Source organism: Scardinius erythrophthalmus (assembly GCF_964197995.2).
Source record: "Scardinius erythrophthalmus genome assembly, chromosome: 5".
NCBI lineage: Eukaryota > Metazoa > Chordata > Actinopteri > Cypriniformes > Leuciscidae > Scardinius > Scardinius erythrophthalmus.
The window spans coordinates 10,018,982-10,302,866 of record NC_138225.1 but is presented as its reverse complement, the minus strand read 5'-3'; the positions used below and the strand labels follow the sequence as shown (position 1 = coordinate 10,302,866).

Here is a 283,885-nt window from a genome sequence, read left to right as displayed (position 1 = left end):
CAGGAATGAGAGTATAGTTCCTAGACATATCAGCCTAGAAAATCCCAACTTTACATTTTCCGTCGGTCTTAGTGCACGATGTAACTACAGAAGAGTCAAGTTTTAAACAGGAAAAATATCAAAACTCTTTGGTCATTTTTTTTGAGAGAGATGCTAATGGTCTCGTCCGATTCAATGATCTATGCTAAGCTATGCTAAAAGTGGTACCGCCAGACGCGGAGATCGGCTGAATGGATTCGAAAATGGTAAAACTCAACTGTTTAACTCTGGGGGAGTTGTAAAAGGAGCCTATTTCCCAAAAAAGTGGAGTATCCCTTTAAAGAGCAAATCGACTTCACATTGACCATGCTTGGTTACTAAAAACAACACAATATGTTCAATAGGACCATAATCAAGGATGGATTATGTTGACACAATTAATGCCATATAGAATACATTTGATGTTTAATCTATAGCTTTGAGGAGCTGGATTTTAAATCAATGAGACTCTTTATGAAGTTGAAGTCCAGCAACAAATAATTTGCCTGTCCACCCTGAAAGCCAGAGGGCTGCACAATCATAACTAATCAGAAAATAGGCCTATTTGATGTTTAATATACAACAAAAGTGGGTCGCAGGTTTTATGGACCTAACCACTTGAGAGACCTCTCGAGCTGTCTTAACTTCTAAAAGAGACGACGGATCAAGGACGGATTATGGACCCCGACAAGGACCATATATATATATATATATATATATATATATATATATATATATATATATATATATATATATATCTTTTAGAAAGTATTACATACAAGGTCATGTTTCTCTACTGTTGATAATTTTGATTCAGTTGAATTATTTTGTACGATTTTGAACGATTAATTGATCAAATAAACAATGGCTCTACAGTGCGACCATTTCAGTCGCATTTGTATGTGACTGATGATAAAATATTTGGACGAGCCACAAGTGACCCGATCGAAGATCATGAATAGTTCAATCAGAATAAAAACTACAACTCCAAAGATGCATCTACACTGCGCAATGGTTAAGTTTAGCATTGCTTGCCTTTAGTCATCAGAGGAGTTTAGAAAAAGTCGTGTGTGACAGACTACACTTCAGAGACATTATGTTTTGTGTGTATTTATGTTTACAAGGTGACAGGTTAAGATTAGTTGCTGTTGTTTGTTTGCAGTCTTTGAAATACAATTTGATTATCAGAATTAAGGGTCGGAAATTAACGGGACTTGGGGCAAAAAAATAATAAAATGATTAGTGATGTGGGGGCAAAAAAATGCCACTTCATGAGGTCTTGTTTTTTATATTTATAACATATGATAAAGTTATGCAATATCACATAAGCAATAGAGCCGTTTTCCCCAAATATCAGCACGATTCTAAATTTGATATTGATTTTATACAATAGTTTAATACACAAGAAGTTAATATAAGTGATTTACATTTTAGACAAAAATGTAAAAGACATTTCAATTGGTATTTTTGCTCTATTTCGCAGATGAAAATAGTTCCAATGCATAACTGATGCACATCTCTAGCAAAACAAAGCAGTATTTCATTACTGACTGAAATTAATTGAGTGAGTCAATGATTCAATGACCCAAGACTACATCCGAAATCACATACTTCTCTACTATATAGTACGTTAAAAACAGAATGTGACAAAAAAGTATCTCCAAATTCACAGTACTCATAAAAGAGTAAACAAAATGTACCTGGATGACCAACTACTTCTGGCGAGATTCTGAAGTGTGCATACAGTGGACACGGGAGAGGATTTGTGAATGGAAGTGAAACAACGTAACTGACACTGCAGGTCACGTGATAATGAAAACATGGCGGATGTAGTAAGTCCGGATTACATTCATTCTATATAGAACATACGTTTTTTTGCGGTGGTGAAGAATTATTTATTCAAAATAAGTACCTATTCAAGAGAGTTTGTGATTTCGGACACAGCCGGTCTCTTGTTTCGTTACTGAATGAATCAGCCATTTTTGAAAACATCGATCGAATCAATTGCTCAATTACAAAGATAGTGCTGCCACCTACTGGTGGTTTTAGTTTCACATTTAAACATCATTTCGATTTTTATTAATCATTTCATATTTCTATATTAAAAAAATCATGTCACTTAAGAGCTGCATTAAACAGTTTGTGTAAATATACCTAAATGTCACTTCAGATGCAGCTTCTGTGCCACCTATACACTGCAGATGAATTTAGTTGATACTGATTTCATGTTTTTACTCAGCTTTATAAATTAGTATAATTTGTAAATAGTTTTTGTTGTATTATCTGTATTTAGTGTATCAGTTAAATGCTGTTACAATAATTTAGATCCTTATTGTTTTATGCCACATAAACAACATTTATAACGACACTGTCTCCTTAGCTTCTTTTTCAAAAGGGTAGCTTTGAATTTCTTTTAATTATGATTAGCTTGTACACTGCCAAACAATAGTTTGAAAGCAGCTTAGGAGGAATACTGTAACTTTATGGTTTAAAAAAAAACAGCATCTTATAATACTCCCTCTAGAATACATCAAAATACTCCGTAAGCAAATACAAACGTGTACATGTTCGCTTCATTGCTTTAAAAAATGAGCACACAGGTGGCAAATAAAAGCACACCACAGGAGCACAAAGGACATTTGTTTAGTCTATCCTTGGAGAAGCCTCACGCTACTCTGTTTCATCGCAAAAGGAATGCGTACAACTACTGATTACGCAACTAAAATGTTAAACAGACCATCTGGAAGAATGGTTTAAGAGCACTGCTGGAGTTGTTTAAAAACGCATGGTGCAAATATCACGACAGCAGCAGCACTACTTATAATCGGATAACAGCATTCCTTGTATTACTGTTGCCATGCTATCTAATAACAATTCACATCACTGAATACATGAGAACACTCAAAAGGAACCTGCCTGTACATGCTTAAACACATAAAGATAATAAATGCAAAGCTCTGGCACTCATTCGACATTGTACATTCCCATGATACATTAGGCTCTCTGCAGATCAGCGCGTTTTACTTTACTATTTAAGGCATGTAGTTATAGGAAGAGATGGCACTGCTCTGGCCCACTTCACAGGAGTAATTGTGTTTCAAACGACAGGCTCTGTGTCTCATTCATTACATCTGCGTCTATTATGTAAAGCCACTGGGAGAAACACAGAGCCGTGCTGAACTCCTCAGCAAGACTAAAGAGCATCCTTCACTCTTTAGCCACGAGACTCTACAGTCAGTCTCAACGCAAGAGAAGGGAAGTGGGAAAGGGTGATGCCCTTATCACAGGTGATGCTGTCAGTGTCATTAATTTGCTCTGTTTCCATGTCCATTAAGAGTAATTGGAGTACTTTAGGCCGAGGATCAAGACAGATGTGTATGCTCCTATGGAGCTTGGACCGTGTGCCATGGGAGAAAAAGTCCACACTAATCACATCAGAGTTTAAAAGAAAGGTAGTAAAGATTTTGAAAGAAACTGAAAAAAAAAAACTTTTGAACTGACTCAACAAAAAGTAGCCTAAGTTCTGTCATGACAACTCTTGGAGTGTTTTAGCCTGACTACGTCAGACTTCGTACTTCCCCTCAATTTCAGTTCGCTTCTGTACTCAGTCTGAGATAGCGACCTATCTCCCAGTTTTCCTCCGGCCTCAAAACAGCCGGCCAATCAACGAACAGAGGGCGGGCTGACAGCCGTGACGTAGACGCTAAGATTGTACCGTGGATGCGTAGATTTACTTCACATAATCTGCAAGTCGTTCACAGCCATGTTCACTCCGGTATTTCGCTCGATGGTTTTGTTTTCGCATCATACATGTGTTTACAGTGGAAGTTCGATGCGGCTGAGCCGGCGCATAACACACGTCATAACCAAACGTTATGTGATTGGCTTAAGGGTAACCAATGATTTTAAACTTCAGACAAGTACTGGACTTGCTACTGCCAATACAAACATGCTGTTGTGAGCAAGTAAGACATGCTGCTGATGTACATGAATTACCCATAGCAGATCTCTACAGGTGGAGCTGGGAAGGTGGAGGGCTTCTAAAAGTGCGCTGCATGCATTTTGCGTAAGAACATTGTTTTGGTTGTGATTCAGCTCTGCATGACTGTGCGGATGTATGCTGCCAATTAAACAACATTCACTAACTACTAGGCGGCTTAATAACCAGTTAAGACGGAAAGGACCTCAAGCTGTCACGTTATGTGTAGGACAAAGCTCATGGAGACGAGGAATACATAGAAATAACATTTAATAACCAAACTCTCAGGGGAAACATCAAACGCTCACACTTACAATGACAGACAAAGACTGAAGGAGAACACAAGGTATAAATACACAGGGACTAACAAGATGAGGTGACTGACAATGCACAGGTAATAGACATGACTAATTAGAACAATCATGGAACACTAGGACACAGACAGGACTGAACCAAAAACACAATGAAGGGGGGTAACACAGATCATACATGTAACACAAGCTAAAGGCGGGCGTACACGGTGCGAGTTCGGACCAGGATCGGACACTCGGGAGGTCGTGAGATATTGCACACGTTGCGAGTCAGTTTAACTGATAATCGCGTCAAAGCAGCTGGTACACGGCACGACTGTCCTGCACGAATTTTATCCCGAGCCGGCAGCAATCACGTGAGCTTTCGCGCTAAACACAGAGACCGTCAATGTTGCATGCAGGCAAAGCTTCAGATAGAAAAAAATGACAGAAATGTGAGTGCAAATGATTTGTTGTAAAGCAGAGAACAGTAGGCTAGCCATTCCTTTCAACATAAAAACGAGAGAGAGAGAGAGAGGTGTGTGTGTGTGTGTGTGTGTGTGTGTGTGACAGTGTATGCGCACGCTGTATGGTTGCTGCCACTGAGGTATAGCCCCACGTGGTTGTGTATGATTAGCAATAGGGGACAGCTGGTGAAAATCGGGCCGACTCCCCGAATTTTTTAAACATGTTTAAAAATGATCGGGAGGTCGGGGAGGTGCTCATAACGTGTTCGGCTCGGCTCGTAATTCCTCTCACACGCTGCGAGCCGCGACCATCACCGATTCCACTCGATTTCTCTCGAGTGAAAAAAATCATCTGCGAGCTCGTAAAAACGCCAAAAATCGCACCGTGTACGCCCGCCTTAAGCTAATAGCTCAAGATGTAACAGTAGCTGCCTACCCATAATAGATATGGTAGGCTACTTCCTTGAAAATAACCATAATTAAATGACTTTTCAAAATAGATACTTTACAGCGAACTGTTACACAGCTAGGCTGCACATGGCAATTTCTCTGTGCAATAAAATACATTACTCGAGATTTAGCATGCAGCATGTCAACCTTTCCCGGAGCAACTGTTCCTTATACAGATACAACGAGACACTCGAGTGACGTACGTGCGCAATTCTCCAATTTCCCGCGAAAACCATCCCGTCAGGTCTAAAGTATACTTATTATAATAGGCTTCCCATAGTGAATCGGGGTAAGACAAAATCACGTTTTGGAAGAAGGATTGATGAAGTATTGACTTATTTAAATGTTTTTAATTTTGAAAAAAAAAAAAAAAAAAACGAAAGAAAGTTATTTGTGTGCCTTTAACTTATTAACATTCCACACACTTATTAGCCTATGCTTGTTACATAAACCGTGCTACCTTCTCTTCTTGTCCCAGATAATTTAGTTTCAGGTGAAGTGACTCCAACACATCCTCAGCACAGCTCCCTCTGACTGAACTGTAGACTCTACGGGTCAGTGGTTCCTGTCTGCGATGAAATCTCTCCCAAAATATCTCACATTGATTTAAACGGTTTGTGAACCACACATGGTCCAGAATCTAAAGAGATATCGCTCTGAACTGTCATTTTCACTGTTTTTGTTTGAAAGAAGATGATTCGTCAGTCCATCAAAATAATAATGAATTATATACACAGTTAAAATTAATATTTATATAGCAATGATGCATTAAATTGATCAAAAATGACAGGAAAGACATATTTTACAAACGTTTTCTATGTCAAATAAATGCAGTCCTTTTAAAGCAATACTCCACCGTCTTTTCATATTAAACTATGTTATTCCCTTAACTAAGATGAGTTGATACATACCTCTCTCGTCTCAGTGCGTGCACTCAATCGCTCTGGCGCGCGGCGAAACTTTGTTCACTCAGTTCATTCAATACGGGCCAAGCAGAGAAGCTACCAAACACCTCCACGGTTTCCCTATTTAAACACAGTTACTCGCGTAGTGTAACTCGACCTAGGACGGTGACACAAAACAAAACGTTGCGCTTTTCTAAGCGTGTAAAATGGATAACTATATTGTATGGCGGAATACCATAGCAAGTGCTTGTAAGCACTTCGTCTTGGCGGAGTAATATCTTCACCAGAGGGAGCGGGGGCCGGTGAGAGGATTTTTCACGAGTGAAGATATTACTCCGCCAAGTCGAAGTGCTCATAAGCACTTGCTATGGTGTTCCGCCATACAATATAGTTATCCATTTTACACGCTTAGAAAAGCGCAACGTTTTGTTTTGTTTCACCGTCCTAGGTCGAGTTACACCACGCGAGTAACTGTGTTTAAATAGGGAAACTGTGGAGGTGTTTGGTAGCTTCTCTGCTTGGCCCGTATTGAATGAACTGAGTGAACAAAGTTTCGCCGCGCGCCAGAGCGATTGAGTGCACGCACTGAGACGAGAGAGGTATGTATCAACTCATCTTAGTTAAGGGAATAACATAGTTTAATATGAAAAGACGGTGGAGTATTCCTTTAAACTTTCTATTCATCAAAGAATCCTGAAGAAAAAAAAAATGTATTTCCACAAAAATATTACTTTAATATGAATAAAAAATGATTCATTGTTTTCAACATTGATAATAATAAGAAATGTTTTGAGCACTAAATCAGCATATTAGAATGAAGGGGGATTCTGAGGGATCATGTGACACTTAAGCCTGGAGTAATGATGCTGAAAATTCAGCTTTGACACCACAGGTATAAATTACATTTTAAAATATATTTAAAAGGAAAAAAGTTATTTTAAATTGTAATTTTATTTCACAATATTACTGTTTTACTGTGTTTTTGATCAAATAAATGTTTTTTTTTTTTCAAAAACATCTTACCAACCCCAAACTTTTGAACTTCTTTTACTATATATATATATATATATATATATATATATATATATATATATATATATATATATATATATATATATATATATATGTATGTATAAAAGAAACAGCAGTCTTCAACATAAAGTCTTGCAGTGCGACAGCAGCCTAATGTTGTCCGTTTGGTCTCCAGTGGTAACAAGACAATTTAAAAAACCAGTCTGAACCTGTCAGGGCCACTGTATTTGAAGCCATGCTGGATGGATTATTAGCACAGCTGTGTATTACAGATATTGCTCAGGTCATGCTGTGTAGGCTTAAAATAACAAGCATCTTAATACTGAAGTTTGAAATAGCAGTGAAATAGTGAAATAATATTCTATTATATATTTTTTAAATTACAGTATATTGCACATCAGGGACAGACTCCAATATTCCGAATATTAAATAGAACCTGAACATAACAATAAACTGTTGAGCAAATGTAATTGTGCAGTCAGCAGTACACCTACAGTCGGCACTGAGATTAATAAGGGTGAGTTGGCTGCACTGGGCCCATTAAAGCAAGGTACCCTGTGCACTCATTCATTCTGAATCCAGGAAATAAAGTTAACAAGCACTTAGACACCTTCACAACCTCTATATAGACACCTCAACACTTTAATAGTTTCTACAACACTATTAACAATCAGTTCAATAAAATCTCTTTGCCTGTCAGAGGCTAAGCAGGACTTGGAACTGTTAGTTCTCATCAAACAGCTATTTGTTGCTTCCCCTTTAGATCTATAAATATCCTTAATTAGCGTCTCCCATAGAGCCCTTCCACCCCTCCGGTAGCAGATTGAACTACCTAGCCATCACTTCATCCCTACATTCTCTTCTGGTAGCATCATGGTTACTGCTTAGTAAGTGCTAAAAACCTGCAAGGACGCTATATAAACAGCGTCTGCAATGTCCACTGGCCACATTTGTCTTTGCTTTCAATCTCTACAGCATCTCTTTTTGTCTAGTTAGTACGTCTTTAATCGTACTGTGGCTGGACCTTCCAAAAAAAAAATCAATCTTCCTTAGAATTTTCAATTTTGTCACTATGGCGGATGCTATCAAGTCACCATCCAGGCCTCAATATTGTGATGAGGTACCTTGGAATCCCCTGAGCTACAGATGGCCCAGTGTAATCTTTAACCAACATTACGGCTTGCCTCCGTTATTGGACTCCCGAGACTTCAGCTGGATCGAAGGCATCTTCAGGAGGCTGGGGACGTCGTCTTGGCCCGGGTACTTGCGCACACCCGTGTTCGCTCCCTTTACTCAGGCCCCAGGACAGCACATCTCTAAACTGCACAGGGAGATGAGTGGAGGGGTGTCGGAAGTGGTTGGTGAGATGAGCAAGTGGAAAATTAGCTTGGATGTCAATCACTTCGCTCCCTCTGAGGTTGCGGTCAAAATAAAGGACGGATTTTTGGAAATTGCAGGTATGGGTGAAAAAGTGTACTATTCAATATATATATATATATATATATTGAATAGTATTGAATATTGAATAGTATATATGCTATATTGAATAGTATATATATATATATATATATATATATATATATATATATATATATATATATATATATATATATATATATGTTTATATGAATATATATGTTTATATGAATAGTATATATGTTTGTTTGTTTATTTATTTATTTATTTAAATTTCACCTTTCCAACAGAATTCAATGTCAGATAACACATTTTACATTTAATTAGTCAACAAAACAGAATAAGCCTGGAGATATTGTACATTTTATAATTTATGAATGTTTTTTGAATATAATTTTTATATATATATATTTAATATGATATACAAAATATATTATGCTCTTATTTGAGCTAATCAATCTCAATAATTTTGTGTTAATATATTTGGTCCAAAGGAAATCATGAAGAAAGACAAGATGAGCACGGCTACATTGCTAGATATTTTACAAGAAAATACAAGTAAGTGTTAACATGCACACTACGCTATATCTGAACCACTGTTCAAAAAAAGTTTTTACATTATTATTACATTTCAAAATAGCTGTTTTTTATTTTAATATACTTTTAAGCGTATTTTATTCATGTGATGTTAAGCTGAATTTTCAGCATCATTACTCCAGTCTTCAGTGTCACGTGATCCTTCAGAAATCATTCTAATATGCTGATTTCTGCTCAAGAAAAAGTTCTTATTATCAATGCTGAAAACAGTTGTGCTGCTTAATATTTTTGACAACCGTGATACATTTATTTTCTGGATTCTTTGATGAATAAACAAGCATTTATTTGAATTTTTATAACATTATAAAATGTATTTACTGTCACATTTGATCAATTTAATATGAATTAATTGCTGAATAAAAGTATTAATTTATTTAAAAACAAAACATTAACTCAATGTCTATTTTATTCTGGTTTAGCATATAATATTTCACTGGGCAATTGTGTCAAACTGTCACAAAGCTGTCTATATCAAAGCAAATTTATAGCTTTTTTTCTCACCACTGCCTAAGACTTCCAGGTGGGGTTGATGCTGAAAATCTCCAGTCGTTTCTGTCTGCCGATGGGATCCTTACAGTGGAAGCACCATTACCCAGCATTCCCATCCCTGCTGATGTCATTATCCCTATCCAGGTATTGATTGGTTCTGACAGCCGTTTAATCTTTAATTATGCAGTCCGAACTTATTCACTAACTGAAGCTCAAAATTAGGCACTCAGTGTTCTGGGTGGCATGCATTGCACTTGTTTATAAGTTATTAAATGTGTCATCTGTATATTTAAGTGGTGCTTTCTGTCATTCATAGTGAAGTGGCACAATAATTGTCACTATTGAAAACTTTTCTAGGTAAATCCAAGGTTGAACACTAGCCATTCATTCTCCAGTACTTAATTGGTCTTGCATAATAGGTAGACATCGCAGGTAGAGTAACTGTCTCTCAGGTGCTGTATTTTAGCCAGTCTAATGTTAAAAAGCTGACAGCTATTTGCATTTGCTGGAAAAAGTAGGGAAAAAAGGGCATCTCAAAACTTATTATTTCAGTTGTTTTGTTGTATTATATTATTGCAGAGAATGTGGTCATCATGCTTTAAAAATTGCAGATATTGTTTACCCATTGCATGTCTTATTCAACTTGCCGCCATAACAGGCTGCGAAACAAAATATTTTTTTTACATTACTGCAAAAAAGATTTCAGAAATAATTAGAGGTATACGATTCTACAATGCCCCATAAACATCAAATGCCAAAGTCGAAGTCAGTTTATAAATTAATCACCCTGCAATTCCAATTACCAGGCTCATAATTGTTCTAATAACCAACAAAGAGATTAAATGCAAGCTCTTATTTTCCCGCAGGGGACATATTGGCCTTTCTTCACTACCCAGAAAATTAATATTTTTTGTGTACAGTGAACCTGGCACTTTAGGGTCTTGATTTGGCATTTAAGCACTTGACTTAATTTGAAAACTGTTTCACGTTTGTCACAGGTTGAGATGGAGGCACAAACCGTGGGAGGAAAACAACAAGAGCCTCAAGACGCCATTGAAGCCGAGGCTAAACCGGAATCATTTGAGGGAGAAACTCCCGAGCCCTCTGTCTCAACTGAGCATCCTGAGGGCGAACGTGACCAGCAGACTGTATCTGATGTAGATCCATCTAGAGAACCACAACCCCAGTCCATCACAGAAGCTGCACCTGGTGCCTTTGAGCCTGGAAGAGAGCAGGTTGGAGAACCCAGCGATGGCACAGAGAAAGACAAAGAAGGTGCTATTCAAGAGGCGGTTGAGGGCATCGAGCGAGACACGGAGGAAGTCCATGAGTCTGCAGACAAGCCTCAGGCTCCAGAGACTCCAGACACCATCACCTCCGAGCAAGGAGAGCAGGCAGAGGTCACGCAGCCTCTGGAAATGGAGGGTGAAGAAGGATATACAGACCCTGCTGTGACAGAAGATGAGCAACCAACCTTGGGGCAAACCCAGGAGGTGTTCAACCCCCAGCTGGAGCTCCAAAAGAAAATGGATGTAGAGAAGATTTAGGCTACAGAAAAACAACATCCCCAGCTCTTTCCTTAAGCTACGTCTAATCCAGATACATTTGAAAATGGCATTTTCTTTGTCCATACTACTGTTTTCAAGCATTTCCCAAAGTTTATTGTCCACATTGAACCATCAGAAATGCTAAAATGACCTTACTGCGCATGCATAATACATAAAAAGCTTACTGAGATGATACCAGACATAAAGTTCTCAGGCTATTCTGGCGCGATAATTGTATTAACCACTTACTGGCGCATCCAAGTCGCACTCAATAGCCATTACATGGTCTAAAACACGATTGCCCTCGTGTTTTGCCGCAGGACAGCAAGTACATTTTCTGTCATCTTTCCAGGAATGTAATATGAAGATTGTACAAAGTCACATTGTTCTTAAGCAACACTGTGAAAGTGAATACAGTTCCACATAGCAGGCACATACCGGTATAAACATAGATGTATACACTGCCCGGCCAAGTCTCTGCTTGGATTGAAATAGGCAAATGCTTAAGAGTCTATGATTGGATGATTATTGCAGTGATTATTATGTTACTAGCATGTCATATGTTTGGCAACTGTTCCCTAATTGATGGAGTGTGTAGCTTTTCATTTTTTAAACAACCATGTAGGAAGACACATCATGGCCATATTCTAGGATGACAATGTCAAGATTCATCAGGCTCAGATTGTGAAACAGTGGTTGAAGAATCATTTTCACACATGAATTGGCACCTCTGAGTCCAGACCTGAAATTCACTGAAAGTCTTTGGGATGTGCTGGAGGAGACTTTACAGAGTGCTGGACTCTTGACCAAAAAATGATGCACCTCTTGATCATTTTTTGGTCAAGTTCTTCTATTGACAACACATTTGCTTATTTAAATCCATTTTTTTTTTTTGTCAGGCAGTGTATATTGGTACAACATGTGTCACATGACTTTACATGCGTTGTCATTTTCGAATACCTCCGGTGTTTTCAAATGCATCACTTTGGGAGAGCGTCTTCGATAAGCTTTGTTTTCGCAAGACACACTGTCTCAGTGTAACCGGAAGGCCAAAGAAAAAAAAAATGTTTTCAAATGTATCTGGATGAATGTAGATATAGCTTTAGCCTCTTAATTCCCATAGATGTTTTTGAGTGTACTGTAACATGCATCCTCTTAGCACTAATAAAGACCTGAGCACAATTGTGTGAAGCTTCTTGTTGTGCTTTACAATAACAAGAATGATTAATCAGGGAAAGCTGAGAAATGTTCAAACTTAGGTGACAGACGGAAATCTGTCACATTGGCACCTAGTTGACTTTGCAGAGAATTTTACATGAATCATTTATGCAGTGAATATGGTTGCACATTACATCCCTTGAGTTTTAGTAAATATCGTATAATTCTCATCTAACTCGGGTGGTTAAGATGCCAGCTCCTCTTGAGCACTGGAATATTCATGATTCATTAACCTCAAACTCTGAAAATTAGACAACGAGAGAGCTCGGATCAATTTAAAGAGAAAAATCCAATGGGCAACACATCAGTTAATCAGCAGTGGAGGACCGTTTTCTTCAATATTTTCTCTCCACATCCTCGTGGAGGAGATTGAAAGTGAGCCAAAGCGTTCGGAATAATCTCCACACTAATCTGTCACCCAATTACCGCAACCGTGCAGAGACAACTCCCATGGAGTCGTTCCCATAAGCACACAGCCAATCTGCCATCCGAACACCCAGATGTGATCGAGGACAGAGGATTGTGAGACAGAGACAACCGAAGGAGAGAACGATGCTCGATTTATTACTCGAAAACATCCGAAGGTTATACAAGTGGGATAAGCAAACAGGTGTAAAGCTGAGAAATAATATCAGTTCTATCTGTAATGCAGCCCAATTATTAACTTGATTGAGATTTGCAGAGAGGAGTAATAAAAGGCTTGCTTTCGTAAAATCATTTATTATAAAAACGCATAGCATACATCCCTAAACAAAAAGAAAAAAGAACACCCACAAATAAGAAAGAAAGAAGACACAATAAACAGCACTTGAGAAAAAGCTCTAGCATTCAGGCCCAGTTTCCAGAGAAGACCTTCATATAAATAGTCCAATGTGACAAAAATTCAGATTATTCAAACAGGGCCTTCATTCGAACTCAGGGACAAAACAAGATTAGGTTTAAATGAGGGACAGAAAGTCCATAAAAACATTCAATTTCAACATCAAAGCTTGATTTCACATCCAATGTGTCTGAATGGAATTTAAAACTCAACTCAAGCACACATCGCATTCTCAGTGTCACCTTACTTGATGAGATCGGCATGGCGGAGCAACAGTTTAAAGAGAATCGTAATTTACCAAGCAAATTAGATAAAAGGATAGGCAAATGAAAATTAAGAGATTATTTACTCACCCTCATGTCATTTCAAACCTGTATGACTTTCTACTGGGGAACACAAAAGAAGATATTTAAAAAAAAAGCTCTGAAGAACTTTTTTTTTTTTTTGTCTATACAATTTAAGTCAAAGGGGTTTAAAACAGCATTGGATCATATTGAAACTATTGTATTTTCTTCAAATATCTTTTTTTGTTTTCCACAGAGTAAAGGTTTGGGACAACATGTTGGAGAATAAGAGATGAATTTTGGGTGAAAAATCCATTTAATTGTTGACATTTGAAGGGAACTCTATCGCCCCCTTTAGGACTGAGAGGAATGCAGGTTAAGTATATACAATGAGACGTGCCATTACAATGTTGACCGTGCATTCGCATCTACGTACATTTTTCCATGCCTATTTCCAGCCATACAGAAATTGGGCCTGGTCTCATCCCATTTCACACCTTTTCCTTCTCACTTGACCGGTAGCTCTATCACATTTGTTTGTCTTCATTGATATAGTAACTGAAAGCTTCTGGTATTTGATCCAACCATGTACTATTTAATTTATAAACTATTCACTGGCAGATTAATGACTTTTGATTTAAGTAATTTTTTGAATCCGATGAATCTAGATTTTAACACTGGCTTGGAACAAATACCATAGGAACGCAAACACCAGTTCACTCCCTGACATCAAAGACTGGAGCTGAAGCCATGCTGGGTTCCTGCGGTCTGGCCTCAGGTTCTTCCATGGGTTCTGCGGGCATTTCGTTGCTGTAGAGGTAGTATGGAGGGGTCTGTCGGGCTTCAATGATGAGAACACCTTCCGGAGACAGAGAGGCGAACACAGTGACTGGGTCCACATCAGATGGGATTCTGCGAAAGAAGAGAGAGTTCAGAACGATGTCCATTTTCCACCAGTAGAAATAAAGGTTCTACAACTGGATTTTTGCCGACATGTCTGGATCCCCAAAAAATCTTTCAGTGAACCATTTTAGAGTGATGAACATTTTAATAATCTAAAGAACCTTTGTTTCCGCTAAATAACCTTTTGTGCAATGGAAAGGTTCCATGAATGTTTAAGTTTCTTCATAGATGCCAATAAAGAGCCCTTATTTTTCTTGGTGTACCCCCCGACACACAAAAGCAGCTTTTGAAAAAATGTTTAATTAGATTAGGCATTTTTAAAGGGAGAGGTCACCCAAAAATGAAAATTATCCCATGATTTACTCACCCTCAAGCCATCCTAGGTGTATATGACTATCATCTTTCAAACTAACACAATCGGAGTTATATTAAAAAATGTTCTGGCTCTTCAAGCTTTATAATGGCAGTGGTAATTTTCATTTTTGGTTGAACTATCCCTTTAAATGTGGTTGTACATTGATACATATTTGATATATTTAAATGCACACCATATTTTGCAACTTAAAAAGTGCTTTTTGATTGTACCTTAGGCTACAGCTGCACTGAAACAAAGCTTGAAACCAAATGTTAAATAAGAACTTGACAATGGTCAGTTTAATATTAACATCTACATGTACACAGAATTGTCTGAACATAACCCAGATTAACTGAGGTCTAACTCAAGTCTTTAGGTTAATATTAACCCAGAATGGGAATCATCATGGAAATTGCAAACACTATGCCCTATACTCCGTATATTCTCATTATGGTTTAATTTTCAACAAACTTCATTTTCTCTGTGGCAGCTTGTGGCTAGAAGATAATTCTCAATGCATTTTGTGGTTTTCATTTTAATGTTCTGCCTGCCATCACTTGCAATGAGAAAGAGAGAGAGAGAGAGAGAGCGAGGGAGCCCTGCTCCAGGTGCTGGCTCAGAAATAGAATCTGTTCCCAATTATTACAAATCGCCTCCTGATGCAAAGTTTATCACCAGAAATTTCTATCTACAGACTAGTCTAATCATCCAGCAGGCAGACTGACTGCAGCTGTTCTAATGAGAGGAGTTCTCACTGTCTGTTTGAATGTGATGCCTTTAAGGCTGGATTAACATAAATTCATATCTGCTCTACAGAGAAAGGGTGGAACTTGTTTTAAACATGAATGGATGGTGATATCATGCAAAGCTACTTCCTGCTGGTCTTCTACGACAAAAGTCTTAGGGTGGGGGAACTTTTTAGGGCCGCTTTAGAGATTCGAGAGACGAATGCTGTGTTTGGATAATGCTAGATAAAATAATTGTACTATGAATTCTCACAATCAGCAATATTGTAACCTGTAGTTCTATGTCTGTTTAGCTTCATTGTGTTTTTATTCTGTTCCCTGTTCTGCTTTGCCTGAGTTCTGTTCCCTAGTTAGTTTTCTTGGTTATTCATTAGCTCTACACCTCTTCTGTTTTACCTTGATTACCCTGTCTGTGTATTAAGCCCTTCATTTCTTAATTTTAAATGTAATTACATTTTTAATGTAAGGAAGTACAATTTAAGCAAAATTCTTCATATACCTAATACACTACTGTTCAAAAGTTAAGGGTCAGCAATACTTTTTTAAAATTCTTATGCTCTCCAAAGCTGAATTTCTATGATCAAAAATACAGTAAAAACAATATTATTGTGAAATATTATTACAATTGTAAATAACTGTTTTCTATTTTAAAGGTGAACTAAGTAACTTTTTTACCTTAACCGAACAGCTTCGGAGTCATTGGAATAGTTATATGACTTTTTTCGGGTTGAATGGTGGTCGTCTCGCACCCCCCAAGCGCCTGTGAGCAACTTTGGGCCGGTTTTCGGCAGGTTTATTTGGGTATCGCGTCATATCAGGTCTCGCGATGTAACGAATTGCTTTACGGCAAAAAAATCGGCTAAAATTCTGTCATTATTACGCTGTTCGAACCCGAATGAAGAAGACGTTTTAAAGATGTCGTTGATCTATAGCCTCTGGTATCTGAGAGTCGCCAACGAGTTTTTCGACAGTGTTGTCAAATATCTATTCCGAAGCTGTAGGGGGAGCTCTATAGAGAAACCTGCGAGCAAAAAGCGAGAATACAGCGAAGAAATTCCCGAAACTGCATAGCCCTGCTTTAATATATATAGAATGTATTTATTCCTCTGATTTCATCATTACTCTAGTCTTCAGTGCCACAATCATTCTGAAATCATTCTAATATTTGGTGCTCAGTGAAAATTTCTAGTTATTATCAATACTGAAAACACTGTTTTTGTGGAAACTGTGATGCATATTTTCTCAGGTTACTTTGATAAATAGAAAGTTCAAAAGAACAGCATGTATTTTAAATAGAAATCTTTTGTAATGTTATAAATGTCTTTACTGTCACTTTTGATCGATTTAATACATCCTTGCTGAATAAAACAAATCTTACTGAACCCAAATCTGGAAATGCTTCCTCCACAAGGAATTTGGCTAGAAGAACAACGTAATGTTATTGACACCTATGATACTTTAAAATGCTACCTAGTTAGTTAGCTCACTAAGATTTTCTGTACTGTTTTATTTTTATGAATGTTGAGAAAGAGTGTGAGAGAACACAACAGAGAGAGATAAAGAGAGAGAGAGTGTGTCCCTGAGCTTTGTCAGTCATCATGGCCAAATAAGGCTGGAAGGTTTCACACTTGTTGCCAAGCATCTGCTGAGTTTATATAAACCTTAGCATGTAGCCGACTGCAGTAGCCTGACACTATTCAATTAGCACAGCAATGTTATAGCCGTCCTGCGCTGTGACTCAGACATCACAGCTCTGCTACTGAGGAGCAAATGGCAGAGATTGAGATTTCATTCAATAGCTGAAAGCTATTAATAAAAAAGCTCAATGTAATTTATGCGTGGCCTGTAACTTCTATATGTGTGTGTTCTTAGCTGTTTAGCAGAATGCTAATGTTCAACTGATGGAATTTCACACAATCAACATGGCCTGTCAACATCAAATTAGCTAAGTAGTTTACATTGGATGTAGAAGAAAGACTTAGCTAGTTAAAACACTGAAGCTGAGGAAGCTTTCACTATTAATCATACCCATCGTTCAAAAGTTAAGGGTCGGTAAGATTTCTTAATATTTTTGAAAGGACCCTCTTATGCTCAAAGCTGCATTTATTTGATCAAAAATACAGTAAAAACAAAAAGAAAATAACTACAGTAAAATAAATAATGTTTAATGTAATTTAATCCTGTGATGGCAAAGCTGATTTTTCAGCATCTATTACTCTTCAGTGTCACACGATCCTTCAGAAATCATTATATGCTGATCTGATGCTTAAGAAACATTTCTTATTATTATCATAGCTTAATATTTATGTGGAAACTGTGATTCAAGGTTTTATTTTAGTTTATAAAAGTCTTTACTGTTTTTTGTGTTCAATTTTTTCCCTTGCTGAATAAAAGTTTTTTCTTGGATATTACTGACTCCAAACATTTGAACAATAGTGTAAAAAGTGCTGGATTTGTTCAATAATTAAACTCTCTTTCTTTCTTAGTCTATTTCTGTGTGTCTCTGTCAGAGAAACAGCATGTTGACAGGAAAAAAATCAAATCACTATGTATCTTAATTACTGCAGACATCGGAGCCGCGTGATATGTTGTCTATTTTATCTCTATAACTTTGATTCTTTTCCTCTGCCTCTACCATCCAATTTGACTCTCTGAAGAGCAAGAAGAAAGCAGAGAGGTTGGGGCGGGTGGAGGAGTAGGAATGCTTTGTGTTGCTTTAATAACTCAGAGTGACATTCCTCTGGAAGCTGCTTCATCATTCTAGAAGGTTCCAAATCAAAAGCCCCCGGAAACTTTTGATACAATCATCATACTTACTGAATTTTCTTCGTGAAGTTTTTGGTAACAATTCCGCCCTCGTCTTGCTTTTCCTCGTGTTTCCCTGGTGAAAAGACAAAGGCAGTTGTTAACGCAGAGATCGATACGACCATACAACACTTGTGAACAAGAACTTATTTCGAAAAAGATGTTGCTTTAAACACAACATCAACAGATTTCTTGAAGTGAATCCCCGCACTGGTTGCTCACAGAAGTGTAACCTTTGCCACACTGACATAAAATTAGACATCAGATTCGGAATTAGTATTATTAGTATCAGATTTTCTAGCCATGGCAAATAAGTTTTCTTCTTCTTTTTTTTTCACATTTTACAGACATTGCAAAGGCAACACTATATTTAATTTTGTAGTATTTCAAACCAAGAAAGCCTGTTTAAAAGCCTCTTGGCCTCATTCTCTGCAGCTGTTGGTCACTAAATGCCAGTCATGCCATATTGTGTCTCAGCGCGGCCAACATATCTACAATATAACCGGCTCTTTAAATAACACTTTGAGCACAAAGACATTTCAACATTTCTAATCAACAACTCAACCATTTAAAATATACTGGGACGCAAGAACATTTTGAGAGCAAAATCTATCCACATATATAGACATTTACCCACTGACATACTGTGCAATGGCCTTTCCCTATTTAACAAAGACATTCAAACATGGCTGTGGCATTTGTTTGACAATGCTTTACTTCAGGGCAACGTTGAACTTAAATGTTTTGCTGATTTTGGTGGTCCAAAACTGGTCATCAGAATCTGAGTTCAGTGAAAAGGCCTTTAGTAAAACAGTGCGTAGGGTAGTTCACTTTCATATCTCTATGTGACACTTTTAGAATGAGGTTATGTGAAGTTAAGTCTCGCTGTCCCCACCCTCCTCCCACTGTGACTGAGTGACCCAGCTGGAATACCAGCACAGTGTTTATATTAATCCCTGCACACCAGGCCTTTGCTCTCTCCTGAACTCTGAACTTCTGTCCTGCCATCACAGTCAACAAAATGTATTTCTGGAGCAGGCAGCAACTGGCCTTCGACTTTTCCGCATTATGGATACACAATTTCAGTTTTTACAAAAGAACTTTAGTGATTAAAGAGAAAAGTATGGGACTATTTCAGTGTGTTTAATGTAAGTGGTCATCAAGGGATCTCAGCAGGTGGCTAATTACAAGTGATTAGCTGATAATGTGCAAGTCATACTCAAAGGCCTTCCATTCTCAAACTGCAGCGGAGAAACAGCGGCAGAGATTTATTGAACATGGGGTCCAAAAGGCCATATTTAAAATAGGATATTGAAGCAATTAAAATGGGACATAAAAATACTAAAAAATCAAGTCAATTTTGAGAAATAAACAAATTCATATTAAATGATCTGTGTGCTAGGCCTATATGAAATAAGAAAATACATAAATACAAATACAAATACAAATACATACATACTTGGCAGAAATATTTGTTATTTATTATTTTGTAAGAAAAGGCCTTTTTAATGTAGGAATAATGACAAAAAAAAAACTACCAAGGTAATACATTAAAAAAAAGTTGCATATGTTTCATAGTAATTGAAATGCATATGACGAACTGTTTAATGCTCCTCTATTTAGGATAAAATCGTCTGGTAAATGCACAAATGTAAATTATATTCCATTCAACGTTATTCCATGATTCATTATTATAGGCTATAAAGGTTATTAACTTTGTGTTCTCATAATAACTCATCCTTCTCTATGATTAGAAGTGTTTTCTCACCTGACACCTCTATAAAACCGTCTTTAGTTTTGACATTAAGCTCCTCAGGTTTGAAGCTGTGCACGTTCACGCACACTTTCCACGGCTCGTCTGGGTTGGTCGGGGGCGCGCTGGATCGGCGAGGGCTCTCGCTGTACATGGAGCTGAAGCCCTGCGGCGAGCCCATGCTCGTCCGCGGGAAGCCCGTGCGCAACGAGCCCGACCACGGCGCGTCGAGGCGGGCGCTCAGCCGAGGTCTCGCCCAGCCGGGCCATTCCATCGATAACTCGTCGGGAAAGGGTGACAGTCCAAAGTCATCTTCCATAAAGCGAGATGCGAGTGACTGTTCCCGGAACGGATCCCGTGGAATCCTCTGTCGGTTGCCCATAGTGTAGTAATCCCCTTCTGCCATTGTGAAACTTGGAAAAAGTGAGTTTAGACAACTTTTCCTGTTCAGAACGTCGCGTTGCTGTCAGATTTCCGAATAGGATAAAATATTAAAAAGAGCGCAAAACAAATTTTGTCTTTTTTTGGTTTTTTTTCGCAACAAAAGCGCAAAAACTCTCCAGGCGCGTGATTACGCACCGAAGTTTAAGCCAACCACTGTACTCATGTATGAGTTCTAGAAGTTTACTGACGATGTAGTGCTCTTTCACCGGTTTATATGTGATTTGCCGGTCTATAAAGTCCAGAAAGTGCTCGGTAGCACACGACAGCTGACTGAAGACCCTCCCTATCCAAGTTTAGACCCCGGGCTGTGACTGGCTCCACCGGACAGCGACTGGTCCAATCTCACCCACCCCCAGATGACTCATTCACTTCATAATAGAACACTACTCACTCCTCAAGGCCGGAGAGGAGTCACACACTCATAAGAACAACACTAATAACGTTCTAAACACGAAATGTGACGAAATACAACATAGGCATGCGGTAGGCCTATCTCCTTTTCCTTCTTCAAACGAGTCCTCCTTGCATACGTCATGTAGGGGAAAGTAGGCTACGTAAGATGAGCGAGAAAAAACATGCACGCAGTTATATTTTAGGATGTCTTATATCATTTGAAATGTATTAGCCATGCCTTAGGCCTACTTAAAATGTATTTAATTGTATTATAAGAAACAAAATATAAACATTTATTTGACTTTTCAAACAGATTTTCTTTTAGCAAGTATAAATTATTATATAGAATATAATAAGTACGTAATTTTAGATATTTTTAAATATAAAAGTTTTGAAAGTTTTTTCATTTTTACTGTATAATGTTAGACAAAAACATTTCGATCACTTCATGGTTTCCATAGAAATAGGGCCATATGTCATGTACTTTCACTTTCATGCACTTTGATTATGTGCTCTTCTCAGTCACAAAATGGGCACTTCCTGTTTTTTTTGGTCAAATAAAAATCAAGCACACCTCTCTATGTGGCCTAGCTTACCCTCTGAGTCCAAAGAGGAAGATGAAGAGACGATGAAAGTATAAATAAGGAAATACTTTAATCAAAATAAACAAAAGCAAATATCCATAAAGCAATGTAACAGTGAGCACTAAAACTCAGTCAACACCAGACAACTGAACAAAAGGAACTGAAGGGTATAAATACACACATGATAATGCTCTGAATGCAAACAGGTGAACTAATTAATGAATAACCATGGATACTAATGATGGTGGGAAACAAAGGACAAAGAAAACAGGATGTCCAACAAAAAGTCCTTGAAAATTAAAACCAAACACAATAAAAGTGTGAGAGAACGCCCAGTAACGGTTCGACCAAGCGATTGGGGGCCGGGGGTTCTGGAGGAGGACGCAGAGCTGGTGAAGGGCTGGAAATCGGCAGGAGGGCAGACGAGAGGAACTAGGGAGGAGTGGATGGTGGCAGAATCCAGGGAGGAGTCAATGGCGGTGACAGCCCACGGCGGAGTTGATGGAGCCTTGGCAGAGTAGACCAGGGTGTAGATGGAGAGCTGAAGTGGGTGAACGACTCTGATGACTTAGAAGACCATGGCGAAGCCACTGCAACGAGCGATGGAGGTGGAGCCAAGGAGCCCGAGGACTGCGCTGATGACATGCAGACTGAGGAAAGAGGAGGAGCATGCGGGAAGGAGGAGCCCGGTGAAGCAGCAGGGGTGGAGGGACTAAGCGTAGCTGATGACACACAAGTCCATGGCGACTGACCAGGGTGGAGCCAGTGGGACGTGGGAACCCGGAGGAGGCAGAAGGACGATGGTTCTGGGTGAAGCTGAGGGAGGGAGGAGCCAAGGCGGAGCTGGTGAGTCGACAGGCAGAGGTGGAGTGAATAGCTCAGAAGCTGAAGGCAGAGCTATGGGAACCTCTTGCCTAGACTGTGCTGGCGACCGGAGGACCCGAGGTAGATCCACACTTGAGTGGGGTAATAGGAGACGTCAGGGCTGAAGAGCTGGATTGTGAAGTGGTGGTGGGAGAGGGAGGCTGGGCGGGTGCTCTGCAGGTAACAGTAATTCAGAATTGGGCAGAAACAACAATGACGAATACACAGTGGACTCTGAACTAGGCAAGATCATTGATGACGAAGACACAGGAAATTCTGAGCTGGGTGGGATCAGCATCAAAGGGAGATAAAAGGAGACTTCCTCTGCTAAACTTCCCAAACAACTACACTCCACGCTGGGATGGTGGGCGGGGAACTTCTCCATACTCCACCAGGCATTCCACAGCGATACACAGTGGTGCCGGCTCACACACCTGGTCAGATTCTTCATAGGGCTCAGGCTCCAGGGCGATTGTTGGCACTGTCCTTTTTTCAGGTTCTGGCTCTCTCATCGTGGCAGGCTTGAGCTCTGTCTTTGGCGGGCTCTGGCTGAATGTCCGTGTTAGTGGATGATGGCTGGCTGGGCTCTGGAATTGGTGACGTGATGATGGATGTTGGGTGGAGCTAGACGGTCGCGCTTTTCTCCTCTTCAGCGTTTCCCAACTCAAAGAACCATCCATCCACCGAGAGAGCAAAGTTGATGTACTTTGCTAGACTCCAACAGTGATCCCCACTGGGCATGAGGAAGCCCGTACCAAAAACCTTGCATGAGTGTGAGGTCATACCACGTCACCTGGTGGCAGATGTCAGTGAACTCCTCCACACAATCCTCTAAACATCGGCCACCTTGGAAAATAAAAAGAACTCATCCACGTAGTTCCAGCCAGTTTCACAGTGCCACATTGATGGCAGCAATTTTCATCTTTCTTCTCATTTTTGGGTCTGGTGTCCTTTAACGCGTAGCGTCCAAAGAGGAAGATGAGGAGACGATGAACGTACAAATACTTTAATTAAAATAAACAAAAGCAGATATCCAGGCATAATAAAGCAACGTAACAGTGAGCACTAAAACTCAATAAACACCAGAAAACTGAACAAAAGGAACTGAAGGGTATAAATACACACGATAATGATCTGAATGCAAACAGGTGAACTAATAACCATGGATACTAATGATGGTGGGAAACTAAGGACAAAGGAAACAGTCCTTGTCCTTGAAAATGAAAACCAAACACCAGAGCTGAATCCAAAATCGACCCCTAAACCCTTAATCACTATTCCCTACAGTACGTTAGTCCACTAATACAGTTCACTTAAAGGAGTGAATGAAAACGAGTGAGCGAATTCAGACAACCGTTGAGCGCACTCGATAACGTCTACTATGGTTTCGGACACCACCACAATTGACTGTCCCTTCAAATAATGCCCTATTTGAGGGTATAGGGGGCAATTTCCGATTCAGCCAATGGAAGTGTGACAAGACCCATCTTACACCACCCTCCATTTTTTTACTATGCAAATCACGAACACAAGGATATAATTTGAATGTGAATAAAGAGAGTGCAATTTTAAAGAAACAAAATATTGAGTGAATTAATTAGATGAATAATTTATTTAGAACTCTTTGAATATCATTACAGATTCAGACCACAGAGAACTAGCCATTAATTTGAAGAGCAAGGGAGACATTGATACTCTTGTGCACATAGACAGCACTGTATATACATAGTAGAATTGGGTAATATGAGGAATGTCCTTAGCATAATCTTCAAGCCTGATGCCCTGCACTGAGGTTTTTTACTTTGCGCTAAAACCAATACACACTTGCTATATATCTTTACCACACATTTTGTGCAAAAATAATTATTGGTATTACAGGATGTTGCAATAGTGTTTTGCAGTTACAGAAGCCAATTGCAAACTCTATAGCATGTTTTGACTTTGATTCTGTAAAAAAAATGGTTTCATTCATGGCAACATTTCAGCATTTTTTTTTTTTTTTTTTAGAAAGAATGCAAATAATGTAAATTAGAAAGCCAGCATTGTAAACAGTCAGTACCACTACTCCATCTCAATAAATAAAGCCCATGCCTAATACTGCCGCACTAAACGTTTGCATATTTACACAACAGATTTACATAATCATTTACTAAACTCATTTACGGTTTGAGACGAGCGAACAAGATGAATTCAACAAGATAAAACATTTGATACACTTCAAGTTTTTTCCCCTTCATCTACAACAAATTTTCTGTACAAGTGTCAGAATTCACAACAGTCAGACAGCTAATAATGTACAGTGCATAGAGATCACCATGCCTTCGTTTAACAAGCACTCCAATAGACTTTATGACACAGAAACAAAGAAACTGCCATTATCCGTTGTGATGAAGGTGATGATTTTTATACGCTGTTTCATCAAGCTGTATCACACAACAAATATATATCTTTGATCCTTTCAAAAAATCCTTGATCTAGTCACTCATTCTCATAACAGCCGTCTTCATTTCTCCCAATCTGTAATAGTTTCTCTGTTGTTGCACTGATGTGCAACCAATAAATATGCTTTATAAAACATTTGTATTTATAAATATCATCATCATTTACAGTATGTAAAGATTGTGATTTAATTAATGCAGGACTGAATGTTTAAACTGTGGGATTTTGTGGAAAACGAATAGAAAATATCAATCAGTCAAAAATGGATGATATACTGTAAACAGAAAAGTTTTCTATATGAATATCAAAGGTTTTATATTATAAATAATTCAAGTGATCAGAGTAATAAATATTTATACCGCACTATTTGCATACCTAACAGAAATAAATAACAGATACAAATAGAAATGACTAGGCACTAAAATAATAAATAATTAAAAATATTATACAATTTAATACGACTTACGTTAAAAATTACATAATAATAATAATAATAATATGTATGTCAGTGCTTTAATTTTAGAGTCAGTAGAGCAGAAAATGTTTTACCTTTCTTTGTTCACTCAGAAGTAGCCTTGAATTTGATGGATAAAAAAAATCTTCATTCTGTCTCTTGAGGTCTGCTAGATTAATGTGTAGTTTAACACATTTTATGGACAGCTGGACCCTGCAAAAGGCTTCCTACCAGTGGAGCACATCCGCTGCATTTTGATTGTCCAACACCATCATCATCATCTCCATCACAGCCAATGACATTTGAATTGTTTTCCAGTTCAACAGAAGATAAATAAAGCTGGCATTTGGGCTGAAGGGGTGTGCGTTTGCCGGTGGGGCTAATTCGGATGGCACATTTTTCAAAGTGAAGGTGTGTGCAACACAGAAGCGGCTGCTCTCAGTAAAAGCTCTTATGGAAGCAATAAATCTTTCTCCTCAAGCACTTTTGACATCTATAAAAAAAGAAAACACTACAAAAATACAATAGATTTAAACATCGGCTTTTACAGTCAAGGCTATGAGCGTCTCGTGAGTGACCCTGCACATGAAGACACTTCCTTTTATCTACTACGGCTGTTTTTGATAAATGAACAACAATATCCTCACACCTATGAGCAAAACCAGGTATAGCAGAAACTCACACATTGCAGTGCACATAGTGAAACCTCCATTCAGGTCCTTCCTACAACAGCAGGTTTTGTGAGCAGGCTTTTTCTTTTCCTTTGAGCGGGATGGATGAAAGCACACAGTTTAGTACACAACAATATGGAAAGCCTCAGTCTTATCCGACACTGAACAGATGATCCTGTCACTGCCTGGTCTTCCACATCCAAGCACAGCATGTTCTCAGTGCTGCTCCATTTCATTTCCAGTTACAATAAGATGCGGTCCTGGGCTCATGCTGTAGCTCAGCATTCCTGCATCTGTTTCATCCGTAAATTAGCGGCGGGCTCTGCTGTAGCTCACAATTGAGTCATAGCTTCTGCTCCGACTGCGACTGCGTCTGCTATATACAGAGTTCCACGATGAGCTGCGACTGTAGCTCCTGTATGATGAAGAAGTGTGACTGCGACTGCGACTGCGACTCCGTGAACGACTGCGTCCGAGAGAAAACAGGCGCCAGGACAGGAGGCTGGAGGATCTGCTGCTGACAGAGGGGCTGGGACGATGGTAAGGGATGGGCCTCTTTCTGGCACTGTGCAGGACAGGAAGGCATGCAGAAAGAGAATACAAAGAAAGTCTTAGTAATAACTTGGTAATTTTACATATAAAAAATCCTAAAAGGATAAGTTTAGGGGTCTATTTTGTCTAACAATCTCTCAAGGAAATCTCTTATGCTCACCATGTCTGCATTTATTTGATAAAAAAAATACAGTAAAAACGGTAACATTGTGACATTATTACAATTTAAAATAAGTGTCTTCTATTGTAATATATTTTAAAATGTAATTTATTCCTGTGACGCAAAGCTGAGTTTTCAGCATCATTACTCCAGTCTTCAGCATCACATGATCCTTCAGAAATCATTCTGATATGCTGATTTGCTGCTCAAGAAACATTTTTTATTATTATCAATGTTGAAAACAGTTGTGCTAATTAATATTTTTGTGGAAACTGTAATTTTCTTCAGGATTTCTTCAAGTTCAAAGGAACAACATTTATTTAAAGTAGAAATGTTTTGTAACATTATAAATGTCTTTACTATAAATATATATTGTTATACGATTGCTTCTCCTAAACAGCCATCAACATTAATTTGAAGACTGTATGTCTATTTTTATTTCTCCCAAGGATGCCAGCAGAAAGCTCTGCATTTTTACACAGAATTGGAATGCCTGACATCCCCACGACTTGCTTGTTAATGTGTTAAATATTTTTTGCTAATTTGATAATGCCTTCAGCTACCAATTAGAGTGTGCTCTCAGCGCAGCTTTAATTCATTCTGCAGATTTCTAGAGATTTCTTCCAAGAATCAGTGCAGAAAGCTGTGGGAAAAATATATAGACTCTGTCTGGGTTAACTAATCTCCAAAGTAGGATCAGCAGAGTTGTTTCTGTTTGTGATTCAAGAACAAACCTTGTAATTCTACGGGCTTCCAGGTGGCTGGGGGAATCTCTTCTTCTCTTTCTCATAGGGGAGCAAGGTCTTCTCCTGCTGTGCTTTCTACTCTTGCAGGAACTGCAGTCTCTTTTCCGCTCTCCAAACCTTTTCATCCACACATAAAAGAGATGCGAGCATGTATGTGTTCAAAAACAGATTTCAGCAATGCCACAGTCATTCTCAAACAATTATATTAGATAAAATTGCACAAAATTACACAGCTAAAAATCACCTGTCTGGTGTGCACCGTGAGTAATTTAGACTGCGGCAACTGCTCGCACTAGACAGACTGTCTCTCCGTGAATCCAGCGAATAACTGGACGAACGGGAATATGATCTGTAAGTGAGCCGGGGGGAATGATATTGTCAGATACAAACATACGAGTTTATGACTAAATCGAAAGCTTAAAATAAGAGTTCCTATAATAAATAGCCGCTTATGTGACCCACCTCCTCCCTGAGGACAGGGATCGGCTTCTGGAATAGCGCCCTGAGTATCTGCTTTGGGATGATATGCTTCTGCTGCGGGACCTCGCTCGTTCCTGATACCTATCATAAGACGGACTCCGATTCCTATCGGTGACGAGACCCAGAGGCTGTGTCTTCTCCAAATCAGCGTACCTGCCTGTTTCTTCACTGCAATTACAAGAGGGAAATTATTTTAGGCCTTTACTTTATTACTTCACAATGTAAGCGACAGGATATCTGGATATTTGCAGAGAGAGAGTCTGCACTTTGTACCAGGATTATTATAGTCAACTAGACAATAAAACTCAAAACTAATGAAAATAAAAAACAACAAAATTAGATCAAATTAAAATAAATAAAATCTAATTCAAACTATTAATAAAATCTATAATAGTATCTCAATGATGCCTTAATAGCACTACTCTATATAACTGTTGTTTTGGTCTGATTTAATTTAATTTTATATGAAAAGTCACTCATCAGTGGTCATATGTTAAAAGTGAAATGGAAGCCGAACCTACACCGACAATTCTTTTGACTGGAAAGATACATGGTTTAATGGCGTGTTAGTGATACATTTGATGTACACCATCAAAATACAATTTAGACATATTTAAAGTTAATGTAAAATGCATTCAACACAGCCTTACCCTTTAAACTTGTTGAAGACAGAGCTGTGTAGGGTATTTTCTCTGAGCACTGGTTTACCCAGAGAGTCATAGCTGGTTAGTGAGTTGCCTGAATCCGAGGCATTGTCCCCATCGGCTAGTCTAAGCTTCTCAGGACATGTTAAATCCTGACAAGAGAACTTTCCATTTCTGGTCACTTTTGACCTTGTGATGCCAGTTTTACTTGACAGTGGAGAGGACGTGTCATTTCCCGAATCGTAATCTGCCTGACCTTTGCCCTTATTGGATATTGAGTCCTGGACGATCATCATTTTGTTTAAACCCTCAACCCCATGACGTGATGGTGAGACCTGCAAGCAGACAAAGCAAAGTTGTTGTTTTTCTAAAGAAAAATAAGGCCGTATCAATCTGCTACCTGCATGATGCAGTCTGAGTACTCTTTAAAAGGCACATATGTCCCTACAGAGCACAGAGAGGAAATGAATCAAGATTCTTTTGGGACAGAAACTAAAAGATTAAAATCCGCCATGCAAATCTGTCACATGCGAGAAGTTTGAAAAGAAAGGAGAAGAACAAAGCAAGTACTCTTACAAAAGAAACTAATGAAAAAGAGACTGAAGAGAGAAAATAACAATGAACCAATGCTAATGAAAAAGGCAAATTAAAGAAAACATCCAGATCAAAAAAAGAGAGAAAAGAACCTACATGAATAAACTTCCAGCTACTCTTAAGTCAGAAGAAAGAGAGAGTAAAAGGAAACAGAAAATCCCCAATTTGAAAGTTGCTTTCCTTTAAAGAACATTAAACAGACATCACAGAATGGGCTTAAGTAATATATATATATATATATCTATATACTGTATAATCATATGAAAAGGGTTGCAGACAAAAGAAATATCTCCATCACTCTAAATATTTAAAATCCTTGAGAAAACATGTTTCTGCTTTAGTCCCCTGTCGGAAGAGATTTTACAGTCCACCAGCGGCCTACAGTAAGTCCCTAAATCTGCGGATAGCATCGACTTACCAATCAAGACTTCCTCCTTAAGTAGGTAAGGTGTAAGAAAAAGGGAAGAGCGGGTGACATAAGTGCATCATTAGAGTGGTAAAGTGCAAGAAAAAGACAATAACCCTCTCTTCTTTAAATCCAACTCCAATCTGCCACACACCGGCATGAGCCTTTTTCTTTACCTTTGTTGTTCACCTGTAGGTTTGAAATTAGATCTCATTTTCTATTATGGGACTGATGGAGTAAATTTAGGTAGACTCTACATCCTTAATAGAATCTGTATCCTTATAGAAAATGGAAAGAAGCTGCTTAGTTTCAATAAGATTCTAGTTTGCTACAATGGCACAAAAAAGCAATCAAACTGGTTTATGTTGGAATTTACAAAAAATCTGGTATAACCCAGAGCCTATTTGTAATGATCTAGCTGTGAAGTATGAGACTGGAACAATTATGTGCAGGTTTATGTATTTTGTTTTGCAGGGCTTTTTGCAAGCTTCAGTATATGAAACAAACTGCACCAGTGCAAAAGCTTGCTTTGCTTATACAGCGAACCAACCAAGGATCCACGGCAGGGCCAACGGAGCATTACAATTTACCTCCAAAAAATATATTTTCTTGAAAAGGGAGACTTTCGTACAAAGATGTTTATAACAACGTCTACAGTTTAGGAACAAAATAACAACAACAAAAATCAGTGGAAGGAATATTTTCTTCACACTAAGGAATATCTTTAAATATGATGGTGCGAGACAAAAATATTAGCAAAGATTAAAGTTAAGAAAATGTCATTCATGTTACTTTAATGATTTTGTGATTCATCTGCCACGCAGGCATTTATTTTTCTCTGTGGTATTCAAACTGTCTTCAAAGGCTTAAAAGCTGTTGCAAGAGTTTCTTTAAAAACTTTCAGAAACTAATTGTTAGAAAATCCACAGTGCAGTATATAGGATTATGTATATTATTAACTTTATTAAAATATTCGTTTTTATGACGTTATACAGACTAGGCATTCTCTGGTTCCCCAGGACCATGTTCTTTAGTGATGGTGAACTTTTTTATTTATTGAATGATGTTTGATATTTCAGGTTGGAGTGGATGCATTTAGAGTGTGGCAGTAGGTTGCGTGTCACTTTAAACAAGAGTAATTACTGAGAGTGCATGAAAACACTTGAAAACCACTCTCATTAAAAAGTTAATTCACTTAAGTTTAAATTATGTGTCAAGCACGTGTGCAATATGCAAATCACATGTTGGTTAAAAATTCTAACCACAAAAATAACCTCACTCGAAGGCATTGCTACAATCATTATTGTTCCTATTAAAAACGAAATGGCAATGCAATATGAGCCAATTCACAAAACAAAAAGGACTATAGAAAAACTTAATCTGTGAGAATTAAAAATACTATGCCTTTATGCTTAACTATGGCTAGTTTCAATCCAAATCCTATCCAAAAGCAAGCAAACAGTCACATAAATAACGATAAAGATTTCTCCATGGGGAAAAAGATTTGCACTTGCATTAGTTTAACAGACAAGTGTAAAACAGCATGGCTTTTGGTCTTGATATCCGTTAAGTAAAAAGAAATGGTTTCACAACGGCCTTACAGAGCAAGAGTTCGGCATTGTAAGCGCATCAGGTAGCCATCAGAAACACTTACGGTGCTTTCAGAAAAGTGGCAGCAGCACTTAGAGGAGATTTTATTGGTCAGCTTGATTGCCGACCTGCATGCATCGCCTCCATGGACAGCTGATGAATGGCCACCGTCTTGGAAACCAGATTTTTCACAATCTTCATATCTAGGCATAGACAAAGCACATAAAAACGTTGTTAAAGGCCCCTTCACCTCAAGGAGAAATTGAAATATTTATATTCACATTAAATATACAAAGTACTGAACCATTTTAGCTTATCAAGGTGCTCACAGCACCTTTACAACAGTAGCAATAAAATCATAATGTCGGACATCAAAAGAATAATAGTCATTCTTCAGTTTTTCCTTTCTACAGCATTTAGGCAGTGAGGTGGAAAAATGAGTCCTCCACAGGTTAACATATGGGAATGTCACTGTCACTGGGAGAAGCATCAATTTAAGTGGCAAAAGTGTAAAAATACAGTATGGAAGCACTTTGTCTAAAGAATCCATTTAAAAAAAAAAACACATTTGTCTCTGTCGATATTATATTTCTGCTGAAATAGCAGTGGCAGAGAGATCCAGCTAATGTCCATTTACTTGAACAATTGGCAACAAGAAGATTTCTATTTCATTGTTTTAGACGATCGTCTAGTTCCTCTATCTTCATAGGCTTAAGGTGGAATAAAATGGTTTCCCATGAAAGGACATGCCAATTATACCAGCTCAGGACATAGATTATATGTAATGGGTCTTTGGAAAGTGAATGACGATTGGGAACTGACGGCCATTGTTCCTGTTGTGTGGCGTGAGTGGGTTCTCTGTGCCTTTTCAGCTCCTGAAACCATGTAAAGCTTCACTGTGCTCGCCTTCTATAATGATTTCGTCCTTTGAATATCCCTAAGAAATTCCAAATAATGGAGAGATCAGCTAGGGATTTAAAACCAATCATCTCCAGCTTAAGATTATTTCAATTTGAAACCGAAGCTTGGTCTTCTCCGGTCTCAAAAAAGCCAGAAATTCTGCGATGAATGAATGAGAGGCTTTTTTTGAATGAAGGACTGATGAAGTAATCAGAGTGGTGACACCTGGGAGAGCATTTGAGGCCAATTTATAGCATGAAAAACTCTTTGTCTGTGATTACTCTGATGTGTTGGTCTAATTCAAAATGTATTTTTAAAATATGCCTTTGACCCAGTACAAAATGGTCTTATTTTACATCTCATAAACTGCACTAATTTGCCTAATAAGGAATCATGTACTCCAACGTCCTAGCATTTCATAATATCTGTACATGGGCGATCAGCAGGACTGACTTTTATATGCTTTAAAGGCAATCTTCACTGACACCTACTATCAAAGAAAACTGATTTAAGCCTGAAACTTAATTTCATCACTATTCCCTACAGTGCTCCATCTCTACAGTACCTCAACCCCATCACCCCACAACCCACTCCAAGGAGGCGCAACTGTTCACGGGGGCGAGATCTCAAATTTCATTCCCTTTCCCGATTCCATTGATCTACGTGCCAAATGTTGGACATAAGCTGCGAGAGCCAGATAAAAGCGTTTCCTCAGTGTCACCTCTACCTTTATCAGTCATCGCCACAGTGGCACTGGATGCTGACTGATAAGATAAAAAACCTGACTGGTCAGCATGAAGCCATGAATATCTCTGACCCCCAACATTCACCCAAATATGCCAAAACTTTATTTTGTGGAATTTTTAAACATTCTGAATAAGAACTATCTAATCCATACAAATGTGAGACTTCTTTAATTCTTTAATGTTGAACATTTAGCTGCAGGTAAAGACTTATTTTTCAACTCATGATTCTATTCTATACTATTCTAACTTGAATTTGTGGTCACTTTAGAATACAGTTCCATCATCCACATGAGTAATGCAATATTAACATTAGTAACTGCTAACTAATAAGAACCTCTGATTAACAATTTAGTAAGTGATAACGCTCAGTTGAATGTGGTGGTTCATTATTAGCTAATCAATAACTATTTTTTCATACCTCCCAGAGGACTACTAAAAACTACTATATACAGGTTCATAATTACTGAGAGTAATGTACAATGTGTATGTATAATTATGTCCAAATTAAAGATCATGGTAACCTACTAGTAATGACTCAAGTATTATCAAATCCTTCAGAAGGAATAATTCATTTTTTGCAACAGTCCGCTAAAGTGAAAGCATGATAACTCTCTAGTAATGACTGAAGTCATTGTAAGCTTTTGAGGTTTTGGATAGGAATAACTCAAGTGATTTATATAATTCTAAAAGAATTACTGGGCATTTGGATCAGTATTCAAAAGTGAGGATCATTTGTTCCTGTGTAGTTATTCATTAATGACGGAACAGTATTCTAAAGTGTTACCGAAATTATTATTTATTTATTTTTTAGATCATTAAGATGTGATGTTATAATGCCACTGATAGACTGGACAGCAACTCCACCATAGAGTTACACTGAAGTTTACATTTAAATTGGCCTTCTCCCAATTATTCAGTTGGAAGGTCACACATATACCTGTTTTCCATGCAGGAGGAACTCCTAATTTCAGCTTTCCGGCGCCGGTGTCTGCGATGAGAGTGGCTCCTTGACCTGAAAGGTAACCAATAGAGACATACAGAACAACAAATCAATTATCTCTCCTGTATTTATGATATTTTGTGTTGGTACAGCAACATCAAGATTTGAATTTGCATTACTCTCCCATTACACCTCTTATTTTAATTTATCTTATCACTGCAGTGATTGAGAAAGAAAGAGAAAGCAAAGAAGTAAGCAAAAGATTAATTACGATGCCATGAGACAATAAAATACATGACATATCACCCCAGCAAGAGTCAGAGCTCTGTCTCTGAAGTGTTATAATTTAATGTGGCACATGTAAAACAGTGTTAATTGAGTCTGAAATGGAGACAGTTGAGTGCAGATTCACATGAGTTTGCTGAGTGAATTCAATTAAAGTTCCAAATTGAATTTAGCTGCCCAACAAACCATACAAAAGAGCAGACCATGTTTAATGGGTTGAAATTAATACATTTTAAACAGGTAGTTTAAAACCTTTTATAGCAAGTACATTCCATTTATGTATTGTTTTTGAATATGTTTTTTACATATAGCCTATACGTATTACAGTAGTGTCAATACTGATTTTATATTTTGAGGACACTGTGATGTGTTATCCTCCTGGGACATCTTCTTAATGCATTAAAGACAACTTGAATAAGCAATCACAAAAAAAAAAAAAAAAAAAAAATAATGAGAGAAACATTAACATACATTTTTCCTGTCCTGTGAAAAGCAAAATTGTTTCAGGGGTAGATATTTCGATGATTAAATGAAACATAACATTTAAAAATTTTATATTATTTCACAATATTACTATTTTTACAGTATTTTTGATAAAAAGACAGCCTTGGTGAGCATAAAAGACTTCTTTCAAAAACATTTTAAAAAATGTACCAACCCCAAACTTTTTAATGTAAGTGCACACAATTATGCACAAAAGACCAGTAACATTGAAAAAGTGAAACTTTTTATTTAAAAACTATTTTTGTTTTTAACAAAATTATCGACCCATAATCTTGGGTCATGAAGCAAAACCACTAGGGAACCATTGATTTAACCCACTCACAAAACCTGAAGGTTTTGAGGATCAGAAGCCCAGCGAGGCACTTCTTCCCTGGCTGTGTGTGTAGCAGGCTAGCGGCATGAAATCGGTTCATGTTTCTGTTTCTCTGGCTGCTCGCCTGCTTCAGTGAGGAGCTGCTCTCAGACTGCACCAGCTCTCCTTCAATTCGAGAGAGCACACGACAAAAGCAGCCAATAACAGCACTCTCTGAGAGGAGCTGAGGTGCACTACAGAGCGGCTGTCAATACACTGTAATCTAATCTAGAAAATATGACTCTTGTGCATGAAGGGTCATGCAGGTGCTTTAAAGTGTAGAATACGTTAAGCCTTTGACACTAAAGGATAAACCACAGAGGGAACTTGAATCTAACTCAATAAACTGTCAGTGCTTGAATACTTTCAACTCAAGTGTAAGCTGGTGGGTTTTAAATAATTAAGGCACATGAAATCACCAACCTCTTTTTATGTTTTTTCTCCTCCTTTCTTTTACGTCTGGGACTCGATCGACTGTAAAAATAGCAGAAAAATGATTGATCAGGTTTAAATAGGAAAAAGGTCCCATAGGAAAGAAAATTCACACGTGAAATGTCCTTGCTGTTTCTGCTAGACAACAATGTGATTAAACAGAGAGCAAATGGAGGTACAATAATTGTACCTTTTTTTCTCTCCTAAGGAATTTTAGGTGAAACATCTGAGACAAAGTGGATACTTAAACGATTTATAACTGAGCTCTCCATTCAATCTCCTGGTCTATAAGAGAGGAACCTCTGAGCAATAAAATCGTCTTCTGGGAGCCATAAACTACATAGGAGCACTTAACAGTAATAAACAGGTATTATGTGTACTGTGTATAAAAAGCACTGTGCCCTTTAATGCAAAATGTTAAATAAATAAATGTACCTGTGCCTTCCCTTCCTTGAGGCAGACCTAGAGGCAGAGAGGAGATGACTTTAAAAGCAGTCGTGACAAAACAACCACACCACATTAGAAAAGCGTATACTCGAAGCAAACCTCTAAACATGACCTGATGTGAAAATCAATCACTACCTATGCCGCTTCCTTTTCTTTGAGCTCTTCTTTTTCTTCTTCCTCACAGGTGATGGACTGCAGGAGGGAGATCTGGGAAATCAAATAAAGCCATATGTAGTTAAAACACGTATAACATTTTGTTTTAAAGGAATATTTCTCCATTTACAAAAATCTTGGAATGTGTTCCAAAGACTTTCAAATGCTTTCAAATAATTTAGAATATGATGCACAAGAAATCTGGATACGTTTTTTTATTATTATTATTATTACATCTGTGCTCCATATTCATTTGAATTATTTTAGTTGAAGTCCTTTTATGCCTCTTCCTATTTGTAAAGTTATAAAAACCCTTATCTTAGATTATTTTTTATTCAGTAAAGGCACATTAAATTGATCAGAAGTGACAGTAAATACATTAGTATGTCGTTGGCATTATTTCAGAAGATTTTCATTTAAAAAAAATGCAGTTCTTTTGAACTTTCTATTCATCAAAGAATCCTAAAAAAAACATGCATTACAGTTTTCACAAAAATATTAAGCAGCACAAGTGTTTTCAACATTGATAATAATAATTAGGGTTTCTTGAGCACCAAATCAGCATATTAGAATCATTTCTGAAGGACCATGTGACACTAAAGTAATAATGCTGAAAATTCAGATAATTTTTTTCTTCAGCTTCAAAACATATTGAAATAGAAAGCAGTTACTTTAAATTGTGATAATATTTCTTAATATTAATGTTTTACTCTATTTTTGATCAAATACAGTAAATGCAGCCTTGGTGAAAAATGTCTGACCCCAAGGACTGTAGATATATGTTTTGAAGATAGAAAAAACTTTTAAATTGAATTTAGTGAGTGCATTTCCTAATTAACAGGCACAGAAAACGCAAATGGCAAGAAAACAGAACATCTAAAAAAAAAAAAAAAAATGCATTTCCTTTAAGCTTAACAAGCTTAGAACATTTCTTCTGTCGAATGGCTCTTCTTTATGACACTAACACACTATTGTTCTTTAAGCCTACTTGTGAAAGTTAAACGCTGTTGTTGGATATTGACAGCAGACACCATTAAATGCAGTCTGAAATCTTTCTATGTCTTTTCCAGTGCTGTAGACTGGTCAGAAGAGAAGGTAATTATCACATGTGACCATTTGTTTTGTGGGCTGACCTGTGTCTCCTCCTCTTCCTCTGTGACTTCTTCTTCTTTTTTTTCGTTTTAGGCACTGGCCGAGGAGAAAGTTCGGCATCAAGAGACACACTGGAAAAGCAAAGTAAAGAGAGAACATAGTAAAAAGTTTTTCATTTTCAAAGTCAGTTCAGAAACGAAATGTCTGGCTAGTGGAGCTAAAAGGTTTATGCTCTATCATGTTTAAAAATAACATTTAATCCTACCCTAAACCTTACCAACAGTGTTAACAACAGCAAGTGTGAGTTAACACATTTGCTGAGGCGACCATGCCATTTTAGCTTGCTTCTACAAGTTTCTCAGGTATTTTATCATGACTCTTGCTTCACGAGACTCGTAACCGAGTGCTCCGCTTCATAAGAGCAGTTCACTGAGTGACCGAGCAAGTTTACTACATCAGAAAAGCTATACATATGGAGTTGATCATGTGATGCAAATGTCAAAATAAATTACTTTATAAATGAACTATGATAAAAGTGTTTTGAGGTCAACATAGCATTGTGAAAGGAATTGTGTGGAAATAAGTCTTTATTGCTTGATAATCTGCCCCTGTAATCATAATTTGTGTGAAAAGGAATAAAAGTTGTTGGTGTTTTCTGCCACTAGTATTAATTTCAGCTCGAAACTTGGAGTTTTACAAAAATGTGAGTAGAGGCAAGTTTTTTTTTTTTTTCAGTGAGCTTAATGTAGGTTGGCAATGTGTAACCCAAAACATCTCATCTCAAGAACAGAAAAGGCACAGGGAAAAAAAGAGGTTAAAGAGGAAGGATATAAGAGACAGCAATAAGGAGAGAGAGGGAAAGCAGCATGCTCGGACAGATAGATGACAGGCAGCTTTTAAAATCAATTTACTTTTAGTGGCAACACTTCTGCAACAACAAAGCAGAAGATCAGAGAGAATGGATGGCGTGTCCTGACTGAGTGGGACATGTGTGCCGTTTTAAAAGCACTGCAGTGTCACCTCAGAAGCGTCTTTTAAAGGCAATAACATTGAGGGGAGTGCAAGGAAGGATTTTAAGATTAACAGAGAGATATCACAGTGTACCCACTACTGAGAGTCTTCCTCAGGCAATTCAAATGCAATCATCAACAGGGAGACTATACACAGACAACAGACATTTATATCACACATTTTCAAAGTGTTTACAAAAGCACAGGGCACAGCTGTTATAATTGTGAATATAGCAATGACACACCACTCTCATTCCATCAAGACAACAGAAAGGGTCCAATCAAAAGTGGGCGTGAAGCGTTTTACCCTAATCACTAATATTCTTGATTCAACCAGAAGGGAAGAGGCGAGCTGATCGAGTTAAAACATTTTTCGGGCTAATTGCAAAGGTTACATTTCTGACCCCCTGAACGTAAAGGATTTATCAAATATAAAGACTGAAAAGCTTGAATGAGCAACACTATTCCCCTGCGCCTTATTTAGCCACATAAAGTAATGTCCTTCCATCACTTTTAATCCTTTGAACCCCCCAAAAAATCCATTAGATGCTTCAAACTCCCCAATCTGTTCCATTCAGACACTGATAAGGCTCATGTAATGGAACAGCTGACCTCTATAATATTTTCAAAGGCAGATTTTCTGATACTCACCCTATTTATATCAAAGAGACTCGTTTTAGCTTGCTATATTAAGCTTAAAGTGCTCTGTGACCGAAGGAGCTTGCCTCACAAGAATTAGCACAATGGAGGTAGGAGGGATAAAACACTGAAAATGTAGATGTTCTTGCCTTCATAAAGATATGTGTACAGTAAATAGCACTTCATAATTTACACATACACATCACAGACTGTCATAATGGCATGCATCTGACAGACAGCAATAAAAATATGAAGCGTGGGAGAAGGTAAACAGGATATTCGTGACAAATACACATGACTGGTGCAGGTTAAAGGCACGATGGCAGCGGCAATGAGATTTGCTTTTTGCGGCACATCGCTACAGCAGGATAATAATATTTCATAGACACAGGGGAGTGCTGTCCGTGACAGTCGATGAATTACAGACTGTTGTAGCTTTGGCTTTGCCCAGCCAGTCAGTGATTCAATATGAGCACTGAGAGGAAGCCATTTAGATGGATCAAAACAGACGGTGAGCCAGGCAGGCCGTGCAGATGTGCTCGCGGGGGAGAAGGCCGCTTACTCCATCTCTGAGGGTGGAAAAGGCTGTTTGGCCTGATATAGAAATGCAGTTCATCCAGCCATTGCTGCATTAGCAAGTCTGAAACGCATTAGAAGCTGATTAGCAGAAAAACAAGTGCCATTTCTGCTTAATTAAGAACCTTTGTCTCACATTACACCCTCGGCACAAAGGCAAACACACACAGACACTACAATAGTCCAAGATTTTTACAGTTAATTTTGTTCCTGCCTTTTTTGGTAGAGTAAATGAGATTTGGTTGGAGCAGTTTTAAACAAAATACAGTGAAGCAATTATGATAAGCAATCACAAGCAATGACCAGTCACAATTAGGGCTGTCAAACCATTTATATTTGATTGTAATAATTTTTCTGTCCTTTTTAAATCTAAATAAAGTGTAATATACCAAATATGTGCATATCGATATAAATGGATCACAGTGTTATTTTAGTAGGCCAATCATTAAGATACCATTATAGTTTTTATTTTATTTTTTCATTTTAGTAAATTAAGTTTTTGTAATTTTGAAAATAAGTTTTAAATAAGTTGTAGTAATTGTGTTGTGTTGTTTGTCATTTTTATTTATAAAAAATATAATATATATATACAGTAGTTCTAATCATTTTTATTTTAGTTTTAGTTATTTTAGTAGGCCTACATCAAGTTAAACTAAGGGTTCTTTCACACTTGGTTCGATTGCCTGGTCCGAACCAGAGTTAGACTGCTCCCCCCTCCCCCTGCCGGATTATACATTATATTATTTGGGTCCGAACCGCTGTTTACCCCTGTTGCTTGGTAACGACAATGACAGATGAAAGTGAGACACTCTGTCTACACCTGAAGTAAGAGTGACTCATTGGTGAAAAAAAAAAGAGAAAACATTAAATAAAGTTAAGCATGAATTTGATATTAACATTACTTTTCCCAACATTTTTATAAATATTGTTATATTATCGTTATTGTGCATTATCGTTATCTTTTGTTCATGACATTTGTGTAGTGAAAATCTGATATCATGAAAGCCCTAGTTCCAATCAGCTCTGAAATCAAACTCTTGTTAGAAGCAATACAGAACTCTTGAAGCAACACATTCTGATCCATCGACCAATTTCACGTGTCAGATGTGCCCAGTTATTCCTTTTATTTAGCTTGTGGGTTTGCTCTCCAGCTTTTAAAGTCTTTCTGTCAGTTTCAGTTGACCTTGAAGGCGCACAGGTAACGAACATACCCCTAATAGCCACCATCACTTCAGCTGTCAGAAGAGGGTCGTCTTGTGAGTTAGACTGAGCACTGACACACTCAGGAGAATAGACAAGGTTAGAGAGTTAAAAGACTGTCAGCATTTATAACTGACATTTCACTGAGAGCTTCAGCACTGTACCTTTCAGCTTTGGGGAAAAAAATGCAACATGTTTCCCAAAATTTAAATTGAGAGGCTTAAGCTTGTTACAAAAGTTATAAAAATAAAATGGTGCAAGCAAAAGATCCCACATAAGGCTTTTGACTACTAACACACTCCAAAGGATGTCAAACTTACAGAGTAAAAGAACTGTCAAGACTAATAAAAATACTTTAAATAGAAGGATTTTCCAAAAAGGACAGAAGCCCTCTATTTAAATGTCACATTATTGAGACTGAATTTGACACTATACAATAAGACTATTCACATTTGAGATGTTTCTTTTATTTGGATTAAGACAGCATGTCGAAAATAACTGTCAATGTACATGATTTAGGATTCTTCAGTTGTACAGATGAAGGAAAGCTGTTTGTGGATTTTGGTGGTTTAGCTTGATCTGACTTAAACATTATTTGATTTTGAATTGCTTAGCTGCAGTTGTGTGCTTGATTATAAAATCTCAGCTGAAAAAATGCATTTGCATCTGCTGTTTTCTGGCAGAGAACTGAGCATGAACTCAACTAGAGATTAGCATGTTTAAGATAACACTTGATCTGCCGTCCTTCCTATTTTACATAATGATGCACTGCTTTTGGCCTGTGTTATCGCGCACACTTTGAAGGTATCAGTGGAATTATGCCGTTGAGAATCCAATGCTGATGCAATTCCTTTCACCAGGTGGAGTTTGAATTGTTGTGGATGGGAAGTAAGAGGACCCCATAAAAGACACCTGTGTGAAAAATTCCAGCAACACCTGAATGTTTACACTGTGACAAAGAGATAAGAGTGTTTGTGCCTGCCATGCTTTAAAGTTTGGGGTTTCTAATTCATTCTTACAGAGTGAGGAAGAAGCTTAGAAGTGGATTCAGTGCTTCATATTTACATGTGTTTGATCTTCTTTGGGGTCAAAATAAAATTCACATTTGAATAGCTTTATAGGTTCTATGGTTAAATTGTACAACGTTTTCAACAGCACATGTTGTTTTCAACCACTTCAAAGTTGGTTTAAATCAGCTATTTTACTTTCAGAGAGTATACAAATAGTTTCTTTTCTAGCACATACACACTGAAGTGCTTGCTCCTAAGCACTGAAATGTCTTTGATGGAAGATGTGTGTATGAGGAACAGCTTTAGAAGATACAGACCTGCGAGCTCGGCGGTGGCTGTGGCGTTTACGTCCTCTGCGTTTTGTGTGTCCATTTTTCTCATGTTTTTTTGTGACCGTGTCTTTCGTTTTCACTTTCTCCTCTTCATCTTTGGGCGCAAGGCTAACTGCTGTCTCCAATCTGGAAGAACAGAATATCAAAAACTCTTTAGCTTCAAATAGTCAACAGGTTGTTAAATCTGAATTAAATCTAGACAATAACATTATCTTTTTTTTTGTTGCCCATTGGTAAAGATTGGTCAGTTATGTAATGATCTTAAATATAAGATCTCAATAATGAAACTGAAATATTTTTTTCTGAAGGCAGAAAAAATGCCCATCATTTTGTTTTTCAGCTTGTAAGTGCACTCATGTTTGAAGAACGGGACTGGATTTGGTTATCTGCTGAGAAACATTGAGCATTTTCATGTTTCTCCTCTAGACCTTCATAAATGCAGAGGTCATCTGCTCAGCATTCAAATGAGGTGTCAACAGAGAAGCCTTTATTTACGCGCCTCAGTTGAACTGACATTTCTGAAATTATTTGTGCGTATCCCAAGGTTGTAAGGAACATGGTTTGGAAACTCAAAACTGTGTGCTCTTCTTTCTGTCAGTGGAGGAGAGCAAAAAGAGTTTTATGTGTATTATTCATGATCTGATATTTAAACTGGAGAAAACTGAAAACTGTACAAATATATTTTTCATGTTGTTTGATGATTCACTGATTGCAAATGTAATAATTGGTTTACATGAAAACTGAGCAATTTGGTTTGTGTTAGCTATACAACAAATTGCTTACTAAAAGGTTAAAGATTGGTTTATTTCACGTTATGCCCAAACCACACCTATGAGTAATGTAGCTACTTCAGGCCAACCCATTTTAGATTTGCGTCGGGCGCAAGAGTCATTTATCCCGCCGGTATAATAGCAACAGTGCCAGAGACCACCCACAAAATTACTTGCGTTTCGCATTTGATACTTGCGTTTCAGATTGTTAAAATAGGGCCCAAAATGTGTGCAGTCATTACTGATCCACATTTGACCAGTTACCAATGATTTAGTGTTAGCAGTTTTCATTTTTCTAACACTAAAACTGCAGCTTAATGCTCTTTACTCTATTCACAATCAAAATGTGTCTGATTGAAATTGCACTTGAGCAGAGAGAGACCCAGGTGATTCAGCAAAGACTGGGACATGACACTTGAGCCATTCTTTTCTCATCATTGCCCTATTCCTTACAAACAGTTTGAAAATAAATGCATAAATAAAACTGATTGCAAGAGCTGGGTAAGTAGGCCTGACTTGATCTCCATGGCATAATTACAGATCCACCTCTGGAGTGTGAGAGTGTATGTTGCGTGCATATGTCTGCGTGCGGCCCCGTACATTTGTACATGAATTTGTGTCTGTGTGTCTGATTGTAATGAGAAGTTAATCAGTCTTGCAGATTAAATGCTGATTGCCTCTCTCTCTCAGCAGCAGGAGGAGGCCTGCCCTCTGCCACCTCTGGATAAGAGAGGGCAAAGCACAATCACATTATTAATGTCAACCTTCCGGCACCGCAGCCCTACACGGCCCTCCAATGAGCCAGTACGTGATTGGAAAATACACCGCCTTGCTGGGTATAATCAGGAGAGGATTAAAGATGGTGAAACAGTGAAAACATGTTGGTGTGAGGGCAGTTGAATGACCCAAACATTAAAGATGTTCATGAGTCTGAGTGTGATCACATGTGGAGAAGAAAAGGTCTGTGTGATTTCGAATGAATAAAAATTTACTTTAGATATTATTGGTTGATATAAAAGTTGTTCCAGGAACAACGATATTGATGATCCATGTCCCTTGGTGATGAAATCACAATAAGTGTGGTTGAAGGGTCAGAACAATGGACTAAACACAGTTCTGTCAGAACCACTATCATCAAAGGTTCTGGGCAAGAACTCCCTAAGAGCATGGAGCACAGCGCAACCCTATTAGGGGGTAAACAGAACAGAACAGAACCAACTTAAATGTATTACAGATATTTTTTATGTTCTTTATGACAATAATTTTTATGTAAAAACAAATCATGATAAATTACTGATTCAAAGAGGAATATCAGAAGGCCAAGTCCTGAGCAATGCAACAAAACTGCTTAAAATACTGAATGGACCTTAACCCTCTGAGGTCGCGCGTTTTGCTGGATTTTCTCCACATTGTAGCACTATAAACTTAAATTACTCAGTCATTTATAGTCATACAGAAAAAAGAAATATAAAAAAAGAATCTCAGATATTTCTCCTTTTGTATGTGTCCACTTACAATCAAACCAAAACATAGTGCTTTTGTAAAATAAAGAAAATAAACTGGGTGTGCGTTCTGCCTCTCCGTCGCGGTGAACTTTTTTTTCTTGAGCACGTCTATAAACTGAAACAAAACTCAGCGAATACTTGTCACACATTTATGAGCCATATACCTTTATAAACATTTAAGTGTGTACTTTTAAATGATCGGATTCAAAACGAAAACAAATATTCTCTGTTTAAGTAATTTGTATAAAACCAACAAGATGTCCAGCTTCTCAAACGCTTCCTCATTACAGTTAATTTGGCCACGCCCACTCGCGCAAAAGATATTCACATGCAAATCTCCACATGGACCGCGTCTCGCTCATTACCTCAACAACAAAACACTTCACTTCACTTTTCGTCGAGTTTGAAAGACGTGCCTGAGCTTACATTGGATTTAGGCTACCTCAGAAGAAAAAGAACGCGATTTGAAGACAAGAAAGGTGTAAGGTAAGAAATTCTTACATATTAGTTTGTTATTGTTGCATAAATGTCACGTTGCAGTTGAACTGTTGCTAGATATATGGGGAATATTATAATATTTAGACCCGTGTTTACTGTTACTGTGTTTGTGGATATCTGCTCAAACGTAGATATGTATATGGTAACCATAATGTTTTATATTTGAGCGCGATCGCGTTTGAATGTATCATATTTTTGATAGCGATCGCGTTTGAATGTATCATATTTTCCTGCGCGATCGCGTTTGAATGTACACATCATATTTTGGATGAAAGCAAAACGCACCAAACGGCTTCATGTTTTTATTATTATCTCATTTCATATCATCATAACGGATGGAAACATTTGAAGTAACATGATAATCAATATATTTTTCTCTAGCTTAGTTGTTACTGAAATCTTTTTGAAAATATATATAGGCTGCTATATTGTTATTATTTTATGCAGCACTGCGCATAGCCTATACCTACAAGGCACAACAAACCTGGTGTTCATTATATAATATATTGTTGGAAACATTTGTGTGAGTGTGCGTGTGTATTCTGTGAATTTTAAAAAGCAATTTTAACAAGAAAAATCTAAAATGTATTCCCAAAATCGTGCAGGCCTTTCTCTTGATATCAGTATGTTCACTTTTTTTTTTTTTTTTTTTTTTTCAGGGCCTAGATGCCACTGAGTCCTGCTGACTTCAACGTTCACAGCAGTGCTCGAAGTGGGGCGGTACTCACCGGTACGCAGTACCGGCACTTCTGCATTTTACTCCAAAGCGTACCTGCACGTTTTCTTGCGTACCGCTACTTCTCGCATGTAGCCGGTACTCTACCACTGACAGAAAAAGCGTCAGTGTCACGCCCATTTCACATCTACTTCGTTTGCAATGCGTATGCGGAGCTTATTTTTTTTCCGCACCCATATTAACAGGTTAGACTAGAACTTTCGCACTGCACGCGGATGCGGTCCGGCAATGCGTTCCAGGAGCGGTGCATATACAGCAGTCCAACGATCGTTTCCACACCGAGTCTATTTTCGCTGTGCTGCACGTGCTGAATTAAAGTGACAGCGCGTGGTTCGTGGTCAAAATTAACACAGAATATGACATTATATATAATTTGTATTATTTAAAATTACTTTTAACATTTAAAAACAGACGTTTTCAAATTCCAAAGCTTGCAGAAGGTTCCTAATGGCAATACTGACTTAGGCTACAGCTTTCCTGGTAGCCTTGAGTGAATTAACTTGTCTAAGAAAATGATTCATAAAACGTATATATATCTGTTGAGCCTATGTTTACTTTCGTCATTGACACAGATGAAAATGAAAGACTAAGTTCAGCTTTAGGAGGGGAAGAAATAGTCCAGGATAAGAAGACTGAGAGAAAATAAATATAAAGATGAGGAGAGAGCAGGTAGCCTATTGATAAATAATCTAATGACAAGGTTTTAAAGATAGCCTATTTCTTATAATTTTTTGGCCTTCAAAAGTCCTAAATTGCACATATGTAGATCAGAGACATCCAAATTTTCTCGGGGGAGCATGCCCCCGAACCACCCTAACTACGGGGGTCTTGAGTCTGGTTGTCCAGAGCACAGGAAATTGTTAATCCGGCCCTGGGTGAAGGCCGTAAGAGTAAGGCAAGAGAGTACCGGCACCTTTTTCCCCCCACTTCACGCACTGGTTCACAGTACATGTCTCTGTACATGAACATGGTACTTTTTTGTTGTGTATCTTTGGATTATGTTGTGTTGTAAATAAATCCAAACTATTTTAAAAGCCATTCTTTTTTAAATCTCCTCATTCTTTGTGCAAGGGTGGTCAGAATGATGGGCCCTGATAAGCTCCTAATAGGGCCATTAGGGAGGTTCTTTGTCTTTCTCAGGTGTGGAAAGTTTTCATATTAATGAGATGATCCGCCCCTTCGCATATTGCTTTATCACACAAAACACGTCGTAAAATTTTTAAATCAATATATTGTCTTCTCTGAATGAGCAGTCAGGGTGATTCTCACATAGTTTTAGAGCAAATATTCTAGGCTACGTCATACAATTTTCAAAAGTCTTGTGAAGAAATAATCAGTATGGGTTTCATGACCTTATTTCAGTGAGAATTTATTTTTGTATTTTCACAAACCACGCATAAATGTCATTATCTCAAAACTACAAACTTTTACATACATGCTGCTGATATATTATTGTAGCAGAGTTTGTGCTGAATACAGTGTAATTAGACTTTAGCCATGAAAATGTCACAAGTAACAGAAATAAACACAAATGTCAGAGCATGTCAGAACACCTCCAGGGCCCAGAAAACAGCTCAGACCCCAGAGGGTTAATATGGATGCTGTGATACGCATAGTATTCCTATAGGCAGACGTGGATCGGCTGAAAGTCAGCTGATGCGAGCTTAAATTATGTGACCTGTCTAATACTACACTTGATTTCTGTCAGGACCACTATAGTCAAAGATGACTGACAATAGCATACAGTTTGGATTGGCGGTATGGTTCTGTTCTGGGCAATAACTCCCTGCCCCTCCATGCAGCCTAGCATGGATAAGAGCAGGGAGCACAGCGATAACCTCCCAAAACAAAACTATATGCCAACATCCCCCAACCACAAACTAAAAGCGAAAAATCTGAGTGCCAAGATTTCCCTGACACCACCTGCCCAAATCCCCAGATATCGATGCAATTCATGCCCTGATACTGGAAAAAGACAGACAACAATAGGAGATTTTGGAAAGAAGCAGCATGTCCTTCTGAAATAGCAGTGACTGGGGGCAGCATGCCTCTTACAAGAGAAGAACAGCAGCGAAGGGGTGCTCTTCTGTTGCAAGCAGCGGAGAAGAGCAGCATGCCCCTTTAAATGCAGTTACCCGAATGAGCTTCTGAAAAAAGCATGTTGCCAATAATAACAAGAAAAGCGTTTCAGCCGATTGAGCATGTTGAATCAGCATCAGAGCCGTTGGTGAGAGATGATCACAGAGCTCTGAATGAGCAAGAAAACAACAAAGTCAAGAGGGCACACACACAGAAGGGTTCTTCTTCTACTTCTGTGCATTCCAATGCAATATTTCCATAAATGTCATGCTGTCTGGGAATGAGGAAAGTGAAGATTAAGTGATCAACATCAATTTTTTGGTTTGTAAATCCGCGGTACAACCATACAAGTTCTAGTTACTTTTGAGTGACAAATACAGACTAATATCAACTGCTGGTGTGGACAGTTTCTCTCATTCATGTGTTGAATGTGCATGATTATTGGCTGTAGTCTTGACCCAGACCCAGGCAACGAAAAGTGACAATACATTTGCTTGTTGCCACTAGTTCTTGATCTTGGCTTAGTGTGTCTGAGCTGTTAAGTCCACAAACATATTACCAATAACCATCAGAAGTCGTAGGCAACAGGCATATTGCTGATTACCTAAAAAAAAACTTGAGGTCAACATAAAATCCAATTTGACCCTGTTTTATATCAGCACAAATTGCTAGTCTTGTAGTAAACCTTTCATCTGTACAAGTTGTCTTTTAATAATCTTACTCAAAATGTGAAGATTGCTTACATTCTGGTATGCAGGCGCAATTATTGAGAAACCTTAAGAAAAAAAGAAGAAGATAGGAACACTCTTAGTAAATGTATGGGAATACATAATATTCTTAAGAATGTTTTGTGAATCCAGACCCTGGTGACCAAAGAGAATAAACCTGCTGGGATAAAGCAACCATCTCAAGCTCAATAAGCAGCTATTATTGCTTAAATAACAGCCTTCCGCTGTAATAGAAGCTTTCTCTTAATTTTCCATGCACTTCTTTAAAGCCAGACTCTTTCTTACTGGCCATGAGCTAGAGAAACCTGCTTATGAGAGCTTTAAATGAAATTGATTTCCCCATCACTGAATGACTTTTCTCTGATCGGCTTCAGAATTTATGGAAGAACTTCTCAACAGGGAGTCAGATTTATGGAGTGCTCAAACACACCACACACACACACACACACACACACACACACACATGCTTGCATCGGTTAGGGCTTTCTAACTTTCAAAGCTGTCTTGAGTACTTGTAATCCATTACTCTGGAAAGTACAGATCATATGAAGAGTCGAAATGGAACTATTCAGAATTCACAGCAGGAAAAAGCTTTCTAGCTAATAATAAGCTGCAGAACATTTACTGTAGAACTGTTAGACACTTAAGCCTTTTTGTTTGTTAGCAGTTATGGAATGGAGACTTTTATGGATTAGCTTGATTAAAAATAACAAGTACTGTGATGGGTTTATGACAACTGACAAAACACAAGAGAGAAAGAGAGCGTTAGCTCTAAACTAACTTTAGGAGCTTGATTATGGACTTGCTTTTGACAGCAAGCAAAATCTGTTTACCGCTTTCAAGGATAGATGGGCATGATTTATAAAAACGTATATAAACACTGCCTTTACTGATTCATATTTGGCCAGTTCCTAATTATTTAGTTTTAGCAATTTTCATTTTTATAACGCTAAAACTGCAGATAAACCAAATGCTCAGGAATTTGGGCTTTGTTCATATGCTATTGGCAATATTAAAAGTGATATCCTATACCTTAGAAATCACCACTAATAAATAACTTTGATGATTAAAAAGGCTTATAACAACCACAATCATGGCTCTACAAAAAACGTTGTTCATATAAATAAATTAGTCAGGCACAAGAATATAATAACTGGCAATCTGAGACTTTAAAGTGTTGAAAATGTAGGGCCTTGTCCTGTCCATGGTGTGTTGTTTGTGCTGTGATGTAGGGTCTCTGTGGCAGTCTAATGGCAGCTCTCCAGGTCGTGTTGATGTGTTTCTGTTGTTGAGAATGAGTCATGGCTCCTAGCACAGGTCTCCTCACAGCCACTGTCATGTGACACTGATACCGGCGTGATGGGAAAGAAAGGCAGGGAAAGCAATGGAAGACTGAGAAGGGAGCATGATCCAGAAAGAAAAGGCAGATGGCTTAGGATGCACACAAACACACAGAATAAGGTGGGTGGGAGAAATGTCACATCTCCACAAAGACGGCAGAGAATACAGAGGTCTGTTTTAGAAGTTTGAAACCATGAACACACACAAGTGTCCAAATACACACATTGGCCCTATTGCCATCAGGTATAACGATGCAATTTTTGTGATCCACACTAAACACAGGTGGAAACAGGGTCTAAAACATTTTGTGATCAGATCGCTGAAACCGCATTCAGAGGTAAATGCATGTGACCACATAGAATTTCACAGTACTCACCGCCAACAGGGACATAGTCTCGCATAGCCAGAGCTTCAGACTGACGGCAGAAGGACTGGACTCTATCCCAGCTTTTCTTCGCCAAGGGGCACCCAAGAGGACGTTTGACTGACATATAACGCAACCAATCACAGTTTGTTTTGTTCCACGTCATGTTTAGGGTCGTGACAATATAATGTCGATGTCCCTACAATAACAGACCGGTGTGCATCTAATAAATTATTCATTCAAGAGCGTTGTGCAAGTTTACTGCAACAATGAAGCCGCGAACTTCACATACTTTTGAAAATCCAGCGTTTAGCCTAGTTGATCCTGGTAAGCGCTTGTTGTCACAGTTGTAAACACAACAGCTTTCTTCTTTCACGAGGGGTTTTGGCGTCACGGCATTTGTTTCCAGGCGGACCGATAAAGAACGCGACACACACGTCTCCCGGACATCCTGTAGAATTCAACTAATCAGATCGCAACTTCGAAACTCCTGAAGTGTTTCCAGAAAAGTGTGCCATATGCATCAGACATTCAGCCAACGGTCCGTGGGCGTGACGTCTGAGGCTGAGACTAACTGGGACATGATGTGAGAAAGCGCACCAAAACAAGCAATCTTAATGCCAGGTGGAAAAACATTCTTCTTTTGTAATTTCAACTAATCAATGCCTCAATCATCCCTAAAATACTTAAAAAAGGCTGCTACATTTACAATAGCTACATTTACATGCACCTAAATAATCTGTTTACAATCGAATTGATGGCTAAGTCAGACTAAAAGACCTTCATGTAAGCATCTAAATCCGAATGAAATTTCAATCAGATTGAAAGGGGTGTTATAGACCTTAAATAATCTGATCAGCAGGAAGTAAATTACGCAAATAAGCACTTGAATACTCAAAAATACCTTACATACATGCGCAGTGACAATATATGTATGTGTTAACATACGTTTTACGTCTTGCGAACATGTTTATTTACCTTCCACAAACTGGTCAGCTATATATATATATATCCTCTATATATTTCAGTTTTCTTTTTAGGTATGTCACCAAGGCATAAACAGCAATTACGCTAGTGGTAGCTCTGATTGCATTACCATGGCAGCTTTCTCTGGTCCTAATCATGGCAGCTGGGCACTGTGCATGCGCTGTTTTGTTTGGAATACATGCAATGCATATCAGATTGCAACATTAAGACCACATGTTTTAAATAAACAGAAGTTTCAAAATCTGATATCGGATTAATTTGTGCAGGTAAACATACCTTTCTCAAGATTAAACCTAATTGACTTTGCTGAGATATTTTACAAAATATATCTTTAGTGTTCCACAGAAGAGAGAAAGTAATACAGGAATGGAATAACATCTATTCTAGGGTGACAGAATTTTCAGTTTTGGTGATCTATCCCTTCAATATGCAGAGACTACAAAGAAGCCCTTTGTTGGGAAATTTCCTGAAAATCATAAAAACTGTGGCACTGTCATTTCTTGTTTAGTTTAGTTTGATTGGCCCAATAAAGCAACCAATAGCTTGAGTTTGGGGCGGGATCTGTGAGTCCGCCCAATTGTTTTTTTTATTCCCTTGGGTGACATTATTGGGACAGAAATGACACACTTCTGTTCTGATTTAATTACCACTCAAAGAAGTATGCTGCTGTATGTATCTCCAATTAGAATGTGTATGCAATTTAGAAAAGGATCATGAGATGACAGCAAAACAGAATATGAACACATTTTATTAAATAAAAGGCGAGACACTACAGGTGAATAGGGTAAAATTTTAAAATAATAGATATCACCATGAAACTTCCTCAGTTGATTACTTACACAAGTATATAAAAAAATGTATTACAAGTTTTAGAAATGTGTATGTTTAATTATGCAAATTAGGCATTATCTCATTAAATATGCATGATTTTGCATATATTTTCGGTAGATAGATCTGAACATATGATAAAGCCAGGTGCAAAATTCTTTTTTCATTTTGTTTACACACAAGATGAAAAAAAAAAAAAAAAACTCAGAGGGATTTCAGGGATATATGCTTTCATTACCTAGAAAATCAAAATATACTGTCCATAGCCTTAAAAAAAATCAATTTTAGCCATATTTTTTTTTAATTAAAATGTCACATAAATCAGGCCAGGAATGATTTATTAACAAATCCCTCTGAAAATATCTTCAGAATACTGCTAAGTGTATAACTGCAAAGTTTGGTGTACATAGGTGCTACATAGGCTGAGATGTTTATACTGGAGAATGACAAAAACTCATTTTGAGAAAACGGCAGTTAAAGATTTAAATAGCTCTAAATGAGATATCGTCGTTAGTAGGGGTGTAAGAAAAAATCGATACACTTGAGTATCGCGATATTTTATTTTGCAATACTGTATCGATTTTCAAAAACGCAATATCGTTTTTTTTTTGTTGTTTTTTTTTTTTACGTCCAAAAATATTCATGGTAAGACCGTAAGACAGTGGTTCACGTTTATGTTGTTTAAATCCCTACCACTAGATAGCTATGCTGAGACGCACCACTAGTGTCCTCGCCAGGCTCGCCTATAACGGTGCGTGTCCACTGGACATTTTAGGATTGACAGCGGACCGGAGAAAGCGTTGAGAGCGACCGAGAGCGTCAAAAAGTTGGGCAGTTCCTTTATACAAATATCAAGCGAAAAACGCAGTCGGCAGCCAATTGCTGTGAGGTTCGGGATGTGATGTCTACCTTGAGAGTTTAAACATATGCAAATTGTGCCCGAGTTTATGCTGGATTTAGTGCGTAAATCATTTTGTTTACAAATTAGACGTTGTGCAGTTGTTATATAGCCTACATGTTAAATATTTCATTTTGGATGTGTTTATTGTGATAATATTGGCTGGTTTTATAAAAGTTTATACAACTTAAAAGGATATCTTTGCTTGGTGCATTTGGAAACAAAGCTTGTCTATTTCTAAATGTAATCGCGTGCATCGTTCACATCAAACGCGAAGAGAGCATCTGGCGCGAGTGATTGCAATGTTAAGTCAATGCAAAGACGCGTTTACGCGCGTCTGGAGGTCCTGCGGCACGAGGCGTTTAGTGCGGCGCGGTTCGCCTCATTCGCGCGTCCAGTTCTTTTAAAATCTTTTATCACATAAAACTTGATTTCAATATGACACATTTATTTTGTTCACTTTCATCCACTTTCATTCATTTTCGTCCAGTTCACGTTGTTGTTTTGTATTGTGACAGGGGCCATGTACCTATTTTCTTTTATTATGGCCTACTTGAGCATATAAACATTTGCTCACTAAGAACCTGTAAACCACAAGCCCAAACTGGCAAATTTTCTGTGTACTGAATTGTTTACCTAAAGTAAACTTCTTTGACTTTTATGCACATCATGTCTTTTTTTTATATATATTTTTAATATATTTTACTTTTAAAAAAATCCCAATATATCGCCTTATGCACAGTATCGAAATATATTGCAATATATTGAATCGTGACCCATGTATCGTGATACGTATCGTATCGCCAGATTCTTGCCAATACACAGCCCTAGTCGTTCCTAGCCCTAAATCCCCCTTTAGACATTCACGATTGGTTACTGATAGAAAGGAAATGCCCATATTTGGGTTACATAGCGTTGTGCAGGAGACTCAGAGCTTTACAGCGATACCGGTCATGACAGACTTCAGTAAACAGACGGAGGCTCACGGAGCTTGGCATGTGGCGTTGGAATACTAACTTCCTGGTAAATTCGGGAGAAACTTACTGTCGCAAGTAAACAAAATGTAATAAAATAAACATCTTAATGTATATTTTCAATGTTTTCTTTATAGCAGCTTGAAAGAACACATATTAAAGGAGTAAACTAGCCCAAAATCTCAAAACTGACTGCATGAAAAATCTATGTTTTTGCCTGCCGTGTCTCGCCTTAACCCTGTATGTCATCCTAAATTGCCTGGATGCACACACATACATTTGTAGTGCAGGAGTTTATGTAACTGTGAATAAGCGTAATTCAAATTACCTGTTGAGTTCTGAAAACTAACTGCTTATTGTTTCACTCTCCATTATATTGCTCTTAAAGACACTCACAATCTGTTCTGATTCATCGGGGAAGAAGTGTTATTTGAGAATGCTGCTAGTTACCATAGCAGCCAGATATGACCAAGTAAGAGATGTTTCATGCAAGCTAACTTATGACCCATAATTATATGCTTTAACACTCAGACTAATTAGTGCTGTTAACACAACAAGAAGACCTGTCACAGAGCAGATGAGAAATGTAGAACAAATTCTTCACATTAATACAGCTGGATGTTTATTTTTTGTGACATTTAGTTCATATTCTTTTATCTTTGTGTTTCCCTCTTGTAGAAATTATCCGAAAAGGGTGAAAAAAAAAAAAACCTGGAACATCAGTGCTATGTTTGAACTACAGTACCTACTAAAAGCCTTACAGACTACTCCCTAGACTCTTGGTCTGCAAGAGGACAACAGACATAAAACGAGACACCATCCTCCCACTGCGGGCACATCTGATAAACGAGTCTCCTGTCCATCCTGTAGTTCACTGAGGCTATCCAGTGCTATTACGCCTGTCATATCCACAGCCAAACAACTGATAATCGCTATCATGAAAGAGGAGGGCGGCAGATCATTTTGAGAGAGAGACATGATTGAGCATGTTAATTAAGGGTGGATACCGATTAACTTATTCCAGAGCTCCGTCTATCAAAATGAAAAGTGATTATACTGTTTGTCTAACATTCAGGGTAAAAGACAACCTCTTTTTATTGTGATATTGATACTAATGATGGGTATGCTTAGGCCAGACATGGCAATTAAACCATGTTTAGGCAAGTGAACATGCCGTTATGAATCAAGACTTGATATTTATCATTTAAAGATTTCCAAAAATAAGAAGATCTTCTGAATGAAATGTAATCTGATTAATGACTAGAAAGCAAAGAACATTTTATATTACATTTTTGTATAGTACATTTTTGTGATGTGCTCCAGTAATCTAAAGCTCTTAAACTTGCTGCATCACAAGAACAAGAACAATGCAAATGGATAATCACAAAATTACGGAAGTTGTATTATTCTTGAGTAACACACACACACACACACACACACACACACACACACACACACACACACACACACACACACACACTTGCCTAATAACAGTGGATGTGCATAACAAACCCTATGGGAACTCTACACGAGGAGCTGAACTCATGTCTCCTAATGGAAGTAGTTTATAAGGATCTGCATCACTCCTAGATCCACCTATCAGAATAGGCAATATCAAACTAAAACAAATCAGATTAGCTGTAAGTGTGATCAAACACTGAAGGTTAAACATGTAGCAATGTATACCAAAAGCATTGTAAGCACTATTGAAATGTGCACTTTGACCCAAATCATTTTAGTATATTCATGCCTTTGGCTGTTGATGCAGGCCAACGAACACATCCAAAAATGGAATCCACTGTCAGATGCAATTACACATGAATGTGTATGAACAAATCACTTGCCATCATATCACTACAAATTCAAGTGCTGCATAAAAGTTCTGTATTTTCTGTAATTCCTTTGCCAGGCCTTGATTTCTACCCCGTGTAAATTTGAGCTGTTGCTTCTTATTTGATAAAATGGGAAGACAATAACACCGGCTTAAATTTCTGCAACATGAGGCCTGCTGCCTTCACTGAGAAAATAACCTGCGTGGCATCATGGGAGAAAGAAAATCACAGCACCAGACCTCATTATCTGCCACAGACAATGTCCTTGCTAAATCCCAACCGAGCAAGGGAAGGTAATTGATTTGTAGAGACACTTTCAGAGTGAGGGGGAACAGGAAAGCAAGTTAGGCAGTTGGGCGGGTAGTCGTTGAGAAGAAAATCCACAAACAGAATTGGCTGCCCTATTTCCAACTCTGCATGACGGCTCCGCTTGAGCGATGCAAGTGGACATGAAGGATTTAAGAACAATCACTATGATTTAGCAGCTTATTCCAGCCCTCCCATCTCTCTCACGTTTCTTTTGCTCAGCGGGAGGTACACAAGAACGACATAACAACAGAAAGTTACATACTCGCTATGCATGTGATTCTTTTACATCTCACTGAATTTCTTTCTTATATCTGAGTGATTTTTTACACAGTTTCTGTAGAACAAATGCAGAGTTATAGACAGGTATGATGATGAACAGACAGATAGACAGATGGAATGATAAAAAGGAATCATTTCAGAATAATTTTCTTGTTTATATAATAAACAACAGGAAAATTTCCAACCTTCTATGCAAAAGATGGTCAGCACATATAGCGGGGAAAGTCATTCTGAAGATAAGTGGAGTTAGTTTATTCAATTATTGCTACCTGATGATAAAATGGAGCAGCATAATGGTTTGATTAATTTCCTTATCACACCAGGCACAAAGAGTAATTATGGCCCGGTCCACTACTCTACGAGCCACCAATCAATCAATTTAAGCACTCTTCACTCCCTACCGTCCCCTCTGCTCAAACAAAACAAATTACCCCTCTTTTTCTCTCTCTCGGTCGCACTCACGTTCTGGAAAACTTTTGCCCCAGGCTGTGGAAATAATGCCAGGCAAACTCCAGATGTTCACACACACACACACACACACACACACACACACACACACACACACACACACACACACACACACACACACACACTGACTCAAGCCAAAGTCTCTACAACAGCCTAACAATAATTCTGTGGAGATGCATTGTGAGAAAAAGGGCACTGTTCACAATGAGCAATCAACAGCTTGTCACTCCAACTTCACCCAGTGCAATCGTGGGTGAAACATGTTGAAGCATATGTTAATGACTCGACGGGTGCATTCAGAGCCTTCTCAGTTTCTCACATTTTCACTTGCCTGATTGGACTCATGTATCTGTATATATCCTTAACTGAGACTTATCTGAGGTCATGATCAGATGCGAAATGAGAGTCCCCTGATTTCTGATTTACATATTCATCTTCTCCACCATGCAAAATGCTGCCCTTAAGTCACGTCAGAATCATATGAGATGAGTGTAGTCACGGTTCTACAATAATTACCATTAGGATTGTATTTGAGCCCTGATGAGTTTTATGCTGTGTCAATTAAAGAATCATGACAAGAACGTAGTTGTATTTATCATATTAAGTAAGTTGTTATGAATGTTTACTATAATTTAGTTTGTATAGAACTAAGGACAAACTACATTTTCCATAATTCTCTTTTGTAGCACAAGAATGATAAAATAAATAGATAAAGCATCAGTTACAGTTACACATCTAGCATGCATCCTTTGCTCTTCATCTTGTTGCGGTAAAGCAAAAAAAAAAAAAAAAGCTTATGGTGTTTGTTATAAAATTAAACAGAAATATGACACTGTCTAACATTTTACTGAGACCAAAATCACTTCAATCACTTCAATCACTTCCCAGAAGTCAGCATTAGCAGAACTCTCATCAACGCTAACTGGATCCAGGTTGTCTCTCTCTCGCTCCCTCTTCATGTTAAACACAACTCTATTTTAGAGGCTCAGTAATGCCTCAGGAGCTTTTGGAATGTGTGGAGTCTGCTGGGAGAGTTTCTGTTTGTCTCTAACCAACCTCTCTATCTCATCCTGGCAGATGAGAAGGCACACACTTGATATCTTCATTGAACACTAATAGAAAATATTACAACATTCTGATAATAGAAATATGGTATAAAGAAAAGACCAGAGAGATCAAAACTTTACAAAGTCATATTTAAAGTTAAAGTGTTTAAGTGTTTATAACAGACATTTAGCACAGCAGTGATACATATATTATGATATGACATAATGATATCATGATTTTTTTAACCCTCAGGTTGTGTTCAAAACCATATAACACTTCCAGTTCCAAGGTCAAAAATAACAGGCCTACAAAAAATAGCTCATAAATCACTTGTTATGCTATATTATCACCCAATATTAAATTCAATCTTTCTGTCAACTTGTTCTCTTTCAATTAGGACTGGTTTTATATTTCTATTTGCATCTGATTAATCATAGGCCTCATTTATCAGAGAGTAGGCATCTCATTTATTGAGTAAAAAAAGCATTATTTATGAATAATTTTGGAAATATTAAATAAAATATGGAAAAAAAATTCACTGTTGATTACACTTTTTTACTTTAATGTTTCACAAGGAAGTTTGTTTTGAAAAACGTTTATTTTGTACAAAATGGCACAAAGTTATAGTTGTGGTGTTCCCTACTCTTAGATAAATGAGGCCTACGATTAATCAGATGCAAATAGAAATATAAAACCAGTCCTAATTGAAAGAGAACAAGTTGACAGAAAGAATCCAATATTGGGTGATAATATAGTATAATGAGTGATTTATAAGCTATTTTTTGTAGAACACCACAAGTGTAATGAGGTGACAACCCCCCCCCCCCCCCCCCCCCGCAAAAAAAAAAACGAAAATTGTCAAAAAAACATTTGAGAGTTATACCCTTTGTAAACAAAGTTACTAAGTTTCAGTCCAATGAGTTTCAGACCCGAATACAACAGGGTTTGATGAAAGGTCTGAGGATGGTTGTATAAATGAGTACCCTATTCTCAGGACACCTTTGAACACAGACCTCAAATAATCTCCGCCCCATTTCCCCATTCTCACTGACACTCTTCAAATTCCATTACCTTAACAGCCACCCATGCATTACAAGCAAATTTATTTCATTTCATTAACCTGTATCAAAAAGCTTTCATGACTGCTGGGAGATAGAAAAGGAAGAATGCAGTGTAGGAGAAAGTGTTAATCTCCAGGATTAAAATAAAGATGCTAATCAAATGGTACTTTTTTCTTATTGCCTTAAGCAAAGCAATATGTTCTAGGTTTGTTTTGAAATATTATTGCCAGTATGGCTAAAAGTGAAACTCACGAAACCTGTTACACATATACCCGTACACATATATATCAACCCATTCTCACTCCCAAAGCATTAAAAACTGAAAAAGGGAATCTTATATTGAAGCATCAATGTAAGATGCTAAAGGTACCACATGAGACACACAAGAGTCAATGATATTTCACAATCGAAGCTGACGTAACGCTTATGCAGGCCACAACTTTTGAATGTGTTTGTGATTCGAGCAGTGCGGCGGATGGAGACTGTAATCACTTTAGGGTCTGTCCCTCACACAAAGAAATTTTGAATAAATTGTGAGTGTAAATAGTGTCATGTAAATACAATTACTGAGCTGTTTAAATCATACCCCAACATATATGTCATAATGAGTAAATTATACCCCGATATATATCTAATGACGATAAAATTCCCATGCCCTTCGAGTCTGTGTATTGACGGCATAGGTTTCCTTCTGAAAGCATTTGGTTTCTTATAGTCTTAATAGTGACGCTGAAGGCACTTGACCATGCTTCAGTTTTGGACACCTTGGGGTGAGAATGGATTGTATATAGCCTACGGATATATATTATAATATAAGTAGCCCACCTATCTACTGTAAATTTAATATATGATATATATTAACAACAATAGTTATTATTATTATTATTATTATTATTATTTTAACCATAAAGAAAACTAGCAGTGCTGTAGTGCACTCACAGAGAGAACTGTAATGCCTCTCTTAAGGTCATAATTAACAATGCTAATCTCACCCTCATCAAGAACAGATATGTTTTTGTTTGTTAACAACCAAAGAATGCGCATTAGTTCACAATGTCTCACAAAGCCCATCAGCTAGTCTGTAAATTACTCTGTAAAATCAAATTAAAGAAAATGAGACATTCTTTGTTGCGCAATGATAGAGACAAAATGTTCCTTATTTAGATTTTCGTGATAAGCCCAATCTCCATGACACTTCCTGTCTGCCTCCTGGGGAGAGAAAATATGTCTCTCACTACACAGCTAATAGACAAAGAGAATAAGGGCTCCAATCAGTGGGCACACTAGCTAATTACAGTGAAAGGGATGCGTGGAGGACGAAAGAACAAGAGTCAGCTGGGGTTGCTGATTGGCGTGTGGCATTTCAGAGGGAGCAAAGGATCCACCATTAACACATCAGGCATGGTTCACCACAGCAGATTTAGCTTCTTACCACAGAGAAACTCCATTGAGCGCCAGGCTTAGATGTGGGCCAGTTGCCACTCAGAAGCAGCAGGCCGGGAATTTGACTGAAAAGATGAGAGGGCTGGTCCAAACCCATGGGCTCTATTTTATACACAAAAGAAGACAGATGGCTCGACTTGAGATGTGAAACTTCTGATTTGTAGTTCTTTTGATTTGGGAAGCTTTTTTCCATGTTAAGGAGAAGGACAGGAACTTAGCAGGAAGTCTGTACGAAGGAGGCCAATTAATTTCAAGCGTGCTGATTCTAGATGGCTGAGAAGATGAGCAAAAAACCAAATACAACTCTCAAGTTAATTGCTTTTCAACCAAGACTGTTACATTGTACAAAGTCAAGCATGGTACTTCTTTTTCACGTACTAGTAAAGTTTAAATTAAAGTTCATGGTGTTCAAACGCCACAAAACTGGATGATCAAATACTAATACAGTTTAATAGTGCATATTGCATTTTAATACGTCAATGATAAAATCCTATTGATTTTTTCATGTGGGAAAGTTTGAACGAGGACAAAAAGTAAGTGCACCTTTAAAGTAAGACAAATATTAAATGAAAGTTAAAAAAAATACCACTGAAAAATGCAAATTAAAGTGAGTTAGTTAATGTAGCTGAGGTGAACAAGGAGGCACACAGAGAAATAATTCAGTCTGTGCCGTCTGATAGGGCTGTCAAATGCAAATAGAGCTTATTATCTTTAAATTCCACATGGCTAAAAACAGAATCACTAGCAATGGACCCTGCAAGCTCCTTCCTTATGTGGCACTGGCAGAATTTTCAGACACACATCACGAATTTAGAAAATGAGTATTGAAAAAGAGAATTTATGGTTTGTCATTATTCAAAGGGGCCATTTAAAAAGGTGGTTCAGTTGCAAAAGGTTTTAAAACCCTCTAGAATTATCTCAACAAAAGATAGCCTACATTTAATGCTGGCATTGTCTTTGGAAGAACTACTCTGCTAATGCCAGTGGTGTGCCAATATAGTGATTGTATGAAAAAAAAAAACCCTCAACTGAATTCTATCCCAGCCAGGGATACGGGGGGAGTACTCTGGGTTTAGTCAAAATTCCGAGTTCAGACCTATCGGACAAGCACGCCAAATTTGCATATTTGGCCTAAGTGTGAACTCATGAAAATCTATAAGAATGCAAAGTGGATGTGCGGAATCATCTCATAGTCAGAGGAAGGATGACTGTAACAGCGATGAGGCGAACAGCTAACGTACTGTGCAGTGGAGCAGGACTAAGCAGCTTCACACTGAGACTCAAAATGGAAACCACAAATCATTGATTATTTCAGTCCTGACTGAGTCCCTCTCTCTGAGGAGAATGTCATTTGTGGAGGATAGAGCCTGCGTCGTTAAACCAAACCTCACCAGAGCATCCCTAATTACTCCAGGCTATCAACAATTCACCATTTGTGAGTGGGGGGTTCATTTTGTTATAGCCCTAGGAGTACAGTTGCAGAAATAAACATAGAACAAATACAAAAGCAACCATCTTGTTTATGTAAGTCTCATTTTGATTACGTTATTAAATTAGAGCATGAATAATTAAGAGAAAAAAGACGGATGTGTCCATGACTTTTTATGATTTCCGAGTCCATCCGTCACAGCAACAGGTGTGTGTGTGTGTGTGTGAGTGTGTGTGTGTGTGTGTGTGTGTGTGTGTGTGTATGTGTGTGATATTTACATAAAATTATTCAAATGTATGCTAAATCTCAAGAGAAAAGGTATTGCTAATATGTTCAATCAAGTCCTTAAGTCTCCAGGATTTATATTTGCATCCCACTATACTTTAGTTTCAGTGACGTGAGATTTATGACCATCAGTGGTAATGGCTGTGAATAAGGATCAAATCCAATGATCAACATCTTTCTTTTTGCTGCTGATGGTCATACATATTACAGATTAGCAGAAATGACTGAAACAGATGAATATCCTCCTAAAAGCTATTTACTGATCGGCATGGTAATTTGTAGCTTTAAATGCATCAATCTCTCCCTGAAAGCAAACAAAGACAAACATTCTTTTCTTCCCACTGGCAAGTCGTCCGCATGCGACTGAGACTCAAGAGGTACTGTGGCCCCGACGAGAGCCAGATACGGTAATTAACGTGATGAGAAGCTGAGAGGAGGAAGCAACACTGTGTCATTCCTCAACTCAAGATTCACCCGACTCCACAACCCCCTCCTCTGTGCTTTTTGCTATTTGGCCTTTGCTATGCAAAACAGCTCACTGAATAATTCACAAAGCTCACTTTTTTTACGAGCAACCAACACACAGCACTCTTTACGCAATAATGAAACTGAATAAAATCTTCTTCTTTTTTCTGAAAGACAGAATTTCTGTGGCAAATTTACAGTTCCTCATAAGAGCAAGGGCAGATGAAACATATTTTACTTCCATTGCCTTTGGAGGAATTTCATCTGTACGACCAGGATTGAACAGTAAATCAGCACTCTTTGTTAATATTCTATGAAATATAGGCACCCTACAGTGTTTTTACTGTTTAATGAATGCATAGTATTCTCATTACTGAACACCTTGGAGGAATGCAGTATCATGTATAAATGCCTCTCAAACTCTGGTTCACGATATGTTCTATATACAGCTTATTTTTTATTGATAGCTGCACGCTCCACAAATGAAAACTCCACCTAAAAAAGAAAACAAAGAAGTTTAGCCACTGTTTTACTAAAAACTGTTCTTACACGTACAGCAGGTACAGTACATTCCATTCTGCATGTTTAAATCATTTTTTTATTATTATTTTAGTAAGATCAGCAGGTTCCTTACTTTAAAAGTAATGTTTTCATTTAAAATATAAAATTTGATTAATTCGTAAAAAAGCTATAAATATAGTGTATCACAATCACAAGCTAAAATGGCCAATAAAAAATTCAGTCCCACTTTATATTATTTGTCCTTAACTACCATGTACTAACATTTAAATTAATAATTTGATACAATGCACTTATTGTGTCCACAAGTGTTTTTACATTGTACTTATATTCCGCATGTACTGTAATTACATCTATTATTACACTTTTGATCCTTAAACATACACATATCACCAAACCTGTCCTTAACCTTATACCCACATCCCACCTCAATTGCAGCACAAGTTTTTCCAATACAATGTCAACACAATATGTGCATTGTACTTATTTTTTTATGTAAGTGCATACATAGTAGTTAAAGACACCTAATATAAAGTGTGACCAAAAAATCCTACAGCCTAATATATTGTACAGTCTCACCTGCTTTTCAGCATTACGAAACCACGTCCAAACAAACACACTTATGTTCATTCCATGGACCTGCTCATTAATTCGATGCACATAGTATCTGCTATATCCTCCCCACCTGTGCTCTGTTACATAGGCAGATGGACAGAGGGCCCCTCTCTGAGTAGGACTCATCTGTCTACTTTGTGAGTTACAGTACCCTTCTCTGCTCTGCCAGAGACTGAAACCAACCGGGCAAACACTGCAAGAGGAGCTATTTTGGAGTTGGATGCTACTGACAGTGGCCCGTGTAATGGCTGCCTGCTGACACCGTTCCGCTTGAAAGGATGGGAGGCTGCTGGGACATGCACAGATCCGTATACATGGAGACAGACCACCAAGCCAAGTCCTTTGGTCTTTTATCTGCTGTTTTCAATTTGTAATTATTGATTTTTTTGTAATTGAATACAAATGTTCTGTTTGGGAAATCATATGAAATCACTTCTAAAACTTTGACAAGGAAATAAAAAGGAGAAAATCATTCACTTGGTGGGAACTGACCCCTATAAGCGTTCTTAATCAGTGAGTCCTCATTAAAGACACTGTGAACTCCCTCCTAACAAGCCGGTGTAGGAAAACCATTATGTGGATGCCCAATAAAAATGCTGTCATCATTTCCACTAACCTTCTATATTATTTAGTACCCCATCACAAAGAGGCTATTTCCATTTTATGTGAGGGAGGTCCATTCAATTCTCTGAGTCTCCACAAGAATACTCTCTTTCAAGGGCAAGTGGATTATTCTGTTGTCCATAATGTGCATATGAAGTGCCCTCAAGGACCTACAATTTACAAAACACTTTGACATTCTGTATGTTTGATGACTCATATCCTCAACAAAAAAAGTTATGTATAATATGCTATACAGAAAACACTTCACAAACTGTATGCACATAAGTCACCTTTTAAGATTTAAAAAGTTGAAATGAGATCAGAATATTTCTCAACTGAGAATTTCATTATGTGCCAAAGTCAAACAAGGACTCACTAATAATGTGCTTTGGAAATGTTTTTATTTTATTCCAGCATTCAAGAATAATACTGTTGATCTACTCATGTCTAATTGATTCATTTTGTTGGTGTTATCATCCGGTTTTTAAACCTCTGGCGAGGCAATCAAATGAAGTGAATATCATAAACTTGCATGAGCTTAATTAAGCTCTGTCCATTCAATTTGCAGGCAGCTCAAGGAAATGACCAAATATTGCAACACATGCTTCTGTATGCTTTAATTACATTAAGTGGAAGCTAATGAGAAAAATGAGGGCATTAATATTAGGATTTAATATCAAATTCTAAGAAGCTAATGAGTAATTGCCTAAATTAGCATATTTTACGTTATTTTTTGTGCAAGTGTAGGCATTTTAAACAAGGTATTTAAATCCTTATGGCTACATTTATTTGATAATAAATAGCAGCAGAATTCATTATCAGGACAAAAGCGAATGTCATTATCACGTAGGAAAAACAATTACAGTTACACTCTTGACAAACTGCATTGTGTATGTTTGATTTCCTGTCCAGAAAATCATAACAAACCACAAACGATGAAAGGGAGCATCTTTTTAAAGTGAAAAAAGATTTTTGGTCTCAAAAGAATACACTCGACGCCAAGTTTGTAACATTACTTTGCCCTGTTCTTGACAGCTACTTTATACTAAGTCATTCAGAGGCATCAGTCAAATTTGTGCCATCCTTCTCCCAATCATGTCAGCTCTTATATCTTTTCTCTTATGACCCTGATACTTTAAAGTAAAAAGGGAGAGAGGGTAAAAGAATAATGACTATGATTAGTCATACAATTTCCCTACAGGTTTTGAGACAAAGGGAAAATTTGATATCAAAGCAAAATAACTTTTAGCATATTGTGGATCAAGAGAAAATGTCTCATAAGAATGCATTTATAGCTAATGTAGAGGACACTAATGTTTTTCCCATATTACTTTGTAAACTATGATCAAAAACTAAAAAAAAAATCCAGAAAAGCACAAAAAAGAGAGAAATCTGATTCACTCCGAAAGTCGCATTATAATGGGGACGGGAACATCCCTACGTCTTGATCAAAGACTCAGTCATTGGTCCTGTGTAATAAGCTTGAATTACTGTAGAAATAACTACTTAATTGCTCACCTATCTGCCTTTCATGTTCTGCATATGAATAGAGAAGAAATTGAAATATATATATGTGAAAATATTACTTTCTGAACACGGTTCAGTAGTATGTTTGAAGTTAGCCTCTGAAATACTTTCTTCAAAGCCTGTGAAGATACAATCTTTTATTAGCTTAATCTTCACTTGGGAAGAATTCAAATGTTGAATTTCTTCACATCATTTCGCTCTGGTTTGGAAGTGCACAGAGAGGTTAGGAGAGAGTGGTTAATGAGTAAGAGTAGAACACTTAGTAGAAAAAATCCTCGCTGTAGGAGAAAATATCTCTAATGCACTTCACAATGCGCTACAGCATCCAGAGAAAGACAGCAAACCTGTCAGCTTTGCTTTTTGTAATAACGGCTCAGCTGAATCTCTCGGCTACTGAAATGTCAGTGGCGATATTGCTCAGTTTAAGAAACCCATCGCAATTTAGCACCTCCCAGACTGCGTCCTCTTTGCGGCTGCCTGACATGTTACAACTCTTTTGGGCTCAGATGGTCGGTGTCTCATGCAAGTTCTTCCCTTTAAAACATATAAATGATCCTTTAGCTATCATTCACTGATGAATAGATATGTTAGAATGTCCTAAATTACTGTGAACCTCCCATGCAATATGCAGTAATACTGAGTACAGAGAGCCATCTTAAAAACATCATTATAATTATGCCCCATTAAACTTTACTGTTCTGCCTCGGCAAAAACATACACAGTAAAAAGAAGAGCCAAAAACAATAAAGCTTTAAAGAACATATGGAAGCCAATAGAATATTCAGACTCATATTTGTCTACTTTCTTAAAGGGTATCCTGAATGCTGAATAAATCATTCCATGACTTACTATCAGAGTACTCCTAACAGTTGAAGCCTGAACATCTGCTCAGCCACAGGGTGAAGGAAATGTCAACTTAAGGAACACTTGTCCTTGACTCCAAGATTGATCCCTAAATTGAGAGGTGGGAGAGTTCCATTCGCTCGTTATTGCTGTCACTGCCATGCCATTGCGCAGTGACATCGCCACAGAAACAATCCCAGCCCAAATGAAGCATCAGTTATGCAAATGGAAGCAATTTTGTGTGAGTGGCAGATCGTCTTCCTGAAATGAGGATGGGCAAGGGATGGAAATGAAAAATGAAGGGGAGGCAAAGAAGAGGAGAGCCAGTCAAGCTTGAAATGATTTAATTTAAGTGATGAAGGTTTGACTTTGATAAGTTTGCCTTTTAATAATGGCTTTTGATCCCTCCAGGGGTCCAGTGGTGAGGAAAATAGCACTACAGCATGTGAGTTTCAGGAGACGACAAGCTGATAGACAGTAACCTCTGCAATACGTGAGACACAGCTTGTAGTAAGATGTGCCTGCCTACTCATCTCATGTTCTGTTTGACACAACCTGCTTGATTGATTGTCCAATGATTGCATGTATTGAGCAAGTGATGTTCAGCCTCACTAGGGCAGCACCATGAGTAAATAAGGTACGAACAAATCAGAGGAGGCATGTAAGTTGGACATATGGCATATTAATTAGCTGGGGAATTATATAAAATAGATTTAGCCTTAATACCACTTTATGACCTTCAGAAACATCAACAAAGACTGCTATTTGCCAGGCAAATTTCTTAGTTTTTTTTTTTTCCCTCTTGTGATCAGAGATGCTCAATAAATAGGTGATCACAACTTTGTATGGAAATGTTTTTTTTTTTATCAGCTCTGGGTTGATTAGTCAGATATTACTAGCAGATAATATAAAGGCTTTCATTGCCAGGTGCTACTTCAAATAGTATATATATCACTCCACAGCCAATCAAATTTGAAGACTAGAATGGTTGTATAAAATGTTTTAATACCAGATTCACTTCATTAAATATAAAATTGCATTTCTGCAATGAATGCAAAGTTTGGCTTTATGCTAAAAAACAACAATTTGGCTGGAAAAATAATCAGCTTACTGCTGCCTAAACATTGCAACAGCAAATTTGACCTCTCAGAAGGTCACCCAGCAAACAAGTCCACACATTGTAAACGCTATGGCTATAAACTAGCCTATAAACCGTACAGGATAATCTATGATATTTTCATGTATAGTTAAGGATAGAAATGAAATTTCAGAAATTTGCTGAAAAAGAGCTCCTGTTAAAACTTTATTCAGTTTAAATGTATATTATTGGTTTTAGTCAGTCAATTATCAAGCCATGGCAAAAGTGCATAAGTGGATTTTATACTCATTATATATAAGTGTTAATATTTAATGGAATCAGTATTACTTCTCTAAATGTATGCAGACCTGTTCCAGCACTTTATGGATTATTCATCCTGGTAATATTACTCCAATATAACCCCAGGTTGTGCCTCGTTCTCATTTTCCTTAATCTCACCAGCTTTTCAGTGATTCATTCACTGAAAAAAAAGTGGCTTGTGGACTTCACGAGAGAAGGGCAAGATGAGGGTAAAGCATTCATAGCATAACTGATGTAATTTAATGTGGGGATCGCTAGAACTAAATTATAATCAAATCTGTTTACAAGAGGAAGTGCACTTTTCTGGTATCGATTCAACGTTGTGCATCACAGTCTTGAAAAAGCCCAGAAAGATATCATAAATTCCTAAAGTGGTTGGTAGCACATAACTCTTGCAAACATCTTTATGTGCACACACACAGTTGATATTACATGAATGGTGTTAAATGCATTATATACTGATGATTCAGACTTCATTTGGATTTTCTCAGCACAACTGTCAAAGGCAGAAAAGAAATATTCTTAAAGCCTTATATCATTCTAACATCAGATAACTACTTCATATGACAGGTCGCCAACTTAAGTGCCCCATATCAAGACCTCTTACTGCATTTCAACATCTCCCTGGTGTTTCACAGCTGTGCCTTTCATCTGCTGCTGACTGAATGTTGGACTCACTTACAGCTAAATAAAAATGTATCTCTCTTATACCTCTTAGATGCTGTGCTGGAATGTAGCAGTGGCTACATTTAAAAGAAATTATAGCTGAACCCTGGAGGCCTGGCAACCATATCAGCATTTCTACAGCTCTGCAGCTGTCTCTGAGCCAGAGCTCAGCTCCAGGGGTTACAGTCCCTTCAGAGACTCCACCCACCCACCCAGAGAGACAGAGAAACACCAAGAGAGAGTGCCAGAGACTCAAATGCTCTTCTAAAAAACAAAATAAGCATAGAAATGAGATTCTTTGAAATTTAACAACTCTATTTGCGACCACCGCTTCAGCTGATTTAAATCAACTGAATTAGAACTAAGCAGAGCTGAGAGTTCTGACTGGCTTCTACATTAGGCCCTGACATGAACAACCTTTGAACAATGTCGTATCCTTCTGCTTTCAGAGCAAAATCAAAAGAAAGACTGGGTGTACTAGACCACACTGATGAAGATCAACAAAATCATTGTCTTTCTGTTCATTTTATCACCTCAGCTGTAGCCTGGGTGTGGGGCGACTACTTAATTAGGAACAAAAAATAATGGATTGAACCAAGCTACGCTACTTTACATTGATGTGTACATAAAAACACAGTTTTTCTAAGTTGAACTTGCAGTGCAATAGCAGTTAAATCCATTATAATTTTGGAATGCTTTTTTCTTTATAATTGATATGACGCTGCACAAGCTGATTGGGTTACGATAATGAACTAAAGTGTTACCTCAGTCTTAATTTAATTTAATTTCACCCAGTCAAATCAATATCAGAGGAACGATCAATCTTTGAAACAAGCAACTCAATAAACTCAATTCCTTCTCAAAGCAAGCATGTCCAAACCTTTTGTCTTCAATGAAAATAAAAAACTTCCCAGAAGACTGTTGTAAAAAAAGAAACAAAATAGAAATGAAAATGAGCTTGAATGATAGCAGGTTGATTTGAAAAGCAATTTGAGGTTTAAAGATGACAGGCTTGTTTTCATATATTTTCTGGAAAATAAGTCGCACCAGGTCAAAACTGAATTGCTGAGAAGACACAGTCGCATCGTTGTATAAGTTACATTTTACTGTTATATGAAATGTGATTTATACATTTCATTCTTACATTCAGAAATAATAGTAAAATAGCACTCTAAATAAAATTCAACATTTATTTAAGAACTTTAACACCCCCCCCCCCCCCAATTACTTTAAATTAGTGGTGGCCGATACTGCAAATTTTGGTATTGATTGTGTCATGATTTATGAAGTGAATGCATCATTAATATGCTAAATCTGAATACGTTTTCATGACTACTAAAAATTTTGTGATTTGTGGTCTCGCCTGTAATAATTAGACAGTGATTTTTACAAAACTACCCTAATTATAGTACTAGCCTACTACTAAGCCTAGTACTAGCCTACTGTTCAAAAGTTTGGGGTCTGTAAGATTTTTAATTCTCTTCTGCATTTATTTGATCAAAAATACAGTAAAAACTGTAATATTACAATTTAACATAGGTTTTCTATGTCATAGTAAACTGTAAATGTGATCAAAGCTGAATTTTCGGCATCATTAGTCCAGTCATGATGATAATTCATTTTAATATGCTGATTTGCTCAGGAAACATTTCTTATTATTATCAATGTTGAAAACAGTTTAATATTTTTGTGGAAACCATGATACATTTTATGCAGAACTATTTGATGAACAAAGTTGAAAGAACAGCATTTATATGAAGTAGATTTTTTTTTAAAGTGTAAAACCCTTGACTGTCACTTTTGATCAATTTAATGCATCGATCCTTGTTGAATAAAAATATTAATTTCATTAAAAAAATCTTATTGATGTCAACATTTTGAACCGTTATGTACACTTTTGGGTTGTTTATTGCGAAATAACTCCTGATTGTTTCTCTGTCATCTACAAGCAAGGCTTCGTTTCCCAAACACACTGGGCCTGTGAGCTCAGCGAAGCACCAGCATCGAACGCTCTCGGTGATTGATTGGTTTCGTCTTGTATCCAGATGACTAGGAGAAAAGTTCTATCCTACACAATTATCCGCTAACATTCGCTTATTTTTCCACTTAGAAGCTTATTTTACGCACTGAATTGCGTACTAAATTAATTAAAAATTACTGGTAAAAAAACACACATTTGGATCGATATTTTTTTTCGATACCACGTCAGTATCGATAGTACCCACCCCTACTTTAAATGTAACATTATTCAGAACAGAATAAAAAAACGTAAGTGTAAAACAAACATAAATTATAAACAACAATTATTATAAACACCAAGCATTAACAAATTTATTTAAAGCAAGACTAAAACTACCAGTGTATGGGAAATGTGATTTACAAATAAACTTGGGCTCGCACACCTCTCTCATTCGGCACGAATCCAAACGTGTGTGCTTTTAATTGCATTATATAAGTCGCAGCATGTTTAAAATGATTAAAAAAAACGCAACAAATATTCCAGACAATACAAAATAAAGTATAGTATAGTTATTTCTCTTCTTTTGCATTTGGGTGCAGTTCCATTCCCAGGTTACCCTAATCTCTTTATTCTTCTACTCGTTAAACTAGCATCTGCTAGGGTAAAGGGTTCTCCCCCTTACCCTTTCTCCCATGGGCCATCTGCTTCCTAACCCACACAAACACATTTACACTCAGTCCAACTAAAACCCTCTGCATTTTTAATGAGGTTTGCCACTGAGAAGAACAGCTTGTGGGGCTGCAGTGGCCGGGGGCTGGACCCTCTGGCTGCACAAGAGTGAACTCCTCTCTCTAGCCTTTCCAGAAAACACTAGGTCTACAGAGGAGGATCAGCAACACCCTTTGTAATTGCCCTGCACTGTGGGCCTTTTTAAAGCTCAGTGACACCACGAGAAAAGAGGCGGAATAAGAAAACGAAATATGGTCAATTAAGTGGGGGGGGGGGGATGTGTAAAGCAGGGCAAAATGGGCTAAGTGTACGCATAGGTGACCAGCATTTTTCAGCTGACATAACCAATAATGATGTTTCTCCAGTCATGCAGCTGATACTACAAGCTAATGGGCCTTATGCTCTGTGATTTATTACTGCAAATCGAAATAAATTATTTTATTTCTCAGGCATTTTAACATCTTAAAACGTCTGTGTGTCTTGACGGCTCAGTGCCTGTATAAACACTATGAAGATGAACCTGAATGCTGAATTTGCAGATGGCACTGGTTAAATCAGCGACATTGGTTTGGTTGTAAATGTTGCTGTCATTACCAGCCTTGTACATATCAACATCAACGTCAGGTGCGCCCTGAAGGGTGAGAAGCTTTATGAATATGTAAATATTCACAGTGAGATAAACAGATCGAGAAGAAGAGACTAATAATGAGATAGAGAGAGGAGAGGCTAGTGAAAGCAAAATTAACAATGAAAATTCTGGTAACACTTTACAATAAGGTTTCATTTGTTAACATTAGTTAATGTATTAACTAACATGAACTAACAATGACCAATACATGTCTTACAACATTTATTAATCTTTGTTAATGTTAGTTAAGAAAAATCCATCTGTTCATTGTGTGTTCATGTTAGTCCACAGTGCATTATTTAATGTTAGCAAATGCAACTTTTGATTTTAATAATGTATTAGTAAATGTTGAAATTAACATAAACTAAGATTAACAAATGCTATAAAAGTGTTGATCATTGTTAACTTAAGTAGTTAACTAATGAAACCTTATTGTAAAGTGTTACCAAAATTCTTAATCTTAGCATTCTCTCTTTATCAAATTAATAACATTCTAACATTTCTCGGAGTTCAAAATCTTTTGACTAATTATTATTAATTTATTTTTACTTTTGCATACAGTTTGAAACAGTGGTCATTTTGACAGCAAAGTCTTAGTCATAGTCTTTTGACAAAAATGGCATTAAGTTTTAGTCATATTTTAGTCATCTGAATTGTTTTAGTTTTAGACTACTTTTAGTCGACTAAATATTATAAGATTTTAGTCGACTACAATCTAAAATTTCCACACTCATTATACAGCCTTCTGATGGAGAAAACATCCATTAACCTGTTAATATGAATGATATTAAGGTTTGAATATGCAATACAGACACATATTTAACTGCTGTGATGTATAACATGTCTTTATTTATCTTAAAATGTAATAAAAACACTTCTCATAAAGAAACAAAAACATGGTCTTATTTTCAATTGATGATATATTCTTGAAGCCTTGGTGTCCCGGCCTTTATAACAACTTGCATACAACATTTTTAATTCTTTCAAGCAGACATTTATTTGTATAAATTAAATGCAGATTAATCCTTATTAAAGCTATTAAAGTCATTCAGTCAAAAGCACTGAGTGATTTGTCCTTGTGTTGTTTGATAAACAGACAGCAGCAGGTTTAATAGACTGCTGTCTCTTTAAGGCTGAATGCACGGATCCAATTCACAGTAAGTTAATGCCAACTAATGTCCCTCCCTAACATTTGTCTTGTTTTTATTAGGGGAGGAAAATGCCAATAGATTTTCGTCATTCAAAACTGTTTTTTGACGTAGTTAATGCCTCTTTTTCATCTGTGAAAAAATGTCATTGACGAAAATTATAATGAAATTAACACTGGTTTGAAAAGAGGATTGAAGAGATTGTTCAACCAAAACTGAATAGACTAGACCTCTTTAACTTTCATTAAATTAACAACAACAACAAAATCTTCTCACAAGACATTTTTCTAAATATATTTTGTGCTCCCCAAAAGAAAGAAAGTCATACGGGTTTGAAACAACATGAGGGTGAGTAAATGATGACAGAATTTTCATGTTTGGGTGAACTTTAAAAATGTTTTGTTAACCTAAGAAATTCTAGTATTATTATACAAGTCAATAATAATATGTAATTAATGCTGAATACATTGGTTGCACGTCCAAGTCTATTTCGGTTTCAGGTCCAGTCCAAAAAGATTCTTAAAGAAACAATGCCACATTTTCCGTTTTTTATAGAATACAGACAGCCAGAAAGCAGTAGGTTTGTGTCGGAATATTTTGACTATTGATCGACCTGTTGTGTGCTAAGACTCCAATCAAATCTTTGTCCTACTGCAGTATGAATATAAAGCTCGTGTGAGTAGCAAAATCGTGATACGCCACTTTTTAATACACACTTTCATCAGGTGCCTTGATAAGGAAAAAGTGGACAAAGCACTGTGAAACTCCTGAGATGGGAGACTGCAAGATGGGTAACACAGTACATGGAATGATACATGCACATAGGGAACAAGAGTGATTCATAAATCAGTTACGCACTCCTTACCGGCGTAATGAGCAAGGAGTAAGTCTTGATCCTGAATAACAGGAAAGGATGAAAAGGGAAGCAAACCCCTGGTTTCTTTATTGCTTTTTTGCCTTTTCTCTCTATTCGACATGCTGCCATGCCTCCTAATTCATGGGTGAAGAAGAAGGCGCTGAGATCATCTAAATGCCCTAACCTAAGGTGCATGATGAAGGGCTCTACTCTGACTTGATTCATTAGGACTCTGTGTAGCCTCTCGCTCTGCTGTGCACTTATGTGTGCACAAGTTAAACTGACTGGCCTCCAGTGAAGGACAGTCAATGATGAATGTAGAGCATAGGCAGAATTCACGCTCGCTGTTTGTGTGACATGAAAATGGGACAAAAAGGCAAAAGTTGCATGAACACAAGGGAGGGAAACCAAACGAGAGGAGACTTTACCAATCTCCAAATCCAAAACAGATTGTAAAACAATAAAACAAATACAGAGACAAATGTCAGGAACAAACTGCAAACAAATTTTCACTAATCTGAGAATTCAATATTGTATCTAGAAGGCATAAATCAGTAGAATCATTAGAATGGCCTTGAGGCTGGTCTGTAAAAAAGTGATTGCTAAACATTATTTTAATTCTCAAGATTCTTGAGAATTAAAATAATGTTTAGTCAAGCTAAAGACTGAGAAAGGACACAGGAAGCCTCAGGCTAAACAACTCACTTTGTCACGGCTCTTCGTGCGGTGATGCTGGCGATGATGATGCTCTCGGGTCTCGGCATTGCCACGGCTTCGAACGTGCCCTTCCAGAACTTCTCAAAAAGCTGCTTCTCTCCCAGAAGTACACCGGTCATGGCGTGTCGATGTTCTGGGGGTGAATACCGAGAAGAACTGGGTCGGTTTTGTTCAGCAGGTTCAATGAATCCTCACACGGACGGTTTGGTAACTGTGTGTAGGCGGCTGCACGAGGGAGCTGTCCAAGTTCTGAAACCAACGGATTGTTTGAGGAAATGCAGCTTCTTTTCTTAATGTTTCTGTTTTTTCTCACGTGTTAACCGTTTTAACTTCTTTAGAGATTCCGTTTTTACGTTTTCCCCGTCAGTTCCATGACGACGTTACGGCGACCGTTTCAGCGGGCAGCTTCTATTTATTGGCTCGGCGTCCCCTCTCGTGCTTCATTCCTCTCAGCGCTCGCGCTTCCCGCCTTCAAATCAATTTGAGAGTCTGAGCTCGCGAACTAAATCCTTTTCTGCGCTATTACTAATATCCATTAAACTCCTGGCAGTTAGAAATTAAAGTCCGGTACCAGCGTATCTGTGTGTGTGTGTGTGTGTGTGGGCTGAAGAGTTGTGACAGTCTTAGCTGATGGTGGCTCGTGCGCGCCGCGATGTGAAGAACTCATTTGATGGTGGCTGGTTTTTGTAGCGCGCACCTTGTGACGTTAAAAAAGAGGAGACTGGGGGGCTTTAGGTCACAGGGAGCATGACCATCCCTCCCCGCTTGTTCTCTTTCTCTCTCGCGTTCTCTGACTTGAACAAAAGACTGTGCCTGTTGCCTTAATCAGCATAACAAAAGAGGCAGGGGTCGGCGCAGAGGCAGCAGACGGAGCATGTGTCAGGCTCAATACTTACGAGGCAAAGCATTTCCCCCCACATCAGCCCTCAGGGGCCTCAGAGAAACCATCCCCCTCCCTCTCACAGCAACCACCTGTCACTGAAACCCCACCTGCACTTGCAGACTGCACAGGTGATAGTAGTACAAACAAAAGAGCAACCCTCCTCAAAAAGTGCCTTTATGTACACTCCTCATATGCATGTCATTCTTTCAATTTGAAAGACATGTGAGTCAAAAGTTTGGACACACCAATTTATTCTATAATTACTATTGCCAAGTCATCAAAGCTATAACAAGCATGAAAGTTGGAATTATTTATAGAAAATATTGACAAATAAAAATATACATATCTTACATTTTAGCCTATTAAAATCATCTAAGCTTAAGCATTACCTCAAATGTTTTTAAGATCATGAGAAACAAAAACAAAATTAAAATATGAGTAGCGCTTTATTATATCCTAAAAAAAAAAACATAACTTAACAATTTTTTGTATCCTATAGGGGAATACAGGCTTACTGTATTGTAAAGCAAAAGGGGTGGTTGATTATGATTTCACCTTTCTAACTTTAGTTAGTGTGTAATGTTGCTGTTTGAGCATAAACAACATCTGCAAAGTTACAACGCTCAAAGTTCAAAGAAAAGGAAGATCTTTGCTTTTAAAGAAATCGTTTTTTAAGGAAATGGCTGGAAGGGACTACGACATTCCTCTGGGTTAGTGACATCACCAACCGTAGAATTTACATAAACCCCGCCCCCGGGCCCGGAACATGATTTATAGATTATCATGATAGAATATGCTAATCAATGACTAGAAGATAACTACACATAAGCTACATAAATTCATCAACTAACCATACAGAAATGTCCTGTTGCTTCTACATGTTGTCACTTCTTCTTGAGTCTCTCCATCATTGTCTGAATCCGGTTTGAACATAAAAGGCTAAAAGTTTTAGAAATTTTCAGTGCATGTCTGTGTGAGTGCCAGCTCTTGAAGCTCTGCCCCCTGTGCAGGGAGCAGCAGCTCATTTGCATTTAAAGGGACAGACACAAAACGGTGCGTTTTTGCTCACCCTCAAAAAGTGCGGATTTTAACAATCTATATAAAAATATCTGTGGGGTATTTTGAGCTAAAACTTCACATACAAACTCTGGGGACATCAGAGACTTATTTTACATCTTGTGAAAAGGGCATTATACCACCCCTTTAACTACTCAAATGATATAAAACTCTGGCTTAAACTTAGCCTGGCAAGCCAGACCTACATCAAGATGATAGGTCTGGAAACTCACCATAGTCACGGCTCAATCCGAGGGGCGGGATAAAAGGCTGTCTTTCAAATTCCCTCTGCACGCAATAGGACAGCGCTTCAACCAACCAGAGCGTTTTCCCAACAGCGGAGAATAGTTGAAAGATTCAACTTTTGCCATATCTGGCCGGCAAAACGACGAACACATCTTCCTTTTTTTAAGAATGACTTAAGTGCCGTTCTTTGCTCTTTTCTCAAAGAAAAACTTAACTCCAAGTCCTCCAGAGTCGCGGCCAAAGCCGATTCGAAAGACCGTTGTTCTCCATCAACAGCCGCCATTCTTTGTTTTCAAGTAGCAGCAGCCAGGTAACCGTCGCTACTCTGTCGTGTATGTTAAGCCCGCCCCCGCCTACTCTATACACAACGTGATTGGCTTGACCCAATCTGGGTTTTTGCAGCGAGAAGGTTTATTGAGAGTTGCTAGACGTACCTGGCTGCGAAATACATTTTGCTGCCGCTAGGGTGCGTCTAGATTTCTAGGCTAGCTTAAACTCAGAATCCTTATCCAAAAGTAACATGGCAGCATGCTGTGAGAAGGCATGTGATGAAATCTTGTTATTATAATAGGAGGTACAAACAGTAGAATTAGTATTCAAAGCATGAAATTAAAGCAAATGGGAGTAAAAATGACAAACTGCATGAAAACTTCACTGTTAATTATTTCACTGTAAATTTACAATAAATTGCAGGTTAATAATTGCATGACTTTCACAGTAAGTTACCGTATCATTTTTACAGTAAATAATTGTGAAATGACAGCTGTTTACTGTGACTTCACAATAACTATGCCGTCATATTACTGTGATTTAGCAGTAAGCTGCTGTATAATTACTGTATTTTACTGTGCAATTAGTTAGTCTATCATATTACTGTAATTTAACAGTAAGCTGCTGTAGAATTACTGTATTTAACCATGTCTATACTGTGATTTAGCATAAATGATGGACCAAACAAAACTGATAAAAACAATGGTTTAACTTTTATTTTTTTAGAAGAAAAATACATTTTAATAACAGGAATAAACACTGTGTAACATGAATGAACACTGGGTAACATGAATGTCTGTCAATATGTGTGTGAATGTATTTACTGTGTTTACCATTATGTGATAATGGTACTTGAAAAATACAATTTAATAACAGGAATAAACACTGGGTAATAACAGGAATGAACACTGGGTAACAGGAATGTGGGTCTATGTGTGTGCACTGTGCATGTGTTTACTATGTGATAATGGTACTTCACAACGTAGGAGCTGAAAAGAGAGAGAAGAGAGAGTGAGAGAGGGAAGAAAAGACAAAAAGGTGGGAAAAGAGAGGGTTGCAGGTGTCTCGCTCCTTCCCTTGCAGCAGGCACCTGCATAGTATGGGTTCTGTCCACTATCTACAAAAGATAAGAAAGACAAAAAGTTTAAGTTACTCTGTAGTGCAAGTACCTGCAAGTATGGTACTCGCATTGTAAAACTAATCCTAAAATGTGTACAATTTAAGAAATTACAATTGTAAAACTCATGATAAATCAGATAAATCATGTGAATAGTACTATATCAATTAATATTAAATCAACAAACCAGAGGACTCTGAAAGTAACATGATTGAGGTTAAGCAAAAATTACATGACATGCGTACATAGTAATGCAACTCAGTAAGCCAGTAATGTGATGTAAATTTACACTTAAAACTATTGTAAAGTACGTCTGTAAATTTGACGTTTTTATTCTAACCTATCAATAACCTATAACATTGAAAAGGCATGTTTAATTCAAATAAACGTAAGAACAATGAATTTTAGACATTTTGCAGCCTGTCTAAACTCGTAGAACAGATTAAAGGGATAGTTTACCCAAAACCCCAGCCTCATTCCAAACACGTTAGCCCTTCGTTCATCTTTGGAACACAAATTAAGATATTTTCTGACTCCTCCATGGACAGCAATTTTATTACCACTTTCAAGGCCCGGAAAGGTAAGGAAGATTGTTAAAATAGTCCATGTGACTACAGTGGTTCAACTTTAAAGGAGAACTCCGGTCAATTTTAACATTGAGCTCATTTTTTGTACATTTGGAGTGCTGTCAATACAGAGAACAACGACAAAAATCGGTGTTGCCTACACCGAGTTATTCTATTTTTAAAATTTGCACCCTGTTGACTTCAATGGGCCAAGTACTAAACCTGCTTTTAGCCTCTTAACATCCTTGATGTGTCATTACAAGTGCACAGAAAATGTGAGTGATTCCTTCAGAGTTAACACGAGTGAATCTGACTGCAGTAGATGTGAAAGATATTAATAAAAATGAAGTTAATTCGGCCAGCGCTCATACCTGTGTTTACATCTTGTTTTCGGTCGAAGGCCATAGTAATCGATTGTCGAGTTCACGCGCGTGATCATAGGTATCTAAGCAATAGTGGTGAACTCGACAATCGATTACTATGGCCTTCGACCGAAAACAGGATGTAAACACAGGTATGAGCTCTGGCCGAATAAACTTCATTTTTATTAATATCTCTAACATCTACTGCAGTCAGACTGAACCGTGTTCACTCTGAAGGAATCACTCACATTTTCTGTGCACTTGTAATGACACATCAAGGATGTTAAGAGGCTAAAAGCAGGTTTAGTACTTGCCCCATTGAAGTCAACAGGGTGCAAATTTTAAAAATAGAATAACACGGTGTAGGCAACACCGATTTTTGTCGTTGTTCTCTGTATTGACAGCACTCCAAATGTACAAAAAAATGAGCTCAATGTTAAAATTGACCGGAGTTCTCCTTTAATGTTATGAAGCAATGCAAAAATACTTAATAGTGCGGAACGCACAAAAAGTATTCTCGTCGCATCATAGCAATAAGGTTGAACCACTGTAGTCACGTGGACTATTTTAACAATGTTTTTACTACCTTTCTGGGGCTTGAAAGCGGTTATAACATTGCAGTCTATAAGCGGGATCAGAAAGCTCTCGGACTTCTTAATTATCTTAATTTGTGTTGAACAAAATTCTTATGTGTTTGGAACATCATGAGGGAGTGTAATTAATGAGAGACTTTACATTTTTGAGTGAACTAACCCTTTAATAGCTTAAGTAAACATCTTACTGCATAACTAATTCTAGCTTAAAACAGAGACAGTGTTTCGTTAGTCTGTTCTGAAGTTGGAACACAACTTACATTAGACTGACATCCATTCAAAGTCAATGAGCTTCCTGATCAGTGTACAGACTTTCTGGTTTATGTGTCCTCTCTGCCTCTTTGATTTTGTACCTGTCTCTGGGTTGATGCCCAAGAAGCACATATAAACAAAAAGACAGAGAAGAAAGATGTTAGTTTAATTCAAGTGGGATTAAAAAGGTTTCAGTTCCCAGTCATCGCCTTCAGTGGGTCAATGCTGTTGCAGTACTGAGCAAAACTAAAGTTAGCTCAGTTTTAAGAAGGTGACATTACTTGGATTCAATTAAACAGCAACCATTTAAATAACTTAACAGCAACTGAAAAACATTTACATCACAAACACACAGTCAAGAATAGTCCTGCAACAAAGTAAGTTAGATGTGTGTGATTTACCCAGGCAATGCATTTGCATACAACAATTTACATCATTTACACGTACTGTTTGCAGAGGATGGAGGAAGAGCCTGTTGCCAGTCCATCTCCATGTGGCTGTTTCTGCTTGCACTCTTCCTCCTAGAATTATTACCCGTTCACAGACAAAATGGCTCCTAATATCTCCAGATGTCGACCTGTTTTACTTTAGAATAGCACAGCTAACGAAGCTCCAATAATTCAGTGATAAACACATTTATTTTCCTATATCTTTTTTATGATAAAATGCACTTTATTTTTTCTGTTGACGAGACAGACAACGGCTGCTCCGTTTCACACACGGCAGAAAAATATGGACGACGCCCAGCTAGCTAACGTTACTAATTTGAGATTAATTTATTCCACCTTTGCACAAATCCACAACATTATAATGTATCTAGTTGATCATAACTGTCATAATACACACATTAAGGCCACAGCTTACCTTATAACTTTATTTCCCGGTGGTAGAAAAATGCTGTGGGAAAAGAGAGAACGCTGTTAGAGTAACGAACGTTAACAAAGAAAAGCATAAGGCAAAGCTAAAGTTCAATTTTGACGGTGTAAGTTAGCTAACGTGAAGCCTCACAGTTAATAACTTAATACGGTACTACTAATACACTTATTAACACAACCAACGTCTGATCATTCAAATTTGCGCGCTCAAACCTAGACGCGAATCTGCTCCAGCTAAGTTACAAAAACATGAAACAGAACTTAACCCACGCTAATTTGGTTCATACTTTTAAATAACATGCAATTTCATATTAAAAACAGTCATCAAATTGATAAAGTTTGAAATTAAACACTTACCGCACTGAATCCGTCGAGTGAGACCATGGAGGAGATCAGGCCAGGGAGCTCCGGGGGAGCTCAGATGACGCAGTTGCAGCGCGAAAATGACGGAATTCACAGTAGTTTCTTGTAAAAGCCCAGCGCCTGCATTATATTCACAGTAAAATTCTAAATATGGTATTATATTGTGAAATATCACAGTTAAAGCCTGTGAAGTGGTAATAATGTAATTACCTGTGAAATATTACAGTTATATATTGTGAAATCCTGGAAATATTTTACAGTGTTGCTTTATATTTTTGAATATACTGTAAATTCATATTTGAATTTATCTGTTGAGCATTTATCTATTATACATCTGCATATGTATATTTTACAGGTCTATTTACTGTATACTCTTTAATGACTTAATGATAGCTATTATAAAGTGTTACAAAAATTAAATCATGAGAAACAGAGTGTCCAAACTTCTGACATGTAGGTGCTCAGCCACATTACTGTTCAAGATTCCTGTCAAATAACTCAAAACCACAATGAAAAAATGAGTAACACAATGATATTCTTCATTAATAACAGAACCTCCATAAATAGTTAACCTTTTAAGTCACTTTTATTTCTTTCGTCAAATGTATTTTTGAAAAGAGACTATTTAGATTAAGTGATTTGGGATAAAACTCTGGCTTAAACTGACAATATTGACCCTTAATTAACATTAATTAAAGAAGGTAAGTGATGAAATCTTGTTATTTTCATGGGATAAAAACATGAAATTGAGTCCAAATGGGTTTCAGTGCATGAAATCTTGATTTATATTTTTGCATGCTGTAAATTCATAATTTAATTCAAATGCATCTGGATGTATATTTTATACTTATCCTCATTAATAACTTAATGATAGCTATCATAAAGTGTAAAGTATCAGTAAATTGATCAAAGTGTGATGAGTGACATGAATTAACCCTTGTATGGTGTTCGGGTCTGTTGGACCCGTTTTCATTTTTTATCAAAAGAAAAATGATACAATTAATTATTTTTTCAAACTCGACTCACTGGCCTTGGCTCATTTTCTGTGAGGAATATATATCAGAACACATTTTTAATGAAAATGTACACCCCCCTACACATTTATATTACACACAGGATGTTCGGGTCCACTGGACCCGGGGCTAATAAAAGTGTGGAAATTGTAGGTCCTGTGTACCTTTACTCTGTCCTCCTCCTGTCAGGGCCTGCTGTTAGTGTGTGTATGTTCTTGTATATGGTTTATGAGGACACAAATGTGTATTATGACATGGGTATTACAACGTAAACATGGTTTATGACGACATCTGTGTCCTCATACTAAAACATACTAAATGGTGTTTTTTGAAATTCAAAAAATGGCAAATATTTTCTGTGATTGGTAGGTTTAGTGGTAGGGTTAGTGTAGGGGGACAGATTATACAGTTTGCACATTAGAAAAGCCATTATGCCTATGGAGAGTGACCGTACACCACATATCCAAGTGAGTGTGTGTGTGTGTGTATGTGTGTGTGTGTGTGTGGGGGTGTGTGTTTTGTGTGTGTCTGTGTGTGTGTTGTGGGTGTGTGTGTTGTGGGTGTGTGTTGTGGGTGTGTGTATGTGTCTGCATGAGTGTGTGTGTGTGTGTGTGCGTGTGAGAGAGAGATTGTGTGTAAATGTGAAAGAGTGCAAGAGTGAGTTTTGTGCTTCTACTCCTGCCATTCCCACACGAGGTTGCAATTCTTAAATGTGATCTAACAAAGGTAAAGAGAAAATATTGACCATATATGCTGTTTATATTGCTTGTAATTGGGATGAAGTAAACATCTGTTGAGTATTTTAACATAACATTTTTGATTGTGTTGAATTAAAAACCCAAAAATGCAGCGGGTCCACCAGACCCACGAACACTGGCTGAGTAACAAAAATATGAACACCACACAAGGGTTAAGGGACGTAGCAGAATGAAAAAGAAATATGACTGAGTATGATGACAGGAATACGATGACATTCAAATATTTGCCACAGTAAAGCATCTGAGCACTCATGAAGACAGGCTGATATCCTAACTGCCATTCATTAGTTCTGCTTATTTTAACTGCTAACATGAAACTCCATGTGCATCGCCACCATCCACTTGATTATAAAAGAGAATCAGATTGCTGTGATGTGAATGAGGATTAAGCTTGGAACGCTTCAGTTGAACCAAATTCAAAGATTAGTTCATCTCAACAACCCACATGTCGTGTTTATACTGTTTTTTTTTTTTTATGAGCAGATATCAAGCTTGCCATTCGGAATGTATCGTTTTTCCCCCATTTATCCAATTACAGTTGTTTTTAAGTTCTTAGTAGCTTCTGCATAAAATGAGAATATATTTTATTATTATAAAAAACAATGTTAGAGAGATGACGCTCTCTGCATTTCAAAAATAGAAAAAGTGCAATCAAGGTCCATTGTGAGTCATCTTAAAAAAATGCTGTTTGTTTTTTCATAAAATTACTTGACATCTCATCATATTTTCCTTTTTCATATTAAGAGGCATGGAGTTTTGGCTGTCAAAGCAGCTCTATTTCCTCCCTGCTATCATGTCCATTACAAGAGAAGCCTGGCTCTATTCCTGTCAGCACATGAAACGGAATTGTGGGTAACTGCTCAATCCCGTCAGCTTTTGTTTAATTCCAGTAGTCAACATGTCAAGAGATGGGACACTCCATACACAGTAAATCACTGACAGAAACAAACTAGCATGAAACATCACTCTGGATACAAACTGCCAGGACAAGATGTTGATTCATATTTAATTTCCTTTGAGTGCATTCCTGCATGAAATATCCAAATGTAAATTCATTTTGATAACTTTATTCTGATTACTGAGAGAATGGACTGTCATCTCTAGGGGGGAAATAACTCTTTTGTTACTCATTACTAATTGCAAGTTGTAAATCTATTTGAAATTCAAATGAAGCCATCATTAATTAGATTTCTGAGTAATGAAACTTGAAAATTTAGGTTTAGGACAAAAAGAAAACATAATCTCTCACTAATTATTGCCTTCACACACACTGTCGCATTCTAATATGTAAATGAAAATACTCCGAAAATAGCATAAGTTTAATGTAAATCAGATTTGATGGTGCTAATTACATACATGATTAATCATAGTGGCCAAAAATACCACAACCAGCTGCAGTGTCCTTAGCATGTTCTTCAATTACACATGTCACAGTGATTCACATTCACACACACATACGTATCTCCAGCTTGATTTATATAAGGGCAAATCAGAATCAGCAGCCCTTATCTACTGTCTACCAGTGGTCTCTATCATAGTGAACAAATTAAATTGTAGCTAAAGGCAATCAGTTAATGAACCAGTCTTGAAGCTCATTCTGTGTATTTGTGCGAGTGAATGTCACTGGATGACTTTGCACTGAACTGATGACTTTTGCATTGATTACTTTCCATTATTCTGGAAATATACACAATGTGCTGCATAAACCTGAGGTCATTTTTTTTTTTTTAAATCTGGAAATAAAAAGATTTTTTTAGGATTTTAAAATATTAAAATCAAATAAATGTTATTATGTAAAATGAATATTTCAATATGAATATATTTGAACGTATTTCATATTCTGAAATAAATACTTTCTGGGTCACTAGTCAAGCATATTTGTGACATTGACTTTCACTGAAGCACAAGATTCAGAACATTCTCATGTCATGCTGATAGATCAGCAGTTTATACATCAGCGTGAGTTAATGCTTTCATTAAAGCAAAAAGAAGGCTAAGGAAATTGTACACTACAGTTCAAAAGTTTGGGGTTGGTAGGGTTTTTAAAATGTTTTTTGAAAGAAGTCTCTAACAAGGCTGCATTTATTTGATCAAAAATAAAGTAAAATCAATAATAATGAAAAAAAATACAGCTGTCTATTTTAATGGATTTGATTTTAAAATCTAATTTAATTTAATTTAATCTAATTTGTAATTTGTTTTCAGCATCATTCCTCCCGTCTTCAGTGTCATGTGATCCTTCAGACATCATTCTAATGTGGAGGTTTGGTGAACATTTCTTGTTGAAATCTCTTTTAATCAATTTAATGCATCTTTGCTAAATAAAAGTATTAAAAAATCGTACTGACCACAAACCTTTAAACAGTAGTGCATAAAAATAGTTTAAATTCCGCTTTGCACTAGACTATGTTAAAATTTTCACTAAATGCTCCTATATTCACTAGTGGTCTGTCAGTCAGACTTTTTGATCCCACAATATACAGTATGCATTATATATACCCCACTACGCATGTGACTGACGATTACAGTTGTTTTCAGGCAAATCCAATGCTCAGTACAACAGTGCTCATTAATTTTTCATTTGAACATTCTGATGCTGTTCTCCTCTCCCAACATGTAAGAATAAACTGTTACTTCTTTGGCCTTGTGTAAATGCTTGTTGCAGCAGTTCTTTTACCCGTTTGACCAGTTTCAGAGGGTCACATTTCTCTCACTATGCGCAAAGCCAGCATTATAGCGCAAAAATTGTTATTAAATCATAAGTGGAGGCACTGATGCAAAACTTGCCTAATACATTTCAGCACAAGCAGGCAATGTCAGCTTTTGGCCATATCTGCAGACATAGGTTTTGTCATTAGAAAAAGGGTGTTTTTGCATTTATCCAGTTGGAAACAGTTGGTATTTACGTAGCCTATGTCTGTAAAAAAGTCAAAGATTCAATTAGCTAAGTGCTGAATGTGATGTTAGATAGTAGTGTTCCTAATGGATTGTGCGGTATATTGCGGATGATACATCAGTTCTGGGGAGGCAAAAAAAATAAAATCTGATAAGGATCATTAGGTTTTGTTGAGAAATCTAAATGTCAGTCATTTTTTGTTGATGATCAAGACATGTCTTTCCACTCAGGCTGTGGCTGATTCCAGCATATCACAAACTAGCATTTAATGAACCCTACAGTTCAGAGCTAGAGATGTTTTCAAAGGTTAACTTCAAGTTAAATAATGCTCTACAGATTTAACTTTGCATTTTAATATCAGCTGATTCATTTTAAGTTGCCACATTACATTATTCGCCCTTTAACAGATGCATTCGTATTCAAAGCATCTTTCACTATAGGGACAATCCTCTTGGAAAAACATGGAGTTTAAGTGCCTCGTTCAAGGGCACAATGGTGTTAGCGCATGGATGACGCCATCTGGGACCTGAAATTACAACCTTTAGCTTAGCAGTCAAGATCTGCAACCACTCAGCTGCTCTATATTTTATGTCATGAGTGCAACAAAATTATTTTCTTTAAAATGTAACTAGACTGCCAACATTCCTTAGTATTGCTGACGTCCTGTATAGTTGTATACATTTTAAGAGGTTTTTGTTGACTAGTTGACGTAGTTCCACTATCATTAACTCTCTGCAATGGCATCTCTCTGCAAGAGAGCAGTCAGACAGGGCAAGGGTACAAGGGACACATCCATCCTCTCACATTAACTCACTGCCATTCTTCTCTCACTCCAGGCTAGAAAGAGGAGACCTTTCGAACAGAGCTGCAGAGACATAGCCTAAGACCGGGGCATAATGTTGATCAATAATGATAGTCGCCATTCCTAGTTAGGTTAATAGAAGCAGTAAATGGTTACTAAAGAGACAGCCTCTCCTACATGACAGGGTTAGGGTGCTATTTTAAGACGGTTGTTCTGTCTCTTAGTCACTCCCTTGTCGACAAGAGCGCTTAAAGTCATCATTGTGTGACATTGTTTTTTATGTACTGTATTATTCTGGTTTGTTTCTTCCAGTAAATTAGGTTGAATCAAGCAAAATTCTGTTACTGAACACTGTTGCTTCCATCTGTTTATTTATTCATTAACTAGTCTGCTGTTTATTGGACGGTGTGACACCTCTTTCCGTCACTGTTTTCTCTATCTATTCTGCAAGCTGCATTTATGTATTATGCATCACAGAATTACTGCAGTGACTAAGCTGTTTTGCGCAGTTGCTTCAAGTGACAGAAAAACATAAAACTATCATACTGCTGCAAGAAATTAAGACAATTCATATTTTTATGTGGTCCTCACAAAGAGGACAAATGCATTTATATAAAACTCAATGTGCAGATGAACAGAGGACATGTTCTACGGCAACAGACCAATCACCGACAGGGGGAGGGTGTTGTGAGGTTTTGTGCTCGTGCACGGCTGCACGCGAAGTCAGAGCTGAAGAAAAAGCTGGCTCAAAACCTCACAACACCCTCCCCCTGTCGGTGATTGGTTGGAACACTATTTGTTTTGGTTTTGAGTGTTTGGCTAAACCATTTGTTTTTGTGTGCAGATCTCAGAGCCTAGGCTGCCTATAGAGACGCGTTTTTTTGACAGCATGCTTATGGGGCGGGCAGCTAGCGGATCGTTAGGAAAGATTAGATGAATGTGATAAAAATATTTTTGGGCCTGAAATCACTGATACCACCTTTAAAGGTTGATCACTATCATTCTGTTTTGTATATTGCCTTCTATTTATTTCAATGAATACTACCCCGAAATAATAAAATACTACCCACTAAAATAGGACATTACTGATATTACAGCAATTCTTCCTGCATAGCCGCTTTGAAGTGATGCACATTGTGAAAAATACAACTAAATTACTTGACCTGACATCCAAACAATGGAAAAGTAGTTACAGTATATATATCTTGGCACAAACAATATCTATTAAAGAGGCCATAATATGCCCTTTTAAAAAGTCTTGACTTTGTTTTTGGGGGTCTATTCAAATAGGTTTTTATGCTTGAATGTTCAAAAAACATAACTTTTGCACATATTTTACATCATTGCTATGCCTCTCTTCCTAATCTGTCAGAAACGCTCCGTTTAGTTCCCGTCTCTATGAAGCACCTCCTTCTGAAAAGCACAACGTGCTCCGATTGGTCAGCTGGACCAGTGTGATTAACCCCTTTGAGGGTGTTTCGAAAATGTCACGCCCCTTCCCATAACCATGAGTTTCAACACACTACTAATGCAACACAACCAGGCTTTTACCCTTGACCTCATTGACTAGAGAATTATTTAAATAAGGAATATTGTGGCATGTACGCTCCTGGAAGAAAATTAAAGACTACAAATGAGGCGTTTCAGGGAGTTCAGAAACAGTGCTTACTGCTGATATAGAGAATAACTCCCTTTGGAGTGGACTTTGGGTTTTTAAACTTTGCAGACTTTTTTCATGCTCAAACAGCAACATTACACACTAACAAAAGAAAATGTAAAAAAAAAAGGCAAAAGAGGTCCTCTTTAAATAACATTATGCATATGTATTTCTGAGAAAAATGGATACTGATAAACATCGATTCTGTCCCAGGCCACTGTTTGGTTATGTTTACACAACAGCAGTTTAGAGCACTAAATGCAGTGATAATCATACGAAGTCTGGTTATCAAAAAAAAAGAGACAATTGCATTCTATAGGCCAATTCACACCGCACTGAAAGATGCCAACAGACACTTCGTCCGGTTTTATCGGACCAGTCTGTTGTGTTTGTCAGTTTTGGAATTTGTCTAAAGAGTGACGCTCTATGTCGCCGTTGGTCTGCGTAAATTGGCCTTTACACTGAAGAAATAAATCATAAACCGAGTCATAATTGAATTCTAAAAGTCAGTTTGGTTGTTATGTCCTATGTGAACAGAACCACAATGGACATAAATGTAACAATGCAACATAAGTGCAGGTTATACTGTTGCTGTCAATCACTAATGTTAGGCCTGACAGCCTCTCTCAGCTACAAGAAAAAGCAGAAAATAGGGCTATTGTGCAGCCATAAAGCAAGCTAAAAATGTTTGGGCAGAGGTAGGAACACACAAAAATTGTTTTGTGAACAATGAAAGCAATGGAAAATGTCAAGCAGTCAAGTCCCTAAAATACAAAAATACAAAGTCTTACATAAAAAAATATATTGTTACAATATTCACAGACATTACTCAATAGCGAGAAAACTGAAATGTCATTGGATACCTGTCAAGGTCAACTTTTGGCAGGTTAGCATGGTCCTCTAAACCCCTGCTGGCAGATTTTTGCAACTACACCATTTGGCTTCAAAATGATTGTTCCAAAAAAAAATATATATATATATATTGCAATAATTACTCATAATAGTGAATATTTTACCTGTGCCCAATATCTTAGAGGACTTTTAAAAGCATCAGTGCCATTTACATAGCTAGTGAAGGGTTTAGGACTGTTCATGTTTTTGTGGCATCATCATCATCATACAATCAGCGTTGTCACGACAATTTTCCTGCCTCTGTTAGAACAGAGAGATTAGTCACATGGCATTTACAGAGGAGGAGAAGTTCTGATTTTAGTTTGATTTAGTGTTGTTATTGTTAACTGAAACTAAAAATTGAGTACTTAAAGTAAAGCTGATATTAAAAAGAAATATTAGATATAAAAAAGAAATTTGAACTTTGATTAGAATATCTCTGACACAGAAGGAGCAACTCGCACAGACACTCTCTGTCCACATGTTAAATGAGGATTCCAATTAACAGTGGAACAAAAATCACAGACACACACAGAGATGCTCAAAAATCACTGGTCTGTTGAAAGTTGCTTCAGACCTGGTGTTAATAAGTGAGAAAAATCAATACTGTACCTAATACTGAAATGAAGCTGCCTATGGCCTCACACTGGTCTCACCAAACTTTTAACACTCATACAGAAAGACACACAAAAACATGCACACAAATATGATTGTGGGCTCAACAAAATAACACAACATAATTTCAATGAATCATGTAAAAAGATAATCAACTCATGTTCTGACCCTTTCAAATGGATCAGTCTATTTTCACAGTGTTCCAGACTCTTAAATGCTATAAAACAGAAGTGCAAGACTGACAGAAGAAGTGCTGAACTACTAGCTGAAATATCTATTTTTTTCCCGTCATGAGTTTATATCTCACAATTCTGGGAAGAAAAAGCAGATTTTTTTTTTTTTTCAGAAAAAGCCATTTTTCCTGATTTTTTTCTCAAAATTGTGAAATAAACTCGCAATTGTGAGGTATAAAGTCCAAACTGGGAGATAAAAAGTCCGAATTTTGAAATAAAAATGTGTTAAATTGTCTGTGACTATGGGCCATCTGCCCCTCCATTCAACAGTGTATCCAAAAGGCTTTGTCTGAAACAATGTAGGACAGCAGCAAAGAATGTCAGTTCTTTTTAACTCTATTGTGACATGGGACAAAATGGACAAATATTACAGAACCTCTTTTGGTTCAAGGTACTGTTTGGAAAGTATTACAGTACAACACTGGAAGAAATTGTTATTGTACATTTTTGTGAAAGTTTTTTTGTTGCTGTTGAAAGAAATGAATACTTCATTCAGCACGGATGCACAAAATGAATCAAAAGGGTCAGTAAAGACTTTTAAATAGTTTAAAAAAATCAAAAAGTTTATTTGAAAAAAATGTACCCAAATGTTCACAGTTTTCACAAAAAACATTAAGCAGCACAAATGTTTTCATCTTTGGTAATAATAAGAAATGTTTCTTGAGCATCCAATCAGCATATTAGAATTATTTCTGAAGGATCATGTGACACTGAAGACTGAAAAAAAAATCAGCTTTGCCATCACAGGAATAAATTATATTTTAAAATATATTACAATAGAAAACATTGTAATAATCTTTCACTATTACTGTTCCTACTATATTTTTGATCAAATAAATGCAGCCTTGGTGAGCATGAGAGACTTCTTTTAAAAAGACATAGAAGACATAAAACAAAAGAATCTTACAGACACCAGAATTTCGAAAGGTAGCACATGCTTTCACTGACAAGAGCAGACAGCTTGTTGGGGGTCAAGGTTTGCAGGTCTGATAGATATCTGCAAAAAAGAAAAGAAATCTGTCTTTCTCACTTGAAGGCCATTCAAAAACATAAGTGTTTTGATGGAATACAATTTTCTGAAAGGACAATGCAAAATATTTGGAGCAATGCACTTTACAACGATACCAAGCTTGTGCTGAGAAGAAGCGCCAGTCGAGAGGCGAGCAGAACATTTTTAATGGACAAAGGAAAGGTAGGCTACTCCTCTCAGAAAACGCACAAATAAAAATACTTTTAGATGTTTAATCACTATTTGGAGCATTGGGATCGCTAGACGAGGGCTTAATCAACAAATGTTTGACAAAACCTTTTTCACCATCATGAAATTAGCCTGCGCGCATGTCGACTCATTTTGCCAGCACAGGTCACATCACTATATTCTCTGGCTTTGTAGACATTATTGTCTGACTCCAGTTCAAACTAAACACCGCTACTGAGAGTTTCTGACATATTCAGTGCGTCCTGACACCGGAGCATGAGCTTTTGAAGCTCCGCCCTCTTCTTGAAAGGGGGCCCGAGAGCACCAGCTCATTTGCATTTAAAGGGACACACACAAAAAAAATACGTTTTTGCTCACCCCCCAAAAAGCGTCCATTTTAACATGCTATAAAAAATGTGGGGTATTTTGAGCTAAAACTTCACATACACACTCTGGGGACTTCAGAGACTTATTAGACTTAGGTCCCCTTTAATTTCATATTTTGAGACACAAACCCCACCGCTGTGACTCATTGGTATAGTATGTACTAAATGGACACTCGTTCTGTTCACACACACCATTACATCCATTTTATCTTGGATTGACTGTAGAGTATTCTAGTATTTCTCATCTTTTAGTAACAGTGTTTTGGCCTCAGTGATACCTGCCAGATCAGAGCATCATTCCACATCAGATCGTAGAGCATTTCATTTATTCTTTATTGCATTTTTTCAGTTTCACAACTGAAGGCATTCCTAACTTTTCCTTTGCAGTAGTTTTCTGCAGACAGCTTTCTGAGCATACATTTACCGTTCACAATGCTGCCATGATTTTTTATCCTCTGAACATGTCAAAAGGGAAGCGGTTTTTATCTCATAGCGAAAGCCGTGTGAACAAATCCTTACATCAAATGGAAGGTTTCATCTGTGGTTGAGCAGATTGGACTCAGCAGTCTCTTTTGACACAAGATGTGTGTCCAAGTTCTTAAGTATTATGATGTCATAATGCGGTTGCTATGCGATTAATGACATAGCGACCGCATGAATTATGATTCCATCATGCTGTTCATTTTAATTGCCTCTTGAATACTGAGAGTTAGCTGACAGTTAATTACTGACTGGATGGATGGACAGAAAAATAAAAAATAAAATAAAATAAACAAAATAAAATATCAAGCCTGCTCTAGTTCAGCAAGAATATCCCTAAAAGCATTACAACATGACATATCTCTCTCCTGTTCTACAAAGCCCTTTCCAAACAAACTGCAAAAACTCCCCAGCCTGCTGTTAGACGGTAGCTGTAGATTCACACCAACTTCATTGAATTAAAGCGTAATTGAATTCAAGGGCTGGGACAGGAGACTTGTTATTTTTACATTTACAAAGGCAATTCGATTTTGACAGAGTCTTGGGCTGCTATACATTAAAGTGAATAGCAATCAAATAGAGGAGATGTGTCTTTCTCAGGTAAGTGACCATCCTTGCCCAATTAAAGCAGAAGATCTGACACGGGCTCCTAGGGTGCAAGCACAGTTCACTCAATAAATATTGACCGTTATGTTCCGAGTCTCTCTCTCATTTCTACCTAGTCCAACTTTCTCTTCCTTTCACCCTTTTCCAATCAGTCTTACAGCTGCTTCAGTGACAAGTACACAACTTTGGCCGTCTCCAGGGGATAAACCTCACCCCACTTGTGCTTGTTACACAAAGTAAAATGCATTTCTGTTTGTCTTGGAGAAAACGTGACTCAAAGCAACAGAAATAAAGTGAGCAATCTCTTTTTTTTCATAGTGGCAATTTTGTCCTGTTGAAAAGCAAACTGAAACAGAGAAATCCTTGTGTTTTCTATCGCTCTCCTCATTATTTCAAAGAGAGACGGAAATTACTTTTTATTTCCCTTCAATAAAAACAACAAGACAAAAGCACAATCTTAAATCAGACTAAAGGAGCAAGACAAAAGCCATTGTTTTCCATCTAAATAGGATACAGATTAAAAAGCAACTTAAAGGGTTAGTTCACCCAAAAATGAAAATTCTGTCATCATTTACTCACCTCACCCTCATGACTTTCGTCTTAATAAGTTCTGCCCCTCCATTGACAGCTAAGCAAGTACACTTTAACACTTCATAAAGAGATCATAAAACTAATCCATATGACGTGAGACCAGATTTTCTGAAGAGACGCAATCACTTTATACGCTGAACAGATTGAATTTAGGCTTTTATTCACTTATAAACATTCATCAGATGTGGTCAATGGAAGCTCAAGCATGTTCGCTTGATGTGTGAGAACGGGCTGGATATCTTTATGATATGAAATATTCGTAAATAGTTTACGTTTTTTAGCTGTAAAAACGTAATAATGTTATGTTTAAACGTTGCAGATATGTCCATATTATACGTTTCAGCATCTATCCAAACGTACAAAAAAGTACGTTTTCTATCTTTGAAAATTACGTATTAATACCTACGTATTAACAATGAGACCAGGCTGGAGAACCAGTGGTTCAAGGTTCATTCTTGTGTGTTACGCAGCACGTTTGAGCTTTCACAAGAGGTTTTGCGCGTCAAGCAGGTTTAGTGGAGCTCTTCAATGTTTATATGTGAATAAAAGCCTAAATCCCATCTGTTCATCATATAAAGTGACAGTGTCTCATCAGAAAATTTGGGCTAAACTGCTCAATTAGTTTTACAGTTCATAAGGATTATTTTTTCTCTTTATGAAATTCTTTGAAGCATCTTTGTCACTGGAGGGACAGAAATTGCTCAGATTTCATTCAAAATATCTTAATTTGTGTTCCGAAAGTGAACAAGTCTCAAGGGTTTGGAACGGCAGTTTGATTAAGTAACAGTTGACCCAAAACTTAAACATTTCTTAACATTTACTCAACCTCATGTTTTTCATTTAATGACAGATCTCACAGAAAACACACATACAACACCATAAATGAATAGTTGAGCCATGAAACTCTATTCGCATTCTCATTGGTTCATTCAATGTAACATTCTCAGCCAATCGATCCCACATATTCATTACCAGAACCCTTAATAACCACGACATATCCAAATGAATATACTATCTCGGTGCACTGGACTGCTAACTTACTGTCCATCTGTTAAAATGGCGAATATATCAGATGCAAGTAGTCTACCTTTTGGTGCAGGTGAGGACACATTTGAGCTGCACGCGGTACAGTCTGAGCTGAAAGCTGTTGAGAAACAGATCCACGACCTTTTAGTGAGACAGGCCGAGCTGAGAGACCGGCGTTTAGCTCTTGAAACATCACGCGCTGATGCTCACAAATCAGAGATTAATGTTACTAACCGGCTGACTCCGACCTCGTCTACTCCGTGCGTTACTCGGCATCGGTTCCGAGCGCCAAGGTCGCGATCAGCCATGGTCTCGTTCACTCCGGCTCCAACACGCCACCACGAAGCCTGGATATTTCCGCAGCGGAAGACGCGAGTCAGGTCTAGACCAAGACCCTCTCCGACCCTCCCGGTTTTCGAGTTATCCACACAAAACCGCTTCTCCGCTCTTCGCGAAACAGAACGCGATGCTGTGATCATCGGTGATTCCATTGTTCGGCACGTCCATGCTACATCAGGTAAAAATAAGGTGCACAGTCACTGCTTTCCTGGTGCTCGTGTTTCTGAAATCGCTGCTCGCGTTCCCGAGATTCTGAACGATAACGAGCGCGTCGGAACTTTGGTATTGCACGCGGGAGTGAACGACATCAGGCTGCGCCAGACGGAAGTTCTGAAGAAAGACTTCAGGAATCTGATCGATACGGTACGCAGCACATCGCCTGATATAACGATCATTGTGTCAGGACCGCTTCCCACGTACCGTCTAGGACATGACAAGTTTAGTAGATTATTCGCGCTAAATGAATGGTTAACGTCATGGTGCAATGAGCAGAAACTGCTCTTTGTAAATAATTGGAATCTGTTTTGGGAGCGTCCTAGGCTATACCGTGCTGATGGCTTACACCCAAACAGATTCGGATCGGATCTTCTGTCAGATAACATCTCCAAAACGTTAAATACCTTTTGACTAGTAACCAAAAGTCCAAATCATAGTCTCTGCTGCACCAAATTAACTGATATAAATACTAGTGTAGAACATTGCATAGAAACTGTGTCTATTCCTCGTTTAGTGCGATCAAATAATAAATCTACTGCAGGATCTAGGAAAAATCTAATTGTTATTAAAACAGAAAATGTTGCTATTAGTAAACAAAAACAATTTCTAAAGCTAGGTCTTTTAAACATTAGATCACTCACACCTAAGGCAGTTATTGTAAATGAAATAGTCACAGATAATAGCATAGATGTACTTTGCCTTACTGAAACCTGGCTTAAACCAAATGATTATTTCGGTCTAAATGAGTCTACTCCATCAGGATACTCCTATAAGCACGAGCCCCGTCTGATTGGTCGTGGCGGCGGTATTGCAACTATCTATAGAGATATTCTCAATGTTACTCAGAAAACGGGTTATAAGTTTATTTCATTTGAAGTACTTGTACTAAATGTTACGCTCTTAGATGATAGAAAAACATCCCTATTATCTTTAGCCTTGGCTACCGTATATAGACCGCCTGGGCCTTACGCTGATTTCCTAAAAGAATTTGCAAATTTTCTCTCAGATCTATTGGTCAATGTCGATAAAATATTAATTGTTGGAGATTTTAACATACACGTAGATAATCAAAATGATACGTTAGGGGCTGCGTTTATAGACTTATTAAACTCCTTTGGGGTTAAGCAAAACGTTACCGGACCGACTCATCGTTTTAATCATACACTCGATTTAATTATATCACATGGAACCGATCCAACCGATATAGATATCATTCCGCAAAGTGATGATGTAACTGACCATTACATGGTAACTTGCATATTACGTACCCCGGTAATATATCATGCTGCGCCGCGTTATCGATTAGGCAGAACAATCCTTCCATCCACCATAGATAATTTTTCAAATTGCTTATCGGATCTGTCTCAGCTGCTGCCTGAACCTAAACAAACAGATGAACTAGACGAACTAACCAGCACTATGAGCACCGTTCTCTCTGGAAAATGGGATATTGTTGCACCTATGAGACTAAAAAAGGTCAGAGAGAAAATTAAAGCACCATGGTACAACAATACTACTCGTGTTCTAAAGAGAGAAACCCGTAATTTAGAGCGTAAATGGAAACAAACTAATTTAGAGGTTTTTAGAATCGCTTGGAAAGACAGTACGTCACGCTATAAAAAGGCCCTAAAAGCGGCCAGGGCTGAGCATCTCCGCAAACTAATAGAAAATAACCAAAACAATCCTAGGTTCTTATTTAACACCGTGGCTAGACTACGTAACAAATAAACAAGTGTCACCTGAACAAAATATTCCGTTACAGTTTAGTAGTAATGATTTCATGAATTTTTTCACTGAGAAAATAGAAAACATCAGATCCACAATTGTAAACGTTCAATCTTCAATCGCGCCTTATAATTCAGCCTCGATTATCACCCCGCAAGAACAATTACAGTGCTTTACAACTATAGAACAAAAAGAGTTAAATAAATTTATCATTTCCTCTAAAACAACAACATGTTTATTAGATCCCATACCAACTAAACTATTGAAAGAAGTGTTACCTATAGTGGAAGAGCCTCTCCTCAATATTATTAACTCGTCTTTATCTTTAGGTCATGTTCCAAGAACATTTAAATTGGCAGTTATAAAACCACTAATTAAGAAACCACAATTAGACCCAAATAACCTAGCAAATTATAGACCCATTTCAAATCTTCCTTTTATGTCCAAAATATTAGAAAAAGTTGTGTCTGCCCAACTGGGCTCTTTCTTGCAAGAAAATGACACCTATGAAAAGTTTCAGTCTGGGTTCAGGCCGCATCATAGCACTGAAACTGCGCTCGTTAAAATCACAAATGATTTACTCTTAGCTTCTGACCAAGGCTGTATCTCAATACTAGTTTTACTTGATCTTAGTGCTGCGTTCGATACTATAGATCACACAATACTCTTAGATCGGCTACAAAACTATACCGGTGTTCAAGGACAAGCATTAAGCTGGTTCAGATCATACCTATCTGACCGCTACCATTTTGTCTATTTAAACGGAGAAAAATCGATCATAACTCCAGTAAACTATGGAGTGCCGCAAGGATCTGTGTTAGGCCCTCTATTATTCTCAATATATATGCTGCCACTTGGAAATATTATAAGGAAACATGGAATTAGTTTCCATTGTTATGCTGATGACACTCAACTATATATTTCATCACGGCCGGATGAAAACGCTAAATTATCCAAATTGACAGAGTGTGTTAAAGATATAAAAGATTGGATGACGCACAATTTTCTTTTATTAAATCCAGATAAGACAGAGGTAATACTTATCGGTTCAAAAAACCGCCCACAAAACCTCCTTCAATACAACTTTAACATAGTAGGGTGTCCTGTTACTTTATCCTCTACAGTAAAAGACCTGGGTGTTATATTAGATTGTAACTTGTCTTTTGAAAATCATATTTCATATGTTACAAAAACAGCCTTTTTTCACCTCAGAAATATTGCTAAATTACGTAACATGCTATCTGTTTCTGATGCAGAAAAGCTAGTTCATGCATTCATGACCTCGAGACTAGATTACTGTAATGCTTTATTAGCTGGTTGTCCTGCATCCTCAATAAACAAGCTACAGTTAGTCCAAAATGCCGCCGCTAGAGTTCTTACTAGATCAAGAAAGTTTGACCATATAACACCAATTTTATCATCACTACATTGGTTACCTATAAAGTTCCGTATTAATTACAAGGTATTGCTACTGACTTATAAAGCCCTAAACGGCTTAGCTCCAGTTTATTTAACGGATCTTCTATCGCCCTATAATCCATCGCGCTCTTTAAGATCACTAAATTCGAGGCTTCTGGTCATACCTAGGATATCCAGATCCACCAAAGGAGGGAGAGCATTTTCACATTTAGCACCAAAACTCTGGAATAGCCTTCCTGATACTGTTCGTTGCTCAGATTCGCTCTCCCAGTTTAAAACTAGATTAAAGACGCATCTCTTCAGCCAGGCATTCATATAATATTTTAATCTTACAGTTAAATCCGGTCTCTACTTCATAAACGCCAGAGGAGAACTGGCCCCCGACTGAGCCTGGGTTCTCCCAAGGTTTTTTTTTTCTCCATTAGGTCACCTAATGGAGTTTTTCGGTTCCTTGCCACTGTTGCCTTTGGCTTGCTCAGTTGGGGATACTTAATTTGATTAATCGATTCAACAGTGCTATTGATCTGCATTACCAAACGTGGATGTTTTACACCAGAAACATACACTGATGTACTATTTTATTTAATACTGTGAAGCTGCTTTGATACAATCTGTATTGTGAAAAGCGCTATATAAATAAAGTTGACTTGACTTGACTTGACACTATGCAAATTCTTATTCTAGCCCTCCATCTCCCCAGCACCACCTGCCTAGATTTGCGATGAGGGGGGTCTACCTCTATAGCAGCAGCAGTTAGCAGCATGTTTAAATTAATTTTATGTTCTGAGAATTTAGCAGAAGCAAGTCATGATATAAAATACAGCAGCAGCAACCATAGCTCCAGCAGCAGGATACCAGATCTAGTTCACCAAGACCGAACCTATGTACATTCAATATACATTAATACAATGTTTTAGAAAATATCCCGAAAATTCTCATGACTGAAGAGTGGTTTATACACGGCAGGTAACTTGTTGAGGAACAAAATGTAAGCAATTATTCACTGATAATCTAAACCCTCCAAAAAGCTGTTAACTTGAGAAATGTGGCATGTGGATTAAGTCAGTGAGTTGACCTTGAGAACTGAATCAGTGAACAAATCATTCTTTTGAGCTGGTTCTTTTGGATTAACCATTAGACTTGGTTCACAAATCTCCATCATGTATAATCATCAGTTTAATTCACTGACTTAATGATCCAGTCACAATGGTTCTCGAATTAATATCAGTCATTGTTTGTAAAGCAACATATGGTAAATAGTGATTTTTTATTTTTGGGTGAACTATTCATTTAATTAACCTGTCGCATAACAGATTGCAAGATAAGTGAAAAGGTCCAAACTGGAGTACGTGCAAAAACACACATCCACTAGGCATTTGCTTTTATTATTAATCATGCAATAAAAACCATTCGCCCTTCAAAGCAGAAATAAATAAGCAGTAAGCATGTGCAAAGACCTGTGGAAAACAAATTACTACCTAAATTCATGGTGCTGGAACATCACAGCAAAGGGCACCACGCTTATCTATGCAATGTGCATCTTAATTAGCAGTTCTGTTATTGTGAGCATCTTTGCACAGTGGAAACTGATTAGGTCCAATATATGAAGCAAAATATTCTTGGCGGTATCTGTACAGCAACTTTATTTATTTTATTTACATATTTATTTTAAAATTATAGGTGTGGTATTAAACCTGTGTGTTCCATCCAAATATCTGCTTTTTCATTGCACATTCTTAACCCGATTATGCGACAATGCATGCAGTCATTTCAATGCGTTACCCTTTTTTCCTTTATCGGAGTAAGGTCATAAACAGCTTAAGCATTAACGATTGACTTTTGTCCCTACCCTGGTTTCGTTCAGCATGCAAACACAATTATTTTAATTAGGGCTGTCAAATCGATAAATTACGATTAATCACATCTAATGTGGTGAATAAGATATTTTATATAAAAGATGTTTACATATGTGACCCTGGACCACAAAACCAGTCATAAGTCGCACGGGTATATTTGTGGCAATAGCAAATTGTATGGGTCAAAATTATAAATTTTTCTTTTATGCCAAAAATCATTAGGATATTAAGTAAAGATTATGTTCCAAGAAGATATTTTGTAAATTTCCTACAGTTAATATATATTTAAAAAAAAAATTAGATTGTATCTCGGTCAAAATATTGTCCTATCCTAACAAATACATCCATCTTATTTAATCAGTTTTCAGATGATATATTAAAAAAAAATTACCTTTATGATTGGTTTTGTAGTACAGGGTCACATATAGTCCACAAGGTTTACAGTTTTTTTCGATTGCTAAACGACAGTGAGCACAACTGGAGCTACATGTGCAAAACTCTAACTACAGTCTGCACTACCAACAGTCACCTGAGCTAAACAGTTCACATCACCTGCAAAACTCACTCCAAGCAACACAACTCTTAACACATGGCTCAAAACAGGCTCAGTGCAGCCAAACACTATGCACAACCCTCATTGAGATAACACACACTGTCACTCAGAACACACTGAGAGTAAAAACACTAGCATCAAACACCAATACAGAAAATACAAACTTTTCATCTTTACAGTTTGAACAATTTCAGTGACTTCATACAAAGTAATATTTTCTTCAAAGAAAAGAGTGACATTCTTTCACATGATTTATTTAATTTTTTAGAACATAACAATTCTTTAAGGTAAATGAAAATTAGCAGTTTGCTTCAATAGTCTGTAGTAATTTACGGAATTACAGTAATGAGAAAAAAAAAAGGTAGAAACTAAAAGTACATACGAACATGTAATGTAATGTAATATAATGTAATGTAATGTAATGTAATTCGAACAAATAATTGAGGGGCTAATCCTGCCTCTCTCTAGCATCAGGCCACAGGTTTTCATCAACATCACATCTAATATTCTCTCTTGCCATGCACCTGGGGAAGAACCTTCTGGAGTGCCTTATCCATCCCTGGCAGTCGTGTCCTCACATCCGGCACGCATGGCTTCCAAAAGAGACCTTTGGTCATGTGGGTGGTGACCAAACACTTTCCACCTCCACCCATACAGAAAAACAATATATTGAAATATATATATGTGGCATATATTCCAAATACATTGAAATATATTTGCATTGTTGGTCACTTATATTTATTATTTTGAAATATATTCTGAAATATAACAAAAATATATGATGTTACAGTAAGTGTGAAATATATTTACATATATTTAACTAAAATATATTTATTGGGCCAATTTCGAATATTTCCATATATTCCAAAAATATATTTCAAATATATTTATTTTGTGTATGGGAGCCTTTCAGCTGAGATTGCAATCAGCAGTGTTTGAAAGGCACAAGGCTGAAATCTATTCTGTTTTGAATGTGTGGTTCACAGTTTTGACAGCAGTGTGTTAGCATTTGAACAAAGTGCTGTAAATCCACAGTGTTGTGCAGGTTGTGGTTAAAGTCATGGGATAAGTGTGTAGAGTTTTGAAAACTGTGTTCAAGCAATGAAAAACGAACTAGAGTTTGGTCCACATGAACTGCTGCTGTGCAGACTGTAGTTAGAGTTTTGCACATGTGACTCCAGTTGTGCCCACTGTCGTTTAGCAATCGAAAAAAACTGTAAAACTTTTTGAACTTACTTTTTGAAACACACATATATTATATAAACACAAATTTTAATGTTAGACGCAGTTAATCACAGTTAATCATTTTGAGAGCACTCATTTTAATGTTCCTTGAGGTTCACTTATAATGTTAATAAAGTTTTTTGCACACAATATTTGTGTGTGTGTGTGTGTGTGTGTGTGTGTGTGTGTGTGTGTGTGTGTGTGTGTGTGTGTGTGTGTGTGTGTGTGTGTGTGTGTGTGTGTGTGTGTGTGTGTGTGTGTGTGTGTGTGTGGCTCCTTTAAGGCTTGTCAGTAAATGAAAACTCTTTTATATCAAAAAGATAAAGGAAAAAGATTTCTCATGTCATGACCCCTTGAAGCAGAAGTGGTACAGTGAAAATACTGCTTATTTAACATCTAATTTCACATAACAAATGGAATATTCAGAGTCAGATAGACGAATGATTAGGTTTTGATGTCAATACTGGAGAATAAACAGATTTTTTAATGAAGTCTTTTGGGTTAATGGGTTAATTCAATAAGATGATTTGTTTGTATGAGTTATGAGTTATCAGTATATCAGTGTGTATGTGAACAATGAACATGCTCAAAAGAGACATCAGCAATGTTATTCTAGATCTCATCAAATATTAGAAGTCTATGAAAAATGCTTTATCTTTACAGACATTCCCTATAATTTGATTTACAGGATGATGTATGATGAATGACATCTTAGAGTTTCCAGAAGGAATAAGACCACAACAGACTCCTCTTTTCTCCAGAGGTCATTTTGGAGAAGGACACCGACAACAGAGCTGGCGAAGATAAAAATCAATCAATACTGCAGTATGAAATTATATTCCCCTCCCAGTATAATCCTCCAGGAAACAACAACTCAACCAGGACTGCCACTAGATGATAAAATGCACCATTCTGTCAATTAATATTAACCAAAAATCTCAGTGTGGCTTTAATCTCAGGGTTAAGGTAGATAATTCTGTGTGAATGATGCTGTCACATGTGTGAAATGAAATTTTCAAATAATTCTTATACTGTATATAGCCTATGAGATCGTATGGTCTTATAGAATAATTAAATATCTTCACATTAATGTAAATTCATAATGTAAAATTTAAAATAAGTATCAGTACAGATGTAAGCTTGTGATTCTGAAATTCAGTTCACATGCTCAATGACAAATTTACTTATATTTGATAGTATTTTTTCATCATGTTATAAATACATCGTTAAGATTTTGAATAAATGATTGAATGTATTTACAGTTTTTCTCGATTGCTTAAACACTATAACCAGGCTTTTGAACTAAAATTTCAAAACCATAACGCCATTTATCAAAAAGCATACCCATTTCACTAAACTATAAACACTATTCCCTGTTTTGACACATGAGTCAGATTTGTTGAACTGTCACTGCAAAACTCTACACACAAATCCCTTCATTTCTCATTGCTTAGACCATGTTGTCATTTAGAAAGCACTAGCATTCAATATTGTTCACTCAAGTCAGCACATTTTCAGCTCAGTTAGCACACAATTACCCAAGTGGAAACACTAAGAGTCAAAATTGAACACACATCAATCAGAACCTTCAATAGATAGACAAAAGGACCCAAATCAGTTTATTGCGTTTTAGAACAATGGATCCAGAAAGACATGAAGGAAGAGGGATAAGAATGAGGAGGCAAGGACAAGAAGACAAGCAGTCTCAGATGAAATTCAAGCCACTCTAGTTGCCCATGTCTTTATCAATGGTATGACTATGAGGGAGGCTGGGCTACGAGTAAGGCCAAATTTGAGTCGCTTTACCGTCACCTCGAGAACCTTCAGGGAGGTGTGGTGGCAAACAAAATTCTATCACTGAATAAGAGACAAACATTTCCAATAGTCTTTGATGAGGTTTATTTTCTTGCAAGAAAAGGCCAGCAGTCGTACAGTCACACAGAGTGGCTGCAGAGTGTGACAGTGAAGGGAGGGCATCCTTTCTCCTTTATAGTCTGGACTCCCAGAATGTTATCTTTCTAGGTATTTCAACCATATGTGGAACATTCTTAGACGTGTCCATCATATTGTATCCTTGAGTGGAGGCCCTCCTGTTACGTCCCAACACTCTTTACCATTCCAATACAATTCGAATTCCATATTAGAATATGGATTGTGTGTGCTCTTTTACTGTCATATGATGGTCACACACATCTTACTGTAAGTAAATATAAAAAAAAAAAAATTAGAGGAGAGAGTAAAAAAAAAAGAGTAAAAAAAAGAGTAAAACAGAAAAAAAAAGTTTTTGTGTGTGTGTGTGTTTTCTGTGTATGAATAAAAATGTGCCAATGTATCCACTGGTTGTGTCTTTTGTGTTCATCATGTGAAAAGGTTTGTGATGGGGGGAACCACAAGCAACATAACTTAGCAGTTTTGGAAATGTTGTTTTGAATTTATTGCACCAGTGTGTTAGACTATGTTGTAGTGTGTGTGATTTTGAGGGCTTGTGTGTCCTGTCTGAGGGCAAAGTTTGGTTTTTCAGCAAGAGTGAATGGTTTTGAGTGTAGAGCTTCATTTTGACCTGAAAATAGGATGTTTGGGGAATTGGGTGAGACGTTATGGATTTGTGTTTATAGTTTTGAGAATACGAGGCATAGTTTCAAGAAATGTGTTTAAGCAATCGAGAAAAACTGTAAATACTTTTTTTCCATAAAGGTTGTTTATTGGCATTGATGGTTTCATGAAGAACCTTTAACATCCACAGAACCATAGTGGAAAAGGGTTTTTTAAATATTTTACACACTAAGAAAAAATGGTTCTTTGAGGAACTAAAAGTTGTTCTTCCATATATGGCATTGATACAAAAAAACGCCTTTTGGAACCTTTATTTTTAAGATTGCATAAAGAAAATCAAAGCTTTTAAAAAAAGCACAAGAACCTGAAAAAAAATATTCAATAGTTCACCTTTATGGCTGAAAGGAAAAGCAAGTCATCAAACACACCAGCACCCTTCCTCTGCAATGTTTTCCTTAATACGCAAAGCCACTTTTGTATCAGCGTGGCATGAACAAACAAAGCGATTTATTTTCCTCCACTATCATATTTCCTCTCAAGCAGACAGCAGTACTCAGTCTTCTTAATGGTTTTGGTATTTGAGTTTATCTGGCTCTGTTCTGGAGTTATGGCAGAAATGTGTTTCTGGCCTGCTGATTCATATAGATCATGATTGTTGCAGTCATAACATCAGAGGCCAAAGCGCCGCCTTTCGATTCCATCGGTTGGTCACGCTTTATAACCCCCGATTACTCCGTAGCGATCAAATGAATCTGTGTGCACTGAGAACTGTTGCAGGAAACAATGAATCCACTTTACAGCAAACGCTGGTGATGATGTGTTGATGGGAAATCTGTGAGAAATTGCTTACTGAGTGGTTGCTTTGGAAAGTATGAAATACAACCGTACATCCCCACAAATTTTCCTCTATTTGTGCACGTTTCCTGTTGCTTGTCCTTTAGAAAGTCATAGTGATTCAATAACTTGAGGATGGTGTTTCACTCTATCTGTATTTTAGCTGTGGATATTTAAAATGAATAGAAAAGTTGTTAAAAAACAATCTACCTTCTCTAGACTGTTCTGAAGAACTCCATTTCTCACTTCAAATTCAGAATGATAATTAATCAAAAAACTTCATTTAAACCTTAATGGCTAATGTCCACAAAATTTGTCCATTTTAAATATATTTTAAGGAGCAACAGTATAATCCGGGGGGGGGGGGGGGTCACTATTTTTGTGGTTTATGTTATGAACAAAACAAAAATTATCTAAATTTTACTACGAAATGTCTTGACAGACCGCTGTAGCTTCCTCACTTACCTTTAGAATAGTAAAGACCTTTAGAGATCATAGCTAAAATCATAGTAGTATTTAATCATATTAAATATTCAAGAATTAAATATTAAATTAAATATACACACTCTATAGTATAAATGCATTACATTTCTACTTAATCTGTTTATTGATGTCATCATTATTTAATATAATAATATAGTAAATATTTATAAATCTGTCAAAAAAGTAAAAGCTTTTGAATTATTATTTTTTTTAACCTTCAGATGCCACTTTCTCAAGAACAAGTTTTTATGGCAGTTACCGTTTATATAATAACATCTTGACAACAATTTGGATAATAATAATAATAAAATTGATAATGATAATTATTATTATTATTTTTAGTGCACAAAATTGATCACATAAAAATCTAAATGGGTTTCAGAGTCGAAACAACTCATGAGCAGGTCGCATGATCTATCAAACGAGACTGGCAGAAAATCAAACATTTAGAAGAACAATGACCAAGGCAAGAGGCTGTCGGGGGAAAATGGGCAGGGTGTGAAAATGAAAGACGAATTCAGCTCTCCACTTGATCGCATTTTAGCGAAACCCCCTCACTCTCCGCCATAGGTGTTGCATGTAACCTTCAGTCTGTTGGGACAGAGCTGCTTTGTGCTAAAGTTCCTGCAGCGTTTCTCTCTGATGCTCATGTTTTTTTGTTTTTTTTTTATCTGTCTCAGACATATGTCCCTCGTCACTCTGTGTTCTTATCAGTCTTCTCTCAGAGTGAAGCCTTGACCACCCCGAGGGAGGAGATGATCTTTCCACCAAATTCACTCTCTCCTCTATAGGCCCTTGTGATCCGGAGAGCTGTCACTCATCTTAACCCAGGTGACCCTTGAAGGGAAGAGGTTGGGATGCTATGGATTACGGTGGTGCGTGTGTGTGTGTGTGTGTGTTGTTAGCTGTAAAAGTATACCACCGATGTGGGCTTGTGTCTTGTTATGACAGCTGTTCGTCAAAGATACTATTTTCTAATGCAGATTTGATACTGCAATAAAAATTCAAACTGCCATCCAGATGAACCCTGTCAATTTATACAGCAATTCCACTTAACACTCTAGATTTCTAAAAAAAAAAAAAAATGCATTAAAAGTTTTTATTCTTAAAGAAGCATATAGTAGCCTACATTTGATATGTAATATACATAGAGTAGGCTAGTAGGCTAATAAAAGCTTCTTTTTTGGGGGAGATGGTCACCTAAAGTAGGTCAACGTGTTGAGATCAAATGAACACTTTTTACTTACAGAATAAATTAATATGACTGACAGTGAAGAGTAACTGCTGGGTTATCAGCCAGCACAACAAAAACTAAAATTGAGTGTACCTTTATTTATTCTAATTAGAAAATATATATTATATATAAAACATATTTAATTATATATTATAATTAGAAAATATTCTAATTAGAAGCCAAATGTATTTTAATCACCTGAAATAAAAAACAAAATTATAGTTTTTATTCAGCCAAAAACAAACCTTTGTTGAACCTTTTTTTTAAAGTCAACATGAAGCTGTGTTTGCAACCCATTTTACTTAGCCTAAATAATCTGTATTTCTGAGTGAAACAGAATTGAATTCACATGCAACTGATCTTATTTCCTAGCCTGGCAAGCCAGACCTACATCAAGATGTTGGGTCTGGCAACTCACCATAGACACGGCTCAATCCGAGGGGCGGGATAAATGGCTGTCTTTCAAATTCACTCTGCACGCAATAGGACAGCGCTTCAACCAACCAGAGCGTTTTCCCAACAGCGGAGCTAACGTTAGTTGATAGATTCAACTTTTGAATCTGGCCGACAAAACTACGAACACATCTTCCTTTTTTAAGAATGATTTAAGTGCCGTTCTTTGCTCTTTTCTCAAAGAAAAACCTAACTCCAAGTCCTCCAGAGTCGCGGCCAACGCCGATTTGACAGACTGTTCGCCAGAAGCAGCAACTCTTCTTTGTTTTCAAGGAGCAGGGAACCGTCGCAACTCTGTCGTAATTATGTTAAGCCCGCCCCGCCTACTCTATACGCGATGTGATTGGCCTGACCCAATTTAGGTTTTTACAGCTCTGAAAGTCAACGGAGAGTTGCTAGACTACCCTGGCTGCAAAATACATTTTGCTGCCGCTAGGGTGCGTCTAGATTTCTAGGCTACTTATTTCCGTCATTTATGAGACAACGCTTCTACGCCATTGACTGAATTTTTACTGGCAATTCATGTTTTTACTGTTTTACAGTAGGGGGCGCTATTACAATCTTCTGAAAGAATACTGAATTTCCAGATAAAAACACCGGCGAAGAGGAAGCAGAAACAATCCACAAATGCATTGTTGTTGTAGTCCTTGACAAAAACATGATTTTCTCAGCTTTTTGTTCAAAATGTAGCTTTTTTTTATGAAACTTAAATAAATAAAAAATACATGAAGCTAGAGGCTGTTCTTTTTTTCTGTTGCTATATTGTATGTTAAGATATTCATATAAAATATCTAATATATATTCTGGGGTCCATGAAAGTTTTGTGGAAATTATCAAAAATGCTGGCGGTGGCTGGCAACTTCTTCTTCTTTCTTTTTTTTAACACTGGAAAGGAAAGAGTAAAGTTCCACAAAGAACATTTTATTCTATAGTTCTTTAGAAAACCATCCACGTATTGGCGATGATATTAATGATCTTAAAAACCAATACACTAAGGAATGTAATGTAAGTTCTTTTTAATCTCCAAAATACTATAGTGTCATGACCGATATAGCGGTTATATTTAAGAAGCACGATCATTACTGAACAAGTGATCAGTAAGCCATCTGTTGAGCCCTTTGCACATACTGTCACATGCCTGTCCTGTCTTGTTATGCACATGGGTGTTTTGTTATGTTGGGCCATGTGCTCGTGTCTATTGTCTAGCCCCTCCCATCTTGTTATCTGATTATTGGTTTATTTATCCCACCTGTTTGTCTCGTTACCCTCCTTTGTTTGTTCCCCTATTTAGCCTCCTTGTGTTTGTAGTCTTGTGCTGGTTCGTTGTCTGAAGTTACCTGTTCCTGATGTTACCTTCCCGCTGGTTATCTGTATCTGGAGTTTTGTTCTTTGTTTGTCAGTTGTCATTAAATCACCCCTGCATTTGAATCCTCGTCTCACGTACTGTTTCATGACAGAACGAACCAGCCAAAGTATGTGGATTCAGCGGGGTGAGTTTTTTCCTGATGAGGATAAGGGATCTTCAATTTCCTTGTTGGAGTATTTCGCAAGATGTGCTCAAAGGACTATGGAGGAGGAGAGGATCCTGGCAGAGGACGGTCCGCAGAGGGGCAAGCTTTCACCGCTGGTCCCGAAACGGAGGAAAGGAGGGAAGAACCCCTCCGTCCCAGTTCCGGTGGTCCCAGTCCCGGTGGTCCCAGTTCCGGTGGTCCCAGTTCTGGTTGTCCCGAAACGGAGGAGGAGGGGAAGGAAGACTTCCTCCATGCCAGTTCCGGTGGTCCCAGTTCCGGTGGTCCCAGTTCCGGTGATCCCGAGTCCGGTGGTCCCGAGTCCAGTGGTCCCAGTTCCGGTGGTCCCAGTTCCGGTGGTCCCAGTTCCCAGTTCCCAGTTCCCAGTTCCGGTGGTCCCAGTTCCGGTGGTCCCAGTTCCGGTTGTCCCGAAACGGAGGAGGAGGGGAAGGAAGACTTCCTCCATGCCAGTTCCGGTGGTCCCAGTTCCGGTGGTCCCAGTTCCGGTGATCCCGAGTCCGGTGGTCCCGAGTCCGGTGGTCCCAGTTCCGGTGGTCCCAGTTCCGGTGGTCCCGAGTCCGGTGGTCCCAGTTCCGGTGGTCCCGAGTCCGGTGGTCCCAGTTTCGGTGGTCCCAGTCTCGGAGGTCCCTGTGCAGTCTGAGATAGACAGAGCAGCTGAGACTCTGTTGGATTACTTCGAGAGACTTTACAAGATCCTAGAGTGTCCCAGAACTGTTCACGTCACATCTGTCGATCCAGAGACTGTCCACGTCACGTCTGCCCAGTCAGAGATTATTCACGTCACGCCTGCCCAGCCAGAGACTGTTCACGTCGCGTCTGCCCAGACAGAGACTGTTCACGTCACGCCTGCCGAGTCTGGGTCTTCGGACAAGATGGCTGCCGCCGAGAGCGTTCACGTTACGTTCGCCGAGCCTGTGTCCCCTGACGAGAGGGCCGCAGTCGAGCCGGTGGTGTCTGTTCCTGAGCCTGAGCCGGTGGTGTCTGTTCCTGAGCCTGAGCCGGTGGTGTCTGTTCCTGAGCCGGAGCCGGTGGTGTCTGTTCCTGAGCCGGAGCCGGTGGTGTCTGTTCCTGAGCCGGAGCCGGTGGTGTCTGTTCCTGAGCCGGAGCCGGTGGTGTCTGTTCCTGAGCCGGAGCCGGTGGTGTCTGTTCCTGAGCCGGAGCCGGTGGTGTCTGTTCCTGAGCCGGAGCCGGTGGTGTCTGTTCCTGAGCCGGAGCCGGTGGTGTCTGTTCCTGAGCCGGAGCCGGTGGTGTCTGTTCCTGAGCCGGTGCCGGTGGTGTCTGTTCCTGAGCCGGAGCCGGTGGTGTCTGTTCCTGAGCCGGAGCCGGTGGTGTCTGTTCCTGAGCCGGAGCCGGTGGTGTCTGTTCCTGAGCCGGAGCCGGTGGTGTCTGTTCCTGAGCCGGAGCCGGTGTCTGTTCCTGAGCCGGAGCCAGTGTCTGTGTCTGTTCCAGTTCCAGTTCCTGAGCCTGTGGTGTCTGTTCCTGAGCCCTCAGTGACCGCGACACTGGCCATTATGGCCACAGCCATGTGGTGTGTGTGGGCTACGCACACACTTGGGCCGGTGGTGTCTGTTCCTGGGCCGGTGGTGTCTGTTCCTGGGCCGGTGGTGTCTGTTCCTGGGCCGGTGGTGTCTGTTCCTGGGCCGGTGGTGCCAGTTCCAGTGCCTGAGTCGGTGGTTCCAGTGCCTGAGTCGGTGGTGCCAGTTCCAGTGCCTGAGCCGTTGGTGTCTGTTCCAGTTCCTGCGCCGTGGCCACCCGAGGGGTCTTGGCCGCCCGATGGACTGTTGTCGCCGCCCTGGCCGCCCGAGGGAAAGTCTCTGCCCTGGCCACCCGATGGACTGTTGTCTCTGCCCTGGCCGCCCGAGGGAGAGTCTCCGCCCTGGCCGCCCGATGGACTGTTGTCTCCGCCCTGGCCGCCCGAGGGGTCGTCTCCGCCCTGGCCGCCCGAGGGAAAGTCTCCGCCCTGGCCGCCCGAGGGAAAGTCTCCGCCCTGGCCGCCCGATGGACTGTTGTCTCCGCCCTGGCCGCCCGAGGGAAAGTCTCCGCCCTGGCCGCCCGAGGGGTCGTCTCCGCCCTGGCCGCCAGATGGACTGTCGTCTCCGCCCTGGCCGCCAGACGGACTGTCGTCTCCGCCCTGGACTCCCGAACATTGTGTGCTTCCCTGGCTTTCTGAACTGTCCATTCCCCTCGTCCCGCCCTGGTCTGTCCCTCCCGTCCCGCCCTGGTCTGTCCCTCCCGTCCCGCCCTGGTCTGTCCCTCCCGTCCCGCCCTGGTCTGTCCCTCCCGTCCCGCCCTGGTCTAATGGAGCGTCTGGTAGCCGCTCCGTAGGGAGGGGGTAATGTCACATGCCTGTCCTGTCTTGTTATGCACATGGGTGTTTTGTTATGTTGGGCCATGTGCTCGTGTCTATTGTCTAGCCCCTCCCATCTTGTTATCTGATTATTGGTTTATTTATCCCACCTGTTTGTCTCGTTACCCTTCTTTGTTTGTTCCCCTATTTAGCCTCCTTGTGTTTGTAGTCTTGTGCTGGTTCGTTGTCTGAAGTTACCTGTTCCTGATGTTACCTTCCCGCTGGTTATCTGTATCTGGAGTTTTGTTCTTTGTTTGTCAGTTGTCATTAAATCACCCCTGCATTTGAATCCTCGTCTCACGTACTGTTTCATGACACATACAGGTGCAAAGAAGCAGGAGGTGAAACCCCAAATTGGTTACCTTCTGTTGAAATGATAAACTGAAACAGATTAATTAGTGAACCATGTATAAATACATTTGTGCCATTCGCGGTTAATTTGCCCCGAAAATAATCTGCAGATTCTTTAATGGGGGAAATTACCCAGAGAGCCGCAGTACTACCCATTTAAAACAACGCTTCATCTACTTTCAATTACATATAAAGCGCAGAGGAATACTGAAAAGATCCAGCTGTTGTGCTATTACTGCCGATATGGTCTGAAATGGCCCGTTTCTTGTACATGCACTTCAAGTACACCTGACGTACAAGTTTTCAGTTCCATGCATATTTTAATTCATTACAAGGCAATATGAAACATATGCACATGAATGGAAACACTAATTCATAATAGGATGAATAGCTAGCTTACCAGCTAGCTAGCTAGATAAGGGGTAGTCTCGCATAGATAGACCTTCAGACTGACAGCAGAAGTTCTGGACTCCATCGCAGCTTTCATTGGCCAAGGACCGCCCACAGGCCATCTGACTGACATGTAAAGCAACCAATAACAGTTAGTTTTGTTCTGTGTCATGTTTAGGGAAGTGAAAATGTAACATTGATGTCCCTACAATGTGTGTAAAACTCTTAGATGTATTTTAAATATTCTTTACATACTTCACATTCTTTTGAAAATCCAGTGTGTAATTGATCCTGAAAAGTGCTCATTGTCATAGTTGTAAACATGACAGTGTTCTTCTTCCATAAGGGGGTTTTTGCTTCCAGCATGGCGTCTTTTGTTTCCAGACGGACCGTTAAAGAACGTAACACATGTCTCCCGAACATCCTGTAGAATTCAACCAATCAGAAGACAACTTCTAAAATCCTGAACTGTTTCCATATGCATCAGAAGTTCATCAGACGTGGGCATGACGCCTGAGGCTGAGACTAGATAAGGGCTGACAATTACTTTAATTGGATCAATTACATGATATAAAAATAATAACTGATGCTGTTACATTGCATCTGGCAGTTTTTCAGCATTTCATGACCTGAACATTAGTGATGCCCCCCCAAATGTTTTTTTATTTTATTTTTTTTTATTTGGGCAATTAGGTAACTGAACTCGATATGCTGTTCAGGGTGTTGTGTTCATGATAAAAGAATCGCAGGCGTAAGTTTTTTACATAATGCTACAGTATAGCATTATTTTTGAAGTCTACACGCTGACATGTTTACCTGTTGTAAGCTTATCAATGTTAAGTGCATGAAATAGACTCTGAATAGACGCCATGTTTCAGTCAATGATTTGTTTAGTCGAAAACAAATATTTGATTGGCCAAATATTTGAAGACCAAATTCTTGATGAACAACACTGATGAAAACCTTGTTAAAGGGCTGGTTGATTATGATTTCACTTTTCTAACTTTAGTTAGTGTGTAATGTTGCTGTTTGAGCATAAACAACATCTGCAAAATACAATGCTCAAAGTTCAAAGCAAAGGGAGATATTTGCTTTTTTTTTATAGCTTTTTAAGGTATACAGCAAAGGGCTGGTAGGGACTACACCACTTTCCTCCCGGGTTAGTGACATCATCAACCCTAGAATTTACATAAACCCCGCCCCCGGGAATGCGATTTATAGATTATCATGACAGAATATGCTAATCAATGACTAGAAGATAGTTAACTCCACATCAGCTACATAAATTCTTCAACTAACCATTCAGAAATGTCCTGTTGCTTTCTACATGTTGTCACTTCTTCTTGAGTCTCTCCATCATTGACTGACTCCGGTTTGAACATAAAAGGCTAAAATGTTCGAAATTTTCAGTGCATGTCTGTGTGAGTGCAAGCTGTTGAAGCTCCACCCTCCGTGCCGGGAGCAGCAGCTCATTTAAAATTTAAAGGAACGGACACAAAACGGTGCGTTTTTGCTCACCCTCAAAAAGTGAGAATTTTAACGTGCTATATAAAAATATCTGTGGGGTATTTGGAGCTAAAACTTCACATACAGTACACACTCTGGCGACATCAGAGATTTATTTTACATCTTGTGAAAAGGGCATTATACCACCCCTTTAAGGTGCTGTTTTGAGTTAAAAACTGAAAACACATCTAAAGACTCACAGAATAATAGATACTTAGCTAGACAGCTTGATAAATAGATTCACTATCAAATTCAACAGAATAAGGTGTAATACCCAGGACCTCAATTTCTCATGACATTGTTCTTTGATTTTGAGGTCATCAAGCTGTAATTCTAGATGTCTGTGCCTGCTCTGATGTCTGTTACCTGCTTTGCTCAGCTCGTTGTAGTCTTTAACATTTCGAGTGGCTCCTTTACACCTCCCCTCCATCCCTTCTCCGATGCTGTACACCACTGCAGAGGAGCGCTGTATTGATCCCTCTACATCTGTTTGCTCTAAATGAAAAGCAGAGAATGGAGAGGGTTGATGAATGTGAAAATGAATGCTGGATGACAGATCGAGTGTCCTCCTCATGGACTCACTGTACAATACCAGGCAGTTCGCTCTGCTCTCTCAAATGATGGCATTTGATTTAGTCTGGCAAGTCCTGCAAGTGTTGTCACACACAGACGGCAGTCGATTTCTCTCTCGTTCTCACGTCGTCTTGTTCTTTTTCTCTTTTCTCAGATGACCAATTTACCCTTGTTGCTTACCTTTCTTTCCGTCTCTTTCTTTTTTCTGGGATGTGTGCACACTCTATTCTTTCTCATTCCCTCTTTCTCATTTCTTGTCTCGCATTCTCTTGAGTCTATGTGCACTCGGCTGCCCTCTAAATGTTAAAGTGGCTCGTTCTCTGAACGATCAGGAAGTTTTACATTGCACAAAAGGCTCTTGAAATTTATGCATATTGGAAATCAAAGAAAAGCATTTGACCAACATTCAATATCAAGAACATTGCAATAGTTCACCACCAAGAAATTACATTAAACAATGCAATGCGATGATGTCAATAGCCGCTTTTCTACCATCTGGTCAAACCGTTCTCATTGCTTTAGTTGCATTATTTCATTACATGGTTTCATTTTCCACTGATAACAAAGCTCTTTGGAATGTAATACAAATGCATCAGTCGTTGCCTTTGGAACGCAAATTAACAAGTTACAGATGATATAAATAGTGACCACCTTATGGAGAATGATCAGATATTTCTGAAGACAAGAATTCCAAGGCACTCGAATGTTAGTGAAAAAAGTTAAAAAGCCTTTATTTCATTCCTGGCTTACTTAAAAATTTGGTGAGAAGTACACCTACAGTACGCGTTGCGGCTACATGCCTTCATCAGGGTGCATTAAGCTTTGATGATCAGATATTTATTTTGATTTTATTTTTAACGTGAGTAAACTTCGCTCAAAAAACGCACTTGGAAAACGAAACTGGAAGCCAGGCAACAGACAAGTGACCAGCACGGAGAATTCCAGGCCGAGAATGGTTTGTAATCGTGCCGTGCCAAACCAAGCTCAAGTAAAAATTTAACAGGAACCGTTTCTTACCGTACGGCCCAACGGTGGAAAAGTGGGTAATGATGCAATGAAGGCTATGCCTGATGTGGTTTCTTTTAAACACATTGTAGAAAACGCGATTACAACAAATCCAAAAAATAAATAAATAAATACTGTGTACACTTCATTTATATAGCGCTTTTAACAACTCATATTGTTAAAAGCGCTATAGAAATGAAGGTGACTTGACTTCTCAGAAGATCATAGCATGTGAAAATTCATTGCATCTTGGGTCTCAAACCAACAATGTAACATTTTACATCAAGTTCATGGAATATTTTATTCTGAATATCCTTGTGAATACATGGAGTCTCTAAAATTAGTTATGGTCATATGAAGGTCTGTGAGGTGGCAGATGAGGTGATGGGTGTTATTTTAGTTTTTTTAGTTTTTTCAGGAGGTGAGACAAACTGATTTATGACAGCTTAGGATTCGAAATGCCAAATATCTCATCCTGATGCCACAGGCAGCCCTGGTTGCTGTCATCCAAGCTTGATATGTGTAAATCTGTAGAAGCAAGACACACAGTCTACATTTTAGACACCTCTACTTAAAAAAAAAAAAGAAAGAAAGAAAAGGAAAAAGATAGGGAAATTAAACCTAAAAAAAAAAAACATACAATGTAAAAGAAGTCACTCACATAATATACAAAATTCAAGGGAGTTGTCACACATTTTACTACAGTTCATATTTATAGTAGGTAGAGTTATTTTTGAAAGTCAATTTCTGTATAGAGATATATCAAGTCTTCACTGAATATTTGCATCGTTGTGGCCAGGATGGGGGGCAAATACAGTTTTAACATACACATGACCTTTTGTTACAAGTACAATCAATAAACAGGTTTGAACCTATGCTGTTTATTGATTTTGAGAAGGATACCTTTTTGTTGAAATATGAAATACTATCTGTTTATTGATTTGAGAAGGATATCATTTTGTTGAAATATGAAATACTATCTAACGCTAATAAATGAATGCATTATGTCTTTCACAACATATCTCTATTTCAAATGTATTATATCATACAGTATTTAATCTATCTTCAGAAAAATAATTACTATTAAAAAATAATTAGTAAATACAATTATGAAATAAATAAATACAATTGTGAAATAAAAACAATTCATCAAAATTTAAAATGACAAATGAAAGAGAAATGCATTAAAATAATAAATTATATAATGTATATTTTAAAATGTTAATAAGAAACCATATTAATCAATATTAATAAAACATAAATTGAAACTAGAAACTGTTATGAATGAAATTGTAGAATATTACAACATATAAAATATATGACAATTGCCACAAGCGGACAAAAATAAATAAAATACTGAGACCATAATTCTCACCAAATGCATCATATATGAAGTTCTGGCTAAATTCTTGTAAAATCTGAAATCTATTTCATATTAAAAAACAGAATCAGATTTCAGATTCTCTGTTCCATTTATGTTTTTTCCACCCTTCATTTCTCTGTCCCTTTCTCTCTTTGTTTGACTGTCTGTCTTTCAATCACTCCCCTTGATTCTTGTTTTTCTTCCTCCTCAGCTGCGGTCATGCCAGACACCAAGCCGACACCAAGCCAGCGGAGCACAGTCTCTGAGCTTCACTTTGGTTGCCATGATCTCCATCTGTCTGGCCTCCATGGTCCAGCTGTGAGCCAGTCTGAGCGATATCACACACTGGAAGAGTAAACACAAGGATCTGGCAACCCACAGATCCCCTCTCTGACATAGACTGGCAGAGCTTTCCAGCACTGGGCACGGAAACCATTACAACATGAGCAAGATGCTTAAAAAGACATGGTGGATGAGCAGCGTCTATAAACTAGAACAGATGCAAGATCACTGGCCGTTCACATTTGAAATATGTTGTGCAATATGTTGGCACAAATAACGAGGGCATGTAATTGAAATTTGATTGCTTGATGTCTGTCTCTCAATCTGCACTGACACATGTTAATTGAGAGAAATTAAAAAAAAATTGAGCTTAAGCGACGCACAGTTATATAAACATGACAAAGATAGCAATATGTGGTTAAAGTTTACATTGACCCCGTTTATTAGGCACAATTCATCAGTTTTCCCATGTTTAATTTGCATTCCACATTATTCCAAAGAATGGAAAAAAAAATGTGTTCTTCTCACAATCTTTCACTGAGGGGCCATTTACACAACACCGTTTTCAACCAAAACAGTAACGTTTTTTTTTTTTTTTTTTTGCCGTTCATTTACCTGACAACAGCGTTTTGGGGGCCTGAAAATGCAAACTTTTCAAAACTGGTTTCAAAGTGCAAGGTTTTGGAAACAATACCGTTATTGTCTCCATGTAAACAAAAACGTGAATTTGTGAAAGCTGTGATGTCATGCGCATTATGGCCCTGTTCCAAATGGCGCACTTCATGTGGACTTTCGGTCTCGTGGACTTAAATTGCGCGTGCTCGCCGAGTCTACGAGTCCGTAGGCCGTCCCATTCAGCATTTTAACGCTCTGAAGTGTGCTCAGCAGTGCCCCCTTTGTACCCTTGAAGCGGTCTTCAGCGAAGCCCGCATAGATGCAGGCTCCACACACTTTAACTTCCCAGGAATCCTTGCGAAAGGCCAATCAGACAACGGATGGGAGGAGATTTCGTTCACGGATAATTGTTGACATGGCTGAGAAGAAAATATTATTTTTATGACCCAGATGTACATTTTACCAGTTGTTACCTACAATTTATACTGTACAAACATTATGGTCATCAGTATGGTCATAATAATAGTGCGTTGAATAATACGATCACATTATGATTCATTAAATAAATAGAACCGAATGTCAGGGCTTTACTGAGTCATATGCAAACATAGTATGAATATTGAAACCTGTAAATTCATCTGAAACTCATGCACATTTTCATTATGTGTTAAAATTGTAATCTCAGTTCAAATGGAACATTATGTATTATTATGTACAACTGTATACATCATTTAAATAAGCATGATGTATCTATTGTCTAATGCCCAGGTGGCATGCACAATATCGAAATATAGAACTGTAAAATTAGGCTGAGTAGTTGACATGGAGATAAGACGTCGGAGTGCAAAAATGTGATTTCTCCTGTCCAACAACAACCAGACTGTTATTTCAGGCTTGACGATCGAGTCTGTCCCAAAAATACCTCTCAATGCGCCCTCGTGGACTCGCGCCAAGGGCCCTATAGGTCTGCACTACATGACGTCACCAAAGTGTGGACTCTGAGGAAGTCCACATGTCCGGAGTGTGCCATTTGGGACAGGGCCTATGTGATCAGTCTAAAGGCATGTCATGTTTTTTTTTTACATAGTGACATCGCCAACTACTGGCCTGGCAGCATAATACAGTGTTTTTAGTTGTTTTCGCAGATCCGTGTGAATGGGGATCGTTTTGACAACGTTGTTTTCTGTATACATGAAAAAAAGCAAAGAAATTTGTTTTCTGTTTTTAGTACATCGTTGTCGTGTAAACGTACCTTATAATGTAAACTTGCTCCGGTTAAAGGAGAACTCCGGTCAATTTGAACATTGAGCTAATTTTTTTGTAAATTTGTAGTGCTGTCAGTACAGAGAACAACAACAAAAATCGGTGTTGCCTACACCGTATTATCCTCTTTTTAAAATTTACACCCTGTTGACTTCAATGGGGCATATTTTTAACCTGCTTTTAGCCTCTTAACATCCTTGATGTCTCATTACAAGTGCACAGCTAATGTGAGTGATTCCTTCGGAGTGATCACGGGTGAATCTGACTGCAGTAGATGTGAAAGATATGAATAAAAATGATGTTATTTCAGCCAGCGCACATACCTGTGTTTACATCCTGTTTTCAGTCGAAGTCCATAGTAATCGATTGTCGAGTACACGCGCGTGATCATAGGTACTAAACCTATGCGCGTGAACTCGACAATCTCTGTACTGACAGCACTCCAAATGTACAAAAAAATGAGCTCAATGTTAAAATTGACCGGAGTTCTCCTTTAAGCAAGAAATTATATAACTTGTATTTAAATATACATATTGCGTATTTAAATTAATATTAGAATAAAATAAATAAACAAATGAAATAATAATATAATTTATATATACTAACCTATAATGTATTATGTATAATTGTAACACCTTAATTAAAAAAAATGTAAATTATTATTATTTGTTAAAGGAGATATTGAAGAGGCTATAGATGTGTGAAGTTATTAGAGCTTAAAGACCCCTGTAGTCAATAATTTTTTTCCTTAAAACTCATCTTTGATCACCAAAATTACATATTTAAACGATTTTTCCTTGAAAAAATATTTCTTCATCATGCCTTAAAATAGCTTGAATGTAATCTACAGCCTTGACTTATTTAGTATACGCGGTTCTATGAATATGCAAATTATCCCCGCCTCCACTCACTCACACCAGCTCAGAGATCCACTCGTTGATGATCACACGTTTTCGTGATTGGTTACAAGGTAGTGTGTGACATCAGAAGCACCAGCGATTTCAAACCTCATCTATGGTTCACTGCAGTTTTAAGGAGGAAATACTCAGCAATGATGTTGACTTGCATGAATTTACACATGTTTTGTTTGAAAGCATATTAAAAACACAACATAGACATATAAACAACATTAAAAGCTTGATTTTCACCACAGGGGGACTTTAATAGAGGAGTGATAATATAAAACCCTATGTGTAGGTTGCCAGTGTTATTGTGGAGGGGGAGGTATTTTAATAAGGTATGTTCGTACTTATGTTATTATGTTTGATTGTTAAATGTGCTGTAAAATTCAATAAAAATGTTTAAAAAAAAATATTATTTATGTACAAATACTTAATACTTAAAAATATGTAATTTTTTATTAATATCACTACTGCTACAACTACTATAATAATTTTTATTATATTTCTTAAATTAAGGGATTACAATTATACATAATAGATTATAGGAATGGAAAAAAATCCCTATAGGACCATTAAATCCATGTGATATTTATTTTTAAATATTGTGTGGAAATTTATTTTGAACTTAATGAGCATGTGTGCATGAGACAAAATGACAAACACCCTGAGAAAAAGGAAGAAAATATGATCTTTCAAATGCAGGAGGGACCAGTGCTGGAAAGAAACCTGAATCTTCCCTCTCCACCCATCCCGAAAGCATGGCATTTTACCCCCTACTGTGCCAGGCATGCCAAAGTAGCTGTCCTTTGTGACTAAAACATATTTGTGTTAGGGTTGCTTATATTCTAACTGAATGAAACAGAAATATTACAGGCAATTAAGAGAAGCTAAATGCACTTCCTGTTTGTGCACGCAAGTATCTGTTGAGTTGTTGTCATTGTTGGGTTTCTGTCGGTTTGCCCTTTGTCCTTGACAAAACACACAATTCAACATTTCCATATTTGGACAACAGACGTGTTTTGGTGTTCACAAGTGGCTTGGGTTGGAATGCCAAGGCTGGCAGTGGATTCACACATCTGTGCTGGAGCTGATAGTGACACGCTAACACTGCCACATCACTCAGCTGCATTGTGTGTTTGTGTGTGCGCGCATGTTTGTGTGTAGAGTGTGCTTTTGTTCAATCTATTATGCCAGAGAGGCGCACGGGTTTAGGCAGGTCAAAACAGGATCAAGTTCACAATAATTGTCATTTTGAGCTTCTAGAAATCAAATAAATGCTTTTGTTGGCCTAGTAAGACCAAGAATGGTGTTTATTTTTTTATCCTATTTAACATTTAGACTTAGATTTAGGTTAGATTCTTAAAACTTCCACATAGCTTCAATATTCCCCAATGTATTGAACTCTATTGGGCAAAGCATCAAGCAACAACTAGGGTTGTCAAACGTACTGGTACAACCGGTACCCATCAAAAAGACACTGCTTTCAAGCACTCTCGAACGTGTTTGTTTGTGCGCACTCTGAGCATCAATTTACAGTGTTTTTACAAGCGTTGAGCATTGTAGCCAATCACAATCATATATGTCGAGCATGTGAATACAATGGCCTATCAGAAGTGCTAGTCAGTAAGTTTAAAGGGTTAGTTCACCCAAAAATGAAAATTCTGTCAGTAATTACTCACCCTCATGTTGTTCCAACCCTTTCGCAAAAACAAACAAAAATAACGACTTTATTCCACTTTTCATTTCCTTCTCTCTGAACCTCGAGTTTTTTTACGTAGTGTAATAGCGTAGCACGTCTGTGTTTCACGTCACCACGTATCACACATGACCAGAGTCGCCCAATAGTGAGCCTACGTGGTGACGTGCAACACAGACGCGCTACGCTAAAACACTACGTAAAAAGACTCGAGGTCCAGAGAGAAGGAAATGAAAAGTGGAATAAAGTCATTCTTTTTGTTTGTTTTTGCGCACAAAAAGTATTCTCGTCGCTTTATAAACTTAAGATTGAGCCACTGGAGTCACTTGGACTATGTACGATGTCTTTAATACATTTTCTGGGCCAGCAAGTTAAGGTGTCCATAAGCCTGCAGGAGGAGTGATCCAGCTCTCAGATTTCATCAAAAATATCTTAATTTGTGTTCCGAAGATGAACGAAAGTCTTACGGAGTTGGAACAACATGAGGGTGAGTGATTACTGACAGAATTTTCATTTTTGGGTGAACTAACCCTTTAAGTTAGTCAGAATCCACTTAGTATCGCTGAAAATGCACAATATTTTTTTGTTCAATGTGAGCTGGTCCTTACATTATAACCAAGAAAGTGTAAAAACGATGTAAATAAGAGATTAATTGTACAATTAAGTTTAAGATTTTATTATAACGGGAGTTTTCGCGAGACTGAATTCAGTGGGCTTGCACTTTAGAGATTGACAGCCTTAGTGATTATACAGAGAGGGCTCTTCTCTTGCTTTCTGTTAATTATTTCCCATTCACATATCTGAATAGTTTAGTTTTCATTATGCTAAGTACATTGCAAAGTTTCTAGACTGACACCCGCATTTAAATGTGCGATTGAATCGGAAACTGTAATGATTTACAGTGATAACCAATGGATGAAACAAAATGGGATAACATTTTTTAAAGTAGCCAACTTAATTCAACAGTTTTTGCTCTGGTACCAAAATTGATACCAAGAAAAATGTACTGGTACAGTTACCGATTACTGAAATTAGTGACAACACTAGCTATAATGTTATTCCCATGTGTGTTATACAGAACATGCCATCTCTTCAAGGGTTCACAATACTACTCAATGGAAAAACTTGCCTCTATACCAACATTTTTACAAAACTTCAAAAACATGCCTAATATACAATTCCCTGCAGTTTTCAACTAAAATGAACAAGTGGCAGTAAAACAGCAACAACTTATACTCCTTTTCACACAAGTTATGATTACATGGATTACACGGTTCCTTGCGCAATGTTATGACCTCAAAACACTTTTACCACAATACATGACTTGTAAACTAATATATTTTGCCATTTGTCTCACATAACTAGCTCCATATATATGACTTTTCTGATGTAGTGAACATGCTCGTCAGGGCCGGCGCTCCGCACACGCACATCACGCGCTGCGCGTAGGGCACCAAGTGCTTGGGGGGGCACCAAAAAATCTGGGTCGTGAAAAAAAAGAAGCGTTTTTTTTTGTTTGTTTTTTGGTGATTTGTGCCAAGGGCACCCAAATGGCTAGCACCGGCCCTGATGCTCGTTTTGCATATGCTCTACGCGCAAACTTTGGAAAAAGAATATTTATGGTACTTATTAGATACATCTGTAGCTTCAACATTATTTGTTGTTCAGAAATTCCTCTTTAAAAGAAAAAAGTATTAGCTGATCAGTAGTATCATCCAAAGTGACCCACATTTGTTTTTTGGCACTGAAAATAAACAATTAACCAATTTACGCATGGAGCTGCATAAAGATCACAATATCTCTGGGATTTAACCAAATAGGGCCTTGAAAATGGCTTGATGGCTTTTCCCTAATTTCCCCATTGTGGGACAAATAAAGGTTTCTTTCTTCTTCTTCTTCTTCAAAATGAAGATACAAAAAGAAGTGTTTGTTAAAAACAAACAAAAACAAATCTAAAAGGATATTAAGATATCTTTAATACTTCTTGAGTTACAGGCATGCAAACTTGGGGCAAAAAGTACATTAAGCACTTTTTCCCCCTTTTTGAACTGTCACCGTTGGGATATAATGACACAAACATTCCTAAAGTCAACAGATTTTACTAATAGACCAACCAATCTACGTAAAAAATAAAATAATGGCATCTTTCTAAAGTCGTTTTCATGCCGACTTTAACTTGATCTTACTCATGACGTCTTGAAGAATAGCCAACGATTACAGGACCATTGGTATGACTGATTCTGTCCATAAATCAATACATTCAATTGAGAAACACATGACATTAAGAGAGAAAAAAAGACGGCAGAAAAGCATATGTTAGCATTTACTTTCACTGTTTAGGCTTCCTGCTTTCTTGCAACCTATCAATCTTGTAAAAACAAAAAACAAAAAAAAAGGATGCTGTCTCTGATAAACAGAGTTGATTAGTAGGAAGTTGTCAGAGCCGTGACCCAACTGTTAGGTCACACACTGGCACAATAAGCCACACACGGGAGGGATAAGAGTTTGAATTCAACTTCAGACACATGTTCTTCTCTCTTCTCCTAGCTTATCCTTCACTGTCCATCGAAAATGGTAACAAGGCCAAAAAATAAAAACTGGGTTAAATTTATTGTACTCATCATTTATCTGTTTACGTACAGACTGGCCTATTTTTCTTTGTGTTTACACATTTTTTTAATGTGCATCTCTTACTCTCTTTGAGGAAATATTATTCATACTGAGTTGTCGCGTTGCATTAACAGACTCCAGATGGCAACTGATGCAGGGAACAACATCCCCCCTACAAACTAATGTCATTGTGCTGCAGGAAACCAATGATCCCTGACACATTTTATGTCATGAAAATGAGCTGAATTTGGCTATACTTTAACTCCAGCAGAGAGAACTTAGCAACACACATTAATTATCAAATGTCAAATTATAGCAAATAAAAAAAAGTATTCTAGAATGAGCACAAGATTTTTGTTTCATAGGCACATAATCAGATTTAATCCTTTTTTTTTACTTTTACTTGTCTTATGTTTTCTTTAGTTATTATACATTTTTTATCCTCATCAGCTGTACTCATTTATAAATAATAATATGTTGTATATCAATATAATTTGTATATCTTAAATTCACATATGAATAAAAAAACGTAGTATGCACATACTCTAACATGCATTTTTTTTTTAGTCAGTTAAAATTACTATGAAAAAATCCAGAGACTTTTTTTTTTCATTTCAGATAAACAAGTTTTTAGGATTTTGAAAAACTAAAAAAAAGTTACAGAAAATTATGCACTAGGCCTATTAAAATAATAAATTAAGCAATTTTTGGAAAGCATGATGTTTGATGTCAGACCCAGTACTACCATCTAAGAAAAAGACAAACTAAACGTTGAATAAATTCATTTTAATATTTCAATTAAACGTCAAATTGTTGTGCTGATAATATAACATATGAGGGGGAAAATGTATTAAGAATGATTAACTGAATGAGACATTTGGACCTCACGGAATGTCGCTTGAAATTGACAAGTTTGGGGCTCTTCAAATACTTTCTGTATGATTTTGAATTTCAAAGAAATAAGAATAAAGCATTTTAAAAAAAAAAAAAAACACCGAAACGGATTGAGATTAATGAAGGCCTGTTAGACTTCAAAGGCACCGCAACGGTTATAAAAATAGAGGAGCAACAGAAACGCAGCTTCAGCTTCCCTCAGCGGCTGATGTCGTTAGGAGTCGTTTTGGACCCAAGCAGTCATATTCAAAAACAAAATGCTCATAATTAATGTGCTGCCTTTCATCACGAATGAACATCAAACAAGACACAACATTCTGCTGCACCCAGGATTCTCTGGGTGTCTGAAACTCATTCTTCAGAGTAACCCTTTCTATCCCGCTCAAGATTCAACAACTAGACGCTTCGCTTCGGCTCCGTACATTAATCCTGATACATGAAAGCATCTTTTGAAACCCTGAGCTCGCTTTTGAGTCATCGCCATTCAGGGTAAGGCCGGGTGCTACACAAATGTTGACGGATTGCTGTTGTTACTGATGCATTTGTTGGTTTTGTTTACTGTTAAAACGCTGAGCCAACAGAAAGAAAGTAGAGAAACAGGTCACGGAAAAATCAAACCGCTGTCATTTTAATCTACTTACCCTGTCTGTCTAGAGACGTTCGCTTGGTGGTGATGGGGGAGGGTGATATGCATAATAAAATATCCATTAGGTTACTTAAAGCTCCAATATGTAAAAAAAAAATTGACCACAAGAGGGCGCAGTTTCCTACAATAACAAAGGCGAAGCTTGATGACGCTATGAAGGAGGTGACGATGGGAGATGTCGTTTTTAATGCGTTTTCACCATCTAGCGATGTATCTAAATGGAATTAATGAATCATGATCACGGATGAGGTAATTTATTCGTTTTTGTATTACCTGTATGTCTGATCGTATTATTTTATGTCATCATAATTAATGAACTGCAAGGAACGTGAAATGTTATGCTATATTATCCCGTTACAACTTATAGCTATTTGTCATTAATTCATATCTATTAAAATCATCTTTACTGTAACTATTACGTTACTTGTACAATAAAAAAAAAATTGATTTGCTTACCTGTCTATCAATACACTCGCGAGAGCAGAGTCTCTATCAAGTCCAAGATTGTCGCGCAGCTCTCTCCATCTCGAAAACGCCTGGCCGATATTTATCCGGGTTTTATTCCTCCGTTTGTCACACAGTCTGCGTGTATCCGAATATGGACGCTTTCGTTTTGTTGGCACTTCAATACTCGCCAAAGAGTAATCATGATCCATAACAGCTATAACCATACAGTCTATGGCAATAACGCTATAACCACCACTTCCGCATTTGACCATGTGATGTTCCGGTGTGGTGGAATAGAGAGCCTAAGTCCCTCCCCTTCCGGTCGACCACCATGGGACCTTATTTCGGAAAAATATTGTATGGTAGTCAATGGCGAGAGACAACAAATATTTTGATCTCGTTTGAATTGTGCCCTGATTTACACATATGATGTTTGTCAATTTAAAAGATACATTTTAAAGTCAAGAAAGTCGCAGCTTGATGTAAAACTGCTGAGGTATAAGACTGTGAAAATACGTAATTACAAAGACTACAAACCCAGAAGGCGCACATGGGACGGAGGCGGAGGGGCGGGACTTAGGCTCTCTATAAAGGATAGTGCGGACATTGCGTCACTGACATAAGCCGCGTTTCCATTACAGATTTGCGCAAATGTTTTGCGCTATTATCTAAATATCGATAAAAAACTATTGCGAAATGACGGCGTTTCCATTAACCGATGTTATGCGACTAAAACGTCCTTTTTTCTCTCGCGATAAGTCATTCCAAAAATCACGGCAACTGACGTTGGTTTATAAAATATCACAGCCAACGCATTAGACATTATTATTATTAATGGAAGGAGACGTGGCGTGTTATCCAAGCATAAATGGCAGGGAAAGACCCTTATAATGCGAACGACACATGGAGTTTCTGGGTGTTTCGCCCTAATTTCTGCTCCGAGGTTTTGATTGTGGCATTTCTTTGAGATTTAGAATTCAGTATTCCTATAGTCTAATTATTATTTTTTTTTAATGAATTTAATAAAGAACTCTGTCTCGTATTCTGTCCAAACGATCCATGTAGGCTACTTTGTGTCCATTCGTTTTTCCTTTTTAACCCGTAGTTGAAAAACGAAAAATGAACGGTTGTTGTCTTTTTAAAACGCAAAGTTGAACACCAAAATTTTAATTTGAACTGGCTACACCAGCTGCTGCGCAAAAAAAGTAAATATCGAAGAATTTTCAGATTTTTGTTTATGACTTTTTGCCCCTTTATTAAACATTTAAAATAGTCACAAATTAATATGGAAAACATCTCGATTTTACTGGTTTTCTAAGGCCAAATTAGAACCTGGAATTGATGTTTTCCCGCAGTGCTGAATGAGAAGAGCCATTAATATTATTAATAATAATAAACTATTGTTTTGGCTAAAATCACATCTCCATCTCCGCTGTTAAGCAGATGCGCTTTTAGAGAGAAATGCACCTTTCATACGAATTACAAAATCAGAAGGTATTAGCTTTCGATTCGAATTTGTTCGTTTTAAAGTGGACATTTCAAGCTTTAGCCTATATTTTGTTTCAGTTCTCGCGCTCCAGTTTACGGAGATCATGAAAGTGCGTCTGATTGTTTTCTTTTACTTTACAAAAGCACAACGTTTTATTTTGTTATTGTGAGTTTACACAAATAAAAGTAGTTGAGAATAATGTATTATTATTTTCTGTATGGCCAGAAATGATAGAGTATTTTTAAGTTGTTTCCACTGTTGATAGGAAAATGCAAATGTTCACGCCCGCGCCTCCGTGCCATGCAGTGCGCGCTCCTCACTCAGCTTTGTTCTTTTTTTGCATAAAAGCGTCTTCTAAATATAGCCTATTAAATGTTAAAATAAAATAATATAAAATAATTATTAGGCCTATTTGCGTAGCTATACATGGACCTCAAACACACCGCGTCTTCTAAGTCAGGTGACTGTAAATGCGCAAAAACTGTTTCCATTGCAGTTTTGCGAAATATTCCTTTTTCGAATTGCCTGAAAAACTACCTCATGAGAGCGTAAAAACTTTTTTGCGATAAATGGGAGTTTTTGCGAAATTGACGTGTTTCCATTGAGCGTATTTTTAATTCGCAATTTCAATTTGCGCAATTTGAAGGGTAATGGAAACGCGGCTATAGACAGTATAAGAAGTGGACAGAGCCATCTCATTGGAACTCAATTGAGACAAGTGAAGCCCATTTTTAGCGAATTTTTAGGACTTCCGTTCCTGACGCGCAGACTCAAACCGACTCAAACAGAGCGTGACGACGTAGATGTGACGTGAGCAACCCGTCTGTCTTCTAGTGGCTGTGGCATGAGAAATCTGAATCATTCCCTTCCGAATCTTGCAGAGACGGAGAGCGTGAGTATGAGCTGTCCATGAGCTAGTAGCAGGAGAAACTTTTGCTAGGTATTCTGATTAATTATTTTGTCATTTTGCCTCCACGTTCCCCCGATTGCCCGCTAGCTTCTCCTCCCGTCCATAAGGTAATCTCTCTACTGTGCGACAGAGAGTCGCGTGGTTATGACGCAATCGTTAGCCTACTTTTACAAAAACTGCTCCTACGAGGCCATAACATAAGCTACAAGGTAATGGAGCATTTTATACATTGTCGTGTTTCTTTAGAAATAAATAATGGACAAATGGAGTCTTCAAACGCCTCAGATGTAAAGTTATTCGCTGTCAAAGTGACGCCAAAATGAATGGGAGTCAATGGGATGCTAACAGCAGGTGAAGTTCTGCTACAAGATGGTGGCACGCGGCCGGCTTCAACTTCCGATCGACTTCCTTCCCGCTTGGTCACTGAGAGGCGACATTTCTTTTCCGGGACGGACAGTTATTTAAAATCGGAATTTCTCTGAAATAAAAAATCTTTGGAGACTTTAGAGATATTGTTAGTACACAACTTGAGGAAATATATCACACTGTGCAAGTTATTTTCGGAAATTTAATTACAAAATTGTTACATATTGGAGCTAGGACAAGTTCTGTATTTTACACTTAAAACCTGTTAAGGCCGTAAACCCGGTACCGGGTGGGAATTGCGTTATTAAGATCGTTATTACGATCGTCCTTTAATATTTAAAGGTCCTGATGAAACATTAACAGTCATATGTGATATCATTACAAAGCTTAGACCCTCTACTTTTCACACAAAACCATCATTTTTTAATTAATTTTACATATCGCATCATTTAAATGTTTAAATTCCTCCACCCGCAACCGAAATATCGATCAAAAGTTAGTGTGATTATGAATTTGAATATTGATGGCATTGGTCAAATTTGATGAACAAAGGCAAGTCATATATCAAACAAAAGCTTTCTTTCTCAGGATTTTTGCTATATGGTTTATTTAGTTGACATAATACAACAGGTTACTTAAGCAATGATGTTTCTAGTCGCTTTCAAATTGGAGTAAAACTATAAAGGCCCGTTCACATCAAGGGTTGCTATAACCAAAACGTTTTTTTTTAATCATTCAAAATGTAAAATAATAGCACGCTAGAGTCTACACCACAACTAAAACGATAACAATACAGAGGAACGATATTGTTGGAATCACTAATAAAACGTATTTTTTTCAGCTTAATGATAAAAACATTGACAGCTAATCAGAGTCCATCCTGCTTCAAAGAGCTCGAGCATTTAAAGTGGCAGATAACCTAAATGCAGCACGTGCGTTCTGGTGCAATGGTGTGGTCACTCCCTAATACTTATCTTTATAGTTAAAAGTGCTCTAAGCGATGTTGGGTGACGTCACTTCTTGTTGACATTTGAAGTGTTGTCAAACAAAACAGAGGCTAGCTAGACCCTCCCTCCTCCTCATCCCATCCCCTCCCCCTCCCTTCCGTGCTTCCTAAAACAGTCATGAATGAGTCAAAGGCTTTTCCGATATATAAATTCGGGACTTTGTGTGTTCCTTCTTTTCCTTATTCTTTGCTATTTGTTCATCAGAACGTCATCTCTTTGGTCATGTGGCGGCCATATAAAAAAAATAATTAAAGAGAATATAATTTTAACGTTAGTCGTTGTCTAGGTCTAGGACATCTCTCCTATAGCTAACTTCCCTCTTCATGCTTCTCTCTCCTCCACTCCCCACACCCCCCTTCATGTGCACGCGCACTAACCCCCCAACCCCCATCCCCAGATCATTCTTGTCGGTTATTGGCTGGAACACTGTTTGTTATGTTTCGTGGTCCAGGCTGGGCCAGTTTGTTTTTGTTGCCGTTTGTGGAGCCTGGGCGCTCTACAGAGACCACGTTTTTTTACAGTGTGTTCAGGGGACAGGCAGCTAGTGGATAGTGAGGAGATGTTTGCTGTATGTGACAAAAAATGTTTCGGCCTAAATAACTCGTGACATCGCTTAGAGCACCTTAAAATTGATTGGTGTGAATGGGCTTTAAACAGTACTACTATTGCTAAACGCATCCAGGATGACTTTGTAACTCTCTGCAACGTGATACACCTCTCGCTTTCAAACATAGCACGTTCCGTAGTTTGCGCGGGCACGTTGCACTCATGTCCCCGGTTTCACAGACAAGGCTTAAACCTAGTCCCAGACTAAAATGCATGTATGTTTTAGCTGTTTTAACTAAAAACTTGCACTGACATATATTACTTTTTTTTTTCTAAGACACGTTTATAAAAGCTACGTAAATGCCCTAATTGAACTAAGGCCTAATCCTGGCTTAGTCTATAAGCTCTGTCTGTGAAACTGGGCTATGTAAACCTACTCAAATATTCCGCCATTGCATGATTCTCTGAAGTGACAGGAAGAACAGAAAAAATTAACAAGGAAAATAAGCTGTGCCAGAACCTTTTTTTTTTTTAATCCAGTGAGACTATCCTCTTTAATGGCTTCATCGCTGTCTGTGATTGTTTTAATAAATAAAACATGCTCAAGTTCGTTAGTACTTTCAGTTCATTATATATTTCACTCACAGCTGTCTCATTTGCCAACAGCAGTTTTTAACTTGCGCCTGATAAGTGGTTCTGAAAAACAGGAAATGACTGAATGTGATCAAGAATTCGACAAGATGAAGCCAGATTGCAGATGCAATTCAAGGTGAGAAAGCGTTCACTTTGTCCTATGAAAATATTGGTTAATTTGTTACAGTTTTACTCCTGAAAGCACCCAAATGATGATTAAAGGAGGTGAATTTCCCCCTGGTCTTGAGAGTGGCACAGATTTATCTCAGACGAGATGTGAGAGAGAGTCAGTACTTGTATTAATTTCTCACTCCAGAATGAGAAGTATTGATTCAGTACTCTCTGTGTTCTCTCCCAGGATGCTTTGCAAATGATCACATAAATCATAAAATGTAATTAGATGTGCACCATCTGCTGGAATAATTTTTCGTGAGGGGAATACATGCTGGCTTTAATATCTGCAAATGAAGCAACAGTTGCGTGAAATCTCGGATATATGGGGTCTGAAAAAGGCCTTTAACACCATGCAGAATGGAAGCCATGATCAGTCCTGGCCAGTAACTGAAGTCCAAAATCCTTCCTCTCTCTATTCATATTTTTTGTATTATTTAATTATATATCATATAATACAAACGCTCTGACTAACATTCCCATAGGGATAGATGATTGCATCATCTACCCTGACCTCTAATTACGAGAACAATCAAGAGCGAATGTATTTCTGTTTCCCTCTCTCTCTTTTGCCCTGAGGTGGACACAATCATATTTCGATATAGGCTTTCATTCTATTGTCTTTTTTTTTAGACTTTTGGTTGGATACCAGATGAATTTACCAACGGATGCAAATTTGGTCCTTTTTCTTTCTTTCATGATTTATGTCATGAAAACATTAGACAACAACTTAGTGCATTTTTGTTTTTTTGCTTTTATTGGAGACTTAATTGAGTTTTCATTTATGTTTCATGTAAGTTTCAACTTTGTTTCTCCTAAAATTCCTCAGGAGAAATAAAAATAGGCACAAACGAGACACTCGTTGGCACACAGTAAGAATATAGAGCTATAAAATAAATGACTATATCATTCCTCAGATACTTTGGTCTCGGGAGAATTTGATGAAAGTTCATACTGGAATCTCGGACTTTTGACGACAGACTTTTTTAAAAGAAGTAGATTTGAACTAAATCTGTATTTGCTCTCTGTTTGACCTCATTGCTATGATATAGAAAAGTTCTCATCTGTGTTTTTTCTTTCCTATTGGAGGAAAAAGCTATATTGGATCAATTGTGAGTAGAGACTTTACGTGTGCTTTACTTGAGAAGTGCTATTTGTGTGACAAACCGTTTCTGCTATGTATAAAGTACATGACATTCTCCACTTATGAGCAGTTTTGCGGGTAACACAGTGAATGTCACACAGAGAGAAGCCTTGATTGCCACTACTCTCACTATCACACCCTTACACACACACATGCTCATTTTATGATTTGATTGCAAAATTATGTAGATTAATCCCAGCCTTCTATTAGTGTCTGCATCAAATTACAGGCCTAAAGCTTTAGGCACAACAATTCATTTCACATGAGTAAGATTCATTCAGATGGAACCCAATAAGTGATTTAACATTTAACAGTCACATCAGAACATACTAATTTCATTTAACTGGGAGTGGATTTCATGAATGTCATTAATATCGGACTTGATGCCCTCTGCAGTTGCTTGTAACTTTGCTGTGGCAGAAATCAAGTTACAAAACATCTTACAAATGAAGGCATGTCCATAATCTGTATTCAATCCGTATGTTGAGAAGTAAAACTATTAAAATAATTGAAAAACAGCACAAGTCTGTTGTCTTCAGAAACACTATTACGCAGCCTTACTTCTGCTAAGTTGTTTGCCATTATGCATTACATTCTACACCCCGCTGAATAAAATCAATCTGAAAGTAACATTCCTCACCCGGCATTGTTTCTGAGGTGATTCACCCTGACAAAAACATAATTGCAGAATCTTTAAAACAGAAGCGTGTCTCCACCTGCATCAGATACAAAGCATCTGTTAGAAAACACTGCCTAAAAAACACAGGCTTTTTGCAGTGGTATCAGAAGCTGCTATTATGTGCTGAGTGACAAATCTGCACTTTCAGATAGGAATGATAGATGGGTTCGGGAGATTGTATGTAATGAATTGAGCCAGTGGAACCAATCAGGACAGATTTACAGGTATCTGGATTACACCTTGTAAATTCACAGGAAACTGGACCAAGGACGAACAAAATTTGCTGCTTTGGTGGGCCTGAAAAAAAAATTGGTGAGTCCACAGGCAAACTTAAAATAAAACATGTTTTTATTCTTCATTTTATTCCCTTTCTCATTGATATTTAATCATTTACAAAATGATGATTGTGTGTGACTGAATGTCAAGGTGGACTCATATATCATAGTATGAGTAAATTTACATGATGATAAACGTTTACTTTTTGTTTGAGAGCGGTTTATATTAAATGGATTATATTTTAAATAATTAATATATATACAATGACGAGCCAAAACATTATGACCAGACACAGGTGAAGCGAATATCATTGATTATCTCCTAACAAGGCCACATAGGTCTGGCCAGATTAGGGCCCCGTTTACACGTACATGGTTATTTTGAAAAACGGAGACATTTCCCTTCGTTTGCGCCCTTCGTTTACACGCAAACGGAGGATTCGCCAATGAAACCGATTCTTTCTAAAAACTCCGGCCAGAGTGGAGATTTTGAAAATCTTCGTTTGCACGTTTGCATGTAAACAGAGAAAACCGGAGTTTTAGGCAGCGACGTCACAGAATGTGACTATTTTCGGGATTCTGATTGGCTAAGGTGGGCTTGAGCTTCTCGTTACACTGCCACCTACAGGTTTGGCATGCTCTTGACAGCATATACACAGGTTTGTGTGCACGATGTTATTTTTGAAAACGAAGAGGGGTGAAATGTCCGTTTATGAAAATAGCCACCTACGTGTATACGTAGCCTTAGTCCTACTATTCATTTTTAAAGTTTTAACTGGTCTAGTTCCGTCATATCTATCACATCTTGTTATTGTACACCAGCCAGTAAAGAATTCGAGATCTGCCGATAAACTTAAAGGTAGCGAAAGGGCTATCGCGTCGGACTTATTAAACATCAATTTATTTCTGAAATGAATTCACTTAAGTTGAATTAAATCTAAGCTAGCTATGTGTTTCTGGGCAGGTTTGAAGGCCGAAATGTACCATTTTCAAAGCTAGCATGCCACGTAGGGCGCTGAGAGAAAAAGAAAATGAATGTGGTAAGATACAGTAATTTAAATATTAGAGATGTAGTGAGTATGTGAGTTCATTGGCTGACAGATGACATGTAAAAGATTGCACAATGAAGACTTTTAAATAATAATTTATGTGCATGAGCTGAGGTCAGGTTTGATTCTGTGCTATTAATTCCACCACTGAGAACTGTTATTTTATGGCTTATTATGACTTTGTCCTTCACCCTTTGACACCTTAATTATACTTTGCATGTACAAAGCAACAGCATTTCACATTACTCATATGTGAAAAAATATCGGCTGAGCATCTGAAGTGCAGTCAGGTATGATAAGTTCTTTTATTATACCCACACAAAGCCATTACCAGCAGGGGCTCTGACACACACGGCAATGATAGCTGGGCCATAGGAAACGACAGACACGCTCAAAGTCATGCGCACGCACCCTGAAGGACAGCCTCCGCACCTGAGAAAAAGAAGTAGCCTTCTCTGATGTTGCCCATTAAGAGTGTGATGAATGAATTCCTGCTCTCGAATCTAACAAAGCCAGTCTACCTTGAAAAGCCAGACTTAAATCAATAAGACATTCCACTTATTTGCATCACAACTCTGACCCATAAAACTTCAGGGGGAAAATGTTTTGTCTTACCATTCATCTGAGAGATGAGTGGTATGACCCAATGTTTCACGGTCACATGAGGATGAATCTGAAATGAAGCACGGAGGTTGGGTCTGAAGTCAAGACTTCTGTTTTTGTGTTTAAACCACAGTGACACATTCAGCTTCGGTTTAAAAAAAGAAACATGTTTCTTTGCAGCCTAGTGTATACTGCATGTGTGGCATGATATTGAAAACTACAGACAATATTTTTGCTCCTCATCTTGTAAACGCATATGGAATATAACTTTACAGTTGGCCTTGCCTACTATATGTAGGTCTCAGTGTTATTTTGGTACCATTAAGATATTCTTATACATTCTATATTTTATTTTTATTTTAGTTATGGGTTTAGTGATTTTGTAGTTTGTTTTTGACATTTTGGTTTTTTAATATGTCTATATTTTTTATATTTCACTTTAGTTTTAGTTATTTTACATAATATTAAACTGAATGAAATGTTGAAACTAGCTGAAATAGCTGAAAATGTTTTTTTTTTTAATATTTTATTTGAGTAAAAGTTTATTTTATTTCAAGTAAGAAAAGGTTTTAGTTTAGCTAACTATATTTATCCTGAGGCCTATATGAATATGCAATAATTTATTACATAATAACTATGTTGAACATGTGATGTTCTAATCTGCATAGATTAGGTCAGCCGGAACCGGGAACACTCCCCATTAATCCTGATGTACTTGTTACATCATAAGAAGGATGGCGTCTACGTTAATATTAGTCTCTCTGTTTATCCCGATGTTTACCGCATCCGCCGGATCCGAGCCATATCCAGATCTGATGAAGGACCTGCGCCTGGACATGACGACAACACAGTCCTGAAGTGTCAACTAGTCTCTCCCCTGTGAAGGCCTCCTTCCCTTCCTTTTACCTTAGTACAGATAAAAAGTTGTCGGGATAATTCCTGTTCGCGTGGCTACGCAGAGTCGCAGACGCAACAAAAAAATTCTGTAGTATAAATTTTTAAGGCCAGACAAGTAGTTTATTGAGGGTTGATTTGTAAAGAAGGACTACACGCCTGCGCACATATATATTAAAATGCGCATACCTACGGACTGAACACGTAATGCGCATGTTGCGTTTTTGAGGTTTGCGCAGAGTAATGGATAATCGTTTGCACCCTCGAACCTATTTCCGGGAGTGCGTTCTTGAGCCACCAGGCACTGTTTTGTGTGGATGGGCGGCCGGAGTGCGTTAAGGGTTTTCTGTTAGAACGTGTCGTGTTAGCGGCCCTAAGTTAAAACTAATGATTTTCACAACGGAAGTGAATCAATCAATCAAAACTAACTTTAGCTGGACAATAAATTTATCCTAGAGCTGCTGTAAAGCCTAAACAATCTGTTACGGTAATTTTCTATTATCACTGTAGAGCTGCTTTTACAATCCATATTGTTAAAAGCGCTATATAAATCAAGGTGACTTGGCTTGACATGTGATATAGGCTATTAATGATATTGACACTTCTTCATTTCGATTTGGAAATTACTGTAAAATAAGAATAATTTGTCTTGCTGTTCAGTAAGCGAGACGTGTTGATTCAGTAACCACTCTGAATGAATCAGTTCAGTGAAAGGTTCGTCAGAATGATTCAATGATTCTGTAAATCGTTTTTCTTTTTTAGCAATTCTTTAAAAAAAAATACTCCCACCGTAGTTAGTTGGAGAATCCGACTACACTGGTTGACACTGTTTCTGAAAAAATGTTTCTGTTTTCTAAAAAAAAAAAACTTATAAAAGTCTTTTTTTTTTGGAATTAGACTACACTGGTCACAATGTATGTTTGTACTAAAAAGAACCGATGGAAAGAGTCGTCTGCTCTATTTTTTTTTTACAGTCTATGATCGAGCCACACACACACCGGTCTTGTTGAATCTTTTTATTTATTTATTTGAATGTCGCAAGGACATAAAAAGACATTTCATGCAATTTCTTGCCATTACAATGCTGTGCACTTTGCTGCTAAGCTTCAGTTATTTTAAGTATTATTTTAGTTAGTTTCCTGTCCATTTAGCCTTTAGCCTACACACACACGGAAGGCGAGTTCTCTATGGTAAACGACAACTTCACATTGAACAACTGAACTTTAAAATCTGAAATATGCTCAGTCAAACATGACCAGTGTCATTTTATATCTTTTTTGAATTTTAGTGTTATTCAACTGAGAAATCTCTTAAAGATTTAGCAGTCTCTCATAAATGTCAGGGCAACCTTATCTGAATGTAACTGCATTGCAGGATCAGATGTAGAGATGTCTGAGAAGGTATAGCTGCTCCATGATCAAACTCTGGGCTATTTCAAGCACCCACATGAGGGGTTCAAATTTGACTGAGACATAGTCTTCAATACAGAGAGAGACACACATCAAAATGTAATCTTCCACAACAGTTGAGAGCAAAACAGACACAGCAATACACAAAGCCCGAGGGCTTCTTGAGAAATTGAAAACTTCATTTCTTCCAGATTGAGGGCAACATAGTGAGGTCAAAGATGTGCAATAGCAAAAAATGTACATAAAGAGGTTTTCCTCCACTTAATCTGAGAGATTGTAAACTGTCAGAAATAATTGCACATTTTACACAGAATATTTTAATGAATATTCTGAGCTTATAAAACAGGTGTTTTATTACAAATTAATGATTTGTAACAGGTGTATGTGAATGTCACAAATAACGTGTGGGTTATATTTCACCCTTAAATTAGAATAAAAAAGCTTACGTATTAGGGCCAAATTTAAGGAAAAATGTGCTTAATTGCTAGCCTGGCTAACGTCAGACCTCGTCTCATTGAGATGTGGTATGGGAACCACATGTTCATTTTCTCGTATTTGAGGCGTGGTTTACGAATGCCCAGAGCTGTTTATTGGGCGCTACGAATGCGCCTGTACATAGCTCATAGCCAATCGTTTCAATTATACCAGATGACGTATGTAGAGCGACAGAAATTCGACGAGGAAGAAGACGATGGGTCAGAGATTTATGTGTGCACGATGGCGTTCAGCGACTATTGCCGTTTGTGTAAGACAAACATGAGGGTAGAAGGTATATCCATAGATATAAACAAACTTCTTCGGTGTGTCGCATAGACGTCGTCATCGTCTTGCTGCTCCCTCCCCGTTCTGTGATTGGTCCCCTCGCTGAGGTGAAAATCTGGTCCATGGAATCCAGGCTGCCTAGCAGCGTGAATAAAATCGTGAAAAATATAATCGTGAATGGAAACCCAGGCTACTTAATTGCAAGGATATTCATTAAAATTAGAAATAAATAAATATATATAACAAAATTAGACCAGGTCAGCGCTGATTCATTTTCTGCTCTGGAATGCATTCAAAGGATTGTGGGTGATTGGAGGACGCAAAGGATACACTTGACGTATCCTTCAAAACAGGCTGAATAAGGACGCGAAACAAAGGCTGCCTTCAAATAATCCTTTAAATTGATATGGCCTTTGATGGGGCTTGATGACAGGGGAAGCATTAGTCCAAAATAATTTATTTTACTCTCAGCTCTCTCCTGGCTTTAGTCATTGCTGAAAGTGAGGTCACCACATGACCTAGCTGATGGTTTTCTTTCTCACTGACTTCACTTTTTTTCTCTCATCTCAGCGCTTTGCCTTGAAGCGATCAACACACATCTCTGTATTCGCCCGCACAGTAACATTGAGAGTTCTTTCTGCTGAATGTTCTGGAAGCTGACATGAACAGATATGAATCAGGGATGTGTCACATTTACGAGACGGCCCCGTGACAGTCGGTTCTCCCTTTGCTCTCAAACTTGGCCTCGTTTAACATGAAGATAACAGGATGAATGCAGATTAAATAAAGGTAATCTCAGCCAGAGATTTATAAACAGAGTAAGAACGTCAGTTTTCTTACAGAATTCTCAACAAACCTGATGTTATAGAATATATTACTTTAATATAAAACATTTATATAACCAATTTTGGGTGAATTTCATGAAGCATGAAAAGAACATGCTTGGGTTATATTTCACTCCAAATTTGAAAGAAAGAAAAAAGTATTTTCTTAATGGTAATCTTTGTTAAAATGGCTCAACCAATGGCGTTAATGTGGGTGGGGCTCTGTCTGGCCAACCAGTGACAGATTATTTTTTGCAATTGCATTTGGTGACTGTGGTTTATAAAATACATACTTCACCTCAAACAAATAATAAGCTTATTGATAGACATTATTTTCATGACAATTATCCACAATTTCCCTCCAAAATATCATTAATCTTATTAATGTAGTAGGTCTACTGAGATTTATGTAAGTTCAATTATGGTAATGTAAGCATGTCAGTAATTACGGTAATGTAAAATGTGCTTGTAATTGTCATGAGAATAATGTCACAAATTATACAAAAATAGGCTTTCTTTTCTTGATGCAATATATATATATATATTTTTTATTATTATTATTATTTTTTTATGTAAAACAAAAATGACCTCTAGGCCTACAGTACATGTTTTTATAAAATGTTGGTTTATATACTCAACCATAACAGAGAAAACAAACAAAAATACAATTTTATTACTTATCAGTGGTCAGCACATTATTGGCTCAATCAATATTAGTCCATTTGAGGATTTCAGATCTCAGGGATGTAATTAGAGGATGAATTGTCCTTGAAGCTTTCTTCTGAGTCCCTGAAGGTAGAGCTGTTGTTAAGACCAACACAAACTATTTCAATCATACATACCCTAAGGTGTGTGTGTGTGTGTGTGTGTGTGTGTGTGTGTGTGTGTGTGTGTGTGTGTGTGTGTGTGTGTGTGTGTGTGTGTGTGTGTGTGTGTGTGTGTGTGTGTGTGTGTGTGTGTGTGTGTGTGTGTGTGTGTGTGTGCGCGCCTTGTTAATTCTATTATAATGACATCTATGAGTAGGGCAGAGGTTTGTCCTCAGGGTTCACTTCATAGTTGCTTCTAAAGGCCCCAAAAGCTCCTATGAAAATACAGTGGTACACACATGAGTTATGCACTGTGTATCAGGCTATAGAGAAAAACAATGACATACTGCCATCACAGACAACTACTGTATGCTCTGTTTCCATTTGCACCAGTGACCAGTGTTGGGGGTAACGCATTACAAGTAATGTGAGTTAAATGATCAGATTATATCAGATACATATCGTGTAAAGTAACAAATTACTTTTAAATTTACAAAAAAATCTGTGTTAGGTAGAGGATTTGTGTGTGCTGTGTAAACATTATGGTTAGTGTAGTTCATTTATTCATCTCACTTACACAAAAACAGATTCAGATATATAAAAACACGAAAGATATAGTGCACTGTAAAATCTCCGCAAACTAATAGAAAATAACCAAAACAATCCAAGGTTTTTATTTAACACCGTGGCTAGACTAACAAATAAACAAGCATCACCGGAACAAAATATCCCGTTACAGTTTAGTAGTAATGATTTCATGAACTTCTTCACTGAGAAAAAAGAAAGCATCAGAACCACAATTGTAAACGTTCAATCTTCAATCGCGCCTTATAATTCAGCCTTAATTATCACCCCGCAAGAACAATTACAGTGCTTTACAACTATAGAACAAAAAGAGCTAAATAAACTTATCACTTCCTCTAAAACAACAACATGTTTATTAGATCCTATACCAACTAAACTACTGAAAGAAGTGTTACCTATAGTGGAAGAGCCTCTCCTCAATATTATTAACTCATCTTTATCTTTAGGTTATGTTCCAAGAACATTTAAATTGGCAGTTATAAAACCACTCATTAAGAAATCACAATTAGATCATAATAACCTAGCAAATTATAGACCAATTTCAAATCTTCCATTTATGTCTAAAATATTAGAAAAAGTTGTGTCTGCTCAACTGGGCTCTTTCTTGCAAGAAAATGACATCTATGAAAAGTTTCAGTCTGGTTTTAGGCCACAGCATAGCACTGAAAATGCGCTTGTTAAAATCACAAATTATTTACTTTTAGCTTCTGACCAAGGCTGTATCTCAATACTAGTTTTACTTGATCTTAGTGCTGCGTTCGATACTATAGATCACACAATACTCTTAGATCGACTACAAAATTATACTGGCGTTCCAGGGCAAGCATTAAGCTGGTTCAGATCATACTTATCTGACCGCTATCATTTTGTCTATTTAAATGGAGAAAAATCGATCATAACTCCAGTAAACTATGGAGTGCCGCAAGGATCTGTGTTAGGCCCTCTATTATTCTCAATATATATGTTGCCACTTGGAAATATTATAAGGAAACATGGAATTAGTTTCCATTGTTATGCTGATGACACTCAAATACATATTTCATCACGGCCGAATGAAAACGCTAAATTATCCAAACTGACAGAGTGTGTTAAAGATATAAAAGATTGGATGACGCGTAATTTTCTTTTATTAAATCCAGACAAGACAGAGGTAATACTTATCGGTTCAAAAAACCACCCACAAAACCTCTCACAATACAATTTTAACATAGTAGGATGTCCTGTTACTTTATCCTCTACAGTAAAATACCTGGGTGTTATATTAGATTGCAACCTGTCTTTTGAAAATCATATTTCATATGTTACAAAAACAGCATTCTTCCACCTTAGAAACATTGCTAAGCTACGTAATATGCTATCAGTTTCTGATGCAGAAAAGTTAGTTCATGCATTCATGACCTCGAGACTAGATTACTGTAATGCTTTATTAGCTGGTTGTCCTGCATCCTCAATAAACAAGCTACAGTTAGTCCAAAATGCCGCCGCTAGAGTTCTTACTAGATCAAGAAAATATGAACATATTACACCGATTTTAACATCACTACATTGGTTACCTATAAAGTCCCGTATTAACTACAAGGTATTGCTACTGACTTATAAAGCCCTAAACGGCTTAGCTCCAGTCTATTTAACGGATCTTCTATCGCCCTATAATCCATCGCGCTCTTTAAGATCACTAAATTCTTTAAGATCACTAAATGGTGTGGCGCAATGGATAAGACACATGCCTTTGGTGTGAGAGACCCGGGTTCGAATCCACTGTGAGACACCAATGTGTCCCTGAGCAAGACACTTAACCCCTAGTTGCTCCAGAGGCGTGCGACCTCTGACATATATAGCAATTGTAAGTCGCTTTGGATAAAAGCGTCAGCTAAATGAATAAATGTAAATTCGAGGCGTTTGGTCATACCTAGGATATCCAGATCCACCAAAGGAGGGAAAGCATTTTCACATTTAGCTCCAAAACTCTGGAATAGCCTTCCTGATACTGTTCGTTGCTCAGACTCGCTCTCCCAGTTTAAAACTCTTCAGCCAGGAATTCATATAATATTTTTAATCTTACAGTTAAATCCGGTATTTAGTTCATAAACACCAGAGGAGAACTGGCCCCCGACTGAGCCTGGGTTCTCCCAAGGTTTTTTTTTCTCCATTAGGTCACCTGATGGAGTTTTTCGGTTCCTTGCCACTGTTGCCTTTGGCTTGCTCAGTTATATTTAGATATTTTGGGGATATTTAATTTTAATTTTATCAATCAATAAATTCCATTAGAAACAAACCTTGTTGTATTTTTTTAATTTAATACTGTGAAGCTGCTTTGATACAATCTGTATTGTGAAAAGCGCTATACAAATACACTTGACTTGACTTGACTTAAAATATTATATGATCAATAAGTTATGACAACATATGTTTTTACATTGCTTTAACTCAAAATAAGTTAAGCAATTTTCTACTTTTTTATAAGTTATACAAGATTCAACTCATGTTTTAAGTCATTCTAATGTAATTTAAGTTGAAATGACTTTACCATCTAAGTTGATTGTACTTAAAAATTTAAGGTAGCAACATTTTTACAGTGTACCTTCAATATCACTTAGTAGAAATAAACCGCTGCAGAAAAAGTTCCATGAGGTGCCATGAAAAATGAAACGAATAATATCATCACAAATGTATTGCTGTAAAGACTACCTATACTTATTCAAAAATATAGTCAAGTAGAGAGTAAAAGTTGCAAATATCTTTGAAACTCAGTAAAACTACAAAGTAGCCAAAAATATAGGCTACCCAAGTACAGTAATTAATTACATTTACTCAAATACTGTAAGATAACTCAATTACTGACTAGCAGTGACATTTAGTAAACTGTAGGTTGTCTTCGATCCTTTTGATCTCCACTGTAGATCAAAGGAGTTCTGAGAATCTACTCTAGGTTTATTTGAATTGGTAGCTGTAGTCTGTACATGAACCGCATTACTTGATTTTTTTCAGAATCCGTTCCTTGGGCACAGAGGTCACCTTTTATTTTATTAGACGGTTCTCTCAAACTTGCTTGGTAAGCAAAGAGGAAATAATGATTTTTATTCTCAGTTAAACAAGTAAACAAAACTGGCTGGCTTTCTATCAACCTCTGTCCTGATCATGTCATTGATTTTAGTGCGGGAGGAACGTGGTCATGTCCTACTCAATTACATCATGGGTTAGCGGTGTTCTTTGAGGAACAAAGCGCATTGGAGAGCCCGGACAGATCAATTTAATGTACAAAGAAAGGTGAGTTCGTACAATCCATTTGTATTCTTAACGGAATAAGTCACAAAAAAAAACTTCTGATGATCAACAACAAATCAGTACGAAAATGGAAAAGATTTTTTTCTGTTAAGTTTACAGACATTTCCTTTAATCATAATGCAATGTGTATTATAAAAAAAAAAACTGCCACTTTTTTTATTAAATGAAGACTATAAGGGACAAAATGCTAAAATGTAAATGGGTTTTGTAAGCCCGTTTATCCCACGTTCAGATTAGGAAACTATGTCGCTCAGAGGTCCTCACGTCTTCTGTTTAACGAGGGTCTCACGTTCACAAGCTCATCAGTTTTGGTCACAGAACAGAGGTAATTGCTATATACCTGAGATCGGTCACATTCACGTTTACACAATCAAAGATACTTTTATAGCCCCAATGGAATTGCATACACTTGAACGTTTACTTCAGTAGAGGCATGGCCACTATTACAGAAATAAGATGACCAACATTACTTCTCTTATAATAGCTTTGGATTGGTCATGCCGTGGTTTCCCACGTACACTTATCTAAAGTAACATTAAATTAAAACATTTAGATTGGTCAAGCAGCATTTGCTGTTCTAAACGGAAATTCACTTCTTGTCTTTGCAAACCACTTGAATCAGTGTCAAATATTAGTCGTCACTAATCTGACGCAGACTTGCGGTAACATACAAATCCGTTTAATCTACTTGGGAAAACAATTTCAGAGTCAGTCAGAATAAAATCAAATGTATTAATTTATTATGTCAGGTAAATGTATCATGCCAATTTCATAATCAGTTCAAAGATAATAAATACAAAACATCAAATGCTCTGGAATAAAGAGAAAAGATGCAAACCTGACATTAGAAAATACATGATGCTGAGACTCTCAGCATCACGGGCCAATTTGAGCTACAAATTGCCACGAGCCTTCTTCAGCATCTCCCTAAATACTCAGATCAAGGCAGAAACCTCTTTTTAAATATAAACATGAGTTCACGGTGGGAATTTGCATTAATCACCGTCCCAGACTCACTGGGGACAGAAGTTGATTTACATGGGGGCACACCCACAGCAGTTAACAAGATATCTCTAAACTCTTAGATACCTTATTACCTTTTGGTTTACTTGTACCAGTCGCACAGAGACATTTCAAATGATACCAAACATGTGTAAGTATGATAATTATTCACATTAAACTATAAAGATTCTTGGGTGAATTTTTGTGATCTCAGCATGAGAGAGAAGGAATGGGGGAAGAGGTGTAGATTAGGATGATCCTGAGGTGAGACTTGCGTCTCGAATGGTGCACAAGAGCGAGTTCAAATGTTAATTTCCTTATGTTCTCTCAGAGAGTTGCCCTCTCTTCCAGTTTTTCCAGTCTAACAGGTAATAATGGGTTTTGCACGACATAAGGGTGATTACAGAATTTTCATTTTTGGGTGAACTATCCCTGCTAAAATCCCTTGGTTTTCTAGAGAGCCATTTTTTCTAACATAAAAAGTTAAGTTTGCATTGTTTATTTGACTGTCATGGCCATGATTATGTGGCTTAGAATGCCATCTTACTTAAAACTCTGTCACAGAAAATAATAGGCACAGAGAAACAGAGGCAGCTTATTAATGTTTGATTGCACAAGAGATGCTCTCAGTTTTCTAATTTTCATCTATGAATGCATCAGCATGTTTCCATATGCACTGACTGCAGTTCTGTCATGCTGAACCATTCAAATTGAATTCTCTCTTGTCCTTTAGAAAGGTCTTTAAATATCCATTTTCTTCAAACGTCAGACTATTATTAAAGTGTCTATGCTGCTGTAACACTGGCCACTTAGAATGGATCGTGACAGGTAAAACACCATCCACTTGCACTCCTCTTTATGAATGACAAACATTTAAACTAACACTCTGTCTGTTTGCTTGTTGTTTGCTTGGTTTTATCATCCAGAGTGGGTTTGGTGGATAAACAAAAAGAAAATTATATATCATCAAAATGGCAACAACTTGTCATCTCAGACTTTCTTCTATCATCTTTTAAGAGTCCCTCTCACTTGTTTGTTAATCTCCAGCTGTAATAGCAGATTAAAGTCAGAAACGAATCAGATTAAATCAGAATCATTAAAATGGCTTCATGTTCTGTTAATGTTCAGTCACAGCTGCCAATTATCTTGATGACTGCATCTGGAGTGAGTCTCCAATAAATTTCTGTCCATCAGCTTGCAGAGATAGAATCCTTCATAATCATTTGGTAAAGCACAAAAAACATTTCAAATAACATCTATACAAACATTAAACACTTTTCATTCCGATTCATTCCGGACAGCAGGGGGGGAAAAATCATGCTTGATGCAAAAAATAAAATGCAATTAACTAGTTAGGATAGCAAAATAAATAGGCTTAATCAACTCTTACAAACGAGGAGAAAACACTTTACAAAGCCTTTGCTGTTAATGGCAAAGGTTACGCATCCAATCAGACTTGGCGCAAATTCATCTGTCAACTAAGAGAAGCTATTCAAATTAAACATAACAAATATATATATATATATATATATATATATCAATAAAACTGCTGTTGGAATGCTTTGCAAAGCAATTGAGGACCCTACAGGGTGTATACTATATGTAATTATTCATACGTTTGGGCTAGTGCAGTTTATGATAATATTAATAATTTTCACTGTTTATATATAACACCTGATGTACTCGTTACATCATAAGAAGAATGGCATCTACGCTAATGTTAGTCTTTTTGCTTATTCCGAGGTTTACTGTAATCAGCCGGATCCGGCCTGTATCCAGATCAGATGGAGGACCTGCGCTATAGACACGACCACAACGCATGATGTAGTCAGCCGGATCCAGGCCGGATCCAGACCAGTTAGAGGACCTGCACCTAGACACGACCACAACGCATGATGTAGTCAGCCGGATCCAGGCCGTATCCAGACCAGATAGAGGACCTGCACCTAGACACGACCACAACACATGATGTAGTCAGCCGGATCCAGGCCGGATCCAGACCAGATAGAGAACCTGCACCTAGACACGACCACAACACATGATGTAGTCAGCCGGATCCAGGCCGTATCCAGACCAGATAGAGGACCTGCACCTAGACACGGCCACACCGCATGATGTAGTCAGCCGGATCCAGGCCGTATCCAGACCAGATAGAGGACCTGTACCTAGACACGACCACAACACATGATGTAGTCAGCCGGATCCAGGCCGTATCCAGACCAGATAGAGGACCTGCACCTAGACACGACCACAACACATGATGTAGTCAGCCAGATCCAGGCCGGATCCAGACCAGATAGAGGACCTGCACCTAGACACGACCACAACACATGATGTAGTCAGCCGGATCCGGGCCGTATCCTTACCAGATAGCAGACCTGCACCTAGACACGACCACAACACATGATGTAGTCAGCCAGATCCAGGCCGGATCCAGACCAGATAGAGGACCTGCACCTAGACACGACCACAACACATGATGTAGTCAGCCGGATCCGGGCCGTATCCTTACCAGATAGCAGACCTGCACCTAGACACGACCACAACACATGATGTAGTCAGCCAGATCCAGGCCGTATCCAGACCAGATAGAGGACCTGCACCTAGACACGGCCACAACGCATGATGTAGTCAGCCGGATCCAGGCCGTATCCAGACCAGATAGAGGACCTGCACCTAGACACGACCACAACACATGATGTAGTCAGCCGGATCCAGGCCGGATCCAGACCAGATAGAGAACCTGCACCTAGACACGACCACAACACATGATGTAGTCAGCCGGATCCAGGCCGTATCCAGACCAGATAGAGGACCTGCACCTAGACACGACCACAACACATGATGTAGTCAGCCAGATCCAGGCCGTATCCAGACCAGATAGAGGACCTGCACCTAGACACGACCACAACGCATGATGTAGTGTCAGCAGAGATTGTGTCAACTACACTCTCCCCTGTGAAGGCCTCATCGACACGACAGCCATCGACACTGATCCTCAACAATCCCTTCTCCATACCGGCGTGACTACGATCTTCAACCAGATGGAACTGGATAATATTCTGATTGTTCAAAACCAATCTGACTTCTGACCTATAATGCTGCCTGAATCATAATCATACACTGTCCGTTCACTGGCCAGAGGAGAACTGCCCCCCGACTGAGCCTGGTTTCTCCCAAGGTTTTTTTCTCCATTCTGCCCTGATGGAGTTTTGGTTCTTTGCCTCTGTCGCCATTTTCCACCTTTGTTGCCATTGGCTTGGCTTGCTTAGTTGGGGACATTAAATTTAACATTTCATTTCATATTCAACAATAATATTGATCTGCCAGCACTGACACTATTATACAAGAACTGAACTGAGCTGGACGATGACATCACGGTTTACTCCAGAGTGGCTATATATAATTGAACTAAATTAATAACTTTTTTAAAACAGAAATGAAACATCACTGAACTTAATAAAGCTGAAACTTTTTTGCATTATTTTCTTGTTATCTCTATAAAGCTGCTTTGAAACAATCTGTATTGTAAAAAGCGCTATATAAATAAATGTGACTTGACTGTTTGACTTTAAGGTCCCTTTTGTTCATTTTTCTATAATAAGCAGTTTTGGTGCTGTGTTATCTCTCCATCTGATGTCCCATAAGAATCCACAGACTATGACATTACCGTGCTTTGTAATCAAATCTATATAAATTGAAAAGTTAATAATTCCAAGAAGGTCCTCGCACCCTCGGTGCTCGGGTCCTAATTAAAAGACTGGTGAAATAGTATTTTTCATCATATTAATTAGCCCAGCATTTTATGTCAACCGTGACTTGAACTGAATGTAGCATAAGATTAGTTCACATACTGTAGCACATAAAGGTGAACATGATGTTCATGATAATTTACAACTTCTCCAGCCAGTTTCAGCACATTTTTATGCATGGTTCTTTTTTTTCTATTAAATCCAGCAAACAGTCTTTTTATATTAGCTACAGTTTTTTTTATCACCCTCCAAAGCAGAATGCGTGTGACTTAGGTCATTTTGCATGCTTGAGATGCACAATGGAATTAAATAAGTGCATGTAAAATAGAATGCAAATTCAATTGAAGCTTTCAACAATCATAGTTTATTAATTAAAAGTAGGGTGGGTTCATTTTTATGTTATTGAATGATTGGATGAGACTTCCACAGAAGATATATGTCATTTCTTTTCATATTTAGACAACTTCTATTACTGATTGCTATCAGCAGGGCCGAACTGGGACACAATTTCAGGCCGGGAAAACCTACACCCATCCAGGCCATCCTGTGCACCCAAATAGAATTTAGAAATACGGACAACCCTATTTTTTCCCTAAATTACATTTATTTCACAGTGTGACCATAACATAAAAACATAAACAACCAACCTAGAAGTAAAGCAGTCCTAATATCAAATGAGTCTGCACATAACGTTATACAAGCATTTACTAGAAGTCCAAAGCTGTTACTACCTCTCTACTTCTCACTCATAAATGTATATAAACTGCAGAAGAGAGGTTAAACAAAAATGTTAGCTTAGAAGGTCAGCAGGTTGCGTAAGACTTCGCTGCTCTCAGCAACTTTATCAATAATGTTGTCAATGTCAATTCCAACAAGTATCTCCCTCTCTGTTGACATTAACATGAAAGCCTCAAGGTGTTCCTGATTAATAGAGGTCCTAAGTCTGTTCTTCACAAGCTTCAGTGTGGAGAAGCTTCTTTCACAGGCTACTTGTGTCACAGACAATGTCAACAAAAATTTGTAGCCCAGTCCAATGACATGATAGGCATCAGTGAGAAGGTTGTACTTAGACAGCAGGATATGGCAACACATTGTACAGTTTTTGCAAGTTGAACAAACTGTGCCTAGAATCTACATCTATTTTAGTAAAAATCAAAGTATTATATTTATGACAAAATGTTGTTTTTATCTTAAAATTACTTAAATATCCAATATTTAGCGACACTATATTTCATACAATATGTAAAAAAATAAAACAAAATAAAAATCTCTGAGATAGACTACTTTTGACTGACAAAATTCCAGCCACCGGAAACACTAACTGATAAAGTGAGTCTTACAAAACCTTTCTTTTTAGTAAATTTTGTGTACACAATGTAGTCAATGCTCAAGTTCATGTATAGAGCCCCTGGTGATACTTCGAGCACAGTTTTATGTTGTGTCGAGCCTTCTTAAGTGTTTTAAAAATAGTGATTTTGATGCTATCATATAAGTGCCCCATGCACTCCCATTCAAAAGGCATTTTGACCTAAAACGAAAATACGCCGGTCAATCCTAAAAGAAGCGTTTCCATTGTAATTATGCTTTTACACGAAAAAAGCTTGACTTGGGTAGATTAACAAAAAGAGCCTAGGTTCAATTTTGGCGCGAGTTACCAAAAAAGTAGGCAGTATTTACAGATGAAACTGACCTGCACTTGAAGCCCTGAACAGGTCAGTAATTTAATTTGTAACATTTTGCTGCTTCTTCTTAGAATGCTTTCTTTTTCTTTGTCCTTTCCCTCTCTGCTCCACCTGGCCGTTTTCTCTCCATCATCGGGTGCTGGTCGCATTTTCTGTTTAACCGTTTGGCTGAGGCGTAAAGTCAAATCGTAGCCTTGCCAGTCAAGACTAACATATTCATGATTTGATTTTAAGGTCCCTTTTGTTCATTTTTCTATAATAAGCAGTTTTGGTGCTGTGTTATCTCTCCATTTGATGTCCCATAAGAATCCACGTACTATGACATTACCGTGCCTTGTAATCAAATCTATATAAATTGTAAAGCCTTGCCAGTCAAGTCTAACAGATTCATGATTTTATTTTATATTAATATTAATAATAATAATAATAATGATAATAATTCTATTGAATGACGAATTCGAAAATGATCACTGGTAAAGATATAATATAAAATAATAATAATAATAATAATAATAATAATAATAATAATAATAATAATAATAATAATAAACGCTGGCTGGCAGCAGGCCAAATTAGTTGCCAGGCCACCGGGAATTCTCCCGGTGCTCCCGATGGCCAACCCGGGCTATCAGCATGTGAAGAGAGTTTCAACCAGTGTAACAAAAAGTGTTTATGAAAAACATGACGTTCCCTTTCTTTAACTTTTGGGTATTTGTACACTGAAAACAAAACTGGTGTAGAAACAATTTTCAAGTTGCTAATACATTTCAGAAATAATTACACATTTTCATTAAACATGACATTTTTAAGTAGAATGACTGAAATAGCATTTTTTTTTTTGTAAATAATTTTGCACTCCAATAATCTTTACAACTTTGAAACATTTTCAGTGTGCTTGTTTTATTTTTCTCCCCCCAAAAGCATGGAAAGTGACATAATTGCATGCGACCTTGAAAATACATTTTAGATGTCTTGAATGTGTATCAAACAAAACATCCATTAAAGATTTCTCTTTCTTTTTTTAAGATGCTTTTATACACTAGACTATACAGTACATTCAAACAAATGAAAAGATTTGTCTGTCTTTTATTCTGATGCACAGGGTTGAAATGGTTTTAGAAATGCATATTCTGGCAGAATTGGCCTCGGGGCCAAGAGAACATACAGTCCAGCCTCCCACGTCGCGGAGGGGAGCAGAGCAGGCAGGCAGACTTCGAGCAGCAGCGTCTGACATACTGTGAAGTCAATTCACTCAGCAGGATTCTACTGTAACTCGCCCTCAGCTAAACGCATTAGAGAAGGCAACAAATGCAGCTGAAAGCTAAATGTGCATCAGAAAAAGGACAAATGGAACAAGCAGAGAACAGAGTGAGTAGGAAATAAAGATGGACACACAGACCTTTTCAGTTCAGTAATCCTTTCTATCCATCTCACAATACATTTGGCTGTGATGTGCCCCATGGCCATATGAGGAAATAGTTTTAGTGAAGCAAAAGTACAACCTGAAACTGTGTTATTTTAGTCTCATTGATATATAGTTATAGTTTGTTCATATTTTAAATTAGATTTTATTTTTCATATTTTCAGTTAACATTTTAGTAATGTTATTGTGTGGAATTTGTTATTTTTATTTTTTTTAAATGTCTGTATAGTTTTTATTACTCTTAAAAATAATGTTCTTTATTGACATTGATGGTTATGAAGATATTTTAACAACCTTTATATTGAGGTTATTTTTATGTCAAAAAGGGAACCAAAAATGTTTTTTCTACACTCTTAAAGGTGCTCTAAGCGATGTCACATGTTTTTTAGGCCAAAACATTTTTTTGTCACATACAGCAAACATCTCCTCACTATCCACTAGCTGCCTGTCCCCTGAACACGCTGTAAAAAACACGGTCTCTGTAGACAGCCCAGGCTCCACAAACGGCAAGAAAAACAAACTGGCCCAGCCTGGACCACGAAACATAACAAACTGTTCCAGCCAATAACTGACAAGAACGATTTGGGGGGGTTAGAACCTTTTTCCATGTGAAAATGAGGAGGAGGGAGGGTCTAGCTAGCCTCCATTTTGTTTGACAATAGGCTTGTTCGACTTGAACCGGCGCTGCACAGACCGATCGGTTTATGACATCAAAGTACCGCAAGAGCAATTCAAAAGCATAAGGAGCCGTCTACTTTCTATTTGCTCTCGCGGTACTTCGATGTCATTCATCGATTGGTCTGTGCAGCGCCGGTTCAAGTCGAACAAGCCTATTACTTTGAATGTCAACAAGAAGTGACATCACCCAACATCACTTAGAGCACCTTTAATAAAGCTATGATCTGCTCTCAAAATTTGACATCTTTTTAGTTACTTTATTTTTCATTATTCATAGAGGAATAACACATACATTTCGTCTCACAGGCTTTCTTCAGTGTGTTAGATAAGCTAACCGCTCCATCCTGACTCTGTGGGTCTTCTACAGAACCTTTGGAAGTTCGGAAGTGGAAGTTCAGAAGTGGAAGTTCTTAAAAGAACCATTTTTTTCTTAGTGTGAATAACATTTTAATAACCCAACTTTAAAAAGTAGGTGTTCGTGCTGCCTTACAATTTTAAGTTTAGTCAAATTGAGATGTGAAATTGTATTAAACGTACAGTATGTAATTTTCTTTCGCCGCTAGGGGTCGCTAACCTCTTACAATAACAAAGGCGTAGTTTGATGACGCAACATTTGCTAAGAATTATGGATCTTGTTGTCAACGTCAAGCCGACCGATCTAATAATGTTTATGAATGACTGAATACATTGATGTTTTTATCATGACTGATATGAAGCAGTTCGGGATTGCTAAGAGACAGCTATCAGCTCCACACGCGACGCGAGTCCCGCGGATATAAAAGGAATACGGACATTTCATTCTACCGAACTACACGCAAGAGCAGAATTACAACTCACAGGTCAGTTTATTAGACAAATTAAACTTGTGAGGTAACGCAGCGCTGTTTCACTTGGTCTAACTATCAAACTAAACTGCATTTAAATGTGTTGAAATGTATGTGTTAGTTTGTCTGTATGAGACTAGCAGTAAGCTAGATCAACATTAGAATAACATACAGATCGTATTCTAACATTTTATCATTGTTGAACTATATAACATTGATTAGTTTTATATAAATGTGCTCACCTGTTTAATAAAGTACATGTAGGAGCGGTCGAAGTCTCGGACGTGGAGCTCTCGTTTATATACTGTCTATGGGAGCTCTAGGCATCTCGAAAACACCGCACTGATATTGATTCTCGTTTTAGTTCTCCTTTTTTATCCAAAGTCTGCTTGCCATGGTCCATAATGTTTGAACGAAACAACAACAGCATGCAAATAGACATTGCGAACTAATGTTATCCACGTTTGTCGCCTTGGTTACTATCAGAGGGCTCTGGTTACCATGGCAGTACGAGCGGAAACCAGGAAATAAAACGGAAATAAAGAAACGTGCCGTGTCTTCGAATTAAATTAAAATTTCTCCTGGTTTGAAAGTTGTTGGAAACAGTCAGGATAATGTAAGTACACAACTAAAAAAAAATATATAACATAGATGCTATTTTTAAAGCAAAAAAGTTACATATTTGTTCATTTTAACTGTAAAAGATTAGTGTTGAGAAAACTAATCTTCCAAATGGCAGGTGTTCTTATGATAGCGTGCTTCACTGAGTTTAGTGAACCAGACTTGCCCTGCTTTTTTAGCTTAGAATAAAATAGTAATATAATCTTTTGACTATCTTGTCATCTTAATCCTTTTTTGTCGTCTTAATTATGAGACAATTGGGTTGTTAATGACAGCCAAAAGTCATTTCAGATGAAGAATATACAGTATAACTACTGTATATTATAACTATAGGCCTAAATATCAAAACTAGGGATGTAACGATACCCTCATGTCACGATTCGATAAAAATCACGATACTGAACTCACAACACAATATTATTGAGATAATATGGTAAAAGGTTAACAAAAAATGAACTGTCGATTAAAATGCTAAATTACATTGGGGTGTAAATGATTAGGCTTGGACTTAGCACTGGAAACCTAATGCACAGGGCAATAATGACACCAGAATAAAAATATTGATGATTCTGAAGCTGAAAATACAGAATTATTTTAGACGAATATGCTTGCACTCTGTCACTGACTAGATATATTTAAAGTAATGTATAGGCCACTTTTTACTGCAACATCAGACATTTGGCATTATCAAGACCAATATATATGCAATATTCCCCCATTGCATATTATACAATATATTCAACATTATATAGCAGCTAGAGTAGTTCAATGTAGTACTGACACTAAAACTCTGTAAACTTGAAGTTGTTCACACACAATATTTTATTTTTTTTTTATTTTAAGTTTTCATTTTGGGTGAATTATACACACCATACATATTGTTGCATTTTTGTATTGCAGTATATTGTTACACAATATATTGTTACCCCCCTAATCAAAACTAGATGGTATCACATCATTACCACATGGCACAAGCTGATAGGCCTCTGCTGATTCTGCAGCCAATGAGAATACTTGCTCAACATTTAAATAGTCTATTTCACTGTTTTTATTGTTAACTCCTCTGAAACCCTCGACCTCCCCCAGCTTCACCTGCCTAGATCTGAAACATGATTTATGTTTGCAGCAGCAGCATATCTTACAGCTCACAGCATCGTGTCTGTGTATCTACTAGCAGTAGCAAGTCCATACTTTCTCTTAAATATTAACATATTCAATAACATGCTAAAACAATTACGAGAGCTATATATATATATATATATATATATATATATGCTATATATATATATATATATATATATATATATATATATATATATATATATATACAGACCTTTCCAAAAAATTAGAATATCATAGAAAAATTTATTTCCATAATTCCATTCAAAACGTTAAACTTCCATAGATTCTAGATTCAGGGCCCACAACTTAAACGATTTCAAGTATTTAGTTGTTTATTTGTACATAATTTGGGCTTCTAGCTCATAAAACCCACGAAAACAGGATTTCAAAAAATTAGAATATTACATGAAATCACACAGTAATTACACAGTGACACCATGGTCATTGAACCAGGTTTTGGTTCTTTTGGCAGTGTGGGCAGGTGCAAATGAATATCTACCAGGCCGTCTACCAGGACATTTTCAGAGCACTTCATGCTTCCTTCAGCAGACAAGCTTTATGGAGATACTGACTTCATTTTCCAGCAGGATTTGCACCTGCCCACACAGCCAAAAGAACCAAAACCTGGTTCAATGACCATGGTATCACTGTGTAATTACTGTGTTATTTCATGTCATATTCAAGTTTTTTGAAATCCTGTTTTCGTGGGTTTTATGAGCTGTTTTTTTTGGAAAGGGTCTGTATATATATATATATATATATATATATATATATATATATATATATATATATATATATATATATATGACACGTGTGTGTGTGTGTGTGTGTGTGTATATGTGTGTTGAATAATGTGCTCCAATAAGTCAGGAACATTCATGAAACTAAATTTAAAACAAAAAACTATAGCAAAAGAATCTTGATTATTCTGTAAGTGATAGATAGTCTTTAAAATGGAAGAATGACTAATCATGACATTATATAAAAAAAATAAAGATATCATATCTGTCACACTGTCTGAACTTAACTCACGCTGCATCGACTGGATGATTTTGACCATTATTTGCTGTGTTATACTTCAGTTAGTTTTATCAGTATGGTTGCTGCTAAAGTAAAAACAATTAGTCCCACACTGGTGCCTTAAATTGCTTGGTTAGAGAAATATCAGTTCAAACATCTATTTCCCTTGCAGCTGGCAGAGGGATTTTATCTGATGTGTCTGAGCCTCCAGGCTCTCTGAAGTGGGGGGTCTGAACAAGCGAAGGACTCATATCATAAATTAGTACATACCAGTTTTCATTTGAGATATCAGAATAGGGTAAATTATGCAAAAGTGGAGCGGTTTATGGTAGACTTGTGGAGTGCTGCTGAAAACTTTATATTCTCAGCTGTATGTGTGAAGTCTCTGCAGGGTCCAGTTCTCTCTCACACGTTTTCTTTTGTCTCTGAGTCACGTTGTTTAAAACACATATTTAAAAATACAACCATTTCTTTTTCTCTCTCTTTAGTTCTCTTTCCCTGGGTGTGATGTTGAAAATTAAATCTGCATGCATTCTGTGATATCCTGAAGAATTCACACAATTTATATTTAAAAATCTGAAGACCCTTAAACTACACAACTGCTTCCTTAGTTATTGCCTAAGAAAATAATCAGCAGTTAATTTCACATACATTGACCTTTTGTGACAACATGCCCCCTAAAGCCAGTCTCGCTGTCACACTGATTGAGGGAAGTTGTCACAGTGCAAACTTGGTGTTTCTTTGAGAATGCCTGTTTTGAAATACTATGTCAAATAGTGTGTAAAACATTTGAAACAAAATTCACAAAACAACAACCTAATGCCACATGCAAATTTAGCAAACCATTGTTTTTGCCTGTATATAAAAATGGTGAACTTTCCATTCATCAGAGAGTCCTAGAAATATGTATTGCAGTTTTCACATAAATATTAGTTTTTAACATTAATAAGAAGAAGAAATGTTACTTGAGCAGCAAATCAGCATATTAGAATGATTTCTGGAGGATCATGTGACACTGAATACTGGAGTAATGATGCTGGAAAATCAGCTTTGCATCCCATTTTAAAATGTTAAAATCAAAGAAAAGGATTAAATAGTTATAATATTTCAAATATGCTTTACTATATATGATCAAATGAATGCAGCCATGAGCATAAGAGACTTCTTTAAAAAAAACATTTTCAAATATCTTACAAACATTTAAAAGTTAGTGCACAGAAAAGATATTAACATTCCTAAAATTTTTAACTAAACATTTAAGTACATAATCACCAACTTGCACTGAGATATCTTAAAATATGTCAATGCCATCGTTTTGTCTCAAGATGCACACAATAATGTTTCTTTTTCTTTCTAGGGCACATTTATAAAAACATATGTTGAACTAAGTCTTAATCCTGGCTTAATCTAAACTCTGTCTGTGAAACAGGCCTATAGGTAACTTGGTTGACTTTTCTTGATGAAATAATCCTTTCATTTTAAGAGGCAAATATTTCAGCAATGGGCTTGAGAACGGAGAGAAAATGAGCTCGCTGTTGTCACAGCAACACTAATTGGTGGTCATTTTGTGCTCAGTTTTAATAAAGGGAATGAGAGACAAAGTGGCGTGTCCATAGCAGCGGGAAGAAAAGTCACACACTCGACTGTGCTATTCGGCACGTCTTTCCATAAGCGTGTGTGTGTGTGTGTGTGGGGGGGGGGTGTTTCTGAGAGGAGTGAGGAAGGCAAAACTGATGACATTCACAGTGTGTCATGAGCCATAAAAACGCAGTGTCATTAAAGCACACTATGGTCAGATCGGCGTATATAGCGCAGTGATATTTTCATCACTTTCTCCCCCTCTTTCAAGTTTTACTCCTCTGTCTCTTCAATCTTCAGCACTGTGAAGGTGTTCAGTTTCTGAACTGTTGGTTGTTACTATATACTAACTCTCTCTTTGTTGCTGAAAATTGCTGTCAGTCTTAAAAAATTTGCTCAAAACAGTCTTGCGAGGCGGCATAATATAATCTTGCCTCAGTGCATTTGATGGCTGAAATGCTATCTAGGTAGGCAGTGCTGCTGGGCAATATTGTCAAGTCAAGTCAGTTTTATTTTTATAGAGCTTTTCACAACACATATTGTTTCAAGGCAGCTTTAGAAACCTCCTACTGAGCAAAGCCAACGGCAACTGAGGCAAGGAAAAAAAGAGAGAAACCCTGAGAGGAATCAGACTCAGCAAGACACATTTTACAATAAATGGGGTGAATTCAGGTTAATTGATACGCTTTTTGCCATCGAGATGAGTGGTAAAAAGTGTCCCAATTAACCTGAATTCACCCCTGCAGTGCACATATTATCTAGTTATGTGATAAATACCATTAGTCATGTGTTAATTGATATTGCTGAAAATATCACTCAGTTTTCAGCCTTTTGGTATATCTCAGTATTTGTTTATATGCTCCGAAATGGTGGGATTTTTTTAAGTCAGATGAATTAATATTTATATGCACAAATACACTGTAGCATTGCATTAAAAACAGCAAAATGTACTTTTTAATATTCTACCGTTCAAAAGTTTGGGGTTGGTACGTTTTTTTTATGTTTTTTCAAGCATGCATTTATAAAACACATAAAACATTTATATTGTGAAATAATATTAGAATTTAAAACTATTTTCTATTTTAACATTTTAAAAATGTAATTTATTCAAAGCCAATTTTTCAGCATCATTACCCCAATGCTCCTTCAGAAATCATTCAAATATGCTAATTTGCAGTTTAAGAAACATTTCTTATTATTATCAATGTTGAAAACAGTTGTGCTGTTTATTAATTTCTCCCTAAATCTTCGAACAGTAGTGTAGCCTACATAACAAATGCCAGATAGGGAAAATTGAGTGGTGCAAACAAATCATTGAATCAGAGTTTTTAATTGATTTATTGTTTGAACAGATTCACAGAAACAAATGTAACACTTCACAAAATGTGAGTCATGATGACTTAAAGGGATAGTTCACACAAAATTAATATTATGTCACTTTTTACTCACCCTCACGTCTTTCCAAAACTATGTGACTTTCTTCTGTGGAACACAAAATTTGATAATTTGTTTAAAAAAAAAAACATAGAACGGAAGTCGGACCAATGTTTTGGAGCCCACTGACTTATACAGACAGTTGAGGCATTCTGAAAAATGCCTTCTTTTAAGCCTTCAAAAGAAGAGCAGCCCTTGATTCTGTAACACTTCGCCTTTTTCTGCACCTATGAGTTTTAAAGATGCACTAGCCTACGATACAAACACACACTCACAGACGCATTTGAATGTCTTTGTCATGTTGTCAGGTAGTGAACTCGTGACTCCAGCGAGATGTTTATTGTGAATCATCCCTCCATCTGTTCCCTCACAATAAAAGAGCAGTTCTCCGATGCTCGCTGTTTTCTGGCAGTAATCAGACGCGAGCTATAGAGAACAGGGTTGATCGATGAATCACTAGGTTGTAGAAAGTGCACAAGCAACAAATGCAACATGCACCGCTGTGCTCGAGCCCTGCTGCACTCCATCACGCGGAATAGCCTACACTACGCTTTATCGATCTACTGTGATGCCATCTTTCCCCTCGGCAGCAGCTCTAGAACCTCCTGACCGGAACAGGAAAAAAAGAAGAAAAAAACACTTCCATTTGTCAAAAAATTAAATTTCAACAAACAACAAGCGAAAGGCTATTTATTCACCATCACTAATTCTCTCTCAATATAAAACGAAGGATCCCGTAATGCACTACACAGAAAATACTGCAGCAGATTCATCGTTTTTGTCATTTACGATTGAAATTGGAGCTCTCAAGAGTGTTAGCTTTTCTTTGTATAGCCTAAGATGTTGATTGCATTTTGAAAGGTTTTTTTTTTTGGCACCAAACACCACAGAAAAGCAACAAAACAGCCCATCGGTAAAATCAAAAACCAACTAATATTTTCTCTCGTGCAGGTATCGACCCAGACTCACAGCACAAAATTAAGCCATTATTCCCACTAAGGCTCTAATTTCCCCTCAAGAAACAGACATGTGTGAAATATTACATATTCATGTAGCAGCTGTTAATCATCAGTGTGCAAGAATGCAAACCATAACCAGAGATATGTAAATCAGAGAGATGTAAAAAGGAAGGCCGTGAACAAATGGATTTTCACAGTCACAACTTGTAGCAGATGATAAAATCTTGACAAAGAAGGTATGAGTACCACAATGAATATTTGAATGAAAATGAGGGAAAAGATTATAGGCAAAAGAGGGTGTGTGACTCCACTAGCTAAGCCATAGTGTGGAACATTTGAAATCTTGCAAGACCTGAACAGATATGCAGTCAAAACAAAATCAAGCTAGTTCTGAACAGAAGTTCTGTCATCATTTATTTACCTTCCAAGTGAACTGAAAATGTCAGTCCTATGTGCAAACTGAATCTCTGGCTTTTCTATTTTTCGATTTTGACCTCCGAACAAAAATCTGAACAAAAATAGTGTTGTTTGACGATACAAATCTATAAAACTAGTCAATTTGGTCAAAAGTCCCAGCAAGAATTCAAATTTACAAAATGATAATCTATAAAATAGGTTTCGATTTGTGGCTGTTACACCTCAGGTGTGTATTATTTTCTAATAATTCAACTGTTCCTTACTTAAACAAGCAGAACCATAAATGAGATTTGAGAGCTACAGTGGAGGGGAAGATTTTTTAGCAATACACTCAACTTTAGTTTCTGTTCATCACTAAAAAAAAACATGATATGGCTCCAGAAGACTTGTAACAATAATTATAAAGATGCTTTTATTTGTTTTGGTTGCATGGAAAAGATTAGAAAAAAGAAAATCATGTTTCAGACAACAATGACGACCAAATTAAAATTTTTGGGTGAACTATCCCTTTAAGCAGAGCTTGAACCCTCAAAAGGAGCTCATGAAAATCTTCAAAAACATACTACTTCCTTCTAAACTTAAACCAGGTCTGCCGTTCAGAGATAAAGCAGGAGGAAATGCAAACACGCAGAGCAACGTATCAAATCCATATTCCCTTTAACAAGTCAGAGCGGCCCAGGGGCCAAACTTCAACCAGCCAGACGTCCCATGGGAGGCAACACATTTGCGGCGGAACAGGGAATTGCTGGGCATCTGGTTCACAGGACTGCGTGAAAACTGATTCAGAGAGGATTGAAACCAAGAAGCTGATGCAGAGCTGGTGTCCAGGGAACTCTTGAGTAAAGCCCACCGCAGTGAGAGCTGCAGGTATTACCATTTATAGACTGACAGCGCTTGCACTAATAAGGCACATTAACTGTTCAGAGCTGAAAAGCCTTAATGGAATCCCCTTTCCCTGAACAAATAATAATAGGTTAAAGACTATTTCTAGGGAAATAAATAGCAAGTATTTATTGTGAACGTTCATTTGGTCACTACTATGTATTTTCATCTAATGCAACCCTTGCTGACCCTTACTGATATTGATTCCAGTAATTAGGAATCATAGATTAGAATGGTGATTTATTTAATGCTGATTGGCCCTGGAGGAACCGTCTATTTAAATGCAAAAAAAAAAAAAAAGACAAAACGTGTTTTCGTGGATTCATTTAGAACTCCCTTTTTCACAGAAGCCATTCAATAATGAGAAACGAGTCTTCAGAAAAAGAGTTTAGATTCACAGTTTTAACATGTGACAGTAAAAAGTGGGAATCAATCAATAATGCTTGTGACAGTGACATCAGTTTTGAGGTCATAGCATAGTATTGCGCAAGGAACGAGTGATGTTCATTTCATGTTCATTTCAGATGGAAAGTGCAGTGACTTTTATGCATATGTGTTTGTTTGAAGCAAAAATGTTGGTAGAGGCATGTTTTTCCAATGAGCCAATTTGGTGCAACATTTGCTACATTTGTCTGCCAGTGTCACAGTTTAGTGAAAAAGGTGTGAAAAGAGTGTTTCAAAAGAGCAAGCTGACTTCCGTGAAGAACATTTGCGGTTTAAGGAGCAGTCACACTGCATTTTGTGTTCTATAGAGTGTTGATGGGATGGGTTCCATCATATTGAGACTGAAATAAGGTCTTCGGTGAACACAAGCTGAAGATATTTTCATGTTTTATTGTACAACATAAAATACATCAGTAATGGCCCCTTGTGAATGATTTTTTAAAAGCTTTTCTTGTCTTGTAAAAGGCGATTGCTAACAACTGGCTAAATGGGACTATAGAGGTTGTCAGGGACATTGAACATCATCACACTGAACAGGAGACCTCATCTACTCAGTAGTCTGCTTTCACAGCCCTGTTGTTTATAGTCGTGCACTTGCAAACTATTCAAACTCAAACGTTCAGAGATTTTTATATAAAGACTGAAAGAGTTGGAAGCTTAGACATGGTGATGTTGAAGTCATGTGATCGTGGTGTAGTTCGTTTATAGCCGGCATTAAGCCTTCTGGCGATAATATTTAGAACATTTCAAAATTCGTGATCTTTATGATGAACAAAACACATAAGAATCAAACTTTTGTTGGTCATGGAGCTTATTTTCTGCAATAATCCCAAAGTCTATGGAAAAACCAGGATGATGGATGATGCTAACTTCTGGGTAGGACTAAAATAACAATCACTGCAGCGCTCTCTGGACAACATGCTGGAAACCAGAAACGCAAGTTCATGCCAATTTCGTTTGGTCCAATCTAACGAAACGTATCACTTATCACAAATTCGTATCACATGACGATGTGTGCCCAATAGAAAATCGATATGTCACAGCTTGACCTCTGAATTCAAAGAACACAATTTTAAACATGGAGGTTTGCAGCATTGCAGGAAAGTGGAGATGGAGTTTATGGCCTTGATATTTCCAAATAGTCATGTTATACACAACATAAGGGCTGCGTATTAATTCTCTTAAAACTTCCTTCAACCCTTGATAAAGGTTCTGTAGGTTTGCAAATGCACTACCTTCTACATAATGTTACCACTAATTCGCATGTTATTTGACCACAAAAGTGAAAATGATTTACTTGAATGCTGTTAATCATGTACAATTTAACCATGAGCAACAACTTCTTTACTTAAAACCCTTACATTTTAAGATGTCATGGGAGAGAGTCTCTGTCAGGAAAGAGGTGATAATGCAAGATGGTTTATACAACTCTGAAATACAGTCACACAATCATTCTGCTAAATCTGTTATCTTTCAGAATCAATGCAAAAACAACAACAACTATGTGTTTGGGGAGGGATTCAATTTTGAACTGTGCAGAAGAAAGGATCGGCCTGTCATTTATAGAGGAAATCATTGTGACAGGAAAATGACAGGACATTCAAAATAAAGTGTCTCAAGTGGATCCAGAGACAGTGATTTCACAAAAAGGTTTTTAACCTAGGAACTAAACAAGGAGAATGTGATTTCACCAAATACAACATGTTCCTGGATCAACATTCCAAACAACAAATCAGATTTGAGAGACAAGTTTACAGTTAGTTTTAGGCTTACAACCAGGCTTAGGTGATTGTACATCAGTGTTATTCACCTATTGTTTTGGGTAGTTTTAGGGGTGGGGATAGGAATAGGACTACATTTTCAGGCAGAAATGTTGTTCCAGGATCCCCAAAATGTGTTGAGCCAAGAACATGTGGCTAAAATCACGGTGACCAACTAAACAAATCGTTAACGGAAGACTGGGAAGAGAGGTGCTGTAATAATGTAAAATAGTGATATAGTTTTTTTGAACATTCAAGCATGAAAACCTATTCTAGTAGACCCCAAAAACTAAACCAAGACTTTGAAAAAGGGCATAACAGGATCCCATGTACTTGTAAGCATCTTAGCAAACTTCTGAAATAACTGTCATAAACACACAAGCATTTACTTGCAAGTTGTTTGTTATAAAAAAAAGTCTCAGCCAGGAACATAAATACAAATGTAAATTAGTGCTTCTCATTTTATAGTACGTGTAAGAAGAAGGGCCATTAAAAACAAGGTCAACTAACAGTATTGTTAACGGGAGGAAAAAACTAAAGCAATTATGCAGAAACAAATGTTGTTTTGCACTGCCTGAGCCAAATTTATTTAATGTTGGACTAAATACAAAATTAAAACTTGCAAAGTAATTTGAAATCTTGTACACTTTCAAATGCATTGAGAGAATAGATTATGGCATGACATATCAAACAAAACAACAAAATAAATGCCTTACTGGTAATACAATAGAACGCTAAAGTGTATTGTCGGCTACACACTTCATCTGAGCGCTTTGAAATCAAACAGTAAAGCGTTACCTCAGAAATGGTGACTGCGTTACATGTACAATGCAAAATTCATATAGAGAGAAAAAGCAAAAAGAAGGACAAACGTGAGACATTTCATGATATACTCAGTACGTGTGAGAGTGATAGAAAAATAAGATAAGACAGGGAGAAAAATCATGCTTCAACATGTAGTAGGCGACTTGGTAAAACGAGAAGAGCATTAAAATGTTCGTAAAATAAGAGATGAGGAAGAGTGACGTCTATGCTGCTGATCGGCGTCTAATGATGAAGGCCCCTCGCTGAAGCTGCCCTAAATAAATCCTCATCTTCGTGCTGTCACTTGTCTTTCTCACCCAGATCTGCAAGAGAATCGAAATCCAAGACAAAGCACTTCAGTGTTTATCCTGTACCACCACCTTCCAGAATCCAAATGAATCCTAAACAGTGATTTGTACTCCAAAGCCACTGGCTCAGCAAGTAAGAGTCCAGATCTATGCAGTGTGCTATTGATGCTGGCATTAAAAGGATGCAAATGAGACAAAAGCCATTGAAAATACAGCCTTGTACAATTTGATATGGATGCAGATTACAATAAATGAGAGCGACTAAATGAGAATTTGCCTCTTCTGGCTCTCCAAAGCTGATGACTTGGGCTGATCTCAATAACCTGCTGTTTATTTCCCCTCTGAGGAGGGCATTAGTTTGAAGAGCACAGTCATTTGTTTAGCACCAATCAGAGGAGAGAATCAGACACTAACCTCATTGGTCCCCACAGAGCTGATGACACAGCTGATCTTGGTGTTCTCCTTGGACTCCAGATAGATTGCTTGACTTTTATGGTACCTGAAACAAAAACAGTATTAGTCACTTAAGATCCTTTAGACTGAAAGATCATTACAGAAAAATCCCTCTCAGTCAGGCACTGTATGTGAGCTTATCTCCTCACGTATCTTCACTGAAAAAGCAATATTTTGGCTTAAAGGATTTCACAGTTATTAAAATTCTGGCATCATTTTCTCATCTTCATGAAATTCTGCATGGAGAATTAACTTTATTGATGTAAGAGACTGATATGCAATTATAACAAATGTCTACTATAAAATTATTTCTGCCAAAGGGAGCATTACCAGCCTCTAATTGTAGAGGTGTACTTGTTTTTTGAATTTCTGTAGACATTTTATAAATAAGTCGCAGTTATTTTTTAGTACATTTTATCACCTTCACCTATCAATACAGACTAAATAAAGTTCCAGAATGGATGTCCACATATGTTGAAAAATTACAAAAAAGTTTGGTGCTATATGTAAAAAAATACCATAATGTTTGCAGAGATTTAGGAAACATGCTAAGTTCAAATACGTGTTGCCAGGGCCGGCGAGTGCACTTCTGCCGCTCTAGGCGAAAAACAATTGTGCCGCCCCTGGGGCTGGTCCAAATACCATTTTTTTGAGCTTCGAAGATTCGGTAGTAATGAACATCGAATATTCTAAGCTGCGGATAGAGGGTGCTGAACATATTCTTCTCTCTAATAAAGGCAGGAATCTCTATGTGTCTGTATGTCCGTTTGCATTTTGATTATTTCGAGAACCGTTCATCCAATCGACTTCACAAGGGAGTGCAGTGTCGCATTTGATGCAATATAGATAGACACGCGAGACGCGACACGTCAGAATTAATAAACTTTTAGTAAACTACAGAACAGCGCGAGCGGGAAGCGGCGCGCCTCACGCGGACAGTGCTTATTAACGCACGCTGCACTAGTGATATAAAACGCACACACACAGGTCTGTTAAATTAAGCAATACTTTAAGGTAGTCTAATATTTTTCTGACTAACAAATTACTGACACAGTAAAGGGTAGATTTAAATAAAGAGAAACAAAAATTTAAATAAAGAAAAAACTAAATTTAAATAAAGAAAACAAAACAAAATTTAAATAAAGAAAAACGAAATTTAAATAAAGAAAAAACGAAATTTAAATAAAGAAAAAACGAAATTTAACTAAAGAAAAACTAAATTTAAATAAAGAAAAAAATAAATTTAAATGAAGAAAAATAATTTAAATAAAGAAAAACGAAATTAAGTTAAATTAAAAACGAGATTAATTTAGATTGAAGGTTTAATTTAGAATTTAGGTAAAAAGGCTAATACATTTTGTTTCTATTATTCTATTTTCCACAATGTCAAAGCAACGCAGCTTAACCCAAAATACAAGCTCAGGCATGCACTTCTGTCTATACAAACTCCGCTGTTCTGCGCTCTAGCCAGAGAATACTCCCGTTGCAGGAACACTTTAGTAGGCCAAGAGGAAGCAAATATATACATATACTATATATATGCGTAGGTGGATGTGATCGAGGCTGTTAAAAGCATAACATTTAAAGCCACTTAAATTAACGAAATGACTCAAATAAAGATTCGTTCATTTTGATGAGCGAGATCGAACAAGAGAGTCAGTAAAATGATCAGAACTTCCCATCACTCAGTCATGACTCGTGAGAGCAGGGCGGGGCGGCAGCTCAGCAAATCATATAGCCTATTTTGTGAATTGTTCATTCCCGATTGGCACACATTTTGCCGCCCTTACAAAACTGCCGCTCTAGGCAATTGCCTAGTTCGCCTATATGGACGCGCCGGCCCTGCGTGTTGCTACAGTCAGATATTCTACTTTGAAATGTGTGTTCTGGGTCGGAATGTCTGTTTTTGTTTTGGTCTGTGTGATCCCGCCCACTGCCAATTTACTCAACACCCCAGGCTGACAGCGAGCGGAAAACACATCATTTTGCAGTCATGGAAGCAAGCAAACGAACTGGGTCAGAGATCTCAGATTCTACCCGACGTAAAAAGCCTCAGCATCATCTATAAAGCTCCATGACGACTTAAAGTGTAATGGCGTGTTCACACCAAACGCAAATTTAATTATTTGCGCGAGTAGATTACATACAAAGTCAATGCAAAGACGCGAATTCGCGCCGGGCGTCGCGAATGACGCGAATTGGGCGACGCGTTTGCCGCAGAGCTCGATAATCGCCTCAATCGCGTCTTCCGCGCAAGTTGAAAAATTTCAACTCGAGCGGAAAATTCGCGTGAAGACGGTGAAATTCACCGAGTTGAGTGCGCCACTGGATGGTGCTGTGAACCCAGACACGTCGGCGTTTGGCTTTCCTCCGTATTTGGGACTTCCACAACAACTACAGAGCAGAATATCATTTATTTCAGACATGACGGAAAAATTATGGCAGAAAGAAATTGTGTTGTTGTTGATGATGATGACACACTCCTTTTCGCGGGATGTTTTTATTCGCGAGTGACGCGAAAAACAAGAAAAACATCCAGCGAGTAATCTGGAGCGAGTAACGCGATGCGAATATACACTTCGCGTTTGGTGTGAACACACCATAAGGCTCATCACTTTCTATTGCCAATTGTGCACAAATTTGGCACCCATTTCAACCGCTAGCTGTCAATATAAAAAACATACTGCACTTTTAATTGGGAGTACTTACTGTTCCAGTGTAGTTATGGTTCAATTAATTTTGGTATACAGTATTTTAGTTATACTGTCCATTTTTCTTACTTGTGAATGAAACTCTTTCTCTGCTAATTCTATAAATTATACAGGGCAGTGTTTCAGACTGATTTAAACTAGCAACTTTTTGAACTATTCACTAAAAAAAGAACTGGCTTATATGAGTCTTTCATTTCGGGAACCATGCTACACTGGGCTCAATGTATTTTTTTTTTTATTCACTAAAAAGAACCGGCTTATAGGATCAGATCAGGGACTGATCGGATAGAATCGGATCAGACAGGTCATGCCGAATGTTTGCTTCTGTTTTGTAGTCCGTGATGACAACTCAATAGAAAGAGTTTTTTTGGCCGTTATTTTGTGGTACACTGATTTTTTATTGCATTACACTCAATACAGACCGCAAACTCAGATTCACAATTCAGGTAAAATATGCCAGATTAAGCAATGAGGAAAGAATCGGTTCTTAAGAGTCAATGTTTGTGAATCGTTTTTTGGCGTGCAGCCCGTCAAAGAGGACAACTCATTAAAAGTTCTTGCCTTTATTTTTGTCTTTTTGTTCCATTACATTCAATACAGACTGCAAACTCACTTTTACAAGTTTGCTGTGGCATAAACACCACTAATTAAAGAGTCATTTCTTAAAACGCAGTATACATAGAGAGTGAAAGTAGCCTGTGGCTTCAACCTTCTCACATAAGCATCCTCTGGAAAAGTTCATAGAGAGGCATTACTCAACCTCTCCACTCATTATCAAAATAGCAGAATAAAATTGCATTTAATATACATGTAACATTATTTATTGCCTGCGGTATAACACCGAACCATATTTCCTCCTCCGCTCACTCTATCCTCATCTGCACAGAAATATTCCGGTTGGATTGCAATGCTGAAAGCTACGGCAGCCCACTGTCTAAAGGGCACGACTGGATAAATGCATGCTGACACGCTCATAAAAATCCAGAGGCATTCATGACATTTAATGTCACAAACGCATAAGACAAAGTAATCTCCAGTCCTCATCCTAAACCGCAAGCTTCCAGTGTAAAATGATCACTTATTCAAAACAACAAAATATAGATTTATATAGTCTGTACAGAGTATTGCATATCAGAATTTGTGGATCTTGATGCCCATGATGTTTACATTATTAAATATCAGGACACGGACAACGGTAAATACCATGTTAGGAATGTGTGACCTGAATCCTGGCACAGATTTTGCCTTGTTCAAGGAAACTACCCCTTGCAAATACATCACATTCACATTCTTATGTACATATACCGAATGAAACAACAGCTAATAGTAATAACGGAGATATTAAAGATAGCAACTTCTTACAGCCCACATAAAATAAAAATCAGAATGCTACAAGAATTAAAATAAAAATAAAATTAATATCCTTCCTCCCATGTAATTTACCTACGTCATGCTACTTTAAAGCCGGAATCACAATATAAAATTTATGATAGAAATTATGTATACAAATAAGCCTATACAATTTAAAGACTAAATATGATAGACAGAACAATAGAATGATAGAAAGAACGAGATAGAACAATATGATGATAGAATGATTGACAGAACAGTAGACAGATAGACAGACAGACAGACAGACAGACAGACAGACAGACAGACAGACAGACAGAACAGTAGACAGATAGACAGACAGACAGACAGACAGACAGACAGACAGACAGACAGATAGACAGATAGATAGATAGATAGATAGATAGATAGATAGATAGATAGATAGATAGATAGATAGATAGATAGATATGTCTTGTCTCAGGTCAGTTCCAGCTCTCTGATGTGACACTGTCCTTTATATAAACTATATGATATAATTGAAAAGCAAAAGAGTGATTGTGCCATCTTGTGGTCAGTATAAGTAAAAAAGTTTTTTTAGGCTTCAAGGCCCTGCAGGAACCAGGGGGTCAAGGTTTGACTGATAACCGTGCAATTAGCCCAAGCTGCTAGAAGCTGTAAATACACCATTCATTTCAACAATGTAAATCAGTCAGTCTTCATAAGGGCTTTTCACAATGTGTTTTCCCTAGGGTTATCGTCTCTTTAAACCAACATCGAGTCACTGATCATTAAAATGCAAATAAGCATGTTAAATCAGAGTTCAAAAACCTTAAAGATATCTTAAAACCTGAATATGTACTATTAATTACTAATGAAGTATGTAAAACACAATAGCCCAAAATTAAGTTCACCTAGAGTTTAAAGATAGGGTAGAAGATTTTCAGGGAGGCTAACAATAGTGATCCCACCCTCCCTTCAGAGTGTCTCCAAAGCCACGCCTTCTTCAAAACAGCAGGGAGCAAACAAAAGCATCACAAGAGGCTCAAAAGCACATAACATTATAATAATGAACATAAACAACTAAAAAGAGCACTTACCTTTATCACCTGACAGCTGCAATTAATTTCAGCGTTGATAGTGTTGCTAGTAAAACTTATAAATTCGAGTCACGAACCCGACCGAGTATAACGTCACAGGTTTCCATCTCTTCCAAATTACAGTAGTTATACCATAGTTACAGTAGTTAACACGGCATAAGCTTGTTGATTGGGTTCAGGAGGAATTGTGAAGCGGCTTTTTCGGTTGTGGTGCTCAGTGACTGACATCTGTCTAACTCTGCATAGCATGAAATGCGCTTATGACGTGTGATATATAAGCGAGCAGGTGCGCGGACATATCGAAATAAATACGTTGACAGGCAGGTACTGGACATCGGACTGAATGCAATGATTGGACGAACACTGTATACCTTCCACAGACTATATATAAATATATATATATATATATATATATATATATATATATAAATATATAAATACATGTATACCACCTAACTTAGTGATTGCTTTCAAGATGTAAAGAAACTTTCAACCAGCATAACAAAAAATGTTTCTGAAACAAATCACCTAGCCTGGCTTTAATTAATGTGTACCTGAGTGCAAAAAGCCCAGCAGAACACAAAGAATCTTACCATCTCTTGTCATAGTAGAGTTTCCCCTCCTCTATCCGTGCCTCATAACGCTGGGATGGGGTGTCCACGGGAGTGGTCGGGAGGTGCTCTGGAGAGGACGGGGATGCTGAAAAACATCGCTTTTAATTAATTTCCAACTCATTTTTAAAGACTTTGTGGTTTAAAAAAGATTTGATGGGAAATTATATGGGGAATCACCTCTAAAAGACAAAACCTCCATACCTGGTCTTTTCGGAGATTTAAGCTATAAAGGAAATGAAGCAAAAAGGAAGATTGTTTTAATTTTCTTCAGCAATCTCAGGTGTAAAACACGACAGACACAGACAAGCAACCTGATATCTTGGTCAGCTAACAGTAATCAGCAGTTGCCCAAAAAAAAGAGAATCCAATAGTAGGCTATGTCAGTATCAAAAGTCTGCAGCCTTTTCCCCCTTAAAATACAGCCAATCTTTGACATCCGCAAGTAATGTGTCTCATGTATCTCTTTGAGTAATAAAATGTAATACAATTTTCAGGGGATCCTGCTTTTTATTACTAAAAAAGAGAGTAAAAAAAAAAATTCTTTCTTCAAAGCCGAGACGCAAATCATGAAGACTTTCATTACAATTTGATTAAATGGACTGAATTTTTTAAATCACACTACATTTTCTCATCTCATAGCCTGCCAAAGAATATGCAAGTGTATTACATTTTTATAAATGATAATGATATAAAATTAGATATATTGAAAATTAGGTCAAAAAGTTGATACTGTATCTGAGAAGCAGTGAAATTTGTACTTCGATTGTAACAGGGCTTCATTTGCCGCATAAAAATGGAGCTAATTCCAATTCGTAACCTTACCTTGTTCAATGTTCTTAGATCTTCCATGATCTGTTCATCAGTAAGTAAATAATTTAACTGAGGTGAGGAGAGTTAAGAAAACCTGATCATTACAGCATACACACTGAGACATTTGACTGCACATCAGATTTTTGACATTATTGATTATGATACTGCTTGCAATTATAATGGACCGGTCTATGGGACATAAATTAAGCCTTTAAATAAAAGGGTTTTTTGAACTGTTGACACTTTCATATACAATAAAAGAGCCTGCACAGCGACAGAAAATAAAACCTGCCTACCTTACATAACACCGAAGTTAAGCTTGCACTCAGGAGTAGAGCGGACAAATTCTTTCAAAACACACTGACGTCACACTCTGTGCGAATGTTTTAAAAAACATAATTCAACATATAAACAAAACTTTTTTAAATAGCCCACTTAAAATGACTAAATGCTAAAAATGAATAAATGTAAATGAACAAAAATTTGTGTTGCATTTACAAGCCAGTGAAAACAGCACCCCTACTTCCAGCGCCCCTGCAGATGCATAGAAGATGCATAACTGATGTGTTGGTGGTCTGAAGTGTTTCCAGTGCATGGGGTCTCTACAGCTATGTGAAGGATATCAGGTGCAGGCTTTCTCCGCTTGTCTGGAATGGGCACAGGGTCATTGGGTCGTCTCCGGAGCTTCCGGGTTATGTGGGTTTTTACCTCCATGGAATCTAAAATAATTAAATACATGGACAAAATACTAGGTTTAGGGGTTTAAATGAATATCTCACACAAAAATAAACTCAATGAAACACAAAATGTAGAAATTCTGAAGGCTGTAATGGTCGGGGTTTTTTTTCATGCAATTGCAATGAGAAAGATAAAAAAAGATATGAAACCTTGAGAAAGATAATAAGAAAACACCATAAAAGTATAATTTGTGTGATGAATGGGCAAAAATTTAAGTTGTTTTTCACTAGCTATGTTTCCTCCATCCATTTGTTTTTATGAATGGAAATGGCAAAATACACAAACTCTAAAAATGCATTAAATTAATGCTGATCATTTTTTTTTTTTATCTGATAAGATGATAAACGTAGTTTTTTTTAATCTGCACATAAACTACGATGGAAACACATTTACTTAAATATAGCTGCAAGCAGCGATGACGGGCCCAAGCCCCGGCGCCAACCCAGTAACTTCAGGGAAACGGTGCAAGATGGGCAATACGCATTTAAAGCCGGTAAATGAAAAAAGACAGTCAGTCAATTGAATATGCTTCATAGGTCAGTTTCAAGTGATTATAAATGTATCATTTGCATCTAAAAATGGTGTACGTCCAGAAGTATTTGTTAGGGTCATTTTATATTTTTATTGACCTAATAAATAAACTAATTTTATAAAACTATATAGTCATTGTGATTTAAAAGATAAGGCCTAAGAAATCTCTTATCCTGTAATGCAGGCAGCAATGATTGGGTTAATCTCTAAATCAGCAAAAGTAAATAAATCCCTCTCTGCACAAAAACTCACATAACTTTGGATGTGATTAGATATCTAGACTAACCAGAGGACCAATTTCATTGCACAGCATTTCAAATGTTGGTTTGGTCATTCTGAAATGCCTGAGCCAAAGTCTGTCATCAAAATGGTTGGAAATAATGACCTCCCAGACCTGTTTCACACGATTGAGTTCCCAAACACCAGGCATCCGCCTCCAAACGCAAGATAACATGACAATGTTTATTGCGTTTCGTTATTCCGTCATTTATGATGTGTGAAAAAAGAGCCACAGTGGCTTTCCCGACTGCAGCAACTTTGATCTTTATTACAGATACTTGTGCCAATTTCCTACAAAGTGACAATTTTGTTATCTTGAACACATGGGATGGAAACTGTGCTTTATTCGCAAATATTTTATGAGATATTCCAATTTCGTGCACAAGTTAAATTCACAACTTTGGATACATAGCCACTCATAATCATCCTCCCCAGAGAGTTAACCACTGTGACTAGATCACTGAGTCCGAGTGTTAAACTGGTAAACCAGTTCAGTCTGATTTATGAATCCTTCGGTTCACTTGTGTCAATTAAGAATTACTGATTCTTTGACTCAAAAGAATGATTGCTTCCCGATTTGGAAATAGCTACTTCTCTCATGAACTCATCAAAGAGAGTTTCATCACTTTTTATAGTGCGTTTATGTACTTTTCTGAAGCTTGAAAGTCCTTGTTCACTGAATGGAAAAGAGCTTGGAAAAAAAGTTTAACATTTCTCCTAAAAAAAAGTCTTTCAGCTGGGGAGTGAATAAATGATGACAGGAATTCACTTTTGGGTGAACTATTGCTTCAAGTTATTTTTCTTTATACACAAAGTAGCTACGCGTTCAGCTATAGGAACAGGATATTGTTCTCTACCACAGCAATACTAACAATGCCTTGCACAAATCCCTCTCAGGTTGCATTTATCTATCTGATCTCACTTTCCCACTTTCTCACCTCCTGTCAGCTCCATTGTTAGTTTCTCGTTCTCGATCATCTTCTTCTTCTCCTCCAGCTCTGCAATTAGATTTTCCTTCAGTTCCACTTTCTTATCGTCAAATTCTTTCACTGCAGCTTTTTTCTCTTTGATGTAGTTCCTCTCCACCTGCTCTGTCTACAAGAAATGTATTTTACATTAATTAACCTGTCATATCTGTTGCTTTCTGCAGCTATAATAAATCAACAGATACATAAAATTAATGAATTGCACTTTACCTCAAGTTGTAAAAATAGGTCTGAAAAGATAAAGAGAGGGACAGAAAGAGAGAGCACAAAACAAGAGATAATCATGTAAAGTTGGCTTCTGAAATATTGACACTGACATCGAGCTGAAAAGCTTTATTATAAATCATCTTTACCAGCGTTACGAAGTCTCTCTTTATATTGCTGATCGAGCTTCTTCATTCTCTTCTGGTACTCCTGCAGTGTGCCTGTGGAAATTAATGAGTAATAAAACTGTTCTAATGTACTCATTTTTAGTTGACATTTTTTATCAGTGATGTATAGTACACTTATTAGGGACAATCCCATTGGAATAGCCTGTCTTGATCAAGGGGCACAATGGTGATAGATTACCCCTTCCATTTGAACCCACAACCTTTTGGTAACAAGCCAGGCTACATCACCTTGTTAGACCATTATCAATCAAAACATGCACTTTTCAGGATGTTAAATTTTTAAGTTTTTTAAATACATTTACTATGTTTACACTGCAAGCCTTAAATGGATAGTTGACCCAAAAATGAAAATTTTGTCATCATTTACTCATCCTCAAGTTGTTTCAAACCTGTTTGGGTTTCTTTCTTCTGTTGATCACAAAGAAGATATTTTAAAGAATGTTGGTGTCATAATCAAACAGCTGACGGTAGCCATTGACTTCCATAGTATTTTTTTTTTTCCTCTTATGGAAGTCAATGGCTACCATCAACTGTTTGATTACCAACATTCTTTAAAATATCTTATTTTATGTTGAACAGAACAAATAAACTCATACAGATCTGGAACAACATGAGGGTGAGTAAATGATGACAACATTTAAATTTTTGGGTGAACTATCCTTTTAATGCTCAATTCTGATTTATTGCTCAGATCCGATTTTTTTGTTTGGCTGTTCACATTATCGATTAAACGTGGCCAAAATCAGATGTGAGTGTGAACTGGGTACGGTCCTGCACACGGTGTCATATGGAAGTAAACACAGAGGTTACTGAAGTCAGCATTCACGCGTTCATTTATAAGGTTATGTACAGAGGAAGACAACAAATTCGTGCACAGGCGACTGGGAGAATGCAGACGAGGATGAGGAGAAAGAGAGCAACGTTTTTCTCGTACAGTTTTTCCTCAGGTTTTGCTTGTACAGAGCTGTCATTGTAATACTTGAGTATATGAGTATAACAGCTCACCATCCCTCCACAAAAAAAATCTAATCTGAGTCACTTTTGCCTGCAGTGTCAATGTAGCATAGCTTTAGTGTCTGTGCCAGCAGAGATCATTCTCTCCATTGTCAACAGACATGTTTTACTGAATAAGAACATGTGAAAAAAGAATAATGCCTTAATATAGTTAAAGTTAAAAATAGTAATAGTTATATTGTTGCATATTTATTTACATTGGTTTAGGATTTAGGATAATGCAAGTACATAAGTCAACAAAATACAGCGGGGGAAATAAGTATTAAACACGTCAATTTTTCTCAGTAAATATATTTCCAAAGGTGCTATTGACATGAAATGTTCACCAGATGTTGATAACAACCCAAGTAAGCCATGCATACAAAGAAACAAACAAAAATAAGTTCAGAAATTATGTTATGTGTAATAATGTGAAATGACACAGGTAAAAAGTATTGAACACATGAAGAAAGGGAGGCGCAAAAAGGCATGGAAAGCCAAGACAACTGCTGAAAACTTACAGTAATTAAAAAGCAATCCAGCCCCCTGTCAGTGGAAATTAATAACAGCTGGTTCAGTCCCAAAGGCACCATTCTAAGCTTCTGAATGGTCCAGTGAGCACTTTTGGGGCCATAATACGGAAGTGGAAAGACAATAATTTCAATAAATTTGCCTCGACCAGTGCTCCTCGCAAGATTTCTGATAGAGGAGTGAAAAGAATAATCAGAAGAGTTGTCCAAGAGCCAACACCAAGTTGTATGGTGTTTTTAGGGTAATGTACACTGCCATTTTTCCTCCAAATATGGTGTGTATTATGGCATCCAAACAGTTCAATTTTGCTCTCATGTGACCACACTATATTCTCCCAGTATTTCACTGGCTTTTCCAAATGTTGTGCAGCAAACATTAAATGAGCTTCAACATGCTTTTTTTTCAGTAATGGAGTCTTGCGTGGTGAGCGTGCATACAGGCCATGGCGGTGGAGTGCATTACTTACTGTTTTCTTTGAGACAACAGTACCTGCTATCTCCAGGTCTTTTTGAAGCTCTCCACAAGTGATCCTTGGCTCTTGGACAACTCTTCTGATTATTCTTTTCACTCCTCTATCAGAAATCTTGCGAGGAGCACTGGTCGAGGCAAATTTATGGTGAAATGATTGTCTTTCCACTTCCGCATTATGGCCCCAAAAGTGCTCACTGGACCATTCAGAAGCTTAGAATGGCGCCTATAACCAATGCCATCATTATGTTTTGCAACAATTAGGTTGCGAAGGTCTTGAGACAGCTCTTTGCTTTTACCCATCATGAGATGTGTCTTGTGTGACACCTTGGCAATTAGACCTTTTTGTAGGCCATCATTTGGGACTGAACCAGCTGTTATTAATTTCCACTGACAGGGGGCTGGATTGCTTTTTAATTACTGTAAGTTTTCAGCAGTTGTCTTGGCTTTCCATGCCTTTTTGCACCTCCCTTTCTTCATGTGTTCAATACTTTTTCCCTGTGTCATTTCACATTATTACACATAACTTAATTTCTCAACTTATTTTTGTTTGTTTCTTTGTATGCATGGCTTACTTGGGTTGTTACCAACATCGGGTGAACATTTCATGTCAATAGCACCTTTGGAAATATATTTACTGAGAAAAATGATGACGTGTTCAATACTTATTTCCCCCGCTGTATATAACAATGTTCAAATGGTTTTTGGATATTTTAATCCAAAAATCTTACAAATTGTGCCTTAAAAGTGCTCGGCTACAAAATTACTTGAGCATCTCTTAAAAAAAAAATGCAATAGTGAACAGTATTTCCAGTCACCTTCTTGCAGTTGTTGTAACTGTCGTTTCAGGGATGCCAGTCTGTCTTGATACATCCTGAAATCAAGACAAAAACAAAATATCTCAAAGAAATGATGCAGTTTTATTACATAACATGCAAATAGTAGAAATTTGTCACAGACAGACAGATAGATATATAGACAGGCGAAAGATAGATAGATAGATAGATAGATAGATAGATAGATAGATAGATAGATAGATAGATAGATAGATAGATAGATAGATAGATAGATAGATAGATAGATAGATAGATAGATAGATAGATAGATAGATAGATAGATAGATAGATAGATAGATAGATAGATAGGAATACAATATCAATTACAAGGAATACTCACTGTTCTTTGATCTCAACATAGTCATCTTCATCATGTTTGGCCATATCTGTTTCACTGGCATCTTCTGTGTCTATAATAATAATAATAATAATAAATATAACACCAATAAATGAATTATACACTATAGTATAAGATAAGGTATGGTATCACACTTTTGGCCATTTAGTTTATAGTTTATTCACGTTATGATTGCACATTTGTAGCACCATCTAGCGGACAGACAGGGTAGCTTAATTGTTTTTTTTTTTATGGTAACAACCAGATATTCTCCTCTGTCGTTCTTATTTAGAGTGGAATAACAAACAAAGATCTGATTAAGACCATTTCAAAAACATAAATAAGTTAACATGGAAACCATAATAAGTTAAAGCACACATTTCAGACCAAAGTAATTTGATCCAAAGCAACATACAGTGCATTCAGTTCATGTATTCTCTGGGTATGAAGCCTACGACTTTAATGTGGCTAACAATACGTCCTACAGTTTGAAATCAAAAGTTTGAGGTAAGATTTTTTTAAAGAAATTAAATTGATGAAAAGTGAAAAAATATTTCTACTTCCAATAAATGTTGTCCGTTTCAACTTTCTTTTCAGCAAAGAATCCTGAAAAAAATGGTATGGTTTACACAAAAATAATGATGATAACAAGAAAAGAAATGTTACATTGAGCACCAAAACAGCATATTAGACTGATTTCTGAAGGATCATGTGATGCTGACTGAAGTAATGATGCTTTGCATAGGAATAAATTGCATTTTAAAATATATATATATATATATATAAAAAAAAAAATTATTATTGTAATAATATTTCACAATGTTACTGTATTTTTGACAAATAAATGCACCATTGCCTTGTGAGCAGAAGAGACTTCATTAAAACCATCTTACTGACTAACATTTGACTGGTAATACCATTTTCATTCAAAGAAATAGATTAAATGTTTCTACAAGATTTGAAGAGTTTGACAAATGTGACCCTGGACTACAAAACCAGTCACACATGGGTCAGTTTTTTGAAATTGAGATTTATACAGGCTATCATCTGAATGCTGAATAAATAAGCTTTCCATTGATGTATGGTTTGTTAGTATATAGGACAATATTTAGCCGAGATACAACTATTTGAAAATCTGTAATCAGAGGGTGCAAAAAAATCGAAACATTGAGAAAATCACCTTTAAAGTTGTCCATTTATGTTCGCGATTGTGCTGCATTCACTCACAAAAATAAATGTTTTATATATTTATGGTAGGAAATGTACAAAATATCTTCATGGAACAAGATCTTTACTTAATATCCTAATGATTTTTGGCATAAAAGAAAAATCGATCATTTTGACCCATACAATGTATGTGTAGGTTACTACTTGTGACTGGTTTTGTGATCCAGGGTCACAAATGGACATTAACATATCTTAACATTAAGATTTTGGTTTAAAATATAGTTGTATGAGGGCAATATGCACAATAATTAATAGTAATAATTAGTAAAAATGTCCACACAAGGACAAGGATTTCGTTTATTGCCATCTTTGTGGGGACATTTTGTACCCATAATAGTAGGGTTTACCAGGCAACACACACACACACACACACACACACACACACACACACACACACGCACACGCACACACTTTATTTCAAGATGTTTCCAATATTTTAAATATTAGAAGCTTTTATTATTAAAGGGAGAGTGAAAATACATTGTCAAGTACAATATCTGATCTCTTAAGTCTGATTTCGTTCCCATCATCAGTCTCATCTCTGTGTTCATGACACCAGCATTAGCTAAGTGAGCGGAGATCAACTCCAAGCATTTCAACCCAAATATCTGCCTCCATAAATCAACTGTTTCCCAAAATGATACTTTAAAAGCAAGTAAGTCCTCTGGTGTATCTGATTTCGAGTCTGTATGAGTTTAAAAACGCCCTGCTTAATGTAACTTATTTGTTTCCTGACGTGTGCTGCTAACTCTGCTAACGTTAACTGTTTATCAACAGGCTGGATAGCACATAAAACACACAAATATGAAAATGCATAGCCATTATACAGTTAAAGGCGTATACAGCCAACATTAACGTATACCAATATCACTATACACATTTAAAAAATGCCGGTAAAGTTGCAAAAAAAAGAGCTCTAAAATAAACAGAAAACAACTCGACACATGCACACTTTCCTTGCATGTTTACTCATTACTGAGCTCCTATTTTACTATCATCTTATAGCCAGTTCCCTCATTAGCAACTGAAATACGCCTTTTAATGCATCAATCATAAGTGAATGAGATAAAAAGACAGATAAACTGAAATTACTGTGCGTATTCACCTTCTTCCGAGTCTCTGCCTCTGAAACTGCGATCTTCATCTTCATCCACACTGTCTAGCTCTTCCTCGTCATTATAATAATCCACCATGGGTGACAGTAAAGTCGATGCCATTTATTATATTTATATATTGATAATATTGCAGGAAATACCTATGTGTAAACAATCACACTGCACAGACAACGTTTCAGTCTCGAGCCTATTTTTTTTTTCAATTGGAGGGTAGGCCGAGGAGTCTGATTGGTGGAGATGGTCGAGTGATGCATGCTGGGAAATGTAGTTTGAACCGATTGTGCGCAAGTATGACATAAGGGGAATAAGAAAATGAAGAGAGAGAGAGAGAGAGAGAGAGAGAGAGAGAGAGAGAGAGAGAGAGAGAGAGAGAGAGAGAGAGAGAGAGAGAGAGAGAGAGAGAGAGAGAGAGAGAGAGAGAGAGAACAGTCTCTCCGCGTTTCAAATGTATTGTTCTTATTATCAGCCAAGGAACATGAAGGTTTTCTGAAGTTGTCAGTCCCACTTCTGCCTCTCAGTCATGACTTTTTATCTTGGTCAGGTAAGCGTATTAATGTCATTATGAAAAGACAAGAAAAATACTATAATTTAGTGCCATTATTTATTGGAATTGCATCGGATGCACATTGAGTTTCATTTCCATCCCACAGACTGCTTTGGGTAGTTATTTCATTGTGCATATTAAAAGTTATTCACGTATTCACACACACAATGTATGTTTTTAGGCTAACTGTTTATCATCATTGTTATTTTTTTTCTTGTGAACAAACAAGTTAGTGAAATAAATTGGGAAGATTTCCATTCAAACAGCGTCTCTCCATTTGTGTTGCATAAAATAAAAAATACTACTGATGCTTCTGCTACTACTACAAATAATAATAATACAATCTATAAGATTTGTATTATAAATATATAAATAATTGTATTATAAACGATAAAAAAATCGAATTAAGTGCAAAATGTATTGCATAAAATGAATGCACCAATAACAAAATAACAATAATAATAGCCGATGATAATATTAATAATATCACCATCATCAAACTATATTTGTTAGGGGATCAGTAAACTATCAGATTCACAGATTAGAATAACAGGTGTTCAACATATGGTAAGATTCAGCAAAAATGGATCCAACTCATGCTTGGTCAGACTCTTTCTACTCATAAATATTGTAATATATTATTTTAACTTGTCAGCGGGAGTAATCTACGAAAAAGCCTCGATCTAATCATTATTACTCTAGATTATAGCCTAATCCTGTCATATCTGTCACACTGCCGTCTCTATTGTGTCTTCGTGGGCTCTTCCTTCCTCAGCCGGCAGGTGGCGGCGTAGAGATTCAAAGCGCATTGACTCGCGAGATCGTTTATCAGCGCGGTTACCTTGTAGCAGGTACGATGATGGGTTTTTCTAAAAGCGTCAGACGCTTGTCAAGTCTTTGTCAGTCGCGCGGGGTTTAATAGCCTACAGTATTTATGCTGGATATCATAACACGAACTGTGTGGACGTTTTTATCATCGCACTGACGGGGGAGATAGTCATGACGTCTGTCGAAAAATAAAACAGGTTCATGCATTTTTTCAGGTGTAGGAGCACCAAGAAGCCAATTGCAATGAGTTTGGAAGTTTATTTCTTTCAACATTCTACCTTACAAGGACTACAGGGGAAATAAGGTTTATTTTCACGGTTCATCACTGAGAAGAGCGCCTGAAGACATTTGCTTTTAACCGGACTTCTATGGAGTTGGACCTGGATTAAAGATAAAGCTTTGTTGACTTGGTAAGAGCGTTTTTGTTGGTATTCACATTTATTATGGCTTTGGCAGATCATCTGTTTGTCTTTCAGGGGTATTTCATATTTTTGATAAGGTGCACCGTGTATTAAAAGCGTCTTTATCGTATCTGGTGTCACTATTCGCGTCCTCATAGATTCCATCTGCGCTCGATTGATTCTCCCTTGATGAACCTTTTAGAAGCATTTAGCCTACAAATGTTCAAGTGATGCAGACAGTGTTTAAACTCTTGGACTCAATATAGAATATCCATGATTGTTATTTTTGTTATGTTGACACTCAATTCTTTTTATATAATAACATTTTAATAGTTAAGTTATTGTATGTGCTCTAAAGGCAAATATGGATGAGTCTTCAATAAGGCATTTTTTACTAGAAACATTCAACATTTATCTTCAAGTGGATTGATTATTATTATTATTATTATTATTATTATTAAAGTTAGATAAATCTTGGACTTGCTAAAAGTTGGCAAATGTTAGCAAAAAATACTGTTTATAGCTATATATATATATATATATATATATATATATATATATATATATATATATATATATATATATATATGTGTGTGTGTGTGTGTGTGTGTGTGTGTGTGTGTGTGTGTGTGTGTGTGTGTGTGTGATGTATGTACTGTATATAGTGTGTGTGTGTGTATGATGTAAAAGTCCTCAAATGAATGCCATTTCTGAACTTCAGACTGTCACATGTTCTGAGATTGCTTTCCTGTCACTTATTATTTCTATTATAAACAAACATAATATTTTTTCAATTGAAATAATTGACAATGTTTTTTTAAACATCTATAAATGTGCAAAGTAGTTTCCCAGTGTTTTATTATTAAAAACACTTTTCTACAGTCATTTTAGAGGCAAAGTGCTTTTAAAGGGAACAAGAATAGTGTGACAAATGTTTCAAAAGAAAAATAAAGCTGTTACAATATATCGTTAACTAAGCAGTATTATTTTATTATCACCCTTATTAGAGATTAACATATGGTTCTGGACTGAGAGTAAATTGGCTGCTTTGCTGTCGTGCACTTTATTTCCGTGTGTTTATGTATGTGTGTGTGTGAGCGAACTTATATGCGCACGCGGCGGTTCATCCAGGAAGTCTAGACAGCAAAGACTGACAGACAGGCGAAGATGGGCCATCAAAACGTTTAAAATACTCTGTTTCCGGCTAAAATAAATGTTTTTGAACGGTGAATTTTACCCTTGAGCTCCCAGTCATCCTACGGAAAAGAGGTCAGTAACATTTACTACATTGCCATGGGTCTCGAGGATAAAACTGTCAAAGGTTCTGCTTGACATATACGTGCACATTAATTTCAGAGTCATGCAGAAAGTATTAAATACAAACCAGAGTTTTTAACGCGGGTGTCAAACCGGAGTTTAATTATTTTAACTAACACCTGCTGGCGCTTTGCAAAGCTAGTCAGTTTGCTAACCTAAGTTAAGTGTTCTCAACCCTATAGCAGCCTACCACCCAAACTTTCACTTCCTCTGCGGCTCAAATCCTCCTCACTACGTTCACATTCGTTTTACTTTAATCCATATTGACTTGTTTAAAAATGGAGCGCGTGAGAAGCATGATTCATTTCTAAATGCAGGCAGCAGCGGATAGACGCGCTTCAAACTTAAGGTTAAGATGAATCTGCGTCCAGTTTGACATATTCAGAGAAATGAGGCTGATGTCAGTTAAGGCTGGTTATGGTGGCTCTTTTTCCCTCGTCTTCAGCCCCCGCTCCTTGTGTCGCTATTTTAAGCTCTCTCACACACGCAGCGTTTATTCTGTTGGTTGGAGATCATAATGAAGTTTATAGTCATGAGGAGCGCAGGATAGAAACATCTCACAATGAGGATAAAGGTACTTTTTTTCTACCGTTTTTTGGCGCTGTCAGCGTTGTGCATGAACTAGTTGTTGTTTTTGGGGTCATTTAGGCTAAATAAATAAGTGCTGGTGCGGCTCTTATTGGAATGGTGGATTAATAGATTTAATATTCAACGTGATTCCAGTTCGTCTTTTAGCCTATATAGCCTTGCTTATATTGTCATTTACGATTTCCTTGTATTATCTCGTGGTCATGATGGATTGTTTAAGTGGTGGATGCAGATGCACATGCATGATAAATTACCCAATGTCCGATTCGTATCTGTGTCCGAATGAATCATACCTGTGATTCGATTCGATTCGAATCTTTTCAGTGAATCAGTTCGACAAAAAAGATGTCATCACACTATTCGTTCATGAATCGGACTGAATAGTTCCAAACGATTCTTGAGTCAACAACTGTAGGTTCGTAAACGATCCGGTTAACTCGCTAATTCGAATAAATCTAGATTAATCCCTGCAATAAACTGACAGATGAAATCACAATAAATTATTAATGCAACTTAATAGAAAAAACTTAATTATTATAATAATGTGGTGGAAAAGAAATGCTGAAATCGAAAGAATCGATTTACATAAATGAGTCAGGGTCTCCATCACTGTGAAGCAAGTCTTGTAATGTAGGCTTACTGATAATCATCGACACAGCTGTTGTTCAGATAGAGGTGAAACTGGGTCGATTTCGGTGCATATGTGTATGTCATGCTACCACTAGACCTATGTTTTTTTACTATGCTACTACTATGCAGTGTTTTATTTGATTACTCTATACAATTTGTAGTATTTCTTATTTTTATTGATTGAAAATTTTCTGGTTGGTCTATTGTAGTTCATTCCTATATGCTTGTAATTAGTTTCCTTGTTAGAATTTTATCACTTATTTTATCACCGTTTACTTAAACTGTTTTCGTTCATTTAAAGGGGTCATATAATGGTACATGCACTTTTACAAGTTGATTGTACTGAAATGTGTGTTGGCAGTGCCTGTACACAACCATCATAAAATGATAAAAATCCATCCAATGTTTTTTTTAATTTTTTTTTATCTTCTTATATGTTTCCCCTTCTCTCAAATCAAGCCGTTCGATTTTGTGACGTCACAAAATCGACGCTCCTCCCACGATTGTTGATTGACAGCAGCGTTTCAACACAGACCCGCCCTCGCTCCGTCGCTCGTCAATAATAGTCCGCGCATCACTGTTGATGCGCTGGTGTGCTGTAAATGAGCAGAATGGCGTCTAAGCGATTGTGGTGTTCTCTTCTTGGGTGTAATGAGGAACACCGCATCATTTTGATGTTCCTAAATCCGAACCGCTGAAGACGCAGTGGTTGAGTTTTGGTTTACACAGGGTACATTGCTGCATGTTTTGTATGTACGACGCTCTCAATATAATTCATAATCCCACGTTTATAATGAACAACGCGTTATGGTTATTGTGTTATTATTACAAACGGTGCACGCATAGAACAGAGGGGCGGGGTGAGCAAAGCTCATTATCATTTAAAGACACATGCACTTACATGGCGTGCTGAAAACAGAGCTGTTTTTGACCAGGTAAAATTAGTGTTTTCTTACAATACTAATGAGAATTTTTAATTAAAGTATATTACAAACTTTTCATTTAGACCCTAAAGAATCATATTAGCTTGTACAAAAATGGCATTATATGATATTTTGGCGCAATTTTGTGTGTATTTGTGCGTTCATGCGCAAGAAGACTCGTACAAGAACTCAATCCAGTATCTCACTGACTCACACTATATGTGTGCTAAGAAAACAGTGCACAATGTAAATGCTGAATTGAGTTATCTTTGGCATCTTCTTAAATTTGAAAATGGTTTGAAATCCCATTAAAATTCGTGCAGAAATCGATAAGCAGAATTGAAATTGAAATTTTATTACAAGTATCCTTAACTATCCGATTCCAGAATTGGAATCGATTATCAATTCCCAAATTAGTGTTTGAGGAAGATCTAGCCTAGTTCCAGAATTTGGAAATGTTTGCAAGGTTTACCATAAAACTATTTGAAATGTATTGAAAAAAATTCTGATTCACTTAGTAGCAGGCAAACTATCATTGACTGCGCAAAATCTTTGCTTTTATATTTAGTAACAGAATTAATTTCTTCACTAGTAGTGGAAAAGCCTATAGTGGCTTAAGATCAATGCTGGTGGTAACTGAAAGGTTGGTTCGAACCCTGCCGGAGGTGATTTATGAACTATCAGCATTGTGTCTTTGTTTGATTAAAGCACTTAATCCAGGTTTCCTTCAGGGGGTCTGCACTGATAGTAAGTGTGCTGTAAACTTGCTAAACTCTTCTCTGCTTATGTGTGGGCATTGGGAGACCATTGTATTATTGGCTTCAGGTTGACTCTTTAGTTTAGTTACCGGTAGTTTAGTTATTAACAATTTGGTGACTGATCAAGGTGAACTCTGAAACTCTAAGTCTGTGTGTGACTCAAGGTTTAATGGTTTATTGCTCTCACACACATCTTTTATAGATGCTCTTATCTGATTGCTGGATGTTTGGTAACTGGGACATTCCTAAATTAATAGCATTGAGACTAGTCATGTTTTCATTACAGGAAAAAATACACTTGTTTGTCAGTGTTACTAACTGTTTCAACATGAACCTGTTTAAATGTTGCTTTGACAGCATTTGCCTCTATTTTCTATTCATTTCATGTCATGATGTGAGGTCAGATTATATATTTGCTGAATCTACAAAAATATGAGAAATTCTCAGAAACTTGTTTAAATTAATTTAATATAATTTAGTAATAAATAATTTATTTAGTAATATATCATTATTATTTATTTTATAATTGGTATTATTGGTATCAAGAATTGAATAGGAAATCGGTGAAAATAGGAAAACAATTGGAAAGCCCAGACTTTCCAAGCCAGCAGCATGTCAATTAAAGAATCGTGCCAGAAGATAATTTATTTAAAATGGTTGGTATTTAATATGATTGGTATCATGTAGTGATGCTCTGAAATTTCGGCAGCCCAAAATATTCAGCTAAAATGGCAAAAATACATATTTTTGGTTTCAAATGAAATAGCTTTGAAGGGTGACGGTGACGTTTAATTAGCACTCCTCTGATGACGTGTTTTGACTGTGTCAGTGTCTATTTCGTATTGTCAGCATTGTGGACGCACTTGATTTGACACACTTCAAATACGTAAAAATTTGTTTGGCTGAAATAACAAGGCGACTCGTTTCAGAAGAACTTTACTATGACCGATTAATATTTATTCAAATTTAGTCCAATACATATACATTTAGCCACTGTTATGCATGTTTTTACTATCTTTAAATTAGTGTGAGATCCCACCTTCGGTTGGGGTGTGGACAGACATTCATGGATTTATGTTTTTACCTTTTGTATAGCATATTTGTTAATGAAAGAGGGCCAGTCCAGCATTGGCTGTTAATATGGTCTTTGGGTATGTAGTAGTGTAGAATGAGCGGTGTCATCTGTCTTTGACAAGGACTATGTTGTAAGGTCAACTTGAAGCCACTGCTCAATTCAGACACACACACATACTAGGTCATACCACACATCACCACACATTATAAATGTAGTGTTGCTATTTTCTCTAGTGAGGAGGAGAATTAATAAGGGCCTCTGTTGATCTAAAGGTGGTTGTTCACACTCCAAGTCTTTCCAGGCAAGCATGAGTTTCAGTGACCAAACCTCTGTTTAGAATCCAGCTTGTCCAATTCATGGCTAATTTTAGTTCCTCTAAAATATGAGTTAATGATGTAGTAGCTTCAAATGAGTTGACCACAGTCCATGCGCGCTGTTTTTGAACTGACTTGCCCTCCATCGCTCCTTTGATGGCAGCACAGGGAGTCTGCGAGTGGCCTGAAAACACCCAGCTCATTATAATTAGCGCTACTGATTAAACCTCATGGACTTCTCTGCCCGTGTAATGTGTACCCAATCAATTCTTTCACTGCATGTCATTCCGGGCTTTAACTTTGTAAACTCCCTTTTTTGTTCCGCTCTCAGTAATGTTATGTTTCTGTTCCCTACATAGAATGGGAATCTGGGGAATTCAGGGAAGTTCTGAGGTCAACTTTAATGTTAGATTGACCTGCGTTTGTCATTTACTTCTCTCTTGCTGCCCTAGCTGCTTTTACATTGCAAGTGCATGACATTGCAAGTGTATTCACCATGCACTCTTGCGTTTCTGTGGTGGTAACAAACCTCTGTTTAAGGGTGTGATGGAGTTAACATCAGTGTCTGTTCTATTACAGCAGATCTGGTGTCATTCAAATAGCTACTGTAGAAAGAAAAAAAATGGTAAAGTTTAACTGACTTGTTTAGATTGTCTTCAGAGAAAACCTTAGCAGCAACGCTGAGAATGCAGCTTTTGCTTCTGTTGTTACAAACTGAGTTCTAGTTGATACGATAATTAGATTAATTATTTTCATTTTGTGGCTGACATTAAAGTTATATTATTATGACTTTTTTTATATAAATTAAATTACAAATAAACCACCAAAAACCAATTGTTTTAAATGCAATAAGGAATTTAGGCATCAATGTACAGTATGAAAAATGGATATTCATTTTAAGATTTGCTAAAGGTTACATTTGTCAGTGTTCTGTATTAACTTTCAATTGCAGCATTAAATAACCCTATTAACTTTAAGGCTGCATTTATTTGATCAAAAATATAGTAAAAATTTCAAATTAAGTGTTTTTTTATTTTAAAATGTAATTTAATCCTGTGATTTTGCACTGTGACGTTTATATTTGCACAGGAACAGTGGATTGCGGCTTTGAAATCAAGTGCATTTGGTTCTTCCAAACCGTCAGTAGTTGTCAGGAAAATATAGCCTAATGCCTGTCTATAACGCCTGTCGTACACCTGTGTATGAAGGAACTGCCCAAGTCCTTCTTTCGCCTCCGACACGGAGAACAAACAAGATGACAGCACGATCGGCAAAATGTTGGTGACATTCATTATCATGTAAACATAATGGGCGATATATTGCGTCACCAAAAATGACTGAGGTCATGTACATATATTGTGTGATAAGTCGATTGATTATTGCGACAGCAACAGGTTAGTTCTCTTAAAACATAACTGACTGTGTTTAAGTGAATACTTGCCAAGACCAGCATTTTGACATTATTTTGTGTGTGTTTGTCTGTTTAAAGGGTTAGTTCACCCAAAAATGAAAATTCTGTCAGTAATTACTCACCCTCATGTTGTTCCAACCCCGTAAGACCTTCGTTCATCTTCGGAACACAAATTAAGATATTTTTGATTAAATCTGAGAGCTGGATCACTCCTCCATAGGCTTCTAAGGCATTATAACTTGCTGGCCCAGAAAGGGTATTAAAGACATCGTTAATATAGTCCAAGTGACTACAGTGGCTTAATCTTAAGCTTATAAAGTGACGAGAATACTTTTTGTGCGCAAAAACAAAACAAAAATAACGACTTTATTCCACTATTCATTTCCTTCTCTCTGGACCTCGAGTTTTTTCACGTAGTATAACTGCGTAGCGCGTCTAGGTTGTATGTCACACGCAGGCTCACTATTGGCCGACACTGGTCATGTGTGTGATGCGTGTGACGTACAACACAGATGCGCTGCGCTGTAGCCACTGGAGTCACTTGGACTATATTAACGATGTCTTTAATACCCTTTCTGGGTCAGCAAGTTATAACGCCTTAGAAGCCTATGGAGGAGTGATCCAGCTCTCATATTTAATCAAAAATATCTTAATTTGTGTTCCGAAGATGAACGAAGGTCTTACGGGGTTGGAACAACATGAGGGTGAGTAATTACTGACATTTTTGGGTGAACTAACCCTTTAAGCGCAATAAACAGCGGGAAAAAAAACTCAATTTAGTACTGAGAGGTGGCTTTATGTGCACACACTTTGGGTGTGAGCACAAAATCTGTGGGAATGAGTAAAATTATGCACAAATATGTGCAATCCCATGCCGAAATTCAAGCCCTGTAAACACCAACAATTTTCATCCAGAGCAAATAAAACGAGGCGGGTTTGTGTGTAACTCGCTGTCGGAGAGATGAGAGAGTGTGAAAGCACAGCTGGTATCATGTATCTAATCTGCGGAAAATGAGTATTGGAAGCGTTTCAGATATTTCAGTATCGTTTCGTTATGAATCGAAAAATCGATATTTTTGACTACAGTACATTGAACTTAGTTTATTATTTCAGATGCCTTTTTAAAAAAAGACTTAAATGAAAAAGTTCTAAAAGTCAACCTGTCCAAGTGGCCATAGCAGTGACTGCCTTACACGCCACTGTTGAAATCCACCCCCATTTGGTGGGTTGGTGGGTGTTAATGTCAAGCCCTGTCAATAACCAAAACAGACAACAGAGAAGAGAAGACAATATAGAAGACCATTTAAGCAAATGCTTGTTAAAGCGCTCCCTCAGCAGCATTGCTGAGAATGTAATGTTGTAACAGAGTTCAAGTGCATGAATATGGCTCTGCCTGTTTAAAAACGTCACCGAATGCCAATTCCACCAAATCTTTCTTCTTAAGATCGTTGACTTCGCAACATCTGCACAAGCGCAACATAGAAGTTCCTCATCATAGAAAAGCGAGACCAAAAATGTTTGAGAACCACTGATTTAGATGGACTGACTTAGTGCTGGGCGGTTTGACCAAAAATCAACATCACGGTTTTTTTCTAAATTATACCGGTTTCACGGTTTTTACCGGTTTTTTTTTTTGTGTTTTTTTTTCAAGCATGATGGGTGTTTACCACATTTTCTACTGAGTGAGAGAGGAAATAGTGCAGTAGATTTACTTATAATGCCCTATTTTATTGTCATGAGTGAATATTATAGAAAAAATCCACACTAATATTAATAATACAGGTTTGCAAGGCTGTTTACAAAGAGGTGCCAGCAGGACGCGCTTTAGGAGCGGCAGAAACAGTGGTTTCCCCGGTAACGGCTGTACACAAAGCAGCAACGCTCATAAACACTGCTTTATCAGGAAAGATAAAGAAAGATTCAATCGTAATAACAAAGAAACTTTTCTAAAGACCGTCAGTTCACTTCAGATACGTTAATACAGTATAAAAACACGCGCGCCGCGAGAAAAAAGACACTCTCACCCCCACACGTCTCGTGCCCATTCTAGTCAATGCTTCGCTAAATATAGGCGCCTAGTCTATTTTGACGCACCGCATGGAGGACGGAATAAAACCTTGTCGCAGCTGTAATGCGCCGCAGACGTGTGTTGTAAATGAGGGGTGAGACTGTGTCGCGCAGCGCCGCGTTCCGATTAAAGCGACATACACCGGTTTTGCGGTATATTAAAAATTCATATCGTAACAAAAATAAACACCGGTATTCGGTATGAACCGGTAAACCGCCCAGCACTAGACTGACTTATCTTCTTACATCAGTGTGAGGTGACGAATGAGTCTTTCGTCACTTTTCGTGACTTAAGCAGCCTGTTACGCTGCAGGCCCTTCTCCCTCGGTTACCCAGAGCCTTGTCTTCTGGGACTCTTCTCTCTCAATCTCTTCCATGTGAGCTCAACGTCTCTGTTGAAAAATGCATCAGGATGGGAGTAACCATGCTGGCAGTCAGACGGGGCGGCTCGAGAGTGTATGGCCCAGTAGGAAAGCGCATTAAAAATTAAACCTCTGCTGTCAGTCGTAATGTTCAACTGATCAGCTTCAGTGAGGCTCGTAGAAAAAAACGCCGCTGAAGATAACACAAGGAATGCTTTCCTTGGCGATGACACTCACGTGTGCTGATTTTAATGACTATTGAAAGCTGTATGAACTCGTAAAATACATTTCCTTCTGACGCTTTAGGTAATTGCATTGCTCCAGTGGATTCAGTTACCGATATTGACCGCAGCCCCTTTGCTTGTTCACAATAGCGGCCCTGTCACAGTTAGGTGGCTCTCTGGGTCACGGTACTGGAGAAATAAAAGCTGCACTGTCACACAGAAATGTCTGCTGTTGTCAATTGGAAAAAAATGTGAGAAATAGATCGCTGTCATTAGGCCAAACTGGAGGCACGTGAGTCACTGGTCTGCTACTTTGAAGACATGTATGCCTCATATGAATTGAATGGAATTGAATTAGATATTATCATTTAGCAGGGAATGAATTCAGTGTCCTTAATTTGCTGAACTTAGAAGGTGATTTACCTCTTTTGGACAATGCCAAATAGCTTAATAAACCCAACTTTTGAACCTGAAACCTGATTTTTTTTATGTTTTTGAAAGAAGTATCTTATGCTTACCAAGGCTACATTTTATTTGATCAAAATGCAATAAAAGCAGTAATATTCTGAAATATTATATTAAGACCATTTAATGCCTGACACCCCGTGTCCTAACTACACACGATGCGACGCGCGATAAAAGGTATCTTTCCCATGTTAATCAGAGTTTTTGTCCTAACCAGCCGTTACGGCGACATGCGCCGATTCTATTTTAGAAACGGTTTCTATTTTTCTGCGACGTCGCGGCTGGAACAACAAACACAAAGTGTGGCAATGATAATCTCAGGTACTGTTTATGTGCTTTATTCAGTGTTAAAGGCGTGTAATGTGACTTTGAATATCATTTAGTGCTCCAGCTTTGTAGCTGTAAAAGCAACAATGGATAATTCACCACAGATCTTGAAATTAGGTACCCTGGAAATCCAGAGTTCTCGGGAGAGCACAAGTTGAATTTGCTCAGCGAGTTACTCTGGCGTCGAGTAATGATGCTCATTAAATATGCCCTTGTATCCGAGCTGCACCAATCACATCGGGTTATCTGATATAGGCGGGCCAGAGGCGAGCTAAACAGATGACGACAGCGCTGTGACATCGAAGTCATTAGTAAACATTGGAAGATGGCTATGGATGAACACCAGTTGTTTGAAATGGCTTTGGCCGCTACAATGAACGAGTTAGACTTGGCTTTTTATCTAAAAGAGGAACAGAAGACGGCACTCAAATCGCTCCTTTGCAAGAAGGGCGTTTTTGCTGTTTTGCCGACCGGATACGGTAAGAATCTAATCTACCAGTTAGCTCTGCTGGTAGCTAAGCGATAACTTGTTGTGATTGGTAGTAGTGTTATACAAATGCGTGCAGTGAGATTTTCAAATGCATGCTTGGTGCCGTCCCTCGAGCTGGCCGATTTTCATTAGTTGATGCTAGACCATTAATCTTTCAGATTTAAGTCTGGATTTCCAGGCTAGAAATTAGGCCTAAACAAATGGAAACAAGAACGTCCAAACTGTGAACAAACATGTGTGTATTATTTGACAAATAATGTTTTAGTAACTCAGTAGCCTATGTATTTATAATAATGTTTAAATGGTAATATTAGTGAATTTGATTATGTAGCCCACATGTGTCAAACTCAAGGCCCGCGGGCCAAATCCGGCCCGCCAAGTTATTTTATATGGCCCGCGAGAGCATATGGAAATTTAGGCTGCCGAAAAATTTCGGCCGAAAATAACATTTTCGTTTTTTGGCCGAAAGATACTAAAAAGCCGCCGCGCCCCTCCGTGTTCGGCGATGGTTTGACTGGCTCAACGTGTTTTATGACTTTGCGTGCGAGTCCGCTTCCGAAGATGCATAACTTCTAGGCGCGTTCCGCTGTGTGTGTGCGCTGTGCTCTCCGCTCCGTGTTCACAGCGCGTTCTTCTTCTTCTTCTTCTTCTTCTTTTGGTTTTATGGCGGGTTGCGAACCAACTTCAAAGGCGCATACCGCCACCTACTGTGATGGAGTGTGAAGAGAATGATCTAATTTCTAAATCCTATAATATAACCCACAATTCTTGATGAATTTTATAACTACATTTATCTGTTTCCTTGAATTTGGACTATCATTTAATATATTAGTTATATTGAATTCCCGGCACCCTACTGCTTGAAGATCTTCCTTAAGAATCCTCCTTTCTTCTTCATATGCTTTACATTCCTTAAAAACATGTTCTACCGTCTCATCTAACAAACAAACCTCACATAAACCTGTGTTGTGCTTTCCTATAATGTATAAAGTGTAATTTAAATTAGAATGTCCTGTTCGTAAATGTGTAAAAATAATTTGTTCTCTTCTACTTATATTGAGACTTATTTTGCTTTTCTTTACCGTTTTTTGAATCCTATAAAAATACCGCCCCTTATGACATGTATCCCAATCTGTCTGCCATTTCCTATTGCACGCTTCTAAAATTAACTGTTTACCTTCTGCTCTACTAAGTGATATGTTTATATTTGGTTCTTCCATTTTTAATGATTCTTTTGCTACTTTGTCACAGCGCGTTCTGCTCAATGTTCCGCAAGCAACCTCCGTGTGTGTGTGTGTGTGTGTGTGTGTGTGTGTGTGTGTGTGTGTGTTGCGAGCTCTGCTCACGCTCACCGGAAAGGCAAAGTCCGCTAAAAAAAACGTGCCGACATGAAATTTCTCTGGACTTGTTTCTTTTTGCAATAGCACTACTGTGCTGTAACATGTGTATAGTCATGGTGTGTATAGCCGTGCTGGGCAACACTGGTAAAATTACTCTCGTTCACTGGTCCTCTCCCTGCTCTGCTCATGGTTTGATTAAAAATAGCTTTGTAGGACTATACTTTATTTTGACAATTGGTCAAAAAATAAATCTGTTAAATCTGATTCTGCTGCATAGAACTGATTGAAGAATAATATATTGATATTTTATATTATTTTAATATATTTTAATATACTGTATACTTAACCTTTGCACCATTTGGATCACTCCGCTTATCTGTGTTTGCGCCACTTGCATCATTAAGCCAGTAGGTGGCGACAAGTGACTGTCTTTATGAGTAAACAATTGAACTTAAAACTGATTAGTGCCAAAAACAATGATTAACTCAGGAAAGAAACAAGTTGCTGAAACCAATCTTTAATGCTAATATAAATTGCTCATTTGCCTCTGGACACAAAAAGATTGCACTGGTGTTCGATTGAAATGTAACATCTATGCAAAATAATCCTTGAAAGATTTCTCATTTAAGGCCATTCCTGTTTGGAATATGTGATTGTGTATTGTCAACAATAAGCAGAAACATTCTGCATTTCCATTTTGTAGTGTGGATCATTCATTGCAATATTTATCCTCATTCTCATTTTTAAGAATCTGTTATCTTGACAAATAATTTATGCTACTGCCCACTGACATGCTTTTAAAGCTATTGTTATCAAATTTTTTGGCCTTTAAACACCTTAAAATGCACATATGTAGGTCCGAGAAATCCAAATTTTCTCGGGGGAGCATGTCCCCGAACCCCCCTAACTACCTCACATTTGAATAAGCATGACTGTGTGGTAATGTGTGCTGGTGTGGCTACAGTGCCAGGGCTGAATTTTTGAGCCAGTTTACCCTTGCATATATACAATAATACATTATTCTCTGTATCAAATCATTATTACCCAGCCCCTGATGTTTCGGGCTCATCCCCTGATGTTTTTAAAACCTAGAAACACCCCTCCAAATGCATATACAATATTTGTAACTTAAATAAGTAATAATCAAATAAAGAGACACTATATTAACATTTTAAAAGTCTTACAGTTACAACCGGCCCTTTGAGGGCAGCCATAATGCTGAAGTGGCCCTCAGTGAAAATGAGTTTGACACCCCTGTAGCCTATCCATTTTCTTGCAAGTGCCGACAAGGTTACTCTCTGGTGCGGTGCACTTGCCATGAGACTCCGCCCACACACTGTTCTGATTGGCTGTGGGTTTTGATTGATTTTGACGCATCTCGCAGTCGCTTCGCTTCTAGTGTGGACAGACAAATTATTTGTCGCTGGAATCTTATTGCATCGTCTGGTTAGGACACGGTGTTAAAGTGAATACGTGATACGAGAATAAGATATCAGTGCAAGTTGCTTTCAGTTAAAACAGCTCAAATATACATTTTAGTCTGGGACTAGCTTAAGCCTTGTCTGTGAAACCAGGGGGATATGTTATAAAATGTATTTTATTCCTGACCTGTGATGACAAAGCTAAATTTTCAGCATCATTACTCCAGTCTTCATATATACAAACATATCGTTTGCCAAGCCATGTTATTTTTTATTTGCTGTGCCTGTGCTGTTAGTAGATTACTTGCACCTGATTATCATTTGCTCTGTTTGCACTGCTCTTTGTAGATTGTGTCGATCATTTTGGAAATGAGCTGGAGGTGTCTTTATTTTTTCGCGCATTGTCAGTAGATCAACCGCATCTATTTCCACTCCCTTTCTTCAATTTTATGGGATAGCGGTCTCTCACTAATTTGCTCTGTTTAGTTAATCCAGCCCTAAATGTGTAGGCCTACTTTACTTGCTGAATTTAAGTATTTACTTAACAACAATAGTGTATGCTTCACCAAGTGTTTTAATTAAATTTGTAATTTAGTTATTTGCAAATAGTAATTTGGTAGTGAAATTTCCTTGTTCTGCACAAAACCACTATATAATAAACATCAAGTCTGTTCTTCTGATGGCATGTGATTGTGTTGCATTGCACGGCATTTTCACTTTCTGTGTGGACAAGTCACTTGTTTTTGGGAGCTTGTTACATCACATATTTGATTTTTAATGTCAGGCTGCATTGTCGTCATGTACTGTTATATAGTTTATGGTGAGTAAGACTGATTTTTTTTTTGATGTATAACTTTTTTCTCAAAGGAAATATGCCTGTGTGTGCAGTGCACATACATTGAAGAAACGTTACCTGAAACGTCCACCTTTCTCCCTCTCTTTCTCTCTCTCTCTATTTGTTCACATGCATCTGTAGTTTGATCATTGTAGTTCATGGATGGCTGTTCTGTTACCCCATTACACCTCCTATAACCTCATATCATTATTGGGCAGTGCTGGTGTAAATAGGGTACAAAATGTTTTGTAATGCAGTCAATGAAACCACATTCAGAGGTAGATAAAAAAAAAACGTTTTGACACATCCTCTGTTGACGTACAATCTAAAAATAAATATGTACATATTTTGCGTGTGTGTACACGAGCGTGATTCGGAACAGGCCCCCTGTTTCTCTCTGTTTGACAGACAGTTCAGTCGATGTGAAGAGAGCGTGAGGTAATGAGTAGTGTTCTATAAATAGTCACCACTCCCCCGTCCTAAAGCCCTCTGTTTCACCCATCTGATGTGCTGGCTGCCACACAGTAAACAGTGCTAACATGCAGTTTATAGCATCTTTGAGGATTTAGGTGATAGAAGTTTTATTTTAAATCAATTTGGTCATGATATTTGATCTTTAATGAAACAAAGCAACAGCAATATGATAAAAGACATGAATGATAGATTGATATATTTTTATATTAATAAACCCAATTAACATGAGTGTACATCACATATAACTATAGTCTTTTTACAGTGCCAAACAATTGAGAATTAAGAATTCAACTATGTCACAGCTAAGCATATTGGTATTTTACAATGACTAAATTGGCTCAACCAATCAGATTTTAGTGGGCGTATATTGGTCATTTTACAAAATTAAATAAGTATTGTAATACAATGAATGATGATACAACAGTTGTGTAGCCATCTATGATTTTTGCTATTATTATAATATTAACAATCCTATAGTTTTTTTGTCATTGTATGACTTTTATTTGCTTATATTGAGAGTGTGTGTGTATGTATATGTGTGTGTCTATGTACATGGTGTGTGTGTGTATTTGTACACGTTGTATATGTTTGAATGTGTTATTATATAATGATATCTATTCGTTATTACTGTGAAATTGGTTATGCATGAGACACACAACTCAAAAACAAATGATTGCTCATAAAAATAGTATGCATTGATTGCTATTTTTATGTGAGACAATAAACAGCTACAGCCAGTTGCTTTTTTTTTTTTGCCATTTCTTATTCAGTATGAAATAATTTTGTAAATATCTTAACATTTGCACTTATAAGTATATAAGATATTCGGTCTATGAATCTCTAAGTTGAGTTTGTGAATAGCTGTATTGCATTACTTTAGGTCTGTTGAAGTTCAGCTCCATTAAGCCGGCACATGTTCCCATGGGGATGTGATGTAGTCCAGGCCAGCTCTCCTACTGGAGTTTTCTCATTGGGTCACTGACAGCTCTCACCATCTTCAATGATATCTCATATCCCATAATGCCTCATATGTGTCTGTTCCAGTGCCATGCTCTAGCCTGTTCACATCAGTGTGATCCGACGCTGAAACGCATACGAAGGGGGTCTTTCTATCTTTCGCATTTACATTTTCCAGTTTACTCACTGTCTGGGGAATTCTCTCTCTCCCTTCATCTCTCTCAACATCTGACATTCCTCTCCTAATGTGTCATTCATCTCTCTCTTGCATAAAAGACATTGCTACATCCACACATAAATGGAGCTTTAACCCTTTTCAGTCAAGAAGACCGTGTTTGAGTGCTTCTATAGCTTGGGTTTTCATTCCATCTTTTTGTCAGCCCAGATGTTTGAAAATCTCTCTCTGTACATTTGACACTAATAATCTCGCCCTTGTTTCTAGTAACATAGACACTGAACAAATGTAATCCTGCAACAGATGAAGCATTTTAAAATGTCACTAGCATTTTAAAATGTCACTGACATTTTCAACGGATTCTTCTGTTCACGTGATTCTTATTATTATTTCCTTTGTTTGTTTACTGGCAGTTGCATTCTAATATAAATATTAACATGTAATCTTGAGTTCCCACCAAATCCAACAAGAACCATGAAGAGTAAATATTTGCATATGTTTGACATAATCTAGACATAATCTCTTTGACATAATCACTATGGTTTATGTGATGGTAGTCTCACTTGTACAGATTTTGACTATGCATGGAAAATATTAATACATGTGCTACGTGTTTCAGAGTGAAGTGCTGCACTGTGTTCTTAAATGTGAGCAGCTCATTATCCACGGGTGTTTGCAGTGTCCCAGAGAAATAAAAAAAAGTTTGACGGTTTAACGTTTGAAAATAAGACATTCACAAATATTACTACTGCAATTTTACAGTTGTAATGATTTTTTTAAAATACTTTTCTTAACTTTTGTTTTATTTTGTAGTAAAAATTTAAAATGTAATATTTCCTTTTTTATATATTTGCATTTAGTAATAATCATAATTATAATTATAATAATAATTATAGCCTTATTGATATATAATAACAAAACTTTGGCCAATTTGTGCAGCCCAACAAACAAGCACAGCTTTGTTTTTAAAGTCGCATATCTATCGGTCTATCTGTCTATCTTTGCCCTACATCTATCTATTTCTTCTTAAAAAGCACTTTTAGTAATCTGTATCCAGTAAACAGTTTTGTTTCCATGCAGAATGGTAGAAACTATTGCACCCTGACTATTGCAGGGCATCAGATTCACCGACCAGATTAGAGTTCACCAGATCAAGAAAGTGTTTGCCATTTAATTGTGCAGTTTGCGTCAGACGGTAAGTGAACGGACTGTGGGCGGTCTGTGGGTGTGCCTTCTGAGGCTAACACCCAGGTGAACGTGAGCTAACCTGCTGAACATTATGTGGATAAACTGATATAAGATATTTTAAAAAACGTCTGGGATTTTATCCATGCAATGAAAGGCAATGGGGTCCAAAAAGTATTTTCGTTCTTGAAAATATCATCTTTTTTGTTCCACAGATGAAAGAAAGTCGTACAGGTTTGGACATGTGGATGAGAATTTTTTTCTTTTTGGGTTAACTATCCGTTTAAGTAATACAAAGGTAATGCATGGCACTCTCAGGGCTCTACGGTAACTTTTTTTTTTATTAAAAAAATTTAGGAGCACAGTCCAAAATTTAGGAGCACAGACAACTGAAAGGTTTTTTTTCCTTAAACAACACAATATTACTGCCACATATAAGATGCACAAGTATGGAGAGCATGAGAAAAGAGAATTCAGAAACATAGCGTGTGACAGAAGTTTACCTTATAAACATTTAATATTTTCAGTTTTAGAAAAACAATTACACTGGCTCTCCTCAGAAGACACAAAAAACATGCATAAATTCATACATTTCATATGCACAAATACACAATGCACAGACGCTGAAGTGTAGTCCTCAAATGTAAAAGGACAGTCACCAACAAATAAAAATTCTGCCATTTACCAACCCAAATGTCGTTATACACACCCATAATATTAAAAATACCTTCAAGTGTGTTCTGAAGGTTAGAGAATGATAATAAATGAATAATATATTAAATGTTCATTTTTGGGTGAACTGTCCTTATAAAAGCTCTAAATTAACATCTGCACTCACTGCTGAGCACAATTAATGTTTCTGCCACACAATGTAGGCCACAGCAATCAGATGGCCCAAATTTCGTGAATGGGATCTCTTCTTTCGCTATCATGTATGCAGTGTTAAATTTGATTTTTAGTTGTCGGGGAGAGCTTCTGCGTTTGTAAGGCTAATTTGCCTGTTAGCGGCTGCCAGAATTGTACGGGGATTATTAGGTTGCGACCTGTTAATGAATATGTCCCTGCAGCGTAAATGACGCTGGGAATTGCCATGCTTCACTAGCGATTCTCGCTTGAAGTGTGAATGTTCGCACACAAACATTGTTGGCCCTGCTAATTCTGCACCGGCTTCTTTGCAGTATTTGCACAGCATAACATCTTTATCTTGCTCGTATTGTAGCCACGGAAAAGCGTCTAGCCATTCTTTTTGGAACCTGTTCTGTTTAACGTTACCTGTCACTGATATGTTCTGCTTCTTACAAGGAACAACAGCACTAACATCTTGTTCTTGTTCAACGTCTTGTTCTTTTTGTTCGAAGATACTCTGTTCTGCCTCATTTGAGACAGAACTTTTAAAGTAAAATGTGATACTCTTCATCCCAACACAAGACAATTTCAACGCCACAGTCGTCTCTAAACTTTTTCGCGCCGCTTGGTTGACTGGCATTAAAAAGCAACCAATCGCAGTGCAAAACGTCACTGTTAATACGTAACGTACATGTAAGGACATTTTGGGAGTTGTAGTTTTTAGCTTCGATCGGGTCAGTCGCACAAGTGCGCCTAAATCTCTTTTCACAGTCGCACACTGAAATTTTTAGTCGCACTGTAGAGCCCAGACTCTTATGCAGCTGTTTTAGCACCCATCACTCTGTGTGAGGTAGAATAGCACATCAGGATTTGGGAGAAGCAAAGGAAATGCTAAGGGTGCTTCTCAATACTCAAATTGATGCTTCCTCGCGCCTCCGTCCTCCAGCCCGTGTCCTCGAAACCGATCGAAGTCAGCCACCTTGAAGGACATCTCAATTCTCTTATTACACCGCAAGCTTCCTGAGGAGTCATGAGTAAGGATACACTAGTGTATCCTTCCATAGCATCCTAAGGGGGTGGAGCTAAGATGCAAGGAAAGGAAGCGATGAGTAAGAGTAGCAAACAGTGTCTTACATGTAGTAATCATTTCCTGTGGTGACAGATGCTCATATCCTGTCTTTCAGGAAGTGATCTCATGGCGCCTCACCATCATTTATTGTTTACGATAGATGTGCGGTGCATTTTGTGGTGATTATAGCTGCGCGGTCATTTTTACAGAAAAGCACCACACCTTAACCAGTGTAACATGATAAAGTGTCTAGCAGTAAAAGAGTCTTAACTGACTGCAGGACAGATAAATTGCTTGTTGGTGGAAACACGGTGAGAGGCTTGACCAGACTAATTTGCATAGATGTAGAGAGGCAGCAAGAGATCAGATAAACAGAGTTGAATAACAGAAGCTTTATAGAACTGACAAATCAGTAGTCAGGTATACAAGACAAAACATTTAGCCTACTCATATTCAGCCACATCAGACTCTTGATGTCACATCTGTCTATATTGGATATTTTTTGGTTCTGATGTCCCCTGTGCAGTGAGTTCCTGGTAACACACACACACCTCGACATGCTCTCAGGGGAATGATGAGTCAGGAACAGCAGATGACAGCACTGTCTGGTCAGGACCATAATTGCTGCTGCACGCTGGGCCTAAAGGGCTCTACTAGATGCGGCAAGGGCTTATGGGAATGACATATTCAACTTACCTTCGCAAATGTTGACGGAACCTGACAAAGAGTGCTGGAGTAGGGACAGAGGTTATTTTCATTTCTTTTAATTTAATTTCTTAACTTTTTCCTGTAGGGATGACATCGGTTTGATATGGGGTTTTCAAACTGTGGTCTGGGAACCCCCGAGTGGCGGGTGCAAAGGGGTGCCAGGGGATTTGTCGAAAGGTTCTGAGAAAAAATAATAAATACATTTTAAAAATGTACCAAATTTGACATTAGCACATCCTGCGTTTTAAAGACTATTCGGAAATCATGAGATTAATCAAAATGGTTTTATTGACAGCTATAGTTTAATGTTTCTATTCAGGTTCAGCAGGTTAAAATGTAAAATATCGGGAAATATCTGGGAAATTTTGAATAAAATTATTTGCAGGAAGATCATTATATTTTGGGGTCTGTGGCAATAAAAGTGTTAAGCCTCCACATTTTCATAAGTTTGGGTTAATTCACTCAGAAATGGAAAAAAAAATCTCTGTTTGTATCCCATTTTTCCAAAGAAGAGCTTTACATTTTCAGTTTGTATTGTTTTTCTCTATTTTGTTGGGTGTCTTGGATCTTTGATTTCTGTTTGGATACCTGTGCACTCACTCTCCACTTTCTTTGTATTTGGGAAATTGAAACCTTTTTGGTTAAAAGTCCAAATTTAGAAGCAGGAATTCATCAAAGTAACTGACACTCAGTAGTGCATTAGTGCTCTGAATGATTAATGGAGTTTGTGATCCAAAGTGTGGCTTTCCTTGTTTTATTTCTGGTCACTGCTTCCTCCCCCAAAGCAAATAAGCAAAAAACAGACAACTCCAAACCAAATAATTTCACTCAAATTCCACTTTAATACACACAAGGCGCAGACATTTTTTTTTTTGCATAGTTTATTTATTTATATATTTTTAAATGAATGATTTGATTCGGTGCATTCTGGGAAATGGATAGAACGACAGCGGGTGTGAGAAGGAAAGAAAGAGCCTGACAGTGCACTAATTTCATTCCCAAATTAGTTTGATCCTGAGATAAAAGCTAAAGTCACAACTTTGAACGTTCCTTTGCGATGATGTACATAATTCATATTGTCAGTGTGTATTTTCTGAAAACAAATCCAACGCACGGATGATGATTCAGTGGCCTAGATGTGCGTCGTTTGACCCGTTTCCCTTCTGAGCTTTTACTTCCTGAGGTTTTCCTTCGCAACATTTTATCTCTCTATTTCAATTTCCTCTTTCCTGCCTGGTTTTACATCTTATTGATCTCAAGTTTGTACAATTAAAACCTTTCAGCTTCTGTTTGCTGCAACAGCAGTGTAATTTGGTTCATAATCATCGTCGGCAGGTGCTCTCTGCAGTGTTGTGTCGACATGAAAAAAAGTATTTCATGCACATTTCCCACATGACTTGAACAAAAAGCTTTTTAAGGCCACTATGGCCTCTTTATATCGTAATTATGAGACAGTGTGAGTGCGACAAGTTATTAAAAACTCCTATATATGCAAGGGGTTTTGGCTGTGTGTGTGAGTGAGCGAGTGAATATAGTAGCTCTATTTTAGGTTTGCTACTCTTAAAGGCTCGTGCACAAAATTATGCAAATGAGTTCCAAATCCCCAGAGACTTCCAGGGCCCGATGACATCATCATCATCTCCAGCTGATGAGACTCCAGATAGCCGGCTTGGTTCCTCCGGTCCCTCTTCGATTATACACAATCACACGCATGTACACATGATAATACTCATTTGTAAGTTTTATCGTGTATGTGTGAATGGGGAAATGAAGACAGTGGAAAGGGAAAATTAAAGGGAATGCTAATGTTTTTAGAGGTATGACGGTGTGGTCCCTTGGAGTGCTCACTCTGTGTGGTTTTAATTCATACTCTTTAGAGTCTAAATATTTGATGGTGTAAAAAGCCGGTGGTTTGTGTTTTGTGCCAGGGAAGCAGCAGCACTTGTGTGTGTGTGTGTGTGTGTGTGTGTGTGTGTGTGTGTGTGTTTGACTAAAGCATTAATCTCTCTGCTCTCTCTGATTGGAAAATCCTGTTGGGTTTAGGGCAGCTCTTCTTTGAATCTAGAGCATGGCTGTAGTGTGTGTGCATATCTGCATGTGTTTCCAGAGAAAATCAGTGTGTATTTTTCATGCGTTTTAAAATGTGTAGTTGTAATGTGTTGAGGTGTGTGGTTAAAAGGGGGAGGGGAGGGAAGTGAGCATTATTCTAGCTGATCTCCTGTGTAAGTTTGAAAGACAGAAACCGTTGTGCTCATATGTAGGTGCAGGAGTGTGTAGGGTACATTCCTGTGTGTGTGTGAACAGATGCAAGAGGGTTGATTCACCACCTGTGGTGATCAAATCAGAAATCACCCAAATCCACACACAGTAGTACAGTATGTGACCATGTGCTTGTCTCAAATCATATTTCACTCTGTCATCAGCTGTTTTGGCTAAAACAGAACTACAAATTAAGCCTCAGTATCAGGTCAATTCGAGAAACAATTTAAGGTCAAACTCGCATGTTCCGCTTTGACGGTACCTCTAGCCTAAGGATGGTTGACATATAAGCCTGAAAAAGTTTTTTTTTTTTATTATTCAAATATTAGGCATAAAAAAATATTGAGTTGTGTTACTGACTCTTGAATTTCCAAAAATATATGTGGTCTTTTAGATTTTGTATTGGAAATTGGATTTATTCACCAATTTGTTGCATTCGTGCCTAAAATTGTCATATGGTGTGACATAAAAGTTATTCTATATAAGATGAAAATGGGATATACTCTCCCTAAGTAACTAACTTCACCATAAATCTTTATCATTTCTATCTTAAATTTACATTTTGTATTAGTTTTCTAAATCATCATGCAAAGTAAGACATCTCTCCTTAGCCTTTCCAGATATTTTAGAACCCCGTTATAAATCTATCAAAATGCTTGTGACTCTTGCTGATACTGTTTCTCTTGTGTTTCATTGATTTTTTTCATGATTTATAACTAAAAAAGGTATTTTTATTGTCACAATTCTGAATGTCACACCAAATGATATAGTGTCACAGTCACACTATATGATGAACAGCAGCGCGCCACAATTTGTCATTGCAAAAAAAGTGTATTATGCATTCAACATTCAATGACTTCAATTCAGTTCACATAAATAAGAATAAAAATCATCAAACATACTAACATCGTTTTAAAATTTTATTTAAGAAACTCAGAAATATGACTAAATCAAATATCTCACGTCAAGAACCTTCAACATGAACATTTTAAAATTAGAAGAGAGTGTGTGTTGTAACAACAATTATAATTGTTAAACAGTAAAAATATTATCAATCTACAATTTGTCAAATGTTGGAGACATTTCAAATTATATCAAACATGTATAGTGTTGTATGATAATTGTTCACATATAACCATATAGATTATTGGGGGAATTTCAAGTCGTTTCAACATGGAGAGAAGAGGGGTGAAGGGAATGAGATGTGAATTAAGACAATACTGAGGTGATCGAATTTGGACTTACAGTGTGAAATGTTTTTGACCTTCTGAAATTTATGAGGCTATGGATTTAGTTATTTTTTGCAATACAAGTTTTTGCAAAATTGACGTGATTCCATGGGGTGTATTTTCCATTCGCAATTTCAGTTAGCTAAATTTGAAGGGTAATGGAAACACAGCTATTTTCATGCTGTATATAAGACAAAAAATATCTCTATTGCAAACCCCTCCACGTTGCTGTTGTTGTTTTTGGCATATACCCATAGAAACCAATGCAGATATTACAGAGGACGACACATTCTATTGTATTTATTTATAGAGCACTTTACAGGCTACACAGTAACTCAAAGTGCTGTACATCCCAAGTACATAAAGCAATAATAAAAAAAGAAAAACAAACAAAAACCAGAAACCTACGGAGTGTTGCACAAGAAACATTACAATTAGGTCTTAAAGGCAAATAGATGGTAAGAAATACCATAAAAAAAAAATATATAAATAATAATAATAAAAAAAAAATATATATATATATATATATATACAGTACCAGTCAAAAGTTTGGAAACATTACTATTTTTAATGTTTTTGAAAGAAGTCTCTTATGCTCATCAAAGCCTGCAGTTAAAAAAAACAAACAAAAAAAACAAAAAACAAAAAACAGTAATATTATGAAATATTATTACAATTTAAAATAATGGTTCTCTCTTTTAATATACTTTAAAATGTAATTTATTTTTGTGATGCAAAGCTGAATTTTCATCAGTAAGTACTCCAGTCTTTGGTGTCTTATGATCCTTCAGAAATCATTCTAATATGATGATTTATGATCAATGTTGGAAACAGTTGTGCTGCTTAATATTTTTTTTATAACCTGAGATACTTTTTTCAGGATTATTTGATGAATAAAAAGTTAAAAAGAACTGTATTTATTTAGAATAGAAATCTCTTGTAACAATATACACTACCGTTTAAAAGTTTGGGAACAATAACTATTTTTTTTTAAAGAAATTAGTACTTTAATTCAACAAGGATGCGTTAAATTGATAAAAGGTGATGGTAACGATTTATATTGTTAGAAATGTTTTTATTTTGAATAAATGCTGTATTTATGAATAAATGCTGTTAACGTTTTACTCATCAATGAATCCTGAAAAAAGTATTCCAAAAAAAAATATTAAACCGCACAACTGTTTCCATCATTGATAATAACTGAGTATCAAATCATCATATTAGAATGATTTCTGAAGGATCATAAGACACCAAAGACTGGAGTACTTGCTGATGAAAATTCAGCTTTGCATCACAAAAATAAATTACATTTTAAAGTATATTAAAAAAGAGAACCATTATTTTAAATTGTAATAATATTTCATAATATTACTGTTTTTTTTTTTTTTTTTTTTTTTTTACTGCAGGCTTGATGAGCATAAGAGGACTTCTTTCAAAAACATTAAAAATAGTAATGTTTCCAAACTTTTGACTGGCACTGTATATATATGATGGTGCTGGATAAGAAAAACAATTACACCTTCTCTGTAAAAGATCTTCGCTCAAATCGAATATCAAATCTGACACAAATCTGGATATGAACCGTTGCGATACTCAGTATGGACAGTTAATAATTTAGATCAGATTCCAATCCCTATAGAAGGTGTCTGTTCTGTGTGAACTGGCATGATCTCTTTACTTGTTCCTCCTCTCCCTCAGGACCTCCTCTCTCCTTGCATGGTCAGCATTGAGTCTTTCCCTGTATTTTTGTGTCCTCTCTTATCACCATATGACGTTTGGTACTTACCAGTTAGTTAGTTAGTTCCCTGGAAATTGGAGTTGCCATTTCTGAATGTAAGTTTTTTGATTGGTTGGCGCCTCTTGGGGAAATTGTGGTGCTACTGTAGTGCATAGGTCTGAAACGTATATTTAGTAAGTTAGTTGCTTTTCACCTTGTGAAATTTTAAGTGCCAATTTAGTTAGGTTAGTTAGGAGGTCAGTTATGCCACTGTGGCCTCCATGATGAATAGTTAGTTAGTTAGTTAGTTAGTTAGTTAGTTAGTTAGTTAGTTAGTTGTTCCCTTGTTGGAAATTGTTGTGCTAATTTAGTAAGATGGTTAGGAGGTTAATTGTGATGCCACTGTAGTCCCCATGCAAAATGTCAGTTTGTTGGTTAATTGTGCTTATTTCAGTCAGTTAGGTTGTGTTGTAAGATGATGTTGCACTAATTTAGTTGGAATATTGTGGTGCTGCTCTTTCTAAACTTTGTTACTTTTTTGTTAGCTTTGGTAATTTAGCTTGTTGCCCTTTGGGGAGTTGTGCTGCCACTGTAGTGTACATGTCTGAAATGGTAGTTCGTTTGTTGTTTGGTTAGTTGGTGCATTGTGGGGAAATAAAGCTATAATTATAAAGAGATTCTTCTTACAAAAACGCATCGCTTCGCTTCAGAAGGCCTTTATTAACTCCCTGGAGCTGTATGGATAACATTTATGATAGATGGATGCGCTGTTTTGGACTTCAAAAAATATGGTAATACCACCAATCACTCCCATTATAAAGCTTGGAAGAGCCAGCATATTTTTAATATAACTCAGATTGTTTGTTCAGCTAAAAAAAGAACGTAATATACACCTAGGATAGCTTGAGGGTGAGTAAATTATGCAATCATTTTTGGGTGAACTAACTCTGAATGAAAACCCAGTTTTTCAGAGGTCAGAACGCAAAATAAATATAGTACATTATATAAAAACGGATAAATGAATAGCAGTAAACTGGCTATTAGGCTATACCTGACTTAACATCACTCCGATCTCTCATATTATGAGAAAAGGAACAAGAGTTAGTCCACATTGTTGGGGACGGGGAGAAGTGAGCTCTGTGTATTGCTCACAATAAATCCGGCCTTTGAGAAGATGCGCTCTGGGGGCGTGGACGTGCAGTAAGTGCGGTACTAATTTAAGATTCCACACGCCACACAAACACTTGGATATATGCGCCTAATATTAGCGCACATTTATCTAGGCTTACATTAACGTTAGGGCATGCAGCTTTTTAACCTTTTTACAAACTAATTAAAATGTAGTCGACTTAAGCCTCTGCTTCTGTGTTCCCCATGTTAAAATGTTAGTTTGTTGGTTAGTTGTCCTCTTGTTAGATATTACCATGCTTTAGTTAGTTAACCACCATAGTGCCCATCTGAAACACTAGTTAGTTCATTTGTGTTTGTATGTCCCTTGTGGGAGTTATTTTTTGTACCTCTTGCAGTGCCTTACAGTGTCAGTTGTAGATGTATTTTACATGCACACTTTGCTCAAGTGACTTGTCTCACGCTCTGTCCTCCATAACAGGTTCTTACAGGCCGTTGTGAGTGTCACGTTGTAGTTTGTATTCCTCTGCTGTGTGTGTGTGTGTGTGTGTGTGTGTGTGTGTGTGTGTGTGTGTGTGTGTGTGTGTGGCTGAAATCAATGTGCTGTGAAATTGATAACTTTTTAGCTGTGGGGAGATCGAACTGTCAGAGAAAATAAAGATCAATCCTGAGATGAACCGAGATTACACCAAACATCAATGTTGTTATGAAAAAGATTCTTTACTGTCCCCAAAACATGACTTATGCTGCGTTTACACTGGCACAAAAAATTCAGATTTTTTTTTTTTACTTGCATCTGACACAGATTGGAATTGATTGCACACGTGTAAATACAAAAATCCGCACTAGATCCAATTTTTTTTCCCACATTTGTTCTGAGCCACTAAGATACCGATCCGATAAGATAAGATCCGATATCTGGACATCTGACCACGTCTAAACTCATTTATCCGTCAAGGCTTGCTAGTATGCGCTCACACTAAAACTCCTAAGCTTTTTTTTTTTTATTGAGATAGAATTAGAAACTTTTGGCTATAGGTAAGAAATTGCACAGAAATCGCTCATAGAAACTGGTTTTCAACCTCTTCCCTGTGAATTTTATAAATAAAAACCACTTCGCTACTGAAAGCAATTTTTTATATAAGGTGTTTTTCGTGGTCAGTTTGCACTGCTGTAATTTAGATTTACAGTAACTAATAATTTCCCAGAATGCATTGAAAATCTACAGTAACATACTGTACATAGGTTATACAGCAACAAACTGTTGAGAAAAACAGTATAATGCTGTGAAAACAACAGAAATAATTTAGTGTACACTATTTCTCAGCAACGAGGTGATAACTTCACTGTTTTTTAAATCAAATTCACAACTTCGCTATTACATGAGACACTGTACAGACGCAGATAATCAACACTCACAATCTCTCTCTCTCTTCAGTGATGAGTAAATGACATGTAGCCAAGAAACAAACTGTGACCTAATGAGCTTTAAAATGTTTAGTGTGTCAGACAAGTGGACTTTGGTGATTCACTATTTTATTGTCTTGTATCACATTTTATTATATTCTATTTAAACATCAGTTGCAAGGTCACATGATAAACACAATACAATAAACACAGGATATACTTTGCATATCACTTATGACGTTCACAATTGTGACGTTTACAGCATACACACAGCATGCACGTAATTTCAATAGGGGAAGTTTCTGAAATTTGGTTGAATTCAAAACTGATTCTTATTCAGGACCGGTTCTAGTTTGTGAAACCGAATGTTTTTATGTTTGGTTTCATTAACAGTCCTTGAACGTCTGTGTTCTTCCACTGATGCAGGAAGAACAACATGTTAAAACACTCAGACAGGATAACCCCACACTCTCTCTCATTAACCTTTTCAGTCGTATCCGAATCTTGGTCATTCTATGGCCATCTCTTGCCATACATGAGAGACTGTCCTTGAATTTTCTTGGCAATGTTTTTCCAGGGTAGGTTGCCAGGTCTTCACCAAACCCTACCCATTACAAGGCTTGGGACTCTTTCACACACACACACACACACACACACACACACACACACACACACACACACACACACACACACACACACACACACACACACACACACACGTGCATTCACACATATGGTCAATCTGTCTGCATGTCTTTTGGACTGTGTGGGGGTCGAACCGGGAACATTCTGTCTGTGAGGCGACAGTGCTACCCACTAAGCCACCACGCCACCCAGAACCCCACACTATACTTAATTAAATCGTTAACTAATCAGAAATGCAAAGTGGATTGACTCGAAATTGTTAAATTCCTTAAAATTCCCTGTAGTGGTCATGCTTTCCTGTTTCGTGTTCTCCTCCTTATACGCTGAAAATAACTTTAGTTGAACCTTTTGAATGAATCTCATTCAAAGCTTTTATATAAAGCAAAGTTGTAGTATATGCACATTAATTGTCTGTGATTGGCTGAATGGAGTTTTAATGTACAATCATTGCTAACGACAGTGAAAACACACTGCAGAGTGCAGACATTCAAACAAATACTGTGGTTGGTCTTTCTATGTCTACTCAGTCAATCGGACACCCTTGCCGATGGTGTTTAACAGGAACATGAACTGCCAGAATATCAGATTAGATATCAGCTGACACCTAAAGGAAGGCCAGAGGCAGAGTGAGGTGGCTGTGTTTCAGGCCTGTTAGCTCCAGCGTGTACAAGCTACAGAGATACTCTGATTTGGTTTGTTTGTTAATAGAGAGCGTGCGCTGGCCATGCAATGTCATGTCTTTGGGCATAATATGAAGACTTGGATCGAACGGAGGACTGAAAATGGCTTATATTTTGTCATCTTTGATAATTAATTTGATCAATCTTTTGTCTTGATGTGCCTAGAAACATGTCTGCTACTATTTTTTTGTTGTTGTTCACCGCCATATCAACAAAATACCCACATTCACCATTAAACATACTCAACACTGCAGACTATTTATTTGTGTAAGTGGACTAGGTGAGAGGTGCCATTTATAAACTGAAATCGCATATTCATTCATATTAGTGGAATTGTTCACCCAGAAAGCAAAATGTTGTCATCATTTACTCTTCATGCCATTCTAGCCCTATTTTTTTTTTTTTTTTCATGAAACGTTAAAAGCAGATCTTCGACGGTATGTCCAAGCTTCTGTTTTCCATCAAAGTAAAAGGTGATGAGGACAACATGAGGGTGTGCAAATGAAATCAATATGATAACATTTTTAATTTCTGGGTGAACGATTCCCTTCAAGTTCACACACATCAGAAGAGTCATAGAGTGAAAATAGACACTATAAATTGTTAATCTGATCCATGCAACTCATTTCAACCTGCTGACTTGTTACAACTCTAGTACAGGTGAGTGAGGGGACACTCATCTCTTTTTCGGTTTTGGCATATGCAGATTACGAGTCCATGATGATCAGGAGTGGAAAATCTGGGCTAGCGTTAGCCTTGGGCTGTGTCTCCCCCCCCCACCCCACCGTGAGGCGAGTGTAGTCATGCTGTTCAACACAAGAACAGAAACCGGAACGACTGATCATGTCCTTAAATATTGTCCTTCACATTTACAATCCGGTCTCGCCGAGATGGGACGTCCATGCTATCAGGCGCTCTTTTTATTTTCATAAAAACTATTTGCTGAGCTACGAAAGGCTGTGGGATGAATTTTGGATTGAATGGGTTGGATTTTGTAGTGGTTACAAACCCCATTCCCCCCTCAATCCCCAAAGAAACCTTCCATTTGACCTCCGTTAGCCACAGCCACGCTATCAGCTCTCTGTTTCCTTACCCATGTTCCTCATCAGCTCAACCGTACTGAATGACTGGCAGCCACCTCATTCTGCTGCGGCCCAGTGCCTTTGACCTATATTACATTAAGGGAATTAATTCTCTCTCTTTCTCTATCTCTCTCTCTCTCTCTCTCTCTCTCTCCTCATCTGTTTGGGTTTGTGCGGTTGTGTTATGCAGATGCTGCTCAGCCTTTTTTTTTTCTACCGTGACTCTAAATGAAAAGGCGGTTTTGGCAACATTAAATGCTGTTTAATGATGGCTTTCTCGTGAAACGAGATGAAAGTGGGGCAGGAAGGAAGAGCACGCGCACTTGGGCTGTTTTTTGTGTGTGGCGGCGGCGTAGTAGATTGGCAAAGAAATCGTAAAATCCGTTGTCGAATTCCCTTCGCTGGGAATTCCTAACTGGTTCATTCTGACGCCGCTGGGGTAATGGAGACTGAAATGCTATCAGCTATCTGCTCTGTCATGTACAGGCCTGGCTCAGTTCTCCATGACACATTCCCACTGCATGGTTTGCTGCATCTATAGCTGATGCAGTATTTTGCCTGTGATGGCAAAGCTGAATTTTCTCTGAATTTTTTGAATTTCACATGATCATTCAGAAATCATTCTAATATGCTGATTTTGCTCATTTCTAACCATTATCAGTGTTGAAAACAGTTGTGCTGCTCAATTTTTGTGGAAACTGTGATGCATTTTTTTCAGGAGTCTTTCAAAGGAAGTGTTTTTTTTTATATAGAAATGTTTTGTAACATCATAATATCTTTTACAGTCTCTTTTATTCATAAAGGACCGATTAACTTGATCAAAAGTAATATAACATAATACTGACCCCAAAACTACTATATAATAATAATAATTATTATTATTATTATTATATTTCTATTTAATTATTTATTTTAGTTACTAGTTAGTTTGTAAAAAAGCTCACATCTCATGTTGTTTAATGCCTAATAATGATAGTTGTTGTTTTTTCCTCGATTTTGCTATCAAAAGTGTGATCCTGATTCAACCCTTTTTTTACACTTATTGATTTTGTTCATGTTCTTCTTGGGTTATATAAAAAACCCTGCAACCCTTGTCTATATTATAATGTACTTTCAATTAAAAAATGATAGTGTTCTCCTCTGGTTAGTCAAGCATAACACCCTTTCTTTTGTCTCACATGTTGCTGAAATTGTTATCTTATCTCTCAGGGCATGAAGCAGCGACCCGGGGGCCCAAACTACAGCTGTAAACATATAGTCACAGATGCCTGTCAGCATGCACATTATTACTCGTTATCATGGCTTCTGTGTCAAAATGAACTGAACTGCATATTATTAGCAGTTCAAATCAATTTTATGGGCTGTGACAGCCTACTATTCTTAATTGTGATGTAAATAATATTGTAATTGCAGAGGTGATCACTCTCACAGAGGCATGATGCTACTTAATGTTTTGAATCATATTGTAGGATCATTCTGGGAACTTAGCCAGACACTTAACCTCAAGTTACTCTAGAGACAAATCCCTTCCAATTAATGGTCACCTGGTATTTGACAGATGCTTTTTATTTAAAGTGATTTACAGTGCACTAATATCAGAGAGACTTCCAATGGATCATCCTGGGGTTAAGTGCCTGCTGAAGGGCACTATGGGGTCAGTATGATTATTTTTTTTGTTGAAAGAAATTAATACATTTCTTCAGCAAGGACAAAGTAATTATAGTGTTACAAAAGATTTCAGTTTTTTAATAAATGTTTTTCTTTTTAACTTACTATTCCCCAAAGTATTGTAGAAATGTGATTTTGTACAAACGTTCAGTAAACAAAGTTAATATTACATTTAAGACACTATTTTAAACAAGTTTTAAATGAGTTTTTGCTGTTTTGGCAATGAAAAGAGTACCAAACAAATCCACAGAAGAACTGTTCTGCATTTCCGAGCAACACAGCGGTGTTTCGTCACTGAACGAATCAGCTACTTTGAACAAAATAGTTGAATAAATGATTCAATGACTTACTCATTAAGTGATTTGCTGCCACCTACTGGTGGTTTTAGTTTCATATTTAAAAGTATCATTTAATGTTCCATCATATTTCTATATTCAAATTTTTTTTTTTTTTTTTTTTTTTTTTACATTAATCTCAATATTTATGCAGTTGTAATTGTACCAATTCAGATGCAATTTCTGTGCCACCTCTGCAGTGCAAAGTCAAATTTTGTTGTTAGTGATTTCTTTTGACTGGTAACAGCTCTATGTAGAGTCTTATTAATACTACATTTCCCAGGAAGTAAATGTGGAACTTTCCGATGTTTTTTTGAGGAGTGCTGGTTTGGTCTTGGTCTAGTGTTGCTCTCAACCCCTCAAAGTCTTGGTCTCAACACACTCTGGTCTTGGTCTTGGTTTTGGTGGTCTTGACTACAACACTAATATGTATACATGCATAACTACAAACATAAAATAAAGGTTGTCCTGCAAAAATCCTGCTCTAAATGTCCAGTAACCTCTGCCTCATGTTAAGACCCACTGTAACATCTCTCCCTGGAGGGTTTTTTTTTCTGCCATTGACCTTAAATACTTTCCCAGGTAGAATTTGTGCCATGCCTGAACTCTGTGCTACAAAAAGCCTCCTACCTAGAGACTTCTTTTTATGATTTTTTTTAAGCTTTTCATAGTAAGGAGTGAATCATTCTGCAAACTGCACGACTCAATTCCTCCTCGTGTACTTCTCTGAGGCTACATGAACTTGTTCACACTGTCAGTATCAAACCTTATCAGAAGAAAAACGAGGAGCTTTTTGATGGTGACGAGAGATGAAAAAGGATTATGATATGTTAAATAATTAAGAATTACTCGATCATTTTGTTGGGAATATATTGAATATGGATGAGAGACTTTTTGCTGGCTATTTAGAATGTACATTTTGTTGGCAATATAAAATTAACAAGCGTCATGAATAATGCAATTTTTTTTCGACCACTAAGTTTTCTAAAGACAGAGCCAGTCAGCCAACTTTTGTCTTTTTTTATAAATTTTTTTATTAATTGCAGCAGCATTTCATTGTGTGCTCGTTGAAAACTCTGCTTGTGTCCCACTGTGATGTTCAAATTTAGTTTGTCTTTCATGTTTTTGGCATCCAGTATTTCTGTTCGTTATGAACCAGAAGACTAAGCGGCATAAGACACACTTGGCCCAGACCATCAACATCTGTCACTTTGTTTAAAGGTCTCTCTCTCTTTCCGCCTCTCTCACTTCCTCTAACAGTCTCTGCAAGCGTGCATTTACGAGCCGCCCGGCGCTGCGTGCTGCATGAAGTAGAAATGTTACAGCGTTTTTTGGGGGAATGTTACTCTAAATAGAGTCGTCTATGTGGAGAAGCAGCCGATCATACTGAATTAGCGCAGTCAGGCAGGAGAAGCCAGCTTTTTCTAGTCTTGCCCTGCTCCAGATCTCTCACTGTCTTTCTCCCACGGCCCTTCTCTCTCTTTCTCTTTCCCCCCATCTCTCTCTCGTTCTATCTCTCCCCCACCCCTGGTCAGTGAGCAACACTGTCTGCTGAGTCACACAAACAGAGAGGAGAAAAGCAGCGGAGAGAGTTAGTGAGGATGTGAATATGAGGGGTGCCCTGGGAAATGTAGAGGAGGTTGTTTTTTGACCCTCTTTTCTCTCTCTCTCTCTCTATTCCTTTACTTCCTCTCTTCCTCTCAGCTCTGAAATGCTGCGGTTTTCCACCTCTCTTTTGTGATTCACTCTTCAGTTTCCTAATTATGAGCTGCCTGAGGTGCCAAGCTATATCTGTTGTTAATCAATTGAACATGTCTTATTTCATTTACATTTAAAGGAAATATATATATATATATATATATATTTTTACCTACCCCCCACCACACACACATTTATAATGTTAGACAGTATCTTGCACAAAATCGTCAATTTAGTTCTGGGAATTATTTATTTATTTTTACAATTAAAGGGATAGTTCACCCCAAAATGAAAAATCTTTCCTCATATATTCTCATGTTGTTCCAAGACTGTGACTTTCTTTATTTTTGTTGGACATTTTTTTTTTTTTTTTTTTTTTGTCCAACAGTGACCTTTGACTTTCATTGTTTTTAGGAAACTCAATGGCCAAATAAAAAGCACATTAAATTATGCTTTTTAATTTTATTTTGCCAACAAAATAATGCATATTATGAATATCCAATATACTGCCAACAAAATAGAGTATATCATTTATATTCAATATATTATGCAGCCTTAATGTACGTGAAAGTAGACAACATTTTCAAATAGTTAACATCAAATTAATGTTGTAGTTTATAATGCTGTTCAGTAAGGTTTCATCAGGGTCAACTAGTCATCCAGCAACTGTGGTTAATAAAAAACAAAATTGTAACCTTTTTTTTTTAAGCTTATTTAATAATTTACTCATTTATTTTTGCTGACGTTTAAAAGTTGCTTCAATTACAGATTCAATTACTTTTAGTTTTCAGACTGTCTGCCCATAACTGTGACGCTGAAAGCAGTCGTAGTATTGGGATTCAACAACTAGATCTCTAGATGCAGAATAAAGGCCCATTCACACAAAGAAGGATAGCTGTAAAGATAACTATAGCAGTAACTATATTAGTTTCCACACCAACACACGATATCGTTCTGTTTATTCTAAGTGCGTTGCGGTTTTGTGGTCTGGCACTTTAAATGCTCGAGCTGTTTAAAGCAGGATGGATTCTGATTGGCTGTCAGTCAGCTGGAAAAAATTGTTCTGAAAGTGATTCCAACGATCTTGTTTTTCTCTGTGCTGTTAGAGCATCGAGAGTATCGTTATAGTTATGGTGTGGACTCTGCCATTCTTTTATATTTAGAATGATATCTTTATCATTATCTTCTTTGGTGTGAATGGGCCTTAAGACCGACTAATCAGTTTTGAAAATATGTGGTTTTGCAAATCAGGGTTGTCTATTTGCTGGATACTAAATGTATTGATGTCAGGGATTCCCAAACTTTTTTTTGTCAGAAGAATCTTTTTGACCTTAACTATTTACATGAAGAACCCTTTGAGTTTAAGTTAATATTTCAATAATTTAACACATTTGCGTGTTCACATTTCTCTGATGTCGGTTAATGTTCACATAACATGCATATAAACAAATACAATATTTCATCCTTTCATTCTTCATTTTTATTTATTTATTAAGTGTTAGTTTGATTATTTTTTTATTTTATATTTAATTTGTTAAATTTTTAAGATTTAATTAATTATTAGCTTTTCATCAGCTCACAAACCCCTATGGTTTCATGAACCCTATTTTGGGAAACCCTCTATCAATATCAACTCATTTGTTTCAAAAGAGCAATGAAAAGTCTGTTTTCCATGACATTTCTCCTTTAAATATTTAAAAAATATGCAGCAGTCATTGATGTAGGACTATTGTATTTTGAATTGAACACATACATAGTTTATTATTTTATGTGTGTCTGTGGGCATAAGTAAATATTCATTTCTGGATCTAATGATGTGACTGTTATTTATTCATCTGTGGTGATGAATGAGTGACACTGATGACTGCACAGCTCATGTTAGTGCTGATTAAAGGATTCGACTTAAGAACTGATCTGTGTGCTGCTTACAACTCACATCAAAGACCTCCGTCTCCTGACGCACAGTCATCAGAGAAATGAATAAAACATTGGCCTCTCTCTTATACGGCATACACGTTGTTACCCGCACACACACACACACAGCGTCACGACTTTTGACTTTTCTTTTTAACTCGTCATGTCGTTATATATTAATTTTGCACTTGTCTTTTTCACCTTAAAGCAAATTTATGATGATAAAATATATATGCCGATCAGTAGTATTGGCACTTTTTTTGCACCACCAAAAATGATTTATTTATTTTTTTGGCTTCTTAACTGAATATTTGATCACAAATGTTCTACTTTCACTCCCATTTTGGTGATTTTGTAGAAGCTTGATTAAGTCTTTCCCTTGGGCCATAGAAGTTGTATTACTTGTTCAAACAACATCCCTGTTCATTTTTATCTTTAGTGAAATACATAGGATAGAAAAACACAAGTTAATGTCTTTTCCTCTAGAAATGTGGCTGAATCCCAGGGCTCCTTGGGTAAATTCTTTGTCTTTGATTTTTGGGAGAAGAGTGGGCGTGACTTATTCATTTTAGCAAATTCTATTCCATCATGACCTTTCACACTACTGAACAATCAATTTTGCAAAGCTTCTGTTGTTTACTGTTAGTGTTAAACACAAACAATTTATTTTAGCTAATATATTTTATATTTATATTTAAATATTTTATATAATAATTTAAATTTAATGTTGATGCCTTTAAAACACCTCAAATACTTACTTGATTTCAAGGTATATATTTTTATCATAGAGCAAAAGATGCAGAGTTCTACTGGGCATAAAGTCCGTATCTCGGTGCTCTTTGGATAGTTCAACTTGAAAAAAATGTGAGGCCAAAGCACTCGAGAATGTTGAAAAAATATAAAACCTTTATTTATTCATGGGCCATGGCTATAACATTAATAACAGTCACATATGTTAATGTTATATCCATGAATAAATAAAGGCTTTTTACATTTTATTCTACATTCTTGAGTGCCTTGGCCTCATATTTTTATCAGTTCATGCATTACTTGGTAATCAAGCCCATGACCTTTGCGTTTCTAGCGCCATGCTCTACTGTTATATACATGGACCGCTTCCATGAAGCATTGCGGCTAATGTACTTGAGTCCCTCCACACACTCGCAAACTACATTAAATATTTGTATACACATTATAATTTGTATGTATATAGCAATAAATTAAGTTGATTTGTTGGTGTTATACTTATAACCATTGACTATAAATTATTAGATTTATATTATACCCTTTCTTTAAACAATTACATATTTTGCAGTGCTTCATAGAATTGTAGATAATTGCCTTGCAAAAGTGAAAATAATCAATAATAAAAAGAGAAAGTATTTAATTCAGTGGATCTTATTAAAATGTCTGAAGTTTAAAATCATTGGTTACCCGTAAGCCAATCACATAACGTTTGGTTATGGCGTGTGTTATGCGCATGCTCAGCCGCATCGAGCTTCCACTGTAAACACGTATGATGCGAAAACAAAACCATCGAGCGAAATACTGGAGTGAACATGGCTGTGAACAACTTTTGCAGATTATGTGAAGTAAATGTACGCATCCACGGTACAATCAGCATCTGCGTCACGGCTCTCAGCCCGGGCTCTGTTCGTTGATTGGCCGGCTGTTTTCAGGCCGGAGGAAAATGGAAAGCTATGATGCTGTCTCAGACTGACTACAGAAGCGAAATGAAATTGAGCGGAAGTACGAAGTCTGACGTAGTCAGGCTACTCTTGTCCCCAAATTGGGAGTAGGTGCAGAGGTGTCGTGTGCGCTGGATCATTGAAGGATCATTTCACTTTTGGTGTGAAAGGGACTTTAGATTAGTCAAAAATAGAACTATTTATTTATTTATTTATTTAATTAAATATTAAACAAGCAAGCCCAGCCCAGGTGAGAAAAAGTAACGCAAAAGTAATGCAATACATTACTTTCCAAAAAAGTAACTAAGAAACGCAATTAGTTACTTTTTTTAGGGGGTAACGCAATATTGTAAGTATTGTAAGTAACTTTCCCCAACGCTGCTCATATTTAAGTCTGTGATTTTAAAATTGTGATCTTACTGCCCACCCCTAGTGATTGGATGTCCTGGCATGTGTGCACGTGTGTTTGTGTGATTTCACGTGTTTGTGGAGGTTCCTCCATATGTGGGAGGCCTGTGGTTTAAGAGCACGGACCGTATGCGGACACTTGGGTCTAAAGTGCTTCTCTCACCCACATGTCAAACATATGTTTTATTCAAAGGCTTGATGCACCTCACACGCGCATGTGCGCGCATTCACAGATAAATTAGTAATGCCGATAGCTTTCCACTGGGACCTGGTGGGACAAGGAAGGAGTGTTATATAGAGGAAAAGTCAGTCTAATGAAGTCTCTCATACATACCCATGAAGTCTCTCTCTCCCCATCTCACCCCTCCACTAATCTGGCTCAACCTGCTCACTAATCTCTCAACTTCAGCACAATGCAGCCATAGATTTACAGTTATTCCTACCGGCTTTCCAAATCGATGTGTTGTTATTAGACGGACTCTCACCGTTGGGCTCTTACAACCTGTTGGTTCTACATTGCATCATCTCACCTCCTCTCCCCCCTCCGGTCTCTTCCTGAAGCGGGACTCCGGCTCCCTTTTGCTGGAATCTTATTGGATGCAGATCTTTGGATCTCGGCCTATGAGCGTAAAGGAAAATGCTGTCGTATTCAGAGACACCGTTTGAAGCGAAGGTAGAAGGCGGCAACTCGATGCGTGAGTTTGAAAGTGGCAGAAACAGAAAAAGGAGAGAGACAGACAGATAGGCAGACAGACATGATGCAACTAGAAGACATCTTTCTGTCTGTTGCTGGTTGAACAGGTTAACCAATGGCGTTTGGCCTGGCTGAATTATAGATCTTCATTAGAGGAATGTTTTGGATTCAATGCAAGTGAAGCTTTATCAACAATATCGAAAACATTCTGAAATGAACATTTATTCAAACCATCCATCAGTTTGTAAAATAAATTAAATGGCTTGTTTACAATAATGGGGCATGGGATTCTGTAGGTTTTAAAAGCACAAAATGTAAAGCACTAAATTTAAAATTTTTGTTAAAGCACATATTAATTCTTCTGTACAAATTTGTTATTTGGCATAATAATTTGGAATGGCATAATAGAAAAGTGTTTTCTCTCTCGCGGGGGGGCGCTTGTCTGAAGTTTAAAATCATTGGTTACCCGTAAGCCAATCACACAACGTTTGGTTATGGCGTGTGTTATGCGCATGCTCAGCCGCATCTAAATTCCACTGTAAACACATGTATGATGCGAAAACAAAACCATCGAGCGAAATACCGGAGTGAACATGGCTGTGAACGACTTTTGCAGATTATGTGAAGTAAATCTACGCATCCACGGTACAATCAGCATCTACGCTATGGCTCTCAGCCCGCCCTCTGTTCGTTGATTGGCCCGGCCGTCCGAAGGCCGCTGGAAAACTGAAAGATAGGCTGCTATCTCAGACTGACTACAGAAGCGAAATGAAATTGAGCGAAGTAGGAAGTCTGACGTAGTCAGGCTAATATACGTCACCAAAGAGAAGTTGTTTCCACTGGAAGATCAAGAGTTATGACATTTTCAGTAAACATTACTGTATACAAAATTGATGAATCTTTTGCAATAAGATCTATAACATGCATTTACTTAATAGATATGAATTTTGTGAATGTTTTTTTTCATGCCGTCTTTAACCCTTGTGCATCAATTTAAAAAAGTTACTCATAGGTCCAAAGAGGACAAAAATGTCCATGTCAAAAAACGGTCATAAAAAGTTGAAGCTTGGGAGCACAGACTTAACTTTGGTATCATTTTAAAGAATACCCTTGCCAGATTATTGCTGATGTTAAATTTTTTTTATAAGTAAATCCAAAAGAAAGTTATATAGGTTTAAGTTTATGAAAATTATTTATGAATATTATTTTATATAAAATATATATTTTATGAAACAAGTTGAACTCTAAAACGGCTAGAAAATCAAAGCCATAAATCTAAATAAGTTGTGTTCCAAATTTGAGGTTGATATCTCAAAAAATGAGCTTACAGTAAGATTTTGTTTGGGCGCAGTACCAAACTGTCCCCATTGGATCCCAGCAAAACTCCTCTGGTCACACAGTGATTGGCTTTGTTATTTGCAGTTGAGTGTTTCTCTCTCAATACTACAAACACACACATGCACACAAACACCTTTTTTTTTTTATAACACACATACCAACCACACTCTGACATCCATACCAACACACCCACACAATTATCATTGCATAATTTATCCAACTGGCTCTATAATAGCTCAAAATTCATGCAGTTAACAGTAACCAAAAAACAAAAACTTACTCATAGGTCCAAAAGGGACAAAAATGTCCAAGTCAAAAAACTCTCATAAAAATGTTATGCTTGGGAGCAAATACTTAAGTTTGGTCTCATTTTAAAGAAGACCCTTGGCAGATTGTTGTTGAAGTGAAAAAAGTGAAAAACGTGCAACCAAATTTTTTTTATAGAAGTTTAAGTTTATGAAAAATATTTATGAACATTATAATCAATATTTTATATAAAATATATATAAGTATTTTGTGTAACTAGTGCAACATTTTTTTTTCAAATGAAATGGGGGTGAAATAGTAAAATTACAATAAAAATAGACACCTGTGCCAAAATTAATGCAGTTAACATAAAAAAATAAAAAAAACTTACTCATAGGTCCAAAAGGGACAAAAATGTCCAAGTCAAAAAACTCTCATAAAAATGTTATGCTTGGGAGCAAATACATAAGTTTGGTCTCATTTTAAAGAAGACCCTTGGCAGATTGTTGTTGAAGTGAAAAAATTGAAAAAAAGTGCAACCAAAAAAATGTTATAGAAGTTTAAGTTTATGAAAAATATTTATGAACATTATAATCAATATTTTATATAAAATATATATTTTATGAAACATTTGGAACTCTAAAACTGATATAAATTCAAAGCCATAAATCTAAACAGGTTGTGTTCCGAATTTGAGGATGATATCTCAAAAAATGAGCTTTCAGTAAGATTTTGTTTGGGCGCAGTACCAGACTTTCCCCATTGGATGCCAGCAAAACTCCACTGGTGAACACAGTGATTGAATTTTCGATTTGCAGTTGAGTTTTTCTCTCTCAAATATTACAAGCACACACATGCACACAAACACATTTTTTTTTTATAACACACATACCAACCACACTTAGACATCCATACCAACAAACCCACACAATTATCGTTGCATAATTTATCCAGTTGGCTCTATAATATGCCGAAGCAGAAAACAGGAATAAAGCGAGTATTTGCTTTATAGGCCTAACCTGAAAAAATGGCACCATCTGATAAAAAATGGTAAAAATGTCAATTTTGAAGCCTTGCCAACAGAATGAAAGCCTATTAAAAAAGATTGCATCATTTTATAGTTAAACGGCACAGGGATTAAAAAAAGGCAGTTTTAATGGGTTTCAATGGGGACATTTTTGTCCTTAAGGTCCTAAGAGGAAGTATTTTGTGTAACTAGTGCAAAATAGATTTTTTAAAGAAAATGATGATGAAATAGTAAAATTCCAATAAAAATACACACCCGTGCCAAATTTTATGCAGTTAGCATTAACACAGGCAAAGTGATCCAAAAAACAAAACTGAAAAAGCCAAAAATGTCCTCAAGGATGCACAAGGGTTAACACATACATATGCTGAATGTACATTTTGAAACGGTTTCAAAATATTTCCACCAAATTGTTAATTTAATTTTGCAAATTTAAATAGCATCTTGCTATTTCCATCTATTTTTTTCATGCAACTATCCCAAAAAAATGCAGAAAAAAATGCAGATGGAAACCCAGTTGCACAGCATGTAACTTCGGCAGACTCGCGTCAACTCCTGTTGCTATTGAAGCCTGAGGTCATAGCAACATGGATATGTTTGCACCAGCTCTGCAATTCGGCACTCTAGTAAAGTCACATCACTTTTATTTATGTAGCACTTTATACAATAGATTGTCTAAAATCAAGCAGCTTTACTTATTATTAATGTGTTAAACATGAGGCGTTCGATTTTGCTTGAAGTATATGAGGGCCTTTAAGAACCCCTGTACAGTAGCGCCTTAAGAATCTGTTTTAAAACAAACAGCCAGAAACGACTTTGAGGCAAAACGTTGGTTCCTCTCTAGTACTTTTAAAGAAGATGAATAAATAAACATATAACTTGTTCTTTTGGACCTGATATTAAGGGAGGCAAAATTATTAACTCACCAGTGACAGTCAAACTAGAGCAGACATTGTGTAATGGGGATGCAGGCAAACGTGCAGTGTGGCAAGTAGCCTACGAGATTATCGTCTATCTTCCACTCAATGAAGTGTGAAAGTTCATGTTCTTTATAGTTTAAGACTTTTTCTCCATAAGCCAATAAATGCTCTGGAACGAATGGGTTTTTGTGACTGCATTGTGCAGAAATCTGTATATTTTTATTGGATGACTGTGAACTCTGATTCACCTTTATGCCAATTAAAAGCTTTAACCGTCACAATCAGAATCTGCTTTACGTGTACGTCCAGTTGAGGCTTCTTCTGCCTTTCCGCTTTGCTACCCGCAATCTAATTGATTTCTGCCGTATTAATTCAATAATTAGATGGCAATAATTAGATGGCATGAAGTAGTAAGGTTACCCCAAGGCATGAAGTAGTAAGATTTCACCCATTTGGTCAGAGGATTGAAAGTACCTCAGTCATGAAATGTAATTGTGGTTGAGGCTTTTCTGCTCTTGTGGTTTAGGATGACACTGGGTCCAGTGCTGCCTGCAGTGACCTTCATCACTTTTGGTCATGGCACTGGTATAGCAGAGTGGTTTAAGATCAGAGTTAGTAAAAAAAACATGGCAAGTTTGAACCTCAGAATTGCACACTTCACTTGAGCAAAACGCCTCTCAAACACCTTTCCTTATCACATGATTTCACCAAACCTTTCTGTTTCCATCCATCCATCCATCCATCCATCCATCCATCCATCCATCCATCCATCCATCCATCCATCCATCCATCCATCCATCCATCCATCCATCCATCCATCCATCCATCCATCCATCCATCCATCCATCCATCCATCCATCCATCCATCCATCCATCCATCCATATTTGATAGATAGATAGATAGATAGATAGATAGATAGATAGATAGATAGATAGATAGATAGATAGATAGATAGATAGATAGATAGATAGATAGATAGACTGACAGACTGACTGACCGCAGGAAGGTGGTTCCAGAGCTGTTCTTGTTGATGGGGGTTGTGTTTTATTGATAGTACAGTACATGAGCTGGGCAGTAATGTTGATCATATTCATAATGAATGTACAGATGGATATTAGCCCATGTTTTCAGTCTCTATATCGGATACACAGTACTTTCAGCACCTTTTGTTCCTGGGTCAATGGCCGCTTGTGTGTCAGATGTCTGATGACTCAGTAGGCAGTGTTACATGCAGGTGGCCAGTGTGTATGTGTGTGTGTGTGTACATGCTAGCATGATGAGCAATGCTGCCAGACGTTGAGCTGTCTTCCCATGATGCCTAACCAAGCTGCCTCTAATACAAAAACACATTTGTGTCACACCAGTTTACCATCGCAAACACGTGTGCATGCTCAAACATGCCGGGAACAACAAGCTATAAAGGCTTTGTGAATGGGAAGGGCATATTTCGGTATTTAGCATAAAAGTATAGAATTGTTCTACACTCACTAGTAGGTTTGTGAGTGTGATCTATTCTGGGCATTATTATTTTTTTTACTAAATTTATGTATTATTTAAATGTTTTAAATTAAGCAAGCCATTTGTACTAGGTTCACCTCAATATTTTTGTGTGTGATTGGCTGGTGTATAGCCTAATAGTTAAAGATCTGGACAGATCATTAAAAAATTTGCGGGTTCAAACACCAAAAGTGTTCAAACCACAATATGTGTTTTGTCATCATTAACTCACCTTGATGTAATTTAAACCCTACATTTTCTTCTGTGTAACACAAAAGGAAAGTTTCTAATGAATATCCTGGTCACTCAGTATTGTGCAAGTGGATGAGGACTGGGGCAGTCAAGCTCCAAAATTAATTAAAAAAACACACACACTATAAAACATTCAAAACTACTGTAGTCCTCAACACTTGAATGCTAAAATTCTATATTAAAAAGTCAAAATATTTTGAGCTATAATCATTAAAAAAATTATGTTTCACTTCAGAATGCTTGGAATATGGTGCACAAGTCTTTATTCAAACGTCTATTAAAATTCAATCAAGTAGGAAAAAGTCATACTGGTTTAAATGACGTGAGGGTGAATAAATGATGACAGAACTTTCACTTTTGGTTTAACTAATTATAAAGCCACTTTTTCTGCTAATGACTCTTACTTGACTTGGACAAGCAGTCAGTCTTTAATCCGCTCCATTCTGTCCACAGGCAAAGCAGGTAAATGCCGGGCCTGCTGAATGAAGGCGAGCAGAAGCACGTCGCCATCAGAGGTTCTGTCTAACTCATGATGCCGTCGTCCACGCGGAAGGGAGCAGTGAAAGACCCGGATGTGGCCAGCCTCTTTTTCAAAGATGACCCGGAAGAAGTCTTCTGCGACCTACACGAGATCGGCCATGGGAGTTTCGGAGCAGTGTACTTTGTGAGTATAGAAATGTTGAGGAAATGTCTATTTATTTATTTATTTATTTATTTATTTATTCAGCTGGATCTGTTACTAGAATAGGGGAAAATGTGATGATGATGTCAGGGTATATATTTGCATCTCAATCCATTACTCTCCCCTTTATCTACAGTGTACTTTTCAAACTCATTTTTATTATCTATTTTAAAATACTGACTTATTGTCTCTAAATTCTAGTAATATTTCTTCTCTTTTTCTAAGTTCTGTAGAAGACGAAAGGCACATAGTTGAGACGTAAGAGACCAGAATAGCGTTTAATACCTAAGCTCGATGAACCTTTCTTTTTTGTCTTATTCTCCCCTTCAGTCAGTTCTTAACTGTAGTTAAACTTGGAGCCCTTCATTTCATTTTCGAAACTGCACCACAGTGCAGCAGTTTTGTCAAATACAAGAACTGCAGCCTCATGACAAGTTCTTGTGCATTTCTTAATCTGGGAACTTATAGCATAAAGCCTTTGATTCCAAATCTGTGGCAAGACTGGAATCCGTCGTGCAAATCCCCCCCTTCTCTCTCATTCTCTCTCTTTTTCTCAAATACACTGACTCGCGTGCACACACTCACTCACTCACATGCGGACTGCCCATCTAGATGTAGGGCTGGTCTCGAGGGGAAAGAATAACTAGGAGACGCTGCTCTTAAGACAGATGTTCAGTCCGTTTAAATGCGAGGGCCAGCTGGCCCCATGTTGTACAAAAGACTAAGATTACTCATGTCTGCCATACAGACTTCTGTTGGCGATTACAATTGACAAACAATGGCATTCCTGACTTAACACACACGTTCAAAAGTTTAGGGTCAGTGAGAATTTTTTTTTTTTAAAGGATATTAATACTTTAATTCAGCAAACACATTAAATTGATCAATAGTGCCATATTTGGGGTGGAAAAAAATCAGTTTCCACAAAAATAAGCAGCAGCATAACTGTGTTTGATAGAAATAAGAAATGTTTCTTGTGCATAAAATCAGCAAATCAGAATTATTTCTGAAGGACCATGTGACACTGAAGACTGGAGTAATGATGCTGAAAATTCAGCTTTACCATTACAGGAATAAATTACATTATATTATGAAAATAGAAAAGTTTTTATTTATTAAATTTTTTATTTTGTTTAATTGTAATATTATTCCACAATATTACTGTTTTTATTTTATTTTTCAAAGATGCACAATAGGTATGTGACCATATCATTTAAGGCCAGTATTGCCTTTAAGTTTTCCACATTATTTTGATTAGAACTACAGTGCAAACGGATAATATTTTACATGCCTGGTTTAAGCAGTACTAAACAGTAAAAGCCAAAAATAGTATAAAATAAAAAAAAATGTTTTTGGTTTCCCACAGGCCCGAAACTCCTATTCCCATGAGGTGGTGGCCATTAAGAAGATGTCCTACAATGGCAAGCAGACCACTGAGGTGAGAGATGACTCTACTGTCATCAGCTCTGATAGTTTGACTCTATATTTGAATGTGTTAGTGTTTTACTCTCCATATAAAGCAGTTCTTCAATGTTAAGCAAACCTTCTCCTAATGTCCTTGACCTTGTAGATGATAAAATCAAAACATTTATTTATTCAGTAGTTTTTGGTTGCTGTTGTAACAGTGTGTTTTGCGATATTTTTTTTATGTAAGTTTCAGCTGGGTGGATGGATGGATGGATAGATGGTTATAAGAATAGACAGAAGGATGGATGGATGGATGGATGGATGGATAGATCTTGTATTGTCTTGTAGATCTAGTATTGTCTAAGTAGATTTAGTAGATATAAGATCTTGTATTGTCTTGCAGATCTAGTATTACTGGATCAAGAAGCACTTGATCCAGTAATACTAACACTTTCTCTTCTATTCTATTTAATAAAAAAAATAAAAAAATGAACATGTACTAATTAGATTAAACTGAGAAGGGTCATAGCACTTGCATATTTTTGTCCTACTGTTAGTTTAACTGCTTCTATTGTTCTAATTTGTAAGTCGCTTTGGATAAAAGCATCTGCGAAATGAATAAATGTAAATGATAGATAGATGGATAGATAGATAGATAGATGGATGGACGGACGGATGGTTATATGGGATGGATGGATAGACAAAATGATGGAAGGACGGATGGGTGGATGTTCTTTAGTTATCGGTATCGAATATCAGTAGAAGCCAAAAGTACTGATGTTTGTGTGTTTCTTTGGGTTCCCCTGTTCAGAAGTGGCAGGACATCATTAAAGAGGTGAAGTTTTTGGAACAGCTACGACACCCAAACACCATTGAATACAAAGGCTGCTACTTGAAGGACAACACAGCATGGGTATGTACTGCCATTAAGAGTGATAAAACCGTTTTCTTGGTTCACAAACACGTTGCTATTTATAAGAACTATTTTCAGCTTAGTTTACTTTAAGTTTATTCCCAGAATTACCTAACAATTAACCATGCCTGCTTTTCCCAATAATCTTGTCTGCGTTTTTCATTCAGCTTGTGATGGAGTATTGTCTCGGCTCCGCTTCAGACTTGTTAGAGGGTGGGTTCTCACTTAACTCACACTACACACACTTTCATGTATGCAAGTACAGCGTACACCCCCAGTATTCATTCACACAGAGGAACAGCAATTGTTAGAGCTGTCATGTGTTTTTTAGTCAGTGTGGAAGGCCTTTATTAACCACATCCCTGACACGTTATAAAGCCCATTGTGTTTTATTTCCAGTGTCACTACCAAACTGCCATTGCATTCATGTTTTTGTTTCTTTCAGATGTTGTCATGGCAACATGCACAGCTTTAATGATAGACTGTTGGTTTCAATTATCGCTCCATATGTGTGTGTAAAAGAAGAATTTAGAATTTCCAGTTTAACTTGCCATTGTCATTTTATGAGTAATTTAGGCTGTGTCTGATTAATTGAAGGCCGTTTTCCAATCAAGTTCTCAGTCCTTTTCTATAAGAGGATAATGTATCTAAATGTCATGTCAGTTCGCTCTGTCTTTTTGACACTTTTTTTTTCTTTTTTTGAGCACAACGCTTATAGTAACAACAGCAAATGTTGTTATGCACATGTTAAGATGTCATCAAGCATCTTTCTTTTATTTTCGTCTAGTTCACAAGAAACCCCTCCAAGAGGTTGAAATTGCTGCCATTACCCATGGTGCCTTGCTAGGACTGGCTTACCTACATTCCCATAACATGATACACAGGTGAGTCGCCACCTGACTGATGCCCGTTTGCACATTATCAGCATCCTCAATATGCTCCAATATGCAATATTCTTTTTTTTTATGTGTTTATATGCTTACCGTAAAGCACTGCTATTTTCCCCTTTTTTGCCCCTCTAGCTTTGTCTGCAGTGACCATATTTGCTTTTTGTTTTGTATTGTTTTTAATTTTCAGCATTGGTCTGACTAGAATGATATTATTGGAAATGGATTACATCAACGTATCTATTTTTTTTTCTAAAATTAAGTGTGTGTGCTCTTCAGTTTCAGGTTTCAAAGTACAAAATCATTATACTTATGTAAAGTACTAATCCATGACACATCCGCATATGTCAATACCATTTATTGTCACTTTATTTAACTGCTTTACGACATGCAAGTTCTTATCTGCTTTGCTATTTTTACTTTTGCTTTCTTTAAATTTTATTTATTTATTTTCTTTTTCTGTTTTCATTTTCTATTACTTTTTTCAGCATTTGTGGACTAGATTGATATCATTGGAAACTGATTAAATCAAAGCTTAATTTTTTTCTAGTTCAGAGTGTACTCTTCGGTTTCAGGGTACTAAACCGTTATAATTACACATCCGCATGTCAGCATACCATTTTTCGTCATGCTTTATTGAACTGCTTTACAACGTGAGTTCTTATGTTTTATTAGCTTCCAGTAATACAGTGCTATTTTCACTTTCGTTTTCACTCTGCAAGGTGTTTTTTGTGTTTGTTGTTATTTTCCTGAGACACTTGCCATTGCATAATGTGGTAATATGATACTACAGTATGCCTGTACTGTCTGTCTGCAACACTCTCTCTCTCTGTGATTTTGCTTAGAGATGTGAAGGCTGGTAATATCCTGCTGACAGAGCCGGGTCAGGTCAAGCTGGCTGATTTTGGCTCTGCTTCCATTGCCTCTCCTGCCAACTCCTTTGTGGGAACCCCATATTGGTTTGTACCACACATTGACATTTAAGATGATGACACATCCTGATAAATCAGGGGTAATTAAACAATTGTGTGTTTTTCTACCACAGGATGGCCCCAGAAGTGATTTTAGCCATGGATGAGGGTCAGTATGAGGGGAAGGTGGACGTCTGGTCTTTGGGGATCACTTGCATAGAGCTGGGTAAGTGTTTTTAAACTTTATATTTCATCCATGTTCTGGTGCTTTAAAGTAAACCGATGTTTAAAAGCTGTGTTTAACCATTCACTGCGTGTTGTTACATCAAAACTATGGCTGATGCCCTTTGACCTTTATTCATAATTCAATATCACTGTTTTCCTTATATGTCATTGTATTTTGTATTTATAATATCATAAATTAAACATGGTAGATGAAAATTTTACCAATATTTTCTTTTATAATAAACAGATGTGTAATTCTCCTATCATTTGATTTATTTTAATATTTTAAGGACTTTTTTTTTCCTTTGTGATTTCATAACATGTGATCTGTATGATCTCATTTTAATTAATTTACAACGCGCTGCATTTGCAAAGTATGCACTTTGAAGCCCAATATTAATACTAGTATCCCAATATTGGGACACTTTACATAATCATAAAATTGTGTCTTATTTTCACATAAGAGAATCATCATGTACACCCCCGCTAAGAACATACATTGAAGTGAAATAGTATTGGCATAATCGTATTAACAAATAATGTAGCTTATCATCCAGATGTTTTCAGTAACATTTTTTACTGTTTTTAACATGCTATGTTTTTTAACACTATTACTAATACTGCATATGATTCAAGACTAATTGCGATTCAGCCTAAATATTGACATACCATCTGCTTCTGATTGGCATATGTGCATATTCATTCAAAATGTATGCAATGACACATTTGTTTTTGATTTCTTACACCCCTGCTGTTTTCTAGCTGAACGCAAGCCTCCCCTCTTCAACATGAACGCTATGAGTGCCTTATACCACATCGCCCAAAACGACTCTCCCTCCTTACAGTCCAATGAGTGGTGAGTGTCCTTCTACACAATCGCCAAATTGAAGTTGACTCACTCGTATAGATATATACAGTATATGTATACACTCCTACTCGTCAAACATACAGTATGCACTCTCTCTTAACTACGCACTCCTCTCACACTTTAAATGTGTTATGCAATAACCCTGACCGCATCTGCCAGTTCTTCACAATTCCTGATCTTGTGCATTATTGCACAAGCAAACTTTCCGTCACTTCATCTTTCTGACCTGCAGCAAAGCCAAAAGCCCTGCTGGTCTTTCAGGCCTTTAGTTTATGGATCTGGAAATTGGAAGACTGTCTGAATGGGCCAAAATATTGTTGAGGGTGTCAAAAAGTTATTTTGGTGACTTCCTTTTTTTCATAGTGTTTTCTTATGTGGAGGAGATATGTTCACATTACACATGACTTTGCAATACTTTTGCAATACACTTCACAAAACTAGAAGGAATCCTTTCAGTAATAGAAACAGAAATATTTTTTATCTGTGCACGTTATTCAAAATGTCATATTTTTTCACCAAAATGCATTAACTTACTTTATCCCTGAAATTACTTGTTTGTGTCTCTGGGCATTCTTGTTTTTCTAATCAATTGACCATTTATATGATCCCCATAAATTCCTACAAAAAGTAAAAAAATCTATTTAATACTGTATATAATACAGTATACCCTACTGATGTACAGTATATATAAAGGACTATATATAAAGGACTATATATATATATATATATATATATATATATATATATATATATATATATATATATATATATATATATATATATATATATATATATATATATATATAGTGCTATGCATAAGTTTAGACACCCATGCTAAAGTTGACTAAAAAGAGGAATAAAAAATCATCTTTTGGAAATTGAACTTAATGCCTTAATTTAAAAAAATTAGGAAAAATCCAACCTTTAAGGACACCAATTGTCTTTGTGAATGAATAATGTATCGTAAATAAATAAGTGTTCTTCCTTAAAATACAGGGTGCATAAGTTTGGACACCCCTATGTTAAATTCCCATAGAGGCAGGCAGATTTTTATTTTTAAGTATTTTTTTTTAATTATTTTTTTAGGATACTATGCATCCTGATAAAGTTCCCTTGGCCTTTGGAATTAAAATAGCCCCACATCATCACATAGCCTTCACCATACCTAGAGATTGGCATGGAGTACTTTCCATAAGATTATCTCTCAATGCAAATCAAACTAGCTATTAGGCTAACTGAAATAAAACCATGCCAATCTCTAGGTATGGTGAAGGCTATGTGATGATGTGGGGCTATTTTAATAGCGTTTATTTGAAATAGAAATCTTTTGTAACATTATACTGTAAATATCTTTACTTTTACTTTGATCAATTTAATGCACGCTTGCTGAATGAAAGTATGAATTTTAAATGGTAGAATATAAGAATGGTAACATTATATACACAATTATTGAAACTGAAGTAAAATAGATTCAGAAGGTTTCATGATGACTAAGTATTGCTTCAAACTTCAAAATTGCTTAAATTTTTTTTGCACATTCAGTACCCTACAAAAGTGCATAATACTGTAACTGTTGCATGTATTTTGTGAAGGTCGGATGCATTCCGGAGTTTCGTTGACTACTGCCTACTAAAAATTCCTCAGGACAGACCCTCCTCAGCAGAGCTCCTGCGGGTGAGTAATCGCATACACACCATGTTCACACATGCAGAGGAAGTTATCATGTCACTTATAAAGTCACTCATAAGCATTGCTCATCTAAGTTCAACCACGACTTCTGAGTGCCCACACACTATTGTTAATTCACTCCCACTTTAAGTCACGCTTTCAAACACTCTCTGTAAACACACTTGCTGGGGGAAGGCGAAATACTCATGTGATACTAACACACAGATTGTTACATTTTAGGCACAGAAATGTAAACTTCTTATGTAGCTTAATCTCGTGTACTTAGAACTTTAACAAACGGCATATGGTCGGGTCTACATTACAGCTGATTATGGCAAAGAACTGTTGAATTAGACAGGAAGAGACCGGAAGAGATATAAAATGGTAAACCAGAGTTTTAGTTTTTTACAGAAACTGCACAATTCATAACATAGCGCAAGTACATTACCATTCAAAAGTTTGGGGTTAGTGAGACTTTTTCATATAAGTGCTGTTCTTTCATCAAAAAATCCTGAAGAAAAAAAAATCATGGCTTCCATAAAAATATTAAGCAGCAAACTGTCAAACATTGATGATATTAAGTTTCTGAGCACCAAATCAGCACATTATAATGATTTATGAAGGATCATTTGAGACTGAAGACTGAAGTAATGATGCTGAAAATTCAGCTTTGCCATCCCAGGAATTATTGTAAAATATATATTAAAATAGAAAGCAGTTTTTTTTTTTAATTAAATTGTAATAATATTTCACAATTTAATGTTTTTAGTGTATTTTTTATCAGATATTTGCAGCCTCAGTGAGCATAACACCATGTCCTTACCAGACGCCATGTGATAAGATCAAAATCAATCAAAACCCACAGCCAATCAGAACAGCGTGTGGGCGGGCTCTCGCAGCAAGTGCACCGCACCAGAGAGTAATCGCAAGAAAATGAATAAGTAGGCTACATAATCAAATTCACAAATATTACACCATTTAAACATTATTAAAAATACATAGGCTGAGTTTCTAAAACAATCTGTCAAAGAATACACTTGTTTGTTCGGAGTTTAAACATTCTTGTTTCCATTTGTTTAATTTCGAGATCTGAGGTGCATTATCCATTGTTGCTTTTACAGCTACAAAGCTGTAATATCACTAAATGATATGCAAAGTCACATTACGCGCCTTTAACACTGAATAAAGCACATAAACAGTACCTGAGATAATCATTGCCACACTTTGTGTTTGTTGTTCCAGCCGCGACGTCGCAGAAAAATAGAAACCATTTCTAAAATTGAATCGTTGCGTGTCGCCGTCGCGGCTGGTTAGGACAATAACCCTGATTAACATTTAAAAGATACCTTTTATCGCGCTTCGTGGCGTCGCGTGTAGTTAGGACACGGTGTTAGAGATTTCTTTCAAAAACTTACAGACTCCAAAACTTATGAACAGTAGTGTACATGTTACATTCTCAGCATTTCTGTCATCTAAAGTTATGATTTATTTGTGGCACATTTGAAGGAAACTCTGATGTCCCTTCACAAAGTTCCCGCCCTAGTAACATACACCCGCACATTCATAAACCCCATCATGTGTCATTCGTAAAAACGTCAATATCTTCATTTTTATAGAGATAAAGATGCTCCTTTGCAGTTGGGGAGTGCACTTCCTCTTCGCCATATCTGTCAGTACTTCCTGCTCTCATGACAGTGGGTTCCTTACTCATCCGTCCCTGCTGACTCACACACATACACGTTTTCATTTACACAGCCAAGCGCTCAACCCACAGAACATGTCATTCTGCTGTTTTTTCATTTGCTCACTTCCTGTGCCAGCTACATCCTTGGAGGGTTAATAAAAGCAAGAGGATTTTTTGATTGTGTGTGTCTTACTCAACTAATATAACCATGACTTTCTCTCAACCGAATCACTGGAGCTGTAGGTGGACATATTGCTGCGTGGTGACTAATGTTCGTGATATCATGCTGTGGTGGGAGGCTTATGGATTTTATATCATCACCAAAATAAATGTGTGGTAGAATATAGCACTACAGTGGGGATATGGGCAATTATTGGCTGTGGGGTATCTCTGGATACTGGATCATTAAGGGATTGTGTTGCCGAAGTGATTCGTTTGTTTGTTTGCGCTTTGTATGGGTCTGTTTATGTGGGTGTATGTTACAGGTTACGGTTGATCTTGTTGGTGGACACAGGTAATCCTATTTAGCACTGAGAGCTTAGTGGCATGCTAGGCACGCACTTCAGGCACAACATCACAGGGGTGGGCGGCCCAAGGTGGCGTGGGATACCGGGGTCTCTTCTGTGGCCTAGGTTGGCACTGGGAAAAAATTAATTTCGACCCAGTTTTGGTCTCCCATTCCTTACTAATACCTCAAGTCTGGCCTTTCAAGCTCCTTAAGACCAAAAAGAGGTCATTAATCTGAGTCTAGCATTAATTTATTCTATTCCCACCATTTGCTGCTTCCCAACTGCTGTCTTAATCTCACAGGGGGTCTAAATCCACCTCAATTCTTGACCTACAGAGGTCTTGTCGATCAAGAATATCACTCGCGATCTGACAGTTAGAGCAGGAAGACTTCAGATTATGTAATTTCCTCTCGTTAAAAGGGATAATCCTGTAGATTAGTTTCCTCCCGTGCTGGTCAGTCACAGATGTCCGTTTAGAGTGGCGAATGCTTATCTATGTTATCACTGGGAAGCCGAGCTGTTAGCTGTAACTGTCTTTGGCGGGCTTAACGGTTGACCCGTTTGCTCTGCAGTGCTTTACCAGCTCGCAACACAGACGCGATCTGCTTAAACTAAATGCATTTTCGGCTAAATTTGTAATTCCTTTCCAAATCACTCTCCATAGATTAAGATTCCAGATCTCTCACATGATTGAGAGTGGTAACATTTATCAACAGTTATTGAAACCAAACAAAGTTGGAACCAGTCCACTTTGATTAGGCCTAACGAGATCGGTTTACGCTTTAGATCATTTTATGTTTGTCAAATGATTTTTTTTTTATGTTTTTAAAAGAAGTCTCTTATGCTCACCAAGGCTGCATTTATTGAATGAAATATACAGTAAAAACAGTAATATTGTGAAATATGATTACAATTTAAAATAACATTTATATTTTAATACATTTCTTGTGTTTTTCAAAAGCTGAATTTTCAACATACATTATTCCAGTCTTCAGTGTCACACAATCCTTCAGAAATCGTTGTAATATGCTGATTTGGCACTCAAAAAAATATAAAATCTGATTATCAATGATGAAAACAGTTCCTAATATTTTTGTGAAAACTGATATTAATTTTTTTTTTCAGAATTCTTTGATGAATGGAAAATTTAAATAAAGAGCATTTATTTCAAATAGAAATATTTTCTAAAATTATAAACGTCTTTACTGTCACTTTTTATCAATTTAATGCATCCTTGCTGATTAAAAGTATTAATTTCTTAAAGTCCCCCGTCATCATCATTTTATCCCTTAAAACTAATCTTTGATCACCAAAATTACATATTTATGAATATATGATGGTTTATGGTTATATGAATTTGCAAATTAGCCCTGCCTCCACTCACTCACACCAGCTCAGAGATCCACTTGTTGATGGTCACACGTTGTTGTGATTTGATTACAATTGATTACATCACATTAGTTTGTGAGACGTCAGAGACACCAGTGATTTCAAACCGTGATTTTGAGACTTTGGTTCACTGCAGTTTTAAGGAGAAAATACTCAGCAATGGTGTTGACATGTGAATTTGCACATGGTTTGTCTGAAAGAATATCAAAAACACCACATATACATATAAACAACATTTAAAAGCTTGGTTTTCACCACAGGGGGACTTCTTACTGACCCTAATCTTGAATGGTAGTATATAAGAACAGTTTATACTTTAGAACAAATGACATGTTGTCAGATGACGAGTAACTTTCATTAGCGTCAATTAATCGTATCACAAGTGGACGGTGTTAAATACCGGTGTAAACGGGGTCTAAAACGTTTTGAGCTTGTCCACTTTCGAGCACTTCCAGAAGTAGTCAAAAACGCATTAGACCGGATTGCTTTCGTAGTGTAAACGCTCATGTGGTCGAAAGCGTTCGAACAGCCACAAAAGACCTCCAACTCTCCACCTACTAACTTAATGCGGAAACATTATGGGAAGCGCTCTAGCCCGGCGGGATTTAAACTTTGTCAGCTGGAGACCCAAGTTTGGTTTGAAGACAAAAACATACCAAGCACAAAGTTCTCTCTCCATTCCTGATTTCTAACTCGCACTCTCGTCATGTCATGTCATAGTCTTGTGGCTATCAGAGCAGAAAGAGCAGATTGTCTTCTTCTGTGTGTTCATATGTAAATTGTGTGAGCTTATTTTGTCCATTAGATTGAAAAATCTGTAAAAGGCCATACATTTACCCTCTCATAGACCCTCCCCTAGAAGGAATCAGGACAGAAGTGGTTGAAAATAGAAATGTGTCTCCCTCGCCTACACCAAAACGCATCTTAATACCAGGTGTAAACAGGGCCAAAAAGGTCAATGAGAAAGCTTAATGTGCTAGAGCAGTTGACATGTCGTCTAATGGCCGAGAAATCTGGATTCTAACCTTTTTCTTCCAAATAAATGAATGACTCCAGTTGGGTAATGGAAAGAACTCCAACATGACCAATTAACTTTCAAAGAGTCTTGGTTTGTGGTTTACAGAGCACAGTTTTGTGAAACCAGATAACATGCGCACATGCAGCTGCATGAACTTGAGTCGGTTCTCTTTATATTATCATTGAGGAGGTGAGATCAAGTCCTCATTTAACCAGCCATGTCAGAACCCCTTCTCCATATACCAGATGTCCACTCAGGGCCACATTACACATGAGCACCCTCTAGTGAGCAAGGAACAAACATGAAATGACGTAATTCAGAGCACAAGTGGAGTAATCCGACACGCTGAGAGGATTGAGACTGTGGGTTTATTTCATGGCAGTTGAATTGCATCATGCTTAACCCCCAAATGTTTCTCCTGAAATATTTGCCTTTATGAAAATGAATGTCGTTCATGTAGTTTTCAGGTGAACATGGGGCCAAATAAATGTGATGTGATACTCCTGTCATTGTCATTCCAATGTCATTCCTCTGTGATACACTTGTCATAAATGTAATAAAATCTGAGGGTGAGGTTTGATTGATCAGGATGTTTACACACAGAAGCTGTTTGTACATTTCATCACCACTTATTGCTCATTTTACTTGCTTAGAATTCCCAAAATAGATTTGTTAATTTCACAAATCTCCTCTCTGTCCCCCTTTGTCCGTCCCAGCATGATTTCGTGAGGAGAGATCGTCCTCCACAGGTCCTCATCGATCTGATCCAGAGGACGAAGGATGCAGTCAGAGAACTGGACAACCTGCAGTACCGTAAAATGAAAAAAATCCTCTACCAAGAGAAACACAACGGCCCAATGGGGGAGTCTCAGGAAGAGGAGGAGGTGGGTACAGGAAGTGCTCTGAGAAATGAAAGGTCCCCATGAGTGTCATACGCACATGTCGGATTCATACTTGCCACTGCAAGTTTCATAGTGTTGCATTTTGTATACACAACTGATATAACATTTTATGCTGAGACAGGCATTGATTTCTCTTTTTTAAATATATACTTTACATGTTTGCCATTCATGCTTTGATTTTAACATCAGTTTTGAGTAGGTATCGGCATTGGGGCCGATCAAGCATATATTTTTTTTAAACTGATTGATTGGTATCGGCTATACTAAGCAGGATCCTTTATTTTACATCATCTGACGGGACTCCGTATCGGCAGATAATCAGTATTCAATGACTCTGATAGGATCAGGGGCACAAAAAACTTGATCGAGACATCCCTAGTTTTGAGTTATACAATAATTTGTGACTACACCTTGATTTAGAATCAGTCTGTCAATTTTAATGTATATTTAGAGGGAATAAAGTGATACAACTACACTTAAGGAATAATAACCTACTCTGAGCTATATTATAAATATTTAACTTAAAAGTACACTGTACCTTATAAAGTACTATACTGAACTAAACTTTAGGTATATGATACTATATGCTATACCCAACTATATACTAAACAGAACAACAAATATACTGAAAGTATATGAAACTACTGTAACTACTATACCGTGCAAAAGTTTGGGGAATGTATGTTTAAAAAAAAGAAAAGAAATTAATACTTTTATTTAACGACGATACATTAAATTGAACAAAAGTTACAGTAAAAACAAGACTGGAGTATAGGCTACTGAAAAAAATATATGAAAATATAAAACGTTCTTTTTAATTGTAATAATATTTAACAGTATTACTGTTTTTTTTTATTATCAAATAAATGCAGCCTTTATAAGCATAAGAGACTTCTTTCTTTAAAAACACATTTAAAAATCCCAACCACAAACTTTTGAACGGTAGTGTCTATTCTGCATACTGTATTGACATACACTTAATGTTTAGAGTTTTGGAACTAAATACTATACTGAATTATATACTCTATACTATGTCAAACTACATTGAAAGAAAGTATATAGAAATTTATACTTTACTAAATTTTATGAAATAACCTACTGAATAAATGACCTTTATAAATGACTATACTGAAGATAATACTATACTTAAGTGTAGAAATATAAACTGAACTATAAACTATACAGAACTTTATATTATACTGCTTTACAAACCATGCTGAATTTAATTGAGCTATATACTTGATTGAACTATACTGAATTACACCAAAAGTTTAGGAAACTATATATTGAAGGTATATAGAACTGTACAGTATTTTGAACAATATTGAACTACTAGGCAGAAAGGCTTTCAGTATACTGTGAATATTGATAGTAGATATTGTTCTCCAGAAAGGTTGGTGATCTGTTTCTCTGTGTGTATTTCTCTGTCCCCTGCGCAGGACGGAGAACAGGCAAGCTGTAAGATGAACAGTTTGGGCAGTAATCATTCCATCCCCAGCACCTCAGTGAGCACGGGCAGTCAGAGCAGCAGCGTCAACAGCCTGCAGGAGGTGCCCGATGACTCCTGCTCCGAGCTGCACCACGACTACGACAGCACCCTAGAGTCTTCCACGCACCACAAAAAGGTTCAGGACGCACACAGACATCTCCACAGATGCTTACCATACTTTGATGTTGACAAACAAAAATTGAACGTATGCTTTCCAGTAGATGAGCTGTTCTTAGAAGACCGGCTTGTTACAATTTTAATGGTTTGAACATAGTCTTTCTGTGCGCAGAGAAGGTATACTTGGAAATTAGATTAGATTTAATGTTCTCTTCAAACAAATAGTTCAAAAATGCTCCCCTCATCCAAATATGCATACTTCCCTATTATACAGTGTGGTATGCAAAAAAACAACAACTATTTTTTATTTTACAGTGAAATATTATTATAGTGATTTTATCTTTATTTTTTATGTTTTTTTTTTTTTTGTAAAAATAATAATAATGATTATAAATATAGTAAAGTATATTATTTTTGTATTATTTTTGTATAATATGATAGTAATTCCTAGGTTCTAATTATTATTATCATTATGGTTATTATTTTACAGTTGTACTGGTTTTATTGGTTTTCTTAAATACTATATTTTGCAGTGAAATATTACAATAGTATTATTTATTTTTACATTTTTTATTTAGTATTAATAATAATACTTATTATTGCTTATTATCAAGATTGTACAGCCCTAGTTTATACCATATTCCTATTTGAATACTGCACTGCATCGATTACATACGCTGTACATTCTTTGAACTTATGTGATTTAGGAAGTTAACAAACACATGCACACATGATTGACACTTCCTGTCCTCAAGGAAATTACATCAGCATGCAGCAGAAATATGAATAGACTTGATGGGAACTGAACAGCCCTTAAACAAGTTGTTCTTCATTTTATTCACTGAGAGAAGATAAAACCCTCAGGAATATGAGCGCTTCAGGTCGACAAACCTCGTGGGTCGATTAATAAAGATATTTTAAGATAGTGAGCGTGTTAGTATTGAACAGTCTCATGTTGAAACATCTCAGCTGATACTACTGTAACAGGAAGCATAAAACTCCTGCTTCGGATGTTGTAAGAAAAATGTATTGCTTGAATGAACTGCAAGTCACTTCGGATTGCATCTGCCAAATGCATACATGTAAATACTGTGACGCAGTACATGGGGGAACTCCTGCAGTTAAAACAAAAGATCTCATTAACTCCTCAAGAGATGATTATGTTGTGACACCAAATCCTTGACTGATTTTATTTGTGTGTGTGTGTGTGTGTGTGTGTGTGTGTGTGTGTGTGTGTGTGTGTGTGTGTGTGTGTGTGTGTGTGTGTGTGTGTGTGTGTGTGTGTGTGTGTGTGTGTGTGTGTTTTTTTCCCCTCAGGATCATCAGTATATCCGCGACGACCTTCCTCATCGGGACCACCGGTCGGAACTGCGACCATCTTCGTCGGAAAGAGCTCAGGCTCACAACTATAAAAACCGCGAGCGCTTCGCCACAATCAAGTCAGCATCACTGGTGAGGAAAAAGAATGACATCATCCTCTCATCCCCCCTCCTCTCTTGCTTGACTCTTTCGTTCTTTTCTTTCTTCCTTGGCTTTAATACACTCTGCGGTCATTTCTCTCTCTCTCTCTCTGTTTCTCAGTGGTCTTTGCCTCCTTCTCTTTCTGTTTAACCCTCTCTTTTTTCGAGAGGAAGAAATAAAGGGTCCTACTTTTCTCTCTCACTCTCATGTCTGTTGTCAAGGCAACATGATTCAGTCAATAGCCAGCTGCACTTCTCACACGAGTCATTGGTGTTGTTGTCTACTATTAGTTAATACAGTGTGATCCCACACAAAAGGATGTTCTTCGTTTTGTGGGGTTTTGGGAAAATCTTTTTTTTTTTTTATAAAAACAGAAGGTCAGTGTCAGATAAATATGATACCAATAAAGAATGTATGCAATTAAGCAGAAAAAAAAATCTATTGTGATACAACCACTTCCACCCTAATTGATGAATATATGGAGATCTCTGGCAGGCAGTGTAGTCGATCGCAGTATGCTTGGTTGAAATGATGATGTCACCTGTTTTGGCCCCATTTTGCTGGAACGTGGCCGCCCTCTAGGGGCAGACAACCACAGTGAACTTTGTCTGATACTACAGACACTCATCTATCATTTCAGATGATCACAAAGGAGTTTGGCTTTAGTGGGTTTATGGGCATGGCGCACCTTCCTAAATCTAATTTTTTTTCATCGACTTGGTGGAAACAACTGTGCACTTTTTATATATTGATTTGGGTTTACAGTTGTATGGAATGAGACACAAGGATATGGGCTATGCAGGGAAAGAGACTCTCTTTGTGTTTCATATGAAAAGCCGTAGAGGAGGGGTGAGGTTTAGAAAGTGAGACAGGGAAAAAAGGAGGGAAGACGAGAACGAAGGTGGGGAGGGACGACATATTGTATAGGCAAAACTATATAGGGATGAAAAAGGGAATGTGAGAATACCTTAGATGCATTATAACAGCCAGGTTGTAAATCGAAACATAGTATCTGATAAATCCACAGTTGATGTCATATTAACGTCACATTTTTGTTTAGTTTTCTGACAGTTTTTAAGTTAGTCGTCTCCGGCTTGCAGTTTGGATATACATTTTTAATCCTCAGATCTCAGTGATAAAACCAACATTTCCCCCCTAAAATCAGCACAAAATGCAAACGCTGCAGATTCTGTGTGGGTCTACCTATAAGTGACTGATATACATGGGTGGCAACTCCTCAAGTCTCTAGTGTTCACTTGAGGAGAGCAGTTTGTTTGGTACAAATAACTTTCTTCATGTGAAGCACTCCAAAGTCTTGACTTATAACTAATTCCAATAGCATTTTACGTTAGTGTGCTGCCAAGCTAAAGTGCGATTCCTTTGTAAACGATTACACCGACTGGTCAAAACTTTGGGCTCTGTAAGATATTTTAAATGCTTTTTAAAGAAGTCATTATTATGTGATCAAAAATACAGTAACAAACAACAGTGATATTGTAAAATTTTATTACATTTTTAAAGTTTTCTGTTTTAATACATTTTAAAATGTAATTTGTTTGATGGCAAAGCTGAATTTTCAGCATCATTACTCCAGTCTTTAGTGTCACATGATACTTAAGAAATCATTCTAAGAAGTTTCGATGTATAAAAAAAGTTCAAAAGAATGCCATCTATTTGAAATAAAATTTTGTAACATAACTGACTTAACAGTCACATTTTGATCAAAATGATGAAAAACGTATACAGTTTTTTTCAAACAAGAACAAATACAAACCCAAAACTTTTGAACAGTAGTCTACATACATTTCGTCACATATTTTAACTTAATTATTCTATTTTATTTTTTTCAGTTGATACTATTTACAATTGAATGAAATCAATTGATTATTGAAATATAGTTTGATAGGAGTTCTCTTCAAGTCACCATGAAATTAAAATGGACAATATCTCATTTTTTTACAGGATGTTGCAGTGCGTTTTATAACTGATTTATCCGTGGATATCATTATTTATTGATTTTTTTTTTTTTTTAAATGCCCTCCCCTCCCCATCTGTTCTCTTCATGACGTGTGTCTCGTGTGCAGTCAGTACAACTGACTTCAAACTGCCATTCAGATCTGCCTACATATAGTTAGAAACACCCAACTTCCAATGATCCAATCAATTCCTGAAGGACAAAATCCAGTCCCGCCCATTTTTCCTCATTCCAGAAGCCGCTTCACTCTGATATACGTCACAATAGGGAAGAAAAGACTTCTGTTTCATGCCGACTTTAACTCATCTGCAATCTTTCACTAAGCTTGTCGCAATGCATTCTTAGCATTTTCCGTGAGAGATGCATTCGATTCTAAAGTACACATATTTTGGCCACAGCAACCTTTTGGAGCTACCTTTGAATCAGGAGCGTGCCTTAAAACAGCATTTATCTTGGTTTAAACAGAGCATTAAATTGCCTGTTCTGGCAACACATTAATTCCATTAGTGTCAGCTCCACATAAACATGTATTTACCTTTAATCTGAAATGGTCAGAAGTTGAATTTGAATCTAGTTAGGATTGCCCATCTGTGTTACCTTTAACCTGAAAGTGTTTCTTTCATTATTTTCCATTCTTTTTTGTGACCTGGCCCAGGGCTTAGTGCTATCACATGCCCCTTTGGTGCGGCTGATAGGGGCATTTGGGCAGAAAGTGATTGGATTGGTGACTGCGGTTACAGTGGGGCTACTGATTCAGGGTGATTAGGAAATTTCCCCCTTCAACAGGCATCTCATGTGACTGGCCTACTAAACGCTGCTTAGCCCGCGCGCAGGGCCAGGCCTCTCTGAGAACCTCTTTCATTCATGGCGCACCTGCGAGGAGAGAGGAGAAGCAGTGTTCGCCCTCTCTCTTTATCTCCATCCCTCTCTCGCTCTCTCTTTCTCTCTCGGTGGGTTTTGAGCGAGTGCTTTTGGGGGATGTAGTGCAGGCGACTCTCAATGTTCTCACGGGTGGTTTACTTCGCCAACATGTTTGGCATGAGGAGTTCAGGTGGGAGTTACGAGAAACTCAACGAACAGTTTGATCTGGACACGCCCTTCTTCCAGGTTTGTCTTCCATGGTTTTACAAAGTCAAGGGAATGGTGGGGGTTTTGTGTTTTCATTTATATATTTAGTCGCATCAGTGACATTCTAGATGTAGGCAAAGGCAATGTTGAGATGGGTAACATTCACAATTGCATTTTTTCCTCTTTGTCACAATCAGATATTGCACTAAAATTGAAATTATCCATCATTTTGATGGACTGAATTGTCATTTTTCATCATGCTCTATTTGAATTTGTCAGTATAATCATACAGTTCTTGTGATTTTAACGTGCCTTTGATATCACAAGAAGTTTTAGTCTAGTGCTGGTGTTGATTTCAGGGCTGCTTCTTTTTATTCTACTATCATAATGTGAAAAGACGACACTGTGGTGATGATGATGTGAGCTTGCGATCTGGTCACCTAATTTAATGGACGACATCTAATGAATTATTCCACTGGACTGCACTGGGAATCTCTCGTTTCTCTTCCTAGATCCTTACATTTTCTTGTCTATTTTCCTGTCTATGCTTTATAAACAACCCAACAGTTATAGGTGCCAGTAGGGAGTAAAAGTGAAGAAAAGAGGATATAGTTGAAGTATTCAAGTAGGAAAATGCCTTTAACTTGATACCTCATTTTGAATGATCTGACATTCTGATGTCTTTAAAATTTGGTCAAACTTTTGGTCACCATCATCCAATTGCCAGGTCTTCCGAAGAACTGTGGGTTGCTTTTACACTTTGCTACACTGACAATCATAATCATCTCAAAAGTTACCCGTCACCCTCTGACCGAGTTCTTCTCCATCTAGGTAACGCGTCAGATACACGAACATGAGCAGGAAAATGAGCTCCGAGAGCAGATGTCGGGGTACAAACGCATGCGACGGCAACACCAGAAGCAGCTGATCGCTCTGGAGAACAAGCTGAAGGCAGAGATGGACGAGCACAGACTGAAGCTCCAGAAAGAACTGGAAACCCACGCCAACAATGCCTTCATTGAGCTGGAGAAACTCGCCAAGAAGCACGCCATCCAAACGGACAAAGAAGTGGGTGATCTTTCTTTATTCTTCTGTTGAGACCCTGCTGTTTATAGTTACTAGCCAATCAACTATTGGTCAATTGACATGTTGTTGATTGCAGGTAGTGATTGACCAATGTGTCATCCAGTTCTTGGACTTGTATTGCTTTAAGATCTTAACAATAAATTCTATATTATAAAATCCCTGTACAAAGAAATAAGTTCAAAAGTTCAAGCAGGTCACTTGAAAAAGACCCCAGTTAATTTATGCTTTTCCATATTGCTTGTTAAACATGTAAATAGCTACAGGATGAATGCTAATTATTAATGCAACATATGTTGATTAGTATGTTAATGAAGCCTGAGAGAAAATAGGACTGTGTGGATCTTTTTAGTTAGTTTTCTTCAGGAGCTGTTTTAAAATGAGAGAAAAAAATAATTAAGTGTTGATATTTATGATAAATTTGTTACATTCCTCAGATGAAAACACTGGCAGCTGATGAGAAGAAGTTCCAGCAGCAAATCATGGCCCAACAGAAGAAAGAGCTCACCACCTTCCTTGATAATCAGAAGAAACAGTACAAGCTGTGCAAGGAGAAGATCAAAGAGGTTCATGTCTAGATACTCAGTTAACATGAAACTAAAGTTAACATGAAACTAAAAATGACCCTATTTACATCAACTGTTTTCTTAATTCCTAAGATTTTTTGTTATTTCAAAAAAAAAAAGATATATATATATATATATATATTTATATTTTATCATGTAAACTCAAAAACGACTTTCCTGTTCGACTTACCAAGCCCTCTAATTTTATGATCCAGTCAATTCCTAAATTTATAAAAACATTTAATTTCTCATATATTTCTGAATATCACGTTTCACATGAAAATGTCACATTACAGAAGTAATTATGTTGACTTAAAAAGAGGGTGATCCGGCAATAATGAGAACGTTTAGTCTAAAATCAATGCTTCTTTTATTTTCCCTGTCTCGTCTCATGGTCTTTGTGATTTTTTTTGTTGTTGTTTGTTTAGGAAATGAGTGAAGACCACAGCACGCCTAAGAAAGAGAAACAGGAGAGGCTGTCCAAGCACAAGGAGAACATCCAGCACTCTCAAGCTGAAGAAGAGGCTCAGCTCCTGGGTCAGCAGAGGGCTTTCTACGACAGGAACTGTAGGGCCTTCAAACGCAAGATCATGGTCAAGAGGCACGAGTTTGAGCAAGAGCAGTTACGAGAGGTGGGGATGAAATGCTTCAAGTCAGAAAAAGACAAATGACTGCCTAGCACTCTATATATACATTTCAAAGGTTTGGGGTCAGAATGTTCTTTTTTATATATACAGAAATGAATACACTGAAGACTGGAGTAATGATGCTGAAAATTCAGATTTGCATCACAGGGATAAATTACATTTCAAAATATATTAAAATAGAAAACTTGTTTTAAATTGTAATTATTTTATAATATTACTGTTTTTGCTGTATTTTAATCAAATAAATTTAGCATTGGAGAGAATAAGAATCTTCTTTCAGAAATCATAAAATCTTATTGACCCCAAACTTTTGAATGGTTTTGTTAATGCATACATGTACATTCCTATGAATCGTATTTGGGGCTTTTCCCAGGGTTAATGCAAAGTTTGAACCTTTTCTCAGGGTTGATGACTCTTTTCAATTAATCTGATTTGAAAATAAGTAATGCAGCAATGTGCAAATCTCTTAATCTAGCGCTTTAATCAGCAGGAAACCTTCGGAAGTATTCCCGGGTCGAAACCCATTTATGGTCTATAGAACAGCAAACATGTTGATGCATAATCCAGTGTTTGCAATTTTAGTTCCTGAATCCTGGTCTTAAAGCTTCTAATAATTGTGAACCACTTATCAACATCTCCTTATACTATTATGTTTCATGCATGTGTTCATACCTCATTTTACTCTTGTAACCTTTGTAATTCATTCCCAGAATGGTTTGTTGAAAAGGTGTTTACCATTACTTTAAGTGTTCTTAGTAATCAGATGTTAAAGGAGGTATCCGAGCCATATCTAGGGACTATAATATCATCAGAGACATTTATAGAGACATCACCTGTCAACCACAAAATACACCTTAGCCAACATAGCAACTCCCTAGCAACCATCTTATGTATCCACAAAGGATCACGCAAAAATACAACAACAGAAAACACCAGCCATTAATATTAGTAGATTTAATAGAGTGGCACTTTTATTTGAATAACTGCAATTGGATTAGACATATTAGAGAAAATTGGTTACATTTTTAATTTATTGTAAGCTAATGTAATATGTTCTGTTTTTCTGACTGTCAGGAGTTGAATAAGAAGAAGACCCAGAAGGAAATGGAGCACGCTATGTTGATCAGACAAGACGAGTCGACTCAAGAACTTGAACACAGGCAGCTGAAGACGCTACAGAAACTTCGCATGGATCTGATCCGACTGCAGCACCAAACGGAGCTGGAGAACCAGATCGAATACAACAACCGTAGAGAGAGAGAACTGCACAGGAAACATGTGCTCGAACTACGGCAGCAGCCCAAGAACCTCAAGGTACCATCAACTGTGGAATTTCTTATTACTTAGCTATATATAGTGTGAATTTAACCTACAAAATCTATGTAGGTCTCGTTGTTTCTCTGACTGTGGTTGCAAGATTAACCTTGATTTATTTTAGAAACTGGGTAGATATTAGGAACATTTGCAGGTCAGTAGAGACTGATGATGATGTTTAATGTTTAAATTAAACGTTTAAACATTTAATTGCATAGGCACTTAACACATTTAAATCTAAAACTGTGGTGACACTTTATAATAAGGTTCAATTTGTTAACATTAGTTAAGTTGAAAAATACTTCTAAAACATTTAGTTCATGTTAATTTCAACATTTACTAATACATTATTAAAGTCAAAAGTTAATATTATTTAATGGATCTAAGCTAACATTAACTAACAATGAACAGTTGTTTTTGTTAACTTGTTTTCTTAGTTAATGCATTAACTAACGTTAACTAATTGGACCTTACTGTAAAGTGAAAAAAAAAAGCATATTTTTGCTTAATTTCACAATCCTATGAGACAAAACGCAAATTAGATGATAGTTTTTGTCCTGAAAAGACTGTCAGTTTGTGTTTATACAACTTTGAGTTGTGTCTCCTGCAGGCTATGGAGCTCCAGATAAAGAAACAGTTCCAGGATACGTGTAAAGTCCAGACGAAACAGTACAAGGCCCTGCGGCACCATCAGCTAGAGGTGACCCCCAAAAGTGAGCACAAGACGGTGCTGAAAGCCCTGAAGGACGAGCAGACGCGCAAACTGGCCATCCTGGCCGAGCAGTACGAGCAGAGCATCAACGAGATGATGGCGTCACAGGCAGTGAGTGAAGAAAGCACACTGTTAATCATTATAATGGCCAAGAGGAAGCATCACATCAACTGTTGACCTTTTATTCTAGTATCTATGTGAGATAATTATAAGGCGTATATACAGATTGGAATGACATTCACAAAGCATTTAACGTCCATAATTTGACAAATTTTTGAGTGAAACAGCGGATAATAATGTAGTAGTGATATTTGTTATGCTATTTGTTTTTGCCAAAGTATATAGAGTGCAACAGTCAGGTTCTGGAAGTAAAAACTCCATTCATTTTCTGCATAGGGAAATAGATTTTTTAACAATAACTTCTAAACCTTTTAAACGCAGACCTGTTGTGTGTTCCGAGTATATGATGGTAAATGGTTTTGTCGAAGCTGTCAATCTGCATTTTCAACTTATTTTTTAAAATAATCCTGTCAATAGCTGAATTTGTGGTGAAAAACTACATTACCCATGATGCTATACAGAAAATTCCACCAATCATAATCTCGCATCGAGCAATCCAGTCTTCATATGCTCTTAAAAAAAAAAAAACTATATATATATAAATATATATGTATATATGTATATATATGTATGTATCTATATATATTTATGTATGTATCATTCATATATATATTGATATATTACTTTTTTTATATATATATATATATTATTATTTTTATATATATATATATATTTTTTTTTTTTTATTATTATTTTTTTATTATTATATTTCACTATCATTTTTAATTTGATTATTTTATTCGCAATGCTTTGTGGGTTTGTAGTTCTTTTCCTTACTAAAGCATTAAGTATGGTCTTGTACTTTTATCCAAAACTTTTTTGCTTCAAATTTGTTAACTCTTTAAGTTTGTAAGGTTGTGATTCACCCTGTATGGTTTGGTTCATGGAAAAAATTTGGGAAAAAATACTTCTAGAACCAATGCTGCTGAAAAAGTGGGCGGAGACTAATGCACTTTTAATGTATAGATTCAATTTGATTTCATGTTGTCTTCAAGATGCAACACACAATGTGTTATTAATAAGCTGTTTTGGAAAAGCAAAAAGTAAGTAATTGTTTTGTTGATAGTTTATGCAGATTTTAAATTAAACATAAAACAAGGCCTCCCTTCTGTTTGAAATTCCATTCTCAGCCCATTGCCCGTACAAGAAAGCCATTGATGGTTTACCAAAACTGTGCTGTAGTGTCAGCAAACCGTCTGAGGCTCACATATGCACGTGTGTGTTTTTGTGTAGCTTCGTCTGGATGAGGCTCAGGAGGCCGAGTGCCAGGCACTGAGGCAGCAGCTGCAGCAGGAGATGGAGTTACTCAATGCGTACCAGAGCAAGATCAAGATTCAGACCGAGGCCCAGCACGAGCGCGAGCTGCAGAAACTGGAGCAGAAAGTCTCACTGCGCAGAGCGCACCTTGAACAGAAGGTCTAGCACTCTTATTATCCTCTTATTTACCCAGACTCTAATTAAGAGTATTTTATCTTCAATAGTGGTGGTCTGCCAATATAGGATTTTCTAGAGGGTAGGGTATTTAATCAGCAGTTTATATAAATATATTAATATAACATTTATTATCACTCTGCCCCCTCTCCACCAATAAGCTGGTGTGTGGTGGGCGTTCTTGGCCCAGAATGGCTCCCGTCGCACATTGGTGGTGGTTAAGGACATTCCCCTCTTTATAAAAGCGTTATATAAATGTAACAAAGTATTATAAACACTTTTTCTTTATTTGTGTTAAAATTGTGGTAACCTTTTGTTATATATTTATTGTATTGTATATTTAATGCAGTAAATAGGCCTATACAGAAATAATCCTAAAGTTTGGGATCAATAAGATGAAGAATTATTGGAGCATCAAGTCAGCATATTAGAATGATTTCTGAAGGAAATACACTGAAGACTGGAGTAATGATACTGAAAATTCAGACAAATATTCATAATAGAAAATAAATTGCCTTTTAAAAGATATAAAAATAGACAGTCACATACCAGTATAGCATATATATATATATATATATATATATATATATATTATATATATATATATGTGTATATATATATATATGTGTATGTGTGTGTGTGTGTGCGTGCGTGTGTGTTTACAGCATATTTACCTTAAATTTGACTCTTTAATCTCAAAATTTGAGATTTCATAAAAAAGTATGATTACCTACAGCCTTGTGCATCCATGCTGCACAAAAACACTGGTACTGTGATATGACTTCTATACAACAATTTTATTAACAGGAAGTTGAATTATGTGCACTCTGCTTGTCCAGTAAAATTAGAGGACTGGATCCATCCCTGAAAAATGAACATAAGTGGCACCAGTTCGTCAAAGGTCAATGGGACAACATGAGTCCAAAGCCAAAACAAGAGGGATAGGACTTACAAAAGCTACTTTGCTCCATTATTTGGATTATTCATTGAGGTTAAATATTAGGAATCGAACTACCTTTGTTTTTGCTAATGTGTGTAATGAGTTCATAGAGTTTTTAGCAAATTAAAGGGAAGAAATAAATCAAAAGCCTTCATTTCAGGAATGATGTAATCTAGCGTGCAAGATCTGTCCTGTAGGTTCCTCTACACCTCTGTTGGTTTGACATCCTTTTGTTTGAGCTTCTGTCTTGTGTTCATAGATTGAGGAGGAGCTGGCTTCTCTTCAGAAAGAGCGCACTGACCGAATCAAACACCTGCTGGACCGCCAGGAGAGAGAAATCGACGCCTTCGACATGGAGAGCCTTCGTATGGGTTTCAATAACTTGGGTGCTTTGGACTACCCTAAAGATGACTACAGATGAGACCATAACACTCCACCATCTTCGCTCTTTCCTGGTCACGCACCTTTTTTTTCTTTCGAGCCGTTTTTGCTACTGACAGTCCGATCAATCCTCACAGGCCTTGCACATGTGTGGCGCCCTCTGCAAGACAACATGCTGGATAACGTCCTTTAGTTGTCTCTTTTTATATAAATATTATATACGAGACGATTAAATGTGTCACAGTGTTGATGTCAATGTTTTCTCGTGCAATGATAACACTTTCGGTGTAGCTCAAATTAAAATTGAGATTTCAAGACAAAAGCAATACGAACTAGGGGTTTGCATTGCTGATTTTAATCCAGATGCACTCGTGCACAGTTTTTGTTCTTTTTGCAGATGTTTTGATGGACGAAGTGTCATTTAAGAATTTTTTTAAACTGTATTTTTGTTTTTTTTTGCAGCCTAATGCCTCTCGCTGCTTGAATCCCTATTTGGTATTTATTCATGCAGAAAAATGATGAAAAATACCTTTTATTTAGTATTGAAGAAATTTGATAACGTTTGCATATTAAAACAATGTACATATTTGATAGGTGCATCTGTGACTCTGAGATTCTTATGGTATTCAACCATTTTTTTTCTTTTTTGGGAGAACAGTGCATTCATATGTACAATACCATAAATCACCTCAGCTGAGGTGCACAATGTGAATAATACATATGTGAATCCTAAACTCGTGGTACCTGCACAAAGGGCTGAAGGGGAAGTGACATGTATTTTGTGTATAGAAGGATTTATGGAGAACTTTTACTTATTTTCCTATTACATTTTAACTGAATTTCAATTTCTTTTTATAAATACACATACACATCTATATATAATAAATGTTTCACCACCCTTTCCCTCCTGCAGTTACTGGTGAAATTGTCTCAATGGCCTCTTATTTCATGATTCTGTTTGGTTCTCTGCATCTTCTCCAGCTGTGTATTTTCTACAAAGTCAAATTAGTGAATAAAAACGCTTTACTGTCGCATGCACTTTACATTTGTTTTCAGATTAAGAGGCATGATTCTGTCAGAGCTTTTAATTATATTTGTAAATAAAGTGCTCATCACACAAGCAGCGTCTTTCCATAGTCTGATTTAATTATCCAGGGTTTTTTTTCCCAATGTGTTCATTTCCAGTATATAGTGGTGAGAAATTCATGAAATGAAAGGTGCAGCCAACACAAATTTGACTTTGATTCATATGCAAAGGTGCAAAGTTTTTCTTTTTAACCTGAAGGTAGTCTGAATGCTTCCAAGCGAAGAGACAAAAAAGGCGGCACAGATTGAAGTTGCTTCATTTCAATTCAACCAGAACAAAAGATGACTTGATGAATTCACAATTTCTGCACAGCTTTTAAAGCAAAACAGTTTCTCTAGTTCATTATTTTCATTTTTGTAATAGCTGAATTGAAATCATACAGAGTCGAGCTCTGACCAGAATAAACGGCAATAGCTTATTCTAAATGGTCCTTTATTTGCCAGCCAGCTGTTCGTAAAGTTTGGGCACGTAGTCGTCCCACTCTGCCTGGAAGCAAGACCCTGCGAGCGGAGCACCGAGGCCGTATTTCTTGCGGAAACTCTGGATCTTGAATTTTCCACGGTTGTCTCCAGAGCGATTGGTGAGGACGCGTTCGGTGCAGCTGATGCTATCCGACTGCTCGTAAACCAGCCACAGGTAACGATGGAGACCTGAGGAAATCATACGCCAGTGTTACTCGCTATTGTTATTCTGCTGATTGAATCAGCAACATTTAAGGCAGTCAATAGGTGTGTTCGACTCACCCTCGTTCCAAACACGCAAGACTTTCGTTCATCTTCAGAACACAAATGAAGATCTTTTTGATGAAATCTGAGAGATTTCTGTCCCTCCATTGACAGCTAAGCAACTACCAATTTGACGCTTCAAAAAGTTCATAAAGAAATCGTAAAACTAATCTATGTGAATTGAGTGGTTTAGTCCAAATTTTCTGGTAGAGACACGATCACTTTACATGATGAACAGATTTAATTTAGTATTTTATTCACATATAAACATAAGCTCAACTGAACCAGCTTGAGGCACGAGAACAAACCTCATTGGTTCTTGCGGAAGCTCAAACGTGCTGCGCACCACGAGAACAAACCTCATTGGTTCTCACACGTCAAGCGAACATGCTTGAGCATAATGTGTGATTTGATGAATTTTTGTGAATAAGAGCCTAAATTCAATCTGTTCACCATAAAAAGCGATCGTGTCTCTTCAGAACTTTTTTGACTAAACCGCTCATTTCATATAGATTAGTTTTACGATCTCTTTATGAACTTTTTGAAGCGTCAAAGTGGTAGTTGCTTAGCTGTCAACGGAGGGTCAGAAAGCTCTCAGATTTAATTAAAAAGATCTTCATTTGTGTTCTGAAGATGAACGAAAGTCTTACAGGTTTATATCACAGTGTTTGCATAATTGATTGCATGCAATATTTGTCAACTGCACAGACATTTTCATGTACTAACAGTAACACTTTTCATTCAATACTTTATATACTGCTTTCCGCATCGCCTGTAACATATGCCTATACTATTTAAATACCAATAAAGTGGAATCTATATATTTATTTTATAAACATGACGCAATATAACATTAAAATTACATGAAAATAGTTTTTTACATTTATAAAACTACAAACTTGCGAGCGGCAGCAGAACTGAAGGTGTCAAATAAACAAAAAAACACTAAGAATAATATCTGGCATGCACTGCTTCAAGTCAGATGGCATTTGGCCTAAACTGAGCTCTCACCTGTTCCCTTCGGGGGTCCTGCACCAACGTAGTCCGACATGACACATCCACTGGAGATGTCATTTCCTTTCATGTTGACAACAAGGAAGTGGTGCCATTCCCTGAGATTAAACGCAACAATAGCGGATTTCAATATCCTGACTCTAACCTGTAATCTTTGGTTTAGTTCTGATGCAATGAATATGGCTGATCGATCTGACAACACACCGAAATTTGGGGTCTTTTCGGCTGGGTGCATCTGGATCGGTCATGGCCAATGTGTACAGCTTACTGGGGTCACATCCCTCCCACTCAACGGATGTGGGCCGATTCTGCACCTGCAAAATGAAAGTGAAACAACAAAGATGCACAAAAGTATGTAACAATCTTTTGAGATGACAAACACACATATTACTATATACATTCATAGTGCACATTACTTCTATAGATTATAAAGCATAATGTGCAAATGTAGATCTACAGCTAACAATTGTTTTACACAAACTTGACAGCATGTATTAATATGTATTGTATCTTTATATATTTTGTATGAATAATGCATGTGTTACTTTTGGAAAATTATAACCGTGTACAAGTGGTCACCATTTTTAATGGATGACCACTTGTACCAGGATGCTGCTGTCACTGCTTATCATGACAAAAAACATTTTGCATTTTATTATATTAATTATAATGTAACACAATTCGAAATAAATTTTATTGTAAGACAGCTAACAACTGATTTAGGCAACACCGTTTATTCTTCTATGTACTATATTCATGTAGAAATGACCATTAGCTGTTCCAGCAAACAATTTTTTTTTTCAGCTGGATGTAACGTTAGTATTTCTTAAACTTATACATATATTTGTAATACATATTAGCTTGAACTTTTATTTATTTATAAATTCAGAACACTTTTATCCCACCTGGCCTAATGTATGTCTTGTTGTGCAGGTCTCTTCTATTTCAAGCTATAGCCCATTAATTTGCGGCTCACAAATTTTGCACGAGGTAACGCTTACAGTCTATGAGGTAACGTTACGCAGAGAAAGAGAGACCACATTGGGATCACGTGATCGTGGAATTTCTAGACAGATGCAACTTTGGCTGCGTGCGTGCGCATTACATAACTACAGACAAACTGCATTTAATTCAACCCTTTTTAGTCAATGCAAATGCACAAATATAAATAAATGCAAAACTGCGTTAAAATGACCCTCCTCACACATGATGCAGAAGCACTGCTGCTAGCCACAAGCACTGGCCTATTTACTGCATTGGACTCTAACCTGAGTGGGTGTGAACACTTTCCCCAGCGCGTCAATTTCCAAAGAGCCATATTTGACAGTTAGAGGCTTGGCCGGCTGTTCCTCCACCTCTGTAAGAGCTAGAGAACCAGTCCATTCAGTAATATCCACAGGCATGATGACTAACGGGTCTTGTGAAATATAAACACAGCACAAAAGTCGAGCTTCTGTCTCCCCCTGCAGTTCTTTTATTGTGATTGTTCATTAAACTGTTCAGTGACTGGCATAGCCAATCAACTTGCCGCAGCTGACCATGATCTTAATTTTGATTGGTCAGATGGTCTGCCAATATTCTTCGACCCGCCTCCTGTTCTGATAATGGAAAGTTCGACTCATTTCCGCGAATCGGTTCTTTTGAGCACTTCAGCGAAATTGCTTATTTTCTAAAAGAACACAACACTATAAATAACAACCAAGGAAAAAGTGGAAAACGCAAACGTAAAAATACACTAAAAGACAAATTTACATTAATCATTTAAAGAAATACTTCGGAAAACTAACAAATATTAAATATGTCTCTTAGTGGTTTATTTATTCAGAGTGGTTTTGCATGCGATTCGTAATCAAACTGGTTCATTCGATTCATTGAAAAGATCCGACTCAAATGAACAAATTTGTTCACGAATCAGACGTCGCTGTTGTAACTGTCCTGTATAATAGCTAACAGCGGCCAGGTTCAACGCTTTTCTAAAGAGCTCTCGTTCTGTAAACTCGTGATTGTAGTTAATAAACATATTACAATAGATTAAAATAAAAATAAATAATGATTAAAATTAGAAAACAATGTTAAAACATTCACCCAGGCATAATTGAAGGCACCTATAACGGTTGACAGGGGTCTTGTCTCCTGAACAGTATGGCTGCCTTCAGTAGAGGCAGACAGAGGATCAAAGCTTTCAGGACATTAATATTTACAAGACCTTTTACAGGTAATACTTATTGAATAGTAAGATTAATTGTCGCAAAGCTTTTTTGCTCAATTCTTTTGTTCAAGATGTCAATATCCGTAATCTCGTAATTTACCTGGTTATATAAATATATAATGCAGGCAATTCATATATAAGATACCCATAATTTAGCAATAATGTCCAGTACATGTGCGAAACAAATTAATAGTTGAAACTAAGGCATGTTTTTAAGAGCAAATATCACACATTGTTAAAGTCTCTGTGGTTGAATGACTTGTAATCTTGATTCCAGCCAGGAAATTTGATTATGACCTGGTGGTTATTGGTGGAGGCTCTGGAGGGCTGGCATGTTCAAAAGAAGGTATTTGTCATCTCTACTTTAGGGTTTGAAATTTCTCCTTCATTTACAGTTATTAGGAATGGCATTTAAGTTAATATCCTTAATGAATCTAATTAAGATGATATTTGATGGGTTTTTTTATGCTTCACACTTTTGTTGTTGCTTACAGCTGCCCAATTAGGGCACAGAGTTGCTGTTTTGGACTATGTTGAACCTTCACTCAAAGGTACATGCAGACAGAAGAACCATTTATAGTTGTCATCTATTTGCTGGTAATGTATTTATTTCCAAAACAACTAATCAGCTCATGCTACCTTTAGGCACAAAGTGGGGTCTTGGCGGGACGTGTGTGAATGTCGGCTGTATTCCAAAGAAGCTTATGCATCAGGCGGCGCTGCTTGGCACTGCTGTCAAAGATGCTAGGAAGTATGGCTGGCAAATCCCAGAATCCCTGTCACATGACTGGTGAGTTTCATGGATCTATATCAGAGACTGTATGTAGAGACATTGCTTGTAGCCAGAGCTGCCTTGTTGCACTGATCAGAGCATGTTATGAAACTCATATAATATTCAGGGTAAGGTTTTGTTTCCGGTCAGTGACATAACTTTATATGGCACAGCACCATCTTGTGGTGAAAAACCAGATATCTTACGGGTCAAATCTAATCATTTCACTAGAGGGCACTCCAGGTCTGATAAAAAGGTTAGGGTTTTTACAGGTTTTGTCCAAATGCTGGCCTTAAATACAACTTCCAATACAGCTACAATAGCAATGTTGATTTGTATTTGGCTTTGTTTTTTTTAACTAACAGCTTTGGAGATAATATAGCACTTTCTGCATTGTTGTCTTGACAAATTATTAATTGGAAGCTGTCATCTCCTCCAACCTGTCGTCTATGGGGTTTTGACCTTCTGTTTGCCCTCAAAACTTGTCAAGATTAAATTACAAGTCAGAGGAAACCCAGTATTGTAAATTCTGGAGCCCTTTTATACATTACTTGTGTTAAACTTGTGTTAAAATGTCCTTATTTAGGTATAAATAATGTGTATGCATACATTACTGTTGTATATTATGTGTATGTTTGTGTGTACAAATACATTTTTATTCTTACTCTTTTTTCTCTGTCCTTTTTAGATGTATTTTTTATTGTTATACTTTAAGATTTATTTTATTTTGTCTCTTGAGATGTTTAATCCCCCCCCCCCCCTCCAAAAAAAAAAGTCATTAGTTTGAATTAATCGGTTACACTTTATAATAAGGTCTCATTAGTTAATGTAGGTTAATGCATTAAAGGGATAGTTGTCATTTACTCACCCTCAGGTTGTTCCAAGCCTGTATGAATTTCTTTCTTCTAACACAAAAGAAGATGTTTTGAAGAATGTCGATAACCAGACAGTTTTTCATACTGAGGGTGAGTAAATGATTTAGGGTGAACTATCCCTTTAACTAACGATGAGAAATACATTTGTTACAGTATTTATTCATCTTTGTTTACATTAGTTAATACAACTACAGCTGTTCATTGTTACTTCACGTTAGCTCAGGTCCATTAAATAATATTAACAGAACTTTTGGTTTTAATAATGTATTGGTACATGCTGGAATTAACATTAATAAACGTGAACTTTGAAGTATTTTTTCATTGTTAGTTTGTTAACTAATATGAACAAATGGAACTAATATTGTAAATTGTTACCAATTTATCTTCTCTTTATAGCTCATTCAAATCCTGTGTATGTGCTCAAACCTATGGATGAAATATTAGATCGTGAGGGTTTCTTCTGTGATTTGCATTGTTGTGAGCAGATAAGAGAAGTTTTTGTGTAATCTGTTGCAGGCCAACGATGGCTGAGGCTGTCCAGAACCATGTGAGGTCTATAAACTGGGGCCACAGAGTGCAACTACAAGACAAGTAAGTTTTACTATTAAAACAACATGGCCAAAATGTTCTTTTTCCAATATGATTTGTATGTTTTACATGGAGCCCATTTGTCGATCAAGAACAACTTAAACTCAACTGAACTGTTTAATTCGTTTAGTTAATGATGGCTATTTCTGTGCAGATCCCATCAAGCTTTTTAACATCATCCTTATAATGTTACGCTGACTTTGGCTGTTGGAAAAAGTAATTCACATCAGTAGACTAATGGGTCAGAATCTGGGTTGTTGGACCACAGGTTGAGGGTTAAAAAAATGTTATCATCATTTTTGTATTCCAGGAGGGCCTGTAGTAGAGCTGCACGATTAATCGTTAAAAGATTGCGATCTCGATTCAAACACGCTATTAAACCTTTGACAAGTACGATCACCGCGAACATTCAAATCTGCATTGGCGCTGCTGACCCAGAGAGAACAGTTGTCTTGTATCGGTATGAAACAGATACACACACAGTCTTTTAGCTCACGGTATTATTATTTCTGTTGCAATAATTCAAATGATCACAGAAGCACTGGGATAAAAGCTTATAGTTCATAAACACTGATGTCTACAGTAGCGATCAAAGTAGAGTAAATCCACTTTTAAAAATTACTTGACTCTTCAAAAAATTAATGTATCAATAACATTGTTACAACAGTCAACCAGACCGTTAAAAATATGAATTTGTCATTGAATCAATCATTCAAGAGATTTGCTGAATCATCCAGTAATGAAGTCATTATGAGTGAGTCATTGAATCATTCTTTCAAACTGATTAAAATTTTTTTTTTTATTAAATATTTTTAAATAGACTGCAGAAATTAACATTTTGTAACTCTAGTAAATGACATTTGTTTAGTTGTCTGTTCAGAATTGTGGGAGAATCGTGATCTCTATGTAAAAAAAAAAAAAAAGTCCTGCAGCTCTAGCCTGTAGTAAGTGTCCAGCACTTCCCCAAAGGCAAAAACTGTGTATTAGCTAATTACTTAAAAAGATTGCGAATGATTTTAGATGAAATATACAGACATTATAGAGCAGAATCTTTATTTTCCTGTAGATCTCATTAGCTGTCTATGTCTTTCACCATCTAATCAGGTAATTACAGTCTGAGGCTAAATGAATGTGCCATTGTGAATGTGATAAATTGTCCTAAATTTCAACCGTCTTACTGTATGGCTGTGAGGCAAACAGGTGTGGTGATGTCATTTCCCAGAATGCTCCAAATATGTCTTTATGTTAGAGCAGAGGTGTCAGTTTGGGTTTGAACGTCAATATTATTAATGATCAAATCTTGTTTTGTTGTTGAGCTTTCTTACATCTCCATGACTTTGTAGAAATGAATTCACTTTTGCAAAGTTGATGGGGAATTGTGATGTCGGTAGGCAACTTTCTTACCATCTCTCTTACTTAGACTTACTATCTCTCTGTCCGATGTAACAGGAAGGTGAAATATTTGAATATGAATGGCAGTCTGGTGGATAAACACACTATCAGAGCTGTAAATGCCAAAGGGAAAGAGGTATGATTTTGAATTTATAGCAACTTAATTCTCTAAAATGTTATTTAACCACCAATCTCTTGTGCCATATTCCTGATTATCCTGCGTCGTTGTATTCACAGATGACATTGACCACCAAAAACATTGTTTTAGCTACTGGTGGACGGCCGAAGTACCCTACACATGTAAGTTTGCGTGCCAGTGCAGGCAGGCATGTGTGGGTGTTGTCTTTCCAGTATGTGATGTGACCTTGTTCTGCTGATAGGCGTGTGGGAGAGATAATTTCCTTTCTGGCTTTCCAAATATGATACAATTGATATTATTGTTAATCACTCTTGAAAGCCTGCTATTTATCTTTGCTTCAGTTGAGATACTGGTAAAGGACACAAATGTTCTAAATCACCCCTTAAAAATGACACATTTAAAGAAAGTGATGCCTCTTCTTAGGACAATTAATATTTTGCATTGTGACAGTATTTTATATTTTATAATTATATAAATAATATGATCATTTATATTGGAAAATTCAGAAGCATTATATTTTGTCATTATTGCTATTATTATTTACAATGATATATTTAGAATTTATGATTATTACTATTACATTACAAAGAACACTTGATATTAATCATAATTTTATATTGATTTGAATGTTTTTTACAGCTTTAAAATATTCAGTTAAATTTGAAAAATATTCAATTAAATGCTGCTTATGCTGCATATTTAAAGTGGCTCGTTTGGGTTTGAACTGTGCGGTTCATCCTCCAGGTCCCAGGAGCTATGGAGTTCGGGATCACAAGTGATGATGTCTTCTGGCTCAGAGAGTCACCTAAAAAAACGTAAGTGACTTTTATGTTGTGAACAGATTGTGAGCAAACGCTTTAGATTGTCGGCACTTTAATGTGTGTTTCAACAAGGGGTGTGCGATATGACGATTTTTGATCGTGGGCGATTAAAATGTCTCCACGATCTGCTTTTGAAGAAATATCGTAGAATCGTGCATTAGCCTATATCTGTTCTGGCGCCTCTGTCCCAACATACTGAACAACGCGACGTATATTCACATAAAATGTTAACGCAGCGGAACGGGACACTGCAGTTCACAAAAGTTCATAATTTGCATGTGCTTTAATGCCTTGTCGGTTAAACATTTAATTCGCCTGCTGATGCGCTGCTCTAACATGTGTGTTCCTCAGCGCGTACATGTGAAGCTCACGCACTAAAAGCCTGTCTACCAGCGCCTGGATACTGGACTAAGTTATCTTTCGAGTCTTATTGTGCTTATACTGTCAAATACACACAAGGTTTACATAAAGTCGTTTATGTCTAAAGTGAAAGCAAACTTGAGAAAATTGAGAGAAAATCTGCTTGTCTAATGCGTGTATATTAGACGCGTCGCGCGCAACTCTTAAAGAGACAGTAGCAATAGTAAACACGCTGCCGCTTGTCCTTAAAGGGATATCCTTTAATGTTAATAAAACAACAAAATGCAAAGAGAAAATCACTCATTGCTCTTGACTGATAACTTTAATAGTAGCTTTAATAAGTATCAATGTTTAATTTATACAGTGAAGTCTGTTTTGTTTTACTTTCATATTTGTTCATTTAATTACTTTCTTCAATGCTGCTGTTAAATACACCTACTGTAGCTGAAAATATAAAGCACTGTTTAGCCTATTTAATTTGTATATTAAGTTGTGTATGTGTAATGTGTATCTGTGATCTTAATATTTAATAACAAAGAAAATAATGACAAATATTTTTATCTTTGCCCCTGTCTGCCATTTTTTTTAATTTATTTTTTATTTTGTTACCTAAGGTTTTGTTTTTAGAATATGGACATTAGATTGGCTGTAATGCTAAGTCACAAAATAGTAAAACCAACATAAAAAGAATCGTGATAAAATCGTCAATCGTGATTTTCCTGAAAAAAATCGTGATATGATATTTTTGCCATATCGCCCACCCCTAGTTTCAACATTATCTTCTTGTCATAAGTGGTCAAGAAATCTGCTTTACCTGTTGCTTAGCCAGCTGCATTTGTTAATCTGCAAGTATATTGAATTTATAAAAAAAAAAAAATCCATAATGCACTTAACAAAATAAGAACGTAATTTAAAAATGAACGTCTGTTTAAACTTGGATAATATTTTTGCTTCCTTACTGCAGCTTTCTCTTTAAGTCACGCTAGTTATTGTGGTGGCCACATCCTTCTCAGGCAGGTGATGTTGTTTTGCCGTAGATCTGTCAGCTGTACAGGTGCGATTTCAGGCTGTTGCCAGTAAGAGTGTTCATCCTGTGGAAGTGGCAAGACCTTGGTGACTGATGGGCATGAGCAAGGCCATTGGCACGCATGCCTGACTTGTGCAGTCGTTTCCACCATAACAGCAGAGCGTCTGTCAGGACTGCTTTGGATTCTGAAGACTACCAAATAATGCATTCAGTATGATATCACCCCTTGGGCTCATTATATAAAAGTCAGTGTTGAAAATAACTTGTTTTGAGGAAACCAGGTAACTATTTTGCCTGTGGTTCAGGTGTCCAATGGGCCTCGGGACCTACAGATGCTCGCGCAGTAAATAGTTCTCTGTCCCGTGCTTATCTCTCTCTGCTCTGCTGAAATGAAAGCAGGCTCAGTCTGGGTAGACATTAGGAAAGGCACAGCATGAACTTGCTGATCTTATCATGGTCGGGGTTATTATAGAAGTGCTGCCCAAGGTTGACTGAGTCTACAGTAGCCACAGTTCCCACACACTTCCCAGGATAAACTCTCTTTCCTGCTGTGGTTTCTACATGAATGTAGAAGCTAGTGGGACTTCAGCTGAAGAGAACGTTATGATAGGCCTAACAGTAAATGCCTAGGGTTTTTTAAGGACGTGATCAAATATAAGTTGTTCTTTTTTTTTTTCTTCTAATTTTTGGCCTTTTGCTATATTTTATGCTACAAATTTAAAGCAGCCCTATTATTAAAGGTTATTATTAAAGGTTGCAAATTTTGTTTTGGAGGCCTACTATAATAGGTTTTTACAATGCATCCAAAGTCAAAAAACACTGACAGCGCGAGTTGGAAACAAAACGACCTTTACCATATCTGAATTTCAGCTCCGGAGGCTTACTCAGCACTTCGATACACAGTGATATAAAGAGTAACCATTTTAACGGTATCAATTTGAGGCTTTTCTTTGGAAGTGTATGCAAAGTGGATTTGCTTTCGCAGCGCAGAAAACCGCATCTTCTCCACATGTCGACAACACAAACTCGTCAAAGTAGACGTTGTTCACAGGCACCCAATGAAGACCGTAGTTAATTATGGCACTATGCAAATTTGTTACAAACGTGCGTAGGTTTGTGCAGGAAGTAAGACTGGAATTACTGACGACTCGTTTCAGGCAGTTCAAAATCGGTTCTTTCTTTTGGGAGACAATAACTCCGTCTCTGTTTATCTGGCACTTTGATATTTGAAACTTTGCAGACCTTTTATGGTCACAAGTAATTTCTGAAAAAGCATAATAGGGACACTTCAATAGGGAGTGAAGGGAAATTTATATGAGAGAGACTGAGAGAGGTAATGTAATTGGAAAACATGGCGATGGGGTAGGAATCAGCAAAGGCGGGTTGATATGACATTGATATCTGGGTCACAATATAATTATGATTGCGGTTCTTTTTGTTTAGTGTGTAGTTATACAAAATTGTGATTTTAATTGCATATTTTCATGCACTTGTTTTTCATTCATCTGCATTGGACTTTGCATAATAATAATATTACGCTCAGTCTAAGCTTGGATTTGTGTAAATAGAATGAATATAGCATGTTTTTACAAAGAATAACTTGTTTCATCTGTACTGTAGCACACAAATGACAAATGATTCCCTTAGAATGATTCTCTAATCAACAGATTAGAAAGAAATGTTACCTATACACATGCAAATTAATGCAGTGCGATTTGTTCTCATGTATCCTGTGTTTGTCATTCTGTATAAAAAGGAATGTCTCTTATACTAATCCAGACAGAAGGTTTCTAGTCCATGTCATTCCTTATCATCAGACTTGTTCCACCATGGCAGGTTAGAGCTTAGGGATGTGTTTTGTTGGGGGGAAAAGGAGCTCTGAAATTTTGCTCCTAATCCCTCCATAAGCTGCCACACAAAAGAGCACTAAGTGCAGATGTGCATTAGCAGTGTTGTACACTGAATGCGTGTGATGTTGCTTTGGTGTAAGTGGGTTTCACTCAGCAGTGCTGTGTGGGGACATCCATGAGGATTAGACCTTGTGTTAGCAATTAGACTTCACCATGACCGTGAATCTCAGGGCGGTGTACTCGTCGACCACACACAGTCATTGCTCTTTGTTCTTAAGTCATCTTTATTGTGTTCTCCTGTCTTTGTTTTGGTGTAAGTAAAGTGGTGTGCATTTTATTCTCTTTAGGTTGTTTAGTATCATTTTACAGAATGTTTCCCAAATCCTGTGACAAATTTACTGACTCTTTCACATTCGTTTCATGTCTGTAGTTATGTGACCTTATTGTTCACGTTGTTTATCTGTGATCTCATTAATTGCTGTTTTCTGTGTGTTCCAGGTTGGTTGTTGGTGCCAGTTGTATCCTTCAAAGCCAACTCTTGCTTTACAGGAGAAGTGTCTACCTATCGAGATGATTAATCAATGAGTGCATTTACATGTTCGACCAAACGCTAAGTCAGAGCATTTAGTCTGATTTTCTTTACCAGAATGCCTGTAAATATTTATATGCAGAGCAAAGATGGTTCAGAGGGGAAAAATTGATGTTGGTTTTGCTTAAAGAGAAAGAACACTGATGTTTTCATGCCTTTACATGTTATGTTATTAAGCATAATTAGTGTATTATTGTACATGCAAATGCACTCAATGGCAGATTATGGCTAATCCACTGTGTTTTTATCCCACATAACAGAGATTTACTAATTTAACCTCCTAGTGTCTGGAATGCAATTTAAATTTGCATTTTATTTCCTAAACACCCATTTTATTACCAATTTTCCAGAAGTCCATGTGTTTTTCCTCATAGATTATGAGACTATAAATTAGCAAGGACATATTAAAAAGCTTTACTAAATCACTTTCAGAAACAGCAGACTGTGGACAAGATTTGCTAAACAGGGCCACAATCTAATAAAAGTTCCTATGCGAGTGGAAATTTCTGTGAGTTATTTACTAAGAATGCACAGATTCAATGTACTGTCAGATGCAAAATTGGTTAAAGGGATAGTTCACCCAAAAAATTACAATTCTGTTATCATTTACTCACCCTCAAGTTGTTCCAAACCTGAATGAAAAGATGTTTTAAAGAATGTCGGTAACCAAACAGTTGATGGTCCCCACTGACTATTTTTTTTTCCCACACTATGGAAGTCAATAGGGCCAATCAACTGGTTACCCCTATTCTTAAAAATATAATCTTTTGTGTTCAGCAAAGTCCTCACTGCTTTTTATGTTTTTTTTTAATCCAATATAAATTCATGTTCCAGTTACACTTACTGCTGACACATTTTCCAGATTAAATTCATAATTATTACTTGCGCTATGAAAAAAAAAAAAAAACAATACAGTTATTCTATGTTTTATTTTACCTTAACAATTGAATGAATTTTCTTTTTATTAAAACTTTATTAAGCTTTTTTACATTTATTCCAAAATAACTACAAGAACACATTAACAAATTTCGTTATTTTTTTATTTGTGAATTGATTTTCAGCTTTTCTTTTTAATAGTCCACTTATTTTCGGATCATCAGTCATCAAAACCTCGGTAAACACAGCAGGGGTCATGATGATCACAGACACAGATGTCTTTTTAATTTCACCTAACCGATTGCTCACTAAAAACCCTCACACATAGTGTTTTCAAGTCATTTGAGGTTTTATTTTGACGTGACATAAAGCGTTGATATCCAAGTTTGTGAGTTGTTTACATCATTTTTAATTAGTCTTCCCATTAATGCAATTTTTTTACATAGCACGATGTAGGCTTTGCCTCTTCTAATGTGACTTTTCCCAATTCATTCTCGATTACCCCCCCACCAAACCTACGGCATGCTTTGTGGCAGGGATGGGCAACTTCGGTCGTGAAGGGCCAATCTCCTACAGAGTTGAGCTCCATCCCAAATCATTCCTGCATTAGTGAGTCTGTTAAAACTCAATGGGCTCAGGGGAGGCAAGGGAGACGCTGCCTCACGTTGTAACCTTAACTGTTGGTGTCGTTGTCAGACGGTCACTTTAGAAAAACGTGATTTATACACTTTTTCATGTTCCATAATATTTGTGCTATTTTATTTTTGTTTTCCTTCACTGTGTGTGTGAAGATGTAGCACTGGAATGTGCTGGCTTCCTTACAGGCCTTGGGTTGGACACCACTGTGATGGTGCGTAGTATCGCCCTCCGGGGGTTTGATCAGGTACTACATCTCTGTTTTGGTGCCTTGACACTTCTTCCTCTTTGATGTTTTTAGAAAAAAAAATCTTCTAGTTTTATTTTTATTAACCTGATTTAATTTGTTTTTGAGTTGTAAAATACGCTAAGAGTAGTTATTATTAGTCGCTATAACTGCTTTTGGTTTGGCCATTCTTTAATGTGACTCACCCTGGTAGAACCGCCACGCTACATGGCAAAAACAGGATGAGAGACCTGGCTAGACTTGTTTTATGACTGTGTTTTTTAAGCATTCATCTTTAATTAACGGTTATAGTGTTCTGACAGGAGATTTGTCAAGTTATTATTAAGCATTATACCCGCAGTATGGTCTGACAGGACTAACAAAATGACAACTTGGAGCAAATTGCTCAGTTGAAATAAAATCTGTTTAAGAAAACAAATGATGAGGAAAAGCTTTTAAATGTATTTGTTTAGTTACTCTTTGTTAGATTGTATAGGTTGCAACTATGTAGATAATCCCTTATCCTTATCCTCAGTTAAAATACTTTAATATGTAACAATATGCAGATGAAAAATGTATAGTTTTTTTTTTTTTAGAATTTGTTTGTCCATTTTTGTAGGGGTTTTAATTGTGTCCATATGTCCATATTGTCATTTTTTTTCTGTTTGTCTCTCAGCAAATGGCGGGTTTAGTCACAGACTACATGGAGGCATATGGCACCAAGTTTTCCTGGAGGTGTGCGCCAAAAACTGTGGAAAAGCTCCCATCTGGCCTTCTCCAGGTCACATGGATGGATCTAAAAACCAAAGAGGAACATAAAGACTCCTTCAACTCAGTACTTTGGGCTGTAGGTGAGGCGATCTTAGTGCGTCACAAATACAGACACAACATCAATTTGTTTATTAGGCACTTTTCTTGAGAGGAAAAGTTTATTTTCTTTTTTTCCAAATTCATTTGGAAATTATTATTATTATAATTATTATTATTTATAAAACTGTGGCTAGGTTAGAAATGCATAACTCACTCCATAGTGTCTTTCTTCTCACATAATAAAATAATTGACCTATATATAAGTAAATCCTTTGATACACTGATCACACTGTCAGGGTTTATTTAGCAATTAATGAATGTCTGACTGTGCATTATCTCTTACTAGTATCATAACTGCTCTAACATAAATTAATGCTTCAGGAAAATATGTTGTACAGTTGACTCATCCGCTGTGATCAGCGATGCTTTCATCACATTTCAAAAGCATAAATCCTCATAATACATATATCAGTTTGCGCTTATATTGTCCTACACCGCTGTGCAGCTATATCAGCAAAAATGGGACTGTCAGGCCTGAAAACAGGGTAATAAAGAGAGAGGGATGGAATCATCTAGGGAAGTGTTAATCACTGGACTGAGGTCTGCTCTTCAGGACCAGGATGCACCAGGGGCCCTGAGGTCACCCATTCCCTGCTTTGTTCTCTTGCTCTGGGTTTTCCTGCCAGGGTTGCATGTCTCTCTGTACGGAAACCCACCCAGAGCTTCCACGGTTTTCCCCTTTACTCATCCCTCAGCATCTCTGACTGCAGATGCCATCCCCTTCTGTGCGTTTGTATCTTTCACTCATCTGATTTCTCTCATTCCGGTTACAGGGACAATGAAAGGAATATAGGAGTATCCGGTTTATTTATTGATGGTGTGAGAAGATAGTGGAGCACAGGTTACAGTGTACAGTGAGGATGAGACTTCAGCTTCCTGTCTGGATGTGTGTGACATGGAGAGAGAGAGATTTAGTGATCTGTAGTGACTCCTGCTGCACTGTATGGCAGCCTTGGCTTTGGGTGTTGAGTGGCTTTCTCAGGCCTTTTAGTCAGGCCTGAAATTTTGGTCCAGACTTGTTTGCTGTTGAGGGATTAAAGTTCTCTCAGTTTTACAATCCTTTCAGAGTGTTTAGACTTTTACCATGGATGAGTGTATTTAGTCAGTATACAAACTGAAATGCTTTAAAACCTAGTGTGTAAAATCTAGTGATGTATTAAAATCATGGCAGATGGCCAATATCATGCTGATATATACATAATTAAAAAAGGCAAATTAGACATACACAAATTGCTAAAATGAGAGGAACACTTTTTTTACTTCATCATTATTATTATTATTTTACCATTTTATGTAGTACTTATAATGTACTGAAACTTATTGTAATTAATAAAAAAAAATATATATATTATTTTACATTTTATGTAGTATTTACAATTTAATAAAATTCGTAGCAATTAATTTAGAAATTTTATAAAAAGGTTAGAAATTATTAACAATAGTGCGCTGTCCATTGAAAGTAAGTATTAACTGAAAAGTGGACACTTATTTTACTCAATTTTTATGATTATTTTACTTATTTGACTATGTAGTACTTATAATTTACAAAAAAAAATTATTAACACTTATTTATTAATGATTTATTATTATTATTATACCTTTTTATGTAGCACTTACAGTTTGTAAAGAAATAGCAGTCTGATAATCTCAAAATTTATCACTAGTAAAATCACACATGCTTTCTTGTGGTTAAATACTTTTTCTATGAAAAATAAGACCGCAATGTTTAATAAATTTGACATTTATTAATTGCGAGAATCATTCCACCATCAAGTACTATCATGCATTAGCGTAGGGAGTTTATGGTTGCCAACTTGGAGCATTAATAATCTGTTTAGTCAAGTAGTGTTAGTATTGACTGTTGTCATAGTGAAAAGAGCTTTCAGAGGCTGATATCCTCTATTACACCCTCGAGAGGATGCTGTGTTTCCATGCTGTGGCCTCTCTGTTTCTCCATCCTGCTCTCTTTCTCGCAGTGGAAGCATAAAAATTGGCTTTTTTTTAAATCTCCCTCATGGCGACTTCTAGAGCAGCCCCATCCCTCCTCCTGTCTTTCACCCCCAGCGGAGCTCTTCCACCCTTCCGCTCCTCCATCCTTCCTCTGGGCTGCGCCCCTCTGCAGGTGGCTGTGCTAAACACCAGGAAAGAGAACATTTCCTCCATATTGTAGGTGTACCCCTTTAATGAGGAATGAAAAAGGGAAGTAATATAATAATGTGTAAATATACTTTCCTATTGATTCACAATTGTGTGCATATAATGTATTTTTGATTGATTCTCATTATCTTTTTATACGCTATTAAAAATGACCTTTATAACTATAATTTTCATAAAAATTGTTACTGCAGTTATTGTTACTGTAATAAAGTGTTAACGTGCTGTTTACCGTAATTGAAAAATGTAAATTTAAAGATGACGTGTTTATTCTTTGAATGTTCAAATTAGCATTAGACTTGTTTTTTGGCCAATATTTTTCCATTTAGAGGTTATCTGTGTGACAGCATCAGCCAAAAATACTCTTTCTACCAGTTAACATTTCGTAGTTCCCCCTTATGTCTTTTCCACAATCTTGTCACTGGACTGTTCGTTTCTGTTTTCAAATATTTTTGAGTGAATTTGGACTAAAAATAATGTGGTGATTTCAACAGTTTCGTGTGTGTACATTAAACTATATTATCTATAGTGCCATTATGGAGAGATGGGGACAGTGTTCAGGTATTATTATTTTTACAGTTAAACAGTAGTAACCATAACTTTGATATTTTGGAGGAAACAGATCATTTTTGTAAGATTAGTTCACTATTATGTCTTGGCTAAGCCACTATTTTGAGTTTATTTCATTAAGGCCATACTTTGGCTTTTTCACTCTGGTGTTTCGCATTACATTTGCCAGGAGCTGTTTTTCTGCTACTGTGCAGTAAAATTGAATTAAAATCTCCTTGGAGGATTACAGATCTCACACTGATACCATGTGTGACTGGAATGGAAGGCGACTCAATCCTCTCTTATTGTTTCATCCATTCTTCTCTCCGGCCTGTTTAGTCGATAAGGCTCATTTAAAGTCTTGCCAGGCAGATTGTTGTGTCTAATTAGCATGTTGGCCTTGATATTTTTTCTTGTATAACTCCAGGCTTTGTTCTTGTTCATTATCAGAGGCAGCTGTTTGTGTACGTACGTGTGTGTGTGTGTGTGTGTGTGTGTGTGTGTGTGTGTGTGTGTGTGTGTGTGTGTGTGTGTGTGTGTGTGTGTGTGTGTGTGTCTGTGTGAGAGAGAGAGAGGTGGTGTGGGTTTGAATTCTCAGGCATAGCTCTTATCAGTGGTCCTCTGTTATTGTGACCAGCCTTCACAATGCCCAGCGACGTTCCAGGAGCCCAAATCAGACAGAAAAAGAGACAGGAAGTGCAGAGCAGGAATGCCCCATTTCAGTTTGACGCAGATACTGGTACTTTTCCCGCTTTACAGTAATCATCGTTTCGGGTCGTTTTTTTTTAGCTGAGCCAATAAAATGCACATTCTCGCTATTATCAGGTCTTTGCCCACACAGAGTCAAGGACGTTCTTTTTCCACGGGCCGTGAAGGATATCTCAAGGGGTTTTTGCTGATGGAATGTGGTGTAAAACAAAGGATGTCTTTCATTTAGACTGAACTTGTAGTTTGTGGTCTTCTGAGCCTTTGTTGCGGCGTTATCCTCTAAACTCAGCCATAAAAATAAGTGTCATTTTTTTCACTACAATTCTGCTTCTGATGGCACTCTGTGTGGTGTTAGTGGAACTAGGCATTACATTGAGTATTTATAATTTCAGTGTTATTTTATTGCCAAAATAAAATTATTTGGTCATTTTTAAAACACTTTTTATTTGAATTTTAAGTGCCCTAAAGACTGGCAGTGGTTTTATCTGTTAATAATTTAATAATAAAATATATACAAAAAGATATATATTGAGATATTTAGATGTTTTTTTAAATATATTTTTAACAATATTTTTTAACTATGTGAAACTAAAATCAAAAGTATTAAGAATACTCTCTTTACAGTTCCATGTTTACTGTGAATAATTCAGTTTTTAAGTCACTCTTAAGTCATTAAAAATAAATGTTCTTTAATTCAAAGACGTATATATGTACATAAAAATGAATGACGCCTCTTAAATATTTTTTTCTGCTAGTATAACTAATTTTCCTATATAATAATATATATATATTATCAATCACCTGTTAGGGACACCTGCTAAAAAACTGTTTTTTCAGTTCCGTTTGCTGCTATTATTGGCACGGACAGAAACTGTGTATCAGCATTAATGTTTTCCAAATGCTATTTAGTGTTTTTAATTTAATGTATAAAACAAATTAGTTTTAAGTACAGTTTAACTTAGCCAATATAACTCCAGCTTCAGACTTCAATTTTAAGAAAAATGTGTTTTATTTTATTTTCACCATCTCTCACTCTTTCTCTGAGTAATCGATGTGTACATACATATTCATATCTGTGTCTCAGGTCTCACTGTAGTCGAGCAGAAGGAAGTTGTTTCTGTGCTTGAGGCAGGAAAAGGGGCTTAAGGTTTGTTTTTCTTGCTGTCTGATAGCATCTACATGGGTACCTCTGGCTTCTGCTGCAAACATTGTTTATTGTGATACCTATGAAGGCATTGGGACTCGAGTCTTGTGTGTGTGCTTGTCTGAGATGCCGTGAATGGGGGAAGGGGGCCAGAGATGGACAAGTGTCGACAGCCTCTCTCAGCCCTCGGATAGGAAGCGACAGAAATGACACCACAAGCCCCAGGTGGCTGATGGGATATGCATCCAGGTCTCTTCATTACGCCCTCCGTCAGACCACCACCTCAGCTGTGCTTGTGTTTTCTTTTCTAATCACTGGATAAGATTTTGCCCTCTAATCTCAGAGTGTAAAGCCACCCCTAAATTCTCCCAGCAGGCCGAGCGATAAACTCCAGCCTTAAGCATCCAAAAGCTGTCAGATAACTGTCCGCGCTAACTGTCATTGCTTTCTTCTCTTTGAGTTTAGGCAGAGCCCCTGAAACCAAGACCCTCAATTTGGAGAAGGTTGGCGTGGAGATCAACAAAGAAACTGGGAAGATAATTGTGGCCGCTGATGAAGCCACATCTGTGCCAAATATTTTTGCGATCGGAGACATCAGTGAGGTAGGCGTTATGAATGAATGTCATCAATAATGCACTAGTAGGGTAGGGGTGGACGATATGACCGAAATCTTATTTCATGATATGAATTTTTCAGTTACAGTAGGTTTATTTAACATGTAGTAAGAAATACTGCAGAAACTAAATGATCAAATGTACAAAAAAATAAATAAAAAAACATTGTCTTCATTGTATTATTGCATAAAAATGTATTCTTATTAAAGATACAAAAAATATTCAGTCAAGAGGAATGTGTTACTTTCCTAGTTACTTGAAAAAAGTAATCTGATTACATCACTCTTGTTAATTAATACATAATGCGCAGCGTTACCCATAACACTGGATACAGACTGCAACAGGTTTATTAGGCTGCTGTCACTTTAAGACCTAATGCAGGGATCCAGTATACAGATGCTCGTTGGACATAATTACGTCTTTTTGGCGACTTTTTGTGTGCATGCTTCGAGTCTGTGCCAATCAGCACGAGTATCACATTGAGTTTTTTTTTTCTTGACTTGTTGTGCTTAACTCTTATTAACATCAAGCACATCCCTCTCTTTATTTTCGTATTCATGCACGTTTATTTATCACTCTAACGTGTCAGTAACTTTAAATTCAGCATGAAAAGAAGTTGCGATAGACTTTTCTTTCATATTTTGACATAAAATCGAGAGAACAGCTTCCCAAACAAGAAAAAAATGTAGGGCATGACTTGAATTTGTCTGTTGGGAAGTGATTGGATCATTGTGGTTTGCTATTGCTGTGATCTCATGTGAGTGACAGGTTGTCCTGTCACTCACATGAGATCACAGCAATAGCAAACCACAATGATGGCCCTCGTGTTAATAAACACGTCATCAGAGAAGAGAAGGGAAGTTATTTTGATTAAAGATTACGAGGGTGTATGCATTTTGTTTTTAATAACGCAGTGCACAGATAAATCATTTACAATAATACTACAATATTCCATAAAAAAATCAGAATTGCCCATTTTGATTTCATCGTGACTTAGATATTTTCACATATATTTGCGATATAAAGATATAGCGTCACACCGCCCAGCCCTAATCAAACTCGGCCGAGAAGGAACAGCTGGAAATCAACACATCTACAGCATATTCCTGTCTGTCAGTTCAATCGCTCTCCTGGAAGGTCGCTGCCCTGTAACATCTCCAACACAACTGGCTACCGGGATCAAATATCACAGCTGCTGCAGCTGTGTGATTATTGGCGCGCACACACTGCTACACAACTAGTCAGAAGAAGCTCTTTGTGCGTCAATGTGCATGACATATCATTTTGTTAACGAAAGAAAACTAGATGTTGAGCTGCACCTGGTTACTGCCAAGAAGTGCATTTACTATACAGCTGCTTGGGTGGTGTACACACACACACACACACACACTCACTCTGAGCCAAACACCCAAGGCAGTTTCTTGGACAGCAGGATGTACAGAAGTTATCAGACTGGTTGCTGATGGCATTAGTCAGTGAATGAGAATTCGCCCCGCAGTGCTGCTTGTTCCTGTGTTGTTACTGTAGGCATGGTTTTCACAGCGCTGATTGGCAGCCGTCCACCTCTGCACTGTAATAATCATCTTGACTGACAGCCATGTAATGTTGAGATGATACTAATCTCCGAAATGTCTGATCAGGCTAATCGTACATGGATTTATTCTTAACGACACATCATTAAAACATAATGCAAAGAAAATGATCATTTAAATCTTTTCAAATGTTGCACATTGCATTGACCTGCCCGATTCTTGTAGACTAGATTGCTGTTGAACAAGCTTGTGTTCGTGTTTATTTTAGTATTAATTATATAGTATACTATTATAGTATTAATTCATATTTACCTAATTTATTTCAGTTAGTTGCCAAGACCACATTTTTAATTTTCATTCACGTTTTTATGTAATTTTTATTTTTATTTTATTTTGTGTGTGTGTGTGTGTGTGTGTGTGTGTGTGTGTGTGTGTGTGTGTGTGTGTGTGTGTGTGTGTGTGTGTGTGTGTGTGTGTGTGTGTGTGTGTGTGTGTGTGTGTGTGTGTGTGTGTGTGTGTGTGTGTGTGTGTGTGTTGTGTGTGTTGTGTGTGTTGTGTGTGTTGTGTGTGTGTGTGTGTGTGTGTGTGTGTGTGTGTGTGTGTGTGTAAATGTTCTCTGACAGCCTACTCATGCTCTGTTTCAGGGTCGTCCCGAGTTGACCCCGACAGCCATTAAGGCCGGAAAGCTCCTGGCCCGTAGACTGGTGGGCCATTCCGATGAGCTCATGAATTATGAGAATGTGAGTTTTTCGTTACAGCATGTGCTCTCATTCTCTCTTTGTTTCTGGATCTCACAAAGCCTGACAAAACATATGAAAATAAAATCAAAACATAAAAAAACATAATGATATTATATGTTCATGACAATTAAAACATTTACCTCCAAATTATCATTACCGTAATGACAAATCATCTAATTTTCATGCACAATTTTTACCATTTTTTTATATATATATATATATATATATATATATATATAATTACTGTAATGTAATTACACACACACACACACATATATATAAAAATATACAACACATTTATATATAAATTTGTGCATGTGTTTTTTTATATGTGTGTGTGTGTATAATTACATTATAGTAACTATGAGAATGTAATCATAAAAAATCTTCTTTTAAAATAATAGGAATTGCAAAATAACTCAAAATAGAAAAAACCTTGATGCAACCTTCTAGTGCTGCTTTGTTATTTTTTTATTATGGATGTTCTCCAGTTAAATTATTTGTGTGTGTGTAGGTGGCCACTACAGTGTTCACTCCACTAGAGTACGGCTGTGTAGGTCTGTCTGAAGAAGAGGCTGAAAAGAGACACGGCAAAGACCAGATTGAGGTAAAATAAAGCAATTGTACCATGGGTGCTGTTAGATACAATGTGAAGTGCAGTTATAAAATGGCAGCAGCAGCAATACATGTTCAATACATAGTAGAGTGAACAATTCTTCCACCAAATAATATAGTTCATTATCCTAACTGTGGGCTCTGTACAAAATTGCCAAGCAAGCACATTAATATACTGTATTACTGTATACGTGTGTGTATGTATATACTGGGTCCTCGCACACCTGCACGGCTCTAAACCCTAAAGCATTCACAGAGGGGTGTGCCTCTGGTTTGATTGACAGGTGTTCAGGAGGGCTGACGGATGCTTGTATAGGTTGATGAGAGATGATCAAAAATGCAGCATCCCATTGGCCCTGACAGCTGTGAGCAGCATGTGTCGGCACGCCAGATCGCTCGCTCTCAAGCATGTTCAATAATGATGATTTCAGCACCTAAAAAATGTTTAGAGCAGTAACAGACACAAACATAACAGTAGCAGCACTTGTTTCCAAGTGCTTGTTGTAAAATGACGAGCTCAAGTGGTTGATGATTCAGGAAATTGTGTCGTTGTTGCTGTATCATAGTTTTTGTTTTGTCTGGTTTAACAGGTGTACCATGCCTTCTACAAACCGCTCGAGTTCACTGTGGCTGAGAGAGATGCCACTCAATGCTATATAAAGGTATTTTAAAATGGTTTCACACACACACACACACACACACATATATATATATATATATATATATATATATATATACACAGACAATTTTTTAAATAAATTGACACTTCTTCTCTGAAATGGCATTTAATTTATCTAAATCTAGTCAACAGTAATATTGTAAAGTGTTACTATTTTAAATAACTTTTCTTTCTTTTTTTTTACTATGTATTTATCCATCCACAATACTATTTCAAGTCAGTAGTGCAAGAAATAGTTTCATTTCTCAAAAGAACTACAGGCTAATAAGTTGATAGTCAATTGTATTTTTGGGCTATTTTTTATTTTATTTTTATAAAACACAAGCAACTGCAAAAAAGACATTGTATTGCACTTTTCGGATTGATTATTCATTACAGCCGTTTTTAGGTGTGTGGATAAAAAAGGTTTCTCGACTACCAAATCAGCACATTAGAAGGATTTCATAAAGATTATGTATCAGTTTCTTAGTAGACTGGAGTAATGGCTGCTGAAAAAAGGGTTTTAAAATAAAAATTGAGTTTTAATACTACAAGTATAAGGTGTTGAGCTGTTGTGGAACGACTATTGTGTAGGATTCTTTGATAATCATGCATCCTTGGAGCGTAAAAGGATCAATTTCGTTGTCATATCTCAATTATTAACTATTAACTAAATCCATGTTCTCTTTCCTGCAGGTGATTTGTCTACGGGAGGGTGAGCAGCACGTGCTGGGTCTGCATTTTACTGGGCCGAACGCTGGTGAGGTCACGCAGGGCTTTTCTTTGGGCTTCCAGTAAGTTCCACGTCTCTGTTAACCTGCATGTGATGTTGAGCTGGAGTCAGATTACATTCATTTGATTTGATTTGCTCTGATATCACCCAGGTGTCTGTTTCATTACACGCACATTTGCGTGTAAATTCAAATCAGTGTGAGTTACAGCACCTGTGGGCGAATGAATACAGTCTGTGTGTTTATATCTGCAGGTGTGGGCTTACCTATGGCCACCTCAGGAACACGGTCGGGATACACCCCACCTGCGCCGAGGAGCTCACCAAACTCAACATCACTAAACGCTCCGGTCTTGACGCCACGGTAACGGGCTGCTGAGGTTAAGCATCCCTTCCCTGATCACACGAGCACACGGGAACCAGTAAACAGGGTTATGATCATGTGAGTTATGGAGTCACGGGAAGCATCTCATGAGAATTCAGGAAGTCTGTCTTTCAGTTTTTGCCTTAGTTTTTATCTCGTCTGTGTGTACATCAGGGCCATATCTTTGATCTTCGAATGACCACAGAATGCAAATCTATTTCAGTTTAATATATGATATTTCATATGATAATTCCAGAGGTCAGTGCTAACAAGTAACCAAATCCAGGGGAGTTCGGCTAGCTTTTTACCACAGGTCAGGATAATCCAATAAGGTCCTCACGCTCGCTCTACAGAACACGAACACAGATCCAGGTTAGAGCAACACGAACCGCAAGCGGCGCTGCGAACAGATAAACACGGCCATAAATCAGGATTAAGCCCCCATTACAGTTTGCTGAAATTAGAACCGTTGGAGAAAGTGGCCTAATGTTTCTGAAATATATTCTGCAAATATTGTTGTTTCTCTGGTTGTACTTCCTGTCCATTAGTCATGCGCCACTCCTGACACTGATGGATGGGATAGGCCCGTCGCTGCGCTGACACCACCCCTTTTCCCAGGGACGTAGACAAACACTCGGTGAGCGGCGTGTCACTCAAACGCAGAACCCGGTCGTGGACAGAGTGAGCGCTTGTTTAGTCCTGGACTTCAGGAGGTTCCCCAGTGCACAGCGGGAGCAGAGAGTACACAGTACAATAACATACTCTCCTGCTCCTGATGTCTCTGCTTAAAGCCTAAAAGAAGTCAGTACCACCGGCTACCTAAAGGTGGCAGTGTTTGCTTCCTTTTCCCCTGTTCTTCACTCACGCATGGGGATAAAAATCTCAGAGCCGTGTAGTCATTATGAATTCAAGTCACAGTTAATCACTGGTAGAATGTTAAGATTAATTGAACACTTACTGGGCATTTATCGCTCCATAGGTTTAGCTTATCTGTTGTTTGTGTACTTGGCTAATAGCTTTGGCCCATGGTGCTGCCGCCCGCTTTGAGGGAAGTTAAACTGCAACTATTCCCCAAAGTTCAATTCATTTTGTGACTGGAAATCTGTGTACTTTCAAACCAGATATAGTATGAAAAGCATATGTGCATTTTGACACATACTGATATATAATGTCAGCAGATGCAAATCTAATTGTAATGCAAGATTTTACATGTTTCACCTCACTGTCATGTCGATCAAAACCCGTATAACTTTATTTATTCGTCAGGACACTAATGAAGGAATTTAGATTTGTACTGGTTGCACGTTGTTCATTAAATTACAATGAGGCTTTCAAAATTCAAAAGCACCATAAAAGTATCATAAAAGTGACCCATATGACTGTATTCCATGTGTTTTTAAGTCATATGATAGATTTGTGAAGGGAAAATAATGAAATTTAAGTTGTTATTGACTGCAGATCTTCCACCTTAGCTCTCTTTTCTGCATTCAGGAGATAAGTAGCGGTGCTGGATTTATGAACGATTTTTTCAATAATTCGATTGATCCAGATCACAAAACCGGCCTGAATAATTAATTCACGAACTGGACTGATAGGATTCTCAAGTTCAGACTCAACCTATAAGTGTAACAGTTTTCTCTGTTCTTACTCATTGTAGCATGGAAATGAGCCACCAGAATAATTGTTCCATGGAAGCCTTTATTTCTTAGTGTAACACAAAAGAAGAAATACAGGTTTGGAAGAGCGTGAGGGGAAGTAAATAAAGGCACAATTTACATTTTGGGGCAAAATATCAAAATGGGTAATAAAGTTAAACTGGCCATTTGCATTTGTAATCCTGTTAAAAAAAGATATGCAAAACTTATTAAACACCTGAACAAGTCATAGTCGCTCAATTTGCCTACGTTTTGTAGTTATACATGTAAATGTATGCAAAATGAATATGAAATCAGCGTAAGAAACCCTAGTCAAGATTTCAATGCCTCATACCCCATCCTTAAAGGGATAGTTCACCTAAAATTGAAAATCGTCATCTTTTACTCCTGTTGTTCCAAACCTGTATGACTTACTTTCTTCGACGGAACACAAAAGATGATATTTTGAAGAATTTTTGGTTTGTAGACTTCTCTGAAAAAGTTGTATTTTATGTTCTACTGAAGAAAGTCATTGATACAAGTTTAGAACAACATAAAGATGAGTAAATGATGACAGAAATTAACATTTGCTAAACCCCCTGTTTCTTTAACAATACCGATATTTCTACGGTTTCACACAAATACTTTGCATTGTGTAAATTTTCAGTTGGTTTCATGAGAATGCCATAGACTTGGGAGTGAGGGTCCATGTTGGAAGAACGGTATATCTGGAGTTTGTTTTTGTTTGAAGTCTAATCTGCCCTGGCTCTGATTAATGAGCCTGAGAGCGGAGTGACAGCCTGCTGTGGAGAGGAGCACTGCGCTACCAGGTTTATTTGTACCCAGGACTGATGGGAAGAGGGGGGTACCGTGTGCTCGACTCAGGGACGGGGTGCTGACTGAAGAACCCTGACCCCAACACACTACCACCAACAGCTTGGCTCTATCAACCCACACATACACAACACACTCACAGCCGGTGGGCGGAGCTGCGCCACAACACAGAAATATGCGGGCGCGTATTTCTCCTAAGTGTACAGATATACCAGCGTAATTGTTACTGGCCAAACTTTGACATTTTCACATTTGTAAGTGTGAAATCTAAATGTTACATATAAAATTGAAATTAAAACAGTTATCGGCATTGATTGTCTCACTCAAATGTTGATAAAATGTGCTTTAGACACATTACCCGCAGGCCAGCTTGAGACAGCAGCTCCGATCCCCACACACACACAAACACACACACACTGTGAAGGGTCAGGGTTCAACTTTCAAGGGCCCAGCTAATGATGACTTGCACTAAAAGCCAAAACTGGAACGGGCGAGTCTGATGTCACCTGGCGTCACATTTATTTCTGTAAATAGAGAAGCCTGATTTGGCTTAAGCTATGCGCTGGATCGTTTATGTGTGTGTAATAAAATATACAAATGTACAGTTGCACCATTAAAATAATGATAGATTCTGTTCTGTCTTCTGTTTCTTTTTCAGATGGTGTGTATTTACTTTGTTTCAGAACTTATTGAGCAACCTCTCTGACTATTTCCTATATAAGCAGCATACTTTTTCTTTTTTTAATTGTTGGTCCATGTACACCTGCATTGTGTGTTTTTCAGCCATTGTGTCGTGTCTTTCATTTTTTTGCAGCGTCTTACAGAATGTTGCACTTTAAAGGTATGTCAAGTTAAAAGTAGTTCATTTTCAGTTGGTTATATTCCGTCTGTTCTTCATCATGTTCTGTGTACAACTTCTAAGAGGCTATTCACATAGAATGTTTTTGCATGTAAAATGTTAAGTTGAACTTCTTTTAACTTGAGCGCCACGTTGCAAGACATACAAAACGTTTTAGTATGTTTACATAGAAAAACGATGGAAAATCAGTGCAAAAATTACCCCGAAAGCGGCATCCTAACTGTCATGGATTCTTAAGTGATTGATTTAGAGCACTCTAAATAGGCAGCAACTTCAAGTGTACACTAAATTCACGTGACCCACATGGAAGACAGAACTCGCAATTGATTTCAATATAATGTGGCTTCGGCATATTAACACAATAAGCATACAATAAACATAAAACTGCATAACACAAATGTTAGCTAAAATAGTCCATTTTTAGATTATTGTACCTTTTATTTCACCAATACTTTTCATTATTTAAGTGTTTTATGTTTCGCTCTTCTTGACCTTCAACTCCATATGGAACTCGTTGCAATGCATTCTGGGATTGCAACAAGAATAGCATTTGGTTAAAATGAGATATCTGAGAAAGCTTAATGTTGCTTTCTACCTTTGTGACTAGTGCGCCATATGCGGTCTTAAAATGCTATTAAGGTTAGGCCGCTCTCTAGGATTTGAGACGGAGCCAATATGAATCAAAAGTTTGGAGTCAGTATGAGTTTTATTTTTTTTCAGCAAGGATGCATTAAATTGATCAAAAGATTTATAATGTTACAAAATATTTCGGTTTCAAATAAATGCTGTTTTTATTAGCTTTCTATTCATCAAAGAATCCTGAAATGCATCGCTGTTTTCAACACTGATTACAATAAGAAATGTTTCTTCAGCAGCAAATCAGCGTGTTAGAATGATTTCTGAAGGATCATGTGACACTGAAGACTGGAGTAATGATGCTGAAAATGCAGCTTTTACTTCACAGGAATAAATGACATTTAAAATAATAGTATTTCACAATATTACAGTTTTTAACTGTATTTTTACTCAAATAAATGCAGCCTTGGTGAGCATAAGAGTCTTCTTTCAAAAAAAATGTAAAACCTTGCTGACCCTACATTTTTTAACTGTGTGTGTGTGTGTGTGTGTGTGTGTGTGTGTGTGTGTGTAAGGTCAGCTCCTCTGAGGAGTTCTCTCTCAGCAGGGGTGGTCACGGTATGACCTCTCGCTGTCTTCGCTGACAGGCTCCTCGGCAATGCCGACCTGTCAGTCAAAGCTGCACAACAACAATGGCAGAAATTCCTCTCTGTTTGTTTGCTTAAGGACGGAGCTCTCACAAACCCTGAAACTCTTAACGTTGTCACCCCTAAAACTTTCCTAACTCCGAGCTTTCTCCACAGCCATTAAGGGAAAAGCCAACCCCGTCGTTCACTGAGAGAAAAGGGTAGAGCCCCCTTTTTAACCAGCGACACGCTTTCAGCATTTCTTTCTCTTTCCAAATGGAACAAATGTACGTAAATCCACCTTGAAACACACTTAGCAGAACATGTCAACATGTCAAGGTGGGTTGGGTGGATATTTAGCGTCTTAATCCTCTGCTATTGTGGGTTGACAGTCGGAATCAGTGTGTTTGAGCTGGGAGTCTATGTGGATGCGAGTCAGACGGCCCTCATCACCCTTCTGCTGGGGGTTTACACTCATGCTGGTTCTACAGCCCTGCGCTTGTGTCCAAAGCCCTGTGAGGAGAAACAAATATCTTCCTTGTGTAAACATGCGCAAAAAGTTTGGCACAGAAAAGGGGGATTATGGGTAAAATGAATAGGGGCCATGCAATTATAGTCCATTTTTTTCTTATGTGTATCGGATTGAACGTGTGTGATCATGCTGTTTTATTTGTTCATCCATTTGTTTGATTAAAAATACTGTAAAAACTGAAATATTATTACAATTCAATTAAAAATATATTTTAAAAAGTCATTTATTCATGTGATGGCAAAGCTGAATTTTCAGCATCCAGTCTTCAGTGTCACATGATCCTTCAGAAATGCTTCTAATATGCTTATTTGCTGCTCAAGAAACATTTTTTATTATTATCAATGTTGAAAACATTTGTGCTGCTTAATATTGTTGTGGATTTTGTCAGGATTCTTTGATTAATAGAAAGAAAAACCCATTCACCCTTTAATACGTACTTACTATATTAAAGACATTGTCAATACTATTATTTCACTTGTTTGACAGATAGAGAAAAACTATTGGTTTAATGACATTGGGCAAAACTACATTTTTTGAAAAAGGTGCATGATAAACATTTGAAAAAATGACCTAAACATTTATATATTTTAATTTCATTTTATTATTTTCAGTATTCAACCTTGTCAAATATGCAATGTGGTTGATATATTTTATTGGAGTAATTTAAGTTAGAATAAAACCTATAACTTTTTATTTCCAACATGATAAATGAATTATAAAACCCAATATTTTCGTTGGGACAGTCCCACACACAGTGAAACATGAAGAGTTGAGGGTTCTGTGACTCTTGATGATGTAAGATAGGTGTGGTTAGAGCACAGCTTCTCCTCTCTCATTACAGGCCAGATGTGTGGCACGGATTTATGTACTGCTACACGGCCACTCTTAGATCATCCTCTTTGTTCAGCAGGTTTGTAAATGTTTTACTCCATTGTGTAGTTGCATGAAGAGTATGTTTCTACCGATTTGATTTTGTCTTCATTTCAAGAATCGTCCCTTGTAAAGTTTGAACCTCACAACCTTCTTTGACTTCTTTAAAGTCAACATGAAATCAATTGTCAGTTCTTATTTTTAATGAAAATAGTGCAGTATTTATAGATTATATTTCCTTGCACTTTTTTTTTATTATTCTTCAGGCCTCATAATCTTTAATTAAGATAACTTCTCCTCCCTTTTTGCAGCGACATCTCTTCTCTGATGACGGTTCATCTGGCATGAGGGCGGGACGACCTGTCACTCAAATGAGACATCACTGCAAAAGACATCACTGCAAAAGCAAACCACAACCATCCAATTAAAGAGATAGTTGACCCAAAAATTATACTATATTCTTTCAGACAAACACAATTTGAGATAGGCAAGGCAAGGCAAGTTTATTTATATAGCACATTTCATACACAATGGCAATTCAAAGTGCTTTACATAGAAGAAATTAAAATAATAACAAGAAATAAGAAAAAATAAAACAGTTAAGAAGAATAAAAAATAAAATACAGTACAGTACAAACAGTCGGACGAACATTGGCACAGTGCTCATTCATTAAATGCACAGCTAAACAGAAGTGTTTTGAGTCTGGATTTGAATGTGACTACTGGAGCACATCTGATCTCCTCTGGAAGCTGGTTCCAGCTGCGGCTGGCATAATAGCTAAAAGCAGACTCGCCATGCTTTGAGTGAACCCTTGGTATTTCTAGCTGATATGATCCTAGTGATCTGAGTGATCTGTTGGGTTTATATTCAGTGAGCATATCTGCAATATATTGAGGTCCTAGGCCATTGAATGATTTATATACCAGCAATAATACTTTAAAATCAATCCTAAATCTAACTGGGAGCCAGTGTAAAGACCTGAGTACTGGCGTGATATGTTCATATTTTCTGGTTCTGCTCAGAATCCTGGCGGCAGCGTTCTGTATGAGCTGCAACTGTCTTATGGTCTTTTTGGGAAGGCCAGTGAGGAGTCCATTACAGTAATCCACCCTGCTGGTGATGAAAGCATGCACAAGTTTCTCTAAGTCTTGTCTGGAAACAAAGCATCTAATTCTTGCAATATTTTTCAGATGATAGTATGCTGATTTAGTTATTGCTTTGACATGACTACTGAAACTAAGGTCTGACTCTAGTGTCACACCAAGA

The 283,885-nt window shown here is 37.2% G+C and overlaps 6 protein-coding genes across 11 annotated transcripts; 2 read left to right on the top strand and 4 right to left on the bottom strand.

Annotated features, from left to right (window-relative positions):
- Nucleotides 1-13,112: 13,112 nt before the first annotated feature.
- On the bottom strand, nucleotides 13,113-21,046 carry hspb8 (heat shock protein b8). Its single transcript, XM_081365349.1, has 3 exons — nucleotides 20,090-21,046; nucleotides 18,334-18,397; nucleotides 13,113-14,424 (listed from the first exon to the last, which is right to left on the bottom strand). Exons 1-3 carry the CDS (start codon nucleotides 20,478-20,480, stop codon nucleotides 14,229-14,231), a joined length of 651 nt encoding a protein of 216 aa, XP_081221475.1. The 5' UTR covers nucleotides 20,481-21,046; the 3' UTR covers nucleotides 13,113-14,228.
- Nucleotides 21,047-26,217: 5,171 nt separating this feature from the next.
- srrm4 (serine/arginine repetitive matrix 4) lies at nucleotides 26,218-74,368 on the bottom strand (the record flags this gene model as incomplete). The annotated part of the gene is made up of 13 exons (XM_081365348.1): nucleotides 26,218-26,488; nucleotides 27,370-27,498; nucleotides 27,626-27,730; nucleotides 27,844-28,029; nucleotides 28,512-28,840; nucleotides 31,160-31,298; nucleotides 33,679-33,753; nucleotides 35,246-35,296; nucleotides 35,690-35,716; nucleotides 35,837-35,908; nucleotides 36,988-37,077; nucleotides 41,699-41,839; nucleotides 74,238-74,368. The coding sequence occupies 13 exons, from the start codon at nucleotides 74,366-74,368 to the stop codon at nucleotides 26,233-26,235; spliced, it is 1,731 nt and encodes a 576-aa protein (XP_081221474.1). The 3' UTR covers nucleotides 26,218-26,232.
- Nucleotides 74,369-160,936: 86,568 nt separating this feature from the next.
- suds3 (SDS3 homolog, SIN3A corepressor complex component) lies at nucleotides 160,937-179,098 on the bottom strand. Of its 4 annotated transcripts, none has more exons than XM_081364587.1 (13): nucleotides 178,880-179,091; nucleotides 177,108-177,153; nucleotides 176,551-176,620; nucleotides 176,193-176,248; nucleotides 173,344-173,415; nucleotides 173,201-173,220; nucleotides 172,943-173,099; nucleotides 171,080-171,175; nucleotides 170,469-170,530; nucleotides 169,824-169,869; nucleotides 169,626-169,731; nucleotides 163,854-163,938; nucleotides 160,937-163,454 (listed from the first exon to the last, which is right to left on the bottom strand). In XM_081364587.1, the coding sequence occupies exons 1-13, from the start codon at nucleotides 178,922-178,924 to the stop codon at nucleotides 163,356-163,358; spliced, it is 960 nt and encodes a 319-aa protein (XP_081220713.1). In that variant the 5' UTR covers nucleotides 178,925-179,091; the 3' UTR covers nucleotides 160,937-163,355. The 4 variants fall into 4 exon arrangements, with proteins under 4 accessions (XP_081220713.1, XP_081220714.1, XP_081220716.1 ...); XM_081364590.1 differs by having other exon boundaries at nucleotides 160,939-163,454; nucleotides 169,848-169,869; nucleotides 178,880-179,088; XM_081364588.1 differs by lacking the exon at nucleotides 177,108-177,153 and having other exon boundaries at nucleotides 178,880-179,098.
- taok3a (TAO kinase 3a) lies at nucleotides 178,356-251,956 on the top strand. Of its 3 annotated transcripts, none has more exons than XM_081364579.1 (20): nucleotides 178,356-178,429; nucleotides 224,910-225,120; nucleotides 226,505-226,576; nucleotides 227,357-227,458; nucleotides 227,626-227,671; nucleotides 228,246-228,342; nucleotides 229,191-229,304; nucleotides 229,391-229,482; nucleotides 230,244-230,337; nucleotides 231,942-232,023; nucleotides 237,334-237,501; nucleotides 238,959-239,144; nucleotides 240,443-240,577; nucleotides 244,461-244,697; nucleotides 245,150-245,278; nucleotides 245,707-245,910; nucleotides 247,000-247,239; nucleotides 247,850-248,062; nucleotides 249,305-249,487; nucleotides 250,702-251,956. In XM_081364579.1, the coding sequence occupies exons 2-20, from the start codon at nucleotides 224,986-224,988 to the stop codon at nucleotides 250,861-250,863; spliced, it is 2,691 nt and encodes an 896-aa protein (XP_081220705.1). In that variant the 5' UTR covers nucleotides 178,356-178,429; nucleotides 224,910-224,985; the 3' UTR covers nucleotides 250,864-251,956. The 3 variants fall into 3 exon arrangements, with proteins under 3 accessions (XP_081220705.1, XP_081220706.1, XP_081220707.1); XM_081364580.1 differs by lacking the exon at nucleotides 178,356-178,429 and adding an exon at nucleotides 180,169-180,671; XM_081364581.1 differs by lacking the exon at nucleotides 178,356-178,429 and adding an exon at nucleotides 181,756-181,931.
- On the bottom strand, nucleotides 251,950-255,153 carry pebp1 (phosphatidylethanolamine binding protein 1). Its single transcript, XM_081364594.1, has 4 exons — nucleotides 254,918-255,153; nucleotides 253,854-253,963; nucleotides 253,647-253,747; nucleotides 251,950-252,560 (listed from the first exon to the last, which is right to left on the bottom strand). Exons 1-4 carry the CDS (start codon nucleotides 255,050-255,052, stop codon nucleotides 252,343-252,345), a joined length of 564 nt encoding a protein of 187 aa, XP_081220720.1. The 5' UTR covers nucleotides 255,053-255,153; the 3' UTR covers nucleotides 251,950-252,342.
- A 603-nt stretch (nucleotides 255,154-255,756) lies between these two features.
- txnrd2.2 (thioredoxin reductase 2, tandem duplicate 2) lies at nucleotides 255,757-279,789 on the top strand. The gene is made up of 17 exons (XM_081364584.1): nucleotides 255,757-255,864; nucleotides 256,136-256,204; nucleotides 256,353-256,409; nucleotides 256,504-256,648; nucleotides 258,022-258,096; nucleotides 259,543-259,621; nucleotides 259,723-259,785; nucleotides 260,369-260,439; nucleotides 264,181-264,200; nucleotides 265,939-266,030; nucleotides 266,686-266,860; nucleotides 271,900-272,036; nucleotides 274,225-274,320; nucleotides 274,835-274,927; nucleotides 275,526-275,597; nucleotides 276,290-276,387; nucleotides 276,579-279,789. The coding sequence occupies exons 1-17, from the start codon at nucleotides 255,792-255,794 to the stop codon at nucleotides 276,700-276,702; spliced, it is 1,539 nt and encodes a 512-aa protein (XP_081220710.1). The 5' UTR covers nucleotides 255,757-255,791; the 3' UTR covers nucleotides 276,703-279,789.
- The last annotated feature ends 4,096 nt before the right edge of the window (nucleotides 279,790-283,885 follow it).

Bases quoted from the DNA above. Each gene is read 5' to 3' on its own strand.
- hspb8 (XM_081365349.1), bottom strand. From the start codon at position 20,480: ATGGCAGAAGGGGATTACTACACTATGGGCAACCGACAGAGGATTCCA. The intron at 18,398-20,089 runs GTGAGAAAACAC...TCTTTTCACCAG, and splicing joins CGGTTTTATAGAGGTGTCAG to GGAAACACGAGGAAAAGCAA. The intron at 14,425-18,333 runs GTAAGTATGATG...CTTCTTTCGCAG, and splicing joins AACTTCACGAAGAAAATTCA to AATCCCATCTGATGTGGACC.
- suds3 (XM_081364588.1), bottom strand. From the start codon at position 178,991: ATGGCATCGACTTTACTGTCACCCATGGTGGATTATTATAATGACGAG. The intron at 173,416-176,192 runs GTGACTGGAAAT...TAATTTCCACAG, and splicing joins GTTACAACAACTGCAAGAAG to GCACACTGCAGGAGTACCAG. The intron at 173,221-173,343 runs GTAAAGATGATT...TTATCTTTTCAG, and splicing joins AGAGAGACTTCGTAACGCTG to ACCTATTTTTACAACTTGAG.
- taok3a (XM_081364579.1), top strand. From the start codon at position 224,986: ATGATGCCGTCGTCCACGCGGAAGGGAGCAGTGAAAGACCCGGATGTG. The intron at 230,338-231,941 runs GTGAGTGTCCTT...TATTTTGTGAAG, and splicing joins TCCTTACAGTCCAATGAGTG to GTCGGATGCATTCCGGAGTT. The intron at 240,578-244,460 runs GTGAGGAAAAAG...TTCTCCATCTAG, and splicing joins CAATCAAGTCAGCATCACTG to GTAACGCGTCAGATACACGA.
- pebp1 (XM_081364594.1), bottom strand. From the start codon at position 255,052: ATGCCTGTGGATATTACTGAATGGACTGGTTCTCTAGCTCTTACAGAG. The intron at 253,748-253,853 runs GTGTGTTGTCAG...GTTTAATCTCAG, and splicing joins CGAAAAGACCCCAAATTTCG to GGAATGGCACCACTTCCTTG. The intron at 252,561-253,646 runs GTGAGAGCTCAG...TGATTTCCTCAG, and splicing joins AGGACCCCCGAAGGGAACAG to GTCTCCATCGTTACCTGTGG.
- txnrd2.2 (XM_081364584.1), top strand. From the start codon at position 255,792: ATGGCTGCCTTCAGTAGAGGCAGACAGAGGATCAAAGCTTTCAGGACA. The intron at 260,440-264,180 runs GTAAGTGACTTT...TGTGTGTTCCAG, and splicing joins AGAGAGTCACCTAAAAAAAC to GTTGGTTGTTGGTGCCAGTT. The intron at 266,861-271,899 runs GTGAGGCGATCT...CTTTGAGTTTAG, and splicing joins CTCAGTACTTTGGGCTGTAG to GCAGAGCCCCTGAAACCAAG.